Consider the following 288,358-nt stretch of genomic DNA (forward strand, 5'->3'; position numbering starts at 1 on the left):
ACAGTGAGGGGTCTCAGGAGGTTAATAGCCTCCTCACTGAGGGCAGCAGGGCTGAAGGGGGCAAGGCCTGATGTGCCTGGGGCAAAGGAGATGCTGGTAGGGGGGGTGGCGGCTGTACCTGTTGTTGGGGTGGGCACAGAGGTGTCCGCCACCACCAGGGAGCTTCCATCGGAGGAGGAGTCTCTATCTGTAGTGTCTCCGCCATGGTGCTCCCCTCGTCCTCCGTCCCACTGGTGCCCTCACCCTCAGTGGATTTGGCGGTGCCTCTGCTCCTCCGCCAGATGATGCTAATGACAAAACAAAAAGGGGGGAGAGACAGAGGATACACTTGGTCAATGCCAGCAAAAACACTACCGTTGGAGTACACAACACACAGGGAGCAGCCCAATGCACTAGGCCATGCACTACCAGTTACAAAGATAGTCACCAACCCATGGGGTACATAACATAACACCATCAGCTGCACACCTGAAACAAACAGGGCCCTCACCAGTAGCAGATGCCACTAACACCACTGGGGCTGAGATGCTTCAGAGCCTGCCCAACAAGGGACCTACCCTGCCATGTTCGCCCTGGCCCAGGGCCACCCACAGTCCACTGTCCACAGTCCACAGTCTACATCCTCCCCCAGGTAAAACCTTAACGTGCGTAAAGTCATGATTCTGAATCTGTACTCACCCCCTTGTGGCTGCTGTGATGCCCTCATGCGCCCATCCAACGCTGGATAGGCCACCGCCAGGATGTGGAACACCAGGGGGGTAAGGGTACGGTGGGCACCCCTTCCCCGTTGGGAGGCCAGCCCCAGCTGAGCCTCCACCGTCTTCCTTGCCCAACGACGCAGGTCCTCCCACCGTTTGCAGCAGTGGGTGCTCCGCCTGTCAAAGATCCCCAGGGTCGGCGCCTCCTTGGCGATGGCACGCCAAATACCCTTTTTCTGATGGACGCTGACCTGCAGGAAAAAGACAGCAGTAAAGGGATTAATCATACCGTCCGGACTGTCATACTCATGGCCCACCATATCCCTCCCATCCCCTTACGCACATGCATTGACCACCATACATGCAGCACTCTGCCCAGGACACCTCAGGCCCCCCCTACATGTGGCTTACACACACAGCACTCCATACATTCATGGCCCACGCATCATGCTCACAGTGTACTCACCTGTTTGTCTGAAGGACCACAGAATAAAGTGTACTGGGGTAGGACCGCATCCACCAGTCTCTCCAACTCCTCTGAAGTGAAGGCAGGGGCCCTTTCCCCGGACACATGAGCCATTGTCACTTCCAGACACAGGTCACAGCAGCACTTGCAGTGTAGGTCCTCTCCTGTTGAAGGTCAGGTAGCAAGTGAGTGAATAGTTAGAAAATGGCGGTCACGTCCGCGGCGGTGCGTACCATCACCGCCGGCGTACATCGCCATTGGCTCCTGGAACTCACAGGGCCTAATGTTAACAACCAATGCGAAGTTGCACTGTGGTCGTCGACCGCCGACCGAAAAGGCGCACAACGCCAGCGGAATTACCTCATTTCCACTTGTCCCTCCTCACAGGTCAGGCAGCCGCCATTTCAGGGGGGCACAGGCCATGGCACCTAACTGCGTCACAGCAGACCTTGGCACATCAACAGACTTTCGGATTCACATACTGCTTCTGTAAAGGAAAAGATGCATCATTATTTCAATAGATGCGTGAATATGACCCTCTGCTCACCATTTTCCTCTCTAGACTTCAACGGCTGAGGATGAATATGAGATGGAGACATCCTCCAGTGTACAGACCCCTGGTGGACCTGGCAACAATGGAGGACAGACACATTATCCTAACCTACAGACTTGATAGGGCCACAATCCAAGAACGGTGTGCCCAGTTGGAGCCAGACCTGATTTCAGCTATCCCCCACCCCACAGGTATCCCCCCTCTAGTGCAGGTCCTGTCAGTGCTCCATTTCCTGGCAAGTGGTTCCTTCCAAGCGACAGTGGCCATGGCATCAGGGATGTCACAGCCTATGTTCTCCAACGTGTTGACCAGAGTGATGTTTGCCCTGATGAAACATATGCGTAGCTACATCGTAATCCCCCAGGTGGAGGATTGGAGGATTTGGCAACAGTGAAAGCTGACTTCTATGCCCTGGGACATATCCCCAAAATCACTGGTACAGATGTAGCATTTGTATCCCCCCCCCCCGGAGGAATGAACAAGTGTTCAGGAATAGGAAAAGCTATCACTCTCTGAATGTGCAGATGGTGTGTTAGGCGGACCAGTACATATCCCATGTCAATGCCGAGTATCCTGGCTCTGTGCATGATGCCTTCATCTTGAGGAATAGCAGCATTCCGTATGTGATGTCTCACCTCCAGAGGCACAGGGTGTGGCTACTAGGTGAGCCCATGGTCCCCACCCAGTTGATGTAGGTATATGGGTGTGGGCTTATCCCTAAGCGTGAGTGTATGTCTAACAGGTAACCCTCGAATATTTGTGGGACAAGATGGCCACAGCACACAGAGAGAAATGTCCAACAGTAAAACGAGAATAGGTAATCCTGGTGTCGTAATGAGTTGGGAGAAGTATGAAGTTGAAGCGAGTCTCAAATCCTGTTTGCAGATGGTATCTTTATTTGTAAGTGTTCGAAATCATTGAGTCATCATGGAGATACAGCCAACACGTGTTTCGTCACACAGGTGACTTCATCAAGGCTGGGGCAGTTAGCCAATATGGGTGATGGTAGTACTTGGTAGAGAAGTTGCTCAATGGTTCAATTGGGCTTAGTATAGTCATAAAGCTGTAATTAGTATGGCTGCGCCAAGCAGCTGTAGGTGCGTAGGTGTGGAGCTTGTATGATACTGCAGACAGAGGAGGCCCTGATAAGCCTGTCACCATAACCGGGAAGCAGAGTGGCGGTGAGCTCAGAGTGAACGCGAGGTCAAGTAATGACGCCTCTCACCCTTACTACCCTCTTTTCTCTTTCATGTTAAACCCTCGAATATTTGCAGGTTACTCTGGTTACCCCAACCTCTCATTGCTACTGACCCCAGTGAGGAATCCCAGGACAAGGGCAGAGGATCGTTATAATGAGGCACATGGGTGAACAAGGAGGATCATTGAAAGAACCTTTGGCCTGAAGGCCAGGTTCTGGTGCCTCCATCTGACAGGTGGATCCCTGTACTACTCTCCCAAGAAGGTGTTCCAGATCATCGTTGCATGTTGCATGTTGCACAGCCTGGCCTTGAGACGCCAGGTGCCTTTTCTGCAGGAATGTGAGCCTAGAGATGGTCTTGTGGCAGCAATGGAGCCTGTGGACAGTGAGGAAGAGGAGGCAGAGGAAGAAGATGTGGACAACAGAAGATCACTCATACAACAGTACTTCCAGTGACACACAGGTAAGACACTGTAACTTCCCACTGCTGCTTACCCTTTCTGGGAATATCTTTGGTAGAACCTCGAACACGCAACCATCTATGGTCCCTCCCCCTATTTTAAATAATGCTAATACAAAGGTGAGGTGGCCAAAAGTCATGTCAAACCCCTATTTGCTACGTAAGATTTATCAAGTGTTTTTAGATAATCTGTCAGCTTACGAAGACCTCGAGCCGGAAGTTATCCCACTTCTTGATATTCATAAAGATATGATGGTTAAACTGCAAAGTGTTTTTTATAAAAAGGCAGCCTTGGTAAGCCGGCAACACAGGGGTGCATCTAACAGTAGATGGTTCAATGATGCATGTATGAGGGCTAAGACCGAGCTAAGAAAAGCCATAAAGGCCGGGTCTATGGGGGTGATCAAACAAGCAAGATGTACCTATAAAAAGACAATCTTACAATCAAAGAAAACCTGGGAAGATGTCATTTGGCAGGATTTGTTAGATGCTACAAAAACAAACAACAACACGCTTTTCTGGGAACTGCTGACTAAGCACGAGAGAGGGGGTATGTCTAGTCTAAGGAACCATATCCAACCCGGAACTTGGGTGGAGCACTTTTCTCTCCTTTATGAAGGAACTACCTCCACTGGGGTTGTTGATTGTGATAAAGTGGGATCAGGCCCCCTTATTTTACCAAATGCTAACCTTGTCACTCCTCCACCTGATGGGAATTCTTATAACTCTGAGAATTACATTTGTTTTTCTTTAGAAGAAACTGCAGAGGCTATCAACTCTTTGAAGTCAGGTAAAGCACCAGGACCCGATAAAATTCCAGGCGACCTTTACAAATCAGAGTTATCTATATGGACCTGGTATATCAACCTACTGTCTAATAAAATCACAAAAGGAGGACAGGTCCCTGAGACATGGAAGGGCGCAGAAATTATCCCAATTTACAAAAAGGGTAATGCAAATCTTCCAATCAATTACAGACCGGTTAGTTTAATCGACAACTTACAAAAAATTTTTGCTAAACAGTTGCTAGCTAGACTATCGAACTGGGTGACGGAGCAGCAGATCCTTTCACCGCTTCAGGCAGGCTTCCGCTCCAGAGTTAGCACGGTTGACCAGGCTTTTAGGTTGTCCGTGCTACACTGGAAATACGTAGTCTTGGCAAAACAATCTTTATATGTCGCTTTCGTTGATCTGCGTTCTGCTTTTGATTTGGTCCCAAGAGATAAGCTTTGGGGAGTGTTACACAAAATAGGGGCCCTATCCGATATTATCCATCTATTGATACGCATGCATGAAGGCACATATGCGCAAGTAAGATGGGGCAATCAAGGTGAATTGACAAACAAATTCCCCATTAAAAGAGGTGTTCGTCAGGGATGTGGGCTTGCACCACTTCTGTTTTCCTTATTCATCAACGAGGTGGTCCAAGAACTAATGACATGCCAGAATGATGCTCCCACCCTAGTCAACCAGAAAATCCCTATTCTCCTTTTTGCGGATGACTCTCTATTGATTTCAAAAACCCCAATGGGTTTGCAAATTCTCGTGGATAGATTTAATTCATTCTGCTGGAATTTTGGTCTAGAGCTCAACTCGAAGAAAACGAAACTGATGGTGCTTCGCTCTGGCACTCGCAAGAAATGTACTATTAGGTTAGATGGAGCTATTTTGGACCAGGTTAGCTCCATTGACTACTTGGGTGTGAGACTTACAGATTCACTCCTCTGGGAGGAACAAGTTGGCAAGAGTGCTGGGCTTTTGCAACATCGGGCAGCATCCATATTGCGCCTTTACAGGAATACGGTCGCTAAAGTTGTGTCTCCAGCAGTAAAGATCTATGTGGCTAGGGCACAGGGTGCTGCAGCTTACGGTGCAGAGATCTGGGGCATGTCAGATAGCAGCAGGATAACCAAAATTGAGAACAGTTTTGCACGGGCCTTATGTGCTTGCCCTATTAGCACCCCATTAACCCCCCTATTTTTAGACCTTGGGCTTAAACGAATGGCTGACCTAATTATCTTACGGCCTCTACTATATTGGGTGAGGCTTTGGATAGTCCCCGAACTGGCCATATATAAGTCTTCTCTATCAGAATTGTTAAAAAGCCCTAACTCTATGTCCATCCCATGGATTAAACACGTATCCAGTTGGTTTTGTACGATGGGATTGAGGAATTTTTGGGAGAACCCTCAGCAACTTGTGAAGTCCCATGTAAAAGTACTGAAAGGAGCTTACTGGTCCCACATACGTAATAATTACATTTCCCAAAAGTCGAATGGTCATTTAACTAATTTATTTATTGATTTTAAATGGTATCCAGAATTCGAACTATACCTAGATATAATTCCTGATTTACTAGGTAAAAGTCTGTATGCCAGATTTCGATTCGGAACATTACCTTTGAAGGCCTTGACGAGTAGATGGGGACCTAAGTTAAGCTCCGATATTTGTCCTGCATGTGGCACTTCTTCCGAAACAGCAGAACATTTCATGTTTTTTTGTCCCGCTTACTCAACCCCAAGGTTTAAATGGATTCGCAAAATCTGCCGGGAAATGAACTTAAGGAAATATGTTTTAGCTTTGAGGATCTTAAAAAGTCATAATTCAAATGTGACAATTTATGCAGTAAGCAAGTTTTTAGTATCGGCATGGCGCATACGTATTTTTTATTCACAATGATTGAAATTGTTTTAAGTCGGGCAAACATGGATCTTATTCTTTTAATCTTGATATGATATTATGACGTTTAATTTTATATTTATACTGTACTGTATTGTATTGCTTTGATGGTCTGTGGCCGAATAAAGCTTATGTGTGAAACAAACACTGTAACTTCACTTTCCATTGCAGTTTTGTGTTTGACATTGAACATGGCAGCCTGATTTCCCTATTTCTCGGCCACTTACTGTACCCTTTGGCATCTCTATGTTCAGATCTCTGTGCCCCACTCTGGCTCCTGGTGTGTTTACTGCTGCCCACTAAAGGGTATACCTATGTTAATATTATAGTTGATTAGAAATGCAATGGTTACACTTTGTGAAACTAATACATTTGTCATATAATCCACAGACTCCATACTTGAATTTGTTCAAAGGGTGTTTATTTAGGTGCTAATAAGTGGAGGGGGTATTGCAATGGGCTGGGTTGACGATGGAGGAAAGTGCAGGGTAGAGTCCAGTCTATTGGTATTACAGATGCATTGTACAATGGGGTATAGGAAGGGAAGCAATAACAGTTCAAGGTGGATAGGGTGACAGAGTGGGACAGAAGGGTGATAATCAGGAGAGTCTTATTTCCTGGCGGTGGGTCTTGGCAATGTTCTCTGGCTTCTGCCTGGATCGCAGGGACCGTTTGCAGGGTGGTTCTCCTTCTGCAGGGGATGGGGTGCTGGTGGCCTGTTGGTCCAGTGGCGGGGCCTCCTGTCCACTAGCGCTGGCAGAGGTGGAGGGCTGATCTTCGGTGTGGCTAGGGTCAGGGGCCCGTTGGTGTGCCACTGCCTCCCTCCTGGTGTTGGCCATGTCAGCCAGCACCCCTGCAATGGTGACCAGGATGGTGTGGATGTGTTTGAGGCCCTTCCTGATCCCTGGGTACTGTCCCTCCTGCATCTGCTGGGTCTTCTGCAACTTGTACAGTATCTGGCCCAAGGCCTCCTGGGAATGTTGGTATGCGCCCAGGATCCCTGCAAGTGCCTCGTGGAGAGTGGGTTCCCTTGGCCTGTCCTCCCCCTGTCGCACAGCTTCCCTGTTGTCCTGTGCCTCTGTCACCTGAACCGTGTGCCCACTGCCACTGACCAGAGGTCCCTGATCGTCCTGTGTTTTTGGGGTTACCTAGGGTCCCTTTAGTGGTGGGCACACTGCTGATTGACGTGTCCTGGGGACAGAGGTATGGGCCCGCTGGGTGGGTGCTGTGCTGGTGTTTCCTGAGGGGGAGGCTCTGTGGTGGTATGGGAGTGTGGCAGGGTAACCAACTGTCCAGAGGTCCCTGATGGGCAAGGTTGGCCATCGTGATCCAGGCGTGCAGAGCTGCTGTCATCACTGTGGGCCTCTTCGGGGGGCTGGATGTGGCTGGCATCTCCTCTCCGGTGACGTTGAGTGGGGTCCTATGGGTATGTAAATGCAGTGTTATTGTATCTGCGTGTGCCATCTTGTGCATGGGTGTGTTTCCCTATATGGTTGTGATTGCCCTGTCAGCTTTGCCTTGTGTGAGTGGTGATTTTGTGGGCTAGGTGATTCTCTCTAATGTGCATGCTTTAGTGATGGGTGTCCATGCAGGCCTGTGATGGGTGTCCTTGCATTGGTGTGGCATGCAGGGCTTGGTTTTGGGATGGGAGGGTTGTGATAGTAGGGTATATGTGAGGTGGTGGAGTGATGGGGGTGAGGGTAGGGGTAGGAGTTTATGATGGCATGCAGGTAGGGTGGGGATATAATAGTAAAGATTTGACTTACCAGAGTCCAGTCCTCCAGTCCTCCTGCTACTCCTGTGAGGCCCTCAGGATGCATTATTGCCAAGAATTGCTCCTCCCATGTTGTTAGTTGTGGGGGAGGTGGTGGGGGTCCACCACCAATCCTCTGTACGGCTACCTGGTGCCTTGCAACCATGGAACGCCCCTTCCCCCGTAGGTTGTTCCACCTCTTCCTGATGTCATCCCTTGTTCTTGGGTGCTGTCCCACGGTGTTAAACCTGTCCACGACTCTCCGCCATAGCTCCATCTTCCTTGCAATGGACATCTGCTGCACCTGTGATCAGAATAGCTGTGGCTCTACCCGGATGATTTCCTCCACCATGACCCTTAGCTCCTCCTCTGAAAACCTGGGGTGTCTTTGGGGTGCCATGGATGTGGTGTGAATGGTATGTGTGAGGGTGTATCGGGTGATGTTTTGGGGTGTGTGCTGTGAGGTGCGTGGATGGTGTATGGGTGATGGTGTTCTGTGGCTCAGATTGAGTGGGTGCTCCTGGCTTGTCTCTCTCTCAGCTAGCAATCTTTTTTTTGTTGGAAGGGTTGTGGGTAATGTGGGTGTGTGTTTTATATTGGATTGGGTGTGTGGGTGTGGTGTGTGTATGTGTGTCAGGTGTGTGTATTTTGAATTGTCCAATGTGGTGTCATTTTGTTAGTGTGTGTGTATATTTTGAGCACAGCGGTGTGTACCGCCAATGGTTTACCGCGGTTGAAAGACCGCCATGGTGATTCGTGGGTCCTGATACTGTGGGTGTATTTCTGTTGGCGTAACGGTGTGGGTTTTGGTACCGGCAGTTTATCACTGACCTTTGGGCTGGTGGACTTGTGTGGGTGTCTGTATAGTGGCGGATTTCTCTGTGCGGGTCATAATACCTGTAGCGGTATACTGCCGCGGTCACGGTATGTTGGTGGCCGTCAGCACGACGGTAGGCGGCATTTACCGCCAATGTTGTAATGAGGGCCATAGTGTTAGATTTTCTTATGGCTATTTTCGGCAGAGAGGGTCACCCAGAATGTTGTCACTGACAACATGATATAATTCTCTTCAGCAGAGATGACAGAATTTCTCAACACACACAAAATCAAACATCTTCGTACTGACCTCAATGACTCACAGTGTAATGGGTTGGTAGCAAGGTTTAACAGGTTCCTCAAAGACAGTGTGCATCTTGCTACCATTGAGAAAGTTCTTTTTAGTGTAGCATTCAGGAAACGATTATTTGCACATATAGGATTTCTCCCAATACAGTCACTGAAAAATCTTATTTTTTTCTTGAAAGGTAGAGAATCCACATCTTCACATCCTTAGCGGCTCAAATCCAGGCATCCTGCTTATAATGTTGTCAAGTCTGAAGGTGACCCCACTGAAGTACAGGAATGAGTTAATTTACACCGAGAGAGGTATAAGTGCCATTACGAGTGTAAACGTTGAGGACACAGATAGAACTCACATTTCCAGGATGGTCGAGAAAGGGAACAGCAGATTTTACAAACCTATCAACGTGGTAAAGGTTAACAAAGACAGTAGCGACACCCAAGATGGGTAGATGTTGGAGTGACAAGAGTGTCTAAATGCCCAAGTAACATGACTTCACTTGGAGTTAGACAGTGAAAGATTTCAATGACAGTCACTACATAATGTTACTCAATTTGAGACAATCCTTAGTCTCTAGACGTGATGTATTCTCTGCTAGTCTATCAGAGTTGGGTGAGTATGCTCTTGCATACTATTCGTTAATGTTATTTTAATGTAAAGGCATTTCTCTATTAACTTACTATTTCCATTTCCCGATTCTCTTTAATCTTTCTCCGTCCCCCGTCCCACAACTTTAGGCTCTGCTCACAAGTTTGAGCTTAGAATGTTGACAATGTTTTATGTGAAGTCCGACCATTGGCAAGTTAACGCTGCCGACCTCTGAACAGCGCTCTGGTTCTTACCTTCATTTTGCCCATTTAGCCCTGCTTTCTCAAATTCTCTGTCAGGACCGGAGACTTCAATTATGCTTCTCTTTCTTTACTATAGATTTTACAGCAGCCAATCAGATACACTAACAATGAAAACTACAGGGAAAAACTACAAATCTCATGAACCTCAGTTCGTGAATCACGTGGACCAGTCCCCAATGAATCAGCCCTTCAAGAGACACCTACACCATCTTGACCTCCTCTTTCTTTGCTGCTCGTCAGCCAGTTAAGTCACACATTTTTCTTCTTGTGATGCCTTTGTTGAGTAAGCGTGCTAGCGATTGTTGAGCGGCTTACTTAATTTGAATGACATTGTGGTAACTGTGTTGCTGATGGTGCCGGTCTCGCGGGCTGTCAGAAAAGTTTAATGTCAGCGGGACATGCGCGCATGAGAGACGCTCATCCTGATTATTCTTGTGCTTGTTGATTTATTTATTTCCTTCCTGAACAGTGGAGTGCTTAGGCCTCCGAGGCTGTGACGTCTCATTGTGTGCCTTCATTTCATGTGGAGCAGGAGTGGGAGCGGGGAGTGGCTGCCATTTTGGGTCGGCCGTTAATCCCCATTTTAGTCCTTCAAGACTGTAGCACTTGCGCTCATGCGCGATTTCACACGTGCGTCTTTTGAATACGTATATTGAATTCAAAACAGCGTCAACAGTGCGCTCCAATGTTTAAGAGCATAATTTAAGGATAAAAGATATCCAGTGTGTGCTACTTGGCTCCCTACACCCTGAGGCATCAGAGTGTGCCCAGGGTTGTATAATTAGTACATGGGCTCTGCCTAGAGTGCTTGCATGCACCTCCCTCCTCTCTTTATCACACTGCTTGAGCCTGCTGGGGTTGCACTCCCCCTTCTTTACAGATGACAGACTGGTTATCATCGGTGAGTGGGTGCCCGTAGTCCACTGTAGAATGGCTCATTATGACCCCTATGAGGAGAAGGCTGGGGAAATGCAGGAGATATCCCCCTCCTTTGAAGAGAGTCTGGTAGAGGCGCTGGATTCCAATGTCTAGTTCTCAGTGAATAAGGCTTCGGCCAAGGACAAAAGCCCTCCTGATGTCCCATCTCAAGGGTTTTGCGCACCAGCATGGCTGGTTTCCCTCTACCGCAGCCTCTGCAGAGCCAACATCACATCCAAGGGAAAATCCAAGGCTAAGAAGTGGGCACACTCTGAGGTGTTCAAACAACCGTCATTGGCAGTCCTGGACGAACATGGGTATAGTAACCCACGCTCGCAAGCGCACACTGAAGATGACTCTCCCCGTTACTCTTAGATGGCAGGCTCTGATTCCTCTCATGACCCCCTAGATAGTGACCAAGAGGAGCGGCCTAGACCCAGCAAATGGAAGGGTCCGGAACGTGGATCGGATTCACGCCTGATGCCTTTTAAGGTATTAACGTTCGACCCAACGGAAATAGTGCACCCCCGGTTCCACCAACTGGACTCCCCTTCCTGAGGTGGCTAGCTACGTCCAATTCACCTCAGACAAGGATTCAGAAAGGACGTCAGGATGAGGCTCAGGTCTGAGCATCCCAGACCAGACCTGGAGGCCAAGGTTTCGGACACGCCAGAGGTGGACCCCACCATGGTGAATTTTATGAAGAAAGACCCTAAAAAAAGGGCTGAACGGGGCGTGGCGTTCCTGTCAGGATTGGTTACTGTACATTTCAGGTCCCATTACAAAGATATTGGAGCTGGGGTTCCAATCCAAAGAATCTGGAGTAGCAGTTGACCCGGATGTGCTCATCGGATGGGCGCAGCGCTCCGTCTGCCAGTTGGACAACACCAATGTGGCAATCTCAACAGAACGGAGGCGATCTATTCTAATGTGCATAGACCTGAAGAACAATGACCTCGCTTCCTCGGAGGCGCATCCTGTGGGGCAAGGTCTACTCTTTGGTGGGCCATTTGTCAAAGACCAGGCTAAGTTTGCGACAACATACAACACTTTAGACAAGGTGCATCTTTCCCTGAAAAAGGTCTTCTGAAACCATCTTTTTGGCAGGGCCGGACGATACAGGGCTCGTTTGTCAGGCCAAGGAGTGTATCAAGGCTCCCAAAGAGACAGCTTTAATCACTCCTGTGGAGGTTGGCCAGACCAGCAAATGGAACAAACCTTCTATCCCACCAGAACAAGTAGGGGTCGCAAATGCTTCCGCAGAGGCTATGGTAGGGGTCAGCAAAGAGGCAACTTAGAGGCAGGATATTCAGGTGAGTCCCATAACGTTATCAGAGGTGATTTTGGGGGGAAGGATCAGATTATTTTTTCACAACTGGAAGTCTCTGACTCAGGGCTTGTGGGCCCTCACGTCTGTAATGGGGTACAAGATGGAGTTCTACAACTCCCCAGTACAGACATCCCCTTCTCATGAGCTATTTTTTTTCCCAACAAGATCGGGAACTCATTTAAGAGGAGATTTCCGCTCTCAGGCAAAAAGATGCCATATGCCCTTCTACCGCTCATCCCGGGGGATACATCAGCATCATTTTTCTGGTCAGCAAAAGAGGAGGTGGGGCACACCTAGTGCTCAATCTAAAGCTATTAAATTCTTGGATTGTATACCGACATTTCAAGATGGAAGGTATTCATCTTCTTCGAGATCTATTGCAAGAGGGTGACTGGATGGTCCGTTTGAACCTAAGAGACGCATTCCTTTCAGTTCTCATCTTTGCTACCCACAGGCGTTTTCTTCAGTTTTACTGGCTCGGTCAATGTTACGAGTACAAGGTCCTTCCTTTCAGAATCTCTTCAGCTCCATGGTGTTTCACCAATCTGATGAGACCAGTGGTAGAGGCTCTTCGAGCTCAAAGCGTCAGGTTAATCTTCTACCTTGACGATATCCTCATTATGGCCCAGGATCCTCAGACGGTAACACTGCATTTGTCATTGACGATTCATCTTCTGCAGGAGCTGGGGTTCATCATTAATCAACCGAGGTCGTGCTTGGTTCCCTCCCAGCAAATTGAATTTTTGGGATTCCAGATAGATTTGGTGTGGCCAAAGTTGCTCCTTCCTTCGCAGAAGGTCCAGACGATCAAGGAGGAATTGAGATCTGAGTTGCGAGGCCAGAAAATATAATTGAGGTTAGTAGCTCGAAATGTGGGCTTATTGACCTCCTCCTTCTGGGCCATATTTCCAGGTCCCCTCCATTACAAAGCCCTTCAGTGCCTCAAGATAAAACACCTTCAGAAGGCGTTGAACTATTCGGAACAGATACAGCTCTCGTTGGAAGCCAGACTGTAGATTAATTGGTGGTTATCTCACATGGAGGCCTGGAATGGCAGGGCAATATTTGGCAGTGCCCCCGACATTATCTTGGAGTCGGCTGCCAGCAGGTGGGGATGGGAAGCCAGATGCGGGTCCCTCTCCATGGGAGGTCGTTGGTCGGTTCAGCTCCACATCAATTGCCTGGAACTTCTAGAGGGTTCCTTTGCTGTCAAGAGCTTATCACCGCTCAGGACGGACTGCTGCATTTTACTGCAGTTGGACAACATCTCAGCAGTCAGGTATGTCAACAGGCTGGGAGATACGAAGTCCCAAATGTTGGTGGAGTTTGCCAAGGAGTTTTGGCATTTTTGTCTGCAGCATTTGATTTCTCTTAGAGCGGAATATCTGCTGTGATCGAAAAATTTGGTTGCGGATTGGCACTCTCGCCACCTTCGAGATTTCAGTGATTGGAGGTTACACCGAAGGGTTTTCTCCCACCTCAATCGTAGATGGGGCCCCTGCTCGGTGGACCTGCCTCTTGGTTCAATCGCTAGCTTCCAAGTTTTTTCAGTTGGCGCCCAGGTCCAGAGGCTCTGGTGACAGATGCATTCCTGCAGGATTGGTTGCCTCATCTGGGTTATGCATTTCCCCCGTTCAGCATGATACCAAGAGTACTAGCTCAGATACGATGCCAGAGAGCCGAGCTTATCCTGGTCACACAGCTCTGGAGAGCCCAGCCTTGGTTTCCCATAGCTTTGGACATGACATGCGATATCCTTCTTCTGATACCGCCGAGGGAGAATCTCCTTTTGGACCCAGCGAGCCTTCCACATCCTTTGATCACGTCAGACCAGTTGAGGTTAGTAGCTTGGAGGGTTTCTGGAAAAGATGGAAATTGCTAGGCATTTCGGCACAGGCTTCGGCCTATATCGCCCAGGCCTGGGCACCTAGTATCCACAAATATACGCATCCCCCTGGCAAAGATGGGTATTTTTGTGTAACCAACTACAGATCCGCTATTTCAGCAGGCCATGTCTCGGTTAATAGCAAACCTGTTGGTGAGGACCCCTTGGTGTGTAAGTTGATGAGACGTATCCGTTTTTGTAAACCTCCCCAAGTCAGATATTCGATCCTGTGGGATGTGAACATTGTGCTTCGGTTCTTGATTTCATGGCCTGATAATAAGTACCTATCACGTAAACAATTATCAACTAAATTAACTATACTGCTATGCCCGATTTTTTGCTACAGGGCCTCAGATGTCCGAGCCCTAGATATCAGAGGTAGGAAATTTTCTCCAGTTGGGGTAAGTTTCTCCATATCCCACAGAACAAAGACTAACATTGGGTCAGTTTCTTATCCGGCTTTTCCTTCTGACAAAACGTTTTGTGTGGTACAATGTATCAAGGCCTATGAGGCGGCTACCAGTGAGTTTCGAGTAGAGCCTGAGGGTCAGTTGTTCATCACTCTCCGAAAGCCTTTTGGACCGGTATCATAAAGACACTCTGGCTAGATGGATGCAATGGTTGCTCTCTGAAGCAGGAATTGATATCTTTGTATTTTGTGCTCATTCGGCGAGGGGCGCAATGGTGTTTTGGAGGATATCATGAAAGCAGCAGACTGGTCCTCAGAATCAACTTTCAAATCATTCTTTTACAAGCTGTTTGTGGACGTGCCGTCAGTGATAGTGGCACGTCAGTGATAGCTTTGAACAAGCATAATCGGAGCCTCCGGTCCTGATATAGAATAAAATAAATTCTACCTGCTATAAGAAGTTTCAGTTCTATGTCAGGACCAGAGGCGAGGATTATGCTTCTCTTTCTATGCTTTATTACAAACAGCAGCCATCAGAGAAGATGTTATTAAAACAAAAACATATCCCAGCATTCAAGGATATAACATCATAACCATAGAGAGTACAGTATATAAACATCCGAGGCAAATGAACTTCCTCTTTCTTTGCAGCTCCGCAGCCAGTTAAGTGCCTCTGCATGTTCTGATAATTCTTGTTGCTCTGTGCATATTTATTGTGTTTAACACTAACGTTCACCGCGCTGCTTATTCATTTTAAATTGTGGAGCGGGAGCTTGTTACGAGGCTTAGCCCGTAATTGTTCAGTCCCTCGGGACTTGGAGCCTTCAGGCACGCGCACACACATGCATGCGCGCTCACGCTCGCTCGTTCTTTCTGCCGCCCGTTTTTCCTTATCTGAGGATCAGGACGGTGCTGTTTACTGGAGCGAGCGAGCGCAAGTGTTTTCCCTGGGTTTCTTCTTCCCTCAGCCTCTTCACTGTGTTACATTGATTAAGAACTTGGCTTCCTTACGCCCTGAGACCTTTTGATTGGCTCAGGGTTGTAAAATAAGCACAGGCTTTGCCTAGAGTGCTGCAGGCTGCTCACGCCACACTTTATATATATTTAAACTTCTTAGCCTGCTGGGGTTTTGCACTCCCCCTGACTGTAGTCTTTAGCTACCCTTGAATTTACAGTCCTCGGCACATCTGTAATATAATTATAACTCACTCTCACTCCTACGAGGGGGATGAATATTTTGGGGGTGAATCCCCATCTTTCGAAAAGAACCTTGTTGGTGCCTTGGATAATAGAGTCTAGCTCTCAGTAAACAAGGCGTTAGCGAAGGCTCTTGGCCCTCTCACGCACCACTTAGAAAGCTTTGCACGTCATAAGGGCTGGCTTCCTCCCATTATGCCTTCCGAATAAGCCCAAGCGAGCCAACACTCTACATCTAAGGGAAAATCGAAGGCCAAAAAATGGGCTCACTCAGAAATATTTGACAAGCTGTCTGCTTCCATTCAAAAACAGCATGGATATAGCTCCTCTCAACAGCATGACGCTTATGGGACAGATCAGTCTTCTGACCATTCTTTTTCCAAACACTCGTCTGATTCTGATTCGGAGGTTGATCCCAGTGACTGCCCCGGCCCAAGCAAACGGAAAAAATCAGAAAAATCAAAGAGTCCAGTTTCCAAGACCCCTCCGGTGTTGACCTTTAATCCGGAGGATATTATTCACCCTCGCTCCTCAAGCTGGACCCTGCCTCTGGACGTAGCTTTGTACCTCCAGGAACACATCAGGGCAGAATTCGACAAAGATGTGAGGGCCAGGCTGTGTGCAGAATGCCCTAGGCCAGACCTTGAAGGTAAGGTCACTGACACCCTGGATATTGACCCTACAATAGTTACATTTATGAAAAAATGGGCCAAGGATCCCAAAAAGGACCTTGATCGTGCATGGAGGTCCTGCCAAGATAAGCTACTTGATCTTTCTGGACCCCTGGATAAAATACTAGAATTGGCATTCTTAGCTAAAGAATCTAACGCTCCAATCGACCCAGATGTCCTGGTGGGTTGGGCTCAGAGAGCCATCTGCCACCTGGGAAATTCCAACGTGGCGATCTCTACTGAGAGACGGCGCTCCATCTTGATGCACATTGACCCACAGCTTAACGAGCTCACTACCTCTGAAGCAGGTCAGGTAGCCCAGGGCCTTCTCTTCGGAGTCCCTTTCATTAAAGACCTCTCAAAATTTGCAGCTACCTTCAATTCAATGGACAAAGCTCAGTTATCCCTCAAGAAAGTATTCAGGGAAACTCTTTTTCGGAGGGTCGGACGCATGTGGGGTCGCTCGTCGGGCTGCCCCTACTATCAAGGCCCCAGAAATGATTCCTTTGCCTGCGGATGTGGGTATAACAGAGACCAACAAACAGACTCTACGTTCTACCGCTCACGGCCCCGCAGAGGTAGGGGCCGTTATCGAAAAAACTACCACAAGGGACAACAAGGAGCCTCCCAGGACTCTACCAACTCAGTTGAGACTCATTCCTTCCTCAGAGGTGATTCTTGGGGGCAGAGTGCAGACTTGTCTTTTAGAATGACAAAAATTAACCAGAGATCCATAGGTGTTAGAAACCGTTCAAGGCTTCAAGTTGGAGTTTTATCAGCCCCCTCTCCAACAGTCCACCCTCCCCCTTCCCCATTTTTCCTGTCACGACCAAGAGGTCATAAGTTTGGAGGTTCAAGCTCTACTAAAAAAAAAGGGAAGATCTGCCATGCTGCTCCCCATCCAAGGGGCTTTTTTAGCCCTATCTTTCTGGTAGACAAGAAAGGCAGGGGATCAAGATTAGTTCTCAATCTCAATTAATTCAATGCCTGGATAGTCTACAGGCATTTTAACATGGAGGGAATTCATCTTCTAAAAGATATCCTTCAAGAAGGAGACTGGTTGGATTTAAAGGATGCATATCTGAGCATCTCGATTTTCCCTCCTCATCATCGCTTTCTTCAATTCTTTTGGCTAGACCAATGTTTCGAGTTTCAAGTCCTTCCGCTTGGGCTTTCTTCCGCTCCTTGGTGCTTTACCAAGGTGATGAGACCAGTGGTAGACTCTCTTTGCGCCCGGGGGGTGCGTCTGATCATTTACCTCGACGATCTAATCCTTATGGCTCAAGATCCCTTAGGGGGTCATTCTGACCCTGGCGGTCACCGACTGCCAGGGCCAACGACCGCGGAAGCACCGCCAACAGGCTGGCGGTGCTTCCATGGGCATTCTGACCGCGGCGGTACAGCCGCGGTCAGAAACGGGAAACCGGCGGTGTCCCGCCGGTTTCCCGCTGCCCCAGGGAATCCTCCACGGCGGCGCTGCTTGCAGCGCCGCCATGGGGATTCCGACCCCCTTACCGCCATCCTGTTCCTGACGGTTTTCACCGCCAGGAACAGGATGGCGGTAACGGGTGTCGCGGGGCCCCACATTGATTTTCAGTGTCTGCCAAGCAGACACTGAAAATCGCGACGGGTGCCACTGCACCCGTTGCACGCCTTCAACTCCGCCGGCTCCATTCGGACCCGGCTTCCTCGTTGAAGGCGCTTTCCCGCTGGGCCGGCGGGCGGCCTTCTGGCGGTCGCCCGCCAGCCCAGCGGGAAAGCCAGAATGGCCGCCGCGGTCATTCAGCGGCTCCCGCCGGGCGCGCGGTTACCGCCGGGAGTCGGAATGACCCCCTTAGTCCTTCAAGACCACTTGGCATGGACAATCCATCTCCTTCAGAGTCTGGGTTTCTTGATCAATCAACCCAAATCTTGCCTTCTGCCATCTCAGCAGATAGATTTCCTGGGTTTCTAGATAGATCCAGTGAAGGCCCAGTTGATTCTGCCCCCTCAGAAGGTTTGCAATATAAAGAAGGAATTGAGCCTTCTTTTATCCAAACAGAGGGTGTCCTTGAGGAACTTAGCCAGGATGGTGGGGCTTTTATCTTCTTCGATTCAGGCAATATTTCCGATTCCCCTTCAGTACAGAGCCCTCCAACGTCTCAAGATATCCCATCTGCAGAAGGGCCTGTCCTATGCAGACATGGTACCTCTTTCATTGGATGCCTGTTCGGAAATAGCTTGGTGGCTAGATCACATGGAGGCCTAGAACGGGCGTGCGATTTTCAGCACTTCCCCAGATGTGATTCTGGAATTGGATGCCAGCAGATGGGGCTGGGGAGCCCATTGCAGGTCCTTGACCACAGGAGGTCGATGGTCGGAGGAAGAACTTCACCTCCACATCAACTGCCTGGAACTTCTGGCTGGTTCCTTTGTGATCCGGAGTGTATCACCCCTGAAATTGGATTGTTGCATTCTTTTGAGGATGGACAACATTTCGGCGGTCAGGTATGTGAACAAACTAGGGGGCACGAAATCTCAGACCCGGGCTCGGATAGCTGTGAAGTTCTGGCAATTTTGTCTAAATCACTGCATTTCTGTAATTGCGGAATACCTGCTGGGGTGAACAATGCAGTAGCGGATTGGAATTCCAGATTCCTTCAGGATGGCAGCGATTGGAAGCTCCTCCTGGAAGTGTTTTCTCATCTATACCAGAGCTGGGGTCCTTTCACGATAGACCTCTTTGCCTCGAGACTGAATTGCCAGCTTCCCCTTTTCTTCAGCAGGAGACCGGATCCGGAGGCAATGGCCACGGATGCCTTCCTTCAGGACTGGTCTCTTCATCGGGAATATGCCTTTCCCCCTTTCAGCATGATCCCTCGAGTCTTGACTCAGGTTTGCTGTCAGAGAACCGAGATTGTTCTAGTGACCCCCCTTTGGAGAGCTCAAGCCTGGTTCCCTCTAGCTCTGGAGTTGTTGTGTGATTTTCCCCTTCTGATTCCTCTGTGATGCAATCTCTTGCTGGACCCTCTCGGGATTCCCCATCCTTTAATTGTGTCAGGCAAATTATGCCTGGTGGCATGGAGAATTTCTGGCAACAATGGCTCTTGCCAGGCATTTCTGAACAAGCTTCCAACTCCATTCACCAGGCCTGGTCTTCCAGCACACATAAACGCTATGCCTTTGCCTGGAAGCAATGGGTTAATTGGTGTGCTGAACGCGATGCAGATCACTTTAATGCTGATGTCAATCTTGTAGTTAATTTTCTAGCATCTCTTGCCGCGTCGGGTCTGACCTACAGATCTGTTAATAATTATAGATCATCTATATGGGCCGGTCATCTCCCAGTCTTGGGTAAACCGGTCAGTGAACACTTTGTGGTCTGTAAGTTGATGAGAGGCATCCGCCTGTCTAATCCACCTCTGCCTCGGTACTCGTCTCTTTGGGACATTAATGTGGTACTTTCCTTTATTTCCTCCTGGCCAGATAACAGGTTCCTGTCACGTAAACAACTTTCAGCTAAACTTACCCTGCTACTGTGACTCATTTCCTGAAAAAGAGTGTCAGATGTTAGTTCTCTGGACCTGGCAAGAAGGAGTTTTTCCCCTAATGGGGTTTCCTTTTCTATCTCCAGATGCACTAAGACAGGCACCAAGTCTGTGTCCTACCTGGCTTTTCCCCACAATTCTAAACTGTGTGTTGTTCAATGTTTAAAAGCTTATGAGGCTGCTACGGATGAATTCAGGAGAGATCCTAGGGGTCAATTATTAATTGCTCTTCAGAAACTTTTCAATCCAGTCTCAAAGGCTACTTTGGCCAGATGGATTAGATGGCTTCTTTCTAAAGCGGGAATTGATGTTTCCATTTTCGGGGCACATTCAGTTCACGGAGCTATGGCCTCAAAATATTTTAATTTGCGAATAAGATTAGAGGATATTATGAAAGCAGCAGACTGGTCCTCGGAGTCTACATTTAAGGCCTTCTATTATTAACCTATTTTAGACATTGCATCGGTGATGGTAAATCAGCTTTGAACAAGCATAATCTGAGTCTCCGGTCCTGACATAGAATAAAAAAATGTTGAGCTTTCGCGTCAAGAATTTTCAATTCTATTAAGGACATGTACGCAAGGATTACCCCTCCCTAATTTTAACAATAAGACATCATCTTATGAGTTAAGTATCTTGATTTAATTTTCCTGTCTCATTGTATTACCCACCCAGTTGATATGGCATTTTAAGCATGTTTACTGATACTAGGTTTTCTGGCCATGTTCTATGATTGTTTTTTTATTTCCCTTTTTCCTAGGGTTCGACCAGAAATGATGCTATCTAGCATTCGATGGATCCTTGGATGTTCCTTCCTTCTTGGGATTGCTGTTTTTCCTTGGATGTTTGGATTTGAGTCCCTCTTTGGGTTCACTCTTTGGTAGACTTTTATTGACTGAGATGTTCGCAAAGAGAAAGGAAGTTCATTTGCCTCGGATGATTATATACTGTACTCTATGGTTATGATGTTATATCCTTGAATGCTGGAATATGTTTTTGTTTTAAGAAACATCTTCTCTGATTGGCTGTTGTTTGTAATAAAGCATAGAAAGAGAAGCATAATCCTCGCCTCCATGTCCTTAATAGAATCTGCGTTTTGGTTCCAAATTGTTTGGCAGTTTTGCAACGCCTTCTTCTGAAGGACATTGTTCTGTAAACATGAAAGTTTGGAGAGTCCCAGGTCCTGTTCCGTGGCCATTGAGACTCTGTTCGATCCTGTTATTTTATAGAGTTTAACTTTTTACTTCAGCCTTTGCAAAGAAAGGGGAGGTCAATATGGTGGAGGTGTCCCTTGAAGGGCTGAGTCGTAGGGATTGGTCCATGTGATACACATTCTAAGGTTCATGGGATTCGAAGTTTTTCATTGTAGTTTTCATTGTTATTGTATCTGATTGGCTGCTGTAAAATCTATAGTAAAGAAAGATAAGCATATTCCTCCCCTCTGTGTCCTTAATAGAATTGAAAATTCTTATTGCGTCAGCTAGAACATTTTTTAAACTCTTTATTTCCTTTACTTTGCCCTCGACCATTTTTATAAAATTATTTCTGTTGTATCCCCCTTTTAATGTATTCCCCCAGTACGTATTTCACCTCAGTTCCTCCCCACTCCAATATTTACTTCTTATTTTTCCTATTTTTGTCTGGATGTCCCGGTTTCCTGATCTCTTTCATTTTATGTTACGCTTATCCCTAGTAAGATTGATAAAGGTAACGGTTAAAGTAGTCAAAACAATAGGGCGCTGAGAGCACATATGAAACACCACGCTTCCAAAACTGTGCAGCCCAATGGCTACGCGTCAGTGACGCAGGTAGAGGCCGGAGGGCTCTCTTAGGCGGAAAGCTTAATCGGCGAAGCTGAGGCGCGTGGAAAGGAGTGCTCAGGGAGCAACAGGAAGTTCATAGTTGACGGTATGTACGGGCCGGGTGGCTCTTGTCAGCGGAAGTCTCCTCACCCATACCGGTTCATTTTTCACGGGTTATTGGGGTCTGAGGAGGCCGTCAACAGGCGGGAGGCGCATCAGGTATATCTTCTACCCGAGTTGTCCAAGATAAGAAGGGAGAAATGATAGAGGCCTCCATCCGGTAAACGCGTGAGAAACCCCCAGTCTTCTTTCTCCGAGGGAACCCTGAGATACCCGATGCTTCCACCTATTTCCCTGATGTTCCCTCAGCCCACTTAAGGCGTACTTCTCGGTGCTAGTGAACTAACTACTCTGCGACGATCACATCATTTATACCGGTGTCACGGGGACGAAGCATCATCAGATAGCGGTCCGCCTTACATGCCTTGTGTTTTTTTTATAGTGTGAAAGCGCATGTTACATTTTACTCGGAGGAAGTGTGCGATTGTGACACGAGTGGCGAGTTTTGGTGACCTCAGTAAATAAGTTATATTCCTGTAACGTTAATTTCATAAATGGTACTTTACCGCTGTCGTCATCAGGGTTGAGGGACTGGGTAGCGGAAACCAGCCATACCGATTGGTTTGGCTAATGCCTGCTAGCTCTATCAGCTAAACGAGTAGGCGGGACGTTTCTGTGAAGGATTTGGTTTGGATATTTTTTAATTCTGAAAATAGACTCTCAAATCTTACTAAGACTTCTGGTCACTCTGTTCTCCCCTCTGTGTGACTCTGGTCACACTTCTTTCTTGTGCAACTCTCACAGCGTTAAACACTTGTCCCGTTTTCTCCCATAACATTCTGAAATCTTCACACTGATTGTCTCGCGTCCCTTTTACTCTTCAGCACCGTCTTTTCACTCTCTCCGTCTTCAAATACTTCATTCATCGTCCCCGCGTCATCCCCATGAACTCAACCACCTAACCCACTGTATACACTCCATTTTCTTTATTTTAGCACTGTTAACATTTCTATTGCTGTGAAGCACGTTCACACACTTTCTCGTAGATTTACAATTAGCACATGCACTGCATTCCGGCTTTGGTTCGGAGCTCCCAGGTTTGTCCGTCGCAAATCAACAAACCTGAACCACTGGCAGACACTGAAAAACATGCACTGGGTTGGGTTGAAAAGGCAGTTTCTAGTGACCAGCTCATTTAAAGACCTGATACTAGTATTGCGTCTCACTCGGTTAGCCTTTCAGTCTAACCTTAACTTTCACTGCAATCTGTTCCCAAATAATACATATCCAGAGAAAATCACCAGTTTTGTAATTTTATTGATCCAAAGAAAGTTGTTTTCATTGAAGAGAGTGCCCCAAATAAAATTGATCTGATGTATGTATGAATTTTGAACTGTTGTTTTCCCGCTCTTTGATCACTTGGACCTAATGAAACACCTAGTTCTGTAAATGAACTTCTAAAATCAATTTGACTTTAACTTGAGTAAGGTGTTTGATACACAGTGATCAGATATACTTTATTTGGCACATCCCATTCAGTGAAAAAAACTCTCTTTGGATCAATAAAGTTACAAAACTGGTGATTTTTTCTGGATATATGTTACGTGGGGACTGAGTTCAGTGAAAGTTATCTGAAAGAGAGCAAGACATTATTTGATGTGGTTTTCCATTACCACAGCTTTTGCTGGCACCGCCTTTCAGAGGATTGCAAAAAAATAAGGCAGTGTTTATATCAAGCTTCTCCAACGATTAGCTTGTGAGCTACTGGTAGTACCCCAGCTACCTGTAAGGAGCTCTCCTTTGTGGCACACAGCCTCAAAAGTTAGAAGCGTTTGCTTGTTTAAATGGACATAAGTATACCAAAAAATTGAATGCATGTATTTGATTCGCAAATGTGTATAATTTCAGAACTCATAAACTGATGTTTGTAGAAAAGTGGCTGAAGTTCCAAAATATATTTTAAGTTAATATTTGGGTGCAGCTTTAGGGAGGCATATTACTAATATTACCTTGGTACCAAGGGTATTGTAGCTATGGTTGTTTTGTATTACCCACTTAGAGGCATTCTACTTTAACAAGCCTTTTTTATGTTACTGCTGGCAATTGTGTCGGATGCACTGAGGTGATCACAGTTAGTAATCTTGCATATGGTAGCCACTAATGTAATCTTATCTGAAGTGGTAACTGATAATATTATTATAATAATATTAGTAGCTCATGATGATTTTCATTGAACAGTAAATGTTGGTGATCCATGTTTGTATTTTGGCAACACAGACTAGTGGGTTGTGTGCAACACTGAATTGATACCTGATAGCATGAGTTTGGCAGTAGGTTTCAAAAACATTTAAAGAATGCCAGGCTGCCCTCCCCCTTTTTTTCCATATGCTGGTATGTGTTTCAGTTGCTTTAGCTGAGCACAAGATGCATGACACTTGATGACGGTGATGGTCATATAGCGAGAAGGCAACCTATGGGTAAAATCCAGGCTATAGTTGGCTCAGTCAAAGGAGACTGCGTTCATTTGAGATTTATGATAAAATGCCAGCATTGTTTGTGGTTGCTGTAGTGCTTTCAGTGTCTGAATGCTTTATTTATTGTTTTTAGCTTTCTTGTTGACTGGAGTCAAGATGCACAGATATGATGTCAGGTAGGCAAAGAGCTGTCTCAGTGTATTGTTTTGTAAATATTCACTGGGTAGACCTTTAGGGACCTCTTTGATGGAATATGTTTATTGCTGTATCTACCAAAGGACATAACCGTAAAAGTTTGTAGGGGGTAATAGTTATCTGATGCAGGTCTCAAAAATCATTAAAATGTTACTAGACCTGCAGGTTAAGTAACTTGAATAATCTACTCAACCATAACTGTAATGTACTTGACCTGAAAATGTGTCTCAAATTGTGTGATCCTAGTCAAATATTTAAGTTTACAGAGTCCCCTTTTTCTTCATTGTCCCATATGAATGTATTTTCAAATCTATGAGCTCAGCATTTTTGCTGTACAAAACGTCTTTATTTGATTAAATAGACTAAACGTTCGCTCCATGTATAAAAATAATCTAGCCCTCAAATAGGGAACACATGATCCATTACTTACAGTTTACTAGAAGCATTGCCATCAGGTCAGGAGTGTTTCTCAGGTTATGGTTGAACACTCTCTTTTAATAAATATATTACTAAAGCATGATGTGGTAGCAAACTGTCATTTACAGATTGAACATTTCCAAAAAATGTCCAAAAACCTTCCCACTAACGTGCAGCTTTACTGATAAAACTGTATAATGTATTAACAATCTGTGAAAATCGGGTTTCAGAAAAAATATTTATTCTTTGCACTTGTTGGTGTCATATGTTTGGGCAACATTTTATATGAATAGTTCTGAAGAGTAGGTTGGTGTGTGTGGGTGTACCTTTGGATTGGCAACACATAGCTATCTATTTGGTTTGTTGCATTCTATGTGTGATGGTTGTAGATGGTGTGTCTGCATTTTTTTGGCACATTAAGGAAATCAATTTTTTTCTTTTAGTTCTAAATTCAACATTATATTTTTGCATTGTTTGTTTTGCTGCAGTTTTGGAAAGCTGTCTAGGGCGTATAGTTGCACTTGGGAAATGTACACATGAACTAATTTCTAAAGATAGTGTGTAACTAGTGGCTAATGGCATGCTTTGGCATTTGACAATTCATCGGGTGCTTGTGTACACTGTGTTATAAGAATAGTGTTGGGCTAATGTTTAGCCATATTACCCTTACTGATATAGGGACTAAAGTGGGTCGGGGTTGTGGTGGGGGAAGAAGGTTGTTCTTGTATTGAAACATTGTGGCCCTTATTTGAGGTGGTGATGTTCTTGTTTTGAAAAATTACTTTTGCCCACCAGTAGGGGGCTTTGGTCTGGTATTTGAAGAGTGCATTTTCTCTTTTTGGGTCTCAAACACTGGTGATAAAAGAAAAACAATTAAAAAAGCACCTGGGTGTGATGATATGACAAAATCATATGTGAGCTCCTTGTTGAGGGGTGCTTGTCCATCACTGTTGTCATTATTACCAAGGTTACGAGGTAAGGCTAATTTCTATACATTATCTGCTTCTAAAACTATCTTGGGGTACAAGCTCTCTAACCCCTTTGAGGATTCATGCCTGTAAATGACTGCTTTACACGTGGCATGCCATTAAACAAGAGATTCCCCCCAGTGTTAGCATTAACGTGGTTCCCATTATCTCTTATTTGAGCTCATAGTCTAGATGCAGGAGGAAGCTAAGACGATATACCATTTGCAGACTTTGCCAGAGAGCTACGGTTTATCAACGTCAAACTATGTGAAGTCAGTGGCCGAAGACCAGTCTAGATATAAAGCATCAAACCTTCAGATTTATTCTTTTAGTTACTAGGCACACAACACCCACTTTTAGGACTTATGAAAGATATGTACTATGAAACCTCGTTAAGATGCTGGACTGTATAGAAAGGTGAGATGGCAGTAGTGAGTTAGCATTGATTTTTCACTTGTTCACGTAGTTAAACTGGACACTATGTACTCTGGGTTGAGTTACACTGCTGAAAATTTGGGTGTACTTGAAAGCTTCAGAGTGAAACACATGACTAAAGAAATGTATATCCTTAAAATTACAACAGTTGCCAGTCCTATTCTTTTAAATGAAAACAAATGGTTATCATAAGCATCCATTTCTGCAGGATAGGCAGTCCCGGGTCTTACAAAAAGAGTAGGACATGACTTGACAACTACTGCACCATTGTGGTGCATTTGTAGAGCTCCGGTTTCTACAGCCCTATCATGGCTGGGAATTACTTTGTTTCTTGACCTGAGGTGGAAAATTTGGATCAAGTGCTTTGGCATAGCCCTGCATTTCAGTCCTGGAATGCGAGCCAGAGCTGAGGTCCGATTTAGGGTTTGTGGGTGTAGGCTGGGGCATTTTGTGAATAGGTACTCAAAATGGAAGAGCTGGTCAAGTTTGATCTGTGAAGTTGTGAGGATGGGATTTACTCTTGAATTGAGGCTGTAGGTTCGTGTGTGTGTATACTGCTTAACATGAGCAGTATTTAAGCACAATTTGTGTAATGTTGAAACTGGGAGATTGCTGAATGTCCATGGATTTTTTTGAGCGATGTTATCTTGTCAATTTTGTCAACACAAAAGGATGAGGGACGGAGTGCTGAACAATGCAAACACTCACAGATCTGGGTTTAATCCATCGTTCTTTTGCCCACCATGCCACCCCAGTTTGGACCCAGCCATATGCAAATCAGTCTTGACCCTGTTTTTGCATTTGTCGCCCCAAGTGGGAAGGGTATGCCCAGGCGTGGGTCCCGTGCTTGCCATGCCACCAGATTCAAACTAGCCTGGCTGATGAAGGGTGATACCCTGAAACCGGTCCCAGGATGCTTGTTTCTCGTCCAGGGAGGACCTGGCCTGGCAGTTCGGGCTGGACTGTTCCCATAGGGAACAGGGTCAAGACTGATTTGCATATGGCTGGGTCTGAGCTGGAATGGCATGGCAGGCAAAAAAAACTGATGCATTAAACCCAGATCTGTGACTGGGGGTGAATGTTTGATTTGTTCTGCATTCCGTCCATCTTCTGTTGTTTTTGCATCTTGTCAATTTTGAGCAAGTTTCAGTAGTTACAGTGACCTCAGATTAAAAGGTTGTGAATGCCCGTATTGCATCCATTTGCTGGGTTCTTCCAACAGACTCCCAAAAATACATCAGATAAAAGGATTTTGTGCACCAATTGGCTCTGAATAGCAATGAGAAAGTGCTGATTTGTAGAATTTGTTTATAGAAGACAGACATATGTGGTTGATTGGACTTTTTGTCAGTGAACTTATGAGTTAATTGTGTAGGGTGCTGCTGTGACAGAATGGGATTGAAGCCCTTCTTGTGGGTTTTTTGTGTGGAGATAACAGATTGATGAAGCACATGCATGTTTTACGTTTTAGGCATGATGAGGCACTGTAGTATTGGAGTAGATGTAAATCAGGAATGCTTTCCTTGATAAGAGCAGGCGGGTTAGAGGCAGGCTCAGCAGCGACAATAGAGGAGATCTAAAATTGGATCATTGGTTACTGCAGGAGCTCGACTCCAAAGTCGTTAATTAATGCAGAAGATGCAGGACTGGAAGATGGCTGTCGCTGAAGGGTGCAAAGGACTCAAGCCAGTAGTAATACTGTCACTATTGGATACAATTACTGCCTATTATGAACGTTTGGCTGTGCAAAGAGCTCAGAATAAGTAAAAATAAAGTAGTCAGCACAGATAGGACTGAGGTCCTACATCACAGCCTTGACTTGAGCTTGTGACTCAAGGTAATGGGGCGTGCACTACAACACCACACCTATTTAACTTTTGTGAATGTTTCAGACTGGAATTAAAAAGACTACTGGTTAGCATATTACAGTTTTATAGAACTGTGGTGGAAAAAATGGAAGCTTTGGATCTTAAATGGGATTACATGGAGAAGTGCCTATGTTAATGTTTTGGATGAAGTTGAGTGAAAGGTCAAGCCAAACGTGAGTGCTTAGATTGGCTTGATGAGAGTTGTCTAGAGCAAGTACAGTAGGTGGAAGGAGCAGAAAATTCCCACGTTGCCTCTTGGTATACATTATGGGATAGAAAGACTCAGAAAGATAGTGTCTATAAAGGATGTAATAAGACAGCCGTAGTTTGTGGTTTTCGTACTCACCTATTCAGACCTTATGAAGTTGTTTCTGAAATTGCTTTTGTTTGCTCTTTATTAGTTTGCTGGTGAAAACAGCATGATCCTGGACTTCAGGATACTATGGGTTCAACTCGACTGACAGCCCGAGAACTGTGTGAAAATGATGATCTCGCCACCAGTCTGGTGCTCGACCCATACCTGGGATTCAAGACCCACAAGATGAACATCAGGTGAGGAGATGAATGAACCTCTGAGGGTGGTTGCTGACACCACAGCTTTAAATTTAGGCTAGATGATAACAATGTGTAAGGAAGAGCAGAGTGAGTCATTTTCTTTAACACAGAAGTCATGTTTTTTTACATGGTCCCGCATCAAGGACTTGGTCAGGGTGCCAACCCGAATCTGAAAAACATTTGCACTGCGCTCCACAACCCACTGAGCAATATTTGAGCAATATGTGTTTCAGATAACAATCTCATGAGGCATTAAATGGTTAGTTGGTGGAGCCCCAAACTCTTTCATTAAAGCATTATTCACTGAAGAGCACTAGACCACAAGAGATTTATATATGAAATCATTTTTAAAAATTAGAATCCAAGTGTAGGGCACTCAATATTAATTGTGTGACCACAATAAAGAGAAAGTGGTATGATATTTAGTTCCTTGGCCTAGGTTTCTCGTGATCCATATCCCAAGATATTTGTGGCCATCTGCCATCTTAAGTGGAAGAGGTTGTAGTATCTTGGGCTGGGGCCAATGGACCAGGAAATCAACTGTTGTATCCCAGTTTGCCCAGAGGCCTCGCTGTAGACCTTTAGAATTGGTGATATCCTTGGAAGGGACGTAATGGGTTATTGTATGTACAGCAGGAGATCATCCCCATCCAAATAGTTTGTCTTCTTGGTCTGATCTGCATCTGAACCCATACATCTCAGCATCTCATTGGATCCAATGAATAAGGGTCTGTATCACTATAGTGAATAAAAGGAGGGAATGTGAATGGGTACCATGCTCAATGGAAAAGGATGGGGACAGCACACCATTCACCCTTACACGTGCACATGGGTCCATGTAGAGTGTCTGGTCGTACCTCCTGATATCACGGACAACGTTGAGCCTGCATAGCACCACATAGAGAAACAGCTAGTTGACTGTCGAAAGTCTGTTCTTTTATGGGCTCTGGCCAATACCACATTCACTCTGTGGAGGCAGTGGTGCGTGTCACTTGCAGGCATAAAGCCATTTTGGTCCCTATGGATGATCAAGCATATCACTTTGGGCAATCTGTTTGCCAGCACTTTTGCAAGGATCTTGGCCTCTGTACTTGAGCGACATCGGGTGGTATAAGCTGCATTCCTGGGGTGGTTTTCCCTCCTTTAATATCAACATGATCGTAGTGTGTAGGTTCTGAGACCGGCTCGTGACTCACCAGTTACCTTCACCAGGCTGTTCAGTATGCAGTCACGGGCCTCCTTTGGATGATGTGAGGCCAGAAACCTGCAAGTGAGCCGCCTGTGCCAACCCAGGACTTGCGTCAAACTAGCCCATGGTCTTTGGGTGAAAAATCAAGTGGAGAGGAGGAAGAGGGCAGGTGAGGCTCTCTACTCAGTCATTCTACCCTCACAACCTCCAGTACTTATGATGCTCCCCACCAATAAAGAGGGTGGGATAAGGGAGCAATGAATGCCACCATATTCTGCTACAGGTACGACCCTTTGTATGTGGGGTCCCTGCAAATTACTAGCCCTCAGTGGGTACCAGTAACTTAACCACGTGGAATCCCCAGTCTATTAATGCTTCAATGATTTCCTGTCCTTTCCAGGCCCGGGCACTGGTGACGTCTCCCTCTGTCCAAGGTGACCACTCAAATAGTGTCGCATGGGGAAGGGGGTGCCACTGGCGTAGGCCCATCGCTCCCTGCTAATCTCAACCTCCACACCTCTGATCTGGGGCTTCTTACCCCACCTGTCCCTCCCTCCATTCCCTTCCTGAGGAGGGAGCCCAAGCCTCTCCTCTTACCCAAAAAGATGGCCTGCTGCTTTATGTGGGCCAGTCTCAGGGAGTAACAGTCAAGTAGCAGGATGCAACCCGTCCAGGCCTCTTTTACTGGCACCTGGCGCCATTGATCTTGCAGGCCCCTGATCCAACCTCAGCTTTGAGGCCTTGCTGTCACTCTTCAGGAAGAAAGGGGGAAAGTGGTGCTGCTCATGGCCCTTCTGGACATCCCTCACAAAGCTAATATTTGGCAGTGCAGGATGCACCGCCCCGCTACCTCAACAGAGGTGGGGTGGGCCATCCTCCCTGCAGAATTCTCTTGGTCATGCTCGAGCCTGTGGCATCATACACTATTATGATTACTTGCCACCCGGAAAGGCTGGCTTAATCTCTGAGTTGCAGACAGCGAGTATAACGATTTGTGCACAGTAGGGATTGTGTCCACCATCTTGGCTGCTAGGCCATGCCCAAAGCTTCTATTCTTCAAATGGATTTTCAATTTTAGTTAGCCAATATATTTAAGGTTAGCTGCATTAAATGAAAAGCAAGTCTGTCACTCCTGAGACCACATACAGCTTTTGGCTGCCGAGTGGGCAGGTTTTCAGGTTGATCTTGAGTAATTTAAATCTTGTTTCGACGGGCCTTGCATGGGATATGGTATGTTGAAGGGATTTTAATCGGGCATGGCATTGATGTCCTTAAAGTGGGAACTGAGATAGGAGTGAATAGACCAAATGGTAGTGCATTAGACTGGATAGTGAAGACTTTGATCTAGCCTTGGCACCGTAAAACCCCACCTTGGACTTGGTTGAAACCCTTGTTCTTGTTTGGAAGCTGAGCATTTGGACCAGGAGGCGTTGGACTGTTGTTTAACTTGAAACTAAGTAGCATGGTCCCCAACTCATGAGATGTCCAGTTACCACCCAGAGGCACTGAAAAGAGAGGACTAAACCTGCCTTAGCTTTCCCCACTAAATTCTGTTTACATGCATTAGCATACAGTAGAGGAATAAAGATGTCCAAGAACATCCAAATGCCACAAAGGTGAACTATTGGTAAAGAGTTCTGAGTGCCTTCAGGGTTCTAGAACAGTCTAGAACAGTCTAGATCAGTCTCAAAGTGATAAAGATGTCTGAAGTTCTGTAAGTACATTTTAGTTTAACTGCTTTTTTTTAAATTCTGTTTTACTAAATTCATTTTCTTTGAAATGTTTACAATGGTTTGTGGTTAATTACTGTGTCACGTTTTTCCATATTTTTTAACAACTTACACCAGTTTGAATAAGGCTTGAATGATTTTGGTGCTTGCACTTTAAGGGGAAAATTGCTGCGTTCTGGATATACAAGCAGTAAGCTTGTAGCCTAAATTGAGAGTAGAATAGGATGGCAAGTTCGGGGGGGATGGTTTTCTTTGTGTGACTTTCAGAAAAGCCTTCTTCACTTCCGCACCATTACAGTGAATGAATGAATGTTGAACCATTTATTAACTGCTGCTCTTCTAGAGTCAGGTGTACAGCATGTTAACGACATTAAGCTATGCCAGACCAATATGATTGGGTTTTCCAGACCCGCACTATTTTGGGCAGCATGTATCTCGTATGAATGTCTGTGGAAATAAATCAGAACTTTCTTATGTTACCAGATGGGTCTTTTTAATCATGTTAAGAATTGTTCAAGGAATAGTCTTACCAGTAGATCGACAAGCAGTCTGTATTATATATACCTTGGTATTCATTGAAAACAAGCTGTTGTGGCAGCCTTTGTGATTGGGTTGATGAAGTTTAGTCAGTCACCAATCACCTCTTCCATGTAAGTGCTGGAAAGAGGCCAGATAAAGATATGCGTGAGCTGTGCTGGTGGAAAAATGATGGGCTCATAGGATGGCAGTATTATGATTGTAGCTTTAGGAGGTCGTGGGGTGGTTATGCATTTGAACCCGATGTGGCCTTTGACCACCATGCAGGTGACTGTAATCACAAATGAGTCCTTCCCCATCGCTGCTCCTAGAGATTGCGTTAGGCTGTAGTTGGCAGTAGGGGAGACTGCTCTCATGGTGGTCTGAGAGTTAATACATCACGTCGTACTAATGGCTAGAAGTAGAAGGATTAGCATCCTGAGTTCATGTTTATTAATGACCATGTTAAAAGCTGATAAATGGTTGAGCAGTGCCACAGAAGCCTCCCGTATTGGAGCTGAAGCTAACCATTGTTCCCACAACAAAATCTATTAAATTCTTTCAAGTTGTGCCTCCAGTTTTTTTTCGGATGTTGCAAATTTTGCAATGTAAGTTACACAGGCAGACACATTTACAGATGTATGTTTCCAGTCTATTTTTGTGTTGGGAAGTGATTATGTAGCAGCAAAGCTACAATCTCCAACTCTTGTGGGCTCGGTCTCCCTAGAGCAGTTATCCTTTTGATGTTACTGTGCAGTTTATTCCTCAGTGCCATTCCACCTTACTCTTTGGGTCTTTTGCTCTCCCAGCCCTCTGCCAGCTATAAGAAGACAGCAGCACTTGAAGGAGGCACTGCAGACATTCCTGAAGCGGCGGGACCTGGAGGAAGCATATCGAGCACTGACCATGGGAGAGTGGGCTTGCCAGTACTTTCTGAACCGTAGCAGGCAGCAGGAGGCTACCCTCAAGGCACATGTAAGATCCTCTCTCTACAGTTTATGTTCTTTTGAGCCGAACATATTGTGTTTGCCTGAATTGTCCTTCTTAGGAATTCTCGTATTATAATTGTATCAATATTTTCTCCTTTACCATCTGACCCAACCAACCCAGTGCTGGTTGGCTCAGCTTGTTTAGTGCTGTTCTTATTTAGCTTTTTTACTGTTCCTTCCGCAACCCAAATTTGTGTTCAAGGATAACTAATGTCCCAGGCCCTAGCATACTGAAAAAGCATAATTCTTAGTTGTTGGCAGGTCACAGGTTTCACAAACCCTGATGTATGGCTGTACAACCTCCTTCCCTTTTGTCTGTCAACAACCAACTAAGAGTGTGTTGACAAGCCTTCTGCCTTTCACTCTAGACGTGAGGGGGGTGAAAGAAATGAATATTCATTTTCATAATCTAGTAATATACTGTTCAGCACTTTAGGCCGTTGCTACACAGATATACAGTGATATACAGCCCTCATCCTCCTCGACCTATCAGCCGCTTTCGACACAGTCTGCCACCGCACCCTGCTAACCCGTCTCCACGAAGCCGGCATCCAAGACAAAGCCCTCAACTGGATCTCATCCTTCCTCTCCGACAGAACCCAGAGAGTCCGACTCTCACCCTTCCGCTCCAAAGCCACCAACCTCATCTGCGGCGTCCCCCAAGGCTCCTCTCTTAGCCCAACGTTGTTCAACGTCTACATGGCCCCCCTCGCACAACTGGCCCGTCATCACAACCTCAGCATCATCTCCTACGCCGACGACACCCAGCTCGTCCTCTCCCTGACCAAAGATCCGCTCACGGCCAAAACCAACCTCCACGAGGGACTAAAATCCATCGCCGAGTGGATGAACAACAGCCGCCTGAAACTTAACTCCGACAAAACGGAAGTCATCATCCTCGGACGCACCCCCTCGGCCTGGAACGACTCCTGGTGGCCCACCGCCCTCGGACCCCCACCCACCCCAGCCAGCCACGCACGAAACCTCGGCTTCGTCCTCGACTCTGCCCTCACCATGTCCAAACAGATCAACGCCGTCTCCTCTTCTTGTTTCAACACCCTCCGCATGCTCTGCAGGATCTTCAAGTGGATTCCAACAGGAACCAGGAAGACGGTAACTCAAACCCTCGTCAGTAGCAGACTTGACTACGGCAACACACTCCACGTCAACTCCGCTCCGCCAACCTCGCCCTCGCCATCGTCCCCCGAATCCAGCGCAAGACCTCTGGCGGCAGATCCTTCTCCTTCCTCGCCGCCAAGACCTGGAACTCTCTCCCCACCTCACTACGCCAGACCCAGGACCTCCTCACCTTCAGGAGACTCCTCAAGACATGGCTCTTCGAACGCTAGCAGCACCCCCCCCCCCCCCCCCCTACCCACAGCGCCTCGAAACCCTGTCTGGTACATAGCGCACTTTATAAATTCACTGATTGATTGATTGATAAAGAGGCAATACATCAGCATTCATATTTTCAAACTGAGTATCTCTTTCTTGCATTGGCTCCTATCATTTTCTTTTGATGGGTCAGGAGATAGTTCCTGTTAAAAATCTCTTGTTGCAGAGATTCAAGCTGCCATTGTTTCACAGTTTTCACCAAGTTATCAGCTGCAATGTTTCTAGTTGTGTGTTAACACCCAATTGCCAGTACATGCCTAATCCTTCATTGATAGGGTTATTAGACACTAGGGCTAAAAACAGCAGAGATGTATTATTTTGCGCACCTATTAAAAATTGTTGCACTTCATTCCGTTTTAGAACAGGCACTTACTGCTAACTCACATTTAGTGTTAGTTGTCCATTTAAAAAAATCTTTTTAAAAGAGGAATGCACACAAAACAGGAGTCCAAATCATGGCACAGTGTATTCCTTATTTACCACAGTGACGTAATTATTTTAGAAAAACGCACCTGACACCTGGTGCATATTTTATTTGTAGCTGGGATGCATTCACAGTTGTAATTGGCTCATGTAATTGATGTTTTAAATGTTTGTTTCTTTAGATGCGAGTCAGTTAAGTGCAGAGCTGCGCTGACATCTTGTTGTTAGAGGTACAAGCTCCTGGATCATAAGAAAAGAACATTTCAACTAAAACTTTCTTGGGGTTTTCCTGTTAAGAAGTTTCATCTGTTATCCTTGCATATTGTTATTATGTACAGTTACTGCATACAGTACTGACTTGGACCACTTAGGACGACACTAACAATAGATGTATCTTCTCTGTTGATGGAGACAAGAGGTCCTAATGGTCTATGCTCCTCTGTCCACCTAGCCCCAATTAAAGCAACAGCATGATATTTGTTGTTTCAAATTGCAATGAAAGTGACATAGCACTGACTGTACACCACTTTTGCCTGGTCCATAAGAGTCCTCCTAAGGAATTAAACCACATGACTTTTCCCCAAACTTGAATAAATGACTTCAGGACATAACTTTTGATACTTCCACATTCAACTCTCTTCCTATTGACCACCTTTTTTTATAGAGTGATGTCACTCTTATTTGCTGGTTGATGGGGAGAAAAAGCTTGGCATTTAGTGAAAATGTGTTTGAATAAAACTTTAGTACTTGGTGCATATAAATAATCTGGATAGCTTAGTTTGTAAAGGAATCTATTTGCAGTAATGTAAGTTGCCATATCTTTCATATTCCTTCATGCCCAGTGAACAGTAACCAGTAATTGTCTCCTTCACAGATCTTTAAGTACCTGCGGGTATTTCTTCCAGAGAGTGGATTTCGGATACTTCCTTGCAGTCGCTACTCATTGGAAACAAATGGTGCCAAAGTGGTCTCAATGAAGACATGGTAAATGACTATATTTTTCTTTAGTGCACTATTTGTTAGAAAGTAATGGCTATCTCATTACATACATTTGTTTGTATTTAGTTGATGTTGTCAGTATGTATTATCCGTTGTCCACATTCTAAAAGAGTAGGTTGTACGGCAGAAATGCATAATAGAAGATTGTCTTTTCATAGGCAGACATACTCTAATCCATAAGCAAAGTCTTCTACATTGTTGCACCTAAAAGATCTAAACATTTGTTTCCTTAGTTAAGTAACAAAATTCCTTTCTTTTCTAAGTCTTTTCAGTCTACAGATCCCTTCTCTGCCTTTTGTCCTCCACCGTTGAATAATGTTTTTATATTGTCAGAAAGTAGACAGACTGGATTGATTGCTGGTAAAAACCACTATCCTCTTATTTAGAATAGGAACAAGGTAATGCAGTGTAACACTGAAATTTAATCTAATCTAATTTTTTAAAAACTAGTTTTGGCATATGGGCTGACAGAGGCTGGATAAATGAGAATTTCCTCCCAATGCACTATTCGGGAATTGAGTCCGCCACAACCAGGGAACGCTACCAATCATTAGAATTCTAAAACCTAGAGATGGAGGAGAATCCTGGGTAGTGTGACTTGTATGGATCCAAGTACATTTTCTAACCCAGAATGCACTACAAACATCAAAGTATGGGTCGCAAAAGGCTATTTTCCCATATTTATATGACATAAAGTTCTTGCACTTCCAGTCAGTGGCCAAAATCGTACCACGCTGTCTTCCAACACTTCTCCCAATTGAAGTGCTGCCTCTCATATGGGCAGACTTCATGCACTTCTTCGGAATGGACCAAAACCTACAACCATGTGAAGATGTCATTGACAACACATTGACTTCACACAGTGCAAGTTTTAACACGTCCTTGCTATATAGGCCATAGGCCCACTCACCCATGTGTGGTACTTTTATTATCTGGAGAAGTGTTGGAACACTGGGTGTATCCGTGCAGATTCCAGAACTTTCCCTCACGGAAATATGAGGAAAAGGGATGACTTTTGTTAAAATTTGTCATTTCCTGGGCATCCTTTGGGATCCACACAAGTGACCTGCCCTAGACCCGAACCCCCCAACCACCATTTTCATTTTAGAGAATGTTTCTGTAAAGAAAGCACAACTACAGCATGCAACATTTTCTTTTTTTTCTAATCAAGCCAATTATATGCCAATTAGCCCTGCAGAGAGGGGGGATTGTGAGACTGCACCATAATGGACTTTCAGAGTCATTTAATGCATTTCAGGTTTTTGCTCTGTGGAGTAAGGATCTCTCACCACAGATGCCACTTAAGGATTTTTTGTGTACAAAACCTTTTAGACACAGATTGTTTTTGTGGTTTAATTTCTAAGTTCTAGGGGATCGGTTAGTAGTTCCTTATTGTGTTTGGAAGTGATAACATTATTTTTCTCTTATTGTCTACCTTTCCCAACCACCTTAACTTTGATAAATGTCCTTCCTAATATCTTTCTTTTGATGGTAAAAAGTATTGGAAACATGAATGCATAGTTAAGGTGGTTAGTCCCACAGACACTTATAGCATTGTGAGTTATTTATTAGCATAACTGCTTTTGCATTTAGTCACACCTTTGCTTTTCATAGACAATGTAAATGATCTGTATTACGGTTATGAAATTTAATGATCAATTTAGTCGCTGGAGAAGGATGAACGCCCTATTTTGGCCATATCACGTTTCACCATTGTGACCTGCAAATCGCATTACATGTCAGAAGGGAGCGCCTAACTTGCTAAGCCATATTATCTCATTTAGTCGATTCAGGACAGGTTATAAAAGGATAGAGAACGCGGTTTGTCTGAGGACTCAGCTGGACTTTCTCAAAAGAAGAAAAAAATTCTCAATTTTTGGAGTGGTGTTTTATAACCATAAAATAGTAAAATATCTCTGCCCACTTGGGATCCCAGGAACACTTATGGTACATTTTGTTTACTTGAAATGTGCACAAGAATAAAAACAAAAAATGCATAAAATATGTCATATATAGAGCATTTGACTGAAAAAGACTTTTTCTTTTTAACCACCTTGAAACTGAAAAACAAAAGAAAAATGATCTAGAACTGTCTGTAAATAAAGTGAAGTATATTAGAGTATAGTTGTTTTCTAGCTTCAGTGTGGATCATGCTACAGTTCTGAAGCAGTCGGGCGGTATTGCTGGTGTTGGTAGCAAACGTTTATGCTGGGTTTGGAAGAGTTAGTCGGACCCCTACCACGTGATTTGTTGACTGTGGGGCCAACTGACAAATCATTTTTACAGTTGCAAACACTCCCGCGTTTGCAACCATTAAAAGGCCATCAAAGACGTAGCGGTCCGCTGACCCCAGCAGGCCACCATCCCTGCGATTCCCTCCAATTATAGTCATTTGCAATTTTCTACTTAACTTTATTTATTTATATCCATGAGCTAGATCTGATTCTGAACCCCACCCACTAATTGGATGTTTAAAAGCCGATCTATTTCTACATAGGTCTGTTCTTAAAAATCTTCACTAGTTGTTGTTTACAACCATTATTTTGTGACTGGATATTTGTACATCCGGCCCTTTGCTCACATTTATAGGTTTTCTTTAAAAAAAAAAGTTGTATCCAGAATGAATTGTAATTTTTAAGTGAGTACAGACAAGCAAAGAGAGACTGTGAGTGGTGCTCACAGGTGCTTGAAAATGTTAAACTCAGTTTTCTGCACAGTGTAGAGTTCTCGAACATCTCTGTATATGAGATCTTGGGTCACTCAATTAAAAGTGGCCTGTCTATAGATTGTTGTAAGAAAATGCCTCCTTGGCATGGTTACCCCCTGACTTTTTGCCTTTGCTGATGCTATGTTTTGAATTGAAAGTGTGCTGAGGCCTGCTAACCAGGCCCCAGCACCAGTGTTCTTTCCCTAACCTGTACTTTTGTTTTCACAATTGGCACACCCTGGCATCCAGGTAAGTCCCTTGTAACTGGTACCCCTGGTACCAAGGGCCCTGATGCCAGGGAAGGTCTCTAAGGGCTGCAGCATATCTTATGCCACCCTGGGGACCCGTCACTCAGCACAGACACACTGCTTGCCAGCTTGTGTGTGCTGGTGAGGACAAAACGAGTAAGTCGACATGGCACTCCCCTCAGGGTGCCATGCCAACCTCACACTGCCTATGCAGTATAGATAAGTCACCCCTCTAGCAGGCCTTACAGCCCTAAGGCAGGGTGCACTATACCATAGGTGAGGGCACCAGTGCATGAGCACTGTGCCCCTACAGTGTCTAAGCCAAACCTTAGACATTGTAAGTGCAGGGTAGCCATAAGAGTATATGGTCTGGGAGTCTGTCAAGCACGAACTCCACAGCACCATAATGGCTACACTGAAAACTGGGAAGTTTGGTATCAAACTTCTCAGCACAATAAATGCACACTGATGCCAGTGTACATTTTATTGTAAAATACACCCCAGAGGGCACCTTAGAGGTGCCCCCTGAAACCTTAACCAACTACCCGTGTAGGATGACTGGTTTTAGCAGCCTGCCACACTCGAGACATGTTGCTGGCCACATGGGGAGAGTGCCTTTGTCACTCTGTGGGGTGGAGATGCTATCACCTCCCCCAGGCAGGAGCTGTAACACCTGGCGGTGAGCCTCAAAGGCTCGCCCCCTTTGTTCCAGCACCACAGGGCACTCCAGCTAGTGGAGTTGCCCGCCCCCCTCTGGTCACGGCCCTACTTTTGGCGGCAAGGCCGGAGGAAATAATGAGAATAACAAGGAGGAGTCACTGGCCAGTCAGGACAGCCCCTAAGGTGTCCTGAGCTGAGGTGTAGGAAGTTGGCTCTGTATGTGCTATTTCAAAGTAAGGAATAGCATGCACAGAGTCCAAGGGTTCCCCTTAGAGGTAAAATAGTGGTAAAAATAGATAATACTAATGCTCTATTTTGTGGTAGTGTGGTCGAGCAGTAGGCTTATCCAAGGAGTAGTGTTAAGCATTTGTTGTACATACACATAGACAATAAATGAGGTACACACACTCAGAGACAAATCCAGCCAATAGGTTTTTATATAGAAAAATATCTTTTCTTAGTTTATTTTAAGAACCACAGGTTCAAATTCTACATGTAATATCTCATTCGAAAGGTATTGCAGGTAAGTACTTTAGGAACTTCAAATCATCAAAATTGCATGTATACTTTTCAAGTTATTCACAAATAGCTGTTTCAAAAGTGGACACTTAGTGCAATTTTCACAGTTCCTGGGGGAGGTAAGTTTTTGTTAGTTTTACCAGGTAAGTAGGACACTTACAGGGTTCAGTTCTTGGTCCAAGGTAGCCCACCGTTGGGGGTTCAGAGCAACCCCAAAGTCACCACACCAGCAGCTCAGGGCCGGTCAGGTGCAGAGTTCAAAGTGGTGCCCAAAACACATAGGCTAGAATGGAGAGAAGGGGGTGCCCCGGTTCCGATCTGCTTGCAGGTAAGTACCCGCGTCTTCGGAGGGCAGACCAGAGGGGTTTTGTAGGGCACCGGGGGGGACACAAGTTGACACAGAAATTTCACCCTCAGCAGCGCGGGGGCGGCCGGGTGCAGTGTAGAAACAAGCGTCGGGTTTGTAATGGAAGTCAATGGGAGATCTAGGGATCTCTTCAGCGCTGCAGGCAGGCAAGGGGGGGATTCCTCGGGGAAACCTCCACTTGGGCGAGGGAGAGGGACTCCTGGGGGTCACTCCTCCAGTGAAAGTCCGGTCCTTCAGGTCCTGGGGGCTGCGGGTGCAGGGTCTCTCCCAGGCGTCGGGACTTTAGGTTCAAAGAGTCGCGGTCAGGGGAAGCCTCGGGATTCCCTCTGCAGGCGGCGCTGTGGGGGCTCAGGGGGGACAGGTTTTGGTACTCACAGTATCAGAGTAGTCCTGGGGTCCCTCCTGAGGTGTTGGATCGCCACCAGCCGAGTCGGGGTCGCCGGGTGCAGTGTGGCAAGTCTCACGCTTCTTGCGGGGAGCTTGCAGGGTTCTTTAAAGCTGCTGGAAACAAAGTTGCAGCTTTTCTTGGAGCAGGTCCGCTGTCCTCGGGAGTTTCTTGTCTTTTCGAAGCAGGGGCAGTCCTCAGAGGATGTCGAGGTCGCTGGTCCCTTTGGAAGGCGTCGCTGGAGCAGGATCTTTGGAAGGCAGGAGACAGGCCGGTGAGTTTCTGGAGCCAAGGCAGTTGTCGTCTTCTGGTCTTCCGCTGCAGGGGTTTTCAGCTAGGCAGTCCTTCTTCTTGTAGTTGCAGGAATCTAATTTTCTAGGGTTCAGGGTAGCCCTTAAATACTAAATTTAAGGGCGTGTTTAGGTCTGGGGGGTTAGTAGCCAATGGCTACTAGCCCTGAGGGTGGGTACACCCTCTTTGTGCCTCCTCCCAAGGGGAGGGGGTCACAATCCTAACCCTATTGGGGGAATCCTCCATCTGCAAGATGGAGGATTTCTAAAAGTTAGAGTCAGCTCAGGACACCTTAGGGGCTGTCCTGACTGGCCAGTGACTCCTCCTTGTTATTCTCATTATTTTCTCCGGCCTTGCCGCCAAAAGTGGGGGCCGGGCCGGAGGGGGCGGGCAACTCCACTAGCTGGAGTGTCCTGCTGGGTTGGCACAAAGGAGGTGAGCCTTTGAGGCTCACCGCCAGGTGTGACAATTCCTGCCTGGGAGAGGTGTTAGCATCTCCACCCAGTGCAGGCTTTGTTACTGGCCTCAGAGTGACAAAGGCACTCTCCCCATGGGGCCAGCAACATGTCTCGGTTTGTGGCAGGCTGCTAAAACTAGTCAGCCTACACAGATAGTCGGTTAAGTTTCAGGGGGCACCTCTAAGGTGCCCTCTGTGGTGTATTTTACAATAAAATGTACACTGGCATCAGTGTGCATTTATTGTGCTGAGAAGTTTGATACCAAACTTCCCAGTTTTCAGTGTAGCCATTATGGTGCTGTGGAGTTCGTGTTTGACAGACTCCCAGACCATATACTCTTATGGCTACCCTGCACTTACAATGTCTAAGGTTTTGTTTAGACACTGTAGGGGTACCATGCTCATGCACTGGTACCCTCACCTATGGTATAGTGCACCCTGCCTTAGGGCTGTAAGGCCTGCTAGAGGGGTGTCTTACCTATACTGCATAGGCAGTGAGAGGCTGGCATGGCACCCTGAGGGGAGTGCCATGTCGACTTACTCATTTTGTTCTCACTAGCACACACAGGCTTGTAAGCAGTGTGTCTGTGCTGAGTGAGGGGTCTCTAGGGTGGCATAAGACATGCTGCAGCCCTTAGAGACCTTCCTTGGCATCAGGGCCCTTGGTACTAGAAGTACCAGTTACAAGGGACTTATCTGAATGCCAGGGTGTGCCAATTGTGGATACAATGGTACATTTTAGGTGAAGGAACACTGGTGCTGGGGCCTGGTTAGCAGGGTCCCAGCACTCTTCTTAGTCAAGTCAGCATCAGTATCAGGCAAAAAGTGGGGGGTAACTGCAACAGGGAGCCATTTCTTTACACAAGCCCCCCCCAGCCCACAGGCCAGGAGACTCAGCCCAAGCTGGGAGAGTCTTCCTAGTCTGTCAGGCGAGGAAGAGTAGGAGAAATAGGCTGGTTAGTTGCAGGGCCTACTCTGCCTTACATCCTTCTGTTCAGGTCATTCCCTTTGGGGAACTGACCTACTTCCACAGTGATAGGACCTAGTCTGAATTGCCTCTTGTCTGCCTCTTCAATGTCTCCACCCATTCTTTCTATTTTGGTCTTAGAGGTATCCACCTCTGCTAACCTTATCTTGGCCAGGGTTACCCCTAGCTTACCCAGAGAGGTTACCCAGAGCTGGAGTAACCCCACCATGACCAATAGGGTCAGGGGGCCTAACTTGCTATTTGGCATGGGGTCAGACCACCATGCTAAGGATAGTGCAGCCATAAAGGCTAACACCCAGCAGAGGCCACTGACAGCTGTCAGTGCCCAGAACCACACCTTTAGCTCTTCACCTAAAAGGGAAGGGGCTAAGTTACAGGCTTCTTTGGGTTCAGGTTGCCTGTCTGCTGTATTAGAGTGGGGGGTTACCACATCTTGTAGTAAACACCCTTCTTCCACTCTTTCTTCTGTTAGCTGAGGAGCCACCCACTCAGGTTTAACAGTTGCCTGACTAGCCAGGACTTCTTGTGGGTCAGGTTGGACTTTATCAGGGCCATTTTTGGAGTTCTCCCCTACTGGAGCAAAATCTCCTTGGCTTGCTGTAACCTTGGCTAAAGGTTGTCCACCCTTCCTACTCTGTTTTCTTTTCTTCTTCTTCTGGGGCCTGCTTGCATTTACGGCAGAGGCAGGACTTCCAGAATCCTTGGGAGAGGACTGGCACGGGACCAGTTTCTCTCTTGGGCTCTGACTAACCTCTGGGTAGTCATTTCCAAGGAGACAATCAAGGGGGAGGTCTGTACTGACTACTACCCTTCTCCAGCTAAGAGTGCCACCCACTTCTATGGGCACTAAAGCCACAGGCCTCTTAGTGACCCTGTCTAGGCTAACTCTTACCCTGGCAGTCTCACCTGGGATGTACTGGTTTGAGAGCACCAGCCTGTCATGCACAATAGTGTGACTGGCACAAGTGTCTCTCAGGGCAGTGGTTGGGATTCCATTCACCAGTAGGTGGTGGAAGTGTCTACTTCCCTCTGGAATCTCCAACTCACCTGTTGGGCCCTGTTTCCAGTTGAAGGCTATGAAGACCTCCTCATCTGAGGAGTCATCTCCCATGGCTACACTGGTTACCCCTGGAATTTTGTTCTGGGGTTTGTTTTTGGGACAAGAAGTGTCCTTGGTGTGGTGCCCAGACTGTTTACAGTTGTGGCACCATGCCTTAGTGGCATCCCAGTTCTTACCCTGGTACCCACCTTTGTTTTGGGTTGTGTCTTGGGGCCCACCCACCTGTTCTGGTTTTTGGGGGCCTACAGAGGACTCTTTTTCTTTGTGTCTAGTGTCACCCACTTTCTCCTGGGGAGTTTTTGTAACCCCTTTCTTTTGGTCACCCCCAGTGGAAGTTTTGGTTACCCTAGTCTTGACCCAGTGGTCTGCCTTCTTTCCCAATTCTTGGGGAGAAATTGGACCTAGGTCTACCAGATACTGATGCAACTTTTCATTGAAGCAGTTACTTAAAATGTGTTCTTTCATAAACAAATTATAAAGCCCAACATAGTCACACACTTCATTTCCAGTTAACCAACCATCTAGTGTTTTTACTGAGTAGTCTACAAAATCAACCCAGGTCTGACTCGAGGATTTTTGAGCCCCCCTGAATCTAATTCTATACTCCTCAGTGGAGAATCCAAAGCCCTCAATCAGGGTACCCTTCATGAGGTCATAAGATTCTGCATCTTTTCCAGAGAGTGTGAGGAGTCTATCCCTACACTTTCCAGTGAACATTTCCCAAAGGAGAGCACCCCAGTGAGATCTGTTTACTTTTCTGGTTACACAAGCCCTCTCAAAAGCTGTGAACCATTTGGTGATGTCATCACCATCTTCATATTTTGTTACAATCCCTTTGGGGATTTTTAGGATGTCAGGAGAATCTCTGACCCTATTTAAGTTGCTGCCACCATCGATGGGACCTAGGCCCATCTCTTTTCTTTCCCTTTCTATGGCTAGGAGCTGCTTTTCCAAAGCCAATCTTTTGACCATCCTGGCTAACAGGGGGTCATCTTCACTGGAGTTATCCTCAGTGATTTCAGAGGTGTTGGTCTCTCCTGTGAGGGAACCAGCATCTCTGACTATTATTTTTGGAGTCAGGGTTTGAGGGACCCTGTTCTCCCTAGATAGGACTGGTAGGGGGGAATTTCCCTCCAAGTCACTATCCTCTTCCTCTGAGTTGCCACCCTCAGAGGGGTTGGCCTTTTCAAACTCTGCCAAAAGCTCCTGGAGCTGTATTTTGGTAGGTTTGGGGCCCATTGTTATTTTCTTTATTTTACAGAGTGACCTTAGCTCCCTCATCTTAAGATGGAGGTAAGGTGTGGTGTCGAGTTCCACCACAGTCACATCTGTGCTAGACATTTTGCTTCTAAAAGTTGGAATACTTTTTAAGAATCTACAACTGGTTCTAGAATCTAATTCAAACTTTTAACAAACTTTTAAACTCTAAAAGAAATGCTAAACAGGATCTAACACAAGGCCCTAGCAGGTCTTTTAAGAATTTAGAAAACTTTTCAAATTGCAAAAATCAATTTCTAATGACAATTTTGGAATTTGTCGTGTGATCAGGTATTGGCTGAGTAGTCCAGCAAATGCAAAGTCTTGTACCCCACCGCTGATCCACCAATGTAGGAAGTTGGCTCTGTATGTGCTATTTCAAAGTAAGGAATAGCATGCACAGAGTCCAAGGGTTCCCCTTAGAGGTAAAATAGTGGTAAAAATAGATAATACTAATGCTCTATTTTGTGGTAGTGTGGTCGAGCAGTAGGCTTATCCAAGGAGTAGTGTTAAGCATTTGTTGTACATACACATAGACAATAAATGAGGTACACACACTCAGAGACAAATCCAGCCAATAGGTTTTTATATAGAAAAATATCTTTTCTTAGTTTATTTTAAGAACCACAGGTTCAAATTCTACATGTAATATCTCATTCGAAAGGTATTGCAGGTAAGTACTTTAGGAACTTCAAATCATCAAAATTGCATGTATACTTTTCAAGTTATTCACAAATAGCTGTTTCAAAAGTGGACACTTAGTGCAATTTTCACAGTTCCTGGGGGAGGTAAGTTTTTGTTAGTTTTACCAGGTAAGTAGGACACTTACAGGGTTCAGTTCTTGGTCCAAGGTAGCCCACCGTTGGGGGTTCAGAGCAACCCCAAAGTCACCACACCAGCAGCTCAGGGCCGGTCAGGTGCAGAGTTCAAAGTGGTGCCCAAAACACATAGGCTAGAATGGAGAGAAGGGGGTGCCCCGGTTCCGATCTGCTTGCAGGTAAGTACCCGCGTCTTCGGAGGGCAGACCAGAGGGGTTTTGTAGGGCACCGGGGGGGACACAAGTTGACACAGAAATTTCACCCTCAGCAGCGCGGGGGCGGCCGGGTGCAGTGTAGAAACAAGCGTCGGGTTTGTAATGGAAGTCAATGGGAGATCTAGGGATCTCTTCAGCGCTGCAGGCAGGCAAGGGGGGGATTCCTCGGGGAAACCTCCACTTGGGCGAGGGAGAGGGACTCCTGGGGGTCACTCCTCCAGTGAAAGTCCGGTCCTTCAGGTCCTGGGGGCTGCGGGTGCAGGGTCTCTCCCAGGCGTCGGGACTTTAGGTTCAAAGAGTCGCGGTCAGGGGAAGCCTCGGGATTCCCTCTGCAGGCGGCGCTGTGGGGGCTCAGGGGGGACAGGTTTTGGTACTCACAGTATCAGAGTAGTCCTGGGGTCCCTCCTGAGGTGTTGGATCGCCACCAGCCGAGTCGGGGTCGCCGGGTGCAGTGTGGCAAGTCTCACGCTTCTTGCGGGGAGCTTGCAGGGTTCTTTAAAGCTGCTGGAAACAAAGTTGCAGCTTTTCTTGGAGCAGGTCCGCTGTCCTCGGGAGTTTCTTGTCTTTTCGAAGCAGGGGCAGTCCTCAGAGGATGTCGAGGTCGCTGGTCCCTTTGGAAGGCGTCGCTGGAGCAGGATCTTTGGAAGGCAGGAGACAGGCCGGTGAGTTTCTGGAGCCAAGGCAGTTGTCGTCTTCTGGTCTTCCGCTGCAGGGGTTTTCAGCTAGGCAGTCCTTCTTCTTGTAGTTGCAGGAATCTAATTTTCTAGGGTTCAGGGTAGCCCTTAAATACTAAATTTAAGGGCGTGTTTAGGTCTGGGGGGTTAGTAGCCAATGGCTACTAGCCCTGAGGGTGGGTACACCCTCTTTGTGCCTCCTCCCAAGGGGAGGGGGTCACAATCCTAACCCTATTGGGGGAATCCTCCATCTGCAAGATGGAGGATTTCTAAAAGTTAGAGTCACCTCAGCTCAGGACACCTTAGGGGCTGTCCTGACTGGCCAGTGACTCCTCCTTGTTATTCTCATTATTTTCTCCGGCCTTGCCGCCAAAAGTGGGGGCCGGGCCGGAGGGGGCGGGCAACTCCACTAGCTGGAGTGTCCTGCTGGGTTGGCACAAAGGAGGTGAGCCTTTGAGGCTCACCGCCAGGTGTGACAATTCCTGCCTGGGAGAGGTGTTAGCATCTCCACCCAGTGCAGGCTTTGTTACTGGCCTCAGAGTGACAAAGGCACTCTCCCCATGGGGCCAGCAACATGTCTCGGTTTGTGGCAGGCTGCTAAAACTAGTCAGCCTACACAGATAGTCGGTTAAGTTTCAGGGGGCACCTCTAAGGTGCCCTCTGTGGTGTATTTTACAATAAAATGTACACTGGCATCAGTGTGCATTTATTGTGCTGAGAAGTTTGATACCAAACTTCCCAGTTTTCAGTGTAGCCATTATGGTGCTGTGGAGTTCGTGTTTGACAGACTCCCAGACCATATACTCTTATGGCTACCCTGCACTTACAATGTCTAAGGTTTTGTTTAGACACTGTAGGGGTACCATGCTCATGCACTGGTACCCTCACCTATGGTATAGTGCACCCTGCCTTAGGGCTGTAAGGCCTGCTAGAGGGGTGTCTTACCTATACTGCATAGGCAGTGAGAGGCTGGCATGGCACCCTGAGGGGAGTGCCATGTCGACTTACTCATTTTGTTCTCACTAGCACACACAGGCTTGTAAGCAGTGTGTCTGTGCTGAGTGAGGGGTCTCTAGGGTGGCATAAGACATGCTGCAGCCCTTAGAGACCTTCCTTGGCATCAGGGCCCTTGGTACTAGAAGTACCAGTTACAAGGGACTTATCTGAATGCCAGGGTGTGCCAATTGTGGATACAATGGTACATTTTAGGTGAAGGAACACTGGTGCTGGGGCCTGGTTAGCAGGGTCCCAGCACTCTTCTTAGTCAAGTCAGCATCAGTATCAGGCAAAAAGTGGGGGGTAACTGCAACAGGGAGCCATTTCTTTACATGAGGTGACTCCAACTTTTAGAAATCCTCCATCTTGCAGATGGAGGATTCCCCCAATAGGGATAGGAATGTGCCCCCCCCCCCCCTTTGGGAGGAGGCACAAAGAGGGTGTACCCACCCTCAGGGCTAGTAGCCATTGGCTACTAACCCCCAGACCTAAACACGCCCTTAAACGTAGTATTTAAGGGCTCCCCCTGAACCTAGGAACTCAGATTACTGCAACCTAAGAAGAAGACGACTGCTGAGCTGAAAAACCCTGCAGAGAAGACGGAGACACCAACTGCCTTGGCCCCAGCTCTACCGGCCTGTCTCCCCCCTTCGGAAGAAAACTGCTCCAGCGACGCTTTCCCCAGGACCAGCGACCTCTGAATCCTCAGAGGACTGCCCTGCTCTAAAAGGACCAAGAAACTCCAGAGAACAGCGGCCCTGTTCACCCAAGACTGCAACTTTGTTTCCAAAGGAGCAACTTAAAGGCAACAGCGTTTCCCGCCAGAAGCGTGAGACTTGCAACCCGACTCGACTGGTGGAGAAACAACACTTCATGGAGGACCCTCCGGCGACTCCGAGACTGTGAGTAACCAAAGTTGTCCCCCCTGAGCCCCCACAGCGACGCCTGCAGAGGGAATCCCGAGGCTCCCCCTGACCGCGACTGCCTGACTCTCAGATCCCGACACCTGGAAAAGACCCTGCACCCGCAGCCCCCAGGACCTGAAGGACCGGAACTCCAGTGCAGGAGTGACCCCCAGGAGGCACTCTCCCTTGCCCAGGTGGTGGCTACCCCGAGGAGCCCCCCCCTTGCCTGCCTGCATCGCTGAAGAGACCCCTTGGTCTCCCATTGATTCCTATTACAAACCCGACGTGTGTTTGCACACTGCACCCAGCCGCCCCCGTGCTGTTGAGGGTGTACTTTCTGTGGTAACTTGTGTCCCCCCCCGGTGCCCTACAAAACCCCCCTGGTCTGCCCTCCGAAGACGCGGGTCCTTACCTGCTGGCAGACTGGAACCGGGGCACCCCCTTCTCCATTGAAGCCTATGTGTTTTGGGCACCACTTTGAACTCTGCACCTGACCGGCCCTGAGCTGCTGGTGTGGTAACTTTGGAGTGGCTCTGAACCCCCCAACGGTGGGCTACCTTGGACCCAAACTTGAACCCAGTAGGTGGTTTTACTTACCTACAAAAACTAACAAATACTTACCTCCCCCAGGAACTGTTGAAAATTGCACTGTCTAGTTTTAAAATAGCTATATGTGTTTTATTTGAAAAGTATATATGCTATTGTGATTATTCAAAGTTCCTAAAGTACTTACCTGCAATACCTTTCATGCAAAGTATTACATGTAGAATTTGAACCTGTGGTTCTTAAAATAAACTAAGAAAATATATTTTTCTATACAAAAACCTATTGGCCTGGAATTGTCTCTGAGTGTGTGTTCCTCATTTATTGCCTGTGTGTATGTACAACAAATGCTTAACACTACTCCTTTGATAAGCCTACTGCTCGACCACACTACCACAAAATAGAGCATTAGTATTATCTCTTTTTGCCACTATCTTACCTCTAAGGGGAACCCTTGGACTCTGTGCATACTATTCCTTACTTTGAAATAGTGCATACAGAGCCAACTTCCTACAGTCTCTATGTCCGGGAGCACTTGCGATTGACGGGTCCTATAGTCTGAAGCTTCAAGTGTTGTCTGGGAGATCAAGAGGGATGAAACCACAGTGGACTCACGCTCAGAAAAACTGCGGGACTTTGTTGACACCAGGGGCCCACTTCAACTCAGGATAGAGGTGACCGATGCAGTGGTTATTTGATGCATCAGGTTTCTTTCACCAAAGAAGCTGCAGGAGAGGGGGCCTGCATGCCGAGGTTGGGGAGTACAGGAGGGGTGAAACCACAATGGACTCCGACTCTGGGGAGCTGGGGAAACTTGTTCACAAGGATGGTCCACGTTACCTTGCATTGGAGAGAGCGGCTGCAGAGGTGACTGCAGGTGTTGGCTTTTGACAGTTCCAGCGGCTTTAGAGGCCCTTCTTTGCAGGTTTTTGGAGAACAGATCTGCTGTTAACGGGAGGTCTTGAGCCTTTATTGAAGGCAGTCAGTCCTCACGGGTTTTTGGATTCTCATCTGAAGGACGTGTCTAGTTTGGTGTAGATTTCATTGAGAGATGCAAGCAGGCCAGAGCGGTTGTTACCAGGTCAGCTGCTTCTTTTCTCCTTTTCTGTTGTCGCAGCTCTTCGTTATCCTAGGTCTTCTTATGTCACCAGGAATTGCTTCTCTGGTGCCAGGGCCCCCCCTAAATAATGAATTTAGGGGTGTGTAGGGTGGTAGCCAATGGGCTATTGACCCTTGGGGTCACTATGCCCCTTAAATGACCACTTCTTGTGGGAAGTGAGCATAACCATGTCCACCTCACAGTAGCCCACCTTAGGGATGGCACTAGCAAGGGTAGCATGCCGACCTGACTAGCTAATTTTCCCACCTGCCCAGGTGCCATATAGGCTCTGGACAAGCGTGGGCAGATTCACATTTCAAAGGTGGCAGTAAATGTAAATAAATATTAAAACATAGAAGCAATATTTAAATCCTTAGCCCTCTCTCTGTTTTATTGTTATGCTCTCATTCTCTGTAGGGAGAAGAACGATAAAATTGAGATGCTGGTGGGATGTATCGCTGAGCTGACCAAGGCTGATGAGCGCTTACTGCGATTTGGTGACAATGACTTCAGCATCATGTACTCCACACGCAAGAAATGTGCTCAACTATGGTTGGGCCCCGCTGCCTTCATTAACCATGGTAAGTTGCCACCTGCTGGGCTCTTTTTTTTTTTTTTTTTTTTTGTGCTCTTCTTTTCAAAGTCTCCCTACCTCCCCTGCATGTAAATTGACCCAGGTCCCATTGGTGCAGATGAAAAATTGGGTGAACTTAAAGAAAATAGGAATTTTTAACTACCCAAAGAACCCTGCTTATCTGAAAACCCGTTTTAAGAAGAGCAGAGGGCTGCCTTTGTCCTCGGTGATCTCCTCTCATAGTTTCATCTAAGAATCAAGGCACAAATGCACATTTTGAATACAAATATTCTCTGAGGAGTGCCAAGTGTATTGATTTTTCGAATTCCTAGTAAACGCTCAGAAATCTGTCCTTAATCAAGGTGAGTGCTGCTTTATATGCTTGATGTCATAAATGTTTTTGTTGAACCCTTAGGTCATTGGGTATTTCCCCATCCTGAAGGAAACCAGAGAGGTTGAGCATGTCCTCTCTACCATACTTGATCCTGCTCTTTAAATCTACCCAGTCCGCCCGGATACTTTTTGCTTGTTCCATCTTTTGTTGTTTGCTCCTCCTTTCGATGCCATGACCCTACTTAAATCCTTTTATCAAGGCACCCAGGGGGAGGGCAGAGAAGTTAAACGTATCTTCTGATGTTGTCTTTCCTATTTGAGCTTGGAAGAGGCTTGGACCAAATCCCTGCTCTTTTCCATTCCTCACCATAACCAGCACTAAACCCCTTTCCTTTATTAATTTACCCAACCTGCTGAGCATTTTACTTTCCACTGTATAACCCTGCTACCACACACAGTGCTGGAAGCACCACATACCCTCTGTGTTGTTACCAGTGCACCATAATTTAAAGAGTCTCATATATCAGCCTTTAGCCCCCTTCTCTATCGTATGCCATTATACCAGTTGCACTACATAGTCAAGTAAGTATGTAATTAGGCCAACAGGATTATCTTAATAAGTAATTGTGTGTAAGTGTATATATTTAAATTGCACAAGTGGCGAAAGTGCACATTTAGTTATTGCTTGGTCAGAGTTTCATTTGAAAAGGCGTTTTATCGTTTTCCTAATAACTTTGGTGCTGTTCGAATCTACATGACATTTTCCAACCCCAAAAAAGGACATTTAAGTTGGGTTCCTCATGGCAAGTTTGTTGAGATCTGGGGAGCAAGTGCTAAAAGAATGAGATGGTGTTGGGGCTTCCAAAAGTGACCTTTCCTGTTTTACATTCATTATGATTCTTTGCCTCTCGATTACTATTAAAACGGTTGGGCTGAATTATACCTAACTTGGGATCTATGTTGAACTGTGTTCAAAGATGTACATTTATTTAGTTTGATGTAGATCTTTTAGTAGTTTAAAAAATGTTCTATTTTGGCCAGGAAAAGGTTACATTTTAGGTGCAGGTTGACAGCTGTGAAGGTGTATTTTTGATTTGCTTATAACTGTAGAGCTGTTTGACGAATTTCTACAAAATTTGACATGCATACAATATTGAGATTAGTTATGGTGTTTTTAAATTTGTCAAGGTGGCAACATTTAAAAAAAAAAAAAAAAAGTGGGTTAAAAAGTGTTCATTTGCCTATAAATATGGCTTCATTTGACACATCCACATCAAATTTGGCAAACTTGCGTCCCAACTCATTAAACTAATTTGAGCAGGCAAGAGTCCCTGAATTCCCAGAGAAATAATTACTTTACCATATCACCCGGGTGGTTTTGTTGTACCAGTAGGGATCTATATGACCTCTTAGCACAGGAAGTCTTTATGTTATTGGTTCCACCCCCAAAAGTTGAGATGTGGCAGATTCTGTCTCTGTGGGTGCTGCAATATGGTACACACTTACCTCCATAGTCTCTGAAAATTGCAGAATAATGGTCTGGTATAAACACACACAAAAAGCACAACTTAAACTAATATGTACGCTCAGTATTCCCATACAGGTAAACCCACTGTTCCTTATGTCCTCTGAACAAAAAAACACAATCTTAGCTGCAAAAGCTTAACCTTAATACAGTGGGGACATCTTCAAGTTAATAATGCCTTCTTCACTATAGATAGCCTCCAGGCATGCACTGATCTAACCACATTGGACAAATTTCTGCATCACAGACTACAACTAACGTACAGACAAATTACACCGGACATCCCCCAGGAACCCGATCAAACCATTCAAACCGCTTGATGATCACAATTGAAACGCCTTGGAAAACCTATCACCACACTATACCAAGATATCCAGAAGGCACTGTCTGAATGAGAAAGTCTGGCCAGAGCAGGCTTGTATGCAGATTTGGCATTTCTTCTCACTGACTAAATGTGTGAGTATTACAGCACTCAGACGGGCAAACTCCTACCTAGCAGTAGACTGATTAATACACCTTAGATATATCAACAAAGTGTGCTATTCCCCACTGGCACTGCAAAAGTGGGGGACTAAGATCCAAATAGAGATGTAAGCACTGGGGGGTGGAGGCAGCCGGATTTATGCACCTTGCTTGGGGATTTGCTGCTGTATACCAACCGTAAAGTTACAGCCGTAGCCCTGCTCTTAGCTAAACATCTGCTAGCCCAACTTTGGGGCTGAGGCAGGCACTGAAGTTACAACATTGGCTAAAAGAATAACTTATTTTTACCTTTATGTGGTATGTGAATACCGTGTAAAGAGTCCAGGGATTCCTCAGTGAGTGGACAAGGCTTGTGATACAATACCAAAGTGCTGTCTTTAGGGGTAGTGTGGTCGAGCAGCCTTGGACTTAACACAGAGGAGTGCAAGACATCTACAAATACACACAATAGTTAAAAAATAAAACACATGACTCAAGAACGAGATCCACGGCAATTTATAAAAAAAATAGCAAGTATCTTTATATATGTGTAGGCATCAGAGAACAATAGTTTAGGTAAATACGTTTTTAAATAGGAATTCTTTTCACTTTAAAAAGTGGACACTGCAATTTCTGAGTTCTGCAATGTTATCCTATGGGAGTAAAACAGCAAACAGGTAGAGTAAAGCGACTTAAAGGACCAATCTCCTGAGGTTAAGGTGAGTAGTGGGCAAGGTCCAAGGCAGCACCCACAGTACACCATCAGCTGCACGGTGGCGACCTGGAGCAGAGGGTAAAACAGGGTTGGGTTCCTGTGGAGATCAGTCACTGCAAAAGATGCTGCAGGCTCGGACCAGGAGGCTAGTGAGGCTGAACCAACAGCGAGGCTCAGACCTCATGATAATTGGGCACATGTAGGCACCTTTGCTCCTCTTCTTCAGTCCTCGGGGGCAATGGGTGCAGAGGTGTGCTAACTGTCAGGTATTTTTGACCGGAGTGGTTGCGGTAAAAGCGGGCAGCAAGCAGGGCCTGCAGGTGTCGTCGGGGAGTCCAGGAGGGGTGAAACCAAAAGGGACTCAGACTCTGGAGTACCTTGTTGGTACCTGTGGTCCACTTCAACTCTGGTTGAAGACGACAGGTGCAGTGGTGACTCGGGTGTCGGGTTTTGGTGATTCCTGAGGCTTCAGAGTCCCTTTTTCTGGAGTTTGCTGGAGAACAGATCTGCTGTTCGTGGGAGTTCTTGATTCTTCTTTGAGGGCAGGCAGTCCTCCTGGGTTTCTGAAGTCACAGCTGCAGGACGAGTCGACATTTGTGCAGATTTCAATGAGGGATGCAGACAGGCTGGCGGGTTTAGTACCAGGTCAGGTGCTTCTTTTCTTCCCTTCTGCTTTTGCAGCTCTTCAGTGTCCTTGGTCTTCTTAGATCGTCAGGATCTGCTTCTCTGGTGTCAAGGACTCCCTTAAATAATTACACTAAGGGCGTTAAGGGTGTGTAGGTTAGTAGGCAATGGGCTGCTGACCTTTGGGGTCACTACGCCCCCTTTATGACCACTTCCTGTGGCAGTAGACCTAGCCCTGGTCCAGAATTCCTAGGTATGCAATTTCAAAGATGGCTATCTCTGAAAAATCGTGTCCACCTTGGCACGGCCACCTGACTAACTAATTTTTCTGCCTTTCCTGGTGCCAGATGGGTTCTGGACAGGGGGATGGCTTCCGTTCCTGTGCGGGAATCCATACTTGCATTTCTATGGCGGCAGCCCTTTGAGGCTTGCCTCCTTAGGAAGGCTGATCAGCAGTTCATCCTGTGGGAAGTGGGTAATACATCCTCCTCCCAGACAGGCTTTTGTTCTGGGCCACTTGGTGGCAGAAGGCTCTCACCATAGGGAAGGCAGAACAGTGTCTCTGGTGGCAAGCTGGCAGAAACCAGCTTGTGAGCACACCAGAAACTGGTGGGATTTCAGAGGGCACCTCTAAAGTTCCCGCTGGGTGCATGTATTGGTAAATCCAGAACTGGCATCAGTGTGGGTTCACCAATACAAGATGTTTGATACCAAACATTCCTATCTTAAGTGAAGCCATGCAGTTTACCAATACGAGATTTTTGATACCAAACATTCCTATCTTCAGTGAAGCCATCATGTACCTGGGGAACTTGTATTGACCAGTGCCCAGCACATGCATTTAAAATGGCTTCCCTGTTCACTTACTATGTCTGAGAATTGACACTAATAGCGGGCTCATGTAGGTATGCCCACACATGTAATATAATGCACCCTGACTTACGGCTGTGAGGCCTGCTAGAGGGGTGACTTACATATATTGCATGCACTGTTAGGGGACATGGCATTCAGGGCTGTGTCGTGTTTTCAATATTGTCTGCACCACGACACGCAGCCTGCAATGGCACATTGCCATGTGCTTGGTGAGGGGTCCCTTAGGTTGGCACAACTCGTACTGCATCCCTTAGGGACCCTCTTTAGAACCCTAGGTACCATAGGTACCATTTACTAGGACCTTGCAGAATGTGCTAAAGGATTTGACAATTGGGGAAACAACGGTGCAGTTTTGGGAACGATCTCTGGCATTAGGGACCTGGTTAGCAGGAACCCAGTGCACTTTCAGTTGAAATCACATCATGTACTAGTCAAAAAGTTTGAAAAACATAGGATTGTTAGATATAAATTTCTGATATTCTAGTCTAGTACTTCCCAAACATTTTAGTACCTCAGCCCACGTTTTTGAAGGACAAACTTTCGCCACCCACTGTGCTTTAATTGACATGAGGCAGGTGTTTTAAAAAAACAAAAAAAAATTTATTAAAATAAATGCAATTAAAGCACTGTGTGGCAGCACTCTGTCGTTTATAGACAGCACATTTTCAATTGAAATGGGCACTAAATTTGCTTACACACACACTCTCCATTTGTTTGAGAAAACTATACTGCATTCAAACGATAACTTGTGTAAATAGAGTTTCAGCAAATGGTAATTATTTGTGCACCACCAGGTAGTGGTTTGCTTTGTTTTGCTCTTGTGAACATTTTTGCTTCCATCACACTTTAGAAGTACAATAAATGTACTTCATGTTTTTCTTGGATTACTGCTTAATGTATACAGTTCATTTATAGGAATTTACATGTTGTGTGTTGCAAAAAATGTAATCTTATGACCTTTCCTTTCACATTCTATGTACCCTAGCAAGATTGTCACATAGTTGACTTTACTTTTCTTTCTCTGACTGCAAAATGATAGGAGTTTGAAAACATCAGTCCCCATGTTAATAAGCATAAGCAGCAATTTGTCAGAAGACTTAGCCTGACATTTGACCTCTCTTTGAAGCGCCTCAAATGTGACATGATAAATACAGAATTTTAAATACATCTTAATTTATTACTTAGACTTTCACACCCACCAAAAATCGTCTTGCGACCCACAGTTTGCGAAACAGTGCTATAGTCTTTTGTGCATTGACGTAGATTACAGCCAGTTCCAATTAATTGATTTATGATTGATCTTAAACTGTAAAATTTCAAGACAAAATACATTTAGCATACTTAGTCTTCTTGGAGTATCACTAAAATCCATCAGGGGGAAGGCAGAATTGATTTCATGTGATAATTCATTGGGCGCTTTTTAATGAATGTGCTTGCAGTTTGGTGGGCTGATTACATGTTGGGTATATACCTTCTTTGTTTTTGCAGTGTATTTGAAACTTAAACATTCACCCTACTGATTACATTTCAGATCCCCTTTGTCTGCCAAATGGCAGAGCATATCCTTGAGGTCGACAATGTATAAAACCTATATTTATGGAAATATTTATTTCTATGTAAATATCCTTTTTAAAGGTCACTAAGTTTAATGTTACTTTTAGACCTGTCAGCTCATGGTGTGGTTTCCCCTATCTTTATGGCTTCCGACCACGCTGAATTTTGTTTTTGCTGGCTTTAGGACTCTGGGCACTTTACTACTGCTGACCAGTGCTAAAGTCCAGCATCTCTCCGTCTAAATTGGATTGGTAATTGGTTTATCCATGATTGGCATATTTGATTTACTAGTAAGTACATAGTAAGTAAAGTGCACCAGAGTTGTCCAGGACCTGTATATCAAATGCTACTAATGTGCCTGCTGCTCTGATTGTGTCACCCACATGAGTAGCCCTGTAAACATGTCTCAGACCTGCCATTCCAGTGTCTGCGAAGGCAGTTTGGAACGGCCACTTCGACCTGGCAAGTGTACCTACTTGCCAGGCCCAAACCTTCCCTTTTACTTCATGCAAGTCACCCCTAAGGTAGTACCAGTACAGCCCCATCGACAGGGTGCAGTATACTTAAAAGGTAGGACATGCATTGGTGTGTTTTACATGTCCTGATAGTGAAATACTGCTAAATAAATGCTGCAAGGCCTCTCTCTCACATAGGTTATCATGGGGCTTGCCTCGAAATATCTTTTAAGTATAATTTCCCATTGGGAGCAGATTCGAGATGTGGAGTTTGGGGTCTCTGAACTTACAATTTAAATATACATCTTTTGGTGAAGGTGGCTTTTAAAATGCTACTTTTGGAAAGTGGTCATTTTCTTGCTTAACCATTCTGTACCTCTGCTTGGCTGTGGAATAAACGTCGGTGTCAGGATGACTGTTGGGCTGTTTGTGATTTCACTCTAGAAGGTCACACAAAGGGAGCTGAGGTGTTCTCTGCAAAATCCTGATGGGTCTTCCTGGGCTAGGGAGAAGGGAGTAACTGACATTTGCACCTGAATAAGACTGTACCTGTCCTTACACAAAGCAGTCTCCAACCACCTGGAGTGTGTCTGGGGCCAGGGCAGGAAAGGCAGGGTCTTTTGGACTACAGAAACTTTCCTTTGAAGTTTGCCTACTTCAAGCAAAATTGAGTAAAAGTATTGGGTCTCTGAGACCACAACTTCAGAACACTTCTGATTGAGGACATTCTGCCAGGGAGAAGAGCTGGATGCTGTAGGAGGAACTGCCACTCTGCCTGTTGCTTTGCTATGCTGGCCTGCTGCTTCTGTCCTGGGAGTGAATTGGCTTCTGCCCTGGGAGTGAATGGACTTGACTCTGCTTTCTATATCCTGCTTTCCAAGGTCTTGAACTGAGCTTGCCCCCTGTTGAGAAGTCTCAGGGACAACAAAGACTCCACCTGCTAGTGCCTGGGCTCTTCTGCTGAGACTCCTCACTTGCCAAGTCCAGTCCCTGGGCCCTTGGAAGTGGAAGCTGGTGACCTGTAAAACAAATCCACGCTCTGGGACGTTGCAGCGGAAAAATCAACGCAGCGCCTGTCTCGCGGTGGAAAAATCGGCTAAGCACCAGTCTCATGGCTGCGGATTTGACACTTCTCCTGCCTCAGCGCAGATTGATCTTTGCCATGCGTCTGGATTTTCCACACATCACCCCGGGTGTAATTTTCTTCATTAACGCTGCACCACAGTAAGGATTCCACACATCACCTTTCCTGCAAGGAATAAAATCGACGCATCACCCGTCTGGTGGGAAAAGATTCAACACATTGCTTGCTTTTCCTACGCATCACCTCCTTTACGGTCCATGTCGCCTTTGTTTTTTATAAATCCCCCGAGCTGATGAGATCATTGAGTTGGGACTTGCCAAGTTTCTCACAATGTTTGATCCGACGTATGGGTACTGGCAGATTGCCTTAACTGAGGGGGGGCCGAAGAGAGGTCGGCTTTCTCGACACCAGAGGGGCATTACCAGTTCTGTGTGATGCCCTTTGGGTTTAATAACGCCTATGGCACCTTCCTGATGCTGGTCGACCAGGTCCTGTCTGGGTTGGAGGACTTCAGTGCCACCTACTTGGACGACATTGTTGTCTTCAGCTCTAGCTGGGAGGACCACTTGTACCACCTTCAGGAAATGTTGCTCTGCAAAGTGCAGGCCTTACTATCGAGACCAGTAAGTGCCAAATAGGGCAGGGGTCTGTAGTGTACTTAGGACACCAGGTAGGGAGCAGCCAGGTGGTGCCCCCAAAATCCAGCATTGACACTGTTCTGGCTTGGGTATCCCCCAAGACACAGACAGAGGTGAGAGCCTTTTTATGTCTCACCGGGTACTACAGGAGATTCGTCAAGGGGTATGGCACCATTGTTACCCCCTTGACAGAGCTGACATCCAGGAAGCAGCCTCCTCAGATGATCTGGAAAGAGGCGTGCCAGACTGCTTTTGACACCCTGAAGGAGGTCATGTGCCGAAGGCTCCTGACTTTTCCAAAGAGTTTGTTGTGCAGAGAGAGGTTTCAGAGCATTGTGTGGGATCCGTGCTCTCACGAAGAGGGCCTAGATCAACCTGAAGCTTTCATCAGTAGGAGGTTACTTCCCCGGGAGCAGAGGTTGAGCGCGATTGAAAGTGAATGCTATTGCTGTGGTCTGGGCACTAAAGAAGCTAAGACCCTACTTGTTTGGGACTCCTTTCTAGGTTCTGACAGACCACATGCCCCTCAGATGGCTGATGCAGATGAAGAGTGAAAATCCAAAACTGTTGAGGTGGGCCACCTCCTTCCAGGGAATGTACTTTACAGTGGAATAATGTCCTGGCACAGAATAGACCAATGCTGATGGTCTGTCCAGGCTCTTCTGCCTTAGTGATGAGAACCCCCAGGAGGTTGGGTAGTTCTCCTCACTTTCAGCTCTTGTTGTGGTTTCCGCTATCATTTTGGATTCTGACCTCCTGTTTTGATCCTGTGCTGAATTGATTTTTTTGCTGGCTTTTATGACTCTGGGCTCTTTACCACTGATGACCAGTGCTAAAGTGCAAGTGCTTTCTGTCTAAATTGGGTTGGAAATTTGTTTATCCATGATTACCATACTTGATTTACTAATCGGTCCCTTGTAAAGTATACCAGAGGTCTCCATCGCCTGTAAATCAAATGCTACTGGTGGGCCTGCAGCACTGATTGTGCCACCCACATGAAAACTGTAAACATGTCTCAAACCTGCCACTGCAGTGTCTGCCTGAGCAGTTTGGAACTGACAGACGACCTGGCAAGTGTACTCACTTGCCAGGCCCAAACCTTCCCTTTTACTACGTGTAAGTCACCCCAAAGGTACGCCCAATGCAGTCCCGTGGGCAGGTTGCAGTGTATGTAAAAGGTAGGGCATGTACTGGTGTGTTTTACATGTCCTGATAGTGAAATAGTGCTAAATAAATACTGCAAGGCTCATCTCTCTCATAGGTTACCATGGGATTGCCTTGAAATATCTTTTGTGCAATCTTCCATTGGGAGCAGATAGAGATTTGACGTCTGACCTCACAATTTAAATACACATCTTTTGGTGATGTTGGTTTTTAGGAAGTGGGCATTCTCTTACTTGACCATTCTGTGCCTCTCCCTGGCTGTGCAATACAGGTCTGGGTCAGGATGACAGTTGGGCTGTTTGTGAATTCACTCTAGACGGTTACACAAAGGGTGCTGAGGTGTGCCATGCATATCCTAATAGGTCTTCTTGGGCTAGAGTGGAGGGAGAAGCTGACAATTGCACCTGAAAAGGACTGTGCCTGTCCTTACTCAAAGCAGTCTCCAACTCCGCTGGAGTGTGTCTGTGGCCAGGGCAGGAAAGGCAGGGTCTTGTGCAAAGACTTTCCTTTGTCTTCCTACTTCAAAGGCAAAAATTAGTGTAAGTATTCGGCCTCCGAGACCACAACTTAAGAACACTTCTAGACTGAGAACATTCTGCCAAGAAGAAGAGCTGGATGCTGTAGAAGGAACTTCTACTCTGCCTGTTGCTTTGCTGGCCTGCTGCTTCTACCCTGGAAATGAATGGACTGGACTGCTTGCTACATCCTACTTTTCAAGGTTCTCCAAGGTCTTGAACTGAGCTTGCCTCCTGTTAAGAAGTCTCAGGGACATCAAAGACGTCACCTGCCACTGCCTGGGCTCTTCTGCTAAGAGTCCTGACTTGCCAGGTGGTGCCAAATCCAGTCCCTGGACCCTTGGAAGTGGAAGCTGGTGACCTGAAGAAAAATCCACGCACCGGGCCATTGCAGCAGAAAAAATGATGCAGTCCCTGTATCGCAGCTGAAAAATCAAAGTAGCACATGTCTCGTGGCTGCAGATTTGATGCTTCTCATGGTTCAGCGCGGATTGATTATTATTATTTTTTTTTTTCCATGCATCACCCCTGGGCGTCATTTTCTTCATCGACACCGCAGCTCAGTAATGATTCCCTGCATGGCCATTCCTTCGAGGAAAAGAATCAACGCATCACTAACCTGACGGGAAAAGAATCGATGCGTCGCCTGCTTTTCCGACGCATTCCCTCCTTTGCAGCCTGCATCGTCTTTGTTTTTGACGCATCCAAGGTACTGTGTGTTATAAGGATACAGCCATTGATTCTTCAGGATTAAGACTCTTTTAACCTTGAAAAGTGATATCTGTACTTTTGTTTGTTGTTTTATTTTGTCATTTTGGTCTTCAAGTCATAAAAATATTGGCTATTTTTCTAAGCTGGTGTTGAGGGCTTTTTTTTTTTTTCCCACTGTTACTGTGTGTTTACAAAGACTTTACATATTGCTTCTGCGAGAAGCCTGACTGCTTGAACCAAGCTACCAAGAGGGCGGGCAAGGGTTAACCGGTGTGTGACTCCCTTACCCTGACTAGAGTAAAGCCTACCTTACCTAGCATTATTGGGATGACTTTGGCAGTAAGGATCCTTATAGTCCTCTTAATGCAAAAAGTTTTTCCAAGGTGAAAGGTCAGTGCCCAAGAAGGTGTTTATCAGATAAGCACGACTTATCCAAGATGGTACTCTAATACTGACAAACGGTTGTTGATATCCAACAAAGACCATCTTGGGGAGGCACTCTTCATATGTAGCAATCATGAGGTATTATTTTTTATTGGTGCAAGATGCAGAGCAGTGCCGGACCAATAGAAAATAAATTCTTTAGGCTTCATGCAGACTATAGAAAAGACACATATACATCATTTTCTATCCATGGAAGTGGTTGTTATGGTTGACTTCCGTTCGGGTTAGGGTTGTGGAGGAGGAATTTACCCTCATTAAGCTTGGGTACAAGGTCCTTGTTAATGGGCCTCACACCCTTATAAGGCGTGGTGGTCAAGTCAAATGTCAACACCCTTTTGCGTGACAGATTATGGTTCAGTATGTAAGGGCTCAAGGGAATATGCAATCCCGGTTGATAGACAGCAAAGCAATAAAAAGGAAACCTAAGAAGGGATCAAGAGAGGAAAGGGAAGAGCAAGAAAGAGAATAAGCTAGAAATCATTTGCAGTGTGAGGAAGTCCGACCTGACAGAGTTGCCATTTGTGGTAGATTGTTGAAGAGTTACTAGACATGCAAGGCTGAGTTTGGGGAGGCAAGATACTGCTGTCTCCTTGCAGTGTTTGCAGTCAAAATATTTGGTTGCCTGCCCCTAATCAGTACATGTATTTGCTTACACCCCGCTGAAGATGTAGGTTATTGGAGGGAGCAAAAGGCGAGTTACTAGATACACCCTATCTTTTCCCCAGATATGTAGGTGCCAGAGTATGGTCATGACTGGTGATACTAGCACTTTAAACCTCCGTGTTGTTTAGTACATTGAAAACATTTGATAGAGTAATTTGGATGTAATGTCAGATTGCAATAGTAATATAAAAAATGAGCATTGACAAGGCAGTGGGTTTGGCTTTTGTGTAGTGCATAAATGTGGGGAGACACAGCAGTTATTTATTTGTTCTTTTATGAAGCTTTAGAAGTTATTAGCCAACATATACCACTCCAGCTTTGGCTCAGTTTACAGAATCCTTAATAGTTGGTATCCAGAAATACCAAGCTTCCATATTCGGATAATTTTCTTTTTACTTATAAGTTAATTTCTAGTCTCATCCCACTGTTATGTCACATTGACATTTTCCTTTATAATGTTAATATTGTTTTTATTAACATTTTTAGATGGCATATATCAGTTAAAATACGCCTTTGTAATGTGATTTCGATAAACATTAAGCACCTTATTATAGACACTGTGCATAACCCATTGATTCAAAATATGTGCACCTGTTTTCTTGTTGCAAACAAGTGTCAATAACTATGATTTGAAAGTAGCTAAATAGTCTAACCAGGAAATAGAAAGAACATAGCGATATAACGTATTAGTGCCAATAGCGTTGGTGAAATTTCCTGAAATAACGCCAAAGCAAATTGTTGTTTTTTCACAATTTGTGAGTCTTTTGCAGAAAACTCTAGACTCCAGTACGTCTGCAGACAGGGAAATAACAATAGAATATCTACAAGGTCACACTTGAGAGGACCTTCACCTCCAGCAGTGATCAATCGTGGTAATTTTCACTCCATATAATTTTATGGAGACGAATACCATTGATAGAGGATTTTAATTTCAAGCAGGCCTCTCTCAATCCCTTCTTGTGTATTTGCTTTTGAGAGGTCCAGTCCTCCTTTGACCGTTGAATAAAGCTTTCTCTTGCAGTCTACTATCTCTGGTCACCATTCCTTTCTACAGGCCCCACAGATTGATGTAAGAGAGATTAGGGGATTTCTCAAGGAACCTGGGTCCTCCACCAATTTTACTATCTATACAGTGTCCGTGTTATTTATATTTCAATATTAAGAATGGTGGTAGGTGGTATTCCTGCCACTGTTTTTCCCTGGATGTCTGTGTTTCCCTGTATTAAATTATTTAGTATATTTATACCATGTGACACCCATTGTTCCCATTATTGTTCCATATGGATGCTTCACTGTTTATCTGTATATACTCTCAAGTGCCTATGGAAAACCATCCATGTGGTCAACATTGCTATGATTGTGGGGACTGTGCAGCACTATTGGTGTTCCTCTTACAATACAGGCATGTAGGTTCAGTGAGCTATTTAGATAATGCCTTTCAATGCAGTTCCACATCAGAGGTTTGAGTGCATTGACATGTACTATGTTAGTGTGATACATGATGGGCCTGGTGGTAGATATGCATAAAGGGTAGTCGAAGGCCACCAACCTCTGTCACGCTTTGAAGTTTGAATGGTTAATGTTGGGTGGTCTTGCCTATCCGGATGAAGTTGTTGATTTGCACAGTAATGTTTAGTAAAATATCTCTGGTTTGATAGTTAGAGTGTTTGCATGAGGTAGTTATACCTAGAGGCTACTACAATTTTTATGATGTGTACACAAGAGTGATATTTGTGATAACTGTAAGGAGGTCCATCGCGTGAATTCATTGGCAATTTTTTCATTAGAGGATAGAAGTTATGTAGTGCCTTATTTTTCTGTCCTGTATTAAGTAATACCCCTATGCATTTTAAATTACGTTTCACCCATCTAAATTTGTAATCGTCCACAGACTCCCTGACAATACCCCTTTATAATGGAAGCATCTGACTCCTATTCCAAAGGAGGAATATGAGTATCCGTGAGATCAGAGAAGGTATCAGTGTGGTTGTTTGTTTAATGGTAAAAATTATACGATCTGCATCTAACAATATTTTTACAGTCATCTCCTGGTATCAGTTCCCTTGATCAATTTTGTTAGTCTAAGGGCAGTTGTCATATAGAAAAAGGCAACATACCTGCCTTGTAAAGTGTCTTTGTCTATCAAGAGCAGAGTAGCAGTTCTGCATTTGCCTCTTGAGAATAAATCCATTCTCCTATTTGATAGATTGATGTAGCAAGTGGCAATTAACTGATTATGCACACAAGTTTCTATTCAAGCTTGAATTAAGAAAACCAGGACAAGTTGAGTCAAAAGTAAGCAATCAGAGAGTAGGGAGGCACCAGACTTTAGGTAATGTGTACAGTGTTTTGCCCCTCATCAGCTTGCCATCTCCCTGCAACTTCACTAAACATTTGCCCAGAAAGAGTTATATGTTTGACCTTACCTTCTACTGCTGTGATGCAGAGAAAGTGGCTGGAGACCATTGCAGCAGAACAAGAAGATAAGAAGATGAATGTGGAGTCAGGCTCAAATTCAAAATTAAAGTTGCAGGAATGCCAGACTGAGGCCTTCTTGATAAACCATAACTGACCACAAAAAAGTAGAAGCAAGGTTGAGCCTACTGACAAGGTTAATGCAAAGTACTGCAAATGAGTACAGGGAACTGGACCCTGCCAGCCTTGTTACTGCTGTTCCTTTCAGCTGCTGTAAAGTCCCACTCTGGTTATACATGTCAGCATTCACATGCCAACTCATTGACATGGCAGTGTCACACACTCTAGGCCTCACAGATGTGATGGTTTGAAAGTAAGTTGCAGAATGTAATCACTAAAGGCTAAATGGAAGTAGGGATGTAAAATTCCATTCCACACATGGGCTTATTAGCATGTTTAGATTGACCCAGGCGCGTATCATCCTCCCAGTCATCTCTAGTTCCAAAATCTGTTTACAGCATATGAATCTATGAAATTTGTAATGATGAAGCTAAAAAAAGGTTTGTACCTTTATTATAGCAGTAGCCCGGCATTTGCAGTTATCATACATTGATATTCCCCTCCCCTTACGGTTTAGAGCAATTCCATGTCCTTGATAATATTCTAAAAGTCTTTTTAAGGCCTGCATAAAATGAAATTTAATTTGATACAGTCACAGCTGTCGATGGATAAGAACATTCAAACTGGATAAGAACGTACTGAATCTGTTAAAAGAATAAATATGCCAGAATTCTTTTTTTCCCCTCACTTTTTAGTTTCATAACCTTGAAATCATTTGTTTTGAATTGTATGCAGAACCCGAAGGCATTCTTCGGCATGTCCTAATCAGAACAGTGTGTATGTTGTGTAGCTCATCAGTTCTTAAGCTCAGTGCCTCAACTGTTTAGAAAAAAAATATGTACACACACACTTAAACACACACACGTGTGTGTGTGTGTGTATGTGTATATATGTATGTGTATATATATATATATATATTTACTTATGATGATTCTTTGGAGAAGTGCAACAACCAGTAGTATGGATGATTTGTGGCCTCAATTGTAGCACTGGTATGCACTAGCAAAAACAAAACCGCATTTAAGAGCAAAAAAGACAGTGATTTGCTGGAGTCTAGCTTTTGTCTTCTAGAAATTAAACCACGTTTTGAAAAACTCTAATTTTGATTTTTGTTTGTGAATAAAACAAAAATATATTTTAAAATGTATGTACTTGTTTGATGTATATTTATTTCTGAAGCTTTGTGCATTGTTTTGAGGCTGAAATTGAACAAATTACTTAGGCCGTAGTCTCTGGCTTACAGTCATTAGTCAATGGTGGTTCACAATGGTCAGAGGCATAAAGACAACTGGTGTAGCTGATCGATGTATATACCCTCTATGTTCTGTCTTCCTTTCTATTTCATTTTCTCTCTTCACCTCTTTCTTTATTTTCTCGCACTATCTCTCAGTCCCTCTCTCTTCCTGTCTCCTAGTTTCATTACAAATGTTTATAGAAGCTGTGATAATGTTTTATTTTCCTGTCTTTTTGTTTTTCTCCTGCTTTCTTGGTGTGTTGGACTTTGAAGACTGCAGGCCGAACTGTAAGGTAAGGCTATTTATTCAATGAATGCACAGGCTAAAAGAAGCAATGGGGTCAGAGGAAAGTATGATACTGAAGTGATGGTGTAGGAGCAATTACCTTGCACATAAAAGCCGCTAATGGAGGTTTTGTTTCCCACCTCTGCCTAAAGTTTGTTTCAACAGAAAGAAACACTGCCTCTGTCAAGGTTCTCAGGGACATACGACCAGAAGAGGAAATCACCTGCTTTTATGGCGACAGCTTCTTTGGAGAAAACAACGAAATGTGCGAGTGTCGCACTTGTGAAAGGTGAGCAAGTCTTCCACATAGAACGAGCATCGCTAGTAAAAAAAAAAGAAGGAAGGATTAATGAAAGAAATAAAGTGACACCTTTCGTGCTAATAGAAACTATTAGGGCTATCTGTAATGAGGGAGACGTTAGTAGGGGAGGCACCCTCTGGTAGAAGGGAATTGGGGAAGCGATTGGAAGAGGTGTGGCAAAAGTTTGTGGTAGTTAGAACTTGGTGGCACGTAAGATTAAGGGATTCTGTTGGAGGGAAGTGAGGCGAATGATGGAAGTGTCTTTGGTTGCAAGAAACATGCAAGAAAGGAAGATTGTGGCTCTTAGTAGCAGATGAAGCAATATGGTCTCAAGTGGATAAGGAATCGAGGTGAAAAGAGGATCTCTGGGTTAGAAAAGCTCCACCATGAGATTCTGTGTGATATTCATACAGAGTAGATTATCTCGGCTAGCATGCAATATCTGCAGAAACACATTTCATAATTCATTATTCAAGTTTGAAAATTAATGTAAATAGAAAAACATGCATTTGAAAGAGCCTGCATTTTGTTTTTGTTTTTGAATTTTGATTCTTACAAATTTAACCAAATTGCCAAATCAATGGAAAATAAAATTTTCAGGAAAGATTAAAACTAAAGCTCTATAAACGTTTTTAAAAAGTGAAAACCAAGGTAAATATGACATCGCCTAGGCTGTAATAATACTCCTTTAAGAATTCCAGCTGCTGTACTTGATTGTTAATACAAAGGGGCAGTAATTATAAGAAAAAGAACACCTGACAAAATTATGAGTTTTTTTCAATTGCAGGACGCAACATAAAATTTTATTCCATCCAAACTTTTATATTTTTGATAACTTCAGTTTTTTATCCTACTCTGTTCGATGGTGTTTTTTTTTTAAAATTTTTTTTTTAAGTAGACATGTCATCCACTTCAGATTGACAAGATTCCACACACAAAAAATATAGATAACGTAAACACTGTACGATCAATGACTTGACCAACACAAATATATTAGAACAACATTAAACAGTGACACGACAAATGGACTGTTGTTAAGACAACACATTACCATCGTCCTATATCACCATTGAAACCAGTTCAATCATTCAAATAAAGGGAGAAAAAATAAATTAACAATTTTTTCACAGAAAAATACTCTCCTAAAAACAAAGGGAAGAATAGATGGCATATCATTGCACATTTAAAGGCCTATACTAGAAAAGGGACCTTAGATGACTTTTAAAATTTCGACAGTTCCCTTTCATCTTGCCTAATTCCCTGCTAGATCACTTGATTGAGAACTGGCGATGTGTTTCGAACCTTATAAATCAGGTTTCTCCTCAGGACCATGAACTGGATCAAACCTACACCTTCTGGAGGTCAAAAAATCGTTCAACCCAATTAGACCAAGAAACAAGAATCCCAAATAATTTACATATATGATGTAAAGAAATGGCTCCCTGTTGCAGTTACCCCCCACTTTTTGCCTGATACTGATGCTGACTTGACTGAGAAGTGTGCTGGGACCCTGCTAACCAGGCCCCAGCACCTGTGTTCTTTCACCTAAAATGTACCATTGTTTCCACAATTGGCACACCCTGGCATCCAGATAAGTCCCTTGTAACTGGTACCTCTGGTACCAAGGGCCCTGATGCCAGGGAAGGTCTCTAAGGGCTGCAGCATGTATTATGCCACCCTAGAGACCCCTCACTCAGCACAGACACACTGCTTACAAGCCTGTGTGTGCTAGTGAGAACAAAATGAGTAAGTCGACATGGCACTCCCCTCAGGGTGCCATGCCAGCCTCTCACTGCCTATGCAGTATAGGTAAGACACCCCTCTAGCAGGCCTTACAGCCCTAAGGCAGGGTGCACTATACCATAGGTGAGGGTGCCAGTGCATGAGCACTGTACCCCTTCAGTGTCTAAGCAAAACCTTAGACATTGTAAGTGCAGGGTAGCCATAAGAGTATATGGTCTGGGAGTCTGTTTTACACGAACTCCACAGCACCATAATGGCTACACTGAAAACTGGGAAGTTTGGTATCAAACTTCTCAGCACAATAAATGCACACTGATGCCAGTGTACATTTTATTGCAAAATACACCCCGGAGGGCACCTTAGAGGTGCCCCCTGAAACTTAACCGACTGTCTGTGTAGGCTGACTAGTTCCAGCAGCCTGCCACACTAGAGACATGTTGCTGGCCCCATGGGGAGAGTGCCTTTGTCACTCTGAGGCCAGTAACAAAGCCTGCACTGGGTGGAGATGCTAACACCTCCCCCAGGCAGGAGCTGTAACACCTGGCGGTGAGCCTCAAAGGCTCACCCCTTTGTCACAGCACCGCAGGACACTCCAGCTAGTGGAGTTGCCCGCCCCCTCCGGCCCCGGCCCCCACTTTTGGCGGCAAGGCCGGAGAAAATAATGAGAATAACAAGGAGGAGTCACTGGCCAGTCAGGACAGCCCCTAAGGTGTCCTGAGCTGAGGTGACTCTAACTTTTAGAAATCCTCCATCTTGCAGATGGAGGATTCCCCCAATAGGGTTAGGATTGTGACCCCCTCCCCTTGGGAGGAGGCACAAAGAGGGTGTACCCACCCTCAGGGCTAGTAGCCATTGGCTACTAACCCCCCAGACCTAAACACGCCCTTAAATTTAGTATTTAAGGGCTACCCTGAACCCTAGAAAATTAGATTCCTGCAACAACAAGAAGAAGGACTGCCCAGCTGAAAACCCCTGCAGAGGAAGACCAGAAGACAACAACTGCCTTGGCTCCAGAAACTCACCGGCCTGTCTCCTGCCTTCCAAAGAACTCTGCTCCTGCGACGCCTTCCAAAGGGACCAGCGACCTCTGAATCCTCTGAGGACTGCCCTGCTTCGACGACGACAAGAAACTCCCGAGGACAGCGGACCTGCTCCAAAAAGACTGCAACTTTGTTTCAAGAAGCAGCTTTAAAGAACCCTGCAACTCCCCGCAAGAAGCGTGAGACTTGCAACACTGCACCCGGCGACCCCGACTCGGCTGGTGGAGAACCAACACCTCAGGGAGGACCCCCGGACTACTCTACGACTGTGAGTACCAAAACCTGTCCCCCCTGAGCCCCCACAGCGCCGCCTGCAGAGGGAATCCCGAGGCTTCCCCTGACCGCGACTCTCTGAAACCTAAGTCCCGACGCCTGGAAAAGACCCTGCACCCGCAGCCCCCAGGACCTAAAGGACCGGACTTTCACTGCAGAAGTGACCCCCAGGGGTCCCTCTCCCTTGTCCAAGTGGAGGTTTCCCCGAGGAAGCCCCCCCTTGCCTGCCTGCAGCGCTGAAGAGATCCCTTGATCTCTCATTGACTTACATTGCGAACCCGACGCCTGTTCTAACACTGCACCCGGCCGCCCCCGCGCCGCTGAGGGTGAAATTTCTGTGTGGGCTTGTGTCCCCCCCGGTGCCCTACAAAACCCCCCTGGTCTGCCCTCCGAAGACGCGGGTACTTACCTGCAAGCAGACCGGAACCGGGGCACCCCCTTCTCTCCATTCTAGCCTATGCGTTATGGGCACCACTTTGAACTCTGCACCTGACCGGCCCTGAGCTGCTGGTGTGGTAACTTTGGGGTTGCTCTGAACCCCCAACGGTGGGCTACCTTGGACCAAGAACTGAACCCTGTAAGTGTCTTACTTACCTGGTAAAACTAACAAAAACTTACCTCCCCCAGGAACTGTGAAAATTGCACTGTGTCCACTTTTGAAATAGCTATTTATGAATAACTTGAAAAGTATACATGCAATTGAAATGATTCAAAGTTCCTAATGTACTTACCTGCAATACCTTTCAAACAAGATATTACATGTTAAATTTGAACCTGTGGTTCTTAAAATAAACTAAGAAAATATATTTTTCTATACAAAACCTATTGGCTGGATTTGTCTCTGAGTGTGTGTACCTCATTTATTGTCTATGTGTATGTACAACAAATGCTTAACACTACTCCTTGGATAAGCCTACTGCTCGACCACACTACCACAAAATAGAGCATTAGTATTATCTCTTTTTACCACTATTTTACCTCTAAGGGGAACCCTTGGACTCTGTGCATGCTATTCCTTACTTTGGAATAGCACATACAGAGCCAACTTCCTACATATGACCTAAATAAATTTTTTAAAATTATATCAACTCCCTTCAAGCAAGCTATGCACTTACTTCAGATGTTCAAATTTAAAAAAAATAATCCCGGATTCCACGTAAGTGTAATAATCATTGGAAAATAAAAAGTACGTTAAAAGGAAACAGTGACTCACAAACTTGTTACTGAAATAACACCACCTAAGTCCGTTCTCGTTTTAGTCCAGAAGGGAAACAGACGAGAACATTTCAATCTTAAACTGTGAGACCATATCAGAATCAAACAAGATGAAGAAACAAATTGATGGAAAAACAAAGCGATGAAACAACAATGACGCCACAGGCCGTCCTGTGTGTGCACTGTCATTACTTGCAGAACACCAGTATCACGTTTGGGAAAACTTTGCTAGACATAGATTAATACTGGCAACCGATCAAAGATCAAAACGACACGTCGACAATTTTACAAGAATCGGTAAAATCACCCATCATCAATCTGTCAAAAAGAATTTTAACAACAGTGGAACACAGTGTCCTGGAGAAGGGCTTGTCTTTTGTACCAGCAAGAAATACTGATTTTGCTAAACTCAAAATGGAAGTAGTGAAATTATTTTCGCTAAACATGCCAAAAAGCTTTTTTTCTGACTCCTGATTTTCCAAGTACTGTAGAAGCTTCTGGACTCCAAAATAAATCCAATTTTTGTCCTCCTAACCCAGTTCCCAAGGAGGTTCCTGCATTTGAACCGGCTGTTTTCTCAGCAATGTTGTCATTTGGAAAGTAAGAGGGAATTTGTTATGCAAAACCGTACTTGTAGGAAGTTGGCTCTGTATGTGCTATTTCAAAGTAAGGAATAGCATGCACAGAGTCCAAGGGTTCCCCTTAGAGGTAAAATAGTGGTAAAGAGAGATAATACTAATGCTCTATTTTGTGGTAGTGTGGTCGAGCAGTAGGCTTATCCAAGGAGTAGTGTTAAGCATTTGTTGTACATACACATAGACAATAAATGAGGTACACACACTCAGAGACAAATCCAGCCAATAGGTTTTGTTATAGAAAAATATCTTTTCTTAGTTTATTTTAAGAACCACAGGTTCAAATTTAACATGTAATATCTTGTTTGAAAGGTATTGCAGGTAAGTACATTAGGAACTTTGAATCATTTCAATTGCATGTATACTTTTCAAGTTATTCACAAATAGCTGTTTTAAAAGTGGACACTTAGTGCAATTTTCACAGTTCCTGGGGGAGGTAAGTTTTTGTTAGTTTTACCAGGTAAGTAAGACACTTACAGGGTTCAGTTCTTGGTCCAAGGTAGCCCACCGTTGGGGGTTCAGAGCAACCCCAAAGTCACCACACCAGCAGCTCAGGGCCGGTCAGGTGCAGAGTTCAAAGTGGTGCCCAAAACGCATAGGCTAGAATGGAGAGAAGGGGGTGCCCCGGTTCCGGTCTGCTTGCAGGTAAGTACCCGCGTCTTCGGAGGGCAGACCAGGGGGGTTTTGTAGGGCACCGGGGGGGACACAAGCCCACACAGAAATTTCACCCTCAGCAGCGCGGGGGCGGCCGGGTGCAGTGCAGAAACCAGCGTCGGGTTTGCAATGTTAGTCTATGAGAGATCAACGGATCTCTTCAGCGCTGCAGGCAGGCAAGGGGGGGCTTCCTCGGGGAAACCTCCACTTGGGCAAGGGAGAGAGACTCCTGGGGGTCACTTCTCCAGTGAAAGTCCGGTCCTTCAGGTCCTGGGGGCTGCGGGTGCAGGGTCTTTTCCAGGCGTCGGGACTTAGGTTTCAGAGAGTCGCGGTCAGGGGAAGCCTCGGGATTCCCTCTGCAGGCGGCGCTGTGGGGGCTCAGGGGGGACAGGTTTTGGTACTCACAGTCGGAGAGTAGTCCGGGGGTCCTCCCTGAGGTGTTGGTTCTCCACCAGCCGAGTCGGGGTCGCCGGGTGCAGTGTTGCAAGTCTCACGCTTCTTGCGGGGAGTTGCAGGGTTCTTTAAAGCTGCTTCTTGAAACAAAGTTGCAGTCTTTTTGGAGCAGGTCCGCTGTCCTCGGGAGTTTCTTGTCTTTTTCGAAGCAGGGCAGTCCTCAGAGGATTCAGAGGTCGCTGGTCCCTTTGGAAGGCGTCGCTGGAGCAGAGTTCTTTGCAAGGCAGGAGACAGGCCGGTGAGTTTCTGGAGCCAAGGCAGTTGTTGTCTTCTGGTCTTCCTCTGCAGGGGTTTTCAGCTGGGCAGTCCTTCTTCTTGTTGTTGCAGGAATCTAATTTTCTAGGGTTCAGGGTAGCCCTTAAATACTAAATTTAAGGGCGTGTTTAGGTCTGGGGGGTTAGTAGCCAATGGCTACTAGCCCTGAGGGTGGGTACACCCTCTTTGTGCCTCCTCCCAAGGGTAGGGGGTCACAATCCTAACCCTATTGGGGGAATCCTCCATCTGCAAGATGGAGGATTTCTAAAAGTTAGAGTCACCTCAGCTCAGGACACATTAGGTGCTGTCCTGACTGGGCAGTGACTCCTCCTTGTTGCTTTCTTTGTTCCCTCCAGCCTTGCCGCCAAAAGTGGGGGCCGTGGCCGGAGGGGGCGGGCAACTCCACTAAGCTGGAGTGCCCTGCTGGGCTGTGACAAAGGGGTGAGCCTTTGAGGCTCACCGCCAGGTGTTACAGCTCCTGCCTGGGGGAGGTGTTAGCATCTCCACCCAGTGCAGGCTTTGTTACTGGCCTCAGAGTGACAAAGGCACTCTCCCCATGGGGCCAGCAACATGTCTCTAGTGTGGCAGGCTGCTGGAACTAGTCAGCCTACACAGACAGTCGGTTAAGTTTCAGGGGGCACCTCTAAGGTGCCCTCTGTGGTGTATTTTACAATAAAATGTACACTGGCATCAGTGTGCATTTATTGTGCTGAGAAGTTTGATACCAAACTTCCCAGTTTTCAGTGTAGCCATTATGGTGCTGTGGAGTTCGTGTTTGACAAACTCCCAGACCATATACTCTTATGGCTACCCTGCACTTACAATGTCTAAGGTTTTGTTTAGACACTGTAGGGGTACCATGCTCATGCACTGGTACCCTCACCTATGGTATAGTGCACCCTGCCTTAGGGCTGTAAGGCCTGCTAGAGGGGTGTCTTACCTATACTGCATAGGCAGTGAGAGGCTGGCATGGCACCCTGAGGGGAGTGCCATGTCGACTTACTCGTTTTGTCCTCACTAGTACACTCAAGCTGGCAAGCAGAGTGTCTGTGCTGAGTGAGAGGTCTCCAGGGTGGCATAAGACATGCTGCAGCCCTTAGAGACCTTCCTTGGCATCAGGGCCCTTGGTACTAGAAGTACCAGTTACAAGGGACTTATCTGGATGCCAGGGTCTGCCAATTGTGGATACAAAAGTACAGGTTAGGGAAAGAACACTGGTGCTGGGGCCTGGTTAGCAGGCCTCAGCACACTTTCAATTGTAAACATAGCATCAGCAAAGGCAAAAAGTCAGGGGGCAACCATGCCAAGGAGGCATTTCCTTACATGGACACAGTGCAATTTTCACAGTTCCTGGGGGAGGTAAGTTTTTGTTAGTTTTGTCAGGTAAGTAAATCACTTACAAGTCTCAGGTTTGGGTCCAAGGTAGCCCACCGTTGGGGGTTCAGAGCAATCCCAAAGTTACCACACCAGCAGCTCAGGGCCGGTCAGGTGCAGAGGTCAAAGAGGTGCCCAAAACGCATAGGCTTCAATGTAGAGAAGGAAGTGCCCCGGTTCCGGTCTGCCAGCAGGTAAGTACCCGCATCTTCGCAGGGCAGACCAGGGGGGGTTTTGTAGGGCACCGAGGGGGACACAAGTCAGCACAAAAAGTACACCCTCAGCAGCGCAGGGGCGGCCGGGTGCAGTGTGCAAACACGTGTCGGGTTTCCAATGGTTTTCAATGAGAGATCAAGGGATCTCTTCAGCGTCGCAGGCAGGCAAGGGGGGGGCTCCTCGGGGTAGCCACCAACTAGGCAAGGGAGAGGGCCTCCTGGGGGTCACTCCTGCACAGGAGTTCCGTTCCTTTAGGTGCTGGGGGCTGCGGGTGCAGGGTCTTTTCCAGCCGTCGGGAAATGGAGTTCAGGCAGTCGCGGTCAGGGGGAGCCTCGGGATTCCCTCTGCAGGCGTCGCTGTGGGGGCTCAGGGGGGACAGCTTTGGTTACTCACTGTCTCGGAGTCGCCGGAGGGTCCTCCCTGAGGTGTTGGTTCTCCACCAGTCGATTCAGGGTCGCCGGGTGCAGTGTTGCAAGTCTCACGCTTCTTGCGGGGAGTTGCAGGGGTCTTTAAGTCTGCTCCTTGAAACAAAGTTGCAGTTCTTGTGGAGCAGTGCCGCTGTCCTCGGGAGTTTCTTGTCTTTCTTGAAGCAGGGCAGTCCTCAGAGGATTCAGAGGTCGCTGGTCCCTTGGAAAGCGTCGCTGGAGCAGGGTTCTTTGGAAGGCAGGAGACAGGCCGGTAAGTCTGGGGCCAAAGCAGTTGGTGTCTTCTGTTCTTCCTCTGCAGGGGTTTTTCAGCTCGGCAGTCTTCTTCTTCTTGTAGTTTCAGGAATCTAAATTCTTAGGTTCAGGGGAGCCCTTAAATACTCAATTTAAGGGCGTGTTTAGGTCTGGGGGGTTAGTAGCCAATGGCTACTAGCCCTGAGGGTGGGTACACCCTCTTTGTGCCTCCTCCCAAGGGGAGGGGGTCACATCCCTAATCCTATTGGGGGAATCCTCCATCTGCAAGATGGAGGATTTCTAAAAGTTAGTCACTTCAGCTCAGGACACCTTAGGGGCTGTCCTGACTGGCCAGTGACTCCTCCTTGTTATTCTCATTATTTTCTCCGGCCTTGCCGCCAAAAGTGGGGGCCGTGGCCGGAGGGGGCGGGCAACTCCACTAGCTGGAGTGTCCTGCGGTGCTGGCACAAAGGGGTGAGCCTTTGAGGCTCACCGCCAGGTGTGACAGCTCCTGCCTGGGGGAGGTGTTAGCATCTCCACCCAGTGCAGGCTTTGTTACTGGCCTCAGAGTGACAAAGGCACTCTCCCCGTGGGGCCAGCAACATGTCTCGGTTGTGGCAGGCTGCTGGAACCAGTCAGCCTACACAGATAGTCGGTTAAGGTTTCAGGGGGCACCTCTAAGGTGCCCTCTGGGGTGTATTTTACAATAAAATGTACACTGGCATCAGTGTGCATTTTTTGTGCTGAGAAGTTTGATACCAAACTTCCCAGTTTTCAGTGTAGCCATTATGGTGCTGTGGAGTTCGTGTAAAACAGACTCCCAGACCATATACTCTTATGGCTACCCTGCACTTACAATGTCTAAGGTATTGCTTGGACACTGTAGGGGCACAGTGCTCATGCACTGGTGCCCTCACCTATGGTATAGTGCACCCTGCCTTAGGGCTGTAAGGCCTACTAGAGGAGTGACTTATCTATACCTGCATAGGCAGTGAGAGGCTGGCATGGCACCCTGAGGGGAGTGCCATGTCGACTTACTCGTTTTGTTCTCACCAGCACACACAAGCTGGCAAGCAGTGTGTCTGTGCTGAGTGAGGGGCCTCCAGGGTGGCATAAGACATGCTGCAGCCCTTAAAGACCTTCCTTGGCATCAGGGCCCTTGGTACCAGGGGTACCACTTACAAGGGACTTATCTGGATGCCAGGGTGTGCCAATTGTGGATACAAAAGTACAGGTTAGGGAAAGAACACTGGTGCTGGGGCCTGGTTAGCAGGCCTCAGCACACTTTCAATTCAAAACATAGCATCAGCAAAGGCAAAAAGTCAGGGGGTAACAATGCCAAGGAGGCATTTCCTTACAATACATAAATATGTAGTAACCTGCTCAAATGAAAGAAGGACACCCATTGTTAGTGATACTCCTGCAGTTGACGAGTCATGTGGTCAATAGCAAGTATGTATAATAGAGGTGAAAGGGGGGCTTACCTGCTTGGCACCCTTTGCACTGGAAAAGTGTCCAACATCAGAGCACTGACCCTGACCTTGGCCACTGGTTTAGAATGTAGCTGAGTTATCGTCTGCAGTATATAACCACCCATTCTGAATCCACAGAGTGCAACCATAGAAAATGACTATTCCAAAGATTATAGATTTTCATAGTGAGTGGGTTTAGGTGCCTTCTCACAAATCTTCAGTGTAGACTTAGACCAAAAGTGGGGCTCGTATATTTTTACATGCCTTGTACAATTCAGTAGACAAGCCATCTGAGCTCAGGGTTCTCCCTACAGCAGGGTTTTCCAGTGACCGCTTTTAGTTCTTCAAAAGGACATGGATATATTTAAAAGTAGTCTGACAATCTTCCAACCAAACTAGGGCAATTTATTTTTCCAAGTATTTGGTAGTATTTCCTAGGTCCTTCCTGACACTTGACGCATATAACCATACACATTATCTAACAAATCCTGCTGGTAGTACTTGCTAGCAGAGAACATTTTGACACCATCTACCTCCGTCTGTTGTGTGGCTGCTATAACTCTTTCACCAGCCAGGCCGGTGTTTGCCTGGGCCGCTCACCTTCACAATATTGCTTGAACTGTGCCTGCTGTCCCAGAAAGGCTGCCTCCCTACCTACCTGCTCTCGGAATCTCCGCAGCAGGGGCTTTCCCTTCTAGGGTCTTCATGTCCTGTACCATGTATTCCAGTTGCATCTTTAGATCTTTTCACATGCACGTTGTATAAGTATGCCACATATGTAGACTTTGAAAGCCTTCCTCAGTGTGTGCCATTTGAGAATTGACCCCGTGTTGAGTTGGAGTTCTGTAATGCAGTACGTTGTTACTCTTCGAATACAGTGTCCAGCCAAGATGCCGAATGGAACCTTCCACCTTTGTGGATTTTAGCCTACAGCAAGGGTAGGTATAGTATCACTTTTATTATGGAGTAGTCTAAAATTGTGCAGGAGAGGCAAGCAGGCTTTAGGGCCCTGGGTGCAACCACCTATGCCATAAGCCAAAAATCTGTGTTTGAGAGTACTCTGTGCAATGGTGAGTAAAATGAGTACTCCATGTTGTGATCCCCATACAGCTGTCACATGATTCCTATTATATCTGTCAGCTTGTTAGCAGCCTATGTATTGTGTGAATCATATCCCCTGGAACTGTCTAGTTCTGGGTTTAATGTTAAGTTGAAATTTCCTTCTTGGATCACTACCTCTGTGTCAAGGTGTTTGACTATATTAAGTATGTTGATTAAACAATCTAGCATGTCCACATTCAGTGCATATATGTTAACGTGGGCCACTGCTGTTTTAGAGAGACCAGAGTTGCACTGTAAATCTGACATCTGAGTCATCAAATTTGTTAGTCTAAAAATCAATAGAACTGCGTGCTACACACTCCTGTAGAGTAGGTGCTAAATGATAAGTGACCTTTGATAACATTTCCTTGCAAAGCTGGTGGTGTGCCATGGGTTTAGGTCTGTCTTCTGCAACATAACCAGATTTAGGCCGTGTCTATCAAAGTACGTTAACACCTTTGTGGTCTTTTGGGAATTGTTTAGGAAAGTGATATCCCAGGATAGGAGTGTCACTACTTTCCTAGAAAACGTTGTTCCCTCATTTAATCTAAGAAGACAACCTTATTACTATGCACTGTGCCTTTATATTGATGCTCTGATGCAGTCACTAGTGGGAAAAAACATAGCATGCCGAACTGCGCCTCATCCCTCATCTCCCTTCCACTCTGATATCCCAAATTGTCAGTGGCAGTTTTCTCCAGTCACCAATATGTACAACCAGTGAACTAGGTCGATAGCGCTCTACACCTTGGGTCATGAGGTGCCAGGCAGCTGTCTGTGGAATTCATATGACTGTGTGGAATGTGCAGTGCCCTTTAGGTGTTTAGGCCTATGTCTCAAAATGGTTTATGGATTGAAGAGCAGTTCTTACAATTGTGAGAGGTTTGCTGGATCAGCATGGTAACTACTCCCAGACTGTTTCTCATGCGCAACAATCAGATTTACAGCTCACAGTCGCAATGGTGGCAGTCTACTCAGCATTATTCAGTTTGGTCAGGCCTACTATTCTGCTATTTTCATATGCTACTCCTTCAAAGGACTGGACTTGCTAAGCTATTCAAATATTTTACTATCCATGAAGATCCCATGATGTAGGAAAACATGACTTCTTTGCAATCAAAATCCTAGTTCTTATTCATCACGAGTCTCTTCATTGCAGTCATGAAAAATCCACCCTTCACAGTAACACCATGATAGCATCTCTAAAAAAGATCAGGATCCTGAGATTCAGCCAAAGCAAACTGAAGCACCAGCCTGTACATGGCACAAATTATTAAACAAGCAGTATTGGATTAGATTTGCAGGCATGGTCTCTCTTCAGAAGACTATCTCCTACTATGCCTTACATGACTTTTCTGTTTTTCAGGAAGGGAAATGGAGCTTTCCGTCTCAGGAACAAGGACACATCTACCTCAATAGAGAAGTACAAGCTCAGAGAGACAGACAGGCGGCTTCTCAGGCTGGAGGAACAGAATTGTAAACTCAGCCCACATGGCCACAGAGGGCATACACCAAGTAAGTATCTGCCTTTCCGCACTGTACACACTGCAATGTACATGGTTTACTCAGGGTCCAGAGGGTGTTTCTAGTTGATGGAGTTAAACACATCCTTTTGTGGACACTGGGAAGTGGTCCTAGCCTTGGGTTTCTGGAAGGCCAAGTCCCCTATAGAGGCTTGTTTTGAAGGCACTTCTGAACTGTAGTAAGCTGGTTGACTCCTCCAGTATATGTTTAAGGATTTCCAGTATGCTGTGTCCAATATTCTAATTCTTCTTTCACCATCTCATGTCCATTTGAGCAGGAAATGGGAATTCATTATGTTCATTGTTTGGCTGTGGATTTAGCTGGGTGTATTTTTTTAAGCTCTTGTTTAGGGCGGGACCCTCTAGCTCATTGGACCATGGTGCAAAGTCTTTATAATGTAATACAGTGGGCCACTCAGAGAAAGATTATTTCATTCAGTGTTGGGGTGATGTCAGCAGATTTAACTTGTTTTAAGTAGTTATTTAATTTTGATCTCTTCGGACCCTTCTGTAAATAAGGTCCAGTCAAAGAATTACCAAGGTCCTAGTGAGTTCTGAGATAGGGCAGATCCTTGTCATAATAATGATGTGGAATTCTGCTGAGATATAGTGGTGAGAGAAGAGCTATTGGTCCAAAGTCATTTTAGACTTTTAATTTCTTGAGAGGTGTCCTGATATCTGGGTGCTGAGTACTCAAGCAGGTGCTTACTTTAGTTCTAAAATAGTGGACCACTGTCTGTAGATTATGGCCTTTGTTGTGTCTCACTCCATCTAGAGCCATGAATGAGTTTTCATAGAAGCTCTTTACAGATGTGGCTAACACGTCAGTCTTTTTACTGGGCTTCATGACATTAATGGCAGATCCAGAAACACCTTTCAATCACAGGCTGCCATTTACTCTGTTCTCCTCACCGTACTTTTTTTTTTTTTTGTAAACGTTGTTGAGATGGATTTCTCAGGCGACGTATTCTTAATCTACACAGATCCATTGTGATTTTGTATTTATGTATGTATGTGGTATTGGTATAGCTCAAACTTAGTAAAATGGCAGGGGAGTACAGTACATGCAGACGGTAGTGAAGGATGGAGAGTGACTGGTGGGGGGGGGGGGTGAAAGGTGGAAATATAGACTCCTTTTACATCTGAAGAGCCGATTTTAAGAAATCTGATTGACATCTGTCGAAATCAGTACGTCATGAGGGTTATTACTGAGAATGGTATTTTCTTAAGAGAGTATCCCCAACTTGAGTCAACCATTTGTACATTTTAATAGAAATTCTTTAACATCTTCACAATAGTTGCGGAGCATCCTGGCTTCATGCATTCATGTCATTTTGCAGCAGAATCCTTTTCCAGATTCACATGCTGTGTATTATTCTCCCATCAAGTTGTTGTGCTTGGAATAGCAACTAAGTAATGGCAGAATCTGTATTGGTAACCAAGAATTAGACCTTAAGCTCAGAACATATTCACCATCATCAGATCCTGATTTGCACTGCAGGTTTAAAACGTTATTGATTGTCTGATTAAACACTTGTAATTACAAAACATCTGCCACATTTTTGTAGTTACGCAGGCTTTGGACCTTTCCAGACTCAGTCCGTGTATAATGATTATAGCTACAGACTTTCTATCCACTGTGCTTTTTTTGGTTATGGTTAGAACAACATTTGTTGTGTTGGAACTGTCACTGTCGATACTTGTGAATAGATGTATGCAGGTGTGGAATTTGTGTCTTCCTCACGAACACAGACTGTACATGGATTATAGATGTTTCAAGCCAAAATAACACTTGAAACATGGAAATAAAAATTGATAAAGCGGTTTTTATTCTTTGGTATTAGGGTCCGAGTTTGATGAAGCACAGTACAAAGACTTTGTAAGTTCAGATTTTGAACTTCACTTGCAAGGCTAAGTTTGACAATCAAATGTAGAATCTGATCTGTTCTCCTAGTTAGAGGAGTCTCAAGAAGTAAGTACACTTTACAAAAAATCACAATCTTCGATTAACTCAGATTGAAAAGTCTTTGGAGCATACACATTGAAACAGGAAATGTCGGACTAGGACACTTAAGTGGAACAAAAAAAAGAAAAGAAACGACGTTGATGTCTAAGCAGACTAAACACATGGGTAACTTGGTGCTGCAACTTGATTAGGTTGAAGACCTTGAAAGGTTTTTGGATGATCTCAGGCTATGTTGACTCAAAAACTACCTTCAGTACCAAAAAGTTTTTATTTCGACTTCAGACATGTCACCAAAACTGTAAATGACGAAAAACCACATAAGTGCCAATTAAAATATAATTTGAATAGGCACCTAGGTCTTGGAACATTTCAGAGTGGCCTAGCCATCATAAGAGAAGGGGGGATCTAGGAATCGGGGCCTTATACCAGTTCTGCTTCATAACCACAGCATGTCTAAGTGGGTGACACTAAGCAGCCTAAAGAGGAAGAGGTTAAAGGTCGCTAATGGAGAACTGGAAAGATTTCCAAACAGGTTCCGGAGTTCGAGGCAGGCATCTATCCTCCTCCTTATTTGCCTCCGGAGAGCATTTCAAGCCAGAAAGGGGTACTTAAGAGAGGAGGGGGGGGACACCTCTAGACAAAGCCACTGGAATTATGTGGCAGGGGAGGGCCAAAGTATGCGTCCAGGTTAATTAACTTTTGCAGCAAGAAAATGGAAATTATGCAGCACATTTCGTGATAGCTTTACTTCATTATTTTGAGGTTTGTAGTCTTGTTAACACTGTCTGAACATCGGCTGCTCCTCAGTAGTACCAGCTTAACACTTCTTTCCAAAGGGCCTTCCACTGTACTGCAACATATGTCACTGCGTTTTAGTAAAGTTTGAACCATTTTAACTAGAAACATTTTTTTGTTAAAATCTGCAGACTGTGCAGCAGGTGAAGGATTATCTATAGTTTTGCAAAAAAACTCTGCAGCTGCACAATCGTGTAAGTCTAGTAGCTCTGCCTATAGCGCATAGGTAGTGACAAGCAGATGCATCTTGTTTTTAATAGATACTTGCACCCTCTCCAATACAAATGTCCTCAGGATGTTTTCAGGATTGTTCCTACTGCTAAGTCACTCACCCATACAGAGGAGAGAAAATCCAGACCTGTGCCACAGGATATACATTACTTCAAATAATTTGCACTTCACAAATCACTTATTTGTTGCAACTGCTCATCAGCTGTTAGTTAACTTGCTTTCTATAAATGCCAACATCCTGATAAAGAAAACAGAAATTTAGTTCAATGAAGATCAATGTTACCTCCTTTCTCTTTTTTATTTTTTATTTTTTATTTTTGCTGTGCGGCAGTGCAGTAGTGTTTGCAGGGGTGTGGAATTTATTAAAATATCTACTTGTCCACGGGACAGGTTGCTTCTCAAATCTACTTGTCCTGTAAAAAGATCTACTTGTCCCTTTGGTGCCATGTAGTGTGGCGCCAAATTATGGCAGCAATCTCATTATGTAAGAGCTCTGATAATAGCCTCTCTGATTATGCCAAGGCTACTACCATAGTAGGGCTTGAATACTTGCAGTTTCAATCCCTACTGTGTCAATTTCCTTATTTTTCCACCTTTCTGCAGATCTGCATACTGGGGCTGGAGGAAGCAGTAAGCAATAGTTCCAGGGCTGGAATGCCTTTGAGTCTGCAAACCTACTAACCTGCATGTTTTAAAGATCTTCACCAGCTTCTCTCTAATATTTTCCCATAATAAGAAATGTTGGACATTTACTCCTGACAATGGCAGAATTAGAACTTCTTCCAGGGTTGGGAAGAAAGTGGCTGGAGGGAAAATGAACTTGCAAATGCTCAATAGATTTTCACATGAGCAAATCTACACATGCGTATTTACCCATGCTAAAATACAGTTCACAAATATTTTATAGGGGTCGACATATACCATGGGTGCACTTTTGTGACTTTCTTTAAGAATTTGGGGCCACATGTAGGTAAGTTCAGATTTGCGACCCGCAAATTGCGAGTCGCAAATCCGAAAGTAGGATGGTGTCCCTGACACAATCTGTGATTCGCAAGGGCTTCGCAAATGCACACCTCATGAATAATCATGAGGTGGGTCGAAATTTGCGACCCCCTTGCGAATGGCGGCCTCACAGGGATGGTGGCCTGCTGGAGACAGCAGACCACCATGTCTGTGACTGCTTTTCAATAAAGCAGGTTTTTTTTTTTTTTTTTTTTTTTTTGTAATGCAGCCCGTTTTCCTTAAAGGAAAACGAGATGCATTACAAAAACGAAAAATGAAACGTTTTCGTTTCATTTTTTCAGAGCAGGCAGTGGTCCTGCGGACCACTGCCTGCTCTGAATTTTTTTTTATAGTGACATTCACAATGGGGAAGAGGTCCCAGGGGGACCCCTTCCCTTTTGTGAAAGTGTTAGCACCCATTTGAAAAAGGTGCAAACTGCGATTGGTTTGCGCCCGCGTTCGCAAAACAATCCTACATTGCACTGCGAGTCACAATTAGGAAGGGAACACCCCTTCCTAATTGCGAGTCGCAAACCTGTTTTGCGATTTGGTAACCAGGTTACCGAATCGCAAAACTGGGTTTGTGCATCGCAATGTGCTTTTTGCACGTCGCAAACAGCGAAAGTCACTGTTTGCGACATGCAAAAAGCTACCTACATGTGGGTCTTGGTCCCTAATTAGGTCTGGTGTTAAAGACATTTTGTTTTTATTAAACTTCTATTTCTCTCTCTTTCGGCTGGCTTTACTGTGAGTGATCGCATTCTTCTCTTCCACAAGGAGCATATTGGCACACAAAGTAGTTTTGTTCAGTGTCAGGAACTACAGTGGCAATCAGTGACGTAACGAAACTGGAGGGTGCCCCTTTGCAAAGAACATTGAGGAGCCCCACCTCCAGACTCACTCAGGGCAGGTGCTGTGCTGAAGGGGCCCCCTGGAGGGCGGCTGCGGGGCCTTTGTTATGCCACTGGTGGCAACGTGTGCTTTTAGAGTTCAAAAACGTTTTTTTTTTTTTTTGCCAGTGTTTGTTACAATGTTGAGGGCCTGGTAGCTCCCACAACAATAAAGTGTTACAAAAGCCATGTCAAAACAAGACACGCATTGATGAAACTAAAAGACTTATAAAAAATATGTCAGATCAGTTGGCTTTGTCAGTGTTTGTTTATTTTCATGCTTCCCATAATCGTGTTGAAAATGGTTACACTGATTTTCCATTAGAAATATTTTTGGGAAATACTAGCATGCATCAAAACATTTTACTAAATGACACCTCATTTGCATCTAATCAGAGAGCATTCTGGGAGCATTATACTTAGCCTCATAGCCTAAACTTTTCAAACATGTGTATACACGTTTTTTTTATTTGTACTGGAACCAACGTCAGTAGTGAAGTGTGACCTTAAAACCTTTATATACAGCACTCACCCTAATAATGAAGGTTTTCAAATAATGAACCATAAATACAAGTTCGAACAGCATTATCTTTTGGAAACACATTACCTCAAATGTAGAGAGTTCCACTCTCTGTAAACAGGCCGCCAAAGGGTTTGTGCTGCAGAGGGTTGGGCCTACTTGTCCCAAGGACAAAGTAAACATAAAAACTTGTTGCCCTTGACCCCAAACAAGATGTCCCGGGCGTGGTTTGTGTGCTGAATTGTAACAGGACTCACTATGGGAGTGAGTGTGCTACCTCTAGAATGGGTGAAAGGCAACAACTCTCATTTTTGGATGAAACTGGAGGTCTGGTGCATTACTGAAAGCTTTTTTTTTTTAGGTAAAATAAGTGCTATGTGACACAGCCAGCGTTGGCAGTTTCATATTGTAAGGAAATGCCTCCTGGCATGGTTACCCCCTGACTTTTTGCCTTTGCTGATGCTATGTTTTGAATTGAAAGTGTGCTGAGGCCTGCTAACCAGGCCCCAGCACCAGTGTTCTTTCCCTAACCTGTACTTTTGATTCCACAATTGGCACACCCTGGCATCCATGTAAGTCCCTTGTAACTGGTACCCCTGGTACCAAGGGCCCTGATGCCAGGGAAGGTCTCTAAGGGCTGCAGCATATCTTATGCCACCCTGGGGACCCCTCACTCAGCACAGACACACTGCTTGCCAGCTTGTGTGTACTGGTGAGAACAAAACAAGTACGTCGACATGGCACTCCCCTCAGGGTGCCATGCCAACCTCACACTGCCTATGCAGTATAGATAAGTCACCCCTCTAGTAGGCCTTACAGCCCTAAGGCAGGGTGCACTATACCATGGGTGAGGGCACCAGTGCATGAGCACTGTGCCCCTACAGTGTCTAAACAAAACCTTAGACATTGTAAGTGCAGGGTAGCCATAAGAGTATATGGTCTGGGAGTCTGTCAAACACGGACTCCACAGCACCATAATGGCTACACTGAAAATTGGGAAGTTTGGTATCAAACTTCTCAGCACAATAAATGCACACTGATGCCAGTGTACATTTTATTGCAAAATACACCCCAGAGGGCACCTTAGAGGTGCCCCCTGAAACCTTAACCGACTATCTGTGTAGGCTGACTGGTTCCAGCAGCCTGCCACAACCGAGACATGTTGCTGGCCCCATGGGGAGAGTGCCTTTGTCACTCTGAGGCCAGTAACAAAGCCTGCACTGGGTGGAGATGCTAACACCTCCCCCAGGCAGGAGCTGTCACACCTGGCGGTGAGCCTCAAAGGCTCACCCCTTTGTGCCAGCACCGCAGGACACTCCAGCTAGTGGAGTTGCCCGGCCACGGCCCCCACTTTTGGCGGCAAGGCCGGAGAAAATAATGAGAATAACAAGGAGGAGTCACTGGCCAGTCAGGACAGCCCCTAAGGTGTCCTGAGCTGAAGTGACTCTAACTTTTAGAAATCCTCCATCTTGCAGATGGAGGATTCCCCCAATAGGATTAGGGATGTGACCCCCTCCCCTTGGGAGGAGGCACAAAGAGGGTGTACCCACCCTCAGGGCTAGTAGCCATTGGCTACTAACCCCCCAGACCTAAACACGCCCTTAAATTTAGTATTTAAGGGCTCCCCTGAACCTAAGAATTTAGATTCCTGAAACTACACGAAGAAGAGGACTGCTGAGCTGAAAAACCCCTGCAGAGGAAGACCAGAAGACACCAACTGCTTTGGCCCCAGACTTATCGGCCTGTCTCCTGCCTTCCAAAGAAACCTGCTCCAGCGACGCTTTCCAAGGGACCAGCGACCTCTGAATCCTCTGAGGACTGCCCTGCTTCAAGAAAGACCAGAAACTCCCGAGGACAGCGGCACTGCTCCAAAAGAACTGCAACTTTGTTTCAAGGAGCAGATTTAAAGACCCCTGCAACTCCCCGCAAGAAGCGTGAGACTTGCAACACTGCACCCGGCGACCCCGACTCGACTGGTGGAGAACCAACACCTCAGGGAGGACCCTCCGGCGACTCCGAGACCGTGAGTAACCAAAGTTGTCCCCCCTGAGCCCCCACAGCGACGCCTGCAGAGGGAATCCCGAGGCTCACCCTGACCGCGACTGCCTGAACTCCATTTCCCGACGGCTGGAAAAGACCCTGCACCCGCAGCCCCCAGCACCTAAAGGAACGGAACTCCTGTGCAGGAGTGACCCCCAGGAGGCCTTCTCCCTTGTCCAGGTGGTGGCTACCCCGAGGAGCCCCCCCTTGCCTGCCTGCAACGCTGAAGAGATCCCTTGATCTCTCATTGAAAACCATTGGAAACCCGACGCGTGTTTGCACACTGCACCCGGCCGCCCCCGCGCTGCTGAGGGTGTACTTTTTGTGCTGACTTGTGTCCCCCCCCCGGTGCCCTACAAAACCCCCCTGGTCTGCCCTCCGAAGACGCGGGTACTTACCTGCTGGCAGACCGGAACCGGGGCACCCCCTTCTCTCCATTGAAGCCTATGTGTTTTGGGCACCTCTTTGACCTCTGCACCTGACCGGCCCTGAGCTGCTGGTGTGGTAACTTTGGGGTTGCTCTGAACCCCCAACGGTGGGCTACCTTGGACCAAAAACTGAAACCTGTAAGTGACTTACTTACCTGTGAAACCTAACAATACTTTACCTCCCCCAGGAACTGTGCAAATTGCATACTGTAGTATGCACAGAGTCCAAGGGTTCCCCTTAGAGGTAAGATAGTGGCAAAAAGAGATAATACTAATGCTCTATTTTGTGGTAGTGTGGTCGAGCAGTAGGCTTATCAAAGGAGTAGTGTTAAGCATTTGTTGTACATACACACAGGCAATAAATGAGGAACACACACTCAGAGACAAATCCAGCCAATAGGTTTTGTTATAGAAAAATATATTTTCTTAGTTTATTTTAAGAACCACAGGTTCAAATTCTACATGTAATATCTCATTTGAAAGGTATTGCAGGTAAGTACTTTAGGAACTTTGAATAATCACAGTAGCATATATACTTTTGACATAAAACACAATAAGCTGTTTTAAAAGTGGACACTTAGTGCAATTTTCACAGTTCCTGGGGGAGGTAAAGTAATGTTAGTTTTTGCAGGTAAGTAAACCACCTACGGGGTTAAGATTGGGGTCCAAGGTAGCCCACCGTTGGGGGGTTCAGAGCAACCCCAAAGTCACCACACCAGCAGCTCAGGGCCGGTCAGGTGCAGAGTTCAAAGTGGTGCCCAAAACGCATAGGCTTCAATGGAGAGAAGGGGGTGCCCCGGTTCCAGTCTGCCAGCAGGTAAGTACCCGCGTCTTCGGAGGGCAGACCAGGGGGGTTTTGTAGGGCACCGGGGGGGACACAAGTCCACACAGAAAGTACACCCTCAGCAGCGCGGGGGCGGCCGGGTGCAGTGTGCAAACAAGCGTCGGGTTCGCAATAGGATTCAATGGGAGACCAAGGGGTCTCTTCAGCGGTGCAGGCAGGCAAGGGGGGGGCTCCTCGGGGTAGCCACCACCTGGGCAAGGGAGAGGGCCTCCTGGGGGTCACTCCTGCACTGAAGTTCCGTTCCTTCAGCTGCTGGGGGCTGCGGGTGCAGGGTCTTTTCCAGCTGTCGGGATCTTAGAGTCAGGCAGTCGCGGTCAGGGGGAGCCTCGGGATTCCCTCTGCAGGCATCGCTGTGGGGGCTCAGGGGGGACAGCTTTGGTTACTCACAGTCTCGGAGTCGCCGGAGGGTCCTCTCTGAGGTGTTGTTTCTCCACCAGTCGAGTCGGGGTCGCCGGGTGCAGTGTTGCAAGTCTCACGCTTCTTGCGGGGATTGCAGGGGTCTTTAAATCTGCTCCTCTGTAACAAAGTTGCAGTCTTTTTGGAACAGGTCCGCTGTCCTCAGGAGTTTCTTGTTCCTCTTGAAGCAGGGCAGTCCTCTGAGGATTCAGAGGTCGCTGGTCCTGGAGAAAGCGTCGCTGGAGCAGGTTTCTTTAGAAGGCAGGAGACAGGCCGGTAGGACTGGGACCAAAGCAGTTGGTGTCTTCCTTCTTCTTCTGCAGGGGTTTTCAGCTCAGCAGTCTTCTTCTTCGGTAAGTTGCAGGAATCTAAATCTTTAGGTTCAGGGAAGCCCTTAAATACTAAATTTAAGGGCGTGTTTAGGTCTGGGGGGTTAGTAGCCAATGGCTACTAGCCCTGAGGGTGGGTACACCCTCTTTGTGCCTCCTCCCAAGGGGAGGGGGCCACATTCCTATCCCTATTGGGGGAAGCCTCCATCTGCAAGATGGAGGATTTCTAAAAGTTAGAGTCACTTCAGCTCAGGACACCTTAGGGGCTGTCCTGACTGGCCAGTGACTCCTCCTTGTTATTCTCATTATCTCCTCCGGCCTTGCCGCCAAAAGTGGGGCCGTGACCGGAGGGGGCGGGCAACTCCACTAGCTGGAGTGCCCTGTGGTGCTGGAACAAAGGGGGTAAGCCTTTGAGGCTCACCGCCAGGTGTTACAGCTCCTGCCTGGGGGAGGTGATAGCATCTCCACCCAGTGCAGGCTTTGTTACAGGCCACAGAGTGACAAAGGCACTCTCCACATGTGGCCAGCAACATGTCTCGAGTGTGGCAGGCTGCTAGAACCAGTCAGCCTACACGGGTAGTTGGATTAGGTTTCAGGGGGCACCTCTAAGGTGCCCTCTGGGGTGTATTTTACAATAAAATGTACACTGGCATCAGTGTGCATTTATTGTGCTGAGAAGTTTGATACCAAACTTCCCAGTTTTCAGTGTAGCCATTATGGTGCTGTGGAGTCCGTGTTTGACAGACTCCCAGACCATATACTCTTATGGCTACCCTGCACTTACAATGTCTAAGGTTTTGCTTAGACACTGTAGGGGCACAGTGCTCATGCACTGTGCCCTCACCTATGGTATAGTGCACCCTGCCTTAGGGCTGTAAGGCCTACCAGAGGGGTGACTTATCTATACTGCATAGGCAGTGTGAGGTTGGCATGGCACCCTGAGGGGAGTGCCATGTCGACTTACTCATTTTGTTCTCACCAGCACACACAAGCTGGTAAGCAGTGTGTCTGTGCTGAGTGAGGGGTCCCCAGGGTGGCATAAGATATGCTGCAGCCCTTAGAGACCTTCCCTGGCATCAGGGCCCTTGGTACCAGAGGTACCAGTTACAAGGGACTTATCTGGATGCCAGGGTGTGCCAATTGTGGAATCAAAAGTACAGGTTAGGGAAAGAACACTGGTGCTGGGGCCTGGTTAGCAGGCCTCAGCACACTTTCAATTCAAAACATAGCATCAGCAAAGGCAAAAAGTCAGGGGGTAACCATGCCAAGGAGGCATTTCCTTACAGAGACCCAACATCTGAGGACACCTTAACCCATAGCCCCTGACCCGTGGAGAAGAGGACCAAAGGTGCACCTAAGTCCTCGAGCATCCCATGTTTGTAGCCTACCCGTTGGTTGACCTCGACTGGCCTCCTGGCTAGATCCTGCAGCCTTTTTCCACGAAGACCGATCGCCTTTGAAACACACTGGGCACCCAATGTCTTACTACACCTCTGCACCCGGCCTCCTGGAGTGAGCTGCTGGTGTGGTCCGGACCCTTTCTGTTGGTGTGGTCTTGACGATTTCCCAATACTCCCCTTAAGTCTCGGAGATTGGTTCCATAAGTCATCAAAGAGTACCTGAATGGAGAAATTGTTTTTCCTCCCATAGAATGAAATTGCAGATCTCAGAAATTGCAGTATGTATGCTTTTTAAAGTGAAAAGAATTTGTATTTAAAAACCTACTTACCTGAACGATTTCTTTCTGCTGCCTAAATATATAAAGATACTTGTTAGTAATCGGTGTGGATCTCCTTTTTTGAGTCGTGTGACTCATTTGTTGACTATTGTGTGTATTTGTAGATGTCATGCACTCCTCTATGCTAAGCTTTAGGCTGCTGGACCACACTACTCCTAAATAGAGCACTTTGGGATTGCATAGCAAGCCCTGGCCACTCAGTGGGGATCCCGTGGACCCTTTACATGGTATTCACATACCACATAAAGGGCCAGCTTCCTACCGTGTCATTTTGATATATCATAGAAAGAGCCAGCTTCCTACATGAACAACTTCCTCCGGAGCAGGCTTTCCTTCTGGCCTCCGAGAGCATGGGCTCTTACCTGCAGAGGGTTAGAAACCTGTCTGTGGTGGCAAGCTGGACTGTACCAGTCAGATACCTCTAATGTTCCATGTATTAATAAATTGTGTTTATTAATATGAGCTGTTTGATACCAAACACAATAGGTTTCAGTGAAGCCGTTATGTAGCTGGGTAACTCGGTTTGCCCAGTGCCTTAAGATAGCTTCCCTGTTCACTTGTAATGATTTAAGAGGTGACCTAAACATCACAGGGGCATATCTGTTCATGCAGATATGTCCACACATCTAGTCCAATGACCCTGCCTTAGGGTTGTAAGGTCTGCTGTAGGGGTCACTTAAATATATTGCATACCATGTCTGCAGGCATGGCACACAGGATGTGTGCCATGTTGTGTTTTCAGTTTTGCAGTGGTGATCTGCTTGAGTGTTGTGAGTGGTCACTCAGGGTGACACAATACATGCTGCAGCCTTTTGGGACCCTTCTTAGTACCCATGCCCCATGCCCTAGGTACCACGAGTATCATTTACAAGGGACTTGCAGAAGTGTAGGAAGCTGACTTGGTGTGTGGTGGGTACCCAAGGTACTTACACCTTATACCAGGTCCAGGTATCCCCTCTTAGTGAAGTGTAGGCAGTGTCTAGAAGCCAGGGTCTCTGGAGGTAGCTGTGGATGAGCAGCCAAGGCTGATCTAGGAGACATGCAAAGCTCATGCAATACCATTGTAGTCACACAGCACTTATACACATGAAAGAAAACACTCAGTTGTACGAAAAATAAAGGTACTTTATTTTTGGAACACAATACCACAAATTATTAGAAGGGCAACCCTCCGATAGGAGGTAAGTAATACACTAAATATATACACTAGTAATCAGAAATGGGCATAGAAAAGGTTAGAAAACAGTGCAGATAGCAATAACCAATAGTGACCCTATGGGGAGAACAAACCATGTACTAAAAAAATGGAATGCAAACACAGGACCCCCACCTAGGTAAGTGGAATGTGTAGAGGGGAGCTGGAAGTATTAGAAAACCACAGAGGTAAGTAACACAGTACCCACCAGCGACCAGGAAAGGAGGAATAAATACCTGGATTTTCTCCAAACCATCCAAAAGGAGGAAAAGAAGAACAAGAAGACAGGCAAAGAAGACTGCAAGACACTAGCGGTGAATTCCTGAAGAAGAGGACTTGTGGAGAGGGGACCAAGTCCAAGCGTCACAGTGGAGTCCAGGAGGAGTAAGAGCTCCTACCCACCCTGCTGTACTTGGTCGACAGTGATGAAAAACAGGTCAGCACTGCAGCCCTGGAGCCAGAGAAACGTTCCTGATGGATGCAGAAGATGTCTCACGCTGGAATGAAGATTGCAGACTGGTGTCTGTGCAGGAATTCCACCAGCAAGCCTTGGCCAAGGCAAACTCATGGTTAGTGGGAAAGCGGTGCTGCCGGGGATCAGCAAGGCTCCGGAGGACTCAACCAAGGAGGGAGAGTCACAGGGGACCCTCAGTGTTGCAGAGAGTCCACAGGAGCAGAGGCAGCACTCGCAGGAGTCCCACAGGACAGGGACACAGGAGTCGCAGAAGGAGCCCATGCAGCACTACAGAAGGGGATCCTACGCCGCTGGAGAACCACGCAGGAGCTGTGCTTTTCAGGAAGGAGTGCTAGGGGCTGGGGCTGCACGTCGCCTGAAGATCCCTCAGAGGAGATGCCAGCAAGCCATGGCAGCTGCAAAAGATGCTGTACACGGGGGTACTGTCCTGCATGGGAAGGCAAAGGTTTACTTTCGCCTAAGTTGGACAGCTGGCAGAGAGGACCCAGTGGACTAAACCGGAACACCCCCTGTGATGCAGGATCCACGCAGCTCAAGAAGAGGGGAGATCCACGCAGCTGGTCGTCACTTGCTGTAGGTGCCTGCGGTTTGAGGGGAGTGACTCCTTTACTACAAGGGAGATTCCTTCTTCTTTTGCAGGCTGAAGAGTTCATGTCTTCTGAGGATGCACGGCCAGGGAAATGTTGCAAATCTGTCAGGAGTCATGGAAACAAATTTGCAGAAGGGTCTTTGTTGATTGCAGCATTGTCGTTACCTGGTGGGTTCAGTCGCAGTTTCAGTTGCCAGAAGTCCAAGTGGAGGTTGCAGGGGAATCCTGCTGGAGTCTTGAAAGCTGACTCTGAGGACCCATCCAAGAGAAAGACCCTAACTAGTCCTCACAGGGGGATTGGTCACCTAACCAGGTAAGCACCTATCAGGAGGGGGCTCTGACGTCACCTGCCTGGCCTGGCCACTCAGATGCTCCCAGAGTTCCCTGCTAACCTTAGAAACAAGATGGCAGAACCCAGGGACCCTCTGGAGGAGATCTGAGCACCACCCCTGGGTTGGTGATGGACAGGTGAATGGTCACTCCTGTTTCCATTGTCCAGTTTCGTGCCAGAATAGGGAAGGACTGGGGTTCCCTGAACCGAAGTGGACTGGTTTATGAACGAAGGGCACCAAATGTGCCCTTCAAAGCACACCAGTGGCTTGGGGAGGCTAACCCTCCCAAGCCAGTCACACCTATTTCCAAAGGGAGAGGAGGGTAACACCCCTCTCACAAAGGAAATCCTTTGTTCTGCCTTCCTGGGCTTCATCAGATCAAGCAGCAGGAGGACAGAAACCTGTCCGAGGGGTGGCAGAAGCTGGGCTGTCCGGAAGACCCTGTAAGACTGGTGGTAGCAATGCTGGGGGTTCTCTAAGGAGCCCCCAGAGTGCATGGAATAATACTTACAATACCTTCAACAGTATTGAGGTGTGATTCCGTCATGTTTGATAGCAAACATGCCCAGGTTTGGAGTTACCATTATGTAGCTGGACATTGGTAGAGACGTATGTCCAGTACACGCGTAAAATGGCGTCCCTGCACTCACAAAGTACAGGAAAATGGGTCTGACGTTTGTGGGGGCACATCTACTAGTACAGGGGTACCCTCATAAACCGGTACCTTCACCCTGCCCTCTGGGCAGACTGGGCCTACCATAGGGGTGACTTACAGTGACCTGGTGGAGTGACCTGTAGTGAAAACGGGTGCATACACCTGTTTCATGCAAGCTGCAATGGCGGGCCTGCAGAACCCTTTGCATGGGCTCCCTATGGGTGACAGAATAACTGCTGCAGCCCATAGGGATCCCCTGGAACCCCAATGTCCTGGGTATCTAGGTACCATATACTAGGGACTTACATGGGGGGACCAGTACACCAATTGTGGGACGAAAATGGTACATTTTACAGGAAAGAGCAAGACTACTGGGGTCCTGGTTAGCAGGATCCCAGTAGACACAGTCAAACACACTGACAACAGGCAGAAAATGGGGGTAACCATGCCAAGAAAGAGGGTACTTTCCTACAAGAAGGTATTGCCGATTGGGGAATAACTGCACAGTTTTAGGGAAAGAGATCGGTCACTGGGGACCTGGTTAGCAGGAGTCCAGTACCCGTCAGAATTGCATCAAATACCGGGAAAAAAGTGGGGTTGAACATTTAAAAAAGGGGCACTCTCCTACAGTGCAAACCATGTGTGAAAACATGACTTGGCACACTCATTGTGTACCATGCCAAAGTCACTGCATATTATATATGTAAGTCACCCCCTCCAGCAGTCCTCCGAACCCTGAGGCAGTGCTTGTTTTATTTTATGTGAGGGCACATCTGCCATGAGCAGTTATACCCCTGTGATGTGTAGTTCCATTACTAGATATTGCAAGTGAACAAGCAGGCCATCTTAAGGTGTGTACTGAGCACTGGTCATGACGAATTACCCAGCTACATAATTGCTTCACTGATTAAACACCTTGTCTTAATAAATCCATACTGATGCCAGTATTGGATTCATTATGACAAGCACTGAGACCAAGGGCACCTTAGAGGTGCCCCCTGAAACCTACTAGTTCTCTAGTGTGCTGTCTGACTGATATTAACCAGCCTGTGACCACAGACAAGTTTCTGACCCTCTGGAGGTGAAAGCCCACACTCTGAGGACAGAAACAATGCCTACTTCGAAGGAAGGTGTTATCACCTCCTCAACTAGGATGGCTAGTGAATCTGCATATCGAGGCCTAGGACGTTAAAGACCCCGTCGCCCTTGATGTGCGACCCCTGCTTCATTCAGTCCTGGGAGATGCCACCACCTTCCCCGAGGCCCTTTTAGCACTGGAACAGGTGAGAAATTAGTTATGGAAGTGGGTGTGTTCCACTACTAGCCTAGTCCCACTCCTAATGTGGTCTGCCTGATGTGCTTCACGAAGGAAAGGTTCCACAATTTTGTTTTTGGTATAACTAGGAATTGTGGGACAGGGTTATGTCCACTTCTCACAGCAAGTGGTCATATGTGGAGTGTAGTCACCCCATGGGTAAGTAGCCAATTGGCTATTACCCTACACTCACCTAAAAGCCCCTCAATTCAGTATGTAGGTGTCCCCCTGACATCAATTGGACAGATTTGCGTAACTGAAGAAAGAAGAGGACAAAGAAGAGCCGAATAAGCGAGAACTGTGGACTGATGGTGGACTTTGATGCTAAACTCTGCCTGCTTACCTGCTCCTGTCCCAACAGTCGTGACAACCCGACTCGTCCGGCAGCTGTGCATCCTCCAAAAGCCTGAGAGCGCCTCCAGTGCTTTGCCAAGCCATCAGTATCTACCTTGAACTGGAGGAGCCACTTCCCTGCAGGCAGCAGCCACAGTGTCTGGTTCACTATTCTGCTGACCACTGGCTCCACCGATGTAGCAGCTGCCCAGGAGGAAATCGCCATTCTCCGGCAGGACCAACCCGTTTCCCCACCAAGTGAGGAGACCCCAGGACCTACCGGACCCGAACTGCACCAATACCCGGGATACCGGACACCTTGCAGCACCCAATACTTGTTCGAGTCCAGACCGGATTCCAACGCCACAACCAGAGACCAGCCGTCGAGTGACATCAGCATCGCAGAGGCCATCACCGAAAGTGGACCGGCTGCCCTGTTTTTGTCCCATCCAAGAATTGTGGGCACCTTGGCGCAGGTGCACCCGCTGACCACGCTGCAACCGAGCTTCACAGCCTGGGTCCAGGACAACCAGTGGTAATCCCTTGCTCTCCGAAACCTCAACCAACCGAGCCCCCTGTTGGGGGCTGAAGTGGAAGCACTGAGGGATACAAGTGCAAGTGTCACCATGTGACATAAAAACTGATATCCACAGAGCACTACATAGCTGTACATACAGTTATCATTGATCATAACCTTGTCAAGATGCATCCCATGGCCTTGGTGACCTTGGAATGGGGAGGGTTACTGGCCGGAAGAAAGTGGTTGATTCATTTGCATTTCCAGTAGAATGTCTGCTTGGAAATGATCTGGAGACCTCCGCATAGGCTGAGGTAGAGATGAAAACCCTTGCTGCCATGCTGGGGATGCCTGAATGGTTGGGTGTAAAAACGAGCACAGAGCAAAGCCCAAGGTCAAAAAGAGTTGTTGGAGCCTGGAATAATGTCCCAACCCTACCAGAGAAAAGGCAATAAGTCTGGGAAATCGACTTCTGTGGAGACACAAGATCAGCCCCCCCCCTCAGAGAGAAGACCTGTCCACCCTTGAGAAAACTGAGGCCCAGGAGCTTGGGCCTTACACAATAGAGCTCCCGGGCCCAGGGACTTTGCCATAGACAGAGGATCTGTCCCACTTTTGAAAGCCTGAGACAGCATAATGTTGACCAGGAAAGGGGAGTTATCAGTGGCTCCCACAGGACCTACTGGGAGGAGGGACATCTTTATACAGAGGCTGGAAACCCCAAACCCGGTACCACTAGGAGAGTGTTAGTGCCTCAGATGTACAGAGAGTTCTTACTCGCATTGGCCCATGACATACCCTAGCTGGGCATCTTGGCCACAGAAAAACCTGGACTGGGTTAGTCAGCCATTTCTACTGGTCAGGCATATCCCAGAAAGTGAAGGAGTTTTGCAGCTCCTGTTTCACCTGTCAGGCCAGTGGCAAGACGGGTGGGAAACCCACGACCTCCTTAATCTCACCTCCTGTGGTTGGGGTTCCCTTTGAAAGGGTAGAGATTGACATTGCTGGTCTCTTTGACCTTCAAACGGCACCATGAAACAGATATACACTGGTGGTAGTGGATCATGTCACCAGGTGCCCTGAGGCAATTCCTCTCCATACTGTCACTGCCCTTGCAGTTGCCAAAGCCCTCATCAGCATGTTTAATAGAAGGGGCTGCCCTAAAGAGGTGGTTTCAGACAGCATTGTGGAAGGAATGTTGAGTGACTTAGAAGTTCACTAGCCATTTGTCCCACAAACAAATGGTTTAGTTGAGAGATTCAACAAAAGCATGAAAGGTATGAACATGGTACTCCCTGAAAAACTCAGAAGGAGTTGGCATGTCCTTTTGCCATTCCTTTGTTTTGCCTACTGAGGTGTCAAAGAAGGGAGTGGGCTTTAGTCTCTTTGAACCTTTGTTTGGTTGTCCTGTTAGGGGACCACTGAGTCTAGTGAGGGAAGGCTGGGAGATGCCTCTCCAAGAGCCTAAGCAAGACATTATGGACTATGTGCTTGGCCTACATTTCAGAATGGCTGAGTACATGGAAAAAAAAAAAAAAAAACTTGAGGCAAGCCAAGAGCTCCTGAAGCAGTTGTTTGACCAAAAGGCTGCACTGGTGCGGTACCAACCATGGCAGAAGGTATGGGTGTTGTAGCTTCTGGCTCCCAGAACCCTCCAGGACAAATGAAGTAGACCCTACCCTATCCTTGAAAGAAAAGGGGAGGTCACCCATCTGGTAGACCTTGGCACTTCCAGGTGCCCTCACAGGGTCATCCATGTGAACCGTCTCAAACTCTTACTACGACAGGGCTGATGTGACCATGCTGATGGTCACTGATGAGGGCCAGGAGGAAGAGAACGAGCTTCTCCCTGACCACCTCTCCCACAAACCTGCAGATGGGTCAGCTGAGGGAGTTGTCCTATCAGACACCCTCACTGATTCAACAAAACTGGCAGATTGGTTTTACGCAACCAAAAGAGAAAACTGCATTTGAGACCCCAGTACACTGTACTGCCATTTGGATTAGAATGGCCCTGCCACCTTCCAAAGGTTGGTAAACTACGACCTTGCTAGTTTGCAGTCTTTTAGTGCAGCATATCTAGATGATTTTGCTGTGTATAGCTCCAGATTGCATGGAAAGGCCCTTGAGGCCCTGCAGCATGCAAGGCTCTATCAAGGCCAGCAAGTGCCAGATAGGGTAATGCACTGTTGTATACTTGGTCCAAGTTCAACCCTTACAACCCAAGACCCAGACTATTCTGGACTGGGAGGCTTCAACAACCCAGACCCAAGTCAGGGCGTCCCGTGGCTTGACTGGGTACTACAGGAGATTTGTGAAGAGGTATGGCTCTATTGTGGTTCCCCTCACAGAATTCGCCTCCAAGAAGCAACCAAAAAAGGTAAACTAGAAAGTGAGTTATCCAGAGGCTTTTGATATTTTTAAAGATTCAGTGTGTTCAGCACCCATTCTGAAAGCTCCAGATTATACAAAGCATATCATTGTGCAGACAGGTGCCTCTGAGCATGGGATAGGAGTAGTTCTGTCCCAGACCAACAATGATTGTTGGACTAACCTGTTGCTTTTATTAACACCAGAGAGCAGCATTGAAGTGTTATTGAGAGTGAAGCCTTTGCTGTGGTCTGGTTCCTGAAGAAGCTGAGACCATACTTTGGTACTCAGTTCATTGTTCAAACTGGCCACGGGCTTCACGGATGGTTGATGCAAGTGAAGATGGAAAATCCTAATCTATTGAAGTGGTCCATCTCCCTACAGGGTATGGACTTTACAGTGGAAAACGGACCTGGGACTGGCTATGCCAATGCAGATGGCCTTTACAGTTTTTTCCGCTTTGAAAATGAAAATTAAAACTCTCCTGGGAAAGTGTTGTAATTTGTACTATGTTAGAGCATTTTTAGTTAAGCCTTGAGTAATAAGAGAACGATAATGGTACAGCCCTTCCTACCTCCTCCTCACGCTGTAATGGTATAGTTCTAGATTGGTGAAGCTTGCTTTAGAATGTTAGTGAGGTACTGCTGACTGAAGGGTATGGGGAGGGAGCGGCTAGTGGATTCCGAATAAATAACACTCCTGAATGAACCTGTCTTCTTGGTATTATCGCAACATTTATTGGTGACGAAGGTTCTGCGCAAAGGAACAGAACGGTCTTCACCCCTTCTGTGTCCCTCCGCTTCCAGATGTATGTTTTTGCACACTGTCATTGTGTTATTCGCCAAGGGAGTCTAACCCATTGAGCATTTTCCGGTAATAAGGTGCAGTGACAGTTTTTATGTATGCCCCTTTCTACTTAACCCTCCTGGGAGCGCATTCCTCACACAATATGCAAGCTTACATGGAAGTCTTTTTACTGGATAATCGAGGGTTAAGCTTTTAACCTAGCCTGTGAGGCGTGCCCTGCGTCACTAAGCACTGTCGAGGAAGCTAGCTGTCTGAGTTTGAGGCTACGCGGGCTTTCCCATACTGAGGTGTCTCTGCTGCCTGCTGTGAAACGGTGCACATGTTTGAGAATCTACGTGGAGGGAATTAATTACATCGGCTTTATTCCCCCACAAGTACTATAACTAAATTTATTCTGCCCGTTTTATACCTGTTCCGGGGTGCACATAATAAGCTCTCCCTCAGAATATTACATTCGTATAACAAACTCTTCGTATTGCTGTGAAGTGACAAACTGGTTGGTAACACGTTTAGGAAATGTGCCGCCCCGTCAACACGGCATTTCAGGTATTTTCATTACACCTATTAAGCAACAGACTCACCGCTTTCAAACTCACATTAATTCACATGCTCTCGGTGACACGCACAAGCTATTGCCTGAAATAAGCTCTGCGTGTCCTTTTGTATTGCCAGTGACACGCATACCATATTGAATAACTTCTTATGCAGCCACCTCCTCATTGAACTGTACACGAACATTTCCAGCACTAATTTTAGTAAGAAATGCAAAAGCGGTTTACAAAAATAGATTTGCACTGTTCTAGGAACAAATGTTTCTCAAAATGTAAACATATTGAAGTTCACTATTAAGCCTTTTTCTCCGCAGTAAAGAGTGCATATTTCACAGCCATTTCTGATGCTAGAGTACCACCTTCTGGTTTCTTTATGAATATACCTTGTATTTAAGAGCAATTAGTGTTTTAGGATGTAAAGAACTTAAATGTGTGCATTAGTGAACTGTATATGTTTTTTTTATTGAACGTACAGCATGATCATTCTGACAGTTTCACATTTTAGGATGTGCATTTTATGTAAGTTCACTTGAAATAATTCTGATTAATAACCTTTTGTCCTGGTGTTTAATTGTGTACAATTGGAAGAAATAACTTATTAACTACTTACTAAAGCTTACTCATTTAATTAAATATGGCAAGTATTAGTATTTCTTTCCACCATGGCAGCTGCCAGTATGCTACAACCTCCACCATTCTTAAATGAACAGGGGGAACCCAGTGAACCATTGGATGAATGGGTACATGTCTTCGAATCCTACCTTATCGCGATAGGTGGTGAAAAATTTAGTCCAGTAAGAAAACAGGATATTTTGCTACACAACCTGGGGCCCCACGGCAGGAACATTTTTGAAACAATTCCTGAACTGGATCTAATGGACAATTATGTAGATGAATACAAAATTACTTTATTAACTTCAAAATCAATATGAAAACAAAATCAATATTGTATTAGAACATCACAAATTCTTCAGTCGTGTGCAAGGTATGCAGGAAAACATAAGTTATGTGGCAGCACTTCGAGGTTTCAGTACATTTTGTGATTTCTGAAATCTCACTGATTCATTAATAAGGGACCAACTAGTTAGGTGTACAAACAACGTAAATATCCAAGAGAAATTACTGCAAAAACAACCAAACTTACAGGAAGCTGTGGAAATCGCGAAATCTATAGAACACACAGCGATATGTTTGAAAGAAATGAAAGTCACAGTAGCTAATGAACAAATTTCAAAAATATCAGAAGAGGACTTGGAGAGTGATATATATATGTTCGATGGCATGTGTAGCTGCAGATACACATGCTGTGCACATCCCGCCATCTGGTGTTGGGCTCGGAGTGTTACAAGTTGTTTTTCTTCGAAGAAGTCTTTTCGAGTCACGAGACCGAGGGACTCCTCCCATTTCGACTCCATTGCGCATGGGCGTCAACTCCATCTTAGATTGTTTTTTTTCCGCCATCGGGTTCGGGCGTGTTCCTTTTCGCTCCGTGTTTCGGGTCGGAAAGTTAGTTAGAATCTCGGAAAAAATGTCGGTATTGTTTGCGTTCGGTATCGGGTTAGTTACAACAGATCGACACCGAATTTAGAAGAGCTCCGGTGGCCCTTCGGGGTTTTTTCGATTCCTCGTCGGGGCCTGGTCGGCCCGGCCACGTGTGAATTCAAGGCTGATGGAACGGACCCCATTCCGCTTCTGTCCAAAATGCCATAACAAGAATCCGTATACGGATCAGCATCTGGTCTGTAACTTGTGCTTGTCACCAGAGCACAAGGAAGATACTTGTGAGGCCTGTCGAGCGTTTCGGTCCAGAAAGACGTTAAGAGACCGAAGAGCCAGAAGACTGCAGATGGCGTCGACAGAACAAGAGCGTTTCGAGGTGGAAGAGGAAGCTTTCTCTATCCACGAATCGGACTCGGAAGAGCTTGAGGCCGAAGAAACGCCGAAAACCGTGAGTAAGACGTCGAAACATAAGACTCACGAGAAGTCAACAAAAGCCCAGGGGACGCCAACAGGCCATGGCTTAACCCAAAAAAGCGGTGACCGAGCCAAGGCACCGAAAAAGGGCACGCTGGTGTCGAAGTCATCCGACTCCGGTCGAGATACCGCCACACAGCAATCTCAGACCCGAGACATCGGCTCAGAGAAATTTCGCCACCGTGACAGCGGCACTGAACAAATTCGGCACCGAGACACCACCACGCTGAAAATTACAAAGGTTTCTTCGGAGCCTAAAAAGACGTCCGAAAAAGTTTCGGTTCCGAAACATCCAGCCTCGGAGCCGAAAACAGGTTCCCATACGGAGGAACAAGTATTGGCCTCCCAAATGCAAAAACATAGATTTGGAGAGGAACTTCAAGCTGTAGAGCCAGACTATACTCCAAGGAGGCTCCACATTCATCAAGACACAGGGAAGATAACCACTCTTCCTCCAATTAAAATAAAAAGAAAACTTGCCTTTCAAGAAAAGGACAAGGAGCCACAGGCAAAGGTGGCAAAGAAAACAACTCCACCACCTTCTCCACCACCATCGGTGCACACATCACCAGTAGCAACTCCTCCACTGATGCACTCCCCGACTCATACTGCCATGAGTCAAGATGATCCCGATGCATGGGACCTTTACGATGCTCCAGTATCGGACAACAGCCCAGACTCGTACCCTGCCAGGCCGTCACCTCCTGAGGACAGTACATCTTACACACAGGTGATCGCAAGGGCAGCTGCATTCCGAACCAATTGAGGATGACTTTTTGTTTAACACGCTAACCTCCACTCATAGCCAATACCAAAGACTACCTATGCTCCCAGGAATGCTAAAACATTCAAAACAAATCTTTCAGGATCCTGTTAAAGGCCGAGCCATAACTCCAAGGGTGGAGAAAAAGTACAAGCCACCGCCAACAGATCCTGTTTATATTACAACGCAGTTAACTCCAGACTCAGTAGTTGTCGGGGCAGCTCGTAAGAGAGCATACTCTCATACCTCGGGGGACGCACCACCTCCAGACAAAGAGAGTCGCAAATTTGATGCTGCGGGCAAAAGGGTTGCAGCACAAGCAGCAAACCAATGGCGCATTGCCAATTCACAAGCACTTTTGGCAAGATATGACAGAGCTCACTGGGATGAGATGCAACATTTGATAGAACACTTACCCAAGGAGTTCCTAAAAAGAGCACAACAAGTGGTGGAAGAAGGACAAAGTATCTCTAATAATCAGATGCGGTCTTCAATGGATGCAGCAGATACGGCTGCAAGGACAGTAAATACTGCAATAACAATAAGAAGGCACACATGGCTCCGCACGTCAGGTTTCAAGCTTGAAATTCAACAAGCCGTGCTAAATATGCCATTTAATGAACAGCAGTTGTTTGGGCCGGAAGTCGACACTGCTATTGAGAAACTCAAGAAAGACACTGATACGGCAAAAGCCATGAGCGCACTCTACTCCCCGCAGAGCAGAGGCACATTTCGCAAAACACCTTTTAGGGGAGGGTTTCGAGGACAACCTACAGAAACCACAACATCACAAACAAGGCCCACTTACCAAAGCCAATATCAGCAGGGAAGTTTTCGGGGGCAATATAGAAGGGGACAATTCCAAAAAAGTAGAGGAAAATTCCAAAGCCCCAAAAGTCCTCAAAATAAGCAGTGACTCACAAGTCACACATCCCCATCACATAACACCTGTGGGGGGAAGATTAAGCCAATTTTACAAACATTGGGAGGAGATAACAATAGATACTTGGGTACTAGCAATTATCCAGCATGGTTATTGCATAGAATTTCGCGAATTCCCTCCAACAGTCCCACCGAAAACACACAGTATGTCGAAACAACATATAAATCTTCTAGGATTAGAAGTTCAAGCATTGCTCCAAAAAGAGGCAATAGAATTAGTACCAAAACAAGAACTAAACACAGGAGTTTACTCACTGTACTTTCTGATACCCAAAAAAGACAAAACTCTAAGACCTATACTAGATCTCAGAATATTAAATACATACATCAAATCAGACCACTATCACATGGTTACATTACAAGAAGTAATCCCACTGCTCAAACAACAAGACTACATGACAACACTGGATCTAAAGGATGCATATTTCCATATACCAATACATCCTTCACACAGAAAGTACCTAAGGTTTGTATTCCAAGGGATACATTACCAATTCAAAGTGTTGCCATTCGGAATAAAAACTGCGCCAAGAGTTTTGACAAAATGTCTAGCAGTAGTAGCTGCACATATCAGAAGGCAGCAAATACATGTGTTCCCGTACCTAGACGATTGGTTAATCAAAACCAACACGCAAATACAGTGTTCACAACACACAAATTACGTCATAGAAACCCTACACAAACTAGGTTTCTCAGTCAATTACTCAAAGTCACACCTTCTGCCGTGTCAAACACAGCAATACCTAGGAGCAACAATCAACACAGTAAAAGGAATTGCCACTCCAAGTCCACAAAGAGTCCAAACATTCCACAATGTAATACAAGCCATGTATCCAAACCAAAAGATACAGGTCAAATTAGTAATGAAACTCCTAGGCATGATGTCCTCATGCATAGCCATTATCCCAAACGCAAGATTGCACATGCGGCCCTTAAAACAGTGCCTAGCATCACAGTGGTCACAGGCACAGGGTCAACTTCTAGATCTGGTGTTGATAGACCGCCAAACATACATCTCGCTTCAATGGTGGAACAGTATAAATTTAAACCAAGGGCGGCATTTTCAAGACCCAGTGCCACAATACGTAATAACGACAGATGCATCCATGACAGGGTGGGGAGCACACCTCAATCAGCACAGCATCCAAGGACAATGGGACATTCAGCAAAAACAGTTTCATATAAACCACTTAGAACTGTTAGCGGTGTTTCTAGCTCTGAAAGCATTTCAACCCATAATAACCCACAAATACACTCTTGTCAAAACAGACAACATGACAACAATGTATTACCTAAACAAACAGGGAGGAACACACTCGACACAGTTGTGTCTCCTAACACAAAAAATATGGCATTGGGCGATTCACAACCACATTTGCCTAATAGCACAATTTATTCCAGGGATTCAGAATCAGTTAGCAGACAATCTCTCTCGGGATCACCAACAGATCCACGAATGGGAAATTCACCCCCAAATACTGAACACTTACTTCAGAATGTGGGGAACGCCACAAATAGATCTATTTGCAACAAAAGAAAACTCAAAATGCCAAAACTTCGCATCCAGGTACCCACAACATCAGTCTCAGGGCAATGCACTATGGATGAACTGGTCAGGGATATTTGCGTACGCTTTTCCCCCTCTCCCACTTCTTCCATATCTAGTAAACAAGTTGAGTCAAAACAAACTCATACTAATAGCACCAACATGGGCAAGGCAACCTTGATACACAACACTACTAGACCTTTCAGTAGTACCTCATATCAAACTGCCAAACAGACCAGATCTGTTAACACAACACAAACAACAGATCACACATCCAAATCCAGCATCGCTGAATCTAGCAATTTGGCTCCTGAAATCCTAGAATTCGGGCACTTAGACCTCACACAGGAATGTATGGAGGTCATAAAACAGGCTAGAAAACCTACCACTAGACACTGTTATGCAAATAAGTGGAAAAGATTTGTTTATTACTGCCATAATAATCAAATTCAACCTTTACACGCATCTGCAAAAGAGATAGTAGGATACTTACTACATTTGCAGAAATCTAAACTAGCTTTCTCTTCCATTAAAATACATCTTACGGCAATTTCAGCTTACCTGCAAATTACGCACTCAGCTTCATTATTTAGGATACCAGTCATAAAAGCGTTTATGGAAGGCCTAAAGAGAATTATACCACCAAGAACACCACCAGTTCCTTCATGGAACCTCAACATTGTCTTAACACGACTCATGGGTCCACCTTTTGAGCCCATGCACTCTTGTGAAATGCAATACTTAACGTGGAAAATAGCATTTTTAATTGCCATCACATCTCTAAGAAGAGTGAGTGAAATTCAAGCATTTACCATTCAAGAACCATTTATTCAAATACACAAAAATAAAGTTGTTCTACGGACCAATCCTAAATTTTTACCAAAAGTAATCTCACCGTTCCACTTGAATCAAACGGTAGAATTACCAGTGTTCTTCCCTCAGCCAGATTCTGTAGCTGAAAGAGCACTACATACATTAGACATCAAAAGAGCACTAATGTACTACATTGACAGAACAAAACTAATTTGAAAGACAAAACAACTATTTATCGCCTTTCAAAAACCTCATACAGGAAATCCAATTTCAAAACAAGGCATTGCTAGATGGATAGTTAAGTGCATTCAAACCTGCTATCTTAAAGCTAAAAGAGAACTGCCTATTACACCAAAGGCACACTCAACCAGAAATAAAGGTGCTACCATGGCCTTTCTAGGAAATATTCCAATGAACGAAATATATAAGGCAGCAACATGGTCTACGCCTCATACATTTACCAAGCACTACTATGTAGATGTGTTAACTGCACAACAAGGAACAGTAGGTCAAGCTGTACTAAGAACATTATTTCAAACTACTTCAACTCCTACAGGCTGAACCACCGCTTTTGGGGAGATAACTGCTTACTAGTCTATGCACAGCATGTGTATCTGAAGCTACACATGCCATCGAACGGAAAATGTCACTTACCCAGTGTACATCTGTTCGTGGCATTAGTCGCTAGAGATTCACATGCGCCCACCCGCCTCCCCGGGAGCCTGTAGCCGTTCAGAAGTAGATCTTAAACATTTGTACATTTGTAAATATATTACTTTAAACTTCATTATTTACAGACGCATTCACTCCATTGCATGGGCACTATTACTAGCATACACAACTCCTACCTCACCCTCTGCGGGGAAAACAATCTAAGATGGAGTCGACGCCCATGCGCAATGGAGTCGAAATGGGAGGAGTCCCTCGGTCTCGTGACTCGAAAAGACTTCTTCGAAAAAAACAACTTGTAACACTCCTAGCCCAACACCAGATGGCTGGATGTGCACAGCATGTGAATCTGCAGCGACTAATGCCACGAACAGATGTACACTGGGTAAGTGACATTTTCCATATATAAAATTCAACTAAAAAAAGAATCAAGCAAGGAATATCGTCAAAAAAGGATTTAATACAGAATAATATGAAGTGTTATCGATGCAGTAACCATTTGGCAAATCATATCAATTGTCAAACAAAATCTGCCACATGCAGGAAGTGCAATAAGAAGGGTCATTTTGCCAGAGTGTGCAGAGACTTATGAAAGAACCCAGGGTGAAAAGAGAATAATGGTCGAGAGGAAGATTAAACCAAATAAAGTATCCTGTGTGCGATATTATTTGAAATGGCAATCCTGTGAAGATGTTCGCAGACTCATGTTCACCATTCACGTTTATCAACATTTCTGACTTCAAGTTGATAACCAACAATAATAATTCTGAGATCGAATCGCCAGATATTTCACTGAGAGGATTTACCAAGGACCCGATTCCTCTTAAAAGCATGAGTCATACGCGTATCGCTTTCAAGGACAGATCTACCATTGGCAAAGTATATATAGTACAAGAAGGCTCTAATCTCCTTGGCTGGCAACATCAGAAAGAATTAGGAATAAAATTAAATCCCAACAACCCGGAGCAAGTACTACTAGTGGATCAACCCTCTGCAAGTCAACATTATGTAATGAATTCCCTGAAGTATTTACAGAAAGATTGGGACTCCTGAAGCAATACCAACATAAGATCAAATTGAAAGCAAACTACAAACCTGTTGTACACAAAACAAGACCAATACCGCACTTCATGTGGGGCCCGTTAGAAAAGGAGCTGACTAGACTAAGAGAACTAGGGGTCATACAACCCATAGACTGCTCAGAATGGTTCTCTCCGATTGTTTTAGCCCCATAATCAAATGGTAATTGTAGGAAGTTGGCTCTGTATGCACTATTTCAAAGTAAGGAATAGTATGCACAGAGTCCAAGGGTTCCCCTTAGAGGTAAGATAGTGGCAAAAAGAGATAATACTAATGCTCTATTTTGTGGTAGTGTGGTCGAGCAGTAGGCTTATCCAAGGAGTAGTGTTAAGCATTTGTTGTACATACACACAGGCAATAAATGAGGAACACACACTCAGAGACAAATCCAGCCAATAGGTTTTGTTATAGAAAAATATATTTTCTTAGTTTATTTTAAGAACCACAGGTTCAAATTCTACATGTAATATCTCATTTGAAAGGTATTGCAGGTAAGTACTTTAGGAACTTTGACCCATTTCATTAGCATGTATACTTTTCACATAAAACACAATAAGCTGTTTTAAAAGTGGACACAATGCAATTTTCACAGTTCCTGGGGGAGGTAAAGTAATGTTAGTTTTAACAGGTAAGTAAGTCACTTACAGGTTTCAGTTTTTGGTCCAAGGTAGCCCACCGTTGGGGGTTCAGAGCAACCCCAAAGTTATCACACCAGCAGCTCAGGGCCGGTCAGGTGCAAAGGTCAAAGAAGTGCCCAAAACACATAGGCTATAATGGAGAGAAGGGGGTGCCCCGGTTCCAGTCTGCCAGCAGGTAAGTACCCGCGTCTTCGGAGGGCAGACCAGGGGGGTTTTGTAGGGCACCGGGGGGGACACAAGTCCACACAGAAAGTACACCCTCAGCAGCGCGGGGGCGGCCGGGTGCAGTGTGCAAACAAGCGTCGGGTTTCCTTTAGTTTTCAATGGGAGACCAAGGGGTCTCTTCAGCGATGCAGGCAAGGGGGGGGGCTCCTCGGGGTAGCCACCACCTGGGCAGGGGAGAGGGCCTCCTGGGGGTCACTCCTGCACAGAAGTTCCGTTTCTTTAGGGGCTGGAGGCTGCCGGTGCAGGGTCTTTTCCAGCCGTCGGGAAATGGAGTTCAGACAGTCACGGTCAGGGGGAGCCTGGGGATTCCCTCTGCAGGCGTCGCTGTGGGGGCTCAGGGGAGACAACTTTGGTTACTCAGTCGTAGAGTCACCGGAGGGTCCTCCCTGAGTTGGTTGTTCTCCACCAGTCGAGTCGGGGTCGCCGGGTGCAGTGTTGCAAGTCTCACGCTTCTTGCGGGGAGTTGCAGGGGTCTTTAAATCTGCTCCTTGTAACAAAGTTGCAGTTCTCTTGGAGCAGTGCCGCTGTCCTCGGGAGTTTCTAGTCTTTCTTGAAGCTGGGCAGTCCTCAGAGGATTCAGAGGTCGCGGCTCCCTTGGAAAGCTTCGCTGGAGCAGGTTTCTTTGGAAGGCAGGAGACAGGCCGGTAAGTCTGGAGCCAAAGCAGTTGGTGTCTTCGGTTCTTCCTCTGCAGGGGTTTTTCAGCTCAGCAGTCCTTCTTCTTCAGGTAAGTTGCAGGAATCCAAATTCTTAGGTTCAGGGAAGCCCTTAAATACTAAATTTAAGGGCGTGTTTTGGTCTGGGGGGTTAGTAGCCAATGGCTACTAGCCCTGAGGGTGAGTACACCCTCTTTGTGCCTCCTCCCAAGGGGAGGGGGATCACATCCCTAATCCTATTGGGGGAATCCTCCATCTGCAAGATGGAGGATTTCTAAAAGTTAGTCACCTCAGCTCAGGACACCTTAGGGGCTGTCCTGACTGGCCAGTGACTCCTCCTTGTTGTTTTCTTTGTTTCCTCCAGCCTTGCCGCCAAAAGTGGGGGCTGTGGCCGGAGGGGGCGGGCAACTCCACTAAGCTGGAGTGTCCTGTGGTGCTGTGACAAAGGGGTGAGCCTTTGAGGCTCACCGCCAGGTGTTACAGCTCCTGCCTGGGGGAGGTGTTAGCATCTCCACCCAGTGCAGGCTTTGTTACTGGCCTCAGAGTGACAAAGGCACTCTCCCCATGGGGCCAGCAACATGTCTCTAGTGTGGCAGGCTGCTGGAACCAGTCAGCCTACACAGATAGTCGGTTAAGTTTCAGGGGGCACCTCTAAGGTGCCCTCTGTGGTGTATTTTACAATAAAATGTACACTGGCATCAGTGTGCATTTATTGTGCTGAGAAGTTTGATACCAAACTTCGCAGTTTTCAGTGTAGCCATTATGGTGCTGTGGAGTTTGTGTAAAACAGACTCCCAGACCATATACTCTTATGGCTACCCTGTACTTACAATGTCTAAGGTATTGCTTAGACTCTGTAGGGGCACAGTGCTCATGCACTGGTGCCCTCACCTATGGTATAGTGCACCCTGCCTTAGGGCTGTAAGGCCTACTAGAGGGGTGACTTATCTATACCTGCATAGGCAGTGAGAGGCTGGCATGGCACCCTGAGGGGAGTGCCATGTCGACTTACTCGTTTTGTTCTCACCAGCACACACAAGCTGGCAAGCAGTGTGTCTGTGCTGAGTGAGGGGTCTCCAGGGTGGCATAAGACATGCTGCAGCCATTCGAGACCTTCCTTGGCATCAGGGCCCTTGGTACCAGGGGTACCACTTACAAGGGACTTATCTGGATGCCAGGGTGTGCCAATTGTGGAATCAAAAGTACAGGTTAGGGAAAGAACACTGGTGCTGGGGCCTGGTTAGCAGGCCTCCGCACACTTTCAATTCAAAACATAGCATCAGCAAAGGCAAAAAGTCAGGGGGTAACCATGCCAAGGAGGCATTTCCTTACACAACCCCACCCCCCCCAAACGAAAGAGGATGAGACTAACCTTTCCCAAGAGAGTCTTCATTTTCTAAGTGGAAGAACCTGTAAAGGCCATCTGCATTGGCATGGGCAGTCCCAGGTCTGTGTTCCACTATAAAGTCCATTCCCTGTAGGGAGATGGACCACCTCAACAGTTTTGGATTTTCTCCTTTCATTTTCTTCAGCCATCTGAGAGGTCTGTGGTCAGTCTGAACTAGGAAGTGAGTACCAAAGAGGTATGGTCTCAACTTCTTCAGGGACCAAACCACAGCAAAGGCCTCCCTCTCAATGGCACTCCAACGCTGCTCCCTGGGGAGTAACCTACTGCTAATGAAAGCAACAGGCTGGTCAAGGCCATCATCATTTGTTTGGGACAAAACTGCCCCTATCCCATGTTCAGAGGCATCTGTTTGCACAATGAATTGTTTGGAGTAATCTGGAGCTTTTAGAACTGGTGCTGTGCACATAGCTTGCTTCAGGGTGTCAAAGGCCTGTTGGCATTCTACAGTCCAGTTTACTTTCTTGGGCATTTTCTTGGAGGTGAGTTCTGTGAGGGCTGTCACAATGGATCCATATCCCTTCACAAACCTCCTATAGTACCCAGTCAAGCCAAGGAATGCCCTGACTTGAGTCTGGGTTTTTGGAGCTGCCCAGTCCAGAATAGTCTGGATCTTAGGCTGGAGTGGCTGAACTTGGCCTCCACCTACAAGGTGTCCCAAGTAAACCACAGTTCCCTGCCCTATCTGGCATTTGGATGCCTTGATAGAGAGGCCTGCAGATTGCAGAGCCTTCAAAACCTTCTTCAGGTGGACCAGGTGATCCTGCCAGGTGGAGCTGAAGACAGCAATATCATCAAGATAAGCTGCACTAAAGGATTCCAACCCAGCAAGGACTTGATTCACCAACCTTTGGAAGGTGGCAGGGGCATTCTTTAAACCAAAGGGCATAACAGTGAACCGATAATGCCCATCAGGTGTGGAGAATGCTGTCTTTTCTTTTGCTCCAGGGGCCATTTTGATTTGCCAGTACCCTGCTGTTAAGTCAAAGGTACTTAAGAATTTGGCAGCCCCTAATTTGTCTATTAGCTCATCAGCTCTAGGAATGGGATGAGCATCTGTCTTGGTGACAGAGTTGAGACCTCTGTAGTCCACACAAAACCTCATCTCTCTCTTTCCTTCTTTGGTGTGAGGTTTGGGGACTAAGACCACTGGGCTAGCCCAGGGGCTGTCAGAGTACTCAATTACTCCCAATTCCAGCATCTTGTGTACTTCCACCTTGATGCTTTCCTTAACTTGGTCAGACTGTCTAAATATTTTGTTTTTGACAGGCATGCTGTCTCCTGTGTCCACATCATGGGTACACAGGTGTGTCTGACCAGGGGTTAGGGAAAAGAGTTCAGCAAACTGCTGCAGGACCTTCCAACAGTCAGACTGCTGTTGGCTAGAGAGGGTGTCTGAGTAGATCACTCCATCCACTGAGCCATCTTTAGGGTCTGATGAGAGGAGATCAGGGAGAGGTTCACTCTCAGCTTCCTGGTCCTCATCTGTCACCATCAACAGATTTACATCAGCCCTGTCATGGAAGAGCTTAAGGCGGTTGTAAAGAAATGGCTCCCTGTTGCAGTTACCCCCCACTTTTTGCCTGATACTGATGCTGACTTGACTGAGAAGAGTGCTGGGACCCTGCTAACCAGGCCCCAGCACCAGTGTTCCTTCACCTAAAATGTACCATTGTATCCACAATTGGCACACCCTGGCATTCAGATAGGTCCCTTGTAACTGGTACTTCTAGTACCAAGGGCCCTGATGCCAAGGAAGGCCTCTAAGGGCTGCAGCATGTCTTATGCCACCCTAGAGACCCCTCACTCAGCACAGACACACTGCTTACAAGCCTGTGTGTGCTAGTGAGAACAAAATGAGTAAGTCGACATGGCACTCCCCTCAGGGTGCCATGCCAGCCTCTCACTGCCTATGCAGTATAGGTAAGACACCCCTCTAGCAGGCCTTACAGCCCTAAGGCAGGGTGCACTATACCATAGGTGAGGGTACCAGTGCATGAGCATGGTACCCCTACAGTGTCTAAACAAAACCTTAGACATTGTAAGTGCAGGGTAGCCATAAGAGTATATGGTCTGGGAGTCTGTCAAACACGAACTCCACAGCACCATAATGGCTACACTGAAAACTGGGAAGTTTGGTATCAAACTTCTCAGCACAATAAATGCACACTGATGCCAGTGTACATTTTATTGTAAAATACACCACAGAGGGCACCTTAGAGGTGCCCCCTGAAACTTAACCGACTGTCTGTGTAGGCTGACTAGTTCCAGCAGCCTGCCACACCAGAGACATATTGCTGGCCCCATGGGGAGAGTGCCTTTGTCACTCTGAGGCCAGTAACAAAGCCTGCACTGGGTGGAGATGCTAACACCTCCCCCAGGCAGGAGCTGTGACACCTGGCGGTGAGCCTCAAAGGCTCACCCCTTTGTCACAGCCCAGCAGGGCACTCCAGCTTAGTGGAGTTGCCCGCCCCCTCCGGCCACGGCCCCCACTTTTGGCGGCAAGGCTGGAGGGAACCAAGAAAGCAACAAGGAGGAGTCACTGGCCAGTCAGGACAGCCCCTAAGGTGTCCTGAGCTGAAGTGACTCTAACTTTTAGAAATCCTCCATCTTGCAGATGGAGGATTCCCCCAATAGGGTTAGGATTGTGACCCCCTCCCCTTGGGAGGAGGCACAAAGAGGGTGTACCCACCCTCAGGGCTAGTAGCCATTGGCTACTAACCCCCCAGACCTAAACACGCCCTTAAATTTAGTATTTAAGGGCTACCCTGAACCCTAGAAAATTAGATTCCTGCAACTACAAGAAGAAGGACTGCCCAGCTGAAAACCCCTGCAGCGGAAGACCAGAAGACGACAACTGCCTTGGCTCCAGAAACTCACCGGCCTGTCTCCTGCCTTCCAAAGATCCTGCTCCAGCGACACCTTCCAAAGGGACCAGCGACCTCGACATCCTCTGAGGACTGCCCCTGCTTCGAAAAGACAAGAAACTCCCGAGGACAGCGGACCTGCTCCAAGAAAAGCTGCAACTTTGTTTCCAGCAACTTTAAAGAACCCTGCAAGCTCCCCGCAAGAAGCGTGAGACTTGCAACACTGCACCCGGCGACCCCGACTCGGCTGGTGGCGATCCAACACCTCAGGAGGGACCCCAGGACTACTCTGATACTGTGAGTACCAAAACCTGTCCCCCCTGAGCCCCCACAGCGCCGCCTGCAGAGGGAATCCCGAGGCTTCCCCTGACCGCGACTCTTTGAACCTAAAGTCCCGACGCCTGGGAGAGACCCTGCACCCGCAGCCCCCAGGACCTGAAGGACCGGACTTTCACTGGAGAAGTGACCCCCAGGAGTCCCTCTCCCTTGCCCAAGTGGAGGTTTCCCCGAGGAATCCCCCCTTGCCTGCCTGCAGCGCTGAAGAGATCCCGAGATCTCTCATAGACTAACATTGCGAACCCGACGCCTGTTTCTACACTGCACCCGGCCGCCCCCGCGCTGCTGAGGGTGAAATTTCTGTGTGGGCTTGTGTCCCCCCCGGTGCCCTACAAAACCCCCCTGGTCTGCCCTCCGAAGACGCGGGTACTTACCTGCAAGCAGACCGGAACCGGGGCACCCCCTTCTCTCCATTCTAGCCTATGCGTTTTGGGCACCACTTTGAACTCTGCACCTGACCGGCCCTGAGCTGCTGGTGTGGTGACTTTGGGGTTGCTCTGAACCCCCAACGGTGGGCTACCTTGGACCAAGAACTAAGCCCTGTAAGTGTCTTACTTACCTGGTTAACCTAACAAATACTTACCTCCCCTAGGAACTGTGAAAATTGCACTAAGTGTCCACTTTTAAAACAGCTATTTGTGAATAACTTGAAAAGTATACATGCAATTTTGATGATTTGAAGTTCCTAAAGTACTTACCTGAAATACCTTTCGAATTAGATATTACATGTAGAATTTGAACCTGTGGTTCTTAAAATAAACTAAGAAAAGATATTTTTCTATAACAAAACCTATTGGCTGGATTTGTCTCTGAGTGTGTGTACCTCATTTATTGTCTATGTGTATGTACAACAAGTGCTTAACACTACTCCTTGGATAAGCCTACTGCTCGACCACACTACCACAAAATAGAGCATTAGTATTATCTCTTTTTGCCACTATCTTACCTCTAAGGGGAACCCTTGGACTCTGTGCATGCTATTCCTTACTTTGAAATAGCACATACAGAGCCAACTTCCTACAGCGGTTCACATGGATCACCCTCTTGGGGCTCCTGCTTGTGCCCAGGTCCACCAGGTAGGTGACCTGACTCTTCCTTTCTAGTACTGGGTAAGGGCCACTCCATTTGTCCTGGAGTGCCCTGGGAGCCACAGGCTCCAGAACCCAGACTTTCTGCCCTGGTTGAAATTCAACCAGTGCAGCCTTTTGGTCATACCACAACTTCTGGAGTTGTTGGCTGGCCTCAAGGTTTTTACTTGCCTTTTCCATGTACTCTGCCATCCTTGAGCGAAGGCCAAGTACATAGTCCACTATGTCTTGTTTAGGCTCATGAAGAGGTCTCTCCCAGCCTTCTTTAACAAGAGCAAGTGGTCCCCTTACAGGGTGGCCAAACAGAAGTTCAAAGGGTGAGAATCCTACTCCCTTCTGAGGCACCTCTCTGTAAGCGAAAAGCAGACATGGCAGGAGGACATCCCATCTCCTTTTGAGTTTTTCTGGGAGCCCCATGATCATGCCCTTTAATGTCTTGTTGAATCTCTCAACAAGGCCATTAGTTTGTGGATGATATGGTGTAGTGAATTTATAAGTCACCCCACACTCATTCCACATGTGTTTTAGGTATGCTGACATGAGGTTGGTACCTCTGTCAGACACCACCTCCTTAGGGAAACCCACTCTGGTAAAGATACCAATGAGGGCCTTGGCTACTGCAGGGGCAGTAGTCGACCTAAGGGGAATAGCTTCAGAATACCTAGTAGCATGATCCACTACTACTAGGATGTACATATTTCCTGAGGCTGTGGGAGGGTCTAGTGGACCAACTATGTCCACACCCACTCTTTCAAAGGGGACCCCCACCACTGGAAGTGGAATAAGGGGGGCCTTTGGATGCCCACCTGTCTTACCACTGGCTTGACAGGTGGGGCAGGAGAGGCAAAACTCCTTAACCTTCTGGGACAAATTGGGCCAGTAGAAGTGGTTGACTAACCTCTCCCACGTCTTGGTTTGTCCCAAATGCCCAGCAAGGGGAATATCAAGGGCTAAGGTCAGAATAAACTCTCTGAAACCCTGAGGCACTACCACTCTCCTAGTGGCACCAGGTTTGGAATCTCTTGCCTCAGTGTACAGGAGTCCATCTTCCCAATAGACCCTATGTGTTCCATTTTTCTTGCCATTGGACTCTTCAGCAGCTTGCTGCCTAAGGCCTTCAAGAGAGGGACAGGTTTCTTGTCCCTTACACAACTCTTCCCTTGAGGGTCCCCCTGGGCCTAAGAGCTCAACCTGATAAGGTTCCAGCTCCATAGGCTCAGTTCCCTCAGAGGGCAGAACTTCTTCCTGAGAAGAGAGGTTCTCTTTTTCTTGCTGTGTTGCAGCTGGTTTCCCAGCTGACTTTCCTTTCCTCTTGGTAGGCTGGGCCTTTCTTCCAGACTCCAGCTCTACTTTTTCACCCTGAGCCTTGCACTGTGCCCTTGTCTTGACACACACCAGTTCAGGGATACCCAGCATGGCTGCATGGGTTTTCAGTTCTACCTCAGCCCATGCTGAGGACTCCAGGTCATTTCCAAGCAAACAGTCTACTGGGATATTTGAGGAGACCACCACCTGTTTCAGGCCATTGACCCCTCCCCACTCTAAAGTTACCATAGCCATGGGATGTACTTTAGTCTGATTGTCCGCGTTGGTGACTGGATAAGTTTGTCCAGCCAGGTATTGGCCAGGGGAAACCAGTTTCTCTGTCACCATAGTGACACTGGCACCTGTATCCCTCAGGCCCTCTACTCTTGTCCCATTAATTAAGAGCTGCTGCCTGTATTTTTGCATGTTAGGGGGCCAGGCAGCCAGTGTGGCTAAATCCACCCCACCCTCAGAGACTAATGTAGCTTCAGTGTGACACCTGATTTGCTCTGGGCACACTGTTGATCCCACTTGGAGACTGGCCATTCCAGTTTTAGCTGGATGGGAGTTAGAAGTGGTATCTTTCTTGGGACAGGCCTTGTCTCCAGTTTGGTGTCCAGACTGACTACAGCTACGACACCAGGCCTTTTTGGGATCAAAGTTTTTACCCTTGTACCCAGAATTGTTTTGTGAAGAGGCTCTGGGCCCACCCTCCTGTGCAGGTTTTTGGGGGCCTGTAGAAGACTCTTTACTATTTTTGTTTTTGGCTTTCTCACCACCTTTCCCCTGGGGAGGTTTTGTGACCCCTTTCTTTTGGTCACCCCCTGTGGAAGTTTTGGACACCCTAGTCTTGACCCAATGGTCCGCCTTCTTTCCCAATTCTTGGGGAGAAATTAGTCCTAGGTCTACCAGATGCTGATGCAGTTTATCATTGAAACAATTACTTAATAGGTGTTCTTTCACAAATAAATTGTACAGCCCATCATAATTACTTACACCACTGCCTTGAATCCAACCATCTAGTGTTTTTACTGAGTAGTCTACAAAGTCAACCCAGGTCTGGCTCGAGGATTTTTGAGCCCCCCTGAATCTAATCCTATACTCCTCAGTGGAGAATCCAAAGCCCTCAATCAGGGTACCCTTCATGAGGTCCTAAGATTCTGCATCTTTTCCAGAGAGTGTGAGGAGTCTATCCCTACACTTTCCTGTGAACATTTCCCAAAGGAGAGCACCCCAGTGAGATTTGTTCACTTTTCTGGTTACACAAGCCCTCTCAAAAGCTGTGAACCATTTGGTGATGTCATCACCATCTTCACATTTAGTTACAATCCCTTTAGGGATTTTCAACATGTCAGGAGAATCTCTGACCCTATTTATGTTGCTGCCACCATTGATGGGTCCTAGGCCCATCTCTTGTCTTTCCCTTTCTATGGCTAGGATCTGTCTTTCCAAAACCAATCTTTTGGCCATCCTGGCTAACTGGATGTCCTCTTCACTGGAGTTATCCTCAGTGATTTCAGAGAAGTTGGTCCCTCCTGTAAGGGAACTAGCATCTCTGACTAGTATTTGTGGAGTCAGGGCTTGAGAGGCCCTGTCCTCCCTAGATAGGACTGGTAGGGGGGAATCTTCCTCCAAGTCACTATCCTCATCCTCTGTGTTGCCATCCACAGAGGGGTTGGCTCTCTCATACTCTGCCAACAGCTCCTGGAGCTGTTGTTTGGTAGGTCTAGAGCCCATTGTTATTTTCTTGATGTAGGAAGTTGGCTCTGTATGTGCTATTTCAAAGTAAGGAATATCATGCACAGAGTCCAAGGGTTCCCCTTAGAGGTAAAATAGTGGTAAAAAGAGATAATACTAATGCTCTATTTTGTGGTAGTGTGGTCGAGCAGTAGGCTTATCCAAGGAGTAGTGTTAAGCATTTGTTGTACATACACATAGACAATAAATGAGGTACACACACTCAGAGACAAATCCAGCCAATAGGTTTTGTTATAGAAAAATATATTTTCTTAGTTTATTTTAAGAACCACAGGTTCAAATTCTACATGTAATATCTCATTTGAAAGGTATTGCAGGTAAGTACCATAGGAACTTTGAATCATTTCATTAGCATGTATACTTTTCACATAAAACACAATAAGCTGTTTTAAAAGTGGACACAGTGCAATTTTCACAGTTCCTGGGGGAGGTAAAGTAATGTTAGTTTTAACAGGTAAGTAAGTCACTTACAGGTTTCAGTTTTTGGTCCAAGGTAGCCCACCGTTGGGGGTTCAGAGCAACCCCAAAGTTATCACACCAGCAGCTCAGGGCCGGTCAGGTGCAAAGGTCAAAGAGGTGCCCAAAACACATAGGCTATAATGGAGAGAAGGGGGTGCCCCGGTTCCAGTCTGCCAGCAGGTAAGTACCCGCGTCTTCGGAGGGCAGACCAGGGGGGTTTTGTAGGGCACCGGGGGGGGGACACAAGTCCACACAGAAAGTACACCCTCAGCAGCGCGGGGGCGGCCGGGTGCAGTGTGCAAACAAGCGTTGGGTTTCCTTTAGTTTTCAATGGGAGACCAAGGGGTCTCTTCAACGATGCAGGCAAGGGGGGGGGGCTCCTCGGGGTAGCCACCACCTGGGCAGGGGAGAGGGCCTCCTGGGGGTCACTCCTGCACAGAAGTTCCGTTTCTTTAGGGGCTGGGGGCTGCGGGTGCAGGGTCTTTTCCAGCCGTCGGGAAATGGAGTTCAGACAGTCGCGGTCAGGGGGAGCGTGGGGATTCCCTCTGCAGGTGTCGCTGTGGGGGCTCAGGGGGGACAACTTTGGTTACTCACAGTCGTAGAGTCGCCGGTGGGTCCTCCCTGAGTTGGTTGTTCTCCACCAGTCGAGTCGGGGTCGCCGGGTGCAGTGTTGCAAGTCTCACGCTTCTTGCGGGGAGTTGCAGGGGTCTTTAAATCTGCTCCTTGTAACAAAGTTGCAGTTCTCTTGGAGCAGTGCCGCTGTCCTCGGGAGTTTCTAGTCTTTCTTGAAGCTGGGCAGTCCTCAGAGGATTCAGAGGTCGCTGGTCCCTTGGAAAGCGTCGCTGGAGCAGGTTTCTTTGGAAGGCAGGAGACAGGCCGGTAAGTCTGGAGCCAAAGCAGTTGGTGTCTTCGGTTCTTCCTCTGCAGGGGTTTTTCAGCTCAGCAGTCCTTCTTCTTCAGGTAAGTTGCAGGAATCTAAATTCTTAGGTTCAGGGAATCCCTTAAATACTAAATTTAAGGGCGTGTTTTGGTCTGGGGGGTTAGTAGCCAATGGCTTCTAGCCCTGAGGGTGAGTACACCCTCTTTGTGCCTCCTCCCAAGGGGAGGGGGTCACATCCCTAATCCTATTGGGGGAATCCTCCATCTGCAAGATGGAGGATTTCTAAAAGTTAGAGTCACCTCAGCTCAGGACACCTTAGGGGCTGTCCTGACTGGCCAGTGACTCCTCCTTGTTGTTTTCTTTGTTTCCGCCAGCCTTGCCGCCAAAAGTGGGGGCCGTGGCCGGAGGGGGCAGGCAACTCCACTAAGCTGGACTGTCCTGTGGTGCTGTGACAAAGGGGTGAGCCTTTGAGGCTCACCACCAGGGGTTACAGCTCCTGCCTGGGGGAGGTGTTAGCATCTCCACCCAGTGCAGGCGTTGTTACTGGCCTCAGAGGGACAAAGGCACTCTCCCCATGGGGCCAGCAACATGTATCTAGTGTGGCAGGCTGCTGGAACCAGTCAGCCTACACAGATAGTCGGTTAAGTTTCAGGGGGCACCAGACCATATACTCTTATGGCTACCCTGTACTTACAATGTCTAAGGTATTGCTTAGACACTGTAGGGGCACAGTGCTCATGCACTGGTGCCCTCACCTATGGTATAGTGCACCCTGCCTTAGGGCTGTAAGGCCTACTAGAGGGGTGACTTATCTATACCTGCATAGGCAGTGAGAGGCTGGCATGGCACCCTGAGGGGAGTGCCATGTCGACTTACTTGTTTTGTTCTCACCAGCACACACAAGCTGGCAAGCAGTGTGTCTGTGCTGAGTGAGGGGTCTCCAGGGTGGCATAAGACATGCTGCAGCCCTTCGAGACCTTCCTTGGCATCAGGGCCCTTGGTACCAGGGGTGCCACTTACAAGGGACTTATCTGGATGCCAGGGTGTGCCAATTGTGGAATCAAAAGTACAGGTGTAAGGAAATGCCTCCTTGGCATGGTTGCCCCCTGACTTTTTGCCTTTGCTGATGCTATGTTTACAATTGAAAGTGTGCTGAGGCCTGCTAACCAGGCCCCAGCACCAGTGTTCTTTCCCTAACCTGTACTTTTGTATCCACAATTGGCAGACCCTGGCATCCAGATAAGTCCCTTGTAACTGGTACTTCTAGTACCAAGGGCCCTGATGCCAAGGAAGGTCTCTAAGGGCTGCAGCATGTCTTATGCCACCCTGGAGACCTCTCACTCAGCACAGACACTCTGCTTGCCAGCTTGTGTGTGCTAGTGAGGACAAAACGAGTAAGTCGACATGGCACTCCCCTCAGGGTGCCATGCCAGCCTCTCACTGCCTATGCAGTATAGGTAAGACACCCCTCTAGCAGGCCTTACAGCCCTAAGGCAGGGTGCACTATACCATAGGTGAGGGTACCAGTGCATGAGCATGGTACCCCTACAATGTCTAAACAAAACCTTAGACATTGTAAGTGCAGGGTAGCCATAAGAGTATATGGTCTGGGAGTCTGTCAAACACGAACTCCACCGCACCATAATGGCTACACTGAAAACTGGGAAGTTTGGTATCAAACTTCTCAGCACAATAAATGCACACTGATGCCAGTGTACATTTTATTGTAAAATACACCACAGAGGGCACCTTAGAGGTGCCCCCTGAAACTTAACCGACTGTCTGTGTAGGCTGACTAGTTCCAGCAGCCTGCCACACCAGAGACATGTTGCTGGCCCCATGGGGAGAGTGCCTTTGTCACTCTGAGGCCAGTAACAAAGCCTGCACTGGGTGGAGATGCTAACACCTCCCCCAGGCAGGAGCTGTGACACCTGGCGGTGAGCCTCAAAGGCTCACCCCTTTGTCACAGCCCAGCAGGGCACTCCAGCTTAGTGGAGTTGCCCGCCCCCTCCGGCCACGGCCCCCACTTTTGGCGGCAAGGCTGGAGGGAACAAAGAAAGCAACAAGGAGGAGTCACTGGCCAGTCAGGACAGCCCCTAAGGTGTCCTGAGCTGAGGTGACTCTGACTTTTAGAAATCCTCCATCTTGCAGATGGAGGATTCCCCCAATAGGGTTAGGATTGTGACCCCCTCCCCTTGGGAGGAGGCACAAAGAGGGTGTACCCACCCTCAGGGCTAGTAGCCATTGGCTACTAACCCCCCAGACCTAAACCCGCCCTTAAATTTAGTATTTAAGGGCTACCCTGAACCCTAGAAAATTAGATTCCTGCAACTACAAGAAGAAGGACTGCCTAGCTGAAAACCCCTGCAGAGGAAGACCAGAAGACGACAACTGCCTTGGCTCCAGAAACTCACCGGCCTGTCTCCTGCCTTCCAAAGATCCTGCTCCAGCGACGCCTTCCAAAGGGACCAGCGACCTCGACATCCTCTGAGGACTGCCCCTGCTTCGAAAAGACAAGAAACTCCCGAGGACAGCGGACCTGCTCCAAGAAAAGCTGCAACTTTGTTTCCAGCAGCTTTAAAGAACCCTGCAAGCTCCCCGCAAGAAGCGTGAGACTTGCAACACTGCACCCGGCGACCCCGACTCGGCTGGTGGCGATCCAACACCTCAGGAGGGACCCCAGGACTACTCTAAGACTGTGAGTACAAAAACCTGTCCCCCCTGAGCCCCCACAGCGCCGCCTGCAGAGGGAATCCCGAGGCTTCCCCTGACCGCGACTCTTTGAATCCAAAGTCCCGACGCCTGGGAGAGACCCTGCACCCGCAGCCCCCATGACCTGAAGGACCGGACTTTCACTGGAGAAGTGACCCCCAGGAGTCCCTCTCCCTTGCCCAAGTGGAGGTTTCCCCGAGGAACCCCCCCCTTGCCTGCCTGCAGCGCTGAAGAGATCCCGAGATCTCTCATAGACTAACATTGTGAACCCGACGCCTGTTTCTACACTGCACCTGGCCGCCCCCGCGCTGCTGAGGGTGAAATTTCTGTGTGGGCTTGTGTCCCCCCCGGTGCCCTACAAAACCCCTCTGGTCTGCCCTCCGAAGACGCGGGTACTTACCTGCAAGCAGACCGGAACCGGGGCACCCCCTTCTCTCCATTCTAGCCTATGTGTTTTGGGCACCACTTTGAACTCTGCACCTGACCGGCCCTGAGCTGCTGGTGTGGTGACTTTGGGGTTGCTCTGAACCCCCAACGGTGGGCTACCTTGGACCAAGAACTAAGCCCTGTAAGTGTCTTACTTACCTGGTTAACCTAACAAATACTTACCTCCCCTAGGAACTGTGAAAATTGCACTAAGTGTCCACTTTTAAAACAGCTATTTGTGAATAACTTGAAAAGTATACATGCAATTTTGATGATTTGAAGTTCCTAAAGTACTTACCTGCAATACCTTTCGAATGAGATATTACATGTAGAATTTGAACCTGTGGTTCTTAAAATAAACTAAGAAAAGATATTTTTCTATACAAAAACCTATTGGCTGGATTTGTCTCTGAGTGTGTGTACCTCATTTATTGTCTATGTGTATGTACAACAAATGCTTAACACTACTCCTTGGATAAGCCTACTGCTCGACCACACTACCACAAAATAGAGCATTAGTATTATCTCTTTTTGCCACTATCTTACCTCTAAGGGGAACCCTTGGACTCTGTGCATGCTATTCCTTACTTTGAAATAGCACATACAGAGCCAACTTCCTACATTGGTGGATCAGTGGTGGGGTACAAGACTTTGCATTTGCTGGACTACTCAGCCAATACCTGATCACACGACAAATTCAAAAATTGTCATTAGAAATTCATTTTTGCAATTTGAAATTTTTCTAAATTCTTAAAAGTCCTGCTAGGGCCTTGTGTGTTAAGTCCCTGTTTAGCATTGTCTTTTTAGAGTTTAAAAGTTTGTTAAAAGTTTGAATTAGATTCTAGAAACAGTTTTAGATTCTTAAAAAAGTATTCCAACTCTTAGCAGAATAATGTCTGATACAGAGATGCAGGTGGTGGAACTCGACACCACACCTTACCTCCATCTTAAGATGAGGGAGCTAAGGTCTCTCTGTAATATAAAGAAAATAACCATTGGCTCCAGACCTACCAAAATTCAGCTCCAGGAGCTGTTGGCAGAGTTTGAAAAAGCCAACCCCTCTGATGATGACCTCACAGAGGAAGAAATTAGTGACTTGGAGGCCAATGTCCCTCCTCCAGTCCTAAATAGGGAGAACAGGACCCCTCAAGTCCTGTCTCCAACTGTGTTAGTCAGAAATAGTGAGTCCCTCACAGGAGGGTCCCACATTTCTGAAATCACTGAGGATGCTCTCAGTGAAGATGACCTCCTGTTAGCCAGGATGGCCAAAAGATTGGCTTTAGAGAGACAGCTCCTAGCCATAGAAAGGGAAAGACAAGAGATGGGCCTAGGACCCATCAATGGTGGCAGCAATATAAATAGGGTCAGAGATTCTCCTGACATGTTAAAAATCCCCAAAGGGATTGTGACAAAATTTGAAGATGGTGATGACATCACCAAGTGGTTCACAGCTTTTGAGAGGGCTTGTGTAACCAGAAAAGTGAACAGATCTCACTGGGGTGCTCTCCTTTGGGAAATGTTCACTGGAAAGTGTAGGGATAGACTCCTCACACTCTCTGGAAAAGATGCAGAATCTTATGACCTCATGAAGGGTACCCTGATTGAGGGCTTTGGATTCTCCACTGAGGAGTACAGGATTAGGTTCAGGGGGGCTCAAAAATCCTCGAGCCAGACCTGGGTTGACTTTGTTGACTACTCAGTGAAAACACTAGATGGTTGGATTCAATGCAGTGGTGTAAGTAATTATGATGGGCTATACAATTTATTTGTGAAAGAACACCTGTTAAGTAATTGTTTCAATGATAAACTGCATCAGCATCTGGTAGACCTAGGACCAATTTCTCCCCAAGAATTGGGAAAGAAGGCGGACCATTGGGTCAAGACAAGGGTGTCCAAGACTTCAACAGGGGGTGACCAAAAGAAAGGGGTCACAAAGACTCCCCAGGGGAAGAGTGATGAGACAACCAAAACTAAAAATAGTAAAGAGTCTTCTACAGGCCCCCAAAAACCTGCACAGGAGGGTGGGCCCAGAGCCTCTTCACAAAACAATGGGTACAAGGGTAAAAACCTTGATCCCAAAAAGGCCTGGTGTCATAGCTGTAAACAGCATGGACACCAAACTGGAGACAAGGCCTGTCCCAAGAAAGGTTCCACTCCAAACTCCCATCCAGGTAACACTGGTATGGCTAGTCTCCAAGTGGGATCAACAGTGTGCCCAGAGCAAATCAGGGTCCACACTGAAGCTACTCTAGTTTCTGAGGGTGGGGTGGATTTAGCCACACTAGCTGTCTGGCCGCCTAACATGCAAAAATACAGACAGCAACTCTTAATTAATGGGACTAGAATAGAGGGCCTGAGGGATACAGGTGCCAGTGTCACCATGGTGACAGAGAAACTGGTTTCCCCTGGCCAATACCTGACTGGAAAAACTTACACAGTCACCAACGCTGACAATCAGAGAAAAGTACATCCCATGGCAATGGTTACTTTAGAATGGGGAGGGGTCAATGGCCTGAAACAGGTGGTGGTCTCCTCAAATATCCCAGTGGACTGTCTGCTTGGAAATGACCTGGAGTCCTCAGCATGGGCTGAGGTAGAACTAAAAACCCATGCAGCAATGCTGGGTATCCCTGAACTGGTGTGTGTGAAAACAAGAGCACAATGCAAGGCACAGGGTGAACAAGTAGAGCTGGAGTCTGGAAGAATGGCCCAGCCTACCAAGAGAACAGGAAAGTCAGTTGGGAAACCAACTGCAACACAGCAAAAGAAAGGGAACCTCTCTTCTCAGGAAGAAGTTCTGCCCTCTGAGGGAACTGAGCCTTTGGAGCTTGAACCTTATCAGGTTGAGCTCTTAGGCCCAGGGGGACCCTCAAGGGAGGAGCTGTGTAAGGGACAAGAAACCTGTCCCTCTCTTGAAGGCCTTAGGCAGCAAGCTGCTGAAGAGTCCAAAGGCAAGAAAAATGGAACGCATAGGGTCTATTGGGAAGATGGACTCCTGTACACTGAGGCCAGAGACCCCAAACCTGGTGCCACTAGGAGAGTGGTAGTGCCTCAGCTGTTCAGGAAGTTCATCCTAACATTGGCCCATGACATTCCCCTTGCTGGACATTTGGGACAAACCAAGACGTGGGAGAGGTTAGTCAACCAATTCTACTGGCCCAATATGTCCAACATGGTTAAGGAGTTTTGCCTCTCCTGCCCCACCTGTCAAGCCAGTGGTAAGACAGGTGGGCATCCAAAGGCCCCCCTCATTCCACTTCCAGTGGTGGGGGTCCCCTTTGAAAGAGTGGGTGTGGACATAGTTGGTCCACTGGAACCTCCCACAGCCTCAGGAAATATGTATATCCTGGTAGTAGTGGATCATGCTACCAGGTATCCTGAAGCTATTCCCCTTAGGTCGACTACTGCCCCTGCAGTAGCCAAGGCCCTCATTGGTATCTTTACCAGAGTGGGTTTCCCTAAGGAGGTGGTGTCTGACAGAGGTACCAACTTCATGTCAGCATACCTAAAGCACATGTGGAATGAGTGTGGAGTGACTTATAAATTCACTACACCATACCATCCACAAACTAATGGCTTGGTTGAGAGATTCAACAAGACATTAAAAGGCATGATCATGGGGCTCCCAGAAAAACTCAAAAGGAGATGGGATGTCCTCTTGCCATGTCTGCTTTTCGCTTACAGAGAGGTGCCACAGAAGGGAGTAGGATTCTCACCCTTTGAACTTCTGTTTGGTCATCCTGTAAGAGGACCACTTGCTCTTGTTAAAGAAGGCTGGGAGAGACCTCTCCATGAGCCTAAACAAGACATAGTGGACTATGTACTTGGCCTTCGCTCTAGAATGGCAGAGTACATGGAAAAGGCAACCAAAAACCTTGAGGCCAGCCAACAGCTCCAGAAGTTTTGGTATGACCAAAAGGCTGCACTGGTTGAGTTCCAACCAGGGCAGAAAGTCTGGGTTCTGGAGCCTGTGGCTCCCAGGGCACTCCAGGACAAATGGAGTGGCCCTTACCCAGTACTAGAAAGGAAGAGTCAGGTCACCTACCTGGTGGACCTGGGCACAAGCAGGAGCCCCAAGAGGGTGATCCATGTGAACCGCCTTAAGCTCTTCCATGACAGGGCTGATGTGAATCTGTTGATGGTAACAGATGAGGATCAGGAGGCAGAGAGTGAACCTCTCCCTGATCTTCTGTCATCAGACCCAAAAGATGGCACAGTAGATGGAGTGATCTACTCAGACACCCTCTCTGGCCAACAGCAAGCTGATTGTAGGAGAGTCCTACAACAGTTTCCTGAACTCTTCTCCTTAACCCCTGGTCAGACACACCTGTGTACCCATGATGTGGACACAGGAGACAGCATGCCTGTCAAAAACAAAATCTTTAGACAGTCTGACCATGTTAAGGAAAGCATCAAGGTGGAAGTCCACAAGATGCTGGAATTGGGAGTAATTGAGCGCTCTGACAGCCCCTGGGCTAGCCCAGTGGTCTTAGTCCCCAAACCTCACACCAAAGATGGAAAGAAAGAGATGAGGTTTTGTGTGGACTACAGAGGGCTCAATTCTGTCACCAAGACAGATGCCCATCCAATTCCAAGAGCTGATGAGCTCATTGATAAATTAGGTGCTGCCAAATTTCTAAGTACCTTTGACTTGACAGCAGGGTACTGGCAAATAAAAATGGCACCTGGAGCAAAAGAAAAGACAGCATTCTCCACACCTGATGGGCATTATCAGTTTACTGTTATGCCCTTTGGTTTAAAGAATGCCCCTGCCACCTTCCAAAGGTTGGTGAATCAAGTCCTTGCTGGTTTGGAGTCCTTTAGCACAGCTTATCTAGATGATATTGCTGTCTTTAGCTCCACCTGGCAGGATCACCTGATCCACCTGAAGAAGGTTTTGAAGGCTCTGCAATCAGCAGGCCTCTCTATCAAGGCATCCAAATGCCAGATAGGGCAGGGAACTGTGGTTTACTTGGGCCATCTTGTAGGTGGAGGCCAAGTTCAGCCACTCCAACCCAAGATCCAGACTATTCTGGACTGGGTAGCTCCAAAAACCCAGACTCAGGTCAGGGCATTCCTTGGCTTGACTGGGTATTACAGGAGGTTTGTGAAGGGATATGGATCCATTGTGACAGCCCTCACTGAACTCACCTCCAAGAAAATGCCCAAGAAAGTGAACTGGACTGTGGAATGCCAACAGGCCTTTGACACCCTGAAACATGCAATGTGCTCAGCACCAGTTCTAAAAGCTCCAGATTATTCTAAGCAGTTCATTGTGCAGACTGATGCCTCTGAACATGGGATAGGGGCAGTTTTGTCCCAAACAAATGATGATGGCCTTGACCAGCCTGTTGCTTTCATTAGCAGGAGGTTACTCCCCAGGGAGCAGCGTTGGAGTGTCATTGAGAGGGAGGCCTTTGCTGTGGTTTGGTCCCTGAAGAAGCTGAGACCATACCTCTTTGGGACTCACTTCCTAGTTCAAACTGACCACAGACCTCTCAAATGGCTGATGCAAATGAAAGGTGAAAATCCTAAACTGTTGAGGTGGTCCATCTCCCTACAGGGAATGGACTTTATAGTGGAACACAGACCTGGGACTGCCCATGCCAATGCAGATGGCCTTTCCAGGTTCTTCCACTTAGAAAATGAAGACTCTCTTGGGAAAGGTTAGTCTCATCCTCTTTCGTTTGGGGGGGGTTTGTGTAAGGAAATGCCTCCTTGGCATGGTTGCCCCCTGACTTTTTGCCTTTGCTGATGCTATGTTTACAATTGAAAGTGTGCTGAGGCCTGCTAACCAGGCCCCAGCACCAGTGTTCTTTCCCTAACCTGTACTTTTGTATCCACAATTGGCAGACCCTGGCATCCAGATAAGTCCCTTGTAACTGGTACTTCTAGTACCAAGGGCCCTGATGCCAAGGAAGGTCTCTAAGGGCTGCAGCATGTCTTATGCCACCCTGGAGACCTCTCACTCAGCACAGACACTCTGCTTGCCAGCTTGTGTGTGCTAGTGAGGACAAAACGAGTAAGTCGACATGGCACTCCCCTCAGGGTGCCATGCCAGCCTCTCACTGCCTATGCAGTATAGGTAAGACACCCCTCTAGCAGGCCTTACAGCCCTAAGGCAGGGTGCACTATACCATAGGTGAGGGTACCAGTGCATGAGCATGGTACCCCTACAATGTCTAAACAAAACCTTAGACATTGTAAGTGCAGGGTAGCCATAAGAGTATATGGTCTGGGAGTCTGTCAAACACGAACTCCACCGCACCATAATGGCTACACTGAAAACTGGGAAGTTTGGTATCAAACTTCTCAGCACAATAAATGCACACTGATGCCAGTGTACATTTTATTGTAAAATACACCACAGAGGGCACCTTAGAGGTGCCCCCTGAAACTTAACCGACTGTCTGTGTAGGCTGACTAGTTCCAGCAGCCTGCCACACCAGAGACATGTTGCTGGCCCCATGGGGAGAGTGCCTTTGTCACTCTGAGGCCAGTAACAAAGCCTGCACTGGGTGGAGATGCTAACACCTCCCCCAGGCAGGAGCTGTGACACCTGGCGGTGAGCCTCAAAGGCTCACCCCTTTGTCACAGCCCAGCAGGGCACTCCAGCTTAGTGGAGTTGCCCGCCCCCTCCGGCCACGGCCCCCACTTTTGGCGGCAAGGCTGGAGGGAACAAAGAAAGCAACAAGGAGGAGTCACTGGCCAGTCAGAACAGCCCCTAAGGTGTCCTGAGCTGAGGTGACTCTAACTTTTAGAAATCCTCCATCTTGCAGATGGAGGATTCCCCCAATAGGATTAGGGATGTGACCCCCTCCCCTTGGGAGGAGGCACAAAGAGGGTGTACTCACCCTCAGGGCTAGTAGCCATTGGCTACTAACCCCCCAGACCAAAACACGCCCTTAAATTTAGTATTTAAGGACTACCCTGAACCCTAGAAAATTAGATTCCTGCAACTACAAGAAGAAGGACTGCCTAGCTGAAAACCCCTGCAGAGGAAGACCAGAAGACGACAACTGCCTTGGCTCCAGAAACTCACCGGCCTGTCTCCTGCCTTCCAAAGATCCTGCTCCAGCGACGCCTTCCAAAGGTACCAGCGACCTCGACATCCTCTGAGGACTGCCCCTGCTTCGAAAAGACAAGAAACTCCCGAGGACAGCGGACCTGCTCCAAGAAAAGCTGCAACTTTGTTTCCAGCAGCTTTAAAGAACCCTGCAAGCTCCCCGCAAGAAGCGTGAGACTTGCAACACTGCACCCGGCGACCCCGACTCGGCTGGTGGCGATCCAACACCTCAGGAGGGACCCCAGGACTACTCTAAGACTGTGAGTACAAAAACCTGTCCCCCCTGAGCCCCCACAGCGCCGCCTGCAGAGGGAATCCCGAGGCTTCCCCTGACCGCGACTCTTTGAATACAAAGTCCCGACGCCTGGGAGAGACCCTGCACCCGCAGCCCCCAGGACCTGAAGGACCGGACTTTCACTGGAGAAGTGACCCCCAGGAGTCCCTCTCCCTTGCCCAAGTGGAGGTTTCCCCGAGGAACCCCCCCCTTGCCTGCCTGCAGCGCTGAAGAGATCCCGAGATCTCTCATAGACTAACATTGCGAACCCGACGCCTGTTTCTACACTGCACCCGGCCGCCCCCGCGCTGCTGAGGGTGAAATTTCTGTGTGGGCTTGTGTCCCCCCCGGTGCCCTACAAAACCCCTCTGGTCTGCCCTCCGAAGACGCGGGTACTTACCTGCAAGCAGACCGGAACCGGGGCACCCCCTTCTCTCCATTCTAGCCTATGTGTTTTGGGCACCACTTTGAACTCTGCACCTGACCGGCCCTGAGCTGCTGGTGTGGTGACTTTGGGGTTGCTCTGAACCCCCAACGGTGGGCTACCTTGGACCAAGAACTAAGCCCTGTAAGTGTCTTACTTACCTGGTTAACCTAACAAATACTTACCTCCCCTAGGAACTGTGAAAATTGCACTAAGTGTCCACTTTTAAAACAGCTATTTGTGAATAACTTGAAAAGTATACATGCAATTTTGATGATTTGAAGTTCCTAAAGTACTTACCTGCAATACCTTTCGAATGAGATATTACATGTAGAATTTGAACCTGTGGTTCTTAAAATAAACTAAGAAAAGATATTTTTCTATACAAAAACCTATTGGCTGGATTTGTCTCTGAGTGTGTGTACCTCATTTATTGTCTATGTGTATGTACAACAAATGCTTAACACTACTCCTTGGATAAGCCTACTGCTCGACCACACTACCACAAAATAGAGCATTAGTATTATCTCTTTTTGCCACTATCTTACCTCTAAGGGGAACCCTTGGACTCTGTGCATGCTATTCCTTACTTTGAAATAGCACATACAGAGCCAACTTCCTACAACAGGTTAGGGAAAGAACACTGGTGCTGGGGCCTGGTTAGCAGGCCTCAGCACACTTTCAATTCAAAACATAGCATCAGCAAAGGCAAAACGTCAGGGGGTAACCATGCAAGGAGGCATTTCCTTACAGTAATGACATCAGAGTATGTGTTGATCTACGCAACCTTAATGACAATATTTGCATTGAAAGACATTTGCTACCCCGCATCCATGAGATGCATAGCACTATGGGAGAAGCTACATGTTTTTCTGTACTTGACCTATCAATGGCATATCACCAGGTAGAACTACACCCAGAGTCCAGGTGCTTAACTGCATTCACCACCCCTATGGGAACTTTCATGTTCAGCGGAATGCCATTTGGTTTAGCAACTGCGGCTGCAGTCTTCCAGAAAATTATGCGGCAAATTCTAGAGGGGATGCTCAAAACCATGTGTTTCCAGGATGACGTTCTTATTTAAGGCTCCACAGTAGAAGAACATGATAAAGTACTATGCAATGTCCTCAGCAAACTCAAGAGCCGGGCTCACCCTACGGAAAGACAAGTGCAGAATCTGAGTCAGTACGGTGGATCATTTGGGCCACACCATATCCAAGGAAGGGTTCAAACCTAAAATATGCTTCCTAGAAGCAATAAAGGAAGCTCGTGCCCCAGAAACTAAGGAGGGACTTAAATTGTTCCTTGGCTTGGCAGAATATATGGCAAAGTGCCTTAAGAATTTTGCTTGCATAACAGCCAATTTGAGAGACTTACTGAAGAATCACACTCAGTACGTATGGATGGATGGATGAACATCAAGAATCCTTTAGAATGTTGAAAGATGCTATTCTTACAGCACCGTATCTGTGCACCTTCGATTCCAACAGGAAAACTGTACTGACAACGGATGCCAGTAACAAAGGACTCGGGGCTACCCTCTCCCAAATTATCAACGGCAAGAAAAGGATCGTTTCGATCCCTTAGCAAATCAGAAATGAACTACTCTGTAGTAGAAAAGGAAGTCTTGGCATGATTTTGTGGGGTCAAACACTTCAAATTCTTTTTGTAGGGATTACAATTCAAAATCCGTACTGATCACAAACCTGACGTATATGTTTACAAACAAAGGAGTTCCCACTAGTACTCCACATATAGCCAGATGGCTATTAGGATTGGAGGGTTTTTGCTTCAAAATAGAATATGTCCCAGGAAACCTCAACACAGCTGCAGACTTCCTTTCAAGAGTTCCATTGAACAAAGTAGAAGAACATGAAACCCTTGAGTATCCCATTTTAGAAATTAACTTGTCAGCCATCACCAACAAAGAATGGGAAGATTGCACCGTGAAGGATGAGGTGTTGCAACGTCTAAAAAAATAAATAAAAAAAAAACCTACATTCTGCAGGGATGGCCTAAAAATAATAAAAACATACCAGAGGACATCAAACATTATTGGGAGGTACGTCAAGAACTCAACATGAATAACAACCTCTTAATGAGGAATGACAAAATAGTCCCCCCAGATACATTAAAAGAAAAAGTAATAGATCTTGTACATGAAGGCCATTTAGGCAGGAGCCTCACAAAGGCCAGACTAAAGGAGCATTACTAGTTTCCTGGAATGGACTCTGCTATCGAATTCAAAGTAAAGAACTGTACTATCTGCGCCAACATTGACAAATCCAAAGTAATTCATAAAACTCCAATATCTCCAGTGTCTATCCCGGACAAACCTTGGGAGAAGTTAGCTCTGGATATAATTGGCCCAATCAACCGTAAGGGTGTAGCAAAGAGATTCACATTTGTGTTGGTTGATTTCCAATCCCATTGGGTTTTTGCAAGGATGATAAACCAGATTACCACAGACTCCCTTATTACATTTTTAAAAGACACGTTTACAATTGAAGGAGTACCTTCTACTATTATTACAGATAATGGTGTACAATTCACTTCCCTTGCTATGACAGAATTTTTAGAACAGCTAGGAATCATACATTTGAGAACATCGTTGTACCGTCCCAGAGCCAATGGTATGGTTGAAAGAGTTAATAGAATGATAAAAGAATGTATTCAGTTAGCTTGTGCAAATCATATTCCAGTGGAGAAAGCAATTCAAGACATGCTCTGGGTGTATCACACCACCCCTAACCAGATCACAGGGATCTCACCTTTCGCAGCACTCAAAGGAAGGAAACTGTGCAGTAAATTCTTTCCTGGTTGGTTAGGAGGGGGAATGGAGGTGATGCACAACACCGGAAGAAGGTAGGACAAAATAATTGGACACCAGAACAAATACAAGGAACATTATGACCACATGCATGGAACCAAACAGCAAAAATGGTAAATAGGAGACTGGGTTTATATTAAGAAAATGTGATGAGGTCTCCAAATTTTACAACCCTATGCGCATATCAAAAGTAAAACACAATGTAGTCATAATGGACAATGGCCAAATGCGGAGCATGGACAAACTGGTAAAACAGCAACCCACATGGGACAACACAAGTAATGGCACCTCATCTCCGCTCTACGTCAGGCGCTGGGGAGGAGAGTGTCACAAGCTACCCCTCTGGCACAAAGACTATGTCATGAAATAGATATCTTTGTCAATTGGGGGGGGGGGGAGGTTACAGTTGACCTTACTACTTATCTTTACCCTTTCTATTCAGGCCATGTATTGATATACTGTATTGTAACCATTCGTGACCATATATGGTTCATCTAATTGTAGGTTAGGGGATGTGTTATAATTTGTACTGTTATAGCATTTTTAGTTAAGCCTTAAGTTTAGTAATAAGAGAACCATAATTGTACAGCCCTTCCTACCTCCTCCTCACGTTGTAATGGTATAGCCCTAGATTGGTGAAGCTTGCTCTAAAATGTTGGTGAGGGACTGCTGACGAGAGGGAACGAGGAGGGAGTGGCTAGTGGAGACCAAATAAATAACACTCCTGGATGAACCTGTTTTCTTGGTATTATTACAACAGAAAGGTTAGTCTCATTCACTTTCATTTTGGGGGGTAGGACGGGGTTGTGTAGGAAAGTGCCCCTTTTTGACATGGTCACCTGCACTTTCTACTCACTGGTGATGAGGTTTTTCGACTGAGGTGCACTAGGTTCCTGTTAAATCGGTCACCAGTGCTCTTTTCCCAAAACAAAGTAAAATGTCTAATTGTATACAATTGGCACACACTCTAGTACATCTAAGTCCCAAGTAAAGTTTACCCGTGGTACCTAGGACCTGGGTACTAGAGAGGGTCCCTAAGGGCTGCAGCATATATTGTCACCCTAAAGGACCCCCTTCAAACAAATAGCACACAGTCCGCAATTGCAGACTGTGTGTCAGGTGCAAGGCATGAGTAAAAACAAGACATGGCACATACTTTGTATGAAAACAAGACATGAACCTCTGTCTTTGGAGTGCAGCAAATGTGAAAAGAGAATTCTATATTTTAAAGTTATCTTTATTTATAAATATTTATACCATGGAAAGCCACCATATATTAAAGGTTTGGGAAACACTGGTGTAGAGCAAAAAGTAAAGGAATGTCTGTAAACTGCAGAAAGATATACATAAAATATAGTCTGTGCTGGAAAGAAAAAGTCTCTCTTTGTAACATGTTTATACTTTTGATTTACAGAGCTCTGCTTATTCAATCCTACTCTTCTGTAGCCCTACAAAAAAATGCCATAACAGTGGCAGCCCTTAAACTGCCTCCAAAAGTCAAATATGGTCCATTGTGCTGTGCTCCAACTAAGGAGAGCCAGTTAACCCTACCCTGTGTTGTTCTTTTTATTGTAGACACCCATATGTTTGTTGATTTTTATAGGAAGCAGGATATTTATGTAGTGTACTGAATGTAAGGGGACACTATGCAGATAGGCCAGCCTACCCTTATCGGTTTACAGTGGTTAAAGTAATACTCCCAAGTGCTCTCTCTTGTGGTAGTGTGGGCGAGTAGTTTAGGCTTACCAGATAGTACTGCTAAGCATTTGTTGAACACACAAGAGTCAATAAATGAGACACACACTCAAGAAGAAACCGATTTTAGAAAAATATAGTTACTTTTATAGAATGTTTCAACACCAGACAAACTTCACAGGAAGGCAGGTACTGTTTCAATGTATCGATTTGTGCAAGTCACAGTTCACTCAAATGCACTTTTAGGCAGTAGAGGGACTACCTTTGACTAAAATACTTTTACTGCATAGGGGTCCTCGCAGTCAATTCACAGGGGTTCACCTTAAGGTCTTGGGCTTCTAGGGGGACAAGGTCATAAGAAACACCAGCAGTTCAGTTTTACCTGCCCTGGGTCATCCGGGCGCAAAGGTCCTGGATGGGTTGGGTGCCTTGCGTACTGTAGGGTTGAATTAGAGCGGGGCCATGTGGAAACAGGCTGCAGAGGGGGAATTGAGGACAAGTCGAGTGGCTCCCCATCAGGGGGCTCAATCAGTGTGGGTCCTGGGAACACCATCGGTTTTCATGGGGCTGGGCAGTAGAGCTCAGGTCCAGCAAGCTTTGGTCATCAGAGGCTCCTGCATCAAGGTGCACACAATTGTTGAGTTGACCTGCAAAGAGGAGGCATAAAGGAGGGAAGCTGTTTCACTCTCTGTGATGGCTTCTGCAATGCTAATGTCCTCGACGGCTGGTCTCTGGTTGCCGCGCTGGTGTCTGGACCCAAACAAGCATTGGTTGCTGCAAGGGGTCTGGTTCCCTGTGTATTGGTGCAGTTCCGCTCCGGTAGAGCCTGAGGTCTTCTCACTTGGCGAAGAGATGGGTTGGTTCTGCTGGAGCTCTGTGATCTCCATCTGGACTGCTTCTGCGTCATTGGACCCGGTGCTCAGCAGAACAGTGAACCAGACATTGCGGTTGGTGCCTGCAGAGTTCAGGGAAGTGGCTCCTCCAATTCAAGGGAGTTGCTGACGGCTTTGTGAAGTGCTAGAGGCTCTTTGAGGCTTTTGGAGGGTGCACAGCTGCAAGGGCGAGCTGAGTTGTTGCGATGTCGGGACAAGGGTAGGTAAACAGGCAGGGTTTTGTGCCAAAGTCCACAAGCAGTCCACAGTTCTCACTTCTTCAACTTGTCTCATCCCTCCTCCTTCTTCAGTTAGTCAAATCTGTTCTTCTGATGTCAGAAGGGCCACTTAAATGCTGAATTTGGGGGCAACTATACCCCCTACATGACCACTTCCTGTGAAAAGTGGGCATAACCCTGTCCCTGAGTTCCAAGCTCCACCAAAAACAAGATGGTGAAACCCTTCTTTCGTGGAGCACATCAGGCTGCCCTGACCTTAGGGGTATAACTAGCCTGGTAGTACACCTCGCCTACCTGCATAGCTAATGTCCTGCCTATCCTAGTGCCAGATGGGCAGGGGGTGGCAACTCCCAGGTCTGGGGGAAGCCGGCGTCGCTTACCGTCGCTTTGAAGTCCCTGGTCTTGGTATGCAGATTCACTAGCCATCCTGCTGGAGAAGGTGATAACACATTCCTCTGTAGTAGCAGACCTTGTTTTTGGCCTCTGAGTGTGCAGACTTATACCTCCAGGGTGTCAGAAACATGTCTGTGGTGGTAGGCTGGTCAATACCAGTCAGTTAGAACACTAAAGAACTAGTGGGTTTCAGGGGGACCTCTGAGGTGCCCTCTGGGTGCATGTTGTGATAAATCCAAGACTGACCGTCTGGATTTATTAAGGGGTGGTGTTTTAGGATGGCAGGCTTTGTGCAAGTTTTAGGGGAAGGTTCATTAGGGTGGCACAATACATGCTGCAGCCCTTAGGAGACCCTCTGTAGTACCTGGACCCTAGTTGCAAGTTGTGTACAATTAGACCTTTTGCCTTTGTGTAGGAAGTTGGCTCTGTATGTGCTATTTCAAAGTAAGGAATAGCATGCACAGAGTCCAAGGGTTCCCCTTAGAGGTAAAATAGTGGTAAAAATAGATAATACTAATGCTCTATTTCGTGGTAGTGTGGTCGAGCAGTAGGCTTATCCAAGGAGTAGTGTTAAGCATTTGTTGTACATACACATAGACAATAAATGAGGTACACACACTCAGAGACAAATCCAGCCAATAGGTTTTGTTATAGAAAAATATCTTTTCTTAGTTTATTTTAAGAACCACAGGTTCAAATTCTACATGTAATATCTCATTCGAAAGGTATTGCAGGTAAGTACTTTAGGAACTTCAAATCATCAAAATTGCATGTATACTTTTCAAGTTATTCACAAATAGCTGTTTTAAAAGTGGACACTTAGTGCAATTTTCACAGTTCCTAGGGGAGGTAAGTATTTGTTAGGTTAACCAGGTAAGTAAGGCACTTACAGGGCTTAGTTCTTGGTCCAAGGTAGCCCACCGTTGGGGGTTCAGAGCAACCCCAAAGTCACCACACCAGCAGCTCAGGGCCGGTCAGGTGCAGAGTTCAAAGTGGTGCCCAAAACACATAGGCTAGAATGGAGAGAAGGGGGTGCCCCGGTTCCGGTCTGCTTGCAGGTAAGTACCCGCGTCTTCGGAGGGCAGACCAGGGGGGTTTTGTAGGGCACCGGGGGGGACACAAGTCCACACAGAAATTTCACCCTCAGCAGCGCGGGGGCGGCCGGGTGCAGTGTAGGAACAGGCGTCGGGTTCGCAATGTTAGTCTATGAGAGATCTCGGGATCTCTCCAGCGCTGCAGGCAGGCAAGGGGGGGATTCCTCGGGGAAACCTCCACTTGGGCAAGGGAGAGGGACTCCTGGGGGTCACTTCTCCAGTGAAAGTCCGGTCCTTCAGGTCCTGGGGGCTGCGGGTGCAGGGTCTCTCCCAGGCGTCGGGACTTTAGGTTCAAAGAGTCGCGGTCAGGGGAAGCCTCGGGATTCCCTCTGCAGGCGGCGCTGTGGGGGCTCAGGGGGGACAGGTTTTGGTACTCACAGTATCAGAGTAGTCCTGGGGTCCCTCCTGAGGTGTCGGGTCTCCACCAGCCGAGTCGGGGTCGCCGGGTGCAGTGTTGCAAGTCTCACGCTTCTTGCGGGGAGCTTGCAGGGTTCTTTAAAGCTGCTGGAAACAAAGTTGCAGCTTTTCTTGGAGCAGGTCCGCTGTCCTCGGGAGTTTCTTGTCTTTTCGAAGCAGGGGCAGTCCTCAGAGGATGTCGAGGTCGCTGGTCCCTTTGGAAGGCGTCGCTGGAGCAGGATCTTTGGAAGGCAGGAGACAGGCCGGTGAGTTTCTGGAGCCAAGGCAGTTGTCGTCTTCTGGTCTTCCTCTGCAGGGGTTTTTCAGCTAGGCAGTCCTTCTTCTTGTAGTTGCAGGAATCTGATTTTCTAGGGTTCAGGGTAGCCCTTAAATACTAAATTTAAGGGCGTGTTTAGGTCTGGGGGGTTAGTAGCCAATGGCTACTAGCCCTGAGGGTGGGTACACCCTCTTTGTGCCTCCTCCCAAGGGGAGGGGGTCACAATCCTAACCCTATTTGGGGGAATCCTCCATCTGCAAGATGGAGGATTTCTAAAAGTTAGAGTCACTTCAGCTCAGGACACCTTAGGGGCTGTCCTGACTGGCCAGTGACTCCTCCTTGTTGCTTTCTTTGTTCCCTCCAGCCTTGCCGCCAAAAGTGGGGGCCGTGGCCGGAGGGGGCGGGCAACTCCACTAAGCTGGAGTGCCCTGCTGGGCTGTGACAAAGGGGTGAGCCTTTGAGGCTCACCGCCAGGTGTCACAGCTCCTGCCTGGGGGAGGTGTTAGCATCTCCACCCAGTGCAGGCTTTGTTACTGGCCTCAGAGTGACAAAGGCACTCTCCCCATGGGGCCAGCAACATGTCTCTGGTGTGGCAGGCTGCTGGAACTAGTCAGCCTACACAGACAGTCGGTTAAGTTTTCAGGGGGCACCTCTAAGGTGCCCTCTGTGGTGTATTTTACAATAAAATGTACACTGGCATCAGTGTGCATTTATTGTGCTGAGAAGTTTGATACCAAACTTCCCAGTTTTCAGTGTAGCCATTATGGTGCTGTGGAGTTCGTGTTTGACAGACTCCCAGACCATATACTCTTATGGCTACCCTGCACTTACAATGTCTAAGGTTTTGTTTAGACACTGTAGGGGTACCATGCTCATGCACTGGTACCCTCACCTATGGTATAGTGCACCCTGCCTTAGGGCTGTAAGGCCTGCTAGAGGGGTGTCTTACCTATACTGCATAGGCAGTGAGAGGCTGGCATGGCACCCTGAGGGGAGTGCCATGTCGACTTACTCGTTTTGTCCTCACTAGCACACACAAGCTGGTAAGCAGTGTGTCTGTGCTGAGTGAGAGGTCTCCAGGGTGGCATAAGACATGCTGCAGCCCTTAGAGACCTTCCTTGGCATCAGGGCCCTTGGTACTAGAAGTACCAGTTACAAGGGACTTATCTGGATGCCAGGGTCTGCCAATTGTGGATACAATGGTACATTTTAGGTGAAGGAACACTGGTGCTGGGGCCTGGTTAGCAGGGTCCCAGCACACTTCTCAGTCAAGTCAGCATCAGTATCAGGCAAAAAGTGGGGGGTAACTGCAACAGGGAGCCATTTCTTTACACAAGCCCCCCCCAGCCCACAGGCCAGGAGACTCAGCCCAAGCTGGGAGAGTCTTCCTAGTCTGTCAGGCGAGGAAGAGTAGGAGAAATAGGCTGGTTAGTTGCAGGGCCTACTCTGCCTTACATCCTTCTGTTCAGGTCATTCCCTTGGGGGAACTGACCTACTTCCACAGTGATAGGACCTAGTCTGAATTGCCTCTTGTCTGCCTCTTCAATGTCTCCACCCATTCTTTCTATTTTGGTCTTAGAGGTATCCACCTCTGCTAACCTTATCTTGGCCAGGGTTACCCCTAGCTTACCCAGAGAGGTTACCCAGAGCTGGAGTAACCCCACCATGACCAATAGGGTCAGGGGGCCTAACTTGCTATTTGGCATGGGGTCAGACCACCATGCTAAGGATAGTGCAGCCATAAAGGCTAACACCCAGCAGAGGCCACTGACAGCTGTCAGTGCCCAGAACCACACCTTTAGCTCTTCACCTAAAAGGGAAGGGGCTAAGTTACAGGCCTCTTTGGGTTCAGGTTGCCTGTCTGCTGTATTAGAGTGGGGGGTTACCACATCTTGTAGTAAACACCCTTCTTCCACTCTTTCTTCTGTTAGCTGAGGAGCCACCCACTCAGGTTTAACAGTTGCCTGACTAGCCAGGACTTCTTGTGGGTCAGGTTGGACTTTATCAGGGCCATTTTTGGAGTTCTCCCCTACTGGAGCAGAATCTCCTTGGCTTGCTGTAACCTTGGCTAAAGGTTGTCCACCCTTCCTACTCTGTTTTCTTTTCTTCTTCTTCTGGGGCCTGCTTGCATTTACTGCAGAGGCAGGACTTCCAGAATCCTTGGGAGAGGACTGGCACTGGACCAGTTCCTCTCTTGGGCTCTGACTAACCTCTGGGTAGTCATTTCCAAGGAGACAATCAAGGGGGAGGTCTGTACTGACTACTACCCTTCTCCAGCTAAGAGTGCCACCCACTTCTATGGGTACTAAAGCCACAGGCCTCTTAGTGACCCTGTCTAGGCTAACTCTTACCCTGGCAGTCTCACCTGGGATGTACTGGTTTGAGAGCACCAGCCTGTCATGCACAATAGTGTGACTGGCACAAGTGTCTCTCAGGGCAGTGGTTGGGATTCCATTCACCAGTAGGTGGTGGAAGTGTCTACTTCCCTCTGGAATCTCCAACTCACCTGTTGGGCCCTGTTTCCAGTTGAAGGCTATGAAGACCTCCTCATCTGAGGAGTCATCTCCCATGGCTACACTGGTTACCCCTGGAATTTTGTTCTGGGGTTTGTTTTTGGGACAAGAAGTGTCCTTGGTGTGGTGCCCAGACTGTTTACAGTTGTGGCACCATGCCTTAGTGGCATCCCAGTTCTTACCCTGGTACCCACCTTTGTTTTGGGTTGTGTCTTGGGGCCCACCCACCTGTTCTGGTTTTTGGGGGCCTACAGAGGACTCTTTTTCTTTGTTTCTAGTGTCACCCACTTTCTCCTGGGGAGTTTTTGTAACCCCTTTCTTTTGGTCACCCCCAGTGGAAGTTTTGGTTACCCTAGTCTTGACCCAGTGGTCTGCCTTCTTTCCCAATTCTTGGGGAGAAATTGGACCTAGGTCTACCAGATACTGATGCAACTTTTCATTGAAGCAGTTACTTAAAATGTGTTCTTTCATAAACAAATTATAAAGCCCAACATAGTCACACACTTCATTTCCAGTTAACCAACCATCTAGTGTTTTTACTGAGTAGTCTACAAAATCAACCCAGGTCTGGCTCGAGGATTTTTGAGCCCCCCTGAACCTAATTCTATACTCCTCAGTGGAGAATCCAAAGCCCTCAATCAGGGTACCCTTCATGAGGTCATAAGATTCTGCATCTTTTCCAGAGAGTGTGAGGAGTCTATCCCTACACTTTCCAGTGAACATTTCCCAAAGGAGAGCACCCCAGTGAGATCTGTTCACTTTTCTGGTTACACAAGCCCTCTCAAAAGCTGTGAACCATTTGGTGATGTCATCACCATCTTCATATTTTGTTACAATCCCTTTGGGGATTTTTAGGATGTCAGGAGAATCTCTGACCCTATTTAAGTTGCTGCCACCATTGATGGGACCTAGGCCCATCTCTTTTCTTTCCCTTTCTATGGCTAGGAGCTGCTTTTCCAAAGCCAATCTTTTGGCCATCCTGGCTAACTGGATGTCCTCTTCACTGGGGTTATCCTCAGTGATTTCAGAGGTGTTGGTCTCTCCTGTGAGGGAACCAGCATCTCTGACTATTATTTTTGGAGTCAGGGTTTGAGGGACCCTGTTCTCCCTAGATAGGACTGGTAGGGGGGAATTGTCCTCCAAGTCACTATCCTCTTCCTCTGAGTTGCCACCCTCAGAGGGGTTGGCCTTTTCAAACTCTGCCAAAAGCTCCTGGAGCTGTATTTTGGTAGGTTTGGGGCCCATTGTTATTTTCTTTATTTTACAGAGTGACCTTAGCTCCCTCATCTTAAGATGGAGGTAAGGTGTGGTGTCGAGTTCCACCACAGTCACATCTGTGCTAGACATTTTGCTTCTAAAAGTTGGAATACTTTTTAAGAATCTACAACTGGTTCTAGAATCTAATTCAAACTTTTACAAACTTTTAAACTCTAAAAGAAATGCTAAACAGGGACTTAACACACAAGGCCCTAGCAGGACTTTTAAGAATTTAGAAAACTTTTCAAATTGCAAAAATCAATTTCTAATGACAATTTTTGAATTTGTCGTGTGATCAGGTATTGGCTGAGTAGTCCAGCAAATGCAAAGTCTTGTACCCCACCGCTGATCCACCAATGTAGGAAGTTGGCTCTGTATGTGCTATTTCAAAGTAAGGAATAGCATGCACAGAGTCCAAGGGTTCCCCTTAGAGGTAAAATAGTGGTAAAAATAGATAATACTAATGCTCTATTTCGTGGTAGTGTGGTCGAGCAGTAGGCTTATCCAAGGAGTAGTGTTAAGCATTTGTTGTACATACACATAGACAATAAATGAGGTACACACACTCAGAGACAAATCCAGCCAATAGGTTTTGTTATAGAAAAATATCTTTTCTTAGTTTATTTTAAGAACCACAGGTTCAAATTCTACATGTAATATCTCATTCGAAAGGTATTGCAGGTAAGTACTTTAGGAACTTCAAATCATCAAAATTGCATGTATACTTTTCAAGTTATTCACAAATAGCTGTTTTAAAAGTGGACACTTAGTGCAATTTTCACAGTTCCTAGGGGAGGTAAGTATTTGTTAGGTTAACCAGGTAAGTAAGGCACTTACAGGGCTTAGTTCTTGGTCCAAGGTAGCCCACCGTTGGGGGTTCAGAGCAACCCCAAAGTCACCACACCAGCAGCTCAGGGCCGGTCAGGTGCAGAGTTCAAAGTGGTGCCCAAAACACATAGGCTAGAATGGAGAGAAGGGGGTGCCCCGGTTCCGGTCTGCTTGCAGGTAAGTACCCGCGTCTTCGGAGGGCAGACCAGGGGGGTTTTGTAGGGCACCGGGGGGGACACAAGTCCACACAGAAATTTCACCCTCAGCAGCGCGGGGGCGGCCGGGTGCAGTGTAGGAACAGGCGTCGGGTTCGCAATGTTAGTCTATGAGAGATCTCGGGATCTCTCCAGCGCTGCAGGCAGGCAAGGGGGGGATTCCTCGGGGAAACCTCCACTTGGGCAAGGGAGAGGGACTCCTGGGGGTCACTTCTCCAGTGAAAGTCCGGTCCTTCAGGTCCTGGGGGCTGCGGGTGCAGGGTCTCTCCCAGGCGTCGGGACTTTAGGTTCAAAGAGTCGCGGTCAGGGGAAGCCTCGGGATTCCCTCTGCAGGCGGCGCTGTGGGGGCTCAGGGGGGACAGGTTTTGGTACTCACAGTATCAGAGTAGTCCTGGGGTCCCTCCTGAGGTGTCGGGTCTCCACCAGCCGAGTCGGGGTCGCCGGGTGCAGTGTTGCAAGTCTCACGCTTCTTGCGGGGAGCTTGCAGGGTTCTTTAAAGCTGCTGGAAACAAAGTTGCAGCTTTTCTTGGAGCAGGTCCGCTGTCCTCGGGAGTTTCTTGTCTTTTCGAAGCAGGGGCAGTCCTCAGAGGATGTCGAGGTCGCTGGTCCCTTTGGAAGGCGTCGCTGGAGCAGGATCTTTGGAAGGCAGGAGACAGGCCGGTGAGTTTCTGGAGCCAAGGCAGTTGTCGTCTTCTGGTCTTCCTCTGCAGGGGTTTTTCAGCTAGGCAGTCCTTCTTCTTGTAGTTGCAGGAATCTGATTTTCTAGGGTTCAGGGTAGCCCTTAAATACTAAATTTAAGGGCGTGTTTAGGTCTGGGGGGTTAGTAGCCAATGGCTACTAGCCCTGAGGGTGGGTACACCCTCTTTGTGCCTCCTCCCAAGGGGAGGGGGTCACAATCCTAACCCTATTTGGGGGAATCCTCCATCTGCAAGATGGAGGATTTCTAAAAGTTAGAGTCACTTCAGCTCAGGACACCTTAGGGGCTGTCCTGACTGGCCAGTGACTCCTCCTTGTTGCTTTCTTTGTTCCCTCCAGCCTTGCCGCCAAAAGTGGGGGCCGTGGCCGGAGGGGGCGGGCAACTCCACTAAGCTGGAGTGCCCTGCTGGGCTGTGACAAAGGGGTGAGCCTTTGAGGCTCACCGCCAGGTGTCACAGCTCCTGCCTGGGGGAGGTGTTAGCATCTCCACCCAGTGCAGGCTTTGTTACTGGCCTCAGAGTGACAAAGGCACTCTCCCCATGGGGCCAGCAACATGTCTCTGGTGTGGCAGGCTGCTGGAACTAGTCAGCCTACACAGACAGTCGGTTAAGTTTTCAGGGGGCACCTCTAAGGTGCCCTCTGTGGTGTATTTTACAATAAAATGTACACTGGCATCAGTGTGCATTTATTGTGCTGAGAAGTTTGATACCAAACTTCCCAGTTTTCAGTGTAGCCATTATGGTGCTGTGGAGTTCGTGTTTGACAGACTCCCAGACCATATACTCTTATGGCTACCCTGCACTTACAATGTCTAAGGTTTTGTTTAGACACTGTAGGGGTACCATGCTCATGCACTGGTACCCTCACCTATGGTATAGTGCACCCTGCCTTAGGGCTGTAAGGCCTGCTAGAGGGGTGTCTTACCTATACTGCATAGGCAGTGAGAGGCTGGCATGGCACCCTGAGGGGAGTGCCATGTCGACTTACTCGTTTTGTCCTCACTAGCACACACAAGCTGGTAAGCAGTGTGTCTGTGCTGAGTGAGAGGTCTCCAGGGTGGCATAAGACATGCTGCAGCCCTTAGAGACCTTCCTTGGCATCAGGGCCCTTGGTACTAGAAGTACCAGTTACAAGGGACTTATCTGGATGCCAGGGTCTGCCAATTGTGGATACAATGGTACATTTTAGGTGAAGGAACACTGGTGCTGGGGCCTGGTTAGCAGGGTCCCAGCACACTTCTCAGTCAAGTCAGCATCAGTATCAGGCAAAAAGTGGGGGGTAACTGCAACAGGGAGCCATTTCTTTACACTTTGTTTTAAGGAAATTAGTTCTGGCGCTGGGGACCTGTTTAGCAGGAACCCATGCATCTCAGTCGAAAAACCTCAGTATTAATGAGAAAAAAGTGGGGGTGGACATGTCCAAAAGTGGCACTTTCCTATAATTTTCGAATGCGTGTTGGTTTTAAGATGACCGTAAAAAGCTCTCCTGCTGATAAGCAAAATTACCCTTTGTAATCCACGCTCTGGAGGGCCCCCTGAGTGACAATAAATGACAGTGTACTGGCCCCCTTCACCCCCAGTTATGCTCTCTAAAGAGAACAGTGATGGAGACAAAAGTAGTAGCCACAAAGAGACCGTGGCTAATTGATACATCTATTGTGTCTATAACAAACAGAAGCTATTGAACATAGATTTCTGTATCCTTTAGATAGACATAAAAAGATGCTCATCTCCTTCGTCCAGGAGGGTAAACTAATTTCAGATTGTTGTCCTATCTTCTCTTTAGATACATAGACCCTGAAAGTAAACATTTTATCACTGTAGGTACATTGGCTCTGTTTGCACTATTTCAAAGTAAGGAATAGTATGCACAGAGTCCAAGGGTTCCCCTTAGAGGTAAGATAGTGGCAAGCAAAAAGAGATAATACTAATGCTCTATTTTGTGGTAGTGTGGTCGAGCAGTAGGCTTATCAAAGGAGTAGTGTTAAGCATTTGTTGTACACACACAGGCAATAAATGAGGAACACACACTCAAAGAAAATTCCAGGCCAATAGGTTTTTGTATAGAAAAATATATTTTCTTAGTTTATTTTAAGAACCACAGGTTCAAATTTTACATGTAATGCTTCAAATGAAAGGTTTTGCAGGTAGATACTTTAGGAACTTTGAATAATCAAAATAGCATATATACTTTTCACATAAATCACATATAGCTATTTTAAAACTAGACCGTGCAATTTTCAACAGTTCCTGGGGGGAGTAAGAGTTTGTTAGTTTTTGCAGGTAAGTAAACCACCTACGGGGTTCAAGTTTGGGTCCAAGGTAGCCCACCGTTGGGGGTTCTGAGCAACCCCAAAGTTACCACACCAGCAGCTCAGGGCCGGTCAGGTGCAGAGTTCAAAGTGGTGCCCAAAACGCATAGGCTTCAATGGAGAAGGGGGTGCCCCGGTTCCAGTCTGCCAGCAGGTAAGTACCCACGTCTTCGGAGGGCAGACCAGGGGGGTTTTGTAGGGCATCGGGGGGGACACAAGTTAGCACAGAAAGTACACCCTCAGCAGCACGGGGGCGGCCGGGTGTAGTATGCAAACACTTGTCGGGTTTTCAATTGGAATCAATGGGAGACCAAGGGGTCTCTTCAGCGATGCAGGCAAGGGGGGGGGTCCTCAGGGTAGCCACCACCTGGGCAAGGGAGAGGGCCTCCTGGGGGCCACTCCTGCACTGGAGTTCCGATCCTTCAGGTCCTGGGGGCTGCGGGTGCAGGGTCTTTTCCAGGCGTCGGGATCTGGCAGTCAGGCAGTCGCGGTCAGGGGGGGCCTCGGGATTCCCTCTGCAGGCGTCGCTGTGGGGGCCCAGGGGGGACAACTTTGGTTACTCACAGTCTCGGAGTCGCCGGAGAGTCCTCCCTGAAGTGTTGTTTCTCCACAAGTCGAGCCGGGGGCGTTGGGTGCAGAGTTGCAAGTCTCACGCTTCTGGCGGGAAACGCAGTTGCCTTTAAGTTGCTTCTTTGGAAACAAAGTTGCAGTCTTTGGTGAACAGGGCCGCTGTTCTCTGGAGTTTCTTGGTCCTTTTAGAGCGGGGCAGTCCTCTGAGGATTCAGAGGTCGCTGGTCCTGGGGAAAGCGTCGCTGGAGCAGTTTTCTTCCAAAGGGGGGAGACAGGCCGGTAGAGCTGGGGCCAAAGCAGTTGGTGTCTCCGTCTTCTCTGCAGGGTTTTTCAGCTCAGGAGTCCTCTTCTTCTTAGGTTGCAGGAATCTGAGTTCCTAGGTTCAGGGGAGCCCTTAAATACTAAATTTAAGGGCGTGTTTAGGTCTGGGGGGTTAGTAGCCAATGGCTACTAGACCTGAGGGTGGGTAAACCCTCTTTGTGCCTCCTCCCAAGGGGAGGGGGTCACATTCCTATCCCTATTGGGGGAATCCTCCATCTGCAAGATGGAGGATTTCTAAAAGTTAGTCACCTCAGCTCAGGACACCTTAGGGGCTGTCCTGACTGGCCAGTGACTCCTCCTTGTTATTCTCATTATTTCCTCCGGCCTTGCCACCAAAAGTGGGGCCGTGGCCGGAGGGGGCGGGCAACTCCACTAGCTGGAGTGCCCTGTGGTGCTGGAACAAAGGGGGTGAGCCTTTGAGGCTCACCGCCAGGTGTTACAGCTCCTGCCTGGGGGAGGTGATAGCATCTCCACCCAGTGCAGGCTTTGTTACTAGCCACAGAGTGACAAAGGCACTCTCCCCATGTGGCCAGCAACATGTCTCGAGTGTGGCAGGCTGCTAAAACCTACACGGGTAGTTGGTTAAGGTTTCAGGGGGCACCTCTAAGGTGCCCTCTGGGGTGTATTTTGCAATAAAATGTACACTGGCATCAGTGTGCTTTTATTGTGCTGAGAAGTTTGATACCAAACTTCCCAGTTTTCAGTGTAGCCATTATGGTGCTGTGGAGTTTGTGTTTGACAGACTCCCAGACCATATACTCTTATGGTTACCCTGCACTTACAATGTCTAATGTTTTGCTTAGACACTGTAGGGGCACAGTGCTCATGCACCTATGGTATAGTGCACCCTGCCTTAGGGCTGTAAGGCCTGCTAGAGGGGTGACTTATCTATACTGCATAGGCAGTGTGAGGTTGGCATGGCACCCTGAGGGGAGTGCCATGTCGACTTACTCGTTTTGTCCTCACCAGCACACACAAGCTGGCAAGCAGTGTGTCTGTGCTGAGTTAGGGGTCCCCAGGGTGGCATAAGATATGCTGCAGCCCTTAGGGACCTTCCCTGGCATCAGGGCCCTTGGTACCAGATACAAGGGACTTACCTGGATGCCAAGGTGTGCCAATTGTGAAACAAAAGTACAGGTTAGGGAAAGAACACTGGTGCTGGGGCCTGGTTAGCAGGCCTCAGCACACTTTCAATTCAAAACATAGCATCAGCAAAGGCAAAAAGTCAGGGGGTAACCATGCCAAGGAGGCATTTCCTTACAATCATAGATTCTATAATAGATGACATTTCTTGGCAACACATATCAGGCTTTAGACTAGGTGTTTTCGACCAGGAGGGCAGAAACTTAAAATAACTATAATATTAAGCGGTGAACACCTTTATGTACCCTGTGTTGATGAAGTAGTGGACCACATGAAGGGTACCAAAACTGCTCAGGCAACGGTTGCATCACATAAAGGATGCTTCTTCCGATGTCATAGCCTGACACAAGGTAGGCATGCATGCTCTCCTTTTGTCTCATCCAGCTCCCTCTATGCTTAATAGCAAAGTACTTCCTGGCTGCACCAGTTGCATCCTGAATGCCAGTCTTTTCACGGTAGAAGAAAGGGTCAAGGCCAGAGTCTCACGGTCTTGCAGATAGTGTGAACACTCTTGTACTTTTTCAGCAGAACATCTGAAGTTTATCCAGATTATGGCAAAACACCTTAAAATCAATTGGGTTTTAGTATTCTCAAAATAAGTATTGTACATAATTTTAAAAAACACCACATTGCAGTCCAGAGCTGTTAGAAATGGGGTCTCTAGTTGGCAGTCTGTTTGCACCCTTTCCAAGTAAGGACCCTCACTCAGGATAAGGGACATACCCGCTCAGATAACCCCTGCTCACCCCCTGGGTAGCTTGGTACAAGCAGTCAAGCTTATCTCAGGAGCAATGTGTAAAGCATTTGCACATAACACACAGTAATAAGTGAAAACACTACAAAAGGACACCACACCAGTTTTAGAAAAATAGCCATTATTTATCTACATAAAACAAGACCAAATACGATTAAAAATCCAACATACAGTAATAAAAATATGAATTCTGCAAGATTTACTCAAAAATATAGTACTTTGAAGTTGATGGCTCCACCTGGGGCTATCACAGCGTCGTGATCAACAAAACCAACAGTTCAGGCCGGCTGTGGCGTTGTGGGCCAGCTACGGTGACAGGAAGACCCACAATCACTACCTTGGATTTGCAGGGCGTTGTGATCCTCACGGTGAGCTCCAGAGAACGGCGTCGCTGACTTTGCGGTGTCGGTGCAGGAGTCATTGGGCCTTTGAGGTCACACGCGTTGCTGATCGAACTCCAGAGTGATGAAGTCAGGTGCGCTGGGGCTGCGGTGCAAAGCGGGATGATGCGATGCACGGTGTCCACAGGTCACAGTGCAGGCAGCATCGTCGCTGAAGCGCTGTCGTCCGTAGGCCCAAGCCAGCGGTGCAGGACGGTGCTTTGTGACCCTCACAAGCGGTGTCCACAGGCCACGGTGTAGGCAGCATGCCTGGTGACGACACAGGAGTCGATGGTGCTGGCGTTGGTGAACCCGGGCTGGGGTGTAGGACGGGACGGTGCTTCGTGTACCTCACAAGTGGTGTCCACAGGCCACGGTGAAGGCAGCGGTGTTGGTGTCCGCAGGAGCGTCGTTGTCTGGGATGCCCAGGCTGCAGTGTGAGCAGGCGATGCCGGAGTGAGGGCCCACAGGTCGCTGTGCAAGGAGTGGCTCGGTGAAGTCGTCCGATGACCGCGTCGGGGAGACCAGGGTCCATTTGTGAAGCAGGGCAATGCGACTCAGAGTGGCGTCGGCAGGTGATGTGCAGTCAAGCGGCGTCGTTGGCGGTGTTGCAGTGGTTTTTCCTCTTGAACAGCACAAAACACACAGTTCCCAGTGCTACAGGTCAAGGAAACTGAAATCTTTGGTGTCCCTTAGAATTCCAACAGGAGGCAAGCTCTACTCCAAGCTCTTGGAGAATTTTCTTAAGCAGGACACACAGCAAAGTTCACCCTTTGCACTCTTTTCAGGCAGAAGCAGCAACTGCAGGCCAGTCGAGCAAAGAGGCACGGCAAAGGGACAGTACTCCTCCTTCAGCTCTTCTCCTTGCAGAGGTTCCTCTTGATTCCAGAAAGATTCTAAAAGTCTGGGGCCTTGGGTATTCTTCTTATACCCAGTTCAGCCTTTGAAGATGGCAATCTTCAAAGCAGAGTCTCAAGTGTTTGCAAGATCCTTCCTTGTCCAGGCCAGGGCCCAGGCGCACACCAGGGGGGTGGAGACTGTATTGTGTGAGGGCAGACACAGTCCTTTCAGGTGTGAACGACCACTCCTTCCTCCCTCTCTAGCTCAGATGGCTCATCGGGACATGCAGGCTACACCCCCACCCCCTTTTGTGTCACTGTCTAGAGAGGTGCAAAACAGCCCAACTTTCAAACTGACACAGACAGACAATCCACAAACAGGGAGAGTCACAGAATGGTATAAGCAAGAAAATACCTACTTTCTAAAAGTGGCATTTTCAAACAGACAATTTAAAAACCAACTTCACTAAAAGATATATTTTTAAATTGTGAGTTCAGAGACCCTAAACTCCTCATTTGTATCTGTTCTCAAAGGGAATCTGCGCTTTAAGGATATTTAAAGGCAGCACCCATGTTAACCTATGAGAGAGAGAGGCCTTACACAGTGAAAACCGAATTTGGCAATGTTTCACCGTTGGGAAATATAAAACATACTAGTATATGTCCTACCTTAAACATACACTGCACCCTGCCCATAGGGCTACCTAGGGCCTACCTTTGGGGTGCCTTACATGTAGTAAAAGGGAAGGTTTAGGCCTGGCAAGTGGGTGAACTCCAGGCCGCACCCCTGCTTATACCCCTTAGAACACATATTTGTGGGATGCTCTTCTCATTGAGGTAAAAAGAACCTCAGTCTTCCTCCAGTAGGTGCTGTGTGATCAGAAGAAATGGCAGGACAGTCACTCCTTAGAAGAAATTTTTTGCTGGTGGAGACACCGCTTCCCTTGCCTGTACCATTGCCACAAGATCAACAGTGGTAAGACTTGGACTCAAAGGTGAAGAATAGATACATTAAGCAGAGTTCATCATGTTCGCCCGAATGGGAAATTATTCAGTTTGTTTGACCGACAAATTGAAAAATATGGGGCGTATCTGTGCTTAGATTTTTGTCTCAGAGGTAGTCTTTGGTTCTAAATTTGCTTCCTCGGTAGGAGTTAAACATATTTCACAGTTTTTCTTTTTGAATGGTTTGGGTCATTCTCCAGCATTTCCAGTTGGGCTGGGCATCTCACAATAATCTTTCCATAACATAAATTGTATCTAGAAACAATGTAAAAACCATGCACTTTAGTAGCTCAGCCACCTCATTAAACAATCACTGGCAAGGCCTTTAGTCTTAGCCTTAAAATGAAAGTGCCTCCTCCATCGTTTTTGGGTTTAGACATTAAATTATTATTCATTCACACACTTTGTCACTCATTCAAGCACTCATTCATCCATTCATCCACCCACTGACTCATCCTTGCATTCATCAGCCTACACAGATAACATACTTGCACACAAACATAACAACCAATGCTAGATGAACTAAAATAATAAAAGTGGAAAAACAAAACTTAATACTGCCTAATCATAGCATGTATATGATTGCAGTAACAAATAAATTAAACATAAGATAGTGGCCTTCTTGCAGTGGTATTATGCATGTGTTTTGTTGTTTTGAAGTACCAGAATGGCAGCCACGTTTAGAAGTAATTTGGTAGCGTTCTAGAATGATAAAACAATGAAACAGGACAGGAATATTCTTTGGCGTTGGCCTGTTCTTGAGGCTGTGGCTGTGCGGGATGTAGCACTCTGTTGGTGAAATGAACTGCAAGCAAGTTGCCTGTTAGCAGTGTCTAAGGCTGCAGTATGCTACTAAAAAATGAGATGGAAAAAATGTAAAACTGAAGAACCAGCCCACCCGTCGTGGACTAAAGTGCACTAATTTAGAGGTTGATGTGCAGGTGATCAGAAAAATGCTGTAATCTGAATTGGCTTAGCCATTGCGCCTTGCTGAATGATATCGTAGATGCAAGTAGAATGCTTCAGCAATTGATTCTTTTGCCTTGTGATAGACAGCATTTTCCGCTATTTCTTTCCTTTTCTTTATTTCATGTATATATTACACAGAGGTGGTTGCCATTATTTAGGTCTGTTTTACTATAGAAAGTGTTTTTTCTTTTTTGTTTCACATATAACTCTGGTGTCACTTAAATCTTTTAATAATAAAATCGTTCATCCATCTAGGCACCTTCATGGAAAGTTTTGTGTCAATCCATCAAGCAGGGCACAATTTAAAGGGTGGGTCATAAAATGTTTATTTCCTACAGTAATTACCTTGTAAACTTTATGCACTTTTACTGAAAAAACGGCTAACGGGAAAAATACCAATTTAGCTGTGAGAACTTTCGACAGTGTGCTTTTCTGAATTGGTGTAAATCCGTTCAGCCGTTTTTGAGAAATTAGCATTTAAAGAGGTAGTGATCATGAAGGGGTTATAAAGTTAGATACATGTGATCAGTTGGTCTTGCAGGATTTTGTTGTTGTTTTTTCTCTCTCAACATATAGATACAAAATATAGTGCCCTCTGACTGACTAACTGACTGGGAGCTTTTTTCCAGTCCGCTTTAAAGGGTACAAAGCAACCTGTTTTAGTAGCCTCAACTGAGAAGAAAATGTTGTGGCTGCCAGTACAGTGCTTGGGGAGTTGGTCCCCTTTTTCCTGAAATGGTTTTGAATTTTTTTTGTTATAAGGGAGCGGGGGTAGGGGTGTGGGAGGGTATGGGGTTTTGTCTGATGGATACCCCGGTACCCTTGCAGTACCCAGTGTGGCCCTCTCATTGGATACTGCTGTACTCCCACATGACCTGCTGCCCAAGGGTGTAACCCTGTGAGTTACAGCTAAACTGCGCAGTCTTCACTGTGTAAGCTTGCGCTGTACCACATTGCCATAGGGTGGAAGCTTGTGTTGTGGGTTCTACGTGAACACTGGTACTCAAACAAAAATGACTAAAAGCTTGTGGGTTGAGTACTCATTAGGGCCTGAATGCCCCTTCCACTTCTGTCCTAGGCGTAACACACAATTCCAGTGGAGCAACCATCACGAGGTGTCCAATCTGCTTCTCAGCAAAGCAGGTGGTTGACTCTTGCAAAACCTTCCTTGCCCTCTGCGGCAAGAAAACACTCCGGTACAGAAGAAAGATAAGATGGCCCTATTACGAGATGCAAAGGCAAACCGTGTTGGGGGGCACCCAACATTTTCAGAGTCAAAGATAGTCAGGTGCTGAAGAAGATTGAGCCGGACCCTCCACCTTTCTGGCAGCTTGAGGAGGAGGCAGTGTTCCTTGGGCCTAGGAGTGTGTAATTTAATAAAATACTTGTGCGTGAGACGGGTCCCTTTATAAATCTGCTTGTCCTGTAAAATAAATCACACAAAAAAAAATCCACTCTCCCCTTTGGTGCCACGTAGAGCAACAGATTATGGCAGTAATGTCACTGTATAAGAACTCTGATAATAGCCTCTTTGATTATGCCAGGGCTCATACTATAGTATCATTTGAATACTAGTGATTCCCTTATTTTGCCACCTTTCTTCAGATCTACATACGGAAGCTGGAAATAGCAGTAATCAGTAGTTCTAGGGTTAGAATGCCCTTTTGAGTCTGTTCAAATCTATTAACTTGTATATTTTAGGGTTTTTCACCAGCTCTGCTTTAATCTTTTCCCATTTTGAGAAAGGTTGGAAATTTACTCCTGACAAGGACGGAAGTAAAACTACTTCCATGGGTGCGTGGAAAAAGTGATTGGAGGGAAAGCTCAACACATTTTTCGCATGAACAAATCTACATATGCATATTTGCTCATGTTAAAAGGCTTATCTAGGAGTATGATTTCCTGGCCTGCTTTTGTAAATTCTTGTGAATTCATAAATTTGTAAATCTGCACTAATTTAAGGGCATATACAATAGGTGCACTTTTGTGACTATATTTAAGAAGTGGGCCCCTATCTAGGTCTAGGGTTAGGCAAGAGGTTTTGTTTTTATTACATTCTGTCTTTGTTGGCTGGCTTCAATGAGAACGACAGCATTCTTCCTTTTCACCAAGAGTGTATCGGCAAAAAAAGTAGTTTTGTTAAGTGCTAGGGACTACTGTGGCAGTGTGTGCATTTTGAGACCAAAATATTTTTGCGTTTTTGTTATAATGGTTAGGGTCCAGAAACTCCCACAACAATAAGGTTTCAGAAAAACCTTGTCAAAACAAGGCACAAATTGACAAAACTAAAAGGGTGACCAGCAATTTCAGACCTGTTGGCTTTGCCAATGCTTGTTAATTTTCATGTTTCAAAAAATCTTGTTAAAACTGGTTCAATTGATTTTTCATTATAAATATTTTTTGGGAAATACTAGCACACGTCAACACATTTTGCTAGAAACTGGATGTAAAATTTCACAGTAGTTGAGGAAAACATTTTTACTTAGTTGTATTGTAGGAACGTCTCCTCTTTTTGCCATGGTCATCCCCACTTTTTACCTAATGTCAGTGTGCGTAGACTGTTTTCACTGAGATCCTGCTAATCAGGGCCCCAGTGATTGTGCTCCCTCCTCCAAATTTGGTACTTCTGACACCCCACAATTGGCATACTGGTGTACCTCTGTAAGTCCCTAGTAGATGCAAATTGTGCCTGCAGGCCTGCCTTTGCAGCCTGCGTGAATTGGTGCACGCACCCTTTCACTGCTGGTCACTAAACCACGTCACTGTAAGTCACCGCTATGGTAGTCCCTTTCAGCCCAAACTGCATGGTGCAGGTTCCTGTGTGTGTGGGCTCCCCAACATAAGCAGTTGCAATTCCCTGGACTTCGTAAGTGTAGGGAAGCCGTTTTATCTATGTACTAGTCACTACCTACAGTCCAGCTACATAACGGTAACTCCGAACCTGGGCATGTTTAATATCAAACATGTCAGAATTATACCCCAGTACTGATTTCAGTATTGGTGGCATAATCCCTTGGTACCTTAGAGGATTCCCCCAGTTCTACTCCTACCAGTCTTTGAGAGTCTGAGGGCAGCCCACACTGCTGCAGCCCCCCAGACATGATTCTTCCCTCCTGCTCTTGAAAAGCTCAAGCAGGGTGTAGGAAGGTAGCCTCTTTCTAGCCTTGTTACCCACACTTTTGGCCTGTTTGTGAGTATATGTCAGGGTGTTTTTACTGTCTCACTGGGATCCTGCTAGCCAGGGCCCAGTGCTCATAGTGAAAACCCTATGTTGTCAGTGTGTTTGATATGTGTCACTGGGATCCTGCTAGCCAGGACCCCAGTGCTCATAAGTTTGTGGCCTGTATGTGTTCCCTGTGTGGTGCCTAACTGTATCATTGAGGCTCTGCTTACCAGAACCTCAGTGTTTATGCTCTCTCTGCTTTTAAAATTGTCACTGCAGGCTAGTGACTAATTTTACCAATTCTGATTGGCACACTGGAACACCCTTATAAATCCCTGGTATATGGTACCTAGGTACCCAGGGTATTGGGGTTCCAGGAGACCCCCAATGGGCTGCAGCATTTATTTTGCCACCCATAGGGAGCTCAGACAATTCTTACACAGGACTGCCACTGCAGCCTGAGTGAAATAACGTCCACGTTATTTCACAGCCATTTTACACTGCACTTAAGTAACTTATAAGTCACCTATATGTCTAACCCTCACTTAGTGAAGGTTAGGTGCCACGTTACTTAGTGTGAGGGCACCCTGGCTCTAGCCAAGGTGCCCCCACATTGCCAGGGCAAATTCCCCGGACTTTGTGAGTGCGGGGACACCATTACACGTGTGCACTACATATAGATCAATACCTATATGTAGCGTCACAATGGTAACTCCGAACATGGCCATGTAACATGTCTAGGATCATGGAATTGTCACTCCAGCATACAGCCCGGGTACTGCCAAACTAACTCTCTGGGGTTTTCTCTTCAGCTACCGCTGCTGCACACCCTCAGACCGGTTTCTGCCCCCCTGGGGCCTGGGCAGCCCAGTCCCAGGAAGGCAGAACAAAGGATTTCCTCTGAGACAGGGTGTTACACCTTCTCCCTTTGGAAACAGGTGTGAAGGGCCTGAGAGGAGTAGCCTCTCCTGGCCTTTTGAAATGCTTTGAAGGGCACAGATGGTGCCCTCCATGCATAAGCCAGTCTACACCGGTTCTGGGATCCCCCCTCCCCCCCAGCCCTGCTCTGGCTCGAAACTGGACAAAGGAAAGGAGAGTGACCACTCCCCTGACCAGCACCTCCCAAGGGGAGGTGCCCAGAACTCCTCCAGAAAACCTCTTGGATGCAGAGGTGTGAGGGCACAATGGAGACCTCTGAGTGGCCAGTGCCAGCAGGTGACGTCGGAGACCCCTCCTGATATGCTCTTACCTGGTTAGGTAGCCAGTCCTCCTCTGAGGGCTATTTAGGGTCTCTCCTGTGGGTTTCTCATCAGATAACGAATGCAAGAGCTCACCAGAGTTCCTCTGCACTTCTCTCTTCGACTTCTGCCAAGGATCGACCGCTGACTGCTCCAGGACGCCTGCAGAACCGCAACAAAGTAGCAAGAAGACTATCAGCAGCATTGTAGCACCTCAACTCAACTGTTTCTTGGTGGTGCATGCACTGAGGACTGTCTGCCTTCACCCTGCACTGGAAGCCTTGAAGAAATCTCCCGTGGGTCGACGGAATCTTCCCCCTGCCAACGCAGGCACCAATCTTCTGCATCACCGGTCCTCTGGGTCCCCTCTCATCTTGACGAGCGTGGTCCCTGGAACACAGGAGCTGGATCCAAGTGTCCCTGACAGTCCAGTGGCCCTTCTGTCCAAATTTGGTGGAGGTAAGTCCTTGCCTCCCCACGCCAGACAGTAATCCTGTGTACTGCGTGAACTGCAGCTGCTAGGGTTTCTGTGCACTTTTGCAAGATATTCTTTGTGCACTGCCTAGCCCAGGTCCCCAGCACTCTGTCCTGCATTGCCCAACTCGCTGAGTTGGACTCCGACTTCGTGGGACACTATTTTGTTGTGATGAGTCGACCGCCATGCTCAGATCTTCTGAACGCCTGTTCAGGTGCTTCTGCGGGTGCTGCCTGCTTCTGCATGGGCTCTCTGTGTTGCTGAGCGCCCCCTCTGTCTCCTCCAAGGGGCGACCTCCTGGTCCTTCCTGGGCCCGGGCAGCACCCAAAACCTTCAACTGCGACTCTTGCAGCTAGCAAGGCTTGCTTGTGGTATTTCTGCGTGTAAACCCCCCCCAAACACTTGCGTGACTCTTGGACTTGGTCCCCTTCCTTTGCAGGTCCTCAGGTCCAGGAACCAGTCTTCAGTGCTTTCCAGTCAGTTGTTGTCTTTGCAGAATCCCCTTTCTCGACTTTGTCTTTCTGGGGTAGTAGGGTAGCTTTACCCCTACTTTTCAGGGTCTTTGGGTGGGGTATCTTGGACACCCTTAGTGTTTTCTTACACTGCCAGCGACCCTTTAAACACTACACTAGGCCTGGGGTCCATTCGTGGTTCGCATTCCACTTTTGGAGTATATGGTTTGTGTTGCCCCTAGGCCTATTGTCTCCTATTGCATTCTTTTGTGTCCTACAGTGTTTGCACTACTTTTCTAACTGTTTACTTACCTGATTTTGGTTTGTGTGTATATTTTGTGTATTATACTTACCTCCTAAGGGAGTATATCCTCTGAGATACTTTTGGCATATTGTCACTAAAATAAAGTACCTTTATTTTTAGTAACTCTGAGTATTGTGTTTTCTTATGATATAGTGCTAATTGATATAAGTGGTTTAGTAGGAGCTTTGCATGTCTCCTAGTTCAGCCGAAGCTGCTCTGCTATAGCTACCTCTATCAGCCTAATGTGCTAGAAAACTACTAATCTGCTAATAAGGGATAACTGGACCTGGCACAAGGTGTAAGTACCACAAGGTACCCACTATAAGCCAGGCCAGCCTCCTACACAGTAGACCGCAGAAGAAAGGATTTCCAGTAGGAGAGGGTTGCAACCTTCTCCTTTGGAAATAGATGTTACTGGGCTAGGGAGGGGTAGACTCCCATGCCACCGAATTGCTTTGAATGACACATCTGGTACCCTCTTTGAAAAATCTGGTTTGCACCAGCCCAGGGATCACTGGTCCCCGCTTGGGTGCGAAACATACAAAGGAAAGGGGAGTGACCTCTCCCCTGTCCATCTCCACCCTTAAGTGGGCGCCCAGAGCTCCTCCAGGTGGTCACTTGGTTCTGCCATCTTGTAAACAAGATGTGCAGAGGTCTATGGGAGCATCTTACATGGTAGGCCAGGTAGCTGACGTTGGTGACCCTTCCTGATAGGTGGTCACCCCAGAGAGTGACCAAACCCCCTTTTTGGGCTATTTAGGTACTCCATTGTGGGTGGGTCCCCAGATTTGTCAAGCAAGACGCCACCAGGACCTCTGTGCAAAGACGTATTCTGCTCCTGGCCTCTTGAACCGCTGCTGGGCTACACAGGAACCGAACAAGACTGCCCTTCCTAAGATGACCTCTCCTTGGAACATTTTTTCTGCTGCTCCACAGCTGTGCATCCTCTGGGGTCAGCAAGACTTCAGCTGCATTAAGAAAGAATCTCCCTTGGAGTGAAGGAGACACTCCCCTGCATCCGCAGGCATCTAAAGCAGCGACATGCAGCTGGTGGAATCTTCTGTCCTCCGGATCTGTGAAGATTCTCCAACACAGGTTGTGGTTCTGAGGGATCACCTGGGTCTTCACTGCCTTCTGTCCAACGTTGGAGACAGTGAGCCCTTACCTCTGCCACTGAGACAGAATCACTGTGACTGTTGCACCACCAACCGAGGCTTGTTGACTCCTGCTCCGAGGGATCTTCAGGCTCCCAGCACTCTACCTCTGCAAGAACAGTCTGCTCTTTGCAGTTCCAGCGATGTGGGACTCCTGGTGTGGTGACTGGGCCTCACTGACTTACTGTGCCTGCTGCCAGTGGATTGCTTGTGGGGACCCTGACTGCTTCTTCTGGCTCATCTGCATCCTGAGGGCCATCCCGGACTCCCCTCCAGGGGTCGAGTCACTGGAACTGTGCTGGTCCACCACAGCTCTGAAAAACCTCTAATCGCTCCTTTGCATTTGCTTGTGCTTGTTGGTGGTCCTCCTGACCACTGACCCGTCTGCAATCATACGACTGACGAGGGACAGCTCATAGGCAGCTTCAGGGGCTCCTTTGCTGCTCCCAGATCCAGTAGCTGGGTTTCATCCATCTCCGCTGCCCCGGATCTTCAGCTAGAGAAGGGTGGACATTGGCTCATGGACACTCCTGCAATGATTGGACTCCGTCCCTTTCTTTTGCAGGTCCTCCTTGCCCTGAATCTGCCCTTGGGTTCCACTGGTCCGGTCCTGTTTCTTCATTCTCCAAACATGACGCCCAATGTTAGCCTATAGGGAAATCGGGTAACTTAAAACTCTCTGCACCCGGCCTCTGGGGATCTCCTAGGTACCCTTTGGGGTTCCACTCTTCCCCAGCCCTTGTCTAACTACTCCATACACTATGGGCGGGGACAGCTGATCCATTCCATTTTTTAGTATATGGTTTGCCCCCCTTCCCCCCCCCCCCCCCCCCCCCCCCCCCCCCCCCCCCCCCACATAGGGCTCGTGCTAATGTATGCCTTTCCTGAGTACTTACCAGTGTATACCTATCCAAAGGGAGGTATACCAATGGTAGTCTAGTTTGGTGTACCTTTATGTTCGATGGCATCTGTTGCTGCAGATACACATGTTGTGCACAGTCCGCCATCTGGTGTTGGGTCGGAGTGTTACAAGTTGTTTTTCTTCGAAGAAGTCTTTCGAGTCACGAGACCGAGGGACTCCTCCTCTTTGCTTCCATTGCGCATGGGCGTCGGCTCCATCTTAGATTGTTTTTTTTCCGCCCTTGGGTTCGGACGTGTTCCTTTTCGCTCCGGGTTTCGGGACGGAAAGATAGTCAAAACTTCGAAAAACTACGTCGGTATTGTTTCGCTCGGGATAGTTAGAATCGACACCGAATCGTGAAGAGCTCCGGTAGCCCTTCGGGGTAATTTCGATCCCCCGTCGGGGCCTGGTCGGCCCGACCACGTGTAACATCGACACCGATGGAACGGACCCCGTTCCGATTCTGTCCTAAATGCCACAATAAATATCCATATACGGACCAACATTTGGTCTGTAACTTGTGCCTGTCACCCGAGCACAAAGAAGAAACTTGTGAGGCCTGTCGTGCGTTCCGGTCCCCAAAAACGCTCCGTGACCGTCGAGCCAGAAGATTACAGATGGCGTCCACGCCGACAGAACACCGAGAGTTCGAGGAACAAGGAGAAGAGGAGGAAGCCTTCTCCATCCATGAATCGGACTCGGATGAATTCGACGTCGATGAAACTGTGAGTAAGACGTCGAAAAGCACACAGCACAAGAAAACAGACAAGGCCCAGGGGACGCCACTGCCAACTGGCCATGGCTCAACCCATAAAGGTGACCGTCCATCGGCACCGAAAAAGGCCGAACTGGTGCCCAGAACGTCCGACTCGGGTCGAGACACAGGCACGCAACATTCTCGGGACCGAGAAAGTGTTGCCGAAAAAGATCGACGCCGAGAAAGCGGAGCCGACGCTGCTCGACGCAGAGACAGCGGCACTGAGGATGATCGACGCCGAGAAGGCTCGACTCCAAAAAAGAAGAGATTCGCCTCGGAGCCGAAAACAAAAAAAGACACAGTTTCGGTGCCAAAACAACCAGCAACCGAACCCACTACCGGCTCATATTCAGAGGAACAATCATTGTCCTCTCAAATGCGTAAACACAGGTTTGAAGAGGAGTTACAGACTACTGATGTAGACCATACACAAAAGAGGATCTTCATCCAGAGTGGAACAGGGAAGATTAGCACTCTTCCACCAATCAGGAGAAAAAGGAGACTAGAGTTCCAAACTGAACAACTAACACCACAAGCAAAGGTGGCAAAGAAAGCAACTCCGCCACCCTCTCCTCCACCTGTAACTCAGATATCACCGGCACAAACTCCGTCACATTCACCGGCTCACACCACCATGAGCCAAGATGACCAAGATGCTTGGGACCTATACGACGCCCCAGTGTCAGACAATAGTCCAGAGTCATACCCTACCAAGCCCTCACCACCTGAGGACAGCATAGTGTACGCGCAGGTGGTAGCTAGGGCAGCAGAATTCCACAACGTGTCGTTACACACAGAACCTGTCGAGGATGACTTCCTTTTTAACACCCTCTCCTCCACCCATAGCAACTACCAAAGCCTGCCTATGCTTCCAGGAATGCTAAGGCACGCGAAGCAAATCTTCAAAGACCCTGTCAAGAGTAGAGCGATCACTCCGAGGGTAGAGAAAAAATATAAAGCACCTCCCACAGACCCTGCTTTTTTCACCTCTCAACTGCCACCAGACTCAGTCGTGGTAGGAGCAGCTCGCAAAAGAGCCAATTCACACACATCGGGCGATGCACCACCCCCGGATAAGGAAAGCCGAAAATTCGACGCAGCTGGGAAAAGAGTCGCTGTACAAGCTGCAAGCCAGTGGCGCATTGCAAACTCTCAGGCGCTCCTAGCGCGTTATGACAGAGCCCATTGGGACGAGATGCAGCATCTCATCGAGCATCTACCCAAAGAATTTCAAAAGCGGGCAAAACAGGTGGTTGAGGAGGGACAAAACATCTCCAATAACCAAATACGCTCCTCTATGGATGCAGCGGACACAGCTGCAAGAACAATAAACACTGCAGTAACCATCAGAAGGCACGCATGGTTACGCACGTCTGGCTTTAAACCAGAAATACAGCAAGCAGTACTCAATATGCCGTTCAACGAACAACAATTGTTCGGACCAGAGGTTGACACGGCGATTGAGAAGCTGAAAAAGGACACTGACACAGCCAAGGCCATGGGCGCGCTCTACTCCCCGCAAAGCAGAGGCACTTTCGGCACCTTCCGTAAAACAACCTTCAGAGGGGGGTTTCGGGGTCAGGCCACACAAGCCAGCACCTCACAATCAACACCGTCTACCTACCAGGGACAGTACCAAAGGGGAGGTTTTCGGGGCCAGTACAGAGGGGGACAATTCCCGAGAAACCGGGGAAAATTTCAAAGCCCCAAAACCCCAACAACCAAACAGTGACTTACAAGTCACTCAACCCCTCCACATAACACCAGTGGGGGGAAGACTAAGTCAGTTTTATCAATCGTGGGTGGATATAACAACAGACACTTGGGTCTTAGCAATTATCCAACATGGTTATTGCATAGAATTTCTACAGATCCCTCCAAATATCCCACCAAAAACACAAAAAATGTCAAAACAGCATTTAGACCTCCTAGAAATAGAAGTTCAAGCATAACTGCAAAAAGAAGCAATAGAACTGGTACCGTGTACAGAAATAAACACAGGAGTCTATTCACTGTACTTTCTAATACCCAAAAAGGACAAAACACTGAGGCCAATCTTAGATCTCAGAATACTAAACACCTACATCAAATCAGACCACTTTCACATGGTCACGCTACAGGAGGTGTTGCCACTGCTAAAGCAACAAGATTACATGACAACCTTAGATCTCAAAGACGCGTATTTCCACATACCGATACACCCTTCGCACAGGAAATACCTAAGGTTTGTATTCAAGGGAATACACTATCAATTCAAAGTCTTACCGTTCGGTATAACGACCGCACCAAGAGTATTTACCAAATGCCTAGCAGTAGTAGCCGCACACATCAGAAGGCAGCAAATACACGTATTCCCGTATCTAGACGATTGGCTAATCAAGACCAACTCGCTAACAAAGTGTTCACAACACACAGAGTATGTCATACAAACCCTCTACAAACTCGGGTTCTCCCTCAACTACAAAAAATCACACATTGTGCCGTGCAAAATACAGCACTACTTAGGAGCGGTAATCAACACAACAAAAGGATTAGCCACTCCGAGTCCACAAAGGGTTCAAAATTTTCACAAGGTCATACAGGCCATGTATCCAACACTAAAAATACAGGCAAAAGTGGTTTTAAAACTCGTAGGCATGATGTCCTCATGCATAGCCATTGTCCCAAATGCAAGACTGCACATGAGGCCCTTACAACAGTGCCTAGCATCACAATGGTCACATGCACAGGGTCACCTTCTAGATCTGGTGTTGATAGACCGCCAAACATACATCTCGCTTCTATGGTGGAACAGTACAAATTTAAACAAAGGGCGGCCGTTCCAAGACCCAGTGCCACAATACGTAATAACAGATGCTTCCATGACAGGGTGGGGAGCACACCTCGATCACCACAGCATCCAAGGACAATGGGACGTACATCAAACAAAACTGCATATAAATCACCTCGAATTACTAGCAGTATTCCTGGCGCTAAAAGCATTTCAACCCATCATAACCCACAAATACGTTCTTGTCAAAACAGACAACATGACAACAATGTATTACCTAAACAAGCAAGGGGGAACACACTCGACACAGCTATGTCTCCTAGCACAAAAGATATGGCAATGGGCAATTCACAACCACATTCGCCTAATAGCACAGTTTATTCCAGGGATCCAAAATCAACTTGCAGACAATCTCTCTCGAGATCACCAACAGGTCCACGAATGGGAGAGTCACCCCCAAATCCTAAACACTTACTTCAAACTTTGGGGTACACCGCAAATAGACCTATTTGCAACAAAAGAGAACGCAAAATGCCAAAACTTCGCATCCAGGTACCCACACAGACAGTCTCAAGGCAATGCCCTATGGATGAACTGGTCAGGGAAATTTGCATACGCTTTTCCCCCTCTCCCTCTCCTTCCATATCTAGTAAACAAATTGAGTCAAAACAAACTCAAACTCATATTAATAGCACCAACATGGGCAAGACAACCTTGGTACACAACACTACTAGACCGGTCAGTAGTACCACACGTCAAGTTACCCAACAGGCCAGATCTGTTAACACAACACAAACAGCAGATCAGGCATCCAAACCCAGCATCGCTCAATCTAGCAATCTGGCTCCTGAAATCCTAGAATTCAGACATTTAAACCTCACTCAAGAATGTATGGAAGTCATAAAACAAGCTAGAAGACCATCCACTAGACACTGCTATGCAAGCAAATGGAAAAGGTTTGTTTGCTACTGCCATAATAATCAAGTTCATCCATTACACGCATCCCCAAAAGATGTAGTGGGATACTTACTACACTTACAAAAGTCAAATCTAGCCTTCTCTTCCATTAAAATACACCTTGCAGCAATATCTGCATACCTGCAGATTACCCATTCAACTTCACTATTTAGGATACCCGTCATTAAAGCATTTATGGAGGGCCTAAGAAGAATAATACCACCAAGAACACCACCTGTTCCTTCATGGAACCTTAACATCGTCCTGACAAGACTCATGGGACCACCTTTTGAACCCATGCATTCTTGCGAAATACAATTCTTAACCTGGAAAGTTGCATTTCTCATTGCCATCACATCTCTAAGAAGAGTAAGTGAAATTCAGGCGTTTACAATACAAGAACCTTTTATCCAAATACACAAAAATAAGGTTGTACTAAGAACCAATCCTAAATTCCTACCAAAGGTTATTTCACCGTTCCACTTAAATCAAACGGTAGAGTTACCAGTGTTCTTCCCACAGCCAGACTCAGTAGCTGAAAGGGCACTACATACATTAGATGTCAAAAGAGCACTAATGTACTACATCGACAGAACAAAGGAGGTTAGGAAAACAAAACAACTGTTTATTGCATTTCAAAAACCTCATACAAGAAACCCAATATCAAAACAAGGTATAACCAGATGGATAGTTAAGTGCATCCAAACCTGCTATCTTAAAGCAAAGAGACAACTGCCCATTACACCAAGGGCACACTCAACCAGAAAAAAAGGCGCTACCATGGCATTCCTAGGAAATATTCCAATGCACGAAATATGTAAGGGAGCCACATGGTCCACGCCTCACACATTTACTAAACACTACTGTGTAGACGTGCTATCCGCACAACAAGCCACAGTAGGTCAAGCCGTACTGAGAACTTTGTTTCAGACTACTTCCACTCCTACAGGCTGAGCCACCGCTTTTGAGGAGATAACTGCTTACTAGTCTATGCACAACATGTGTATCTGCAGCAACAGATGCCATCGAACTGAAAATGTCACTTACCCAGTGTACATCTGTTCGTGGCATTGGTCGCTGCAGATTCACATGTGCCCACCCGCCTCCCCGGAAGCCTGTAGCCGTTGGAAGTTATCTTCAACATTTGTACATTTGTATATATATATATATATTACTTAACCTTAATTTGTACATACTTATTCATTCCATTGCATGGGCACTATTACTAACACACACAACTCCTACCTCACCCTCTGCGGGGAAAACAATCTAAGATGGAGCCGACGCCCATGCGCAATGGAAGCAAAGAGGAGGAGTCCCTCGGTCTCGTGACTCAAAAGACTTCTTTGAAGAAAAACAACTTGTAACACTCCGACCCAACACCAGATGGCGGACTGTGCACAACATGTGAATCTGAAGCGACCAATGCCACGAACAGATGTACACTGGGTAAGTGACATTTTCATTTTGCAACACTGTGTGGTTCATTTCATGTGTGATAAGTTACTGTGTGACTCCTGTGGTATTGTAAGTGTTTCATATGCCTCCTAGAAAAGTCTTGGCTGCTCACCACAGCTACCCTAGAGAGCCCTGGCTGTCTAGACACTGTAACACTAACTAATTGGGGTTGCTTGGACCCAGTATAAGGTGTAGCACCACAGGTGTCCGCCACTCATTGAACAAGCTTCCGACATGCATTTTTTGGTTAACATTTTATTTTAAAAGCAAACAGTTGTCAATCTTGCTTTCAAGCTTCTGCAAATATTTGCATCTAATCAGAGAGCATTCAGTCAGCAGTATACATAGCCTTATATTGATAAGTTTTGCACACGTGTGTACACATTTTTATTCTGGAACCCCTGTCAGTAGTGGGGTGCTAGCTTACAGCATTCCTTTAGAGCTCTCCTCCTAATAGTAAAAGCTTTGCATTAATGAACCAAAAATACAAGTTTGAACAGCATTAACATATGACACAAATGTTACCTTAACTGAAGAAAATGCTGTTGCCTGATCCATATTATGGTACTGTAAACTGGCAGCCAAAGGGTTTGTGTTGCAGGGGTTTGGGGGACCACTTGTTTCAAGGACAAAATAAACAGGAAAACTTGTTGTCCTTGACCCCAGAAATTATTTCCTGGGTGCCGGGCTATAGGAATTCCACACCCCAGCTGAGCCACAGTTATAATCAGGACCGAAAAAAGAAAGCCAACTCCATGCTCTTCATCTGCACATGAAGGTCATTCTTGAGTCCTGAAATACCCTTTTACTGAGGCAGAACACCTCTCCCATAGACGTTTAGCATCGAGCTCTGAGTGTCATTGCAAATGCCACAAGCCTTTGTCGCCTCCACTGGGACGCTCTAGATTTGAGGCTTGGTGGATACCTGGCCCAAGTAGATCATACTACTGCCACCTCATCCCCTGAGGATTCCACAAGCCTCACTCTGATATGAAGTCTATGCTTTAAGTGTACCTGGTCCCGAGACTGGCTGTGACGCACACCTCACTCTCAAAGTCAGAAACCATTGAGTGGTCCATCTTAAAAAGGTTTTAGAATTACTTGCTGAAAAGCATGGGCTCTTGACTTATCCACATCCCAAAAAAGCATCAGTTCACTTTCAAAGAACTACCATGTGACCCTTCGAAGCCACCAAGCCTCAAAAGGCTCCGAAGCTCGGCTATCAGCTCTACACATTTTCCACCTTTGCCTTCCAGGCCTCCACCAGCACCACTCCTAAGTCAGAACCAGGCAGCCCCTACTACCTGAATGGCCTCAATGATGTGCCTTTTTGGCTGCAGGAAGGGGTGATTCCTGGGATGACTGTGGTAGATACCCAAGACGATACAGATCTAGAACTATGCCCCTGCTAAGCTGTCATCACCAGAGAAAATGACTGCATACAGTGCAGTGATCCACAGGGCTGCACAAAATAACTAGGTGAAGCTCCACACAGTGTAAGTTGATGGCAGGGGTCTGGTCATACCCTTCATAAAATTGAGCGGTATGGTTCATTCCCCCCAACGTTGAAGGGCTTACCAGCTAGTTGAAGTTTATTAACACCATTGTAATGGCTTTTGCGTTACTTTAAATGACAAACTTTATCCATCACTGTGGTATTTGGGACTGATAGGTCACATACAACAGCTTTGCTTGATAAAGAGCCTGGCTCAAACAACTAGATGAATAATTAATCACAGCTGTTGAAAGAGTATGCAGTCTTTCTTTGGAAGCACACCACTTTTGACAAATCAAAAGCTGTATTAATCTGAACCACCATTTGGGCCAGTCTCCTGTAGTACTCATGAAAGCCTTTTTTTAATCACATAAAGTTCCTCTCAGAACTGTGCTCCGAGAATATTTTCTCCACAAGATACTTAAACACACTGAACTAAGTTGGACTTCTCGACCTCAGAACATCTGTGCTGCCGTTTTGACCCAGCGCATGACTGAAACATCAGGTTTTTTAGGACCGTGTCTTGAGTCAGCTAAGAAAACGTTAGAGCTTGTAAGTCCTTTTGAAAAGAAGAAGTTGCTTGTGGATACTGCATTTACTTGAACACACAACACAAGCCGAAGGGGTGTAAAATTTTAAGTTGGACTCTGAATGACCAAGAGTGTTTGCTACTTCAGTTCCTCTAGAAGAATGTGACTACTGACAAGTCCGTCTCAGGCACTATGTGAAGATTTCTCATCTATCAGATGGTAGGAGACCACCTATTGTCACACTGAGGGAGCATCTTCATCTCACAAGAGGTCTTCTGATATGAGTTCTCTGAATGCATGAGCTGAGCCCCCTCGCATGCGCTCTAAAAAGTCTGAAAAGGACCCAGATAAGCCACCAAAATCATCTTCAAGGCACATAAAGGAAAAACGACCTCATACCTGTTGGTGGTTTTAAGTTAGCTGTTTGACAAGAGATATCAGTCTCCAGTCTTCTATCAGCATTTAAGGTGCCATTGACTGCTCCCCTGTCTGACTTCCGTAGAGAGACGTGTCAGAGACTCCATCACCTATGCCACATCTACCTTCAACAGCGAACCCTTCAGCAGTGGTAAGCCCATCATTTCTGGAAGAGCCACTGTAACTATTCCATAGCCAAAAAGTCCGCTATTGGAGCAACAGTGGATGTCACCATTGTAGTCCTCATCAAAAAAGGAAAAAAAAAGTTTTTTTTGTTTGCTTCAGAAGACACCTGACTAAGTAAAGTTACACAGCATATGCCTTCAGAATTTCTGCTCACAGGAGTTTCACAAGACGAAGGTCAATTCGGAACAGCTACCAGTCTGATGCAGCTGCATGTAAAATGTAATGAAGATGGAGACTAGGAGCATTATGAACAGGAAGAAGAGAGGCAGTGTTATTATCCAGAGGATGAGGAATCACTCTGGCGATATGGTCACCCCCCAATACAACATATGTTACAATTAATACTATGATAAATCCATCACAGGAACAACCAATTCTAAGGTACCAGTTATCCTGCAGCACTATCTTCATAAAATGATGTAAGGTTGCTATAATAATTTTCCCCGAGCACCAATTTGCTCGGATGGTCCACCACAACCACCTTTGCATGAGACACCATAGCCAACTCTGACACAGACTCCAAAGCCATCTTATCCTCATCCTCTACAAGTTTTGGCAGATCCATAACTTTCACATGTGGTTACACTCATCAAACGGCAACATAGAAGAAGAGGAAGAACTCCTATAATGTCTGCAACATTCTGTTGAGTGGTACATATAGATATCCTCTTAATCGGGTGCACCCACCTTCTCATGGAGGCTCCTCACCTGACGGTATTGTCTGTTTTTGTACATTGATGGAAGGAGCATCAAAATGGTTTAATTTACTTGTACAAGTCAACGAATCAGACTTATTTTGCTATGGCTTTAAGGAAGCACCCAGAAAATGAGTGAAAGCAATTCCCATATTATCCACATTTTGCAAGGAAGAGCTACCATTCTGCAAATTCTAGCCTCTTTCATATACGTGGTACCTAGACTTGCTAAAAAAAAAAAAGAAAAATACAGAGCCCTGGACAATATAAATTTATGCCTCAATAGTCACCCAAAGTCAGACTATGCAATAATGCAAACCGCACATCACTGTTCGAGAAACCCTTCTTTCTCGTGCACAGCTGCACCAGACGGGAAAGTAGGAAGATGGCAAGCTTTGACAAGAGTCTCCACCCTTACTGAGAGCTGTTGGTTCACTGGCTGTAGTCAGCTGCTTTGATGTGGTCAGACATGTCCACATACCTTGATTTTCTTCTGTGGAATCTCTAATGATTCTGTCCAAAGTGGCAAAGTATCAACTGCTATGATTGACTGACCTGAAGATTGTGGCTGGCACAGAATTTTGGCAAATAGCTGGGGCAGTGGTTTTAATAAGAAATGGTAGGCTGCTCTTCATTTCCTTGAGGCCAGTGGTACAGCATCTTAACCTGCATATGCCTTTTGATGACCACCTGCTTCGGGAATCCTATAGAGGATCCCCATGGCAGCCTTAACCGCCATCATCAGCTGTGTCCCCAATGCATCACTATCTCTCTCAGAAAGAACATCCCAGGGAGAGCTGCCAGAAAGCCCCATATCTTATCAGACATAGGCACCTGCAGGGCCATGTAGGGACATGTAGTAGGTAATAAATGTAGTGCTTATTTGAGTGGGTGAGTTAAGTATAGTTCTCTCCGCGTTGGTCAATTGGGTAATTGGTGTGTCCCCCAGTCTCCAGCTGGGCCAACCAGGCCAGCAGCCTCCCCGCCTTCTCTTCTTCCTCGTGAACTCTGGCAATATATTTTTTATAAACGTGACAGAGAACACGCTCCAGCGCAAAATTATAGAGCACCTGAGTTTCTAGCAGGCTTAAAAGTGCCATTGAGTTTGTCACACTGGTGAAGAATAGTCTCTAAGCATGTGATAGTCTCTAAGCATGTAATGTCTCATCTAAGTCCTGCCTAATTCCCACAGTTTTCCCCAAGCAGTGCCCATGCAGTACAACTTTTAGGGCCTCCCACTCGTGTTCCCATACTGGATGCTATCCTAGAGTTCAATGATAAATACTCAGTCAACCTAGTTGTCAGTGCCTCCTGAAAGATGTCATCCTCCAGTGCATCGGAGTGCAAATGCCAAGTTGGAACAGGGGGGCAGGCCTCTGGCCTTTAAGGTAAATTAAATGCGGGCTATGATCAGGTATACTCCAACCTAGGTATTTTGCATGTGTAACCATACCACTGAGGGAGGCAGAGCATAGGATTCAGTCTATTCTGGTGTCACGTGGTAGAGGTGGAAGTAGTATGGTAGTCTCTACCAAGGGGGTTTGGAGACGCCATATGTCCACTGTGCCCCATAAGTTTATCCAGTTCACCATACCAGTTGGCACCCTAAATGTTGCCGTGCCTCGTAACGGTTGGGTTGAGTGGTGCAAGAGGGAGTCTAGGACACCATTAAAGTCTCCTCCCATAAGGAGTGGGACATCAGTAAATCATGCCAAACGGGCAGACACAAATGTAAAAAAGGAATCTGGTCATAGTTGGGGGCATACATACTTCCTAGTACTAGGCGTCCCTCCACCAATACATAGCGACCTTCTTTATCCACATCCACCGAGGAGGCCTCAAAAGATAAACCTGCTCGCACCCAGATTGCCACCCCTCTTGCGAAAGCGGAGTATGTAGTTGCATGCAACTGCTCACGCGAATGTTTGCGAAGACGTTAAACTTCCATTTGAGTGAGGTGTGATTCCCCCCAGCATGGCAATCTGTAACCCCCTGCGTTTCATATAAGAGAGAATCTTATGGCGTTGGGCCATAGAGCCCAGGCCCTGGATATTCCAGGACAGTTTTTAAGAATGAAATATGTGGCAGCCATGTCAACCAATTTGTGCATCCATGCTCCTCTGTACCACCCCACAACATGTTCCAAAAATATAATGTGTCCCCAAAAGTGACCACGGGCACAAATATTAAAAACAAACTCCAGCTCCACTCCCCAAGAGTAGCCGAGCAACAGCTGGCTGCCCAAACCAGTATATAAATTCCCATTGTCATCATCCAGCTGGAGTAACCGGTGGGTGATCGCGGGCGGACCGCACGAGCTTTAGGGTCACCTTCCAGTGAGTAGGTTGGCCTGCATCATTAATCTAGTAGCCAGCTGTAAAGAAATGGCTCCCTGTTGCAGTTACCCCCCACTTTTTGCCTGATACTGATGCTGACTTGACTGAGATGTGTGCTGGGACCCTGCTAACCAGGCCCCAGCACCAGTGTTCTTTCACCTAAAATGTACCATTGTCTCCAGAATTGGCACAACCCTAGCACCCAGGTAAGTCCCTTGTAACTGGTACCCCTGGTACCAAGGGCCCTGATGCCAGGGAATGTCTCTAAGGGCATGCCACCCTAGGGACCCCTCACTCAGCACAGACACACTGCTTGCCAGCTTGTGTGTGCTGGTGGGGAGAAAATGACTACGTCGACATGGCACTCCCCTCAGGGTGCCATGCCAACCTCCCACTGCCTGTGGCATTGGTAAGTCACCCCTCTAGAAGGCCTTACAGCCCTAAGGCAGGGTGCACTATACTACAGGTGAGGGCATAGGTGCATGAGCACTATGCCCCTACAGTGTCTAAGCAAAACCTTAGACATTGTAAGTGCAGGGTAGCCATAAGAGTATATGGTCTGGGAGTCTGTCAAAAACGAACTCCACAGCTCCATAATGGCTACACTGAATACTGGGAAGTTTAGTATCAAACTTCTCAGAATAATAAACCCACACTGATGCCAGTGTTGGATTTATTAAGAAATGCACACAGAGGGCATCTTAGAGATGCCCCCTGTATTTTACCCAATTGTTCAGTGCAGGACTGACTGGTCTCTGCCAGCCTGCTGCTGAGAGACGAGTTTCTGACCCCATGCGGTGAGAGCCTTTGTGCTCTCTGAGGACAGAAACAAAGCCTGCTCTGGGTGGAGGTGCTTCACACCTCCCCCCTGCAGGAACTGTAACACCTAGCAGTGAGCTTCAAAGGCTCAAGCTTCGTGTTACAAGGCCCCAGGGCACTCCAGCTAGTGGAGATGCCCGCCCCCTGGACCTAGCCCCCACTTTTGGCGGCAAGTCCAGGAGAGATAATGAGAAAAACAAGGAGGAGTCACTGGCCAGTCAGGACAGCCCCTAAGGTGTCCTGAGCTGAGGTGACTCTGACTTTTAGAAATCCTCCATCTTGTAGAAGGAGGATTCCCCCAATAGGAATAGGGATGTGCCCCCCTCCCCTCAGGGAGGAGGCACAAAGAGGGTGTACCCACCCTCAAGGACAGTAGCTATTGGCTACTGCCCTCCCAGACCTAAACACACCCCTAAATTCAGTATTTAGGGGCTCCCCAGAACCTAGGAAAATAGATTCCTGCAACTTACCCAAGAAGAAGACTGCTGAGCTGAAAACCCCTGCAGAAGAAGAAAGAAGACACCAACTGCTTTGGCCCCAGTCCTACCGGCCTGTCTCCTGCCTTCTAAAGAAACCTGCTCCAGCGACGCTTTCTCCAGGACCAGCGACCACTGAATCCTCAGAGGACTGCCCTGCTTCAAGAGGAACAAGAAACTCCTGAGGACAGCGGACCTGTTCCAAAAAGACTGCAACTTTGTTACAGAGGAGCAGATTTAAAGACCCCTGCAATCCCCGCAAGAAGCGTGAGACTTGCAACACTGCACCCGGCGACCCCGACTCGACTGGTGGAGAAACAACACCTCAGGGAGGACCCTCCGGCGACTCCGAGACTGTGAGTAACCAAAGTTGTCCCCCCTGAGCCCCCACAGCGACGCCTGCAGAGGGAATCCCAAGGCTCCCCCTGACCGCGACTGCCTGACTCTAAAATCCCGACGGCTGGAAAAGACCCTGCACCCGCAGCCCCCAGCACCTAAAGGATCGGAACTTCAGTGCAGGAGTGACCCCCAGGAGGCCCTCTCCCTTGCCCAGGTGGTGGCTACCCCGAGGAGCCCCCCCCCCCCTTGCCTGCCTGCACCGCTGAAGAGACCCCTTGGTCTCTCATTGACTCCCATTGGAAACCCGACGCTTGTTTGCACACTGCACCCGGCCGCCCCCGCGCTGCTGAGGGTGTACTTTCTGTATGGACTTGTGTCCGTCCCCCCCGTGCCCTACAAAACCCCCCCTGGTCTGCCCTCCGAAGACGCGGGTACTTACCTGCTGGCAGACTGGAACCGGGGCACCCCCTTCTCTCCATTGAAGCCTATGCGTTTTGGGCACCACTTTGAACTCTGCACCTGACCGGCCCTGAGCTCCTGGTGTGGTAACTTTGGGGTTGCTCTGAACCCCCAACGGTGGGCTACCTTGGACCCCAATTTGAACCCCGTAGGTGGTTTACTTACCTGCAAGAACTAACAATACTTTACCTCCCCCAGGAACTGTGAAAATTGCAGTGTCCACTTTTAAAACAGCTTATTGTGTTTTATGTAAAAAGTATATATGCTATTGTGATTATTCAAAGTTCCTAAAGTACTTACCTGCAATACCTTTCAAATGAGATATTACATGTAGAATTTGAACCTGTGGTTCTTAAAATAAACTAAGAAAATATATTTTTTCTATAACAAAACCTATTGGCTGGATTTGTCTCTGAGTGTGTGTTCCTCATTTATTGCCTGTGTGTATGTACAACAAATGCTTAACACTACTCCTTTGATAAGCCTACTGCTCGACCACACTACCACAAAATAGAGCATTAGTATTATCTCTTTTTGCCACTATCTTGCCTCTAAGGGGAACCCTTGGACTCTGTGCATGCTATTCCTTACTTTGAAATAGCACATACAGAGCCAACTTCCTACACCAGCCATACACTTAGGCAGAGCCCGTACACATTAGGGGATGTCTTCTGCTGTTTGGGGTGTCATATGGGGAGCCCCTCCATCACGCTAACCACAAAGTCAGTGGACTCTCCAATATCCAGGGGGTGCAGCTCAGACTCAAGCTCTTTGTCCGGGAGGCCAATCTCTGCCAGATACACCACCACCTGCAGGGCCGTCCTCTTACCCTGTCATGTTTTGCTGCTGAGTGGATTTCATTACCCGGGCAGTTTTAAAAGACTCCTATGAGCGCCCCCTCTTACCAGGGCGTCTTGGGCTCATCACTCTGCACTCCAGCAGTTCCTGCACAATATGTCTCGAGCCATGTCCATGTTTCATCTGGTTCTTGGCAGAAGTGAGTGTGACCCTCCATCTTCTTCAGTTTAGAGGGAAAGATCAAGGAGTACCTGCTTCCTTCTTCGCGTAAAGTCCGCTTCACTGTCGTGAAGGTGGCACGCCTAACATGGACCGTTAGCATGAAATCCGGGAACAGGGTGGCCCTTCCACCAGCTATTTCAAACGGGCCTGCTTCGCAAGCCCTCTGCAGCAGCAGGTCATGGTCCCTATAGTGCAGATGTTTAGCTACCATCGGCCTAGTTGATCTCCCCGGCGACTGTTCCCAGACATGGACATGGTGTGCCCTCTCTAGTGCGAAGAATGGCATGAGGGGCTTGCGCGTCCATGAGCCATTTCACCCAGTACTCCAGATAGATCACTGCATCCGACCCCTTCACTCCCTCAGGAAGCCCAACAGTATGCACATTGTTAAGTCGGCTGCGACCTTCAGCATCTTCGGCTCGATGTTTGAGTCTTTGGATTCGCTCAGTAAGTTGAGTAATTTGGGACTGCATTGTGTGATGGGTTGGCTGTAGGTCCTCCAGTGTCGTCTCCACTTCCTGCACCCTATCAGACAGTTTGTGATGATCTGTACGTATATGGCATAATTCGTGGATACAAGATCAGTTTGATATATTCGATTGCTCCCAAGATCCTATTGAGGGTGTCTTGCATGTTGGATGGCATGGACTCCTTGCCCACTTCCCCCTCAATCTGTAGGCGATCAGGGCAGGAGCCAGCAAGCTGCAGTCCCTGGGATTTCGGTTTGGGCTTACCCCTGGTCAACATGCGCCAATTTTCAGGGTAAAAGGCGAACACAGTTGTCTGCATAATCGGGTACTGAGGCAGCAGAGGCAGTCCTTCATCATAAGTTTTGATTTGTTCCAATCCTGTGTAACATCTGTGATGCTAGATGGTTGCATGAAAGGGCCAGGAGTCGGGGATTGTGTCGGTAAATGCAGTACCACCGGGGGTGAACAACCAGGACGTCCCCTCAACTCACTACAGGGGGCCAGGCAGTTCCAACAAGGAGCATGCAACCCCTCTGTTCATCACAGGGGCATTGTGCAGGTAGACAGGCATTGTCAGGTAGTAACACTGCTGTACACCCAAACTGACCTTTGCGTATTGCATGGTGTCCGCAGCCCAGGCATAGTACAGTCAGCAGCTGGCAGGGGTTCCGTCGCGCCCCACAGGATAGCACCGAAAGTCTGGACTGGCACATGCCGTTACCACCTAAGAACCAGCCAGAGTCCTTCAGGAGCAGGGCCAGTTGAGGCCATGGAGCACAGCCATCTCGTCGGGACTCCCAGTATGTAGGGGCCCCAGCTCGATCCCAAGTCAGCCACTGCAAGGTCAATGATGCCCCAAATTGGGTGTGCCCAGGGGGACACCAGTCTGTAGGCTATCGCTGCCAGTGCCAGGGAGGAGGGGGCCTGCCCCGTCGGCCTCCCTCGCGCATGGGTCTTCCCTCCGCTACCGCATCCAAAGGCTCCAGCAGGATTCTCGTAGGACCTCATCTCTAGGTCAGACTGTCAGTTAGGCAGTATCCAGGAGGCCTGCACGCATGCCCCGCTCGCCTTCCATCACTCCATGCCTTTTCCAGCCTCTCAGGAGTAGCCTGATCACCCCTTCGGGATGCATGGTCCCCCCGCAGGCACTGGATGTTGCTCCTCTGTGCAGGCGGTGCTGAGCCATTTAAAGCACAGCAAGCAGCGGTCAGGCCAGTCTTGTGGGCGTCCACCAGCATGCCGATCACCACAGCCCAGTCGTCCCCATCGAAAGACCTGGGTGCAGGGCGCGTCGGTCGCACAGGAGGGCCCCAGCGTCCAAGAGCTCCACCACCTAGTATGTCTGCGCCAGTTACCCAGGCGAACTCCAGGCACTGTTTTCAAGCAGCGAGGATCCCAGTCGCCAGGTCTATTTCAGGTTGTTCGGTGAGTTGACCTGGAGATCCGAAATTAGGCTGCTGCCATCTTAGCTGGCTAAGCTGTGCCCCTTTCCCCTCATGTTCTCGTCCATCACCTTGCTTTCTTTTTGTTTTTGTTTTTTCTCCTTCCTTTTTTGAATGTATCATAGCTTCTGGAGCCTGGGTGCTGGACCCTAATTGGCTCCTTGTCCCCGTCCCATCACCCCCCCCCTGTTATTCCGAGCACACTTTTTAACATTCATCTAAAAAGAAGCAAGCAATCAATTCAGTAACAAAGCGTTTGATGGTATGTGTGGCTGTAGATACACATGCTCTGCATACTCCTGCTACCTAGTGTTGGGTTGGGAGTTGTGCAAGTTTTTTTTTTTTTTTTTTTTTTTTAAGAAGTCTTTCGAGTCACAAGGTCGAGTGACTCCTCCTCTCAGTGATAATGTGTATGGGCATTGACTCCATTGTTAGATTGTTTTCTCTCTGCTGTCGAGTTCGGACGTTGTGTGCCTTCGCTCCATGTTTCGGTTTGATTCTTCGGTTCTTACCTATCTTCGAAGGAACTGTTATAGTTTGTGGTTTTCTACATCTGAGCCTCCTCAAGAAGTCAGCTGGATCGTCAACGGAACCCAAGACGAATAAAGGCATGGCACAAGCCCATCACCCTAATCACCTACAATCAGGCAGTCACCACCACCCCCTCTTTTGCCCCCACCACCGCCACTCCCATAGACATCACCTTCAGGCAATGTAAAACTCAGGCCTGGATAACTTTAAAGAGTACATTAAGACAAGGGTTGTCACTAGTAAGTCAGAGTTCTACTCTTTGTTGTCACCACAGCTTCCAGGGTGTTCATGTAGTTCCTGGCTGCCATAGCTGTGCATCTTTACAGAACCTTCATCCAGGTCTTTCTATACCTTGACGATTGACTACCAGGCAAAAATGTGTGCTGCTGCTCTTGATTAGTCACTCAGGCAGTGGTATCCCTACTCCACAGTCTAGTCACTATTCAGCCCTTCCTAGGCTTCACCCTGAATGCTTTTTTTGGGAAAGCAAACCCAAATGAGCAGAGTCTGGTGCAATCCAACAGCTGCTGACTGACCGGATGTCTTCTTACAGTAAAGACTACAATGAAACTGTAGGGAAATAAAGCTTTATGGTTTGCAGTAGTGCCCACAAGACTGCACATGCACCCCCTCCCCCTTCCAAGACTGTCTTGCACAGCAGTGATCATACACTTACGGCCACTGGGATGACATAATGTTGATTAAGATCCATGCCCTGCACTCTGGTGGAAGAGTAACAACCTGTTGCTCAGCAGACCTTTCATCAGCCCTCTCCTATAAGTGACAATTACCACAGATGCCTCTGTGTGGGTGGTGAGCGCAACTCAATCACATCACCGTTCAAGGCACCTGAAATCCCCAGCACCAAGGCCATCACATCACTTACCTCTACTTCCTAGTGATCTGTCTATCCTGGTCAGGCTCATTCTATGGAAAACGGTTGGTCTAAATACAGACAACATAACCACTATATATTACATTCAGATGCGGGGGGGCTCACTCCCTGCAGCTGTCTGCACAGGCTCAAGAAATCTGTTGTTGGGCAATCTGCCACAGAATCCACCTGTTACAAAAGCGCTTGCCATTTGTGAATAGTGACTTGGCTGACCTGCTGAGCAGGACCCATCAGCAAGTCTATAAGTAGGAACTGTACTTAGAAGCCCTCCACAGGTACTTTCATTAGTGGTACTGTGACTATCGACCTCTTCACCACCTCCACAAATTCGAAATGCTAAAACTGCACCACCAGGTACCCACTAGTGATTAATTGGTCATGAATATTTGCTAAGTTTTTCCTACTCTCCCTCCTGTCCCATACGTGATGAGGAAGATGACACTCATACTTTTGGACCCAACCTGGACCAGACAACCCTAGTACTTCATGCTTCTGCAGATGTACCTCAGTCTATGTGAGAAGCTGCAGCTGAGGCCAGACTTTCACTCAAAATTAAGATCAAGTCATGCACCCTACTATACAAAGCTGACCTAGTGATTTGGAAACTGAAGTCCCAGAATTTGGTTATCTCGGTCTCCCAGAAGGGTGAATGCTTATACTGTGTGAGGCAAGTAAATGCACCATGCATGCATGGAACATGGCCAAATGAACAAGATGTGTCCACTTCTAAATCTCAAAATGAATAGACCCCTTCAAGGTCTTAGCATGTGATATAATTTACTACATTCTACACTTGCAAAAGGCATGCCCAGGATACATGTCCATATGCTTATACTTAACAGCAGTTGCATTATAGATACAAAATAGGTAACATTCTTCCCATTTCAGAATCCCTATAGTTAATGCCTTCACCAAGTGGCTTGATTAGGAGTGATTCCTTTGAGAACGTCTCCTGCTGCTGTGAGGAATCTCAACATTGCCCTTGCCGCCATGTCGCGTAGGCTCTCATTATCCTAATGAGACTACTGGATTTTGAGTGGCAAGATCGTTCACAGTGTGGGGGACTGAGTCTGACCCACGGTGGATGACACTTGTCACTCTAAATCTGGGTTTTGCTCCGGCTAACTAGCAGTGCCTCATCTCTCCCAAATGGTAGAGACAATTGGGCAGCCGAGCGCATGACGTTTTAGTACTTCTCAGGGAAGTCGTGGTCACTCAGATCACAACCGGTTCTCTCATACACAGTACGGTCTTATATATAAATGACAAAGGCAGTTTAAGTTTTAAAGATTGGTTTAATAAAACGACTGCATTTTAGATAGCAAAGCGTGAGCTGCAATAACCAGAACTATACAACACAGTAAGATTAAAATAGTAACGATGAGAGTGAAGCACAAGAATAAGGCTTTCGTAGTGCCGCCAGATTATTTTCTCTCTAAGTTATATTTCGAGCACAGCATGTGAAGCTCTAAGCCTGCCTTTCAGGTTCCCCCGGGAGGACATCAACCCTCATACCTGAGCAAAGGCCTGTAATATGTATCAGCATCTGCAACGGGGCATTCGGCATCTAGTTGTAGGTCCCTGACTGGAGCCTCCCTTATGCCTACCCTTTAAAGCTTTCTACTCCTCGAACTTGCAGTTTGTAACAGAATGTACATTTCCTAATAGCAGTAACTTTGCGTAGGAGTATTAGCAAGCTTCAACCCCTAACTATCCAAAAACCTTTCATCCAGGTCCACAAGTATAGAGTAGCCCTCCGGACCAACTCCAAATTTCTGCCAAGGTAGTCTCCTCCTCATCAATCCGACCATGGAGCTGCCCGTCTTCTTTGGGCCACCAGATTAGGTGGCTAAAAGGGTCGTACACACACTAAATGTTAAAAGGGCTCTCACGTACTTATTGACATGACCAAGTCCTTTCAGAACACAAGTCAAGTTCTTGTTGCCTTTGTCAATCCTACCCTCCATCTCTAAATGGGGCCCTGCGAGATGGATCATTAAATGCATCTCGACTTGCTATGCTAAGGTCAAGCACTCATTTATTGTGTCCCCAGAACACATTGTGTACAAAAAATGCCACCATATCTTTCGTCAGTAACATTCCTCTCGCCGACCTCTACAAAGCTGCCACCTGGCCCATCTCACAATTGCCAAAAACTATTGGATGGATATTAAAGCCTGCTAATAGGCGATAGTAGGTCAGACTGTGGTACGAACTTTGTTCCAACCTCTGAATCATCTGCCCGCTAGCCACTGCTTTTGTAGAAACGGTTATACTGTCTACGCATAGCCTGTGTATCAAAAGTCACACAAACCGAAGATAAATTGTTCCTTAATTAGTGAGCAACTGTGTTCATAACACGTAGTGCTGTAATTCACATGTGCCCACGGTCCTTCCTGGAAGCTGGCAATGATCAGAGGTTACTCTCTTTTACATCAACTTTACATATCACAATACACTCCACTTGCACTCCTCACCCACTAGTGGAAACAATCTCAGATGAAACCTGGTGATATGCTCCATGACAAATATTGTGGGCTTATCCTCCCGGGTAGTGGCTGCTGTGGGGCCATTGCTTTGAAGTACATTTCTCTGTCTGGAATGTATAAACCTTTTGTGATGCACAGTATCTTTCATATTCTGAAACTAGTAAAACGTTTATTAGGCAGTCGCAATCTAACCTTATCACTTGCCTTTTCATCCCAGATTACTTACATGCTGCATATATGATTTTGAAAGCATTTTCCCATCGGAAATTGACGAGTAATACTCGGCAGATTCTGATAGGAATACTCGATGATGGGAATACTCGAATCATGTTCTGCATCTAACACGTACTTCAAAGGCACTTTCTGTTTTAGGTGCAAGCGTGTTTTCCTGGTGCCCATCGAGTGCACTTTTACACAAATAGTTGATTGTCCAGAGTCCAGCCATGATTGTTTGAAATGAATACAGTTGCCCATTTAAGCAGAGTAATTTTGGTCCCAGAAATGCATTTAATGATATCAACATGTAGGTGAACCGTGAGTTGTAATGACACAGTAAGAATTTAATGTTATTTTATTTGAAAAGCAATGCCATCAGAGCCACCGTCACAGGTAAGTAATCTCTATAAACATAGCAGTGTTAAGTAATATTCGGTTAATTTTTTATAGTGCTGTATTACCATCCGTTTGTGTTGTTTATAAGATACTTTTAGTGATAACTGACAAGTCTTTATACTCTTCTCTCATAGGCCCTACGTACAGACTGTCCCTGACCGTACAGAAACGGTGTTCTCAATCAAGAAGGACTTCTTCAGCGAGACTCAGGACGTCCCCCTTTGCCCTCTCATCCAGTCCTTTTTCTCACAGTAGTGCAAAGAGACGGAGTGGAGGGCACCCACGGCCTTTCTACATGACCTCTGCCACTAGTAGTGGAAATCCAGAAATGCCAGTGAAGTTTATCCTTCCCAGTGGAACTGTTTTGAAGGACCTACGAATTCTGCTTCATAATTATGCCAGTTGTGACCAAAACTATCGACATCAGACTCCCCGTATCCGCAGTGAATGCTTCAGGGTCACGAGGGAGCCTGTGTCTCGCATGCGGCACGATCAAAACCATGCAAACCTTAGGCTGAAAAGCCAAATCTCAAAAACTCTACGAACAAGAACAAAGTCTCAAACTATAGCAGTTTCTTTATCTTCTAAATCTACAGTTACCAAAAAAATGTATACAGACCCTAAAGATAGCAGCAAAGGGTGCTTGGACATGTGCACAGAGGCTAGCAATTCCAGTCAACCTCAGACAAAAGTTCCTAGCCTAAAACTTGTGAAGCTGGGCCCTGGCTCCCAGTGGAACATTATAACACCAGAGGTGTCTTCTTCAGTCTTGCATGCAAGTAGCAGCTTGTCTCCAATTTCTTTAGGCAAGAACCATAGCCCTTCAGAAATTAGGGATGTCCGTGTTACAGAGCCGAGCTCAATGGCTTTTGTCACACCCAACGAGCCTGCTGAAGAAAGGCCACCAAAGAATGCATGGCTTTTGGTTAATCTGGGACCCAGACGACTTCTTGATGGCCTATCTGTTGGCCAGCATGTTTCCCCTACGGATGTCAAAACTATAAATGTTGCAGAATCGAAAATTTGCAGTTCGTCAGCACCTGATGTACTTTCTGAGGAATGCATGCAAAAAAACATCCGTAGCTCAAAGCGCTTGATCCACAGAAAACGACTTCGCTTATTTTCGGGTCATGATCTTTCCCGTCCCAATGGTAGGATTGATAATGTTAAAGAATCTAATGTGCGTTCTTTGTCAGAACCTGAAGAACACCTGGGAAGGCACAGAAATGCACATGACTCATTAGGTCGTCATAAAAAAAGGCTTGCTCTCCACTTGTCTTCAGACCAGAATTTTTCTTCTGCACAGACTGGGGCTATACATGTTACAGGACAGCAAAAGAATGGTTGTGGTTCATTAGGTCTACTCCAACGGCACCACTTTCATCTGCCTTCAAACAAAAAACGCGCCTCTGTAGTGTCTTGGGAAAATAATGTTGAAGAGTTGAACTCAGCCACTAGGCCTGCTAACACAAGGTTACAAACAACTTCATGGTGCTCATCCCAAACGCTAGACCTTTGTTTGCCTAAAAAGTTTGGCTTAACCCACTATGTTAAAGTAGACTTAAGCAAATCGACTGTTCAAGATGTGCAAATGTCAGTTTTTTCTGGTTCACAAGCGAACCCAAGCAATGACATACATAAGGAATCAGAGATGGATCACGCTCCCAATCTGAATGGATCTCCTCATGCTGCCAGTGAACAATCTTTTGTAGATACTGTTCAACAAAACAGTGAGCCAAAATCCTTAGAAGATGTTATTTTAAATAATTTCCCTGAAAACACCTCAAACCAGGAATCTGGAATGCAGTTGAGGGTAGATGTCGATCACCTACCTAACAGTGAAGAATTTGTGTTTCAACACACATCAGTGGGTGATTTACTAGGTGCTGTTGAAAAAGACCTAAAAAACTCGGACACGCCTTCTCACATTGAAGTTCGTAGGTCGCCCAGGACCAAACAGACATTTTTCAAAACAAGCATTAAGGTAGCAGCACCTGAAAGTGTCATCCCATCTTCAAGGGAAGTAGTAAAGAGGCATAACCCTCTTTCTGCAAGCCGAAAGCCGGCATCCAGCTATGCTCGTATCACACCAGTAGTCCAGTTGTCTGCATGTGAGCAGGTTGGACAGCTCCAGCAAGATATTAGGGTTATGTCTGGCAGCCAGACATCTAAAACATCAAGCAATCCATTTGTGGATGTTAAGAGGTTATGCAGCGTGGGAGCTGCAATGGATCCCAAGTTGTCTTCAAAAGCGTACGTGCAGCTCAGTGTTACAAACATCCAGAAGAGGTCGTGTGCTGTTCAAGCGGATTCCTCAAACAAGAAGAAAATTAAGCGACTACCTGAGCAAATAATGGATTGTTTTGAGGACACCTCTCTCGAAGAAGAAAGCCAGATGATGGATGTGGACACAAAAAGAACAGTGGCATTCAGCCCATTCACCCCATCCAAACGCTTACGACTAGTTGTGAGTCACGGATCCATAGACTTGGATATAGCATCCACCTCTAGTGAAGAGTCCAGTTGAGGGACGAAAGCTGTTTCTGTTACACCTAGATTATTACAATAGTGAATTCATAGCAACTGTGAGATTGGAGAATAGGGGGCTGTTCTTTGTCAGAGATAGAAGAAGAGTTAACTGAGGGGATAAATCAATGGGGTCCATGTTTCAGGTCACCAGATGTACGTTTTTTTCCGTTAATTGTTAATTTCTGAAGAAAGTGATTTCATTTTTCTACTTTTACCATCTGCAGTCCCTCTTACAAAGGTGTTATTCTTCTCATTGCAAAAAAAAAAAACAATACGATGTAAAAAAAAGAACATAAAAAAAGAAAATATATTTTCCCATCCATCAATAAAATCTCTCTTCATGCCCCAGTACAGACAACCCGGGCAAAATGGCTTTGCCCTGTTGACTTTGAGCAGCCACAACTTTGGATTGCTGAAGGCATAAACCATTTAGAAGTCTGCCACAGCTTTTGAAGTTGGCCTTTGGATTTTGTTATAGTATTTCCTTTTCCATTTGTTGTGTACATTCGAATCCACCCTTCCACTCGTTTGTAATTTTCAACCACGTTAGCTTATTTAAACTACTTTTCTTCTTTAAAATCAGTTAGATCTTTTTTCAAGTACATCTACTTACTTTCTACCACTTTTATTCTTTACAGTGATTTAAAATGGTGCTATACATAAATAGGCTTGAAACTAGCTCCCAGAAAATAATTTGTCTGGAGTGAAAAAATGGACAGCTCTTTTATTTTCAGGTACATCCAGTGTCATTGAAGAGCGCGCCTTATGTGGGTTATTTATAACCGAAAGTAGTGATCTAAAGTCATAATGTAACATTGGGCTCATATAGTTTGGTATAGGTTTTCATATGTGGGGTTAGCATGTTGACACTTAGTAATATATGTTAATATATATTTATATATATAGAAATTTTAGAACTAATCTGATTGCCGTTCTTTATGCAACTAGCTGCAAATAGCTCAAATCTACGTAATCCAGCATTTGGACTTCCCCTCGTTTGTTGGTAGAGCTAAAATATTCCCATTGACGTCTTGGCTTTGTGGTGTCCAATATTTGACCATGAGTAACAACATGCTGAATTTTCAGGATATCCAGACGATAAATATACATACAATGAATCCCAATGGGGATCATTTACTTTGCAGTATTTCTCAAAATCTAGCATGGCTGCGGCCCTCTTGGACACTCCTGGATTAGCCTAAAGTTTGTTATTTGGAGAAAACAACCCAGCAATAGCCATCCCTTACCTAAAGCAGGATTTCAAGCATAGGGGGATTGTATTAAAAGTACAGTACTCTCAGAGATTTAGATAGGAAAGCTTGTTTTAACGTGATGTGGAAATATCGATGCCGAGCTTTAAGTGGCATCTAAAGGCAGCAGCCATTCAACCTTTGTGCCTCGTTAAACCAATTTGTAATTGTTGGTTCTGTCGGAAAGTAAACCATGGATGCAACAGTCTGTGGACTCAATATCCGCCTCCCTCCACACACATACACGCTCAAAACGCCTGTCAGTTTTATTGTGAATCTAGGCAGCGGATTCTAAAGACACCCAGTGCTTGCAGTACTACAGATTGCCAATTGTAGGTTTTGTCATCTGTGCTAGCAGTGACCAACAGTGCTTAGAACAAATTGCCACATGTGGTTGAATCTGACATTGTGACCTTTCTTTTAGTTTTTTGGGGAGGGGGTGGGAGTTCTGTCAGCTGACCATCTATTTAATTGCATTTCCTGAAAGTCCTTAATGGGACCTGCAGTTAGTTTAGCTGCTCTTAAAACCGATGGGCGGTGTGGCCTCCAGTGACGTAATTAAAGAGTGTTCTTGTCTATAGATCTCATTGCCTTCCTGGAAAGTAATTAACTTTCTGGCAAGAGAGAAATTGTAGTACCCACCACAAGCTATTCTTATGTCCATAGATGGATGTACGTGCCTTACAGTATTAAAGATGGTTCTGTTGTATCTGGTAAGCTTTTTCGATAAATGGTAACAGGCTATAGATGGATCTATTTAGAAGAAGCATAGTACCAAAGGCACACTATCTAGTTTCGTGCAACTGAAGTTCCAATAAAATTAGTATAAATATTATTGTGCACCCAAACGTCTACTTGTAGCTTCTTAAGTGAATATCTCCCTTATAGGCACCATCCTGTCAAAATTCATTCATTAGTTGCTGATTGGAAAGTCTTGCCATAAATTCTTGCCATGAACGTCCAATCTGGTCATTGTAAGAATTTGACCTTGTCAGTTGTTGCTTCTCTAAGGCCATGTTGGTCACGTTTTTAGGACGGGAAGTAAATGAGTTTGAATGGCTTTAATGTTAAAGCCATACATCAGGTATGTTGGTGTCCTACTTAGTTCCAGTTTATGGCTTTAGCACAAAGCTCCTCAGTTAACCAGACTACAATCAACTCGGCCAAGGCAAACATGATACCGATGCAGTTTTCTCAGGACATAGGTTAAGGTTTTTCACTCCACCGTCATAACCTGTGAAATGGTTGTATGCCCATAACCTGGCCATGTTTGGGAGGGGGCAGGAGAATAAGGCTAATCCAAACACATAGGCTCTTGTAGCCCGTCTTGTGGTCTCTAGTTCTCAGTGCACTGTAAGTGGACATGGTGGATAATCCACTGGTATTTCCATTGCAGCTTCTTGTAAAACAAATAACAAAAAAAATCCTGAGACCCTAGAGATGATACTGAAATAGGAACTAGCTGACCTTGTTAAATAATTTTAAGCACAGCCGTTCACTTAGGTGTGTTCAATTAGTAATTACTCATTTAGTAATCACTTGCTGCTAAAGCGTGGCTCTGTTTTATTGACATGAAAGTTGGTGTATTGTGTTGAATATCTCAAGGTCGTCAATATGGCAGTTTACATAATTTCTCGTTACATCATTTCTGACTCGCCCTTTCTCAGCATGTCTTATTTCTTTCCTTTAAGTCATCTTGTGGGTCTGTTTTAATTATTTTGTAAGCTTTACAGCCAGAGTGTGAACTGCCAAATAGCTTTTTAGGAGGTTCTTGGAAAACAAAATGGACGATGATCAGTTAACTTTGTTTCAAACAAGTATATTTATTTATGTTAACTCATGAGTCAACTGATTCATACACATACTAGTGCTATCTTTGAATATGTGTAGCACTTAGTACATGGATGGACTTCGCAAAAGCTGTAGGTTGTAACTCTCATTGCTGGAAAATGACTTTTGCACCAGTTCAGATCTCGTTCTATGCGCTGCTCTGACATTACTGATGTTACATATTTTATTTATTTCCTGCCTCTTAGTGCTTCATGAAACTCAGTGTTTAGAACTTACTGTCTGTCATAGCGTTACTTAATGAACAGTTACTTCACCTGCCCTCTCTAAAGTGTTCATACATTTGGTTTTCTGCCCTGTAGTGCTTCATGGGAGATGCAAAACAAAACACAAATGTCAATTCCTTCATGATAACAATTACAATCTGTATGTTCTCAAGTGTTGTGAAGGTGCAGCAGTGTATTCACCGCCATCATTCCTCCTCAGTAATACAGGGGGTGCAAGGGGAGGGGTAGCAATCTGTAGATCTAAGTGTCTTTCCTTCGGTCATATACAGGAACAGACCACCGTGTACTACTTAGCAGCAAGTGATCTTTCCTGTTTCATTGTCTTCAGGGAGGTATTATGCTTAGAGCTCATAACCACTGAATGGCCCAAGATAAAGGTTCCTACATTTTGCCTTGAAGTGATTTGTTGGAAATCACTCCTGGGAGATCTTTGTTCTGTAGTTAATACTGTGATTTTATAGAAGACCCATTGATGCTGGTACAACCTATCCTCTTAAGTATGTATCACTCGTTATTAATAGGGCTCTCTGATAAAGTGATAGGAAAACCAAAACTGCTCCCTGGCAAGAGACTCCCAAAATCAGTGCTGTGATGGCACTTTTGCTGTTATGAAAGGGAAAAAAGCTCAACTCTTTTCCACTGATCATTGCACCTTCTTTTAGAAACAGTGCAGTTAATTTACAAAGCAGAAAACAACATATTTGACATGTCAGAACATGTCCAAAGTCCTTTATGAACATAAAGGGGTTTACCTTCTTGCAGTTTTGCTGTGCAAGAAAGTTTCTGTGTCTTTTTCTGTTCTAGCATCTTATAACTTCAACATTATACCTCCACAGGGCTTATAATAACATGACTGTATGTCGTGTTTTGTGATGAGATTGAAAGGCTTTGGGTCCAAGTTCTGCTAGTGATGAACCAGAATCTCAGAATATGGCATCACTGAATAGTAAAGTGATTTCTTAACCTTGACCATGCCCTCCATGTAACGTTTGTAAGCTGTGGCACAGTTCTTCTATTTTGCCTTTTTAATTGGTAGACTACAGGGTCCCTATGGGCATAGGAATAAGTTATTATAAACATCCATGTCATAAATTCAGAACAAAGTTTAATATCCAAAAGTATAACTCGATTTTTTTGCAGAAATAAAACGCAGTGGGTGTTAAACCAAACGGGATGTGAAGATGTGCTGAGGCAAAAAAGTGATAACAGGTAACTTAGTTACACTCTTGCAGCAGTCAACTCAGCAAGAATACAGCCATCAGCTTTAGAGTGAGTTAATGCAAAAAAGGTTATGTAATGATGACTGTGTTTTCATCCTTTTCAAATGATAGGATCATAATCGGGATGAGCTTCCTGATGATGATCCTAACATTTAAAAACGATCTAAACACTGTCTATTTTACATACAGGCCCTTCTTTGTATTAATGATGGACTGTATTCATGCAGGTTTAATTGTGACACAGACCACAGACATTGTACCTTTAAGTTTCACCTGTCGCCTTTTTTGCCTGAGCATATCTTCACGTCACGTTTGGTTCGCCACTCACTGCATTTTGTTTGCAAAAACATTATACTATTGGAGATTAAACATAGTGTTGACTTTATTACATTCTCAATTCAGGTCCCTAAAGGGACACGAGCAGCTTTTAAATAATACTTACCCCAGCTCCCTATGACACCTAGGGTCCTTCTTGTTCCTTGAAACATTCTTAATTTGTAGGGCTGCCCACTTCTTTGTTCATAAGTCTCCCTTTTGTTTCCCTTTTGTAAGAAAATGTTACTAGTGTTGAAGTGTTTATGCTGGTGGAGGGGTCTCCGGCTATTCTCACTCCTTAGCTTCAGAGATAACCGTAGAGCTTCTTTCTTATACAGTGAATAATATCCTTTTTATATTTGAAGTTAGTCTTGACATTTCCTTTAATATTTATAAGTTCTGCTGGCGGTAAGCCAGTTTGTTAGGTGTTGTGCATGATAACACATGCCTTGACTGATGGAGTATGATGGGTGACTTGAACTTTATTTTAATACACCCTTGACTATATGTTCTCAAGTTTCAGTTTCTGAGTGAGTATTTTGAAAAGGAAACCCTCTTTCTGTTTGTGCAATGGAAAAACTTGCTTAGTTGAGTAGAAACTTTCCCATGTGCGTGCAACTTTTATCAGGCTTTTCCCATCCTTTTAAATACAATTTTAGTTAATGATATGGTTTAATGAGTTTAACGTTTCTGTTTAAAGAAGCGGAATGACAGGCATCTAGCTGGTGGAAGACGCATCTCACTGGGGAAGGGTCTCTCTACTGGTGGTATAGAGACTAACCTGTCTCCATTACTCTTAACATGTGAAATAAAAATATGCAGGTAGGCACAACATTACCTCTACAATAGGGATGACCTTGCATGACTGGCGCAATGAATTATCAAAACAAAGTACATATTTGTTACTGGTCCAGTGACAGATGGAATACATCGTTGTATCTACGAATGTCAAACTTGGTCAAAGGCATGTCTCTAACATGGTGCTATAGTGTGGGTAAGAGACCATTCACTGACATGCAACTCACTCCCCTCCCTACTGTAAGACCTGTGCAGCTGTGGTGCTATTGTGTATGTGCCCATCACAAATGGCTTGCCAAGCTCGAAAGGAAAAAAAAAAAATGCCCATCCAACCAACTGCAATGGTGCTATTTCATGGGCTTCTTGTTTGGTACATAGGAGTAACATTTCATGAATCTCATTAGGCGATGGGTTAAAACATTTTGCGGCTGGTCCTTTTGAACCACTGCTTTTAAATACTGTTTGCTTGGCCTCGACAAGTACTATTTCCCATAGCTTTTTTCCGTTTCTTATACCACCCACCCCCTGCAACGACAAGATGACAGACCATGGTGATGGTTCCTTGACTGCCTGTTATCCTTCAAATGCCTTCTGTGCATGTGGATTGGAACCCACTAGCTCTTGATGATTGCTGTGATTTTTGTATAGCAATGGTCACAGACTTTGCAGAGGTTTTTAATTCCATTAAAATAAATGCATAGAAATGTTTGTGGGAGTAGTTTTATTTTAAACCATGTGTCTGACCGTTGTTGAATCATACATTTTGCTCTGAATATAGATATGTGCATATATGACTGTCTGAGAGGTTGCATTTTTACTTTGATATACAGTGAAATATACCTTTCTGGATGGGGTAGTTGGATGTTAGTCTATTTGCAAAAAAAAACAAAAAAAACTTTTGTCGTCAGCATAATTTGTTTTATATATAAATATATGTTTGATGGCATGTGTAGCTGCAGATACACATGCTGTGCATTATCCTGCCATCTAGTGTTGGGCTCGGAGTGTTACAAGTTGTTTTTCTTCGAAGAAGTCTTTTCGAGTCACGAGACCGAGCTACTCCTCCCTTTCGGCTCCATTGCGCATGGGCGTCGACTCCATATTAGATTATTTTCTTTCCGCCATCGGGTTCGGACGTATTCCTCTTCGCTCCGTATTTCGAATCGGGAAAGTTAGCTAAATGTCTAAAATTCGACGGTATTGTTCGCGCTCGGTACCGGTTTAGTGTTAGTATATCGACACCGATAGTAGAAGCGCTCCGGCGACCCTTCGGGGCTTCCACTCTTTAGCGGGGCCTGGTCGGCCCGACCGCGTCCATCGTCAAAACTAATGGACCGGACCCCCTTCCGCTTCTGTCCGGAGTGCCACGCGAAGTATCCTTATACAGACCAACACTTGGTCTGTAATCTGTGTCTATCACCGGAACACAGGGAGGATACTTGCGAGGCCTGTCGGGCATTTGGATCGAAAAAGACCCTACGCAATCAAAGAGCCAGAAGACTGCAAATGGCGTCGACACCAAGAGAACAGATCGACGTCGAAGAGGAGGAAAGAATCTCCATCCAGGGAACGGACTCAGACGACTCCGAAAGTGAGCGACCGGGGACAACGCAGAAAACTGTGAGTAAAACTGCCTGTCCAAGACTCACTCCAAGATCATAAAGGCCAAGGGGATGCCACCGCCAGCAGGCCATGGCTTAACCCATCGAAAACACGGTGACCAACCATCGGCACCGAAAAAGGCCACACAACTGGCAAAGACATCCGACTCCGGTCGAGATTCAGGCTCCGAACGATCTCGACGCCGAGAGTTCGACACACCCACGGTGAAAAAAGTTTCCTCTGAACCGAAAGACTGTTTCAACACCTTCGGTACCGAAAAAAGCAGCCTCGGAGCCGAAATTAGGCTCTTACTCGGAAGAGCAAGGACTTTCCGGCCAAATGCATGAACATAGATTTGAGCAGGAAATAAGTATGGGGGAACCAGACCATACCCAAAGGAGGCTGCATATCCAGAAAGACTGTTAAAATACAAACTCTTCCTCCAATTAAAATCAAAAGAAAGCTGGCATTTCAGGAGTCAGAAATGCAGCCAAAGGCAAAGGTGGCAAGAGATAAAACACCACCACCAAGGTTTTCACCACAGCCTTCTCCACTACAGTCACCACAGCTGTCCCCGGTAACAACACCCCCAATGCAGTCACCGACACATACGGGGATGATACAGGATGACCCGGATGCATGGGACTTATATGATGCACCGGTATCCGACAACAGTCCAGATTGTTACCCAACAAGGCCGTCACCTCCAGAGGACAACACTGCATACACGCAGGTATTATCAAGGGCAGCTACATTCCACAATGTAGCAATGCATTCGGAGACAATAGAGGATGACTTCCTATTTAACACCTTGGCATCCACCCACAGTTCCTACCAAAGTCTGCCAATGCTCCTAGGCATGCTCAAGCACGCAAAACAAGTCTTCCAGGAGCCAGTGAAAGGAAGGGCTATCACGCTTAGGGTGGAGAAAAAATACAAACCTCCCCCAACGGACCCTGTGTTTATAACACAGCAACTAACACCAGATTCGGTGGTCGTGGGAGCAGCAAGAAAGAGAGCAAACTCTCAATCGTCAGGAGACGCACCACCGCCTGACAAAGAGAGTAGGAAGTTCGATGCAGCAGGCAAACGAGTGGCAGCACAGGCAGCCAATCAATGGCGCATCGCAAACTCGCAAGCCCTACTGGCTCGCTACGACAGGGCACACTGGGACGAGATGCAACACATTATACAGCACTTGCCCAAGGAACACCAGAAACGTGCCCAACTGGTTGTTGAAGAAGGACAAGCAATTTCCAACAACCAGATAAGGTCCGCATTGGATTCAGCAGACACAGCAGCACGGACAGTCAACACTGCGGTAACCATTCGCAGGCATGCATGGTTACGGAGCTCAGGATTTAAACCGGAAATCCAGCAAGCTGTGTTAAACATGCCTTTTAACCAGGAACAATTGTTTGGGCCGGAGGTGGACACAGCAATTGAGAAATTAAAGGAGGACACAGACACGGCCAAAGCCATGAGCGCGCTCTACTCCCCACAAAGCAGAGCCACATTTAGAAAGCCACAATTTTTCGTACGCAAACACCAGAGCCTTTCACCTCACAAACCAGACCCACCTATCAGGGGCAGTACCAGAGGAAGGTTTCGAGGCTCATACAGGGGTGGACAATTCCCAAGAGCACGGGGAAAATTCTAAAGCCCTAAAACAAGTCAAACCAAACAGTGACTTCAATGTCACAAACCCCCAACACTTAACACCAGTAGGGGGGCGACTTATTGCATACTACAAAAACTGGACAAACATAACTACGGATGCATGGGTCCTAGCCATTATCCAACATGGTTATTGCATAGAATTCATAAATTTCTCACCAGATGTGCCCCCAAGAGCACACAATATGTCCAAACAACACTTAGACCTGTTACAACTAGAAGTCCAAACATTGTTACAAAAACAAGCAATAGAATTAGTACCCAACCATCAAAAAGGCACAGGTGTCTACTCGCTATATTTTCTAATTCCAAAGAAAGACAAAACGTTGAGACCCATATTAGACCTTAGAACGTTGAATCTCTACATCAAATCAGATCACTTCCACATGGTAACACTTCAAGACATGATTCCCTTGCTCAAAAAACAGGACTACATGTCAACGTTAGATCTCAAAGATGCATATTTCCACATACCCATACATCCTTTGCACAGGAAATACTTAAGGTTTGTAATCCACAGCGTGCATTATCAATTCAAGGTGCTACCGTTCGGGATAACAGCCCCAAGGGTATTCACAAAATGCCTTGCAGTAGTATCTGCTCATATAAGGAGACAGAACATGCACGTATTCCCATACTTAGACGATTGGTTAATAAAAACCAGCACTCAGCAACAGTGTCTTCTTCACACGCAATACGTTATAGAAACTCTACACAAACTAGGGTTTTCTATAAATTACCAAAAATCACATCTACAACCATCCCAGATACAACAATACTTGGGAGCAACACTCAACACAGAGAAAGTGATTGCCACTCCAAGTCCGCAAAGGGTACAAGCGTTCCAAAATATAGCATTAAACATGCAGTCAAACCAACACTACCAAGTGAGGTTTGTAATGAAACTTCTAGGCATGATGTATTCTTGCATAGCCATTGTCCCAAACGCAAGATTACACATGCGGCCCTTAGCAACAGTGCCTAGCAAAACAATGGACACAAGCACAGGGTCAACTCCAAGATCTAGTGTTGGTAGACCGCCAGACACACTTCTCGCTTCAATGGTGGAACCCTATAAATTTAAACCAAGGGCGGCCATTCCAAGACCAAGTGCCTCAATACTTGATCACAACAGATGCTTCCATGATGGTGTGGGGAGCACACCTCAACCAGCACAGTATACATGGACAATGGGACAATCAACAAAAACAGCTGCACATAAATCATTTAGAACTGTTGGCAGTGTTTCTAGCATTGAAAGCATTTCAACCACTGATAGCCCACAAACACATTCTTGTCAAAACCGACAACATGACAACAATGTATTACCTCAACAAACAAGGAGGGACACACTCGTCACAACTGTGTCTCTTAGCACAGAAAATTTGGCATTGGGCAATTCACAATCACATTCGCCTAATACACAATACATCCCAGGCATTCAAAACCAGTTAGCCGACCATCTCAGTTGAGATCACCAACAAACACACGAATGGGAAATTCATCCCCAGATCCTACAAGATTACTTTCTACGCTGGGGAACACCAAAAATAGACCTATTTGCAACAAAAGAAAATGCAAAATGCCAAAACTTCGCGTCCAGGTACCCACACCCTCAGTCCAATGCGTTATGGATCAGTTGGTCAGGGATATTTGCTTACGCTTTCCCCCCTCTCCCACTCATTCCTTATCTGGTAAACAAACTGAGTCAAAACAGACTCAAACTAATACTCATAGCGCCAACTTGGGCTCGCCAACCGTGGTACACAACACTGCTGGACCTATCAGTAGTACCTCACGTCAAATTACCAAACAGGCCAGATCTGTTAACGCAACACAAACAACAGATCAGACACCCGAATCCAGCATCGCTCAATCTAGCAATCTGGCTCCTGAAGTCTTAGAATTTGCACACTTAGACCTTACACAAGAATGTATGGAGGTCATTAAACAAGCTAGGAAACCTACTACAAGACATTGTTATGCAAACAAATGGAAAAGATTTGTTTACTACTGCCACAATAATCAAATTCAACCACTACATGCTTCTGCAAAGAACATTGTAAGTTACTTATTAGACTTACAAAAGTCTAAACTAGCATTCTCTTCTATTAAAATACATCTCACAGCAATATCTGCAGATTACACATTCAATATCGCTTTTTAGAATCCCAGTTATCAAAGCATTTATGGAGGGATTAAAGAGAATCATATCACAGAGAACACCACCAGTACCTTCGTGGAACCTTAATATTGTATTAACGCGACTCATGGGACCACCATTTGAACCCATGCACTCTTGTGAAATACAACACTTAACTTGGAAGGTAGCCTTCCTAATAGCTATCACATCTCTTAGAAGAGTAAGTGAGATACAAGCATTCACTATACAAGAACCCTTTATACAAATACATAAACATAAAGTGGTTCTCCGTACAAATCCCAAATTCTTACCAAAGGTTATATCACCATTCCACCTACACCAAACAGTGGAACTCCCAGTCTTCTTTCCACAACCAGACTCAGTAGCCGAAAGAGCCTTACATTCATTAGACATAAAAAGAGCACTAATGTATTACACTGACAGAACAAAACAGTTTCGCAAAACAAAACAATTGTTTGTAGCCTTCCAAAAACCTCATGCAGGAAATCCTATATCCAAGCAAGGCATTGCCAGATGGATAGTGAAATGTATTTAAACTTGCTATATTAAAGCAAAAAGAGATCTACCTATTACACCAAGAGCGCATTCCACTAGGAAAAAAGGCACCACAATGGCTTTTCTAGGAAATATACCTGTGACAGAAATTTGTAAGGCAGCCACATGGTCTACGCCTCATACATTCACAAAACATTACTGTGTAGATGTGTTAACACCACAAGCCACAGTAGGACATGCTGTATTACGAACATTATTTCAAACAACTTCAACTCCTACAGGCTAAGCCACCGCTTTTGGGGAGATTACTGCTTATTAGTCTACGCACAGCATGTGGATCTGCAGCTACACATGCCATCGAACTGAAAATGTCACTTACCCAGTGTACATCTGTTCGTGGCATGAGACGCTGCAGATTCACATGCGCCCTCCCACCTCCCCGGGAGCCTGTAGCCGTTATAAGTTTAATGAAAATTGTAAATTTGTAAATAAATACTATTTTAATACACATTATGTACATACATACTCCATTGCATGGGCACTTTTAGTATATTCACAACTCCTACCTCACCCTCTGCGGGGAAAACAATCTAAGATGGAGTCGACGCCCATGCGCAATGTAGCCGAAAGGGAGGAGTCCCTCGGTCTCGTGACTCGAAAAGACTTCTTCGAAGAAAAACAACTTGTAACACTCTGAGCCCAACACTAGATGGCAGGATAATGCACAGCATGTGAATCTGCAGCGTCTCATGCCACAAACAGATGTACACTGGGTAAGTGACATTTTCCATATATATATATATATATAATTCTTTTTTTACATATTTACTTTTATTCATGTGCATTCATTACTTGTGTCTCTTCCTGTAGTCTCCTTTTAAAGCCCAAGTCATACATGGTGTTCAACACTGTCCCATCTTCCTTTCTTAAATCTTCTTGTCCTCTAAAAAAAAAAGAAATCTACTTGTCCACAGATCTACATACTGGTGCTGGAGGAGGCAGTAAGCAATAGTTCCAGGGCTGGAATGCCATTGAGTATGCAAACCTACTAACTTGCATGTTTTAAGGCCTTCCACCAGCTCTTCTCTAATCTTTTCCCATACTGAGAAAGGTTGGGAATTTACTCCTGACAACGGCAGAAGTAGAAGTTCTCTCGTAGGGGATTTCCATGTATAGTCATAAGCGTAGAATAATTCCCCGCCCGCCTGCGGGGACCCCGGAGCACTTTTGCCAATATCACTTCTTAAGTGTCCCTGTTCGCCTTACTTCAGGAAGGCCTGTCAAGACTCTTAAGAGTGTTCCCATGCAGCCTATAGGAAGGGCTACAGTGTTCAAGCTCCTGCATTCAGATTGTCCTGGAAGTAAAAATATTAAATGCTTGCCAAATAAAAGCCATTTTCCAGACCAACTATTTCCAAAAACTTTTTATTTCACAAAACCCCTAAGAAGGAGTGCAGAACAGTGTAGTCCATAGGCTGCCATTAGAAATGAAGAAAAGGGATACTGTGCCTTTAAGAACAGCCAGTACTCCAGTATCCCATCATGCCTAAAGAGAGGCTGTTACTTCAGTTCTTTTTTCTGGCACCTGCTGACAGGACCCTGGAGCATTGAACTCTACCTTTTTAGGTTTTTTCCTTCAAAAATTCAGAGAAAAGTTCAGACAAAAAGGCTTCATTCGACATCTTTTGTCTTTCTCTACTACATTTTGAAGTTTTCTGACAGAATTTAAGGCTTTTTTCACCAAAATGCCTTCCTTGTTTGACAAGTGCCTAAATGTGGCAGAAAAAAGGCAAAAACAGACCCTCATGAGTTCTGTATTATTTGTCTACCTTCATCTCACATTCCTGCCTCCTGCAACATCTGCAAGACGTTCTCCAGGCGCACTTTACGTGACAGAGAGAAAATTTGCCTTCAAGGGAGAGCAGAGAGAAGACGCCAAGGAACCAGTGGGACCTCAGAGCTAGGGGAAGGGTCAGTCTTCCACCAGGGCTCATACCTCAGCCTCCATTGGTCGTGGGAGGTCTGAGAGGCGCTCGTCAGGGCGAAGACGATATTGGTCCCGGTCGACGTCGAGAGAAGGTACAGCGCCGACATGTTTGCCGTCGAAGTCCAGTTCGACGTCGTACAGAAGTCACCAGTCGGCGTCGAGGCATCTTATGACGTCAGAGACCCCAAGACGCACGATGTCGAAAGGTCGACGTGGACATCATGGCTCCTCACCTCACACAGCGTCGACGATGAGACGGAGAGAGAGGTTGAGGACTCCATTGACATTGAGGAGACCGTCGAGGGGTCAAAGGAGGCGGAGAATTTATTCCTCATTGGAGCGCTCTTCTTCAATAGGGCTGCTGCCTTCCTGTCCTTATTCTCGTCCGTCTCCGCCTCGGTCTCCTCCTCAAGAGCTTCCAGCAACGCCGCCTCAGCCAACGGGTCAGGAGGTGCCACAACCAACGCCACTCCCGGCACCTCAAGTTCCGGTTAGTATACCGCCTAGACCGCGCTCTGCATTGCGCCACCGTGGCCATGACTCGTTCAGATCAAGATCACACAACCGATGGAGGCGCAGATCAAGTTCAAGGGAGCGTGACAGACTCTTGGTCCTCCACCAGAGAGTATTCACCTACGTTGTCGGACTCTCCTCCTCGGTCCTCACCGGTGGATGATATTAACACCTTCCATGAGGTTCTAGTCTGAAGGGCGTCGAAACTAAGTATACCGATGGCTGCTCCTACGCCATCGACATCGGTCATTTTTTAGACACTTCAACAGCTGTCAGCAGCCAGACCCCTGCTACCCCTAGTGCCGGGCCTCCTGTAGCCCGCTATGGAGGTCTTCCGCACACTGACAGTGACACGATCTGCACCGTCCAGGCTGCAAAAGAAGTATCGCCCTCCGGAGCAAGATCCGCTATTCTTGCGCTCTGATCCGCCACCGGACTCAGTCGTTATTTTGGCGGCACACAAGGCTCATGCAACTTCTCTATCCTCCACCTCTCCTCCAGATAAGGAGAGTAGGCGACTGGACTTGACAGGTCATAAAGGCTGTGGTTCGGCGGCGTCCACTATGAAACCGGCAAGCGCCACAGCCCTTTTGCTCAGGTACAATCGATCTTTGTGGGACTCTATCTTGCAGTTCGCAGAACGTCTCCCAAGAGACCACAGAGAGAACTTTTTAGAAGTAGCTAAGGAGGGCGCTATGGTTTCCAACCAAATAATAAGCGCAGCAGCGGATGCGTCGCTGCTTTCAGCTCATGCGTACTGCCATGGTGTGGTGCTAAGGAGGCACTCCTGGCTGCGGCTCACGTCATTAAAACCGGATGCGTAGCAAAGGCTTTTAAATATGCCATTTTCAGGATCCACGTTATTCGGATCGCACGCAGATGACGAAATGGCACGAATGAAAGCGGAGGTGGACACATTAAAGGCAGTAGGATTGGACAAGCCTAAAAAACAACACAGGTCCTTCCGTCCTTTTCATCGCCGCTACACCACGCAGAGGGTTCAAGCCCCTCGATGGGCCACTGCGAGGCCTCACCAGCAGTACCAGCGGCCCTACCAGCACCAGCGTAAGGCGCAGAGGGGACGATCAGTCCACTCAGAGCACCCGACAGCCCACCACTTCAAAGCCCTGAGAATTTCCTCCCACCAACTTCGTTATCCACTCCGGTGGGGGGAAGCGTCACCAATTGCCTGGTAGAGTGGCAAAAGATCACAACAGACGCTTGGGTCTTAGACATTGTACAGAATGGATATTGTCCTCGATTTTCATCACCACCTCCGCCCATCCTGCCAAAGCAGACAACTGCACACCTTGATCTCCTAAAGGCTGAAGTTTCCATCCTCCTAGAAAAGAGAGCAGTGGAATCGGTTCCCCTCAGCCAACAGGGGAAGGGTATCTATTCAAAATACTTTCTCATCCCAAAAAAGGACAACTAATTCAGACCCATTCTAGACCTCAAAACGGCCAACAAATGGATCCGAAAGGAGAAGTTCAGGATGCTATCCTTACACCAGATATATCCTCCGATTCGGCAAGGAGATTGGCTTTGCTCAGTGGATCTACACGATGCGTATTTCCACATCCCCATTGCAAAGAAACATCAGAAGTTCCTGAGGTTTCTAGTAGGTCAAGATCACTTCCAGTACACGGTCCTGCCATTCGGTGTCAAATCTGCTCCCAGGACCTTTTCCAAGTGCATGGCGGTGGTGGCAGCTCAGACATTACACAAAGGGAGAGTATGAGGGAGCGGGAAGGACACACACCGTACTCGACTCCCCATACACAATACTAAATCACAAAAGAGAGTACGGGGTTCTTGTAACTATAAGTAGATCGATAGTGTGCCAGTTGCGACACTAGACCAATGTTATACCTCGACTAAAGGTAAATTGTGGATGGATTGTGGGGTGGTATGAGGTCTGTAGAGGGGGATTTCCTTTACGGACTAGGTGGTCTCACACACTATATAGTGTCATGCTTCATCATATGACCACCTAGCCCCACCCAGGTAGGACAATACCACCTGGGCGGACTCAACCTCACTGTTAAAAGAACAGGAGGGAGTGCGTAAATTAATTTGATTTCTGGAAAAAGGGGATCCAGCTATGCTATGGAGATAAAAACACCTACTCAGATACCCGGGTGGGTTTAATAGAAGGTTCTGTGTGGTGTTATTAAAAGAAATGGGGGACCAGTGTGAGAGCAATGACTCACAAGGTCACCTATCTAAAAGAAGTAGCCGACATGTTTCTGCCCTTATAATTGAGCTATGGAGGGTCTCTGGGCATTCATCAGGGCGTTGGATCCCTGTTGCATATGCTTCTTAAGCGCTGCAGAAATAATCACAATAGAAAAAGGTGTGAGGAAGGGCCTACCTTAACCAAGGGAATACCTGGGGAGGACCTACAATAAATAGAATAATAAAGAAACAGACCAAAATTGACGGTGAGAAGGTACGCCACAGCAAACCACAACACACATGACTAATTTCATGCAGAACAAAGGAGTACTGGTTGCAATTAAAAATAACAGTCGCATCAATGCTAGCTATGCAAGGCGAACAATAAGTAAGGGCAGACAATTCCTTACCCTAACACTCGAGGCTAGTAGCCTCTGGTATCCTGGAGAGGGAGCGTCCCCTTATAGTCAGACTCTAGGGTTAGGAGGAAAAGAGCAGAAAAGAAGAACAAAGATGAAAAAATAGAGAGAGGGTAGTCAAGAAATAGATGGTAGAAGCCAAGAACAGGGTGAAAACAATAGAAATCTGAGAAGGAGGTCACTGGAGAGGGGAAAGAAAGGGGAGGAAAAAAGGACAAAACGGGGGAGGGTGGAAAACAAAGAAAAAGGAAGAAGAAAGAACACAAGAGAAAAGGGAAGGGGGAACAGAACCTGAGAAAGAGAAAAAGAAAGACATGTGGAAAGTTGAAACAGGAGAGAGGAGGGAGAAAGGAGGCTTCTTATCTGTGTCTCCAGCGTTGGCCGACTCACTGCATCAAAGGTGGGCGCTCTCTGTGCGCCTATACCGACCTCTCCTTCAGGACCGCTTGGGTGAAGTGGCCTGGTTGTCGGTAGCTGATATAGTGGTCTAAATAGGGTAGAATGAGCTACAGCTGCTGGCAATCACAGTCGCGGCCCGGGGGCCGGAAGTCTTGCGAGCTGCCTTTGTTTCTGTAGGCCAAAGAGTACAACGGCCAACCCCGGACGTGTTGGGGCCGGAAGTGGCCTATGGCGAAGGGGGGCGCCCCTGGGTGACGCTGCCCTCACGTATTGATCCGTCGGGGATCACCAGAGCCGCCGTGTTCGGCGGCCGTGGCTCAGGGAGATCCCTTGCTTGGGCGGATACGCCCAACCTGCGAGTGTTGTCGGGAAACGTAGTTTCCCGGCATCTCTGCGGGCTGCCTACACACGAGTCGTTGGGAAACGTAGTTTTCCAGCGGCGAGCGAGGCTGCCATTGGTTCGGTCTGGCCGAAACAGGGAGTGCGGGATGAGGGGGCAGGGAAGGATAGGGGGGGGGGGGGAAGGGAAAGGGAGGGGGGGAGAGAGGGGGAGGGGGTTGAGTTGGTTGGAGAAGGGGGGAGAAAGAAAAAACAAAACAAAAAGGGGAAAATACAAGGGGATAAGCAAGAGACGAGGCGAGATGAAGCAGAAGGGGAGACAGATAAAAGGGGGGAAAAGGAGGGAGAGAGAGGGGAAGCAGATGGAGAGGAGGCGGGGGATAAGGGATAGAGATGGAGTGAGGGGGGGAAGAGGACAAAGGGGAAAGAAACAGAAAAAAGAGAGGGGAGGAAGAGAGGGAAAGAAGGGTGAGGGGAAAGGGGGACCAAGGGGAAGCCAAGGGTCGAGGAGTAGGGGGACATCAGGAGAAGAAGGGGTAAGGAGGTGTGAGAGAAGGGAAATTAGTGGCAGGAAAGAGAAAAAGAAAAATGTAAAGGAAAATGAGAAAAGTAAGAAAAGGAAGCGAAAGAAGAACAGAGCGACAAAGGGAAGGCAAAAGCTAGTCAGTGTGGAGGGGGAACAAAAGGGGAAAGGCCAGAGAGGGGGGGAAAAAAGGGGAATTTAGAGGGTTCTAATTATGAAGAGAGAACCAAGGTATTTCGTCATTTAATCCAACCGCGTCGGTGTGCAATCTCCAAATCCAGCGTTGTTCCGCCCTAAATAGTTTTTCTGACCTGTTAAGGGTCGAAGGAGAGAAATGTTCCAGGACCGTCCAAGACATGTCATCTAGGGAGTGGTTTCTTTGTAGGAAATGGCTAGTGAGCTTCGTTGCGTCTCGTTTGCACCAAATCGTGCTTCTATGTTCACAGATTCTGGTGCTAACCTTCCTCGTAGTCATCCCCACATATTTAAGTAGGCAAGGACATTTGATTAAGTTAACTACGTTTTTGCTGTTACAATTTGTAAGTGATTTTTGCACCCATGGGTTTTTAAGGTCAAGATCGATGGTGGTAGATCTGTGGGTAAAAGGGCAAACGCTGCAATTGCCGCATGGGTGATGACCTGCGGGGGGGCCATTTGCCAAAGTGTAGTCTGTGTGGGACGTCGCTTCTCCTTTGGTCTTGTGTGGACCACCATGTCCCGTATATTGATTGCTCTCTTATACGCTTGTAATGGTGGTTCAAAGGGTAGACCACCTGATGTCAAAATTTTCCAATTCTCTCTTATAATCTTCTGGATTTCATTGGATAGGGGATTGAAAGTGGTGATACATACCATCTTGTCCAGGCTTGGTTTCTGTGCTCGGGGCTGTAGCAGCTGGTCTCTGTTATTGTTACGTGCCCTTTTTCCCGCCCTATTAATCCGATGTGGGGGATAATCCTTGGTGTGTAGCTTGGTAGTTATTTTGTCTGCATGTTTGCGGTAATTGGTGACGGATGAGCAGTTTCGTCTTAACCGTAGGAACTGCCCAACCGGGAGGTTATCTCTTAGAGCTCGTGGGTGGAAACTCTGGTATTGTAACAAATTGTTGCAGTCCGTTGGTTTATAGTAAACTTCAGTGGCTAACCCGCAGTCATGTTCATAGATGAGTAGATCGAGGAAAGGTAGCTTGTTTTCACCTATGTTCATTGTAAAGGTTAGAAATGGGTTAACCCCGTTGAGCCAAACAGCGAATGCCTGGGCCTCTTCTTTACTACCAGTCCATATTAGCAATACATCATCGATGTATCGCTTCCAGAGTTTTATCTGATCTCGGTAGGGATTGTCCTCATGCAAGACCGTATGTCTTTCAAAATGGTCAACGTATAGACACGCTAGACTTGGGGCAAATGTGCTACCCATCGATGTGCCTTGTGTCTGCAAAAAGAAACTATCTTCAAACTTGAAGTAGTTTCTGGTGAGAGCGAGGTGTGCTAAGTCCAGTATAAACCCAGGAGGGGTTTGGGATCTCCCATATGTATGTCCAGCAGGTTGCTTATCACTTCCAGGGTAGCCTCTTGCGGGATGTTTGTGTAAAGTGATTCCACATCAAGAGTAATTAAAAGTTCCTTAGCTTTGTCAAAGGCTTTAGATTCCAGTAAAAGAAGGACATGGGTGGTGTCCTTAAGATAGGTCGGGATTCTTTTAACTAACGGTTGTAGGAAGAAATCCACAAATTTTGACAAGGGCTCTAGTACTGAGCCTATCCCGGAAACTATGGGCCTTCTGGGGGGAGGGTTCTTCTCTTATGTACTTTTGGTAGAATATAGAAGTACGGGATTTTTGGGTTGGTCTGTATCAGATATGATGCCTCATGATCTGTGATCCAATTGTTTTCCTTCCCTTTTGACACTAGGAAGGTGATTTCTTCTTGGACATCAGTTGTAGGATCACGTGCCAGACGCTTGTAGTGTCTGGTGTTCCCCAGAAGTCGCTCACACTCGTCTCTATACATTTTTTGTGGGAGAATCACTGTGGCCCCGCCTTTGTCTGCTGGTTTGATAATAATATTAGGATCGGCTGTCAGGCTCTTCAGTGACTCTATTTCGATTTTGCTCATATTGTGGAATACTTTGTTGGATGACTCAGTCAGCCCATTGATCTTAAGGGATACTGATTTCTCAAAGGCCAGTACCTCTGGGGGCATTTGCCCTGCTGGGGGGCAAAAGGTGGACTTCGGGCGTAGTCCTGTATTCTGTACGGGAGTATCATATTCTTTCCCGAGGAAATAGGTTTTTAGGCGGATCTTACGAAATAGACCTGCCAGTTCTGTTCTGGTTCTGAATAGGTCAACTTTTGGGGTAGGCACGAAATTCAGGCCTTTATTTAATGCTTGGGTTTCGGTTTGACTCAGGGTCCGATTGCTTAGGTTAATGATGTTGACTGTATTCTCTGAATCGGGGTTCACTTTGCCTTGCTTGTCCCTGGTAGGGCGTCCCTGTGCATTGGGTTTTCCAAGGCATCCTCTTTTGGGCGCCACTGTACTTCTTTTCTCCTCCCTCTGTCCCTCCCATGACCTCTGTCTAAAAAAGGAGGTGGGGGTTCAGAGAAGGACCATTGGGCAGGGTGTTGCAGGTAAGGTGCTTGGTATTGTGGAGGGGGGCCATACTGGTTGGGCCACCCCCATTGTTGGTTAAAGTATGGGAGGTATGGGGGAGGTAAGGGTGGGTAGTTCCATCCTCCTCGACGTTGACCACGTCATCCGCGGCGTTGTCGTGTGTACCCTGACGAGTTACTATCACTATCTGAGCTGATGTTGCTCCCTGAGGAAGTATCAGATGTGTTAGTGGAATTTGTTGCTACATAGTCAGGTTTTGTGTAAGGGTATATCTTTTCTAGGGAAAAACGATTCAGGTCTTTTTGAAACTTTCCTATTTTTTGCTGAGTTAAGTATTCTTTGTATTCATTCATTTTTTTATTTACCTCCTCCAGTTTCTTTTTGAAGGAGAGAATGCTTACACCTGACTTCAGGTTATTTTCACTGGTTTTTAACTGGATCAGTAGGGTTTCAGATAGCCTAGTAGCGGTTTTTATAATTAATATCAGCCAATCTCGTGTGCATTTCCATGCTATAAGCGACCAATCTTTACGAAACTCAAGGTCGATGCGAGGCTCATTGGTGACAAGTAATCCGTTTGGTGCAGAATTACTGCGCAGGTATTCTGTGAGGACAGCTCCGTGTAGTATAGTCTTAACCTGGGAGCGTTTCAATTCCACTAGGGAGTCCCAGTCCCCAAGCTGGGATAAGCTCTTTGACAAAGCCGTGTCCCCAAGAAGTGAGGGGGCTGAGAGGATAGCTGATACTTCCTCGTCGTTGAAGGAGAGACCTTCTGCCATAGTGTGGCAGGGGTGGCGGAGGGGGAAAAAGAAAAGGGGTGGGTGGGTTGGGGATAAAGTCTACAGGTCAACAAGTAGAGGGAACGTGAGAGAAAGGAGAGGACCTAAAGCACTGAGGGGCGCAGGCAAAGCAATGCGCTTGCTAGGTGGAGAAAAGACGAAGAGAAAACAACTCTCGCAACCGGAAGGCTGCTCTACTATGACATTACACAAAGGGAGAGTATGAGGGAGCGGGAAGGACACACACCGTACTCGACTCCCCAAACACAATACTAAATCACAAAAGAGAGTACGGGGTTCTTGTAACTATAAGTAGATCGATAGTGTGCCAGTTGTGACACTAGACCAATCTTATACCTCGACTAAAGGTAAATTGTGGATGGATTGTGGGGTGGTATGAGGTCTGTAGAGGGGGGATTTCCTTTACGGACTAGGTGGTCTCACACACTATATAGTGTCATGCTTCATCATGTGACCACCTAGCCCCACCCAGGTAGGACAATACCACCTGGGCGGACTCGACCTCACTGTTAAAAGAACAGGAGGGAGAGCGTAAATTAATTTGATTTCTGGAAAAAGGGGATCCAGCTATGCTATGGAGATAAAAACACCTACTCAGATACCCGGGTGGGTTTAATAGAAGGTTCTGTGTGGTGTGATTAAAAGAAATGGGGGACCAGTGTGAGAGCAATGACTCACAAGGTCACCTATCTAAAAGAAGTAGCCGACATGTTTCTGCCCTTATAATTGAGCTATGGAGGGTCTCTGGGCATTCATCAGGGCGTTGGATCCCTGTTGCATATGCTTCTTAAGCGCTGCAGAAATAATCACAATAGAAAAAGGGGTGAGGAAGGGCCTACCTTAACCAAGGGAATACCTGGGGAGGACCTACAATAAATAGAATAATAAAAAAACAGACCAAAATTGACGGTGAGAAGGTACACCACAGCAAACCACAACACACGTGACAAATTTCATGCAGAACACAGGAGTACTGGTTGCAATTAAAAATAACAGTCGCATCAAAGCTAGCTATGCAAGGCGAACGATAAGTAAGGGCAGACAATTCCTTACCCTAACACTCGAGGCTAGTAGCCTCTGGTATCCTGGAGAGGGAGCGTCCCCTTATAGTCAGACTCTAGGGTTAGGAGGAAAAGAGCAGAAGGGAAGAACAAAGATGAAAAAATAGAGAGAGGGTAGTCAAGAAATAGATGGTAGAAGCCAAGAACAGGGTGAAAACAATAGAAATCTGAGAAGGAGGTCACTGGAGAGGGGAAAGAAAGGGGAGGAAAAAAGGACAAAACGGGGGAGGGGCAGAGGGGAGGGTGGAAAACAAAGAAAAAGGAAGAAGAAGAAAGAACAAAAGGGAAGGGGGAACAGAACCTGAGAAAGAGAAGGAAAGAAAGAGAAAAAGAAAAAAGAAAGACATGTGGAAAGTTGAAACAGGAGAGAGGAGGGAGAAAGGAGGCTTCTTATCTGTGTCTCCAGCGTTGGCCGACTCACTGCATCAAAGGGGGGTGCTCTCTGTGCGCCTATACCGACCTCTCCTTCAGGACCGCTTGTGTGAAGTGGCCTGGTTGTCGGTAGCTGATATAGTGGTCTAAATAGGGTAGAATGAGCTACAGCTGCTGGCAATCACCGTCGCGGCCCGGGGGCCGGAAGTCTTGCGAGCTGCCTTAGTTTCTGTAGGCCAAAGAGTACACCGGCCAACCCCGGACGTGTCGGGGGCTGGAAGTGGCCTATGGCGAAGGGGGGCGCCCCTGGGTGACGCTGCCCTCACGTATTGATCCGTCGGGGATCACCAGAGCCGCCGTGTTCGGCGGCCGTGGCTCAGGGAGATCCCTTGCTTGGGCGGATACGCCCAACCCGCGAGTGTTGTCGGGAAACGTAGTTTCCCGGCATCTCTGCGGGCTGCCTACACGCGAGTCGTTGGGAAACGTAGTTTCCCAGCGGCGAGCGAGGCTGCCATTGGTTCGGTCTGGCCGAAACGGGGAGTGCGGGGTGGGATGAGGGAAGGGGAGGATAGGGGGGGGGGGGGGGAAAGGGGAACGGAAAGGAAGGGGGGGGGGAGAGAGGGGGAGGGGGTTGAGTTGGTTGGAGAAGGGGGGAGAAAGAAAAAACAAAACAAAAAGGGGAAAATACAAGGGGATAAGCAAGAGACGAGGAGAGATGAAGCAGAAGGGGAGACAGATAAAAGAGGGGGGGAAAAGGAGGGAGAGAGAGGGGAAGCAGATGGAGAGGAAGGGGGGCAGCTCACCTCCGGAGGAAAAGGATCTTCATATACCTGTATCTCTTCGACTGGTTAATCAAAGCGTCCACTTATGCAGAAGCAAAACGGCATTTCCAGATGACCTGTGACCTTCTGTACTGGTTAGGTCTTCATATCAACTTTCAAAAGTCAATGATAGTACCTGTCCAGAGGCTACATTACATAGGAGCTACCATAGACACATTGCAGGCAAAAGTGTGTCCTTCGGAGGAACTACGCTTATCTATTCTCCGGAAGTGTTGGGATCTCCAATCAACACGTCACCCAACAGTGCGGACAGTCTCCTCACTCCTCGGATCCATGGCATCCTGCATTTACCTGACACCCAATGCTCGCCTCCACATGCTTCCACTTCAGGAATGCCTGGAGGACCAGTGGAATCAGTGATCGGGGAGCTGGGAAGATCGAATTCGCCTCTCCACTCATGCAATCAGATCTCTAACTTGGTGGTGCTCTCCAACCAACCTCCTAAAGGGGATCCCATTCCGGGCACAGCCTCCAACACAGACTATTGTGACAGATGCCTCTCTCCTCGGATGGGGAGCTCATATGGATCACCTGCAAATACAATGCCGATTGACACAGAAGGAATCGTTATACCACATCAATCTCCTAGAGCTACGAGCGGTACATCTAGCTCTCAAGGTGTTCCTACCCTCAATCACGGCAGACACCTTGCTGGTGCAGACAGACAATACCACCACTATGTTCTATCTGAACAAACAGGGGGGCACCAGATCCAGAATCCTGTCTCAGGAATCCAAGACAATATGGCACTGGCTCCTAGCCAGAAAATTGAACATAGGGGCTACCCATCTGCCAGGGGTTCAGAACAGTCAAGCGGATGCCCTCAGCAGAGTTCTAGAAGAGAACCACGAGTAGGTGCTCAACAGACGTCACTCGAGATGTTTTTCATTTGTGGGGCACACCTTCTATCTACCTATTTGCCACAGAAGAAAACAGAAAATGCAGCGACTTCACCACCAGATTTTACCACCCATAGTCGCAGGGCAATGCTCTGTGGATAGACTGGTCCAACAAATTTCTGTACGCCTTTCCACCGATTCCGCTGATCCCAGCAGTCCTCTTCAAACTGTCGATGACATCAGCCACAATGATCTTCATTGCACCGGAGTGGCCGAGACAGTGGTGGTTCCCGGATCTTCTTCAGAGATCACTCCAGCCCCATCTCAGACTACCCTGCAGGCCGGACCTCCTGACGGAGTTCGGCGGACAAATGAGGCATCCCAATCTCTCATCTTTGAATTTGGCGGCATGGCTCCTGAGCTAGTCCAGTATGGTCATCTCAACCTGCTACAGGATTGTATGGACATTTTAAGGAGGCGAAGAGGCCATCTACGCGTTCGGCGTATTCCTTTAAGTGGAAACGATTCTGCATTTGGTGTTCCTCTAAAGGGATAGATCCTACATCTTGCAAAGAAGACTCCATTCTGCCTTACTTGTTGCATCTAGCATGATCGGGCCTACAGCTGTCGTCCATTAAAGTGCATTTGGCAGCCTTACCTGCTTATAGAAAGTCTCCTTCACAGATCTTTCTTCAGAATCCCAGTGATAAAAGATTTTCTAGAGGTGTTAAAGAAGGTTTTTCCTCCAATTAGACGCCCTTCGCCACCATGGGAACTTAATGTGGTACTTTCAGGTTTAATGCAGCACCCATTTGAACCCATACACAAGGCATCCCTCCAACATCTCACTTGGAAGACAGGCTTTCTAGTAGCGATCACTTCAACGCAAAGGGTCAGCGAAATCCATGCCCTCTGTGCTCAAACCTTACACAATATTTCATTCTTCCAAAGTAGTCTTACGGACACATCCGAAATTTCTACCTAAGGTCATATCCGACTTCCACATTAACCAGTCGATTGCCTTGCCCACGTTCTTTTCAAACCCTCCCACCCCAGCTGAGAGGGCTCTCCATTCCCTGGATGTTGAGAGTACTGAAATGTTATCTAGATAAGACCAATCCTGTACGGAGAACTACACAACTGTTTGTTAATTACGGACCTGTACGCACTGGCTTAGCCACCTCCAAGCAATCAATAGCGAGATGGATAGTCTCTTGTATTTTATTGTGTTATCAACTAGCTAAGAAAACCTTACCGGGTAGGCCTAGAGCCCATTCCACCAGAGGAAAAGCAGCTACCACTGCTCTATTGCGCAATGTTCCTTTAGCAGACATTTGTAAATCTGCGACTTGGAAATCAGTTCACACATTTACTAAACATTATTGATTAGATTCGGACACTAGAGCAGATGCTCGAGTAGGCCAGGCTTCGCTTAGAAACCTTTTTGCTTGAGTACATATGCATGGATTACTCTAGCTGCTCCTCCGCTGGTTTGGGGGATGGGTTTGGTATTTTATTCTACGCTTATGACTATACATGGAAATCCCCTACGAGAGAAGGTATAGTTTCTAACCTGTAACTCCAGTTCTCTCGTAGGGTTATTTCCATGATAGTCATAAGCAACCCTCCCTCCTCTCCGGGGGAGCAGTTTGATGTCTTGATTACGTTTATGATGATTGTCAGCCAGTAACTACCAGCAAAAAGAACTAAGGTTACAGCCTCTCTCTAGGCATGATGGGATACTGGAGGACTGGCTGTTCTTAAAGGCACAGTATCCCTTTTCTTCATTTCTAATGGCAGCCTATGGACTACACTGTTGTGCACTCCTTCTTAGGGGTTTTGTGAAATAAAAGAAGTTTTTGGAAGTAGTTGGTCTGGAAAATGGCTTTTATTTGGCAAGCATTTAATATTTTTACTTCCAGGACAATCTGAATGCAGGAGCTTGAACACTGTAGCCCTTCCTATAGGCTGTATGGGAACACTCTTAAGTGTCTTGACAGGCCTTCCTGAAGTAAGGCGAACAGGGACACTTTAAGAAGTGATATTGGAAAAAGTGCTCCGGGGTCTCCGCAGGTGGGCGGGGAATGATTCTACGCTTATGACTATACATGGAAATACCCCTACGAGAGAACTGGAGTTACAGGTAAGAAACTATACCTTCTTCCAGGATTGGGAAAAAAGTGATTGAAGGGAAAGTGAACTTGTAAACGCTCAATAGATTTTCACATGAGCACATCTACACATGCATATTTACTCGTGCCAAAATAAAGTTCACAAATATTTTGTAGGAGTACGATTTCCTGATCTACTTCTCTACTTCTGCACTTTTTCTGAACATTTTATTTTGAAAGCAAAGAATCATCACTCTTGCTTAAAAGCTTCTGCAAACATTTGCATCTAATCAGAGAGCATCCTGGGAGCATTATACTTAGCCTCGTATTGTTAAACTTTTCAAACGTTTATGTACACTTTTTTTTTTTACTGGAACTACTATCAGAACTGCATTGTGGCCATAAAACGTTTATTTACAGCACTCACCCTAATTATGAAGGTTTTTCATTAATTAACCATAAATACAAGTTCCAACAGCATTAATGTATGGACACACATATTACATCAACTGCAGAAAGTTCTCTTCTCTGTAAACTGGCAGCCAAAGGGGTTGTGCTGCAGGGGGTTGGGCCTACTTTTCCTAAGGACAAAATAAACGTGAAAACTTGTTGCCCTTGACCCCAAACAATATGTCTCTGGCTTAGGGCGATACGAATGCCACATCCCTACCCAGTATCAAAGATAAGCCCCTTCTCTGGCTTTCGGATCACACACTTGAATCATTCAGAGTTGTCAGCCTGGGAAATAAAAAAAAAAATATATATATATATATATTTTCGATGGCCTGTGTAGCTGCAGATACACATGCTGTGCATACTTATGCCATTTAGTGTTGGGCTCGGAGTGTTACAAGTTGTTTTCCTTCGAAGAAGTGTTTTCGAGTCATGGGATCGAGTGACTCCTCCTCTTCGGCTCCATTTTAGATTGTTTTCTTTCCTCCATCGGGTTTGGATGTGTTTCCTTTCGCTCCAATAGTTCGATTTGGAAAACCTTTAAAACACTTAATTTCTCGTCGGTATTGTTTCGATCGCGTTACACCTTCGATAGACAAACATCTCTACTCGCCCTTCGGGGGGCGTGCGCCCAACTCGGGCCTGGTCGGGCCGACCGCGTGGAAGCCTCCTGGATTGGACTGTATTCTGGTTCTGTCCTCTGTGCCATGCTAAATTCCCTTACATAGATCAGCACCTCGTCTGTAATCTCTGCCTTTCCCCCGACCATTGGGAAGAAAATTGCGAGGCCTGCAGATCCTTCCAGTCAAAAAAGACACTTCGGGATAGAAGAGCACGGAGGCTCGAGATGGCGTCAAAAAGCTCCGAACATCTCGACATAGAAGAGGAAGAGATTATGCAGACCGCAGTCTCCGTTCGAGGATCTGACTCTGACCAAGACTCCGAGGAGGACAGACCGGTCACGGCAGGACAGCACATGAGTACGCCTGCCCCAGTACCATCTAAGCCAAAACATAATGCCTTGGGGACGCCACTGCGGGAAGGCCATGGCTCGACCCGAAAGAAGACGCTCGGTGACCAACCCACCAGTTTGGCACCGAAAAAGGCCACTCCTCCGAAGCCATCGGAGTAGAACCGAAGCTCCGTCTCCGAGCCGAGCAAACACCGCTCTCCCAAGCCCAAATTTCGCAAATCATTTTCGGAGCTGAGACCATCCTCAACCCCATCTTTTTCTATACTGAAAAAAACAGCTTCGGAATCAAAAAGACCTGGTTATACTGAGGCACATGGACTTTCAAAAACACTTAGAGAAAGCCCTAAATCTACTGAGAAGGAATCACAAATACAGCCAATCATGGAAGTAATGGATGAAAGGCAAGCCAGGATTCATATCCATAAAGAAACTGGCAGAATTTTAACTGCACCTCCTCCAAAACCGAAGAGGAAATTAGCCTTTCAGGAGGAATTGGACACCCGCCAGCTAAAGTGCCAAAAACAAAGGAGAGACCTCCACCTCCTCAATTTTCTCCTCCTCACTCTCCACATTTACATATCTCTCCTCCTGTCAGTCCTACACCTATGCAGTCACCATCACACTCATTTGATTCCCAGCAGGACGATGTGGATCCATGGGATCCTTATGATCCAGACCCCATTCCAGATAACCCAGATTGCTATCCCTCTAAGCCTTCACCACCAGAGGGTAGTACAGGTTACACTCAAGTGATAGCTAGGGCGGCAGCATATCATAATGTCACCATACACACTGTACCATTAGAGGATGATTTTTTGTTGAATACACTCTCCTCCACGCATGCAACATATCAGTCGCTCCCTATGCTCCCCGGCATGCTAAAACATGCTGACCAAATATTTAGTGAGCCTATAAAAACAAGAATAATTACTCCTAGAGTAGAAAAAAAATAAGCCACCTCCTTCAGATCCTGTCTATATTACTCAGCAACTACCTCCAGACTCAGTAGTGGTAAGCGCTGCCAGGAAGAGGGCAAACTCGCAGTCGTCAGGTGATGCACCCCCACCAGACAAAGAGAGTAGGAAGTTTGATGCTGCAGGGAAGAGGGTGGCATCTCAGGCAGCCAGCCAATGGAGAATAGCCAACTCACAGGTGTTGTTGGCTAGCTATGACAGGGCACGTTGGGACAAGATGAAAGATATAATCCAGCATCTCCCCAAAGAACAGCAAAAGAGGGCTTAGCAGATAGAGGAGGAGGGGCAAGCCATCACTAACAATAAGGTTAGGTCTGCCCTAGACTCAGCAGGTACAGCAGCCAGAAGCATAAACACTGCTGTAACTATAAAGAGGCATGCATGGCTTCGGTCCTCAGGATTCAAACCTGAAATCCAACAGGCAGTGTTGAACATGCCATTCAACAAGAAACAGCTTTTCGGCCCAGAGGTCGACACTGCTATAGAAAAAATGCGTAAGGATTCAGACACCGCAAAAGCCATGGGTGCATTATACACCACACAATACAGGGGATCCTTTCGCAAACCCCAGTTTAGAGGTGGATTTAGGGCTCAAACTGTGGAGGCATCCACATCACAGCCAAAGCCGGCCTACCAACCTCAATACCAACAAGGTGGATTTAAAAACACATATAGAGGCCAGTACCCCAGAGCCAGGGGAAAATATCAAACATCTAAACAAGCCTCACAACAAAGTAAACAGTGACTTGTGCCATTCCTTTCCAATCCACACCTCCCCTGTGGGAGGAAGACTCCACAAGTTCCACAACAATTGGCTAAATATTACCACAGACTACTGGGTATTATCAATTATCCGCAATGGCTTTTGCCTAGAATTGATACAAACTCCACCAAATATTCCACCAAAACCACTCTCCACAGACCATATCACTCTGTTACAGGAAGAAGTCAAATCTCTATTACTCAAACAAGCAATAGAAGCCGTGCCACAAAATCAAGTAGGGACGGGAGTTTACTCACTGTATTTCCTCGTTCCCGAAAAGGATGGCACCCTAAGGCCAATATTAGATCTCAGGACCCTCAATCTTTACATCCTGTCAGAACACTTTCACATGGTAACTCAACAAGATGTTATCCCACTACTTCAAAAACACCATTTCATGGCGACATTAGACCTCAAAGATGAGTATTTTCATATACCCATCCATCCTGCGCATAGAAAATATATCAGGTTTGTCATTCAAGGAAAGCACTATCAGTTCACGGTGTTACCCTTTGGAATAACAACAGCTCCAAGGGTATTCACAAAGTGCCTAGCGGTAGTCGTTGCCTACCTAAGAAGACAGCACATACAGGTCTTTCCATATCTGTCAGAGTCACCAGATCCTCGGGGTCTGTGCACGTTCCCAACACGTCCACCACTGAACAGCTCCAAGACTCTGGTAGATAAATCACAGAGACTGAGAGAGTACAAGAGGGGATTAGGAAGGGAACAGCTGGGAAGGAGACCTGTAGTAAGAAAAAGGTTAGAACACACAATATGAAAATTATATCTCCTGAAATCAATACTAGACTATGATTTTAAGCCTAGTCACTCTGAAAACATGAACAATCTAAGAGTTAAGTTTAAAATGACTAAGTTTCAAGATGGCCAGATACCTGTAAGGGAATCAAGATGAATTAAATGAAAACTTTCTTATTCAAGTACTTTCCTTTACATGAGAATCAGAAAAAAACATTCTGACTAAAGGTTAAACCAGTCATATAAATCCTGTTTTGAAAATGTATACTAGGACCATACAATATTGCATCTAGAAATTCTGGCCTTCTGTGTACTCTTAAAATGTTTCAACACAAATTGCGCATATTGCATATATATATATGTGTGTGTGTGTGTATATATATATATATATATATATATATATATATATACTGTATATATTAAACACCATAAAAGGATTGTGCACCATGAATAACACAATATGGATTCAGGAAACAAATCACATAACTTGTCAACTCGAATATTACATAATAAATATCTTAGAATAGTGGCATACAATAAACAACATGAAATAAACTTGAGGAGAGAATCGTGCGTCTTGACGATTTGAGTGTCACCATGTAAAATACCAAGAAATGGTAGCACGCAATGAATATCAAAGTCAAATCATCATTAATCGAATCGCGCTTCTTGCCGATTCGTAAAACACAATGTAAATGTCAAGAAATAACATCTCACAATAAATAACAAGATCAAAGTACAATGAAACGAATTGCGCTTCTTTTACAGAATCTTAAGCCACCATGTAAATGTCAAGAAATGGTAGCGCGCAATGAACAACAAAGGTAAATCCTCATGAAACGATTTGCGCGTCTTGCCAATTCGTAAAACATCATGTAAATGTCAAGAAATAGTAGCGCGCCATGGACAACAATGTTTAAACACCATAAAACGAATTGCGCGTCTTGCCGATTCTTAAGCCACCATGCCAATGTCAAGAAATGGTAGCACGCAATGAATAACAAAGTCACACCTTTATGAAACAAATCGTGCGTCTTGCCTATTTGTAAACTACCATATAAATGTCAAGAAATGGTAGCGCGCAAGTAATCTGTTACTCATTTAAGAATTAAACCAAGAATTTGAAAATTCTCAATAACGGTGTCGGAACAGTCCAACCACCGTCTTACCGCCTGAAACAATGATCACCAATGAAGGATGAAGGGCAGAAGACTGGCATGTTGCAGGGAAAGTCTCTGGAAGGCCCTGGAAAGGGGCCACACCCTAACACACTCTGAAAACCTGCAGCAATACATTGCAAAGGAACAGTATTTGTAAGCATATTAAAAATACGTTTTCAGGATTGAACTCTGCAATGCAAAAGGTTAAACCACAACATATCAGCACAATGCATAAATTACGTTGTTTTGAGAGTGCTGGGTTTTTGCATTGTTGTCGCCAATAGAGCGCGTACTGCTCTGGTGTTGACAGTACTCCCCTCTCCCAGAAGCGCTCTAGGGCCTGGTTTGCTTGGATTAAGACGATGAAAGCGTCTCACAAGTACTGGAGCATGAACATCAGATGCGGAAACCCATGAGTTACTTTCAGGACCATAACCTTTCCATGAGATTAAGTACCATAGATTACGCCCTCTCAGTTTAGAAACCAACACTTTCTTGACTTCGTATTCTTCTTTCCCTTGTACTAGAACAGGAGCTCGATGAGGGTGGACCTTTTGGACTGCCTTTTTCAAGAGGGAAGTGTGGAACACTGGATGAATCCGTAAGGAACTGGGCAATTGTAGTTTATAGGTCACCGGATTGATTTGCTGAAGGACAGTATAAGGACCTATGAATTTGGGGTTAAACATGTGCTTCTTCTTGAAGTCTATATGTTTTGTGGAAAGCCACACTTTGTCACCTGGTTGATATTGCGGTCCCTCACAAGGTTTCTTGTCATAATGCCTTTTATATTTTTGTTTGGCTTTTTCTAAATGCTGTTGAATCAGTTTCTGGGTTTGATGTAAATGCTGAATGGTTTCTGACACAGCTGGAGTAAGAGAACTTTCTTGAGGAATTGTGATGGGCAAGGTGTCAGGATGATAGCCAAATAAACCAAAAAAGGGTGTAACGCCAATAGAAGTGTGGAATGAGTTATTGTAAGCTAACTCAGCTAACCAGAGCATAGATGTCCAAGAATGAAGTGCCTTTTCAGCGTAGGCACATAGGTATTGTTTCAAAGTCTGATTTAGTCTCTCCGTTTGACCATCTGTTTGAGGATGGTGACTAGTAGATAGTGTAGATGTCACTTGGAGTGTTTTACACCATGTCTTCCAGAAATTGGAAGAAAATTGTGACCCCCGATCGGAGAGGATAACCTTTGGCAGTCCATGATAACGAACCACTCTGTTCGGTAAAATAGTTGCCAATTCACTAGAAGTGGGCAATTTATTTTACATGCGATGAAATGTCCATATTTCGTGAGACTATCTACTACCACCAGAATTACTGAATGCTGTTGAACCACTGGCAGACCGGTAATAAAGTCTAAAGAAATGTGCTGCCATGGACGACTTGCGGTTGGAAGTGGATGTAACAACCCTTTTGGTTTTGAATGACTTGTTTTATTGCGAGCACAAACTTCACAGTTGTTTACCATTGCTTTTATATCTTTTGTTAGGGTAGGCCACCAAAAATAGCGTTGGATCAGTTCGAGTTTTAGGAGTACCTGGGTGACGTGCCGTAGGTATAACATGCAACCAATGAAACACTATCTTGCGAAGTTTGGTAGTGGGTACGAACAAACGAGCGTCATGAAAGGGTAAACCTTGCTTGATTGACCTTTTGGGATCTGCTTGGGCCCATGTTTGCCATTTTTCAACAGTGAAAGAGTTGCGAATTTCTTCAAAGTAATCTTCAGTTTTTATGATACATAGAACCTTGTCAGGAGCAATGATAGCTCTGGAGGCTTGAAATGCAGGCAACGTGGTAGACTCTTGACGGGACAAGGCGTCAGCCTTGCGATTATCTTTACCAGGCCGGAAGGTTACTACAAAATCAAATTCGGCAAAAAAAAGCATCCAGAGTAATTGCCGAGGGGTCACAAGTCTGGCGGAATTCATGAATTGAAGATTACGATGATCAGTATATACTGTAACAGTGTATTTGGCACCCAACAAATGATGTCTCCATTCTTTAAAGGTGTCACGAATCGCCAGAAGCTCTTTTTCAGCATTGACATAGTTCTGTTCGGCTTCGTTCAACTTCCGAGACATATAAGCTACAGGATCAAGTTGACCAGTGTCTTTATTTTGTTGTGATAAAACGGCTCCTATTTCTACATCTGAAGCATCAGCTTCCACTATGAAAGGTTGATTCGCATCAGGATGAGTCAAGACTGGGGCAGTGGAGAAAGCTTCCTTCAAAGTCGAGAAGGCTTGATCAGCTTCTGGGGACCATACAAAATTTTCTTTCTTTCTTAGTAGCTTAGTGATTGGAGCCACTGTCTGGGAGAAATGATTTATGAACCTCCGGTAAAAATTTGCAAACCCAAGGAAACATTGTACATTACGAACAGTCTTTGGGGTGGGCCAATCAGATACGGCTTTTACTTTCTTTTCTGCCATCACCATACCTTGAGGGATAATAATAACCTCTAAAAACTCAACTGTGGTAACATGAAACTCACACTTGGTTAGTTGGCAGTATAAATGGTGTTTTCGAAGGGCTGCAAGAATTTTCTTGACATGTTGGACATGTTCGTTTTCATTGTCTGAGTAGATCAAAATGTCATTGATGTAGACTATGGCAAATATGTCGAGGTACTCTCTAAGAACGTCATTCAAGAAAAATTTAAATGTTGCTGGAGCATTACACAGACCAAAAGGCATGACGTGTATTCAAAAAGGCCATATCTTGTCTTGAACGCTGTTTTCCATTCGTCACCCTCTCTCATTCTGACCAAATGATAAGCACCTCGAAGGTCAAGCTTCGTGTAGATTTTTGCTCTCTTTAATTGTTCCAATAAGACCGGAATTAGGGGTAAAGGATATTTATTCTTGATGGTGACTTTGTTCAAGCCCCTATAGTCGATGCAAATTTGAAGTTCTCCATTAGCTTTTGAAACAAAAAACAAAGGCGAAGCTGCAGGAGACTTAGAGGGGCGAATGAAGCCATTCTCCCAAAATTGATCTAGGTATTTTCGTAAATGTTGTTTTTTATGTTCTGACAGGGCATATACACAACAGTTGGGAAGTATCGCACCTGGGGCTAGATCAATTTGACAGTCATAAGATCTATGAGGAGGTAGAGTCTCTGCTCCTTTCTCATCAAATACATCTTTGTAAGATGAATACTGTTTGGGCAGCTGAATTTCTTTCTCCGCGGCAGTAGCTATGTAAGAGTTGCAAACTTTTGATACTTGAATCTTTTGGAGACATTGTTCGTTACATAGCGCAGATGAGAACACGATTTTTCGTTCTGCCCAATTGATCTCCGGATTGTGATGAATTAACCATAGCAAGACGAGGATAATCCCATATTGGGGAGCATGGATCACGTCAAGGATGATTTTCTCTTTTTGTTTCTTTCTTTGATTCTTATCTTCACAAATCATAGACGAGGGGATAGTCTGAAGAGTTACCGGACCTCCAGTCAAGAGTTTTCCATTGACTGCCTGGATGATTTCTGGGGTCTTCTTTTCAATACATGGGATCCCCCATGCACGAACCAATTGGACATCAACAAAGTTCCCAGTAGCCCCAGAATCGACTAGAGCTTTTTTGAAATAGATCTTTTTCTTGACCTGAACTCTTATTTCCGGTTTAAGATGTCTAGATTGTGAAGGGTCCACGGTGACACCCAAGAGCAACCCTTCTCTGCATCTTGGGTGTTTTAGTTTTCCAACTTGACTGGTGCATTGGCTGCGACCTTCTGAACTGGACCTTGCTTGTTCTTTGGTTTGATTGGACAATCTTTGGCAAAATTACCTTTTCGCCCACAATAAAGACATTGTCAATTTTTTCAGCGTAGGTCCTTTTCATCTTTGGTCAAAGGTCTTCTGATGGTTCCAATGTCCATCGGTTCCGGCGTTCTTTCTTTCGGAGTTCTTGAGTCTCCGTTATCATGAAAGCGCCATGAATATTTTTCAATCTTTTTGCGCGTTCCTTTACGTTCTGCTAAACGATGATCAAGTCTCAAGACAAGATTTATTAATTCTTGACAGTCTGTAGGTTGTGGGTCGATTTGCGCTAAGATATCTTTGAGTTCCTCTTTGAGTCCCTTGTAAAACAAGACCGCTTGTTTTTCTTCAGGCCAGGATGTCTCGGCAACCAGCCGGTTAAAGTTGGCTAAATATGACACTAGGTCTTGATTCCCTTGGCGTAAATATAATAATTCATGATCTGCTGACTGTGTTACAGTTCTACAATCAAAAACTCTCTCAAATTCACACACAAAATTTCTCCAGTTGTACAACAAGGGACTATTTTTACGCACAAAAGGAATTGCCCAAGTAGCTGCATCCCCAGACAGATATGATAACAAGAAAGCTACTTTGGACTGGGCATCGGGGAAAGTATTTGGTCTGCAGGTGAAGTGTAGTTCCACTTGAACCAGGAAAGATTGCGCTTTCAAAGGGTCACCTGAGAAACGTTCTGGGGGAGCTAAAGGAATTGCAGAAGGAACATTTAGGGAAATCGGATTACTTCAAGAAGCCTGAGAAGAAGTACCTGGCCAAGACACACCTGTGGGACTTTGTTCCTTCTTCTCTACCTTATCTTGCAACTGACTCAATCTCTCTGCTAAGCTAGTTGTCAATTCTTTGGATGATACCACCTCTGCTTGGAGCTGGGTGATAGCCTTGACTAACTTGTCTAGCGTGGCCATGCTGAAAACATACACAAGCCAGGAGGATAATAATTAGTGGGCTCACTATTCTGTCAGAGTCACCAGATCCTCGGGGTCTGTGCACGTTCCCAACACGTCCACCACTGAACAGCTCCAAGACTCTGATAGATAAATCACAGAGAGTTCAAGAGGGGAAGAGGGGATTAGGAAGGGAACAGCTGGGAAGGAGACCTGTAGTAAGAAAAAGGTTAGAACACACGATATGAAAATTATATCTCCTTAAATCAATACTAGACTATGATTCTAAGCCTAGTCACTCTGAAAACATGAACAATCTAAGAGTTAAGTTTAAAATGACTAAGTTTCAAGATGGCCAGATACCTGTAAGGAAATCAAGATGAATTAAATGAAAACTTTCTTATTCAAGTACTTTCCTTTACATGAAAATCAGAAAAAAACATTCTGACTAAATTTTAAACCAGTCATATAAATCCTGTTTTGAGAATGTATACTAGGACCATACAATATTGAATCTAGAAACTCTGGCCATCTGTGTACTCTTAAAATGTTTCAATACAAATTGCGCATATTGCAGATATATATATATATAGTAAACACCATAAAAGGATTGTGCACCATGAATAACACAATATGGATTCAGGAAACAAATCGCATAACTTGTCTACTTGAATATTACATAATAAATAGCTTAGAATAGTGGCATACAATAAACAACATGAAATAAATTCGAGGAGAGAATCGTGCGTCTTGCCGATTCGAGTGTCACCATGTAAAATACCAAGAAATGGTAGCACGCAATGAATATCAAAGTCAAATCATCATTAATCGAATCGCGCGTCTTGCCGATTCGTAAAACACGATGTAAATGTCAAGAAATAACAGCTCACAATAAATAACAAGATCAAAGTACAATGAAACGAATCGCGCTTCTTTTGCCGATTCTTAAGCCACCATGTAAATGTCAAGAAATGGTAGCGCGCAATGAACTACAAAGTTAAATCCTCATGAAACGAGTTGCGCGTCTTGCCAATTCGTAAAACATCATGTAAATGTCAAATAGTAATGCGCAATGGACAACAATGTTTAAACACCATAAAACGAATCGCGCGTCTTGCCGATTCTTAAGCCACCATGCCAATGTCAAGAAATGGTAGCATGCAATGAATAACAAAGTTAAACCTTTATGAAACAAATTGCGCGTCTTGCCTATTTGTAAACTACCATATAAATGTCAAGAAATGGTAGCGCACAAGTAATCTGTTACTCATTTAAGAAATAAACCAAGAATATGAAAATTCTCAATAACGGTGTCGGAACACTCCAACCACCATCTGGAACAATGATCACCAATGAAGGATGAAGGGCAGAAGACTGGAAGATCTAAATAGGCCGCCGGACAGGAGCTCAGGAAGAAGCTGCTGCTCTGCACCGGGACCTCTGAATAGTGAGCACTGGGAGTTTGGCTGCTCTCTTTTATAGAGTCTTGGCCCAGCCCAGAACCACGCCCAGGCATGTTGCAGGGAAAGTCTCTGGAAGGCCCTTGAAAGGGGCCACACCCTAACACTCTGAAAACCTGCAGCAATACATTGCAAAGGAACAGTATTTGTAAGCATATTAAAAATAAGTTTTCAGGATTGAACTCTGGAATGCAAAAGGTTAAACCACAACATATCAGCACAATGCATAAATTACGTTGTTTTGAGAGAGCTGGATTTTTGTCACCAAAAGAGCGCGTACTGCTCTGGTGTTGACAATATCTAGACAACTGGCTGATAAAATCAAACAGTCGTCAGAGTGTCAAAACCATGCGCATTATGTAATACAAACCCTGCACACGCTAGGGTTCTCAACAAATTACCAAAAGTCACAACTACAGCCTGCGCAAATACAGTTGTATTTAGGGGCAATACTAAATACAAAAAAAGCGCTTGCAAGTCCAAATACGCAGAGAATACAAGCATTCAGAATATAATAGGACAAATACAAACAAGTCAACAGTACGCTGTCAGATTTGTCATGAAAATATTAGGGATGATGGCCTCATGTATTGCAATTGTTCCACATGCAAGACTAAACATGCGGCCCTTGCAACAGTGCCTTGCACAACAATGGTCACAAGCACAGGGTAAATTTCAACATCTAGTGTTGATAGACCCCCAAACATAGATGTCCCTTCAGTGGTGGAATTTCACAAATCTAAACAGAGGGCGGCCATTTCAAGACCCTGTGCCTCAGACCATAGTTACCACAGGTGCATCAATGATTGGCTGGGGAGCTCACCTCAACAATCACAACATCCAAGGACAATGGGATGCCCAACACAAACAGCTACACGTAAATCACTTAGAGTTGTTAGCTGTTTTCCTAGCACTCAAAGCTTTTCAGCTCTCCTCATTCACAAGAATGTCCTGATCAAAACAGACAACAGGACCACCATGTATTACCTAAACAAACAGGGAGGGACATATTCGTACCAACTCCTAACTCAAAAAAATTGGAAATGGGCAATACACAACCAAATTCACCTGGTAGCACAATACATTCCAGGGATACACAACCAATTAGTAGATGTTCTCAGCAGAAATCATCAACAGACACACAAGTGGGAGATTCTCACTCTTTTGAAATAAGAGGTACAATCCCTTCTTCTCAAAGGGGCTATAGAACCAGTTCCCCTGTCTCAACAACGGCTAGGAGTATATTCCCTATACTTCCTTATATCGAAGGAAGATTGGTCACTAAGACCAATTCTGGACCGCAGACCTCTCGACCGCACCACAGCATGCTCCCAGTCCTCACCAAGGAACACCCACGGTCCCTTTGCATGCCGCACCTGCAGATTCACCTGCGACAGAACAACGAAACCGACAAAGACCAAAACTAACCACCTCCACTGCATACTCCTCAACACTCGCTCCGCACGCAAGCACGCCATGGAGCTCTGGGACCTGCTTGACTCCACTGCCCCAGACGTAGCCTTCCTGACCGAAACCTGGTGGAATGACTCCTCGGCGCCTGACATCGCAATAGCCATCCCGGACGGCTACAAGATTATCCGTAGGGACCGCAACAACGGAGTCGGAGGAGGCATAGCCATCGCCCACAAATCCTCCCTCAAAGTCGACACCCACACCGACGACTCCCTCAAGACCGCCGAACACCTACACTTCTGCATCCACACCGACCCCAACACCACTCTCAGAGGAACGCTCATCTACAGACCCCCCGGACCACGAACACCATTTAGCGAATCCCTCGCAGACCTCACCAGCACCCACGCACTCACCTCAATGGATTACATCCTCCTCGGGGACCTAAATTTCCACCTGGAGAACAACAACGACACCAACTCCACTACTCTGATCGACAACCCCGCCAACCACGGCCTCAGACAATTCGTCAACACACCAACCCACATCGCCGGCCACACGCTTGATCCCATCTTCTCCTCAAGCGCCCACATCACCTTCAACCATACCACCGTACTCCACTGGACCGACCACCACTGCATCCACTTCACCTACAAAAAACATACTGAGCACCATCGCACCCAACAACCACCCCGCCGATGCTGGAACAAAGTTACGGAAGACCAGCTTACCAACGCCCTCGTCCAGAACCCACCCCCGACACCGCCGCCAGCAACCTCACCCTGTGGATCAACGACTGCGCCAACACTCTCGCGCTACTCAAAAAACCCACCGACAACCAAGCCAGAAGAAAAGCCACCTGGTTCACCGACGAGCTGCTAAATTCCAAACGCGACTGCCGGAAGCTAAAAAAGGAATGGCTCCTCAAACGCACACCTGACAGCCTCACAGTCCACAAGGACGCCACCCGCAAGCACCACCAACTCATCAGACAAGCCAAACGATCCCACTTCAAAGACCGCCTGGACAACAACGCACGCGACAGCAAAGAGCTCTTCAGCATCATGAAAGAACTCTCCAACCCCAGCGGCAACGTCAACTACATTCCTCCATCGCAAGAACTCTGCAACGCACTGTCCACCTTCTTCCACCGGAAGATCATCGACATCCACAACAGTTTTGACGCCACTCCCATGCCAGACCTCCTGGACCAACGTGAGCGACACAGAGACACACAAGATCATGAACTCCATCCACTCAGGATCTCCGTCAGACCCCTGCCCCCACCACGTATACAACAAAGCCAACGCCACCATCGCCCCCCAACTACGGAAGGTCATCAACATCTCCTTCGAAACAGCGACATTCCCTGAAAAATGGAAACAGACCCCAACGACCTCAAGAACTTCCGACCCATCTCCCTGCTCCAGTTTCCAGCAAAGGTGATTGAAAAAATCATCAACACACAACTAACCAGCCACCTCGAAGACAACGGCATCCTAGACCCCTCCCAGTCCGTCTTCAGACGAAACCACAGCACCGAAACCGCCCTTCTCGCCGCCACAGACGACATCAGACGCCAAATGGACAACAGCGAAACATCAGCCCTCATCCTCCTGGACCTATCTGCCGCCTTTGACACAGTCTGCCACCGCACCCTGGAATCACGCCTCCACGAAACCGAAATTCAAGGAAAAGCCCTCGACTGGATCGTCTCATTCCTCTCCGGCAGAACCCAGAGAGTCCGCCTCCCCCCCTTCTGCTCCGAAGCCACCGACATCATCTGCGGCGTCCCCCAAGGCTCATCCCTCAGCCCGATGCTGTTCAACATCTACATGGCCCCCCTCGCACAAGTGGCCCGACAACACAACCTCAACATTCTCACCTACGCCGACGACACCCAGCTCATCCTCTCACTCACCAAAGACCTGCGCACCCCCAAAACCAACCTCCATGAGGGGATGAAATCCATCGCCGAATGGATGAGAATCGGCCGTCTGAAACTGAACTCGGACAAGACGGAGGTCCTCATCCTCGGATCCACCCCCTCCGCCTGGGACGACGCCTGGTGGCCCACCGCACTAGGAACCCCACCGACACCGACCAACCACGCTCGCAACCTGGGCTTCATCCTCGACTCCTCCCTCACCTTGTCTAAACAGGTCAACGCAGTTTCCTCCTCCTGCTACAACACACTCCGCATGCTCCGCAGAATCTACAAGTGGATCCCGACAGAAACAAGAAGAACAGTGACACAGGCCCTCGTCAGCAGCAGGCTGGACAATGGCAACGCACTCTACACAGGCTTCCCAGCGAAAGACCTACTACGCCTCCAATGCATCCAAAACGCCTCCGCCCGACTGATCCTCAACCTACCCCGCCACAGCCACATCTCCCACCACCTGAGAAACCTTCACTGGCTTCCCGTGGACAAAAGGATCACTTTCAAGCTTCTTACCCACGCTCACAAAGCGCTCCACGACACCGGACCAGCCTACCTAAACAACAGACTCCGCTTCTACACCCCCACCCGTGAACTCCGCTCCTCTAACCTCGCCCTCGCCGTCGTCCCCCGATCCGAAGAAAGACCTCCGGTGGCAGATCCTTCTCATACCTCGCATCAAAACCTGGAACACCCTCCCCACCAACCTGCGACAGACTCAAGACCTACTCACCTTCAGAAGACTCCTCAAGACCTGGCTCTTCGACCAGTAACATCAGCTTCCCCCCCCCCAAGCGCCTTGAAACCCTCATGTGTACGTAGTGCGCTTTATAAATCCAATGATTGATTGATTGATTGACTTATACAACTTCTTGGAGCATTTCCATATGGTTATGCTGCTATGTTATTCCCCTATTACAGTGAGGCGTTTTCATCCCTTTGATCTCATAGATGCTTATTTTCACATTTGCATACATCCAGCACATCACAAATACCTCAGATTTGTCATTTCGGGAAGACACTATCAAAACAAGGTCTTGCCATTCGGGGTAACAACCACTCCCAGGTTATTCACAAAATGTCTAGCAGTAGTTGCCACAGTCCTCAGAAGACAACATATTCATGTCTTCCCATACTTGGACAACTGACTCATCAAAGCCAATACCATCCAACAATGTCAAAATCATACTCAGTACACAGTAGACCTTCTACACACACTTGGATTTATAATCAACTTTCTCACATCCCATCTCCAACCCTCACAGATGCAGCCTTATCTGGGAGCAATTCTCAAGATTCACTCGAGGTTGGCATATCCAAATCCAGTCTGGATTCAAGCTTCCCAAACTCTTCTGGCTCAATTACAGGAGAACCACACTTATACAGTGCTACTGGTAATGCAGCTATTCGGGATGATGGCTTCCTACACTGACATCATTCCTCATGCCAGACTACACATGCGTCCATTACAGCAGTGTCTGTCTTGTATGTGATCTCAGTCACATGTTATCTCCAGGATCTAGTGTTGTTGGACCTCCAGACTCGCTGCTCTCTGCAGTGTTGTAATCCCACCAACCTTTCCAAGGGGCGGCCCTTTCAAGACCCTATGTGTCAGATCACTGTCACTATAGATGCATCACAGATAGGTTGGGAAGCTCACCTCAGCAACCTAACAATACAAGGCAGATGGGATCACATTCAACAAACTTATCACATCAACTACTTGAAGTTACTAGCAGTCTTTCTAGCGCTCAAGGCATTTCTGCCACAGAAATAGACCTCTTCGCCACCGCAGAAAATTCAAAATGCCAAAACTTCGCATCCAGATACCCACATCCCCTATCCAAGGGCACTGCTATATGGATGAATTGGTCAGGGATATTTGCTTACGCTTTTCCCCCTCTCCCAGTCATTCCACTCCTGGTTCACAAACTGAGACAAACATCACTCACCATGATTCTTGTAGCTCCCACATGGACATGTGAGCCTTGGTACACAACACTGTTGGATCTGTCTTTGGTTCCCCACCAGAAACTCCCCAACAGACCATACTTTCTGACTCAAAAATAAGGTCAAATCAGACATCCAGACCCTAATACACTCAGTTGTGCTATGTGGCTCCTGAAGTTATAAAGTTTGGTTATTTACAACTCACCTCTGAGTGTATGAACATTTTTACAGAAGCATGTAAACCTACAAGTAGACAGTGTTATGCTGCAAAACAGAAATGTTTTGTTTGATACTGTCAAAATAAATACATTGATCCACTTAAAGCATCTGTACAAGACAATGTTACCTGCTATGTTTAAAAAAGGCAAGTTTAGTATACTCATCTCATTTAGCAGCTATAGCTGCTTACCTCCAAAACAGACAACATATTTCTTTATTCAGAATTCCAGGAATGAAAGCCTTTATGGAAGGACTGAAGAGTCATTCCACAAAGGGTTTCCTCCAGCTTCAATATGGAACTTTAATGTTGTCCTTACTAGACTCCTGGGTCCACCTGCTGAGCACTTGCTATTTGCAGTTTCTTTCATGGAAAGTTGACTTTTTAGAGGTTATCACTTACCTAAGACATGTAAGTGAAATACAAGCTTTCACTTCGGGAGAACCTTTCTTCCAAGTTCAAAAAGATAGAGCAGTCCTTAAGATAAACCCTTAATTTCTCCTAAAAGTAGTTCAACCATTTCACATTAACAAATCCATTGAGTTACCAGTTTTTTTCCCCCACAGCCAGACCCAGTCGCTGAAAGAGTGCTGCACTCACTAGATGTTAAAAGAGCTCTTATGTATTACGTTGATAGCACCTTAGGTTTTAGAAAATCTAAACAGCTTTTTGTAGCGTTTTCAATGCCTCACAAAGGCAATCCAATTTCCAAAACTGGGATAGCTATATGGATAGTCAAGTGTATTTAAACTTGTTATCTTAAAGCTTAAAGACATTTACCTACAGCTCCTAGAGCACATTCTACCAGAAAAAATATGTTTCTATGGCTTTATTAGGAAACATTCCAAAAGCAGATATTTGTAAAGCTGCTACTCGGTCTACACCACACACATTCACTAAATACTTGTGTAGATGTTTTACTTCGCCAACAAGCAAATGTTGGCCGGGCAGTGCTCAGGATACTTTTTCAGGCTTCTCCATCTCCTACAGGCTAGCCACAGTTTACTTGGAGGGTACTGCTTTACAGTCTGTTCAAAGCATGTGTATCTACAGCTGCACATGCAATCGAACTGAAAATGTTACCCAGTAGACATCTATTTGTGGCATGTAGTGCTGTAGATTCACATGCGCCCCCCCCTCCTTGGAAGCCGGTGGTCGTTGTAGTATAAATATTATACAAATATTGTACATAGTATATACACGCTATACATTGCATTGACATCCTTTTCTATCTATCTATCTGTCTTATCTATCTAGCTATATATTAAACAAAATCTCATGGCAGCGCACTCCGTTAAGGTGGATTAACGAAGTTTATTCAGTACAGTACAGTAGTTTGTTGTACTGAATAAACTGCGTTAATCCACCTTAATGGAGTGCGCTGCCATGAGATTTTGTTTAATAGATTAATCGTGGGCACTGTCAACCTTCGTGCATTGCACCAACTGAGGAGCGCGTCGCTGTGTGTGGCCGCATTGTTGTGAATATATATATTTTTATATTTATATTCCTTACCTCACCCACCTGCAGGAAAACAATCTAACAAAGGACTCGATGACCATGTGCAATATCACCGAGAGCAGAAGTCTTGTGACTTGAAAACATTCTTTGAACAAAGACAACTTGCAGCACTCCCAGCCCAACACTAGAAGGCGGACTTATGCAAAGCATGTAAATCTACATTACTATATGCCACGAACAGATGTCTACTGGGTAAGTAACATTTACCATACATCTATACACTCACAAAACCAAAGGTTACTGGGACGTTATAGTTAGGATCTGAATTTACTGAATTGGTTACAAAACCATAGAAATTCAGCAGTTACAGGTAGTCTTTCAAATATCTTACTCGCGCCTTCCCCATGCATAGTTGTCTCATCAATCATTTTATTGCAAATGTTGCAGTGATGAAAGATGGGATAGAAGATGTAATCAATGATATAATATGTGGAGTAATTAGCTGTTCATGGCGGGAAGCCACCCCCTAAAAGCACCCAACCCTGCACCATGCATGGCCTTTGCCGTAGGGGTAGAGGTTGACCACAGGGGATGGCTTGTAGCCAGTCCTTGCTGCCAACACCCGATGCTGTGCACGGCGGCAGTTGGCTGCTGCCTCTGTGAGAATAAGTGTGAGAGGGTGTATCTGGGGGTGAGATGGTACATCAGTGTTTTACTGGGTGCGTCAGTATGTGCACAGGTCTTTGAGTAGGTGCATGAGGGTGTCATTGGGTCTGTGAGTGGTATTACGACACTCTGAGTGGGTCTTTAAATGGGTGTGTGAGGGTCTGGCCCGGCTGTGAGTGAGTGCATGAGGATCTGAGTGGGTAAAAGATTGAAAGCGACTCAGAGAGTGAAAGAAAGGGAGAGAGATACTGAGTTTTTCAGGCTTTGATATGACATACTTAAAATGACATATTTCTGAAGAAATTAAAAAGAAAAAATTATTTGCCATTTAAAAAGAGTAAGATTACCTTTCAGTATGACTCTTAAAGATTTGTTGTAAAAAAAAAAAAATTGAAACAAGTATGGCTGGACTTGAACCTTCAATGCTCAGTGTGAAGGTCTGTGACCCTCGCACTGAGCTATTCGTTTTTTGGTTTTTTTTTTTTGCATCTTTTCTTTTAGCCTTTTATGGGCTATCTGGGATCGAGGGGCAGCCCTTAAGGGCCCCCACACCCCCTCGCAGTCTCTACATATTTTTTTGTATATTTTTTTAATGTATAAGAAGCCCTTCACGGGCTGTCTGGTACTGCAGGGAAAGCCTCAAGGCCTCCCCTACTGAGGCACTGTTCAGCAAGCACAGAGCTGCTTTAACAGCAGCTCTGTGCTTGCTGAAGCATTTCATCTCTGAGTAGGGAACAGAGATGAAAGCTTTGGTTTTTGACAGCTGGACCTGTTTGACAGTTCTCGCTGTCAAAAACTGAAGTGTATCTTGTGACATAGCAGGAGCCTGCCCCGGGGGATGGTGGTCTCCAGGGCCACCAGGATCTCCTCGAAGGGGACAGCACGGCCCCCTTCCAACATGCACGTAGTCCCGGGGAGGTGGTAATCCCAGGGGACTGTGGGTCCGAAATGGACTCATTTTCCCTATTTTTATAATTTTTCCTGGGGAGGTTGTGATCCCTGGAGCTGCGGGGAGGGGGGGTGAGGTTAAGTCAGTGGAGGGGCACCCAACGTGCCCCCCCCCCACACACACACTTATTATAATTAAAGCCTTGGGAGGTGGTAGTCCCCTGGGCAGGGTGGGGGTGCCCCCCCTCCAACACACAAAATTATTCAAAAGCAAGCACAAGAGCCCGCATTTCTTTTCCCACTGGTACGCAAATGTTTTTTTGCCTTGGGGCTAAGGTTCAGGTTGTCCTTACCCCGGCCCTTTTTCCTTATGTTTTTAAAAACTTTTTTTACTGGGACTCCCAGGATGGCAGCCAACACTTCCTGGTTGTCAGTGTGGCAGCCAAAAAGAGCTGTGCATTTCCCTGCACAAGCTCATCTTTGTTTGTGAGTTCTTTGCAGCCAGAGATATACTCATTTGAATTGCCCTAAATTGCTCAAACTGCTGAACAGATTTACTCCGAATAAAAGCGGACGTGTAATCTACGTACCGAAAGCTAGCTTTCTGACAAACTTGGTGTAATTCCGTACAGTGGTACAGTAGTTTAATGTAGATGTGTGAAAAGGTCCTGGGGAATCAACATGGGAAACGCAACTTTTTTGACCCCCCTATTTCTTGGTCCCCGCTTGATGGATCACCCCGAAGCTTTCCGTGCGCAACAAGAACCAGCACGTTTTTTGGGAAAATTTCATGAAGATTCGTCATATGACGCAAGATATAGGCAAGTATAAAAAACATTTTTTCTATGGAAACATGGTCCTTTCTATAACTAGCTAGTGGCGACCACCACTAGGTTATATATATATGTATATATATATATATGTTTGGTGGCATGTGTAGCTGCAGATACACATGCTATGCATTATCCTGCCATCTAGTGTTGGGCTCGAAGTGTTACAAGTTGTTTTTCTTCGAAGAAGTCTTTTCGATTCACGAGACCGAGCTACTCCTCCCTTTCGGCTCCATTGCGCATGGGCGTCGACTCCATCTTAGATTGTTTTCTTTCCGCCATCGGGTTCGGACGTGTTCCTCTTCGCTCCGTATTTCAAATCGGGAAAGTTAGCTAAATATCGAAAAATCTACAGAAGCGCTTCGGCGGCCCTTCGGGGCTTCCATTCTTCAGTGGGGCCTGGCCGGCCCGACCACATCCATCGTCGAAGACTAATGGACCGGACCCCCTTCCGCTTCTGTCCGAAGTGCCACTCGAAGTATCCTTATATAGACCAACACCTGGTCTGTAATCTGTGTTTATCACCAGAACACAGGGAGGATACTTGTGAGGCCTGTCGAGCGTTTCGATCTAAAAAGACCCTACGTGATCGACGAGCGAGAAGACTACAAATGGCGTCGACACCGAGAGAACAACTCGACGTCGAGGAGGAGGAAAGAATTTCCATCCAGGAGACGAATCCGAAAGTGAGCGACCCAAGACAATGCAGAAAACAGTGAGTAAAACTGCCCCGTCCAAAACTCACACAAAGATCGTTAAGGCTAAGGGGAATCCACCGCCATGCAGGCCATGGCTAAACCCATTGAAAAGAAGGTGACCAAACATCGGCACCGAAAAAGGCCAAAGATTTGCCGAAGACATCCGACTCCGGTCGAGATTCCAGCACTGAACGATCTCGACACCGAGAGTTCGACTCATCCAAGGTGTGAAAAATAATGTCGGAACCGAAAAAGACTTTATCGGAAGCATCGGTACCGAAAAAAGCGGCTTCGGAGCCGAAAAGAAGCTCTTACACAGAAGAGCAAGGACTTTCCAGCCAAATGCATGAAAAACACAGATTTGAGCAGGAAATAAGTATGGTGGAACCAGACCATACGCAAAGGAGGTTGCATATCCAGAAAGAGACTGGAAAAATACAAACTCTTCCTCCAATTAAAACCAAAAGTAAACTGGCATTTCATGAGACAGAAATGCAGCCGAAGGCGAAGGTGGACAGAGAAAAAAACCCACCACCAAGGTTTTCTCCACAACCTTCCCCACTACACTCACCACAGCTGTCCCCGGTGGGAACACCTCCAATGCAGTCGCCTACGCATACAGGCATGACACAGGATGATCCTGATGCATGGGACTTATATGATGCACCAGTGTAGGAGGCTGGACTGGCTTGTAGTGAGTACCTAGGGGTACTTGCACCTTGCACCAGGCCCAGTTATCCCTTATTAGTGTATAGGGTGTCTAGCAGCATAGGCTGATAGATAATGGTAGCTTAGCAGAGCAGCTTAGGCTGAACTAGGAGACGAGTGAAGCTCCTACAGTACCACTAGTGTCATATGCACAATATCATACGAAAACACAATACACAGATATACTAAAAATAAAGGTACTTTATTTTTATGACAATATGCCAAAAGTATCTCAGTGAGTACCCTCAGTATGAGGATAGCAAATATACACAAGATATATGTACACAATACCAAAATATGCAGTAATAGTATTAGAAAACAGTGCAAACAATGTATAGTTACAATAGGATGCAATGGGGACACATAGGGATAGGGGCAACACAAACCATATACTCCAAAAGTGGAATGTGAACCACGAATGGACCCCAAACCTATGTGCCCTTGTAGAGGGTCGCTGGGACTATTAGAAAATAGTAAGGGTTAGAAAAATAGCCCACCCCAAGACCCTGAAAAGTGAGTACAAAGTGCACTAAAGTTCCCCAAAGGACATAGAAGTTGTGATAGGGGAATTCTGCAGGAAAGACACAAACCAACAATGCAACAACGATGGATTTCCAGTCGAGGGTACCTGTGGAACAAGGGGACCAAGTCCAAAAGTCACAAGCAAGTCGGAGATGGGCAGATGCCCAGGAAATGCCAGCTGTGGGTGCAAAGAAGCTGCTACTGGACAGTAGAAGCTTAGGTTTCTGCAGGAATGACAAGGGCTAGAGACTTCCCCTTTGGAGGACGGATCCCTCACGCCATGGAGAGTCGTGCAGAAGTGTTTTCCCGCCGAAAGACCACCAACAAGCCTTGCTAGCTGCAAATCATGCGGTTAGTGTTTTTGGATGCTGCTGTGGCCCACGAGGGACCAGGATGTCGCCAATTGCGTCAGGGGACAGAGGGGGCGTCGAGCAAGACAAGGAGCCCTCTCAGCAGCAGGCAGCACCCGCAGAAGTGCCAGAAACAGGCACTACGAGGATGTGTGAAACGGTGCTCACCCGAAGTCGCACAAAGGAGTCGCCGGAGAACAACTTAGGAGGTCGTGCAATGCAGGTTAGAGTGCCGCGGACCCAGGCTGGACTGTGCACAAAGGATTTCTGCCGGAAGTGCACGGAGGCCGGAGTAGCTGCAAAAGTCGCGGTTCCCAGCAATGCAGTCTGGCGTGGGGAGGCAAGGACTTACCTCCACCAAACTTGGACTGAAGAGTCACTGGACTGTGGGAGTCACTTGGACAGAGTTGCTGGATTCAAGGGACCTCGCTCGTCGTGCTGAGAGGAGACCCAGGGTACCGGTGATGCAGTTCTTTGGTGCCTGCGGTTGCAGGGGGACGATTCCGTCGACCCACGGGAGATTTCTTCGGAGCTTCTAGTGCAGAGGGGAGGCAGACTACCCCCACAGCACCACCAGGAAAACAGTCGAGAAGGCGGCAGGATCAGCGTTACAGAGTTGCAGTAGTCGTCTTCGCTACTATGTTGCAGTTTTGCAGGCTTCCAGCGCGGTCAGCAGTCGATTCCTTGGCAGAAGGTGAAGAGAGAGATGCAGAGGAACTCGGATGAGCTCTTGCATTCGATATCTACAGAATCCCCAAAGACAGAGACCCTAAATAGCCAGAAAAGAGGGTTTGGCTACTTAGGAGAGAGGATAGGCTAGCAACACCTGAAGGAGCCTATCAGAAGGAGTCTCTGCATAGCAGACCGTGAAAATCGCGACGGGTGCAACTGCACCCGTCGCACCCCTGCAACACCGCCGGCTCCATTCTGTGTTGCAGGGCCTTTCCCGCTGGGCCGGCGGGCGCTCCCTTGGTGGGCGCCCGCCGGCCCAGCGGGAAAGTCTGAATGGCCTCCGCGGTCTTTTGACTGCGGAGCGGCCAATTGGCGGTTTCCGCTTGGCGGGAGGCGCCCGCCGCCCGCCAATATTGGAATGACCCCCATTATGTACATACATACCTACTCCATTGCATGGGCACATCTAGTATATTCACAACTCCTACCTCACCCTCTGCGGGGAAAACAATCTAAGATGGAGTCCACGCCCATGCGCAATGGAGCCGAAACGGAGGAGTCCCTCGGTCTCGTGACTCGAAAAGACTTCTTCGAAGAAAAACAACTTGTAACACTCCAAGCCCAACACTAGATGGCAGGATAATGCACAGCATGTGAATCTGCAGCGTCTCATGCCACGAACAGATGTACACTGGGTAAGTGGCATTTTCCATACATATATATATATATATATTTTTTTTAACTTTATTAATATGCACTTTGGCACACAGTATCTTTTTTTTTTTGCGGTCACCTCATTGTAAACTGGCCAAACAAGTGAATTTGCTTAATACTCTACTCCAAAGAGAGAGACTATGATTTCATGATGTCAGCTTTGTACGGCTAACTCTATGTGAGGATTCCTTTGAGAGCAATTCCTTTGGGATCAACCACCTGTCCTGCTGTAGTGTTTTTCCTAAAAAGGGCTTGTGTATCTCGGTGACTATACCAAAAATTGTCAGAATGTTAGATGAAAGCACTCATCCACCATGAGATCTTTGTCCACCAGGCTGCCAAAATCCTTCTCTGCAGTTGCATTTGAGGTTTAACAATTGAAGTTTTCAGACCTCATCAACGGCTCATAAAAGAATACTGCAAACAGGCAAGCATCCCAGTTGGGCTGCATGGAGATTGTTTACCTCTGCTCAAACAACATTAACAATGTTTAGAGTGAGACCTTAAAATGCCATAAGAGAAATTATTCTATTCCCCCATTTAAACCTTCATTGCAGCATACATTTCGGGGCAAGTGCTGTTCACTTTGTTGAGAGAAGCATAAGAAGATGATGAAAGAATGGAGGAAAGTTGGTCACTTCCTTATCATAGGTAATATCATTGTAGAGACAAGAAAGGTACAGCACCTTACTACAAAACACCATTGCTGATGATACCATGATGTTAAGTTATTATTAGTATGACGAGTGCCAGTTTCCTCGCCCTATATCAGGGGATAAGTGATTTATCTGCTAGATTCTAAGGACTATGCCCTTAATGGCATCATACCAGCACCTCCACCCACTGTACCTCCTCTTCCACCAACACTAAATCCGTCTAGCACAGGTTTCTAGAATGGACCCTGTTGCACCTCCGTATGTCGAAGTAGATATACGGAGGAAAGAATAGATTGGGAAGAGGGAGAAATGTCTGCAGGAACAACAACAACAAGAATAGCCTGTTTATATTGCCTCTGAAGGGGCAAACACCCTATAGCTAGTGGGGTCACTGCTGGATGACAGAGCCTAGTGAAAAGGCCTTATAGGAGATTTTCCTGCTCTGTCTGCAAAGAACGGACAGTGGTTCTTGACCAACATTTAAGGAGCAGGCTAGTGGTCAGCCAGAACAATTCTTATTCACAACCACATTTGAGATGGACAATCCTTAATGAAGACTTGCATTATCTTTCTTAACTGTAAACAATAAGCCATTGGACCCTAAACTGCTAAATTGGTTTAAAGTGCTTGAGAACATACCACCATGTCTCACCACCATTTACACCAGGGGTCTTCAAACTGGGGGGCGGGCCCCCTTAGAGGGGAACTCAAGTGATCAAAGGGGGGGGGAGACAGGCTCTGGCCAAAAGAAGCAGTACACAGATAACTGTGTTTTGTTTTAAGCAGAAACATGTTATTGCACTTTTAAAAAGGCAACATTACTTAACTGCAATGTTTAAATACATCTAGACATATTTAAACATTGCCATCTTTATAAAATAATTGTGAAAAATTCTGAGGGGGGGTCCCCAATGACTTATTTTTCAACTGGGGGCCAGCATTAAAAAGTTTGGAGACCACTGATTTACACTGACATGGTCCAGGGAGGCGGGTGATAAGACACGTTTGACGAGAGATTAGAATCCCTGGCCGCAGCGTTCATCAATTTAGCCATTACCTTAGCAGTTCTGGAGTGTTATGATAAAAACAAATGTCGACCATTGTGACCCCTTAACTTGATCTCATTCTGTAGGATAAGAGAGCACCTAGGCATAGACTAGTGATCACAGCTGTAACAAATGTGCTGCCCAATGGATTCAGATAGATGGCTGAATCAGTGCTGCTTTGGCATTGGTGGTAGCCCTGAGGTACATAACCGAATTCTAGACCTGCCTTTCAGTGGTGTAACACTTTTTTGAAAGCACTTAACTAGGTGCTGTAGACCATCAAATCACCATTGAATCAACTTGATCTTTAGGGTTCCTGCAATTTTATCAGCTTTGCCTTTCATGAGGCTATTTGAACACATGATTGCAACAAAAGCCTTCCTACTAAAAAATAACAGCATAGAGGAGGGTTACAGGACCACTCTATTGGACCAAAGAAATATTCTCACACCATATTAGTTTTCAGGTAAGTTTATGTTTGATGGCATGTATTGCTGTAGGTTCACATGGTCTGCATACTTCTACCATCTGGTGTTGGGTCAGTAAAGATCCAAGTTGTTTTTATTCGGAAAAGTATTTGGTGTCATGAGATCTAGTGAGTCCTCATGCTGGTAATGTTCATGGGCATCGACTCCATTGTTAGATTCTTTGCTTCCGCCATCGGGTCCAGTTGTGTTTTCACCGAGCTCCGGCTCGAGATCATTTCTTAAACCTCTTCCATTCGGGGAAACCCCCTATATAGTTTATGTTGTCTTTTGATCGTGTTTTCCCCATCTTCTGCATTCCGGAACCGAAGAACCTACCCATCAGTTCGGCATGCTTTGATAGAGGACCTTCTGCTGCCATTTTCTCGATTTCATCTCTCCAAGAGAATGAAATCCTAATGGAATAGAAATTCCGTTTCTATCCTAAGTGCCAAGCAGACTTCCAGCGGATCGACCAGCACCAGGTCTGCAAACTCTGTCACCGGAACATAAAGAGGAGGAATGCGAGGCCTGCCAGTCTTTCCAATCGAAGAAGACACTGAGAGATCGGAGAGCCCGTAGTCGTGAAATGTAGTGGCAGGAAATCATTGACACTCAGGATATTTTCAGACTTCAAGACAGCAAGTCCAAACCAGAACAGGAGCAGGAGCTACAAGAGGACTCACCTGCCAGTGGAAGAGGCCTGCTGCATGAGGATTCAGATTCTCAGGTTGACACAATCCTCAAAATGCAACAACTTCCTCCGGCTCTACCAACTGTGAGTAGAAGACCCCCGTGCTCAGACTAAAGAAATCCACTAACACAGAAGCAAAGACTGCCAGGCCGCCACTGCCTTTGGGCAATGGCAGGCACACAAAAACCCATTTAGATGCCCTGTCATCGAGCTTGACTCAGAAAATCAAGACTAATCCTCTCTCCCTTCCCCCCCTACCAACCTCACCCCTTCCTGATACCGAGATGAACACCAAGCCCCCTGCTTCACATGGTGCCTTTCGCAGGCCACATTATAAATCAGCCTCTAAAACATCTGCTCTGGAGACGTAATTATCCTATCACAAAGAATAACCCCATTCATCCTTCCTTAGAGGTTTTATAAGGATTCCTAAAGAGGAAACAACAACGGAAGCCGGGGCAAATCCCCCTCCCCTAGTTGCTTCTCCACTGGCACCAAGCAGTGACTGTCTTGACCTTCCCTACGATTATCAAACACCTGTAGGAGGACATCTTCATGTCTTTTTTAATCAATGGCAAATAATCACAACAGACCAGTGGGTGTTGGATATTATCCAACACGGTTACTGTCTGGAGCTTAGTTCCACACCCCCAAACATTTCCCCCTCGCACTGACAAACTTTCACAGGAACATATCATTCTGTTCAAGACAGGAAGTGCTGGCCGTAATAGCCAAAGGAGCGATAGAGCCAGTTCCTCTGCACCATCAGGGAACAGCAGTGTATTCACTATACTTTATCATCCCCAAAAAGGTCATCTCCTTAAGACCTATTCTCGATCTAAGATTGTTACATCATATCAGAACATTTTCAGATGGTCACGCTTCAAGATGTGATACCAGTACTCCAACTAGGCATCATTCCATCAGCCCTGGATTTACAGGATGCCTACTTTCACATTCCTATACACCAAGCACATCACAATTACCTCAGATTTGTGATAGCAAGTTAGCATTATCAGTCCAAAGTGCTCCTCTCTGGAGTCACAACAGCACCAAGAGTGTTCACAGAATGCCTCGCAGTTGTCGCTGCTCACTTGCAGAGGCAAAAAATAATGTCTTCCGTTACCTGGATGACTGGCTCATCAAAGCCAGTATCCTCACAAATGCTTGCATCATACTCAGTCACCATAGACTTGATTCATCAACTAGGCTTCACAATCAATTTTTAAAAATCACATCTGATTCCGCTTCAAATAAAACCCTATGTAGGAGCCATTCTGAAAACATAGTTGAGACTGCCTAACCAAAAGCAGCAAAGACACAAAATTTTCAGACTCAACTTTCTCATTTGCATCCTAATCACCCAGTACAGTAAAATGTATCATGAGACTTCTAGGCATGATGGCCTCTTGCATTGCCATCCTACTTCACTCCTGTCTTCACATGCGTCCATTGCAGGAATGTCTTTCATGACAATGGTTTAAGGCACAGGGCCATCTAGAGGATCTAGTGTTGGTAGACAGCCGCACCCATCGCCCTCTGCAGTGGTGGAACCAAAGCAATATTCTGAAGGGGAAGCCTTTCCTAGACCTTGTTTTACAGATCATTCTGACGACACTTCTCAGACGGGTCGGGCGCTCGCCTCCAGGGTCCCACAGTCCAGGGTCTTTGAGATCACACACAACAGGCTTTACATATCAACTACCTAGAGTTGCTAGCTGTTCAACTAGCACTCAAAGCATTCACAGACAACATGACAAAAATGTACAAAAAACGGGGGGGGGTAGGGTGCACTCTCTACAGTTGTCTCACTGTCAATCTGGCACTGGGCCATTGGCCACAATATTTATCTGTTAGCAGAACACCTCCCAGGAATACAACAATTTTTCCACTCAAGTCCTATTTCTGTACTTCCAAAGGTGGGGGATTCCAAGCATAAACCTATTTACAACAAAAGAAAATGCAAAATGCACAGACTTTGCCTCTAGGATTCCACACTCTCAGTCCAAGGGCAATACTCTGGATGAACTGGTCATGGATATTTGCATATACTTTTATACCTCCCCCTCTCTTTCCGCATCTGGTACGGAAACTCAGGTAAACATCCCTCAGGTTGATACTGGCGGCCACCACATGGGCCAGATAACCATGGTTCGCCACTCTGCTAGAACTATCAGTTTTTCCTCAAGAGAAGCTTCCCCTCGATCTGGACCATCTCACTCAGAACTATGGTCAAATATGGCACCCAAATCCCCAGGAGTTGAATCTTGCAAATTGACTCCTGAATTTGTAGAATTTGGGTATCTAAACCTACCTCAAGAATGTATGGCTATTGATAAGGAGACATAAACCTACTACTAGAGCATCGTATGCGGCAAAGTGGAAATGCTTTTTCTAGTTTTGTATGTCCAAAAACTGGGACTCCTTCAAAGTGGCAGTGCAAAATATAATTTTATATCTTTATTTGCAAAAAGCAAACTTAGCATACACTTCCATACGTTTACATTTGGCAGCCATAGCTGCTTACCTTCAAAACAGACAACATTTTTCTCTTTTTAAAATCTCAGACATTAGAGCTTTTATGGAAGGGCTTCAGAGTCCTTCTGCTAAGGTTACCTCCAGTACCTTTTGGAGCCTCAATATTGTGCTCTCTAGACTTCTAGGCCCACATTTTGAACCTCTACACTCGTAGCCTTTACAATTCCTGTCTTAGAAAGTGGCTTTTTTTTAGTTGCAATCACTTACCTTAGACATGTAAGTGAGCTCCAGGCCTTAACCTTGCAAGAAACTTTTTTCCAAATACATAAAGTTAAAGTAGTTCTTCACACCTATCCACAATTTTTACCAAAGGTGGTGTCTCAATTTCATCTGAATCAAACAATTGAGTTGCTAGTCTTTTTTCGCACCCTGATTCTGTTGCTGAAAGAGCCCTCCACGCAGATGTGAAGAGAGCTCTCATATTCTAGATTGATAGAACTATAACATTTAAAAAAACAAAAAAGTTTTTTGTTGCCTTCTCTCCTCAGGATAAAGGCAATCCTATTACTAAATCTAGTTTGCAAGGTGGTTTGTCAAATGTATCCAGACTTGCTATGATAAAGCCAAAAGACCACAACCTATTCCTCCTAGAGCACACCCCACTTGTAAAAAAAAAGGAGCATCAAAGGCTTTTCTTTTTTGATAACATTCCCATAGCTGACATATGTAAAGTAGCTACATGGGGCTACACCACACACTTTCACTAAACATTATTGTGTGGATGTTTTAGAGCAACAGCAAGCCAAAAGTAGGTCACGCAGTGCTATGCACATTTTTTCAGAACGTTGTGACACCCACAGGTTGCCCTCTGCTTTACAGTCTATGCAGAGCTTGTGTATCTACATCCACACATGACATCAAGCAGAAAATGTTACCCAGTAAGCATCTCTTTGTGGCATATATTGCTGTAGATTTACATGCGCCCACCCGCCTCCCCGGACATTTGTGGCTATCACAGTCTCTACATATTCACACACTTGGACATTTCATCACTATTACCTTTACATTATACTCCATTCTCACCTGCCTGCGGAAAAACAATCTAACAATGGAGTCGATGCCCATCATCAGCAAAATGTGTCACTATACCTTGTAACTCGAAAGACTTTTTCAAAGAAAAACAGCATGCACTTTCCGGACATGCAGAGCATGTGAATATAATGCACCACAAGCAGATGCTTACTGGGTAAGTAACACTTTCTTCTTCAGCCCTGCATGGGGGTTGTACCTGTTTAAAGCTCGTATCAACTAAACTCCATACAAAATGCCCTTCAATTTCTATGTTTAAACTATGACTACAGGTACTTCAAACAATATACAGTTTTCTTTGCTTTATAGAATGAAAATAAAATATTAAAGCCAAAAATCAAAAATACAAACTGAAATATAACAGATTCCATTGCAAATCATAATTAAAACTGATTTTCATTGTAATAAGTAACCCTTTAACATAATAGTTGATTAATTGGTCTCTCCGCACAGCTTGTCATACCATGACTTGCACCTTCACCATTGTCCTCTCCCACCACAGATTGTTCCTGGACTGTATCTCCTGAACGTGGAACATTACTGTCTTCATTACCATTCACAGGATCTTGTTCTTTTAAATTGTCCAGATGTTCTCTTGGTGATTACATCATTGTTACCATACCACAAACCATTGTTAACGTTTTCTCAGTGATTCGTAGTAAGGTAGTTGTTATTATCAGAATTCCTGTGCTGAGCTAAGTGACTCAAATGCCACACCTTACCATCACCCAGTCCTGTTGAACTCTCTAAACATTCAGTTACTAGTAATGGTTCTGCAAACATGCTTTCATCATTTGAACTTTATTGGGTTTCTTTTCTGTCACCCATTCCCCCCACTTCCAATGTAGGATCACATGCAGCATGATTTTCATCATAAAAGTTTTTGTAAACATATTGTGCCTCTAGAACAGGGACCTCTAACCCTTTCTGCAGGGAGAGCTACTTCTGATCCGTGAAAATCATCGTGAGCTACAGAAGGCTAAACAACTTCAGCATTATTACCTGACACGACTACAGAAAGTTTCCTATGCTTTAAGCCTACTGTTCATAGTGCCAGATGCTATGGTTTGAACAAAATACCATGACTAGAGGCACTATGAGAGGGCTGCCACGTGTGTCAGTGAGAGTGTGGTCTTTGTGGGATGTATGAACGTGTACATATGAATGGGATATATGTGTGTATATGTACTTGTGGCACTGTTACAAGTATAACACAAACATACAATCATGTTTTTAAATGGGAGACATTTAAAGTACAAAAATGTTCATAATTTAGAACATTTTTCTGGACTTTAAATTTCTCCCATTCAAAAATGATTGTATTTTTCAGTTATAAATATTCCACAGTGTTCTAACAGCCACTGGGAGCAAGAGGGCTGCTGTGTCTACTTGCAACACTTTGAAAAATAATTTGAGAAAATTTTAATGAAAAGTTAACTTGATTATTAGGTAACCTTTCATTTTCTCGGATTTAAAAGCATTGAGAAACATTTTGTTCTCACTTCTAATAATGAGTTCACAAGTACTTTATTTAAGAGTTAAATACCTTAGTGCTTCAGTTCATCATCTCTGTGACCTGGGTCATAAATCTGAATCCAGCAATGCTCCTTATCAGGCCCTGCTATCTACAGTCTAGTGATATTAATGTAAAATAAACACAGCCTTCCCTTAACTGTAAAAGGAAAACATGACCCTTTGTTTATTTAAATATGAACTCCAGGCTGCGAGCTACTCTGGAGGGGGTCTAGAAGCTACTAGGAGCTCGCAATCGAGGGGTTAGAGACACCTGCTCTAGAATGTTTCCTTGCCACCTCGACAGACCAATTGACCTTTCTAGACTCATTAGTTCAGATGGGTTGTAGCCTGTGACCGTAGGTAGTTATTTATAAGCCCATAACGTCTTTCCTATTTCTACGATCTATTTGTATGGTCTGGCTCGACAGCACAGCGGTTGCCAGACAATTATGTGAGCATCATTAAAGAGGGACTTTGGCTCTGCCTCCATTTTGGGAGCCAGAAGTACATTATTTGATAAGGCAAAAGTTATGTGCTTCCACAAAAAACTACTTGACCTCCACACAGCTGTGATCATTTAGTTTATTGCTCCTTTTATTCAGCTACCTGAGACTGTACTTTCAGGGGCGCGCATGACATTGGAGTACTGTTAAGTTTTCTTAAATAACTAGATAATTTTTAATTATTAAACTACATAGATCTTTAGATCGGGCTTGACTGTGAATTCATAAGCCATGCCTATTCGCATTGCCAATGCTTTTTTGTTGTGCATATTGGCCACCTGAATGGTCCCGTTGATCACTCTATTAAAGCGCTCCACTATTTCCAAAAACATGATATTCTGGTGTTCTTACATATGAAATACCATTCCTCGCTGTACAGTGTTCTACTTCTACCAATTTAAATTGTGATCTGTTGTCAAAATTGATTTTCCTTGTTGCCCCTTCTCTAACAAACATATCATCCATAAATTTTAACACCGCACGAAAATCACTTTTAGAACTGTTTCCAATTCCACCCACTTAGAAAACTTGTCAACCATTAAAATTGTACACTTGACTTTGTTATTTCAGTTCCTACAGTCTCCCAAGCCATTTTAGTACATTCTAAATGTGTTCATTTTGGTCTGAAAGTATGCAATGTGTTTCAGAGCTACTAAATTACATACAGTTCCTCACAAGTTCAGTTTCCACATCTGCACCAGGATTCCATTAAGAATCTTTAATCCTGTTGTTTTTTGTTTTTTTTATTTACATTTCAGGTGACCTTCATGAAAAATCTGTACAGTTTTTTGCCTTAATCAACAGGAGGAACTACTCTTCAAACTCTCATTAAGAAATCACCAACAACACTCAAATCACTTATGACTTCCCAAAAATGTTTGACCACTCCTTAATATCTCTCAGAACTGTTTGACTTCTTGTAATTCCATATCCTTCTTGTATGCTTCTACCCATTGACTTCTGTTGCTATGTTTCACAGTTTCTGTTTCAATAAGAGCTACCATGCTGCCTTCCCTGATATTAGCAGGAGTTTCCTTCAGTTGTCATTGTATTCTACTTAAAATGTCTGCCACCCTGTTGTTGCCTGGTACATAGCTTATCCAGTAGTTAAAGCTCTGTAATCTGGAAACAGTCTGTGGCAAAGCCTTGATTAGCCCACTAGTTGTTAATACACTAGCCATTTACTGACTTCCTTGGTACAGACTGGTTGTAGCATCTGCTCTCATTCCTAGGGCCCCTAGAGTATGCGACCATAGGGTAGCGGACCTCAGCACATACCTCCTCTCCTCTGCCAGCACATCAGGAGATAGCTAGAGGCTTGTCAGTTCAAACTGGTGTTTGAGGGGAAACCACGATTGAGGCTCCAAGCCCCCTCGGAGCCTTCCCAAAATGCCCTGCACAAGGCCTAGACATCAAGGAGATAATGGTGGACATTGAGTAGCCTCTGCACCATTGACGCCAAAAGAGATCTCTTAACCAGCTGCATCAACTGAATAAAGGCAAGAATAGACAAGTACGGCAACCGTCTAGACCAACTAGAGACCCATGCCTCCGATGTGTAGGACACGTAGAATACCTTGGGAGAGAACCTCCTTCACATGGACAAACTCCTGGAAGTGATCAAACAGAAAATGAGGACCTAGTAGCGTGCTCCAAGCGCAACAATCTTTGCATCCTCGGGGTACCTGAATCCACTGCCATCGAAAAAATTTAAGATTATGTTGAACCCATGCTGCGGTCGCTATTTGAGGATGCCCCATCAGTGGTCTTCATTGTGGAAAGAGCTCACCGCCCGCTTGGCCCTCGCCCCTCCCTGCTCCCCAGGCGGGCTGGCATGACCCATAGCGGCAGGACTGCTCAATTATATGGACTGTGATACAGTACTGTTTGCATGCGAGTGCTGCACCATCCAATACCAGGACAATGATCACTCCTCCTAGCCCGATTTTATACTCACAGTACAGGTGCCCGAATGCAAATTCCTCCTTGCTAAACACCTGCTGTAGGAGGCAGAGATAACTTACTTGCTTAATGTACCTGTCAGACTAAGGATTGAGCACAATGGCATACCTGATTATTTCACCTACCCCAGAGCAACAATTAAGTTATCCTGACAGCTATCCAACTCCAGTACCAGCCCCCGTGCGGGGTCCACCTCACGCAATGACAGCCACCTCGGTGATAATTAATGAGACACTCTAATGTGTCGCCCAGGCCAATATGACCACCCAGCGGGAGTCCTGCTTTTGACCTCAGTCTCTTAAGCTCCTACACCGCTGGATCTCACAATTGGACCTTGCTGCCACTGATAATACATGACATAACTAGACACAATTCAGTCATTATAACAATCATTGATGAGCCTGCATCGACCTCCACTGGAGGTCTTTCTTGTCGGCCACCCAGTTTGTCCATGACTAGGCAGTTCGCCTGGCTCTCTGACACCTCACCAGATGATACCTTATGTATTTTGCTACTGATTGGGGTTATTTTGGGGAGAAGGGAGGGATAAGGTCTTAAACGGTTTTGGGGGTTGAAGTGGGAGGGGGTGGATATGTTAGTCTGTTTGTTTTTCCCGTTTGTCACCTCCCCTACAAATGCTTGACATCATACCGTCACACTGTCCCCACAGGCATGCGCACAATGCTCTGAGCCTCAATATCGGGCCCTAATATGGACAGCCAAGAGTTCTTTGCAGACGTCTGGTGTCTGATTGCAACCATGGGTCAACTACTGGCTGCTCATCCGAGATGGCTTCACCTGGGCCCCAGACATGGCTCTTATACCCCCTACCCTGTCTGACCATGCCCCAGTCCTGCTAGAAGTGATCCCATGCTGCCACCCCATGTGCCTTCACCTGGCGCTTAGCACCCAATGCCCTCCATGACCCAGTCTTTCAGGACTAAAGTTTGAATGGTGATCGTTGACTACTACGCCCACAAAAAAGGCTTGGTTGCCTCACTGGTGATGCTGTGGGAGGCCTTTAAAGTTGTAATCCGTGAAGTCTACATAGCAAAACAAGAGCAACTATTTGCACTGGAGGGGGAAATCCACACCCATGAACTAGACGTTTACGCACCACATAATGTACAGGCCCTAGCTCCTAATAAGCAGAAACTCTCGTCATATGATGAGAAGGCCCAGAGGGAAACTTGATACTTCCACCGGGAAGTGACAGCGCAGTGCTATATCGAGGGTGATCGTCGTGGGAAGACACTCAGGCCCATATTTATACTTTTTGACGCAAAACTGCGCCGGCGAAGTTTTGCGTCAAAAATATTACTGCCGGCTAATGCCATTTTGGTGCGCCGTGCGGGCGTCAAATGTATACTTTGACGCCCGGCGACGCAAGCCACAGGTGTAAGTCATTTTTTTTTACGCACACCGCAGCGTCAAGTCGTAAAGCAAAAAGGCGTTAACGCAGCGGAAATGACTGTGGGTCGATTTACGACACCGCACACTGGATATGCGGCGTGTTTTGATGCAATAGCATCAAAATTCCCCGCGAACACAGCCATTTCAGCAGAGGAGAGCCAAAATGGATCCCAGATGCCTGTACAGACCCCAGGAAGATGACAACAGACCAGGAACCAGCCAGGAAGACCCACACAAGAACCAGGACACTTTTAAGAAGTGTTGCTTCAGTGCAGAGGAATAGGAAATCCTGGTTAAAGAGGTGACGGAACACCAGCACCAACTGTTTGTCACCTCAAAGTTGCCAATCAGTAGGAGAGAGGCACTACGGCAACAAATTGTTGACAAGATCAACAGCGTGGCAGAAATACGCAGAACAGTCATCGAGTGCAAGAAACGCTGGCATGACTGCAAGGTCAGGACCAAGGAAAAGATGGCCAGGAACAGGAAGGCAGCACTGCAGACTGGAGGTGGGAGTCCAGCACACCAGGAGGCCCTGGACCACATGGAGGAGATGGTCGCAGCCATCATCCCTGAGGCGATTGTCACAGGGATTCAAGGACAGGACAGCGCAGACTACCAGGAGACAACGCACATGCAGGGTAAGTCGCATGGGGAATTAAAATGCACTAATGTCAACTGAAAGCAAGGGGGGATACCGACCACAAAATGCATGGAAGTCATCATAAACATGGAGTGGCATGGGTAAAGGGGGATGGCATGGGGGCACGGCCTACACAGAGAGAAGCTGGGGCACACCATAACAGTACATTAACAACAGTCCCATGGGGGCATGCTGCCATGCCAACGATGGAGCAAAGGTAAAGCCACGCCAGGAGGGAAGGGCGCAACGTCAAACTGACATCTCAGCACACGTCAGCCACTATACCCCCTACATTAACTAGGGCCCAATTAACAACCTCTAGTCATACCGACAACTGGAATGTAACAGTGACACCAGTTGCCACTACCACCTCCGCTCTGTGTGCAGCTTAAGTAGCCAATGGCAGTAACTTTCCCATGGATCATACACACCTAAATTAGAGGGTTAAGGATGACAACTCCAATAATCCCCTGAAACAAGACAAAGGCTCCAGTCCTGTCAAATGTCAATGCCCATAGTTGTCGCAAACATCAGCCAATGTCATCAACATTAGGAGCTACACAGCACTAAGGTCACACCCATGCTGCATATGTCAGGGTCCATCCTGTGCCTGGGTCACAATGTAACATCCCAAATGGCATACTGCTCAGACAACAGCATTGAGGGGGAGGACACATGTAACTGATCACTGAAATACACCTGCACAGTCAGAGGAGGAAATAGGACACTGCTACGACTATCAGGCCAATCCAATGTACCACACATTCCCTAACATCAGCTGTACACATTACCAATGCCAACAACCATATCGTGCCATAACCTTGCTATGCTGTGGATACACTACATGTCAACTACATATAAGTGGATGTGAAAGATCAGAGACTGGGGCAGGTCCAGATTGTTAAGTGTGCTGCTAATCAGAGCACCCACAGCCAGTGAAAGGTCTCACCATGAGAATGGATGTAGATGGAGGCCTGAGTAGGACAAGAAGGTGGCAATTCACTATGCGGCCTAAAACAAGACTAGAGGAGATGATGCTGAGAAGTCCAATAACTTAATACTAAACATGTGACATGCAGGTGGGCCATAGGCCTGGGAGAATGCCCATCTGAAAGACTGGAGCAATGAACAGGAAACAAGATCACAATGTGAAATCATCACAAGGCAGGCATGTCACATCACAAAAGCCACAACACACATACACTAATTGTACCCCATTTCATTTCAGAGGATGATGGATCTCTTGCGGATATGCCTGTCCCGGAATACCCTGATGACATGGATGACGAGCTGACAAACATTCCCCAGCAGACCATCCAAGATGTCCTTGGAATCCTCCAGACCCCACCTTCAGTCACAAGGAGGAGCACAGAACAAGCAGCCATCGCAGAGGATCCACCCACCACCCCAATTGTAAGACCTGCCAGCTCCAATACAGCTGAGGACTCAGACGACACAGGCACCAGCTTTGAGAGAACTATAGTTGGGGTACAGCGGGAGCTGGCCAATGAGGTGCAGGTGGGGATGCAAACTATGGCAGCCAGCCTAGAGGGGGTGTGTTCGTGTATGATGCCATCTGCAGATCAGGCAGCAGCCATGCAAGCCCTAACATCCATCCTGCAAGGACTACAAGAAACTGTCAAGGAATTAATCACTGCAGTAAGGGAGTTGCCACAACACCTCGCACCCCAAACCTTCCACTGCATGCACAAATGCAATCATGACCCCCTCATGGCCGACCTGGCTGTCTACCATCGTGATGTGGCTGCTATTCTCAAGAATCAGCAGATGCTCCTTGCTGCAGGTCTGCCCTTAAGACCTTCACAGGTAGCAGTGACCGGGATGTCTGACTCCACGTCTTCTAACACTGAGGTGTGTGTTGCCCCTTCACAGCCACCACCACCAAGGACAGAGGAGGCAACACACACATCAGAAGAAGAAGACATGGAACAGATCACATTCACATGGAAAAGTACTCAGAATCACTAGTCCCTGCGACATGGCTAACTATTACCAAGGTCCAGCGTTTTGTAACATGACAGTCCTACAACAACTGTACTCAATGACTGTTCTGCTAACCACTGTATATCTTGTCAGCCTGCCCAGTGCTTGTCTCTCTCTTACTCATTGGCAAATCCTGTCCCTCTGCACTGCCTGAAACATCACCCCAGCATGTCAAAAGCATTTTCCTTTACCCCTTGTGTAGGATCACAATGGAAGATGTCACTATAATGGAATCACAATCATGGACAATGTACATATAGCACTACAGCACTTTTCAATAAATTGCACTTACACAACAAATCTGTCTGTGGGTAATGTGACACATCAACTGTGCAGTAGATAACTGAAATGGGCCTCCTGTCAAATAACGTACGTTGTCAATACAACTGTCCTGAAATTATGTAGTCATATAAATCTGCACAGTGGCCAGGATTGCATCATACTCTGCCCTTCTTGAGGGTAATATTTGATGAAGTGAGAAATCATACACCATCATGCTGTGTTGGGCAGAATAATGCTTCCTCAAGGGATATCTAAGTCATCAAATAGTGTCCGCAAAATGTTGTCATCATGCAATACTAACACATATAACAGTGCACACAACTCGCAAACACTCCAAAAACTGCATGAATGAAGGTGTCTGAGTTTACATCCAAATAGGTAATCATGCTGAACAGAGTCATGAAGACGATACTACAAGAGTGCTTACGACAACTCATCTTATAAGGGTGTCCTTGAACATCACACTGCAGTCAGACCTAAAACTGTTCCCCCAATACCAAATCTGGAAGCACTGTTTGTGACTTAGAAAACATACTTATTGACAAAAACACGTTGGGATCCATATTAGCTGTGATTGGTGGTTGCAACGAATGGTGGAATCTTTGCAAGGTAGCTGCCAATCTTACAGCTCAGTTGGGATTTGTTCGTAGCATAGGACACAAATGTAATAGTACAAAATTCATGTACACTAATGCCAAGGCCATGATCAACAAGCATTTAACACATACTGTAAAGGGTTCACTATATATTTATTAAATGGCAATCACAGAAGAGGAAACTGAGGGAAAGGTCTTACCTACCCTAATCTACCCTGACTACTCATTACCCACAACTGTCCCTAACTAACCTAACCTAAACTTACTTATCACATGTAACGAAATGTTCTAAACATCAACCCCCCACACCCCTTATGAGACGGGACACATGGAGGACAACAGATACTAACCTAAACACATACTATACTATCCTAAACAAATATATATTTGTTTGTATTTTTTTTTAAACACACAATACAGCCCACCACCCACCCACACACTTAATAAGTAAAAATAGAAAGATTCAGGACCCCCCACCCCCACCCACTAACACTAACTAAACTAACAGCCTATACTAACCTAACACTAAGCCCACTAAGTATGAGAACAAGGAAAGAGGAGGGAAGGGAGGGATTCATGTCCATATCCATATCCAAAAGTCTAGAGGGTCCGCTTTATGGACCGCACACGCCTGTTCATATGTCGAACATCACGCTGCAGTTGACTGATTTTCCATAGCACACAGTCCATTTTACGTTCCATTGCCTGGAAAGCTGCAGGGTCAACTGTAGCAGCTGGGGCAGTCTGGGTATCGGCGGAGGAGGTTTGTGGGCGTGTAGAGTCAATGCCTGTGGGCTGCCCTGAAGGTGTTGCACTGCTAGGGCCTGGAACAACTGCAGACGTTGGGACAACAGTCCCAGCTGTGGGTGGTGCCACCTGGGTGGAACTGGTGGTTGTGCTGGTGGTGGCTGTGGTGGGCAAAGTAGGGCCACCCTGTGGGAAAGCCCTCCATGCTCCGGAGGCCCGTTCATTCCGGTATCTACGGGCCATCCTCCTGAACCCCGACTCTACTAGCAGGATATGTTGGTATCTCATGGCCCACCTCTGGAACTCACAGACCTGGATGGGTGTCATGTTCGCAGCTGTGAAGACAAAGGCAAACAATTTACATTGGGAACTGCATTGTGTGAAATGGCACAAGAAGTAAATCAGACAGTACATCTACTGTACTTGTAACAGCTCATATCACCATACAGATTATTGAATGTCCCTGAGGAAGTACATGGCAGGCCAGCCTACAAAGGTCATATCACACATAGCACATCCAAAACCTACAAGATGGGTAACAACTGGCATTAACTTGCCATCTGAGTTCTGCCAGTTGTCAGCTAACAATCATGCTGCACATCCTCCGCCAATGCCTGGGCTACAGATGTCAGTATATGGGATGGAAATCTAAAGCCACATGGTCTGCAAGTTGTAATTGGACTTGCTAGTATAGTACTCATGTGCCATACCTGAGTGTGTATACTAGGTTGCGACCAAACATTCACTTATTCACATGTATGTGTAACATACTGGTAGCATCAGTCCTAGGTACCCTAGTCACAAACCCATGCCTGTGTTTGAGGAGGGGTGGAGAAACAACAAACAATTCCAAACAACATGGACACCCAGGAGTGTATAGAAAGCTCAACACGCTTTTGGCTCTACACACACACCACAGGTAAGGTCTATCAACAATTAGGAGTCAGCAAACCCTTGACCAATCCTAGCGCCAGTCATGTCAGGAAATGCAGACCTTGGTCCACATCATATACTTCCAGTAAGGCATGACTTACAACAGACACAGAGTTGCAAGAACACCCATGATCATGATTTGCATGCACACCTAGGCCATTGCACTCAGGTTCCACATACTTGTAGCACTACATGTGGAAGTACATGCTGCTAGGAAGTTTAACCTACAGTTTAATAAGTACTTTGGTGAATAGGGAAGCAGAAGTCTGTTGGAAAGCGATTTGCAGTACCAATCTGGGAAAATGTGGGTCTGACAGGCAGACTAAATCTGAGATGAGTTCCAGTGCGACTCTTGTTGATACAAGTGTTATCCACATGACTCACCCCAGTTCTCATTGCGGGGCCTACAGGAATGACCTACAATCCCTAGATAATACAATAGGATAAGCATTGGCCAACTCAAAAATTTTGAGAAACTGAAATCCCACTCATGGAACAAGACAAATGATTGGCCAGCGCATCACACCATGCTATGTGATCAACACACAGGAGTCCATCACACATCACCAGCAAACACAACACATAACAGACATATCAACACTTACTGGAGTGGTCGGGGTCCTCAAATATAGCCACCTCTCCCACAGTGTAGGGTGTGAGTCAACCTGTAAGGCATGGGAGGAAGAAATGTGCTTAGAATCTGTGCACTGACCAACAATTTCAAAGATAAAAACAATGTGTAAGCTGACATAAGTAATGAAAGTCATTCAGACATGATGATGCTGCATCTGATGTATCACGGCCAACATGTACATAGCATGTGTCTCCTGTGACAATTACACACATATCTACACACATGCAGTGGCCCTAACTATCATGTGATGGCAAACATGCTCCTTCATTAGTGAGCAGAAATAATAATGGTGTGTAATCGTCTCATCATGTGCATCCAAGAGAGACATCCATAGCCTGGTTACTTGAGGAATGCATTACCAGTCAAACAGCTTATGTGGCCATGACACATTTATGACACGTAGGTACAATGTACAGAGGGCCAGGGACTTTTGTAAGCCCTCATATTATGACAGTTTCTTTATTTGATGTGGCCCAGCAATGGTGATTTGCACCTAACATAGAGATATGAACCCATGTGCACACCTTTGGACTGCCATCCCTAATTGGAATGTGGCACAACAAACTCCAAATACCAGTCTAAGATGTTAGCTGAGGGCACCTTACACCTTTTACCGATGTTTTCAAATCCAGATCTGACATGTATCCAAAAAGATGAAGGACCACAATAATCCCTAACATTCATAGAACTTCCAAAAATGCTTTCCTTACACACTCACCAGACACACATGAGACATATGTCTGGGCCACATTGCTATCATCAATTGACATGAAGCCAGCACTAATTTTCTGCATCATGTAGTGTTTCTAAAGTCAGTCTAGCTATTACGTCAACAAAGTTTGCCAATATTTTAGTACATCTATACTTCACTGGCAAATGTGACCTATATAGACATGATTGGCTCCTATTTTGTGTTGCTGTCTGACACAAAGGCGGCACCAAATTACATTAAGCAAAAGTATCCTGTAAGTTTGCAGAGCACATGCTTCCTGACAGCTAGCAATTGTGGTCCTTCACATTGTGCATCAATGACGCTGTATGTTTCTGCAGCATTCCACACAGTCAGCAACTTAGCCGGCAGATATTGTACAAATCATCTGATGTCACTACAGAGCTTTTAAATGTGCACATTTACATGATTTGTACTCACCAACAGTGCCACCAATCACTATTCCCAGGTGGTCCAGCAGATCTTGCTCCATGGTGATGAGGTCAGCCCAGCGGTGCTTCAGCTGGTGGTCATTCCTCTGGCTCCCATACATGCGCTGCAAGTGATGCAGCACCTTTCCCCACCAGATTCTTCGCGCCTCAGTGTGATACCCCTGTATCACCCTGCCTCAATCATGAGTGGGAGGAAATGGCACACCAGCCATATAACCCCCCCCCCCCCAGCTCCTCCTCACCCATCCTGCCAAGACGTGGCCTACCCAACATCTCAGCACTGAAAAGGGGAATAGGGGATAAAAAAGAAGAAAGGAGAAAAGGGGGAAAGTAGAAGTACAAAAAAATAAGTAAACTTAACAACCAAAAGAGCCCAACTATCTCCAAACTAGCACTACCCACAACAGACTCCCACAAACAACAAATACACTACAATACTGGACAATTGTAAACAAAACACACTCAGACAGTATACAACAACAATATTTATTTCCCAAAGTAACAAGTAAGATAGCACACAGGACACAAAAGCACAAAATCACTGGACAACACTCTGAACACAGCCACACAGTATACAAGATTCACAGACTGCAAAGTGAAAGTGAAAGTACACCCACTGTACATAATCTGTAAACAGGATATCCTATTACATCACTTCCTGCATAAAATGGCCACCGTTTTTATCGTTATGCGTCATATTTTTTCACGCACACAGATTGTGCGTCATATTTTTCGACACACAGGAGTGAAAATTAGGCCGCATCCAAATAATAGTAAAAGTCTTTAAAATTATTTGGATGAGGCCTAATTTTCACTCCTGTGCGTCGAAAAATATGACGCACAATCTGTATTGGTGAAAAAAATATGACGCATTACGCTAAAAACGTCAAAATTTCAGTGCATGAACTGGTTTTGGGGATTTTTTCAATTTTAATGTAATGTTACATTTGGGACACAACTGAGATAGGCTGGTTGCACCAACTTTGGTGTTGATGGTGTATATTCACATGTGAGACATCATACTGCAGCGGACCATGACCCGCTACTTCCTTAACAGGATTTTGACGCTTGGCTGACGCACTAGATGGCCATATGTGTGACCTACATATATGTATTGCACAATTTGGGCATGTTTGGCATCAGGAGAGTATAGCAAGGTGACGCACATAAGTACAATACCTCAATGCCTATGGCTCAATGTGTGTGCAGTGGCTACTAATGTAGTTGTTGACCCAGTGTGTGTGCATCACAAGATGTATTATTGCAAATATGCTTGTATGAATGTGAAGTCAATGTGTCCAAACCTTGGATGCAAGTCATTGTGGAAATGAGAGAGAACATGTGTTAGTCATACATGTAGCAACATCCGTTATGTGCACTTCCAAGATTTTGGGTAACGTAGACACCACAAATGGAAAAGCATGCACCAGATAGATGGCAGACGCTTGTTCATGTCAATGGTCCACAAATTCGCCATCCCAGGTCCTAGATTTTTGGTAACTGCTTCCTAGGCACTTGTTGGTGAATCCCACAGTGAGTCAGTCACATACATAGACGAAGTGGGTACCATGTAATTGGCCCAGACAGCCAAAGGTGAACCACAAATGTATTATGACGCCATAGTTGAGGTCATATAACTGAGCCACAACTCTCCAGTGGCTGTGGTGGACCAGCAGACGAGGCAGCACATGTCCACATATTTACAGTGATCAATTGTACAGAGGTGTCTTGTTCATGTGTGTGGTCCAATGTTGATCCTGTATATTTTTAGGGTTTATGTTGTCACAGTTGCGTCCAGGTCTCATCATGAGTCAGTAGCAGCTATTCCTGTATCTACTGAGTATCCTTCGGAGATCAATGTGAGTAAAGTCAATGAGGACATGAGAACCTACATGGGGATGGTCCCACCATGTCACTGAAGACGTTTAATGAGACTGTCAACAGGGCAACCTTGGTGTGCTGAGTGAGATAATGTCTCTGGTGTCATGTTCCGGCAGGTGTCATTACAACATTTGTACACAGGTTGGCCTCTGAAATTCCCCCTGCATCTGGGAACATCATAGCCTCTGTGCTGATTATGCTCGCAGCTATTCACCACCCACGGCCCAACAATATGTTGTGAGCAATGTGATTCAGCGAGTGAACTGTCAGGGTCCTAACATGTGTGGACTTTTCATGGACATTATCAGAGGTTGCTGGTTCTGCTGGAGGCACCGTACCCAATCCCTGCATATGGCCCTGGGACAATGTCACACTTTGTCGTTCATGCATACATGAGACCCAGACAAGTGATGAGTCATGATTTTGGTATTCAAAGACAATTTAACAAATATGGTACAATTAAAAGGCAGATGATGCTATACAATGTATTTGGGTATGCATTGATGAAGCACATGACAAAATACCCTCTGAGGAATGAGAGGTTTGGTAAAGCAAGTGTGGTACATATGTAGCCACAGGGAATCTTTAGGGTAACGCACAGACAGGTGCCCGTCAGGCTGACAGGATGCAGGGTCAATCAGGATCCAGCAATTTCACAAGTTACATAATCAGTGGTCTGACTAAGACTGTTTGGAGGACGAACTAGACAGTTGACAAGTGAAACTGTGTATATCCTGTGTTTTTGAAGGTGACATATGAACCCAAGGGCTGTGTTACACGGCTTCATTACTAGCAATGCATAATGGTGTATTTGACAAAATGGCAACTTCTATGCTGTTCCATGCATAAGCAGGGGCAGTGCATGTTGAAATGGGTGGTGTGCATGGAGGTGATCACAGGTGTGGGCTGCATCAGTTTCTCACAAGTCCTGTAGGTGAGATTTGCATTCAAATGGCCAACAGTACCTTTCACACGGGAAGCAATCCACAGGTGATAACAGGGCTTAGAAACTACAAGCCAGTGTATTAATTGACCTGACGTCCATGCAGTCAGATGTACTATGACAATGGTATACCATAGGAAAGGGTGTAGCACACTGGATTACTATTGTTAGTCTGTGTGTGCAGAGGAGGGAATATCGGGGTGCACATATTACTATTCCAGGGACATCTTCAGACAGGTGGGTTGTGACCAGGCGCATGGGTGTGTCAGGAGTTAGGAAATGGGCTGACATGTACATGGAATGTCGTGTGCGCTATGCTTGTCATATGTGTGGCACTTGTGTTGTCTATGTTCTGCTTATATGGAACTCTAGTCACAGATAGTCCTTGCAAAGATCGGTGCAGTTGGACTTACTGCTGTCAAGGGTCTGGTCATACATTCCTGTTACCGATGCAATAGCACATCAACTGCCTCATGTATGAGGCTTGTTTTCCCCTTATTGAGTGATGGTGTCTTAGTTGTGTGCCATATGCTGCAATGAACCATGTTGCCAACATGTATGCGTGAAATAGGTGTGGTCCTCTGCTATTGCCCTTCAAAGGTGAAATGTACAGGATATATGTCATTTACAGTGTGTGTGTATGTGACCGTTGTATGATATGCATCACAATTGCTCTGGGATTTTCTGTGTCCTGATCGGTATATCAGCAATGCTCCATGAGGCAACACTCTTATTCTGAGAGTTAGAGATAAAGGTGAGCACAAATGATTAGCCAGACCATGATTTGGTGATTGTTATCAGTGTTTATTTACATTAGTTAATAAATTGGTGATGGTGATTATTTTTAAAATAAATTGTTCACGGTATGTTGGCGCCTATGCACTCCAGCAGCCGTGTTTTGTTGATCCCCCTCATGTTGCAGGCCACCATCCTCCTATTCCTCCTCATCAGGCATGTGTGGCTCTGGTTCCAAGAGGGGAATGTTCCTTCTTATGCAAATGTTGTGCAGGATGGCACATGTTAGAATGATCTTACAGACCATTTCAGGTGAATATAGGAGGCTACCACCAGTGATGTCAAGGCACCTGAATCTCGACTTGAGGATGCCGAAGCTCCTCTCGACTATGCTGCGTGTCCTCCTATGTGCGTCATTGTAGGGACACTCTGCTGCAGTACTTGGGTTGCCAAATGGTGTCATAATCCATGGCTGGATCCCATACCCCTGATCAGCTGAAAGGGAAAATGAATGGGATCATGTTGATGTAGCTTGCCCCATTGAAATCACATTGTATGGCAGTAGTTGTATTGTGTTGTCTGTGACTCTTTGGTGTTATTGTGTTGCATCCTAGGCTTGTAGGATGTACCATCTGCATTGTGTTGTTTCCTTGGCTGAACGAGTGTTTGGCTGCTGTATGTTTTGGGATTTGCAGTACAGTGTGCCCTCCCTAGCATTGTGACTTGTGATACAGGTGTCCCTGTGTCTTCACTGGGGGTGAGATGATAGTTCCATACACGGGTTCAATTTGACAGTGTTGTTAACACGTTCATATCAATGGACACCACATACCTTTAGATTTATGCAATGGATTAATGTAAACATAATTAAGACGCTTACAATTTGCAAGGCGACATTTAGGCAAAAAACGTTGTGATCATTGACGTCTTAACCGCTTAGGTGCGGGCGTCGGCCACTGGCCGACGCCCACACACCCTCCCTGGTGCGGGTCACGACCAGTGGCCGACACCAGGAAGGGCATTAATAAATCCTCGGGTGCGTCGCACCCGAGGATTTATTTTTTATTTTTTTCCCCCCCCGGGAGACACGGAAGCTACCGTGTCTCCCCCCGCCCCCCACCCGCCCCTTTGTGACGTCAGCGCGCCGCGAGGCGCGCTGACGTTGCAAAGGTGTTTTCCCCATGAAAGCAGGAAGCAGCCTTGCGGCCGCTTCCTGCTTTCATGGGGAAAACGGCCTTTTTCACGTTCGGGAAGGCCTAGTAAGAAAGGGGAGAGTCTCCCCTTTCTTACGAGGCCTTCCTGAAAGTGTTTCCTGGCCCCCGATCGCAGCACAGCTGCGATCGGGGGCCAGGAAACACTTTCAGGAAGGCCTCGTAAGAAAGGGGAGACACTCCCCTTTCTTACGAGGCCTTCCTGAAAGTGTTTCCTGGCCCCCGGTCGCAGCTGTGCTGCGATCGGGGGCTAGGAAACACTTTCAGGTTTCCTGGCTCCCCCGATCGCAGCACAGCTGCGATCGGGGGGGTCAGGAAACATTTTGAAAAGGCCTCGTAAGAAAGGGGAGACTCTCCCCTTTCTTACGAGGCCTTCTGAAACTGTTTCTGGCCCCCGATCGCAGCTGTGCTGCGATCGGGGGCCAGAAACAGTTTCAGAAGGCCTCGTAAGAAAGGGGAGAGTCTCCCCTTTCTTATGAGGCCTTCTGAAACGGTTTCCTGGCCCCCGATCGCAGCACAGCTGCGATCGGGGGCCAGGAAACCCCACTAGACACCAGGGATTTCACTTTTGGGGGGCAGCCCCCCCCCGGATAATTTTCCGAAAAAAATAAAAAGGTAGGTGCCCCCTGGGGAGGGGGGGGGGGGCGCGATCGCGCCCCCCCCCCCCCCCAGGGGATTTAAAAAAAAAACAAAAAAACAAAAAAAAAACAATGAAATGACAGGGGGTCGCCCGTGGCAATTTTTTTTTTAGATGTTGTAGGGTTTCCCTGGGGGCCATTTTGGCCCCCAAGGAAACCATACAACAACTAAAAAAAAATATATGTATATATCTATATATATATATCTATGTAGATAGATATATCTAGGTACATGGATATATCTATAGATATATCTATGTAGATATATATTTATATATATATATATATTGGTAGATCTGTATCAAAGAGATTTATAAAGCGCGCTACTCACCTGTGAGGGTCTCAAGGCGCTGGGGGGGGGACGGGGGGGAGGGAAAGGGGCTAGGAGGTTCACTGTTCAAAAAGCCAGGTTTTGAGGCCCTTCCTGAAAAGAAGTAGGTTTTGGGTCTTGCGAATGTGGGTTGTGAGTGCGTTCCATGTTTTGGGTGCAATGTAGGAGAAGGATCTGCCCCCGGTGGTGGTGTGTTTGATGCGGGGGTCAGAGGCGAGAGAGAGGTCAGCTGAACGGACGTTTCGTGTGGGGGTGTGGAAGGTGACTCTCGTTGAGGTAGGCAGGGCCTGTGTTGTGGAGTGATTTGTGTGTGAGGATGAGGATCTTGAAGGTGATCCTTTTGTCAATGGGGAGCCAGTGGAGGGATTTGAGGTGTGGAGAGATGTGTTCGTGTCGGTGGAGGTCGAGGATGAGTCGTGCTGCTGAGTTCTGGATGCGTGTAGTTTGCACTTGAGTTTTAGAGTGGTGCCGGCGTAGAGGGCGTTTCTGTAATCAAGCCTGCTGCTGATGAGTGCGTGAGTGACAGTTTTTCTGGTCTCTGTGGGGATCCATTTTAATGTTTTTCAGTATACGGAGTTTGTTGAAGCATGAGGAGGTAAGAGCGTTGATTTGTTGGGTCATAGAGAGGGAGGAGTCTAGGATGATGCTGAGGTTGCGTGCGTAGTTGGCGGGGGTGGGTGCAGGGCCTTGCGTGGTGGGCCACCATGGGGGGTCCCAGGTTTTTTTGGTGAGGGCCAAAGAGGATTATTTCGGTTTTGCTTGAGTTGAGTTTCAGGTGGTTGGCTGTCATATATACATCACTTTTGTCAATATGTGTGTGGTTTCCCTGGGGGGAAAAGGGTCCGACTTGTCTAGTGGCAGTTTTAGTGCCATAAAGAAGCGCAGAAGGTTTATATGCCTACTGCAAAGAGCACATCTGTATTTTATGTAAATAGCTGAGTACATTAGTAAAGTCTATGGAGAGATGAAGGGCACTTTTGCTGGGTGGTAATGAGGGAATCCGAGGAGGAGGGAGTGGGAGCACCAATAATGATTGTTGGACTGGGCGCAGGAGGTGCTAAAGACTGTGACGAATGGTATGTGACAAGGTGTTTTTTGAGTGTCTTGAAAGTACGTGCTGATTGAGGGAAGAAGCGCAGGTAAGGTGGCCTCTACTGTTGCACGTATCTCACACACACCATCGATTTTGTGACTGTCTACGTAGGCTAGTGTTTTAGAGCAACAGTTTAGCCAATAGCAGAGATGGCATCTTGATGGATGACTGCTGCCTGCACTCGGGTTATAGAGGACCGCTCTGACATAGGATCAGAGACTGAGACATCAGATACTGAGACAGCATCTGAGGGATAGGACAATGGCGCAGACTCTGGGAGTGATTTTTCAGTCAGAGGAGTCCCATTCGAAAACTCCTCTTCCAGTACATTATGAGGGAGGTGATGAGGACAGTCCTGCTGTCCCTTCGCAAGCTGTTCGTGCAACTGGGTAATAGTGGGTTAGGCCAACCCAGAGAGCAGGTGAATGCGGCGGCAAGCAGAGAGAGAGTGCTCTCTTGGGAGCTCACCAATTTAGTTCAGCCCCAAATTCCACCACCCAAATCATATTGTGGAGACATCAAAATTGTCTATGGCAAAACAAACTGGTTTTGTAAGGCAGGCACCTGTGTTTTTGGTCCTGGATTCGGCGGCCATATAGAGAAACACACTAAACCCAAACATTTCTGGAAACTAGACATTCGGGGGAGTCCACAGAGGTGTGACTTGTGTGGATTCCCCAAAGTTTTCTTACCCAGAATACCCTGCAAAGCTGAAATGTTGAGAAAAAACTCTATTTTTCTGGCATTTCTGTCACACAAACTACAGGAATATGCTGGGATCCACAACATTCCTACCACCCAGTGACTCCTCACCTGTCCTGATAAAAACACTACCCCACTTGAGTGCCTACACCTAGTGCCTGTGTCAGGAATGGATCACCCCAGGGTCAACAGCTGCCTCACGTAAGGACCAACATTGACCGTTGTGTGATCTATTCCTGTCGCAGGCACCAGGCCTAACCACACAAGTGAGGTATCATATTTATCGGGAGACTTGGGGGAACGCTGGGTGGAAGGAAATTTGTGGCTCCCCTCAGATTCCAGAACTTTCTGTCACCGAAATGTGTGGAAAACGTGGTATTTTAGCCACATTTTGAGGTTTGCAAAGGATTCTGGGTAACAGAACCTGGTCCGAGCCCCACAAGTCACCTCATCTTGGATTCCCCTGGGTTTCTAGTTTACAAAAATGTGCTGGTTTGCTAGGTTTCCCCAGGTGCCGGCTGAGCTAGAGGCCAAAATCCACAGGTAGGCACTGTTTTCTATGAAAAAATGTGATGTGTCCACGTTCTGTTTTGGGGCATTTCCTGTCGCGGGCGCTAGGCCTACCCACACAAGTGAGGTATCATTTTTATCGGGAGACTTAGGGGAACGCCGGGTGGAAGGAAATTTGTGGCTCCTCTCAGATTCCAGAACTTTCTGTCACCGAAATGTGAGGAAAACTTGTTTTTTTAGCCACTTTTTGAGGTTTGCAAAGGATTCTGGGTAACAGAACCTGGTCCGAGCCCCGCGAGTCACCCCTCCTTGTATTGCCCTAGGTCTCTAGTTTTCAGAAATGCACAGGTTTGGTAGGTTTCCCTAGGTGCCGGCTGAGCTAGAGGCCAAAATCTACAGGTAGGCACTTCTCAAAAAACACCTCTGTTTTCTTCCAAAAATTTTGATGTGTCCACGTTGCGCTTTGGGGCGTTTCCTGTCGCGGGCGCTAGGCCTACCCACACAAGTGAGGTATCATTTTTATCAGGAGACTTGGGGGAACGCCGGGTGGAAGGAAATTTGTGGCTCCTCTCAGATTCCAGAACTTTCTGTCACCGAAATGTGAGGAAAACTTGTTTTTTTAGCCACTTTTTGAGGTTTGCAAAGGATTCTGGGTAACAGAACCTGGTCCGAGCCCCGCGAGTCACCCCTCCTTGGATTGCCCTAGGTCTCTAGTTTTCAGAAATGCACAGGTTTGGTAGGTTTCCCTAGGTGCCGGCTGAGCTAGAGGCCAAAATCTACAGGTAGGCACTTCTCAAAAAACACCTCTGTTTTCTTCCAAAAATTTTGATGTGTCCACGTTGCGCTTTGGGGCGTTTCCTGTCGCGGGCGCTAGGCCTACCCACACAAGTGAGGTATCATTTTTATCGGGAGACTTGGGGGAACGCCGGGTGGAAGGAAATTTGTGGCTCCTCTCAGATTCCAGAACTTTCTGTCACCGAAATGTGAGGAAAACTTGTTTTTTTAGCCACTTTTTGAGGTTTGCAAAGGATTCTGGGTAACAGAACCTGGTCCGAGCCCCGCGAGTCACCCCTCCTTGGATTGCCCTAGGTCTCTAGTTTTCAGAAATGCACAGGTTTGGTAGGTTTCCCTAGGTGCCGGCTGAGCTAGAGGCCAAAATCTACAGGTAGGCACTTCTCAAAAAACACCTCTGTTTTCTTCCAAAAATTTTGATGTGTCCACGTTGCGCTTTGGGGCGTTTCCTGTCGCGGGCGCTAGGCCTACCCACACAAGTGAGGTATCATTTTTATCGGGAGACTTGGGGGAACGCCGGGTGGAAGGAAATTTGTGGCTCCTCTCAGATTCCAGAACTTTCTGTCACCGAAATGTGAGGAAAACTTGTTTTTTTAGCCACTTTTTGAGGTTTGCAAAGGATTCTGGGTAACAGAACCTGGTCCGAGCCCCGCGAGTCACCCCTCCTTGGATTGCCCTAGGTCTCTAGTTTTCAGAAATGCACAGGTTTGGTAGGTTTCCCTAGGTGCCGGCTGAGCTAGAGGCCAAAATCTACAGGTAGGCACTTCTCAAAAAACACCTCTGTTTTCTTCCAAAAATGTTGATGTGTCCACGTTGCGCTTTGGGGCGTTTCCTGTCGCGGGCGCTAGGCCTACCCACACAAGTGAGGTATCATTTTTATCGGGAGACTTGGGGGAACGCCGGGTGGAAGGAAATTTGTGGCTCCTCTCAGATTCCAGAACTTTCTGTCACCGAAATGTGAGGAAAACTTGTTTTTTTTAGCCACTTTTTGAGGTTTGCAAAGGATTCTGGGTAACAGAACCTGGTCCGAGCCCCGCAAGTCACCCCTCCTTGGATTCCCCTAGGTCTCTAGTTTTCAGAAATGCACAGGTTTGGTAGGTTTCCCTATGTGCCGGCTGAGCTAGAGGCCAAAATCTACAGGTAGGCACTTTGGAAAAAACAGCTGTGTTTTCTATAAAAAAAATAGGATGTGTCCATGTTGTGTTTTGGGGCATTTCCTGTCGCGGGCACTAGGCCTACCCACACAAGTGAGGTATCATTTTTATCGGGAGACTTGGGGGAACACAGAATAGCAAAACAAGTGTTATTGCCCCTTATCTTTCTCTACATTTTTTCCTTCCAAATTTAAGAGAGTGTGTAAAAAAGACGTCTATTTGAGAAATGCCCTGCAATTCACATGCTAGTATGGGCACCTCGGAATTCAGCGATGTGCAAATAACCACTGCTCCTCAAAACCTTATCTTGATCCCATTTTGGAAATGCAAAGGTTTTCTTGATACCTCTTTTTCACTCTTCATATTTCAGCAAATGAATTGCTGTATACCCAGTATAGAATGAAAACCAACTGCAGGGTGCAGCTTATTTATTGGCTCTGGGTACCTAGGGTTCTTGATGAACCTACAAGCCCTTTATATCCCCGCAACCAGAAGAGTCCAGCAGACAAAACGGTATATTGCTTTCAGAAATCTGACATCGCAGGAAAAAGTTACAGAGTAAAACATAAAGAAAAATGGCTGTTGTTTTCAGCTCAATTTCAATATTTTTTTATTTCAGCTGTTATTTTCTGTAGGAAAACCTTGTAGGATCTACACAAATGACCCCTTGCTGAATTCAGAATTTTGTCTAGTTTTCAGAAATGTTTAGCATTCCGGGATCCAGCATTGGTTTCACACCCATTCCTGTCACTAACTGGAAGGAGGCTGAAAGCACCAAATATAGTAGAAATGGGGTATGTCCCAGTAAAATGCCAAATTTGTGTTGAAAAATTCGGTTTTCTGATTCAAGTCTGCCCGTTCCTGAAAGGTGGGAAGATAGTGATTTCAGCACCAGAAACCCTTGGTTGATGGCATTTTCAGGGAAAAAACCACAAGCCTTCTTCGGCAGCCCTTTTTTCCCATTTTTTTGGAAAAAACAAAATTTTCACTGTATTTTGGCTATTTTCTTGGTCTCCTCCAGGGTAAACCACAAACTCTGGGTACCATTAGAATCCCTAGGATGTTGGAAAAAAAGGACGCAAATTTGGCGTGGTTAGCTTATGTGGACAAAAAGTTATGAAGCCCTAAGCGCGAACTACCCCAAATAGCCAAAAAAGGGCTCAGCACTGGGGGGGAAAAGGCCCAGCAGCTAAGGGGTTAACATTAGGCTGTACAGTAATTTCAGATGTGTGACAGGTTCAATGGTGACCTATGAAACATGGCTAGCGATGTCACAACCTCATTGTGTTCCTGTCAACATGTTGCTGTTGTGGTGTATGTGTTGTGTGTCCTAGAGGGTTGGTGTGCAGTGTGTATATAAGTAGGTTTCTGTACTTACCAACAAGTAGTCCATTACTATACCGTCCATCCTGGAAGTGTTGATTGATGATGCAATGACGGAAGATGAATAAGTCATGGACACTCCCAGGATATTTTGCCACAATGCTGGTGATCAATCCTTGGTGATCGACAATGGCCTGCACATTGATGGAATGTGTGTGCTTCCTGTTGAGGTAGAGGTGTTCCGTTGCAGCAGGTGGCACAAGGCGTACATGTGTGCAGTCGATTGCATCAAGGACGTGTGGGAAGCCACTAATGAGGTAGACCCCATGTTTTGTTTCCTGCTGCTTCTGCAGTGTGTTAAGGAAGCAGATGTGGCAGGTGTGAGTCCAATGATGGCATCTAGTACTTTGGGCAAAAAGGCAGAGAATGATGGCTGGGATATTCCGGCAACCAGGGCACCAGTTGTTTGAAAAGAACCACTTGCCAGCATGTGAAGTACGGCAAGCAGCTTGGTTTCTGTTGGGATGGTGCGGGGTGTCAGCAAGGTGGGTGCCAACTGTGGCTCTATGTTTTGCAGCAGCTGCTGAATGGCCTGCCAGTTCAACCTGTACCTCTGGATGATGTCATGTTCCCTGAGGCCATGAAGGGTTGTTCTGGTGTGGAATATTCTCTCCTGCCTTCTGTGCTGCCTTTGGGGTCTCTGCTGGTGTTGTGGTAGCTGCTGTTGTTGTTGCTGGGCTCTGCGCCTGCGTGCACGCTGGATGAGAAGCACCTCCATGTTTCCCTTTTGCTGCTCTGCTGCTCTGCTGTTGCTTCTGTGTGTTCTGATTAAATACAGGTGTGTTTGCCCCATTTTAACACCTGCCCTAACCCAGGCGTTAATTTTTGACGCAAATTGGGCTGTGCGTAATTTTCCGGCTCCGCTTCCCGGCCGTGCGTCATTTTTGCCCAAAAGCATAAATACGACGCACGGCCGTTTAAGTCATTTTTTGGACGGGGACACCTACCTTGCATATGATTAACACAAGGCGGGTTGCCGCATTCAAAAAATGACGCACACAGCAGAATTTTGATGTCCGCGGGCTTGGTTGTCAAAGTTGAAATTTTGGGGCAAGGATTGCGCTGAATGTGCGTCAAACTTTTTGACGCACATTCGGTACAGACGGAGTATAAATATGACCCTCAGCTGGTAAATCTTGCTTTATGCAAACTTTGGTATAATGCTGTTCAACTGTTTTGGCTGTAACTGCTGAATTTTCCAGTGGTAAATATCATGGGGCAAATTGTTTTGAGGACTCCCCACCCCTGTTTTCTCTGCCCCCACTTGACAGATCATCCTAAAACTTTCCAGGAAGGCGCTAATATGGATGAACAATTTTTTTGTTAAGTTTTTGGTGAAGATTCACCAAATGTCACCAAAGTTGTTGCCAATCCAAAAAAACTATTTCCTGAATAAACATGGTCCTACCATAACTATACAGGGGTGTATATGTTCAATGGCATATGTAGCTGCAGAAACACATGCTTTGCATAAGTTTGCCATCTAGTACTGGGCTCAGAGTGGTACAAGTTGTTTTTCTTCGTAGAAGCTTTTTCGGGTCACGAGCTCCAATGACTCCTCCCCTCGGTGATAGTTCGCATGGGCATCGAGTCCTTTGTTAAGATTGTTTTCTTACTGCCGTTAGGTTACTGCCGTTAGGTTCAGACGTGTTCCCTCTCGCTCCGGTAGATCTCGGTTTGGTACTATCTGAACTTCTCGATCTTTCCTTTAAACGTCAGTATCGTTTTCAAATACATTTTCCATTCTACGCCCGATTCAGTTGTAGTGTCAGGATCGATTAAACGCCCTTTTGGGCACCCTTGCCCTTCTTGGGCCTTGTGGGGCCTACTGTGTCTCAGGCTCATGGATCGGAGCATTTCGATTCTACCTACGGTGCCACGGTAAGTTTCTCTACACCGACCAGCACTCAGTGTGTAACCTTTGCCTCTCTCCAGACCACAAGGAAGAAACCTGCGAGGCGTGCCGATTCTTCCGCTCCAAGAAGACTCCCCGGGATCAGAGAGCTCGACTGCTGGAGATGGCATCGAGTGGGACCGAACAAACACCCAACATTTTCGGTGAGGAACAGGGGAAGACTTGGACTGTTACTCAGATGGGGACAGCCAAATTATTCCTGTGGCACAGCACATGAGTACGCCAGCCCCTTCCTATCTTCAAAAACATCACAAAAAGTAAACACAAATGGTCAATGGTCCACCACTGCTTACCGGCCATGGTCGGGCCTGAAAGTTATATCTCGACGACCGGCCCTCGAGTTCGGCGTCGGAAAATACCAAAATGCGTTCAACCGAGCAGACTGACACTCCTGTTTCGTGATCGAGTCGCAAGGTTGAGACTTCCACTTTGGAACCAAAACATTTGCATACCATCTTGGAGCCGAAGCAGCGAAGCTCCTCTTCGGAGCTGAAAAAACTTCCATCTGCTTCAGAATCCACATTTTCGGCCCGATTAAAGCAGTCAATCTCTAAGCTTTCGGAGCACACAACTAAAGGAAGCGGATATGTTCCATCTACAGAGGAGACATTAGGCCCCTTCTTGAAGTGATGGACCATAAACAACAGAAAATACAGAATCAAAAAGACACTAGGAAAATTATTCCTCCTCCTACTTCAATAACAAAGAGGAAGCTACTGTTCCAGGAATGTTTGGATCCTGGGCATTCACCTGCAAAAATATTTAAGCACAAGGAGAAATCAAAGACAGTACAACAGTCTTCTCCACCGCACTCTCCTGCGCTTCCCACTTCTCTACCACCTCAAACTCCACCACCACCACCTTCACCTACACAGTATTCTATGCAATCTCCTGTCTCTACACATGGGGATTATATGGGTGACAATACTTACAATGTAGCCCCATGGGATGTATATGATTCCGACCCTATCCCATCTAATGACCCTGATCTCTATCCCACTAGGCCATCTCCACCAGATGACACCACAGCCTACAATCAGGTGATTCCTAGAGCAGCCACATACCATAATGTGCAGCTACACTCTGAACCCATAGAGGATGACTTTCTATTCAACACCCTATCCTCTACACATAAACAATACCAATGTTTGCTATTGCTACCACGCATGCTAAAACATGCTGACGATATTTATAAAGAACCAGCAAAGGCTAGAGTACTCACACCAAGGGTAGACAAAAAATTAAAGGGTGGCAGAAGGACAATCTGTTGCCGACAATCAAAATAGATCCGCCCTAGATGCAGCAGACACCGCTGCTAGGGATACAAATACTAGCGTTCTGATCAGAAGGCGTGCTTGGTGGCGGTCCTCATGATTCAAACCTGAGATACAGCAAGCAAGCCCATTTAGCAAACAGCAGCTATTTGGACCAGAGGTGGATACTACCAACTAAAAACTAAGAAAGGACTCAGATACAGCAAAGGCCATGGATATCTGTTGGACCTGGCCCTTTTTGCAGGGTCATCCCCAAACTTTTTGCCTCCTTCCTCCTATTTTTCCTGACCTGTTTTTGTTGGCTTTTGAACTCTGAGCACTTTACCAATGCTACTCAGTGCTACAGTGCAGATGCTTTCTGTGTAAATTGTACTGTTAATTGGTTTGTCCATGATTGGCATATTTGATTTACTAGTAAGTCCCTAGTAAAGTGCACTAGAGGTGCCCAGGGCCTGTAAATCAAATGCTACTGGTCAGCCTGCAGCACTGCTTGTGCCACCCACATAAGTAGCCCTGTAATCATATCTCAGACCTGCCACTGCAGTGTGTGCAGTTTTAAACTGTAAATTCAACTTAGCAAGTGTCCCCACTGAAGAGCTGAAACTGGAAGCCATAAGGGCTGAGTCCAGTTCAGATGGTGGCAGCAAAAATCTTGTATCCAGTACTGCTGAAGAAGTGCACATGCCCAAAGATGTGGTGCCCTACTTGAAGGAGGGAGTTGACACACACACCAGGAGGTTCAGGAGTATGAGATAGTTCCCGTAATGCACAGGGTCACTGAGGAGGATTTGGGAACTGGCACAGGGAGTCATATTCCTACTGAGGGGAGGGACACTTTACTGGCTCTAGGAGAGAGTGTCAGGGAGAAGGGCCCCCCTGGTAGAAGTCCTGGTTATGGAGTGTGGCGACATCCCTGAAGAGTGTGGGTTGACTGTCAGGGACAGTCAGGTACTGTCTCACCAGTCTCAGGAGGGTGATGGGGGGTGCTTTTTCAAGGCTGAGTCACTGGATGGTTGGGTGGAGGGTGCTTTGGTTAATACATGTGAGGGGGTGAGTGATGTAATTGCTGGAGAACGTATGTCTAGTCCTTATTTTCCAGCGCTATGCCGACACCAGGTGGAGTGTGAGTTTTCTGACCCCAGGGAGCTTACAATGGAGGCAGACTTCTGAGTACCAGAGAGTCTGAAGAGGCATTTGGGGGTTCTCCTGAAGGGAGTGGTCTAGGTGTTTCCCAACCAGGTGAGGTGGGAAAGGATTGCAGTGTCCCAGGTAGGTCCCAGTGTAGTGGAATAGGTGAGGAACCCCATGTCCAGTTTCAGAGGAGAGGGAATGGGGATGGGCTGGAGCCCAGGGAGCCCGAGATCTGGTCCCAGGTCCTGGAGGGTTCCATGAGGGAACGCCACGAGGGGAGCCTAGCCTGTACCGTAGGGCCATCTGTTGAGGGAGACTCAGCAGTGTCAGGAGAGCTTGGGGGGTGGCTATAGCCAGCATCCTACCAGCTCTGTGTCTGGCAGTACCACTCCTAGTGAGGGGGTGCAGATGTCCAGACAGAGGGTTGAGAGGGGGCTGCGGACCCCAGTGGACGACCTGGAGGGTCAGGGGTCAGCTCTGAGAGCAGAGCCCCCCAGGAATGACCTAGGTGAGACCATTTCTGGTTTGGGGGGGATCCAGACTCTGCGAAATGGGCAGGCGTCAGGAGACCTGCGCCAGCCAGACTCTTGTGTAGCCCTTGGGGACAGTGTGTCCCTTGTGGGGGGTGAGTGTGCCCCCACCGGAAGTCCTGGTGTGCCAGGCAATAGTCCAACCTCAGGGTGGCGACTCTGGGTTGGATGACCAGGTTCAGGGGTTAAACTCTGACCTAGTGGGGGGTAGGTGTGCCCCCCAGAAAGTCCTGGTTTGCCAGGCAGTGGTCCAGTCTGAGGGTACAGACCCTGGACTGGAGGATCAGGTGCAGGGGGTACCTCCTGACCTGGAGGAAGGGGCGACTGCTAATAGTGTCCCTACCATGTTGTCTTCTGGGGGTCCACTCCTAGTTGGGGGGTGCAGGACCTCAGAAGAGAGGGCCAGGGGAGGGAAGCCTCTTCCCTGGCCCTACTCCAACCTGAAGGTACAGACCACAGGTTGGAAGACCAGTTGCGGGTTAACACCCCTGCACTGGTGGTAGAATTGTGCAGGACTGCTTCTATAAGCACCCTGACAATTTTGGACTCTGGGGGTGCTGATCCAGGAGGGAGGGTACAGAGCCCCAGAGGGGAGGACCAGGGTCAGGCTGTCATCCCTGACCTGGTGGAAGGGAGAGTGGTCAAAGGGTGCCAGGCACCTGGGGCTACCGCCCCCCACTCTCCACAGTCACAGTGGTTAGAGAGCTTTGAGAGGCCTGGGGCCTGGCTCTCATCCCTGACAGCTGTCAGTGGCCACTGTGGCTTGCTGTCCTGGAGGACAGAGTTAACCCTGGGCGGGACAAGACTCACACCCCGGGGGTGGAATGGGCAACACCACTGTGTTGGCCCTGATGGTACTATCCGGCCCCTGGGATACATCTGTGAGCAAAGTAAGGTTAGGTGCTGCACAGATGATATCCACAGGAGAGGACAGAAGTTCCCCATTGGTTAGCTTAATGGGCCCTGAGAGTATGGACAGAGGGAACCAACCGGAGTCAGGAAGGCGTAGAACTAGAACATGCCACTGCTGTTGTGGGCCTGGGTCCTTGTTCTATCGGCTCAATCAGGGAAGTACATCAGGATAGTGATTGTTCTCCCCTGGCTTTAGGCTGGTGGGGGGGTCATGTTGGACCTGGTCCTTCTTGCAGGGTCATCCCCAAACTTTTTGCCTCCTTCCTCCTATTTTTCCTGACCTGTTTTTGTTGGCTTTTGAACTCTGAGCACTTTACCACTGCTAACCAGTGCTGAAGTGCATATGCTCTCTGTGTAAATTGTACAGAGTAAGAATCAATCTCTAAGCTTTCGGAGCACACAACTATAGGAAGCGGATATGTTCTATCAACAGAGGAGACATTAGGCCCCTTCTTGAAGTGATGGACCATAAACAACAGAAAATACAGAATCAAAAAGACACTAGGAAAATTATTGCTCCTCCTACTTCAATAACTAAGAGGAAGCTACTGTTTCAGGAATGTTTGGATCCTGGGTATTCACCTGCAAAAATATTTAAGCCCAAGGAGAAATCAAAGATAGTACAACAGTCTTCTCCACCGCACTCTCCTTCGCTTCCCACTTCTCTACCACCTCAAACTCCACCACCACCTTCACTTACACAGTATTCTATGCAATCTCCTGTCTCTTCACATGGGGATTATATGGGTGACAATACTTACAGTGTAGCCCCATGGGATGTATATGATTCCGACCCTATCCCATCTAATGACCCTGATCTCTATCCCATTAGGCCATCTCCACCAGATGACACCACAGCCTACAATCAGGTGATTCCTAGAGCAGCCACATACCATAATGTGCAGCTACACTCAACCCATAGAGGATGACTTTCTATTCAACACCCTATCCTCTACACATAAACAATACCAATGCTTGCTATTGCTACCACGCATGCTAAAACATACTGACGATATTTATAAAGAACCAGCAAAGGCTAGAGTACTCACACCAAAGGTAGACAAAACATTAAAGAGTGGCAGAAGGACAAGCTGTTGCCGACAATCAAAATAGATCCGCCCTAGATGCAGCAGACACCGCTGCTAGGGATACAAATACTAGCGTTCTGATCAGAAGGCGTGCTTGGTGGCAGTCCTTATGATTCAAACCTGAGATACAGCAAGCAAGCCCATTTAGCAAACAGCAGCTATTTGGACCAGAGGTGGATACTACCAACTAAAAACTAAGAAAGGACTCAGATACAGCAAAGGCCATGGATATCTGTTGGACCTGGCCCTTTTTGCAGGGTCATCCCCAAACTTTTTGCCTCCTTCCTCCTATTTTTCCTGACCTGTATTTGTTGGCTTTTGAACTCTGAGCACTTTACCAATGCTACCCAGTGCTACAGTGCAGATACTTTCTGTGTAAATTGTACTGTTAATTGGTTTATCCATGATTGGCATATTTGATTTACTAGTAAGTCCCTAGTAAAGTGCACTAGAGGTGCCCAGGGCCTGTAAATCAAATGCTACTGGTCAGCCTGCAGCACTGCTTGTGCCACCCACATAAGTAGCCCTGTAATCATGTCTCAGACCTGCCACTGCAGTGTGTGCAGTTTTAAACTGTAAATTCGACTTATCAAGTGTCCCCACTGAAGAGCTGAAACTGGAAGCCATAAGGGCTGAGTCCAGTTCAGATGGTGGCAGCAAAAATCTTGTATCCAGTACTGCTGAAGAAGTGCACATGCCCAAAGATGTGGTGCCCTACTTGAAGGAGGGAGTTGACACACACACCAGGAGGTTCGGGAGTATGAGATAGTTCCCGTAATGCACAGGGTCACTGAGGAGGATTTGGAAACTGGCACAGGGAGTCATATTCCTACTGAGGGGAGGGACACTTTACTGGCTCTAGGAGAGAGTGTCAGGGAGAAGGGTCCCCCTAATAGAAGTCCTGGTTATGGAGTGTGGCGACATCCCTGAAGAGTGTGGGTTGAGTGTCAGGGACAGTCAGGTACTGTCTCACCAGTCTCAGGATGGTGATGGGGGGTGCTTTTTCAAGGCTGAGTCACTGGATGGTTGGGTGAAGGGTGCTTTGGTTAACACATGTGAGGGGCTGAGTGATGTAATTGCTGGAGAACGTATGTCTAGTCCTTATTTTCCAGCGCTATGCCGACACCAGGTGGAGTGTGAGTTTTCTGACCCCAGGGAGCTTACAATGGAGGCAGACTTCTGAGTACCAGAGAGTCTGAAGAGGCATTTGGGGGTTCTCCTGAAGGGAGTGGTCTAGGTGTTTCCCAACCAGGTGAGGTGGGAAAGGATTGCAGTGCCCCAGGTAGGTCCCAGTGTAGTGGGATAGGTGAGGGACCCCATGTCCAGTTTCAGAGGAGAGGGAATGGGGATGGGCTGGAGCCCAGGGAGCCCGAGATCTGGTCCCAGGTCCTGGAGGGTTCCATGAGGGAACGCTACGAGGGGAGCCTAGCCTGTACCGTAGGGCCATCTGTTGAGGGAGACTCAGCAGTGTCAGGAGAGCTTGGGGGGTGGCTATAGCCAGCATCCTACCAGTTCTGTGTCTGGCAATACCACTCCTAGTGAAGGGGTGCAGAAGTCCAGACAGAGGGTTGAGAGGGGGCTGCGGACCCCAGTGGACGACCTGGAGGGTCAGGGGTCAGCTCTGAGAGCAGAGCCCCCCAGGAATGACCTAGGTGAGACCATTTCTGGTTTGGGGGGGATCCAGACTCTGCGAAATGGGTAGGCGTCAGGAGACCTGCGCCAGCCAGACTCTTGTGTAGCCCTTGGGGACAGTGTGTCCCTTGTGGGGGGTGAGTGTGCCCCCACCAGAAGTCCTGGTGTGCCAGGCAATAGTCCAACCTCAGGGTGGTGACTCTCGGTTGGATGACCAGGTTCAGGGGTTAAACTCTGACCTAGTGGGGGGTAGGTGTGCCCCCCAGAAAGTCCTGGTTTGCCAGGCAGTGGTCCAGTCTGAGGGTACAGACCCTGGACTGGAGGATCAGGTGCAGGGGGTCCCTCCTGACCTGGAGGAAGGGGCTACTGCTAATAGTGTCCCTACCATGTTGTCTTCTGGGGGCCCACTCCTATTTGGGGGGTGCATGACCCCAGAAGAGAGAGCCAGGGGAGGGAAGCCTCTTCCCTGGCCCTACTCCAACCTGAAGGTACAGACCACAGATTGGAAGACCAGTTGCGGGTTAACACCCCTGCACTGGTGGTAGAATTGTGCAGGACTGCTTCTATAAGCACCCTGACAATTTTGGACTCTGGGGGTGCTGATCCTGGAGGGAGGGTACAGAGCCCCAGAGGGGAGGACAAGGGTCAGGCTGTCATCCCTGACCTGGTGGAAGGGAGAGTGGTCAAAGGGTGCCAGGCACCTGGGGCTACCGCCCCCCACTCTCCACAGTCACAGTGGTTAGAGAGCTTTGAGAGGCCTGGGGCCTGGCTCTCATCCCTGACAGCTGTCAGTGGCCACTGTGGCTTGCTGTCCTGGAGGACAGAGTTACCCCTGGGCGGGACAAGACTCACACCCCGGGGGTGGAATGGGCAACACCACTGTGTTGGCCCTGATGGTACTATCCGGCCCCTGGGATACATCTGTGAGCAAAGTAAGGTTAGGTGCTGCACAGATGATATCCACAGGAGAGGACAGAAGTTCCCCATTGGTTAGCTTAATGGGCCCTGAGAGTATGGACAGAGGGATCCAACCGGAGTCAGGAAGGCGTAGAACTAGAACATGCTACTGCTGTTGTGGGCCTGGGTCCTTGTTCTATCGGCTCAATCAGGGAAGTACATCAGGATAGTGATTGTTCTCCCCTGGCTTTAGGCTGGTGGGTGGGTCATGTTGGACCTGGTCCTTCTTGCAGGGTCATCCCCAAACGTTTTGCCTCCTTCCTCCTATTTTTCCTGACCTGTTTTTGTTGGCTTTTGAACTCTGAGCACTTTACCACTGCTAACCAGTGCTGAAGTGCATATTCTCTCTGTGTAAATTGTACTGTGAATTGGTTTATCCATGATTGACATATTTGATTTGCTAGTAAGTCCCTAGTAAAGTGCACTAGAAGTGCCCAGGGCCTGTAAATCAAATGCTACTAGTGGGCCTGCAGCACTGCTTGTGCCATCCACATAAGTAGCCCTGTAATCATGTCTCAGACCTGCCACTGCAGTGTCTGTGTGCGCAGTTTTAAATAGTAAATTTGACTTGGCAAGTGTCCCCACTTGCCAGGCCTACCCCTTCCCTTTTGCTACACATAAGACACCCCTAAGGTAGGCCCTTGGTAGCCCTATGGGCAGCATGCAGTGTATGGTTAAGGTAGGACATATACTAATGTGTTTTTTAATGTCTTGACAGTGAAATACTGTCAAATTCGGTTTGCACTGTTGCAAGGCCTATCCCTCTCAAAGGTGAACCTGGGGGTTGCCTTTAAACATGATTAAAGCGAAGCTTCCCTTTGGGAGCAGATAGACATGTGGAGTTTGGGACCTCTGAACTCACAATTTAAAAATACATCTTTTAGTAAAGTTGATTTTAAGATTGTGTGTTTGAAAACCGCACGCCTGGCAGGAGCCGCCGAATGACCGCACCGCGGTCAAATGACCGCGGCGGCCATTCTGGCTTTCCCGCTGGGCTGGCGGGCGACCGCCAGAAGGCCGCCTGCCGGCCCAGCGGGAAAGCGCCTTCAACGAGGAAGCCGGCTCCAAATGGAGCCGGCGGAGTTGAAGGCGTGCGACGGGTGCAGTGGCAGCTTGGCAGACACTGAAAATCAAAGTGGGGCCCTGTCAGGGGGCCCCTGAAGTGCCCATGCAATTTTCATGGGCACTGCAGGGGCCCCCAGGGGCCCCACGACACCCATTACCGCCATCCTGTTCCTGGCGGTGAACGCGGTAAGGGGGTCGGAATCCCCATGGCGGCGCTGCAAGCCGTGGAGGATTCCCTGGGGCAGCGGGAAACCGGCAGGATACTGCCGGTTTCCCGTTTCTGACAGCGGCTGTACCGCCGCAGTCAGAATGCCCATGGAAGCACCGCCAGCCTGTTGGCGGTGCTTCCGCGGTCGTTGGCCCCCTTTATGTCACTTTCACGTTGATAACTCCACATTTACTTATTGCGTTTTAATCGTTTTGACCTGCATCTTATCAGATAAATATTATATATTTTTCTTAAAACTGTGTGGTGTATTTTTGTGGTGCTATGTGGTGTTATTGTATGATTTATTTCGCAAATAATTTACACACTGCCTTCTAATTTAAGTCTGCCTGCTCAGTGCCAAGCTACCAGAGGGTGGGCACAGGATAATTTGGATTGTGTGTGACCTACCCTGACTAGAGTGAGGGTCCTTGCTTGGACAGGGGGTAACCTGACTGCCAACCAAAGACCCCATTTCTAACAGTACCCTTTACACAACACCTTTTCGGGGTGCGTTTTGCAAGCCCCAATTCAGAGGAGGTTTTAAACCCAAACATCAGAGGCCTCTACGTCCCAGCAAAAACAGGGACAACATTATTATTTTAGGCAATCATATAGAGGACACAACTTCAGAACTAGGGGCAAATCCACTGCCACAAGAGGTGCCTCCACCTCATCAAAGCAGTGACTTTCTCTCCATCCGCACACAGCACACATCTCCTGTGGGAGGAAGACTGCAATATTTCTCCCATCATTGGCACAAAATTACATCAGGTCAATGGGTACTGTCAATGATCCACATTGGTTATTGCCTAGAACTCATCTCCACTCCACAAAATATTCCCTCTAGTTCACTCAGGCTTTTTCCGGAACACATTGTTCTGCTAGACCAATAGTTAGAATCACTTCTACTTAGGTGCAATAGAGGTAGTACCTATCACTCAACAATGAACAGGAGTAAAAAACAGCCACATTGGACAATTCAAAATACACACACCTGATACACATACACACAACACTCCCACACACCCATTACAATATAAAACACATACCCACATCACCCACAAACCCCTACGACCACAATTACCGAGAGAAGGCCAGAGAGAGACACTACAAACAACTACCAAGCATCCACAGGCACACAATACCATCACCCACATAACTTCCACGCACCTCACACAACACACCACTAAATATCACCCCACTTATTGCTACACACACCACCCGACACATCACCCACACCACCCCATGGCACGGCAAAGACACCCCAGGTTCTCTGAGGAGGAGCTCAGGGTCATGGTGGAGGAAATCGTCCGGGTAGAGCCACAGCTATTTGGATCACAGGTGCGGCACACTTCCATAGCTAGGAAGATGGAGCTATGGCGCAGAATAGTGGACAGGGTTAACGCAGTGGGACAGCACCCAAGAAATAGGGATGACATCAGGAAGAGGTGGAACGACCTACGGGGGAAAGTGCGTTCCGTGGTCTCAAGACACCACCTTGCGGTACAGAGGACTGGCAGCAGACCCCCACCTCCTCCCCCACAACTAATAACATGGGAGGAGCAGGTCTTGGCGATTCTGCATTCTGAGGGCCTTGCAGGAGTAGATGGAGGAATGGACTCTGGTAAGTCAAATCTTAACTATTACATCCCCCACCCTACCTGCATACCATCACATACCCCTAACCTCACCCTCACCCCCATCACACAAGGTCCCACACAGGAAGGCAAGCACTGGGGTACACGGTCACCCACCTATTGCACACCATGGCACACACAGATGTAATAAACATCCTTTTATACCCCTGCAGGGCCTCTACCCAATGTCACCAGACAGGAGGGTCCACACATGTCCACACCACCAACAGAAGAGGCCCACAGTGATGACAGGAGCTCTGTCCAACTGGATCTAGATGACCAGCCCGGCCCATCGGGGACCTCGGGACAGTCGGTTCCCCTGACACAGTCACAGGCCACTACAGAGCTTCCCCCCTCTGGAAACACCAGCACAGCACCCACCCAGCGGGCCCATACCTCCGTTCCCAGGACACGTCAATCAGCTGTGTTTCCACCACTACAGGGAACCCAGGCTAACCCACCACCACAACAACAACAGGGACCTGGGGGCAGTGGCAGTGGGCACACGGTCCAGGAGACGGAGGCCCAGGAACACAGGGGAACTGGGAGGGCTGCTGTGCGACAGGGGGCGGACAGGCCAAGGGAACCCACTCTCCACGAGGCCCTCTCCAACATCATGGGAGCCTACCACCACTCCCAGGAGACGATGGCAACAGTACTGGCCAAGTTTCAGGAGACCCAGTGCCTGCAGGAGGAACAGTATTTGGGCTTCAGGGAGGAACTCAGATCCATCAATTCCACCCTGGGCAGCATCGTAGGGGTGCTGAAAGAAGTACTCAACACCAGGAGGGACACTGTGGCACAACAAGGGGCCCCTGACACTAGCCTGGACGATGAACTGCCCACCACCTCCGCCGGCACTAGTGGACAGGAGGCACCACCACAGGACCACCACACCAGCACCCCACCCCCTGCAGAGGGAGAGCCACCCCGCAAACGGTCCCTGAGATCCAGGACAAAGACAGAGAACGATGCCAAGACCCCCGCCAAGAAATGAGACCACCCTGAATGTCATCCTTATGTCCCACTTTGTCACCCTGTCCATCCTCAAACTGCCCCAGCTCCACTTCCTATGCCCATTTGGGCAATGCACCTGTGAGACTAATAGACTGGACTCTGCCATGGACATTCCTCCACCATCACCCCTCACCATTTTACAACCCCCTCCAATATTGAGCACTTAAATAAACACCCTTGAAGCACAAAACAATCTGGAGTCAGTCTGTGATTTCAAAATAGTGTATTAGCAATTACAGTGACAAAACGCTCTTTCAAATGTAATGTCAACATACCTATGTCACACAGCTCTAGTCCATGAGGAAACAAAGCAAATGTCACACTGTGGGACCCACATCTGTGAAATCGTAAGGGAAAGTGACAACTCAGTGACCATACACTGGGTGAAAACGACAGACAGTAGAGAGGTAGTAGTGTTAAAGCACATGTAGTAGGCAGGTTTGTATTCTTACCTGTGTCTCACTGGAAATATTGTAGGATCACCAAGTTCCTGTTGTCGATGTCCTCTTCTTCTGCTTCCTCGTCTTCACTGTCCACAGGCTCCACAGCTGCAACAACACCGCCATCTGGACCATCCTCCTGCAGAAAAGGCACCTGTCGTCGCAAAGCTAAGTTGTGAAGCATACAGCAGGCCATGATGATCTGGCACACCTTCTTTGGTGATTAGAATAGGGATCCACCTGTCATATGGAGGCACCTGAACCTGGCCTTCAGGAGGCCGAAGGTCCACTCTATTATCCGCCGAGTTCGCCCATGGGCCTCATTGTGGCGTTCTTCTGCCCTTGTCCAGGGATTCCTCACTGGGGTCAGTAGCCATGACATGTTGGGGTAACCAGATTCACCTGCAAATGGCGAGGGACAACTGTTAGACACACACTAACCTGTAGGGATATCCCCAGACCCAGACAACCATTCCCACTGACTTGCTTCCAGGTGCTCACCTAATAGCCACACACGGTGCCTCTGGAGTTGACCCATCACATAAGGGATGCTGCTATTCCACAGGATGGAAGCATCATGCACTGAGCCAGGGAATTTGGCATTAACATGCGAGATGTACTGGTCTGCCAATCACACCATCTGCACATTCATGGAATGATAACTTCTTTCGGTTTCTGTACACCTGTCCACTCCTGGGGGGGGGATACCAAAGCCACAAGTGTCCCATCAATGGCACCTGTGATGTTGGGGATATGTCCCAGGGCATAGAAGTCACCTTTCACTGTAGGCAAATCCTCCACCTGAGGGAAAACGATGTAGCTCCGCATGTGTTTCAGCAGGGCAGACAACACTCTGGACAGCACATTGGAAAACATAGGCTGGGACATCCCTGATGCTATGGCCACTGTAGTTTGAAAAGACCCACTTGCTAGGAAATGGAGTACTGACAGCACCTGCACTTGAGGGGGGATTCCTGTGGGATGGTGGATAGCTCACATCAGGTCTGGCTCCAGCTGGGCACACAGTTCCAGGATTGTGACACGATCAAGCCTGTAGGTGATGATCACATGTCTTTCCTCCATTGTCGAAAGGTCCACCAGCGGTCTGTACACCGGAGGATGCCGCCATCTCCTCACATGTCCCAGTGGATGGTGCCTATGAAGGACAACAGTGAGCACAGAGTCAACCAACTCAGAGGTACGTACCCACAGCTTACACAGAACACGAATTATAATCCGAAATTTGGCCTGTATGAGTTTTGAGGCAAGGCCTAGGTATGTGTGACGCAGTTAAAAATTAAGCCATGTGGGCCCCTGAAATGGCGGCTGCCTGACCTGTAAAGTGGGACAATGGGATGTGAGGTAACTGCGCTGGTGTTGTACACTGTCGCGGTAGGCGGTCGAAGACCGCGGCGCAATTCTGCATTGGTCAACATTGGACCCTATGGGTCCCAGGAGCCAATGACGATGTACGCCGGCGGTGACGGTACGCACCGCCGCGGACGTGACCGGCATTTTTTATCTGTGCAATCACTCGATACCTGATCTTCGACAGGAGAGGACCTACACTGCAAGTGCTGCTGTGACCTCGGTCTGGAAGAGACAATGGCTCGTGCGTCTGGGGAAAGGGCCCCTGTCTTCACATCGGAGGAGTTGGGGAAACTCGTGGATGGGGTCCTCCCCCAGTACACGCTACTCTACGGTCCTCCAGACAAACAGGTAAGTACACTGGGAGCATGCTGTATGGGCTATGCCTGTGTGGAGTGGGGTGGATGAAAGATGTGGGGGGGGAGATTGAGGCGTGCATGAAACGACGGTGAGTGCATGTGCATCATGGCAAGGGTAGGGATGGGGGCCAATTACTGTGACGGTCCATTTGGTAATAACTTTTCTTTTGCCCCTGTACAATTCATGTAGGTCAGCGCCCACCAGATAAAAGATATTTGGCGTGCCATCACCAAGGATGTCCGGACCCTGGGGGTCTACCACAGACGGAGCACCCACTGCCGTAAGAGATGGGAGGACATTCACCGCTGGAGCAAGAAGACAGCGGAGGCCCAGCTGGGGATGGCCTCCCAACTTGGGAGGGGTGCTCGTCGCACCATGACCCCCCCTGATGTTCAGGATCCTGACGGTGGCGTACCTGGAGTTGGATGGGCGCTTGAGGGCATCACAGCGACCACAAGGTGTTGAGTATATTCTCATTCTGTTGATTCAGCGTGCATTTTAGGTGTCTGGGTGGGGGAGGTAGGCTGTGGGTTCCCCTAGGCCAGGGCGAGTTTGCTAGTTTAGTCCCCTTTTTCAGGCAGTCCCTGTGGCACCCACCCCACCTGGGTACAGTGCCAAGTACACCTAGTCAGGCTCCTGTGTCATTCATGTGTGCAGATGTCGGCCATAGCCTTGTAGGCCATGTCCCAGGGATTGAACAGTGGAGCCCAAGTGCGCGGCGTATTGCAGGGGGCTTCTGTGTCTGTCGTGTCCGCCAAGGGTAGCAGTAATGCATGCACTCAACATGTCTTTCTTCTGTCTTCGTCCCCCTTTTTGTGGTCTCCCTGTTCTTGTGTGCATTAGCATCATCAGGCGGAGGAGCAGTGGCACCGGAGAAGGAGGGAACTGCATCCCACATGGCCCTGGAGGGTGACACTACGGACTCGGAGTTCACCAGTGGGACGGAGGGTGACAGGAGCTCCACGGCGGGGACAGGAGCTGACACCAGTGACACGGACTCGTCCTCTGATGGGAGCTCCCTTGTGGTGGCAGCAACATCTGTGCCCCCCGCATCTACAGGTACAGCCGCCACCCCCCTACAAGCTCCGACCTCCCAGCTGCCCCTCAGCCTTTGCCCTGTGCCCGCTCACCCAGGAGGGTGGGCATCACCTTCGCCCCAGGCACCTCAGGCCCTGCCCCAGTCAGCCCTGCTGCCTTCAGTGAGGAGGCCATTGTCCTCCTCAGGTCCCTCACTGTTGGGCAGTCTACCATTTTGAATGCCATCCAGGGTGTAGAAAGGCAGTTGCAACAAACAAATGCATTCCTAGAGGGCATTCATTCTGGTCAGGCGGCCCTTCAGTGAGCTTTTCAGACTCTGGCCTCAGCAGTGATGCAGCCATTGTCCCTGTCTCTAGCCTCCCCCCTCCAACTTCCTCCACCCAGACCCAATCCCCTGTACCTCAGCCTATCCCAAGCACACCTTCAGACCAGCATGCACACACGTCAACACACAAAGGAAGCTCTGGCAAACAGAAGCACCACACATGTCACAGGCACTCACGCAAGCATCACACACATGCAGACACACCAACATCCACTGCCTCCACTGTGTCCCCCTCCTCCTCGTCTCCCTCCTCCCTCCCAGTCTCGTCTACACTCACACCTGCATGCACTACATCTACAGCCACTACTTCCATGACCAGCACACCCACCACCACACCTCGCTCATGTGCAGTCACCACCCCCACTGCCATTCACACGTCCTCTGTGTCCTCTCCCAGTGTGTCTGTGACACCACCTCCCAAGACACACAAATGCAGGCACACACCCACCCAACAGCCATCCACCTCACGACAGCCTCCAGCGCATGCACCTTCACCCAAAGTCACCAAACGAACACCTCCTAGAACCACAACCTCTTCCTCCACTCCCAAACCCCCTCCAGCTACCCATCCCAGTGTTCCCAAGAAACGTTTCCTGTCCAACCTTGACCTCTTTCCATCACCTCCCCCACCCCGTCCGTCTCCTAGGGCCCGACTCTCCAGGTCCCAACCTAGCACCTCAGCCACAACATCTACGGGACCAGTGGTGCCTGTAGTCACCGGAATCTGGAGTGCGCCGGCCATCCAGGGCAGCCAGTGTGGCACGGAGCCACAGCACGGACAGTCCCCTACCTGTGAAGCATCAAAACTTGGCCAGTGCCCGGTGGGAGAGGGGAAAGACTCCAGCCACCAAAGCCGCTCCCAGGGGTACAGGTGGGAGTGTGGAGTCAGCTGCGACACCTTCCAAGGTGGGGAAGGGCCACAAGAAAGTCAGCAAGTCTGGGAAGAGCAGCACAGCGGAGAAGACCGCCATCATCCCCGCTGCCCAGGAGGCCACCGCCACCAGCCTTGCTGCCCAGGAGGCCCCCGCCAGCACCAGCCCAGCTGCCCAGGAGGCCACCGCCAGCACCAGCCCTGATGCCCAGGAGGCCACCGCCAGCACCAGCCCTGCTGCTCAGGAGGCCACCGCCAGCACCAGCCCAGCTGCCCAGGAGGCCACCGCCAGCACCAGCCCAGCTGCCCAGGAGGCCATCGCCACCAGCCCTGCTGCCCAGGAGGCCAGCACCAGCCCAGCTGCCCAGGAGGCCAGCACCAGCCCAGCTGCCCAGGAGGCCACCGCCAGCACCAGCTCAGCTGCCCAGGAGGCCACCGCCATCATCCCCGCTGCCCAGGAGGCCAGCACCAGCCCCGCTGGGCCAGACAGGACCGCCAGCACCAGCCCCGCTGGGCCATGAAGGACCGTCAGCACCAGCACCAGCCCCGCTGGGCCAGACAGGACCGCCAGCAGCTGAGTCACTGCAAAGGACCCCGCCGCCACAAGCACCGCTGAACAGGGCACCGCCGCCACAAGCACCGCTGAACAGGGCACCGCCGCAACAAGCACCGCTGAACAGGGCACCGCCGCCACAAGCACCGCTGAACAGGGCACCGCTGCCATAAGCACCGCTGGCCCATGAGCGCCAAGGGCACTGATGCTACTGAGTCCGTCCTTGGCAGGATGAAGCACTCTGGGCACAAAGCCCCCTCCAGAAACAGTGGAGTATCACATCCACTACCTCTGTCCTTGGCAGGATGAAGCACTCTGGGGGGCACAAAGCCCCCTCCAGAACCAGTGGAGAAAAGTATCCACTTGAGAGACTGTGGCTTTGCACTCCCCAGGATTGAACAGTGGGCAAACCACCCACTGTAGAGACTTGAGAGACTGTGGCTTTGCACTCCCCAGGATTGAACAGTGGGCAAACCACCCACTGTAGAGACTTGAGAGACTGTCGCTTTGCATTCCCCAGGATGGAACAGTGTCCATGTGGCCCCCTCGTGGATGTGGCATCGTGCACTCAACCGGCTGAGGTGCCCCCCCCTTTCCCTTCCCCCTGAGGTGCCTGTTTTATTGCTATCTGATGACCCTGCAGTGTTCTCTCCATCATGTTCGGGGATTGAGGGTGGGCCTCGCCCATACCGTGTAGGCCCAGTGTTCCACGGCCTTCAATGGAGCACTACCTGGACTACTTTTCTTGGTGTACATTTTGTTTATAGTGTATATATATATATTTTTGCGTACTGGATTTTAATATATTACAATGGTTACACTCATTTTCCTTGGTCTTTGCATTCTTCCGGGGGGCTTGCGGGGTGTAACTGTAATGTATCATGCTGTATTAGTGTGTGTGTTGTTGTGGGTGAGGGTGGGGGTGTTGCGTATTGCGTGTGTGTGTCCCTGTTTTTCCCTCCCCCCTCCCCTGTGTTGTAGGTGCAGTACTCACCGTTGTCTTCGCCGCCGGCGTTCGTGCTCCTGGTAGAGGAGCAAAAAGATAAGGGCTGTCAGGATCTAGAGCTCGGGTTCCATGGCGTCCGGATTCCTCGTGGGGTGTGTAGAGGTGAGCGTTTTCCCTTCGAAGTCCTGTTTCTGCCGTGTTTCTGTCCGCGGTGAATCCGCCCGGAAAAGGTGGCAGATTGGTAGGTTGTGATACTGTGGGCGGTACATTGTCCTCCGCCTGTCTGTTGGCGGTGACCGCCAAGCTGTTTGTTTGTACCGCCGTGGCGGTCTGTGTGTTAAAGTGGCTGTCTTTGTTGGTGGTTTCCGCCACTGTCGTGATTCAATTTATTTTCGCCGGCCTGTTTGCGGTTTCAATGCCGCTTTAACACCGACCGCCAGGGTTGTAATGACCACCTCAGTCAGAATTAACCTACCCAAACCCACAAAGGATTCAAGCATTACACAGTCTCATATCTCAGCTACAATAACATCAAACTTACACAGTAAGGTATTTTGTGAAACTGTTGGGAATGATGACATCCTGCATATCAATAGTACTCATTGCACGTCTAAACATGAGACCCCTGCAACAGTGTCTTTCACAACAATGGTCTCAGACACAGGGTCAACTTCACGATTTAGTGTTGTTGGACCGCAAGACTTACAACTCTCTGCAATGGTGGAATCACACCAACTTATCAAAAGGGAGGCCATTTCAGGACCCTGTGCCACAGACCATAATCACTACAGATGCATCAATGATAGGTTGGGGAGCCAATCTCAACAATCTACGATACAGGGAGAATGGGACCCAGTCCAGCAGACTTACCACGTAAACCACTTGGGATTGCTAGCAGTGTTCTTAGCACTCAAAGCATTCCAGCCACATTTCACACACAAGACAGTGTTAATAAGGAAAGACAACATGCCAACAATGTATTATCTGCAGAAACAGAGGTGACACACTCACCTCAATTGTCCCTTCTAGCACAGACAATTTGGAAGTGGGCAATTCACAATTGCATTCACCTATTAGCAGAGTATATCCAAGCGAAAACGCAAAATGCCCAAACTTCGCATCCAGGTACCCACACCCTCAATCCAAGGGCAGTGCTCTATGGATCAATTGGTTAGGGATATTTGCTCTCCCACTAATTCTGTTTCTGGTCAACAAGATCTGTCACACTTCCCTCACTATGATACTCATAGCTCCCACGTGGGCACATCAACACTGGTACGTAACACTATTGGATCTATCTGTAGTACCATATCACAAGCTCCCAAACAGACCAGACCTATTGACTCAAAACAAAGGTCAAATCAGGCATCCAAATCCCAGTATGTTCAACCTGGCTATATGGCTCCTGAAGTCATAGAGTTTGGATATCTACAGCTTCCATCAGAATGTATGGAGATTCTGAGGTAAGCACGTAAACCTACAACCAGGCAGTGCTATGCAGCTAAATGGAAACGTTTTGTCTATTATTGTCAACCCAAAAACATTGATCCAATTAAAGCTCGGTACAGGATATTGTATGTTATTTGCTTTACTTACAAAAAGCAAATCTTTCACATTCATCTATTAAAATTCATTTAACAACAATATCAGCCTACCTCCTAAACGGACATCATACCTCTCTGTTTAGAATTCCTGTCATAAAAGCTTTTCTGGAAGGCCTTAAAAGAGTTATTCCACCTAGAGCGCCACTAGTTCATGCCTGGAATCTTAACATTGTGCTCACAAGGCTTGTGGGTCCACCATTTGAACCCATGTATTCTTGCGCTCTTTAATTTCTCCCCTGGAAAGTTGCTTTCCTGGTAGCAAATACTTCCATAAGGAGAGTAAGTGAAATTCAAACATTCACTTTAGAAGAACCCTTCTTCCAAACTCACAAACACAAAATAGTACTTAGGACAAATCCAAAATTTCTACCCAAAGTGGTTTCACCATTTCACATCAGTCAGTCAGTGGAATTGCCAGTCTTCTATCCCCTGCCAGATTCAGTTGCTCAAGGAGCTCTCCACACTATTGATCTCAAAAGAGCCCTCATGTATTATATAGACAGAACAAAAGATTTTAGAAAATCTAAACAACTTTTTGTGGTTTTTCAACAACCTCATAAAGGTAATCCTATTTCGAAACAAGGATTGGCCAGATGGATAGTAAAGTGTATTCCAACTTGCTACCTTAAAGCTGAAGGGCAACTCTTAGTAACTCCTAAAGTACATTTTACTAGAAAGAAAGGAGCTTCAATGGCATGCTTAGGAAATATACCAATGGCAGACATATGCAAAGCAGCCACATGATCCACACCACACACATTTACTAAACACTACTGTGTGGATGTGCTATCACGCCAACAAGCAAATGTTGGCCAAGCAGTGCTTAAAACACTATTTCAAACTACTCCAACTCCTACAGGCTAGCCACCCCTTACTTTAGGAGGGGACTTCTTTTCAGTCTTTGCAAAGCATGTGTATCTACAGCTACACATGCCAACGAACGGAAATGTACATCTGTTCCTGGCAGGTAGTGCTGCAGATTCACATGCACCCTCCCTCCTCCGGGGAAGCCTGTAGCCGTTGTGGTACTTTCCTATGTAAATATGTACTAGATAAATTAGAGGTGAATTCCCACTTCAAGAATTTCTAGTAATAGGCACAATGCTTAGTATTGATGAATATACAATAGTTGTTTATTACATATAGGAAAAGGAATCATGAGTAGCTGCAAGGCAAAACAATGCGCAAATTCCACTGTTGCCTGAGGTTCCACAGGTTTGTAGTCCAGTTAATTTATGACAATCTTGAAGCTGAGGTTAAGTTCCAAGGATCAGCAACATTATGGTCCAATCAACTAATACCAAGGTAGGAGAGAGATCTAGTAGCAATATTCGATGGAGTAACAGCCAACACGGGATTTATCGCAGGACGCGCCGGTGACCTTTCGGCAGTACTTCTTTTGCTCACCGTTTCGTTAGATTTCTATCCACAATTGTGACAATTGATGTCAGAAGTTTTTTCAATATGTTCTGAACTGGCCCTGAGAAAGCCCCCGCTTACTCGCTAAAGGGGCGAAACACGTGTTGGCTGTTACTCCATCGAATATTGCTACTTGATCTCTCTCCTACCTTGGTATTAGTTGATTGGACCATAATGTTGCTGATCCTTGGAACTTAACCTCAGCTTCAAGATTGTCATAAATTAACTGGACTACAAACCTGTGGAAGCTCAGGCAACAGTGGAATTTGCGCATTGTTTTGCCTTGCAGCTACTCATGATTCCTTTTCCTATATGTAATAAACAACTATTGTATATTCACCAATACTAAGCATTGTGCCTATTACTAGAAATTCTTGAAGTGGGAATTCACCTCTAATTTATCTAGTACTGTAATTAATGGGAGGCTTAGGGTCCAGGCCTTCCGGTTTGGAGTTCCCACAACTTTTTTATAAATTCGGCATTCTAAGGAAGTCAATTGGCTGGACTCCCTTCTCTCTTTCAATGTAAATATGTATATACATTGCATGGACATCTTCTTTACTTACTACATATATGAACATATACAATTCTTCACTCCTTACTTCACCCTCCTGCGGGAAAACAATCTAACAAAGGATTTGATGCCCATGCACACTATCACGAAGAGGAGGAGTCACTCGATCTCGTGACTTGAAAAAGCTTCTTCGAAGAAAAAAAACTTGTAACACTCCGAGCCCAACACTAGATGGCAAACTTATGCAAAGCATGTGAATCTGCAGCACTGCATGCCACGAACAGATGTACACTGGGTAAATGACATTTTCCATATATACATATCTAAATATGTTTATATAGGTCTATATATTTATTTATATTTCTTTAGAAAAACAAAGGTAATAGTGACAATACTAGGCTTGGTGCTACCACCTTAACCTATGTTAAATCAGAAATGCACTGAAAAAAGTAACTGTCTCCAATTCCAACACCTAACTATAAACTCACTTTAACAAACTAAAGTTAAAAAAAAATTAAAGTAAATACTGAAATATGCCAGTTATAGTTTAGTGAACTAACTATAACTTGCTCCCCATCATGCACTGCTATTTACCTCAAGTATTACATCATTCATGACACGTTAAATAACATAATTGATTACATCATTGATTGTATTTGAATAACAACTTAGTTGAAATTACTAAAGAGATGAACCAATGATTCTGACAGAGTGCTAAAGGCTTTTTGAACAGAGTAATACAGCAACCTAAATTGATGGTTGAACTCTATAAGTTTTCAAAATATGCAAGAAAAAAAGGATATTTCACAAGTGACTCAATTTTAATGAGTGTTGTTGCCTTTTTACTTGTGTACACCAGAAGGATGTTTGCGGTGAGAGAAGATGACTTGCTGAGAGATGGCCTCTGAACATCATGAATAACAGACCCTTTGGTCAGTCTTTACTGTGATGGTCTGAAGGCTAAGCAAGTCGGTTGTTACTTGGTAATGGAAGAGTAGGTGGGGGTCTTGACCACAGGCTAAGCCTGTCACCAAACTTGTCCTACCTATGGCTGATGATCATGTGCAATGGAGGTTTGATGCTTGCAGATAGTTCAGTGCAGGGCCTTCTTGAAGCCTTGGCACTGAGTACAAGTCCTAATGCGTGTTGTGGGCAGTCTGGCGGGAGGCTTTGATGGAGAGGACATGAGTAATTTAATCAATTATGTCATTTAACATTTCAGGAATGTTGTTATATGTGGTGTCATTAGCAGTGCGTTAATAGGAGTATAAGTTACAGTTAGTTAACTTAACTGTGGTCTTTTAGAGTGTGTATATGTATGCATGACACCCACTACTTATTTCATTTATTTTATTTTTAAAGTGTGCTGCGGGGTGAGCCTTAGGGTCCCAGCGGCACCACTTGCTCTCTGCAATCTGCTTAATTTCTCGAGGCTGCACAGGAGCTGGCATTCTTTTTTTTTATTTAAGGGGGCCCTGGTGCCCTCCCAGAGCAACCCAGACCGTTATTTTTCTTAGGGATGTGGGAGGAGCCCCAGGGTCCACATGGCCCCTGCTGGCTCTTACAGGAACGCCCTTGAGGGAGGCTCTAGGGGGAGGCTCCACGCTTGCACCTGTTGTGGGTGCAGAGGAAGCCGTCATTGTTCCACCCTGTAGTAGAAGTTTTCTTTTGCTTCCTGTAGGAAGCTGGCCTGGTGTGTGGT

General features: G+C 46.6%; 1 protein-coding gene across 4 annotated transcripts; it reads left to right on the forward strand.

Moving 5' to 3' along the window:
- Window positions 1–21,533: 21,533 nt before the first annotated feature.
- On the forward strand, window positions 21,534–184,770 carry KMT5C (lysine methyltransferase 5C). Of its 4 annotated transcripts, none has more exons than XM_069200772.1 (10): window positions 21,588–21,623; window positions 24,185–24,227; window positions 28,336–28,486; window positions 32,734–32,899; window positions 35,606–35,715; window positions 50,337–50,500; window positions 66,296–66,315; window positions 66,461–66,597; window positions 79,066–79,214; window positions 180,416–184,770. In XM_069200772.1, the coding sequence occupies exons 3-10, from the start codon at window positions 28,377–28,379 to the stop codon at window positions 182,806–182,808; spliced, it is 3,249 nt and encodes a 1,082-aa protein (XP_069056873.1). In that variant the 5' UTR covers window positions 21,588–21,623; window positions 24,185–24,227; window positions 28,336–28,376; the 3' UTR covers window positions 182,809–184,770. The 4 variants fall into 4 exon arrangements, with proteins under 4 accessions (XP_069056872.1, XP_069056873.1, XP_069056869.1 ...); XM_069200769.1 differs by lacking the exon at window positions 21,588–21,623 and adding an exon at window positions 21,639–21,736; XM_069200771.1 differs by lacking the exon at window positions 24,185–24,227 and having other exon boundaries at window positions 21,534–21,623.
- The last annotated feature ends 103,588 nt before the right edge of the window (window positions 184,771–288,358 follow it).

Source organism: Pleurodeles waltl, chromosome 7 (assembly GCF_031143425.1).
Source record: "Pleurodeles waltl isolate 20211129_DDA chromosome 7, aPleWal1.hap1.20221129, whole genome shotgun sequence".
NCBI classification, from domain to species: Eukaryota; Metazoa; Chordata; class Amphibia; order Caudata; family Salamandridae; genus Pleurodeles; species Pleurodeles waltl.

Coding starts and splice junctions, on each gene's coding strand:
- KMT5C (XM_069200771.1), top strand. CDS start 28,377: ATGGGTTCAACTCGACTGACAGCCCGAGAACTGTGTGAAAATGATGAT. Junction 32,900..35,605: donor AGGCTACCCTCAAGGCACAT/GTAAGATCCTCT, acceptor TCTCCTTCACAG/ATCTTTAAGTACCTGCGGGT. Junction 66,598..79,065: donor GAGTGTCGCACTTGTGAAAG/GTGAGCAAGTCT, acceptor TCTGTTTTTCAG/GAAGGGAAATGGAGCTTTCC.